The following is a 240947-nucleotide window of genomic DNA, read 5'->3' on the forward strand; positions in this document are numbered from 1 at the left end:
TACACTTTTTCATCTTTCAAAATATTACATCAAAAATTATTTTAATACCAAACTCAAATAAAAAATTTTCAAACTCGACCAAAACAACATACCCATGGATGATTGTGTTGACCTTTGTAATAAAGTGTAATAAAAAAACCCCTCTTCTGATCCCCTTTTGGAAGTGGAATACAAAGAGAATTATTTTATTATTATTATTATTATTATTATTATTATTATCCATTCCAACAATAAATTATTTCATTATTAACTAAATAAGAACGTGTGGCTGATGGATTTATGACGTCTGGACTGTGAGAAAAATGAGAGCAGTCTTTAATTTATTCGTTGTATATATTTTTTTGATAAAATACATCTATACTACTTTTCTTTTAATTTTATTCAATATCTTTGTTAATGATTAGTTCACAACACGTTCTATTACATACAAGCTGAAATATAGACCACATATGAATCTTGCATGTGGACAATGATGAATTATGAATAGGATGCAGTGGAACTCGAATACGAACGTCCCAGCTCTAATATTATATTAAATTATTATTTTATTTAAAAATTTAATCTTTTTGATCTTTTAGATCAGATGCATATCCCAAGCTTTTAGGTAAACTACGAAACCTTTGTAGATCATGTATTAAGTCATCCTTGGCTTGGAGGCTATAATCTGAGTTCGATCCCCAAAAAATGTATATGGGGTAAAAGAAAAACAAAACAACTTTTAGGTGTTAAAAATAACATCTAAAAGTTGATTCATAGTAAAAATATCAAATATAAAGTTTAATTTTTCTTTTCAATATTTTAAATTAAAATACTACCAAGTGTTAAGAGTTTTTATTATTATTTTTTTTCAACCAATTATTTATATATTATTTTATTTTCTAAAAATATCACATCTAAATTATTATTATTTAAAAAAAAAAACTCTGAAAGAACACAACAATCCGGACAATCCGGCTGCATCCTAAACAACGTCATCGAACATCATTGAACTTTGCAAAGAAATATAATATCAAAGCAGCTCAAGAAAGAATTTTAATTGTGTTGTGTTCTTTTTGTTAAATTAGATTAATATATATTTTAAAAAAAATTAATATATATTACACAATTATTATTTTTATATTTCTTATATAATTTTCATATCTCCCGTAAAAATATATATATATATCTTTCCAAACTATTTCAAAAAACCAACACATGATACACAAAAAAAAAATAAAAAAAAAAATAATAATATATTAAATAGGAGTATGATACTTGTTTTTTTCAAAGAATTATTGTTATGATCAATTGTATCAATTTTTCAAAAGTATGCATGAAAACAGAACATAAATAGGTGTATGATTTATTTAATTATACGTTGTTTTAATTTTCTCTCTCTCTCTCTCTCTCTCTCTCTCTCTATCTATATATATATATATATATATAGATAATTAATCAAAATCACATGACACTAATATATATATATAATTATGTTTTAAATACAGAGATGTTTCCAGCAGCATCAGAAGCAGTCAGTCACAATTTACTTAACTAATTTTAAAATGAAATATATTCATATATATATATATAATAAATAACTGACTGGTTGTGATGTTACCTATGGCCGCCGGCGCGCCGGCGATCAGAAGCCAGTGCCTAAAGCGGTGGGAGGCCAGTAGTCGGCGGCGCCGCCGTCAGTTGGCATATGCTGAGTGCAGGAAATGGGAACCAGGCAAAGCCCTCTACTTCTCAAATCTGCTGCTAAATAATCCTGCAATATTTTATTTATTTATTTATTTCATTCTTAGTATTATACTAAAATGTTTCACCTAAGAACATTAATTAATTAGTGTATGTGACAATTATATATTGAAAATTATTTAGGTAATTAATTTGGTATTTGCTATTTTAGTCCTTGTTACAATAAAGAGGTCGACTTGCTTACGAAATTATTGAAATATTAAATAAACAATACAAGTATAGAACATCCTAAAAAATTATTAATAAAAAAGATTTCCTTGTACTTCCTCTCTAAAACGAATTACTAAGATGAAATAAAATTGTAATAAGTCAGCCATTGAGTTAAATCAAATTTAAATTTTGCAATACCAATATTAATATCTTTTAGAGCATCCGCAATGGGGCGCATCTTCTCCGAGGAGATGCGCCACATCATCATTTAAAAATAAAAAATAAAAAAAAGAACCGTGCTTCCCAACATCTATGCAGAGATGTTGGGAAGATGTGATTCTAATGCCATGTGTCCCGATTTAATTGGGACATATGACACTTATGTATGTATATATATATGTATATATATAATATATATTATATATGTTTTGTTTTTGTAATTTCTATTGAACAAATCAATATTAGTAAATTTAATTTAATTTATTAAATAAAATATAATTATAAATTTTAAAGCAATTAAAACTAAATTTAATTAAATAAATAATTAATACTACAAATTAAAATTATAATTAAAAAATAATATATATATATATAATATAAAAATAAAAATTTATTAAAAAATTAGGATGAGTATCTTGGTTGTGAATATAAAATAAAAGAGAGTATCTCCGACCTGACAAAGAGAAAAAGTGATTTGGATAAGAAAAAGTAGTGGAGATAACCTTACCTGGTTATTATGAGCTGCTCTTTCCATGTCAACACTACCATTCAACACCTGCAAACAATATTATTATTATTATTATTATTATTATATAAAGTTGAATTATGATATAATAAAATTCCACGCACATTTTAATTAATTACCAAAAAGTTGAATTATGCAATAAAAATATATGCATTATATATATATGAATAATTAATTACAGAATGTTGGTGGTGTCCTGAGCTTGCTGTTGCATTGCGCATGTAAGGAGAGCTTAGTGCCTGCACCACCCAGACCATATTTAATAAATAAATAAATATATCGAATAAATTTGAAAAAAATAAAATAGGAATTATAAGTTTAAAATGTAATTAAATTAAATTAAATGTGAAAGTTACTTTTGTTTCGTAGTTTGAGTTTCTGACAATACATATTCCATAGCCATCCATTCATATAAATAATGTTAAATATTTACCTGAATTTGAGCCTGAAGGAATCTAATGTAACCAATGGCTTCTGACAAGACAGATGCTGTGTCAGTCTGACCAAAAAAACACACATAAATACTCTCACAGTCATTTTTCCATAAACTTATTTATTTTTTAATTTAATGGCAAATAATTAAATCACAACTTATAATCAGTTAAATCTTCATTTAAAATGTATTAAATATTTAATAGGAGTATGAAATTTTATGAAAAAATTAAAATAAATATATAATGTAACATTTTTTTTTTGAAAAAAAAAAAAACACTTCCAATGAATAATGTTTAAAACTCCCAAAACTATCTATACATTACTTAATTTTGTTTTTCTTCTTCAAAATTATCAAACCAATCATATATATATATATATATATATTTAAAATTAAAATTTTATTTTCTACTCAAAATATATTCATCATACATCTATGTATGCCATATATAAAATTTTACTTTACTTGAATTATTTTATTATTATTCTCAAATTTCTTTCCAACCCTTAGAACATATATTATTTCCGTTCCATCTTAGCAGTTTCATCAGTCTATTCAAAAGTATCAATTTTATATTATAGTAAAAACAATATATTCATTTGTACTTGCAAATACAAAAATATTAAAATCATCTTAAATACTTCAATTAACTAATAAAATAATACTCCATATGCTATTCAAATCTATGCTTGCTTTCTTTTTTTTTGGATTGTAAAAATATTCTCATTTTTTTTTAAGTAAAAAATCATTCTATTTTTGTATAATTTTTACTATAAAATAAAAAATTAATAATTATTATTCACTTTTATTAAAATCCGTGCCAAGTCAAATGAGCACACATTTGCATGACAGAGGGAATTGTATAATTTTTTTAATCCATTAAAGAAATATAAAAGGATACTTTTAAGTCCGGATGAAAATAGTACTCCCTCCGTCCCAAATAAGGTGCAATATTTACTTTTAGCACGAGTTTTTAGGTGGATAGTATTAAGTAAGATAATTTAGAAATTATCTTACTTAATTTTTTGCATGACAGAGGGAATGGTATAATTTTTTTAATCCATTAAAGAAATATAAAATGATACTTTTAAGTCCGGATGAAAATAGTACTCTCTCCGTCCCAAACAAGGTGCAATATTTACTTTTGGCACGAGTTTTTAGGTGGATAGTATTAAGTAAGATAATTTAGAAATTAGGTGATGTGATGGAGAGTGAAATATATATTTTATTTTTTTATTTGGATGATACGAGGATAAAGTGTGGGATAGAGATTAAATATAATTAATCATTTCTTATTTTAAAAATGTTGCAGGATGTTTGGGACGTACCAAAAAGGAAATAATGTTAAATAAATAATAATGATAATAATAATAATAATAATAATAATGGTAAGCAAATGTAGAGAGAGAGAGAGAGAGAGAGAGAGAGAGAAGTACCTTTCCAAAAGGAGAAACGAGTTGGTGAAGTGCTGTTATTCTATCCCCTAATTTCTCCTTCCTCACCTGCATGCGCGTGCATCATCATCATCATCATCATCATCTACTTTCATTTCATTTCATTTTGCACATATATATATATATAATTTTAACTACACTATACATTCTAAATATCTTCAAAGTTATGTATATTTATACAATATTATTACATCAAATCAAAATATAAGAACAAAAAAAAAAAAAAAAAAAAAAATTACACACAAAAAAATACAACTATCATTTTAAAATATTATTGTTTTTTGATGTCTTGACAAAAAATAAATGTATATATATTGCATGGAAAGAGGGAATAATATATATTAATAGTAACATTTTCAAAACAATTAGTAATTTGATCCTATAAATTATTGAAATTCACAATTTTAATTGCATATGCTCTAATGAATTTTTCGGGACATATTAATTATTAATATTAAGCCTCATGTGAATCTAAAAAACAAGGGTTTGTTTCTTTAACCTTAAACCACATATTTTTACTATTTGAACTCTATATTTCTTGAAAAATATATATATATTTTTTCGTAAAATATCTCATTATACATTATTTTAATACCAAATTTAAATAAAAAATTTCAAACTCCATCAAAAGAAACATACCTAAAATATATCTAAATTATAGATAATATATATATCAATGTAATTTACAGAGTATATATAAACATACATACATGGAAATTATTGAAGCATGGGGTGAATAAAATTAAAATAAATTAAAATAGAAATAAAAGTGAGAGAGATTCCTGACCTTCAAAGCTGGTTGGGCAGATGAGTGATGAACCCTAGCCTTCTTGCAGCTACTCCTGCTGTTCCCATTGCTATTTTCCTTCTTTTTTTTTTTTTTAAAAAAAATAATGAATAAAATAGAATAATCTATTTAAAACAAACAAACAATCAATAAATCAATAAGTATTGACAAAATGAATTGTGACACCATACCAACAAGTTCATGGTCTTCAAATTAGTAATCATGAGTATTCAGACATCAATTATCACCCAAAATTACTAAAAATTATTACTATCATTTATTTTTATGGAAAATGTCAACACAGCTGAAATTCATCATTCCTCAAATATCAAAACTAAAACTTCCATTTAATTCAATTCAATGAAATTAATTACCTCAGGTGAGTGTTCGTGGGCATGGCGGTGGTGCTGAGGTTTGGGCGATGGAGAGGAGAAATTAAGGATGCTGTTAGTGATGCAGGAGGTCGGAGAAGAGACAACGGCGGCGGCGGAGGTAGGCCAGCCGTTGGATGACGACGACGAAGATCTAACGGCCTGGAATTCATCATCGTCCCCATAGCTAGATTGAGGCGCTGCCAATGGCAATGATGACATCATCTCCTCCTTCACATTCAAATTTGCAACTTGATCCTCCCAATTCTCCAATTTCTTCTCTTGCCCCAACAAATTCGCCTCCACAAATCTCTCCTCCTGATCTCCTCCCCTGCAAATCAATACATACACACACAATATATATATATATAGAGAGAGAGAGATGTATATACATATATGTATGTATGTATGTATGTATGTAAGTAACGATACATACAGAAGCAACTGGCTCCAAGACCTAACTGGAAAATCCTGAAAATTAGGGTTTGAGGAGTTCGCCGGAAACTGCACCAACAACGGCGGCGGCGGCGGAGACAGCTGGTACTCGTGTGGATGCATGCCGACGCCATTAACATTATTGATTCCCCAGCAATTAGGGTTTCCAGCCATCATCGGATTACTAAACTAAACTAAACCACTGATCGATGAATTCAAATCAAAATCTCCACGAAATCAAACAGCAACAATCAAACTCGATTCAATTTTCCTCAGAACTCGTGAAATCAAACGATGATCTCTTCGACAATTCTCCCAAAAATTCCCAAAATCCACTTTCTGCGCGACCAAACGCGGCCTTGTGAGCGTTTGAGAAGAAAATTCCATGTCTTTTTCAGCGTAGAGTATTTTATACTTGTGTCCTTCAATTTGATCTCTTTTCATTGGACTCGGCACACCAGGTTGAATCCTCACCGTTGATCCTGTGGATCCTGCACCATCAACGGTGCAGATTTTATTGTGCGGTAAGAGAATTGATCATCCCTAATTTCACTTTAAAAAAAAAAGAATTGTGTTTATTGCATCAATTTATTTATTCTTTATATTCTCACTTTAGCTTTTTTGTAAAGTGGGGCAAAAAACAAAAAAAAAAAGAAGTGATGGTGAGTGTTTTTAGCCAAAAAAATAAGACACCTATGGAGCTTATGACACCTTTAAATTGGGTAATAGAAATAGTCTTAAATGAATTACATGTATTTAAGCTTATATGATTTATTTTATATTTTTTATATAGGATTAGTTTGTGTTATAGAATTTTGAAATGACGAGGAGAATGCATAGGTAATTATTAATAGATAAAAATTATATAGATTTTAGGAAAGTAAAAATAACAAAATTGTTTCTATAAATGCAAAAAAGATGATAGCTTTGTACAAAGAATTTATACTTTGGACGGAACGTCATTCTTTGATAATTACTTGAGGATTCCCCTAAAAGCAATATATTGATTTTATTTTTTTAAAAAAATTACTTTATTCAAAAGCAACAATATGGGTATAATTTAATTTATTTGATGGAAAAACATATATATCTGGGATGGATTCGCTATAAGATTTTTTTTTTTTTTAAATAAATATATATTCACTTAATTAAAAGTTATTTAAGAATAACTATACTTAACGTTGAAAATACACTTAGTTAATACAAATAGTTTCACCAATCCTCTTAATTTTAGTTTATTTTGGATATTTTAATAGTGCTTAGGGATATCTAAATTTTAACCCAATAAAATAAAATAAAATAAAACAGTATAACTTAGGGGATTAAGATTTAATACATGATAAAAATTGCAAAATTTTCTATATATGTGTGTGTGTATGTATATATGTAATTATAAATTAATTGAAGGTTGTTGTTTTGTAGTAAAAGTGGTTATACATGAAGTTAAAGAAATAAAAATCATAATTAGTTTGAAATTGAATGATGGGTAAAGATTAACTTTAGGGCAATTGAAGAAAAAGGTTGGTTTAGTTTATAGTTATTTTTTGTGATGGCAGTCATTTTCTTGTTGACCTTAATAACATTAAACAAATTAAAGAATAAAAAAGGTTGTTGGAAATCTACTCTATTCTTTTTATTTATTTATTTATTTATTTTGGAAATTTGTCATAGGTAGGGTTTTTTTGTGGTTTGTGTCTTTATTATTATTATTATTATTATTATTGTAAAAATACTTGAATTTAATTAGTTGCATATAAATTTTGATATTTTTGTCTTCTAACATAAGAAAAAAAAAAATGTTACATGTCAGCACAATGCTAACATCACACAATATATTATATCAATATATATATGAGGTATAAATCGATAGGATTAGGTAAATATATAAAATGACAATAGTTCACACAATTTATGCTACAATGGATCAATAGAAAATATATATCAACACAATTAACATATAAAATAACATAAACAAAATATGCCAACAATCTATCTATGTTTTATTTTCATGTGTTTTATGTTCTATTTTCATATTTTGATTAGCTCCAACAAGCACTTTAATTATTCTTCTAATTCTGATTTATTTTATGTTGTTAAAGAAAAAAAATGTGATTGGGGTCAAAGGGTTCTAAATTATTGAAATATGTTGAATTATACTATAAATTTATTGAACAACAAAAAATTACTAAATGTGACAAAAATTATGTTGGCCCTTGCAAAAAAATTAAAAAAAAATAAAAATAAAAATCATTTAATTACAATATAAATATATTGAATACTTATATATCCAATCACAGGGATATATAATTACCAGCGTCGTGCTTACATTATATGAATATAAACGACCAATATATAAAGTATGAATCAACAATATAAAATGTATATTAATATAATATACAAATGTAATATATAAATTGCAATAATACATACGGTAAATACTAATATTTGGTCTAACAATATATAATAATACAAAAGGTAAGTTGATACAATATTTGTGTAAAATATGAAGTAACAATACATAATAACAATTTATACAATATATGTTATACAAAATATGCTAGTGATATATAAACATTATTTTAAATGAGTAATGTTATTAAAATATTTAATCAATTAGTAATAATTAAGTGTAAGATGATATATCAATGTTACAATAATGGGAGATCCCATGTTATAATGATTGAATTATAGAAAAAGTAATTCTTTATGTAAATTTTGTCAAATATACTTACAACTTTCACACATTAATAATGGTTGAGCAACAATTATTGATGCACCAACTTTTGTTATTACCTAATTTTATATTTCGGATTACACACAAACTTTACTTCTTATTAAAAACTAATAAATCGAATAAGAGTGTGTGTTTTTGTGTTACTTTATGTATATATACTAATAAATTTATCATTGGATCCCATTCTTTTAGGCCATACAAATAAATTAAATAATAGTATTAGTGACATGATTACGAGGGATGATATATATATATATATAAAAGAACCGTAATATTTCTTCCGTTCCAACTTAAAATATTATTTTTATTTTTATTTTTATTTTTATTTTTTATATCCCACTTAAATATCCATCTTCTATTTTAAAAAAGTAATAATATACTAATACCAAAATACTTTTTAATTTCTACTTAAATTATAAATATATTATTACACATACGATTACTTTATACAAAAAATTAAAAGATAAAAATATCAAAATTTACTATATTTCTGGTAACCAATAAAATATTATTATCTTTTAGTATACAACAGAACTCAAGTAATATTACTGATAATTAATTAATATGGTTTAATATTCTTGAAAAGTTGTTCAATTGAATTTTTTTTTGGGTATTTAATATTCAAGTTTTTTTTAAAAAAATAAAAATAAATTACACTATGGTTTCTTATGTGGTTTAGTATGTTTAAATAATGCTTAAACGATTTTTTATTAAATAAGTTGACACCATGCAGATGTTGTTACATGTTTAAACATATATACTTTATAAACAATTTAATAAATGTTATATATAGTTAAACAATTCAATAAATATTATATTTGTGAGTATGCATCCGAATATGTGTGTTTAATTAATGAATTATTACTAATCAATCCCATACGTGAATTATGTTATTTTGCTTTGACAATTAAGGATAAAAAATTGTAATGTTTGTGTCGTCGTGTGTATGTTAAATTATTATTATTGTCATCGTAATTTACTTATGCTTGATTTCGATCTATTTGAATTCTAAATCATCACTATTCAATAAGATTCTAAATGACATTATATTATTACAAAATATTATATATTTAAACTAAAATTTAAATCAAAATTTCAATTCTAAACAAAACGAACCCCATTATTTTCCATAATCATGTGGCATTCAGGTCACGTGGCCAATTATTACCAAATTTTCAAATAATTAAGTGAAATATACATAATTGAATATAATTCATCATACAATAAATGTGATAATTGAACATAATAATAATAATAATAATAATAATAATAATAATAAATAGTTTTGTAACTTTCTAATGCCTCCAGGCCTGTCACATATCATTCGTCTAGTGTGACTTATCTTGTCGGACCTTAGTATTACGTTCCGGAGTTTACTCAATAGGCAGTTTCAATAGGGATGCGAATTTTCACATCATAAACAAATATAAATAATAATAAAATTACAATTTTGAATCACCTAGAGAAGAAACATATACTTTTGGTGACAAAGCTGAGCCAAATTTTCGAATCATGCCTATTTTTGCCCTATCTAATATCGAAAAATATCATATGATTAAACAGACATTTTCCATATAAATCAATGACACAATGTTGAACCAAATTCTAAATTCAGCTAATGCATTTGACAAATTGATCAAGAACAGCTTTCCAAGTAACCGTGACATGAAAGCATCACAAGCTTAGCTTAGTTATTGACAAAGTGAGTAAGACAAAACGATACCAAAAATCTAACAAGATCCAGCACGGATTCCTACCTTTATGTTTCAGGTTTAGAGACCTGAAGATAAACCATTTGTGTGTATCCATTAAATACAGAAGGGTCGAGTTCCGACAATCCGAGCCTCCTAAACAACCCGTACCTGCCGTCTTCCACGACGGGAGCTGGTGCGCGCGCCGGATCGTATCTTGTCTGGTGGGTCAGTGAGGGCCCCGCAACGGGAGGTAGCTCCCAGTAAACGTCGAGAATCGACTCCACGTACAAGCTGTTCCGGAAATGATCGGCGTACGAGATTGGCTTGTTGCTGTGGTTGAAATCGTCACGCATCTCACCTCTTACACCCCACCACGATTCTGCAGGTCCACACAGCTCGTCTATGTCGACTGCCTTGTCCCAGAATTTCCTCCTTCTGTGTCTTATTCTAGCTTCGTCGCTGTCTTTAAAGCAACTGTGCCCACCACCTGGGTCAGTGAAAGTCATTTTCAGACACAATAAAAAGGTAAGGATGTATATATGTATAATTAAAATTTTGCAAACGTCCATGGATGAAAAATGAAGCAAATTTCTGCTCATAGGAAGTTCTTAGGCAGAAAGAATAAGGTAGAGGCTATGTTTTAACTATAAAACAAAAAACAAGGATCAAGCATCACTATATACATCCAACTGAAAGTTACAAATTTTAGGTTCCAAAGATAAAATAAAGGAGATCGCCATAGAGAGAGAAAAGTGAAGGAATAAGGTTAGTGATATTAGCTTTGGACCAGTTATTTATTTGTTCGGGTTAATTTGATAAAAACAATAAGCATTTGCTTCTCCAGATTCACCACCAATTGTCATTCGATGATCATGCATGTATAGAAGTTCTCCAAATTCAAAAGTATATAAATCCATGTTGAACTTGACACCAAACTTAAGTTGCCTAGCAAAAGCCTTACGACTGGGCTATGTCTGTTTCAAATTTTACTACTCGACAAAAACCATACACTTGAACAGTTACCCTCAGCCATTGCATTTCATATAGTCAATCAGTCACCAAAAGAACATGGAAAACACAAACAACAAAAACCGGAAAAAGATATCAAAATAAAAAGTTCAAAGGAATAATAAAAGCATGCCTAAAACACATTAGAACTCCCAAAGCAGGCATCTCAAGGTGAACATTCATATTCAAGACTAGATGGCTGCAAAAGACAATGCCCAAACACAATATAATCTTACAAACCTGTTATGATCAACAAATAATGATCATTGATCGCTTCTATTGAACTATCAATGATTTTTTCTTTTTTCTTTTTTTAAAATAACGACTTATATAAGCTAAGATATTATTGTAACAGGCCATATTATGAAATGAAAATTTACTCATGAGGAACTCTTGTTATCTATACCAAGCAAAACAGCCCCATAAGAGAACGCGCAGAGCCTTTTGGAGTCCTAAGATAGAAAATAAGTACCACTGATATGCAAGTTACTACACGGTAGAAACAGAACCCATAAAATTTCGATATCCACACATACAGTTTAAGTTTTCCTTTTCAACCTTGGTATAACAGCTAGTTGACTACAAAAAATGTGATGCATATTAGCCAGTGACAAAACTTGGTGGAAACTAGAGCAGAACACATACCTCTTATATAAAACTGATCACAAATTTGCCTCAATGAATAATGATCCCCAGTTCCAGTATCATAGTTGTCCTCAAAAATTAGATGGCTGAAACCAGCTTTAAGCGCCTGCTTTAATCTATTCATTAATGGATCAAGTTACATCAGCAACATTTAATAATTTTGAATTAATAAAGAGGTTTATGTTATGCATTTGAGAAGAGCATTCATTACCTCTTTAGTTCATTTTGGTGATCATCAAAGAAAATAAGTACCCTACTTCGATCTTTAATTCCATGTTTTCTCATCACTCTTTCCCAATCCATGCTCCCAAAATCCACAAAATCCTTTCCAGCAATGTAGGTACAATTCTCATCAACATAAGCTGGCCCCTTCTTAAGGTACTTCTCAGGATGTCGAGGCGAAAGAGACACAATAGGCGTATCGGGCATCGCTTGCCTCAAAACCCACGTTGAATGCCCTTTAAAAGCACCACTCTCAATCATCAAATCCGGCCTCAACCATCTCGCCATAAACCATAGTCCAAAACTGTGGTCAAACCCCATCCCATACATGTTGTTCTTGATCGGTCGGGTTTCATAAATCGGCACAAACTCCTCAAGACCTTGAATCAAATCCTTGGATGTCCATTCCACAGTTTTTCCATGTTTCGATCTGCCTTTTGATAAGGATAAGCACTACATGAGTAGATAAATTGATGGAAGTTGACACACCAACAAAACCTCATGTAACAATATAAATGCATACTTAAAAAAACTTTTGCTAAACTTCTGTCCACTCTAAGAATTTAAACTCAGAGCATTATACTGCAAATTTTACACCCAAAAGAACACTGGCATTTCTAGCAAGCAAGGAATATTATAGTCTAATAGCAAGCGAATGCATAGATCCCATGCATCAACGAGTGAAATTTTCTTCAACAATCATCATTAAAAAACTATTCAAACCGGTGTCTAGTTAACTACAACATACATCAATTAGAAACACGGATCACAGCTTAAAATTTTGCAACAAGGACTCGTGTACGGATAAAATGCCAGCATTCGACTTCTAAATCCAAATTCCCTAAGCAACCTCAAAAAAAAAACAAAAAAGAACAAGACTTACACCAGGGAACGCCTAGGGCTCCGAAATCCGTCTCGAGTCCGTCAAATCCGAAAAACCTCATTCGCGAGATATGATCAGCGGAGGAGGCGGAGATGCAAACCAAATCTCGGGAGCGAACAATTACAGAAGAGATAATGACAAGAGCTAGGGCGATAGCAATAATTGGCCAGAAATAGCCGGATCTGATGAAGCAATTGGTGAGGCGAATAGCGAGGGAGATGTGCTTGCGAGTCTTGGAGTCGTCGCCGGTATGATCTCCGGCGTGATCTTCGGGAGCTCCGACGTCGTGCGGCGGGCGCCGCGTGGGGATTGCTCTTTCGAGCATTTTTGGTCGGTTCTGCACTCACTCACTCGCTCACTCTCCACCGCGATTTTCCGCTTTGGGGTTTTAAGAACAACCTTCGTTTCTGCGTTGCATTTAATCAAAATTCGTTATGTTTTTTAAACGGCTAATCGGAAATAAATCCTAAAAGAATAGGAGTATTTGATATTCAGACCCATAGATTATTAATAATGGACTTTCTATTTTCTGTTTTAATTTTTCCCTCCACGTCATCCATTATTTATCATTTTATTTTCTGAAAATATAATTATATATTTTAATTTTATTTTAAATTTTAAATTTAAAATTTTATAATTTTATAATTTTAATTAAATTATATTTATATTAATCTATAATTAAAATTATTATACAATAATTATTTTTACTACTATATTTACATGGAGGGAGCGAGTATAATTTAGTCTCTAACTTCTAACTTCTTATTTTTTTTTATATTTACACAATATTAGCAACTACTACAAGTTACACTATAGGGTGTGTTTGTTTGGGAGTTTGGATTTTAAGTTGGGATTTTAACAGTAAAAATTTTGAATTTGAATAGTTGTATAATGTGATATAAATAGGTGTTTGACGTAATGTTTTGAATGTAAAATTTATTTTTAGTATAATATAAAAAATAAGTCTTTAATTTGATATTTTTGGGGAAAAAAAAATGAGATGATTAGTGGATTGAAAATCCAATCCCCAAACAAACACACCCTACATAAACTACATGTAATAAACATAATTCAAATATTATGTATAATTTCAGGACCACAAGTTCGCTAATACCATTTAAAAAAACTGTTCCCTGCCGTCACAACTTTGTATTCTTTTGTGAATTTTTTATTTTAAAAAAAATATCATATCAAACAATTATTTTTTTAATATTATACTAAGAATTTATTTTACCTTCAAAACATCATATTTTATATTAAATCAAACAACTATTCAAATTCAATTTTTTATTATTCAAAAATTCAAACCTAAAAACTAAAACCCATTTGTCAAATTTTTGTATCGACAAACGCAAGAACTAAAGCGTTGTACGGACAAAACATCGTTGAAGAGATTGAAATAGTCACTTTTTGTTTTTTTAATCTCATCGCTCTTCTTCTTAAAAAATTGTTAGCCACACCTACGGCAGTTGTCATCCACCACCGCTGTGTAGGTCATTGTCCGCCTACATCTTCGTGGGCAGCAGTTCACGCTGTCGCCCTGTGCCGTCGTTGCCGGAGACTCCCGTGTTTGATCGATTTGAATTTAAAAATAAAAAAATAAAATAACCCACAACAAATACGGTCTGATACATGGCTTTGTCCATTCCCGCACATTATTCCATTTTAACAACACGGCCGTGTTTCGCATATGCGAACTGAGGTGTTGTAAGGTCGCATGTCTAGTTTCACACATCAGTGTTCAAAATATATCTAGGCAGCGATTTGTGAACCATATTGCGTTTTTTTATTCCCAAAAAATTTCTCCGAGCCATCGATCGTAGGGATTAATAAAGATATTTTTTGCATTTGGCCATTTTTTTTAGGTGTTTAAGTTAAATATATATGTATTAATAATATTTTTATAAAATTTATAGAGCCAGCCAATTACTTAAATTTTAAAATAAATCAAGTAGTACGTAATAAAAATACAAAACTCAAATAATTGGAGGGCGTACACCTTTGAGCCCACTAGCTCCGCCACTTAATGTAAATATATTTTTAATATTAAGTACAATGATGATAAAAAACAAATAATGTCCTTATTGGACGGAGGTAGCGAAACTACGAATACAATGATTTTTAACAATATATATATTTAAATTTGCTTGGTAATAAAATTTCAAGAATTTTCAATTTTCAATTAATGATGGCTATGAATGAATAAATAGATGCATTGGTTATTGATAAAATAATATACTCAGGGAGATATATATATATATTTTAATATTTTGCTAAAAACTATTACTATTAATAACAAATTTTTACATACAACATCATATTGAATAATTATTTTCCCTCCAATCTTTTTTTATCTTTTTTATCTTTTTTTTTTTTTTAAAAAAAAAAACTATAACGCCACACCCATAAATTACACATTTGAAAAACCTAACAAAGAAATACAATATTATTATTATTATTATTATTATTAGGCTGCGTGCTCAATTATTTGAGGAAGACCACTCTCTCTGAATTTTTTGGCGTCAAGACATTTATGAATGACACAATGCCGTTTTTCTTTGTAGATGCTCGAAGCCTCCAAGGGAAATATTTCTTAAGTTCGTATTTTAAATTATAGTATGAACTAATTAAATAAATTAGCCTTAAATTAATTAATAGCTAAATATTAATATAAATATTCTAAACGGTGGGACATAACAATATTTAATACATAATTAGAGATAACATAATTCTAATACTATATTAAAAAAGAATCGGACTTCTAACCTAAAACTAATTAGTAATAGATAGAGTGATCTTCACCCTTAAAATTTAGAAAACCCTACATCAATTTCAATATAAGACAATATTCAACGGTCTTAATTGGGATTTGAATAAAACACACATTTTGGTTTTTCATTTTATTAATTAAAAAAATAATAAAAATAAGAGGTGTTAAGCTTCTAAATAAGTAATAAGTAATTTTAGTTCCTAATTATATTATATGGGCGAAACAATTCAGCTTTTTTTTTTTTTTTTTTTTCCGCTTTTGATAAATTTCCAATCAAACCTAATAGTTTATAAATTAGATTCACCAAGGAAAGTCACACTAGACACTAGACATATGTGTCAGACAAAATTAAGAAGCGTCAACAATGAACTTATTTATTTTAGAGTTCTTGAAATTACTTATCATGCTTTAGGTTGGACTTGCAATTGTAATCGTTGAGATCTCCCGCAGATAAAATAAATAAATAAATTCCGAAATGGTAAAATAAATAAAAAAATTAAAAAAAAAAGGTACGTAAGCATATATAGAATAGATAGAGGTAGATACAAGGACGTACGTAAAGTGGCTGTAGCGATGCGTGCTGTTCATCAATGCCGCAATTAATGAATCAGCCCCAGTCTCCTCTGCACGCACCACTCTTATTCTTATTATTATTATTATTATTATTATTATTATTATTCACAACTGCAACTGTAAATGCATGCTCAAATTCATTCCTTCTTCAACTACCTTATTTATTATTATTATATATAATTTCTTCATTTCACAAACCCTAATTCCCTAATTCAATTCCATTCCCCCAAATCAATCTTCTTCTTCTTCTTCGATCGAGCTTCTGCCAATACAACAATGGCGTCATCCATGGAGGATGGCCGCCCCGAACCGAACCCCTCCTTCGCCATCAGGTTCCCTCGCAGCGTCTCCACCAAGGAGTCGCCGCTCACCGACGCCGTCGTCCTTCCGCCGCGCCTCAGCGTCACCGGCGCCCCCTCCTTCTCCCTCCAAAACGACTCCTCACACCCACCCACCCCCCGCCTCTGCTTCACCCCCGACACCTCCAAGCTCGACTCCTCCGCCTCCGCCTCCGCCGCCGCGTGCCGCTGCATCTCCTCCGTGCTGAAAAAGGACGGCCAGATCCTCTGCATCGCCGCCGCCAACGGCTTCGTCTACACCGGATCGCAGAGCAACACCGTGCGCGTCTGGAAGCTTCCGGAGTTCACAGAGTGCGGCCAGCTGAAGACAAAGGCCGCCATTGCCGTCGCCCTCCAGGTCTCCAACGACAGAGTTTACGCCGCCTACGCCGACTGTAAAATTAGGGTTTGGCGCCGCACGTGGGAAGGCGTCGTCAAGCACGTGCGCCTCGCCACCCTCCCCACCGCCGGAAGCTTCGTCCGAAGTTACATCCCCGGCAAGGATAAAACAGTAATTTCACATTATGTTACCGCGCCTTTAATTCATAGGTTCAAAACTTTAAGCACACAAATTGCATGTACTATATTCTTATAAAAAAAATTTATATATATAAATTAATTAGTACTATATTTCAATAAAATTTTATAAACATAATAATTAACCGTTACATCGATTATTTTTTATATACATAAATACTTAGGATGTGTTTGTTGTGTGGGTTTTAGTTTTTGGGTTTGAATTTTTAAATAGTAAAAAATTAAAATTAAATAGTTATTTGATGTAATATAAATAGAAACTGATTTGATATTTTGAATAGTAAAAATATGTCGTACAACTCACAAAAGAATACAATCTAAGGGTGTGTTTGTTTAGCGAATTTTTTTGAATTTCTACTGTTCACTAAATTTTTATCCTAAAAATATCAAATCAAAATACTTATTTTTTATTTTTTATATTATACTAAAAATTAATTTTATATTTAAAACATCGCATCATTAAGCATGTATATCACAATCATATCACTATTTCAATTAAAAAATTTTACTATTCAAATCTCAATTTAAAATCCAAAGTCCCAAATAAACACAACATTATTGATTAATACTATTTCAATAAAATTTTATAAGCGTGACAACTAACCGTTACATCGATTATTTTTAATATTACAGAAACACTTAGCTCCGATATCGTCGCTAGCCATCAACGTATCGGACAACATACTATACTCGTCATCCCTCGACAAGACCGTCAAGGTATGGCGAATTTCCGACTCTAAATGCATCGAGACAATCCAAGCCCACCCGGAGCCGATCAATTCAATCGCCGTCGGCGACGACGGGGTGCTCTACACAGCCTCCGACGACGCCACGGTCCGGGTGTGGCGGCGGACCTTCAGCGGCGGCGCGTGGCCGCACTCCCTAACCGTCACGCTGCCAACAAAACACTCCCCGGTCAAAACCCTATCTTTGACCCCTGACGGCGCCGTCCTATACGGCGGCTGCACCGACGGGTACGTTCACTACTGGCTCAAGGGGTGGTTCTCCGGCCAGCTGCAGTACGGCGGCGCGCTGGCGGGGCACACGCACGCGGTCATGTGCACGGCGAGCGTGTCGAGCTACTTGGTTAGCGGGTCGGCGGATTGCACGTGCCGGGTTTGGGTTAGGGAGGCGGGTGGGGCCCACACGTGCGTTGCGGTTCTTCAGGGGCACCGGGGCCCGGTGCGGTGCGTGGCGGCGTTTCGAGGCCGGGCGTCGTTGGAGGATAGTTCCGAGGACGGGTGCACAGTGTGCACAGGGGGCCTCGATGGGGTGATCAAGGTGTGGCGGGTGAGGAGCGGCGGCGCCGGAGATGTCTGCGAGCCAGTACAGAATGCTCGAGAATATTTCGAGCTAACGTGAACATGAATGTGGTGATGAATGAGTGTAGTCGATAGAGAGTATATGAATTATGTTTATAATAGTAGTATTTTTCGCGATTATATATTTATTTTTTATAATTTTTTTTTAATCAATCTAATAAATAATATTGTTGGAGTTGTGCCGAAATTTTTTTCATGGAAAAATGTTTAGAAGCTGTCGGTAGCCTTAGTTATGGGTATGACTAAGTGGATTTTCTTGATCCGAAACTAATCTTGTGGCATAATACTATATCTCTAACCTTTTATATAATGCAAATTGCGATCGATTTAATCAACTTTTTATTTTTTTTGTAAGAAGTTTTAATTCCTTTTTGGATAAAAATATTATAAAAGGATGTTTTGGAACTATTTATTCTTCTCTTGGTTCATAAATTTATATGCATTTCATTGTGCTATATTGATATCGTTTGAGTCCATGTTTTGGTTTTCTATTTGGTCCACATTTGGGTGAACAATTTTTCGGCATTTGTTCGGGGTTACAATTACTTAGTGAAGGGGTGAGAATTATGAATTATTCGATTGTAACTATTGCAATTATTTGATTTGGATTCTTCATCGTCCGTAATTTTTTTTATAATAAAACTATTTAAGATATTTGATATTCTTTTTATTTGTATAAAATTTATATAATTAAATGTATATTTATAATTAAATATCAATTTTGAATAAAAATACTATTTTATATTTTTATACATATTTTAATTTTTTTTAAAAAAAATAATAAATAAGAGATGTTTTATATATTATTACTAAAATGTAATGGATATTATGCAATTTACCTATAAATAAATACAAATGACTTACATATGCTCTCATTGCTTGAAGAAGACCTCTTTTCATCCGCTAGTTATCCTTTTTATTTTATTTTATTTTTTACTTTCAAAATCAGGTCATTGTATCTTTTACTGGACTATGATGAAAATGAAAAAAATATATATATAGAAATAAAAATTGAACTATGACAGAAGGTCGTATGTATGTTACCATTGTATATTCTTTTAAATAATTCAATTCAATTATAAATTTATATGTAATATGTTACCATTGTATATGTTTTTAGATAATTCAATTCAATTATAAATTTATATGTAATATTTGTCGGACAAGACTGAATTTTAAATAAAAATATATTAAATTTTGGAGGAAATTATCTTTAAAACAGGGACGGCTCGCTCATGGAGTAGGTTGAACAAGCCCTAATTAATAGAGGGTTATATTTTAAATATTATTATTATTATTATTATTAGTATTATTAAATTTTAAAATTAAACGTTAAGTTTTAATTTATATTTTTTTCTTCATAATTATTCTATTTAATTTTAAAATTAAATTTTAATTTATAATCATATATATTTTATATTTTTTTCTAATCGTCTACACTTCTTTACTTTACATCCTATCGTATTGTCCCAACAACTCGATCAAACCTGTCTTACATTTTCTCTTGTATCTTTTACCCTCGTTCAATCCTTTTTGCTTTTTGAACTTTCAGACTCTCTTTCATCTGTTTTTTTCTCAAATTGACATTGTCAAGCGGTTACGTTCAACCTCTTGTCCAATCAACGTCAATCAGTAATATTATTAAAAATACATTTTAATCATGTATTTGTAGGACCTATAATTTATTTTCGCTCACAGCCTAAAAAAAAATCCGAAACGGCCCTGATATATATATATATTAAATTCACACTACTCTATATGCAATTCGAGTTAGTTTTGTACAACATTACATTTTCTTACAAATTAAAGTTAAGTCATATACTTAAGTTAAAAATTAAATAGTATTGACCTAACTTAGAATAATAACTCTAGACATTAGGGATATAGTGAACACTATTATTATTTGGGCTTGGCCAATTGGCTTGGGCCTAGTGAAGACAAATTTTGGTCTGTTTGATTCAATTTGATGCATTTTTAGGTTGGGTTTCCATTTTGATTTTGAATTTAAGTTTTAAATAGTAATAAAAAAAATTAATTGAAATAATTATTTGATACGAAATTTTAAAAATTAAATTAAATTTTAATATAATATAATAAATAAATAATCAAGTATCTAATTTAATATTTTTGAAAAAAAAATAGAATAATAAAGTTCAATTCAAAACTCCATGAACAAACATATGTTATTGATTAGTATAATTGCGTGAGATGATTTGATATTTTTGCTCTTATAAAGTATAAATAAAGTAATAATATTTTTATAATTTGTGTAAAAGTAGAAATATTTTGATATTTGTATATAAAAAACTTTTATTATATTAAAAATATATATTTTTGAATGAGACAAATAAAAATAATAATTTGAGTTAAAAAATATCTTTAGGATAAAAAATAAATTAATGTAAATGATATAATAAAAAAAATAGAGTGTAGAAAAGACAATCAAATACTCAAACATAAAATAGTATTCCTTCCATCCTGTAAATTATATAGGTTTAAATTGGACATAAAAATTAAAAAATAATAATATTTTAATTTTAAAATTTATAGGTAAAAACTAAAGTGGAATGATTTTGAAGCTATTTGCTTAAGGTTTGATTTTGTATGTTAGCTTGAAGAATGATTTCGATTTTTTTTTTATTAAACATGTTTTTCTATTTTTTTCTATTGTATATAATGTTTTTATTTTATATTTATGTGAAAAAAAAAATGATAAATAATGCCACAATGTAATTTAAAATACACTTAAATAGTTCCCCCCCCCAAAAAATGAATTAATTATATAAAAACCAAATCAATATTTAGTACAATTTTAATTTTTAATTAATTAGATAATTTTTTATATTCTTATAATTAGACAAAAGAATACTAATATAACACCAAAGAATCTCATGTTAAACAACATATATATTTATTTAACATTTTTTTTTATGAATATTTTTTTTTCTTTTCTTTCCCTTCTTCTCAACAAGATATATATATGTTTTTTTTTTCTTTATACGGTAAAAAACTTAAAATAACAATAATAATAATAATAATAATAATAATAATAATAATACTCCATTTTTTTTTCTTTATACGGTAAAAAACTTAAAATAACAATAATAATAATACTCCCTCCCTCCACTCATAAAGTATACAATTACTTTTGGCACGATGTTTAAAAAATAATAATATTTTAATTATAGTGGATACTTAAAAGTAATATAATGACATTTTTGCCCTTGGTGTAAAAGTAATGATGTGATGTAAAGTAAAGGTATTTATGGAAAAAAGTAAGATATTTAATGAAATGTTTACTTTGTAATTGGATGTCCCAAAATAGAAATATGTATACTTTCTAACTGGACGGAGAGAGTATTAATATAATTCTTTTGCTATAAATATGCTTATTATTTATGAAAGAAAAAAAATAATTGAAAAATTATAATATAAAGAGCATTATTTTAGCATGATGATGAGGGTTTTTTTTTTATAAAAAATGATTTTATTTATTTATTGTTATTTTTTACTATTAAATCATCTCGATACTTTATATTTCCTTATTAGATGATCAATTTGGTTAGGAACATAGTATTTTAGGTAATATAAATTAATAAATTATTAATAATAAGTTATGATATTATTTTATTATTTTTATATAATTACTGTTGTTGATATTTTAAATATGTTTAACACTATATTTTAATAAAATATATGTAATATGCATATAATACAAATAAATAAAAAAATATTTATTCATTTATAATTAATTTATAACTAATTTTACAAAAAATGTAAATATAAATAAAAATATTTGTTTATTGAAGAAACATGAAAATAAATAGGTTTTGAGTGAGTTAAGATATGTTATAAATTTAATTAAATTGATTTATATGTATTGAATATGTTTAAAATGAATAAATTTACTAAAAATAAAAAAACATGTCATTTTTTGTGGGACAAAAAAAAAAAAAAGAAATCGACCAGACGGAGAGTACAATTTTATTTTATTTTTTATTTTATAAAAACATTATATCTAAATTATTATTAGTAAACTCAAAATAAAATCAAATTTAGAAGAACACATTCAACTGTCAAAAATGTTCCTCTCACAAACAAATGCCACCAAAAGCAAAAACCCTTATGTTTTTATTTAGAAATATTTTATAGTTTCAACCTTTTTCATAACCCAAAATAAATAAAATAAAGATTCCTTCAAATCATCAACCATTACAACCTTAATTTAAAAATTGCATAGAATGACCTATACCACTATGAAAATTAATATAATGGATAAGTCCACTCAAAGGCTATTCACAGACATATATATTACTATATTTTATATTTTATAGTTTTATATGTATATATATATATATATATATAAAAGTATGTCTTTTTATTCGGTTGATAGGTAAATACGCATTTTTATTTGTTCAAATATAATATATATATATATAAATAAATTCAGTAGATTTAATGATAATATATATTATAAATATTTATAAACTTATATTTATCAATATAATTATATCAAATTAAAATATAATAGCACAATATTTGTTACACATAAAAAAAAATATCACTAATTACTATTTAAATATTATTATTCTCATGTTTTGTGAAAAATTCTCATTCTTTTAAAAAATAATAATATATTAAATACACTTGTTATTTTTATATTAATAAATAAAAAAATTTTCAAATCAAAACAATAAAACAAATAAACCCCACATATATATATATAATACTTATGAACTAGATAGAAGTATTATCTTTTCATAAAATATTATATTTAAATTTTTTTAAAAAAAAATCACACCCGTAATTTTTATTTATTCAATATTTTTTTAACAAATATATATAAAAGATATTATCATTTTTAAACAAATTATTTTGAATTATGCTCCTTAATCCAAATTGATTGCTAGTTTTTTTTTTTTTTTTTCCAATGCAACTTCTTAAGTAGTTTGTTGATAATTTTATCATTAATTTTCATTTAGAATATCTTCATGCATTTGTTTGACCATTTAAATTTTAAATTTTAGTTTGAATAGTTATTTAATACGGTAAGAATAAAAATTGATATAATATTTTGAATATAAAATTATTTTAGTATAATATAGAAATAAAATTAATACACTACAAGAAAATATCAATTTTGTAACGATGTTTTTTCGTTCATAAATTCACTTTTTCCGTTACTAATGATATTAGAGACGAAATTAGAGATAAAATTACGTTAGCTACGTGAACTTTAGGAACGAAATTCCGTTACAAATATACTATTTTTTTTTTTGTAGTGATATTTAATATGATATTTTTAAAGTTTTTTTTATATAAATGATAAAAATAAAATAAAATTCACCAAAAGAACGAACCATTATGTTTTAAAAAATGTGTATAAAAATAAATAGACATTTATGTTAATTTCGAAATATTTTAATCTAAAATAAATTTTCAAAATAAAGAGAACAAAATAAATATGAAGATACATTAACAATGAAAAAAATTCCGACAAAGCCACCAAATCCAATGATTTGATTAAGGATGGTCGGCGCACTAGGCCGGTCCGCACAGGAGTCATATTCATGGCCCGGCCGGTCATCCAATCATCTTACTCTTTTGAAAATATTATATGATTATTTTAGTGGGACCTACAGCCGCACTAACCTGTACTCTAATCCAATTGGTCGGCTCATGTGGACCCGCTACAGCAAGTGCGAGACCTTCCAGACAGTTCCACCGAAGCAGTTTTTATCAATTGACAGCCTGGAATTTTAATTATTAACTATGCGTTTGCTTTTGTTTGTTTTTTGAATGTTTTAAATTTAACGCTTGAATAAAATTTAATTTTTATACTTTCTCCATTTCATATATATATATATATATATTTGCATTGAGTTTTAAAAATATTAATATTATATTATAATATAATAAAAATAAAATAAAAATAACTCAAATAACCTTATCAGTATTGTGTGAAATAAGTGTAATATATTATAAATTGTAACGATATTTTTAATGTTAGGTAGATAGTACAATTACTAAAAATAAAAATAAAAATAAATATTGGATAAAAATAAAAACATGAATAATTTATTGAAGAACGAATATTTTATAAGTAGAAAATATATACAATATGAACTATACTAAACTATATTTTTTATTTGGATTCAAAATCAAACTTGTATTATTTAAAAAGAATAAATAATATTTTTTTATATTTATTTTATATTTAATATTTGTTTTTCTTTTCATTCAAAATATATTAAATATTTACTTATTTATGTAATATTAAATAATTATTTCAATTTAAAATCTTATCATTTCAAAATGTACCCCCAACAAATTTAGATTGCTACTCTAAAGCACTATTAATTTAATTAATTAAAACATTAATCATTGTCAAAATTCTATAAAAGTATAACATAACCAATAATTATCATTATCTTGTTTACGTTTTTGGCAGTAATGAGGACGAAGACTTTCGAACTTTCCAGCTACTATAACCCTACAAGTTTTGAAGTTTTAAAAATATGAGAAAAAAAAAAACAGAAAAGTAAAATTAATATTTTATTTTATTTGTGTGAGAAAAAAAATATATTTGATATAAAATTTATAAAAATAAATAGTATCAAATAAGTGAATATTCATTGTGCAGACGAATACAAAACTCTTTTCTGAAAGTAGCTGTAGACCCACCAAACATTAAAAATATATCACTTTTATCTTTATTTACATCTACACTCTCAAAATAATTTTACAATATTTAAAAGTAAAATAATTTTTACATATAAAACTATAACAAATTATCATTAAAATATAGTAATATTTATTCAAATGCACAGTAGAAGTAAATATTTACTTAAGTGGACGCAATAAATATATTTTTATACTATAAATAATAAGTTATACTCCCTCCGTCCCATATAATATGGGCGTACTACCGTAGACACAGGAATAGGAATTTAGATAAAGTATAATTAGTAAGTAATTAAGAAGTGTATTAGTAAAAATAATTATAGATTAAGATTAAGATAAGTAATTAGTTTAATTAAAATTAAGAAAATTATAAAATTTAAAATGTGATTAAAATGCATAATTATATTTCCAAAAATAGAAATGACAAGTTACGTGGGACGGACGAAAATAAAAAATAAGAACAAATTATGTGGGACGGAGGGAGTAGCATTTGTTTGGAGATATTCTTATGGATTTTTTTATTATTTATCAAAAAATAATTCTGTAAAAGAATTAAATAAAACATACTTTTTCTATCTTAATTCAACCTATTTTTTATTATTTTTATTTAGTGAATTAAAAATAATATTCTATCCGTCCCACATTATATATCCGAGTTACGATAGGTACGAGAATTTAAGATGAGTATAATTAATATATAATTAAGAATGTATTAGTCAAAATAATTATACTATTGAGTAAGATTAAAGTAACTAATTACTTTAATTAAATTTAAAAATTTATAAATTAAAAATTTTAAAATGAGATTATCGGTGTGTAACTATTTTGCAAAAAACTAAAGTGACATGAGATATCGGACGAACAAAAATGACAATATGTACACGGTAGGTGAGACGAGGGAATAATATTTTATTAGTTAGTGAAAATATATAAATAATTTTTGATATTTTAGTTCTTAAAAATACAAAAGGTTAAATATATTTTAATATTTGGATATAATTACACTTATCATAGTTGATAGAAGAGTTTTAAAATAAGAGAGAAAATGGTAAAAATATTACTCCCTCCGTCCCATGTAATATGGGTGTATTACCGTAGACACGAGAATTTAGGTAAAGTATAATTAGTAAGTAATTAAGAAGTGTATTAGTAAAAATAATTATAGATTAAGATTAAAATAAGTAAATAGTTTAATTAAAATTAAGAAAATTATAAAATTTAAAATTTAAAATGCGATTAAAATGCATAATTATATTTTCAAAAATAAAAATGACAAGTTATGTGAGACGAATAGAAACAAATTATGTGGAACGGGAAAGTAGATGAATTGGGGAAATAGATTTTTTTTTTCTTATTTAAATTTATGTATTATACTAAATATATTTTATATTTAAAATATTACATTAATAGTTATTTTTACAAAAAAAAAAGTTAAACTAAAATTTCATTATTCAAAATTCAAATTCCAAAGCTTTTAAGTTTTGCTTATTATACATGGTTGACTTAGGATGAACTTGTCTTGTCAGCCTCCGTTACAGACTATTAGATTCGACTGAGTGTTTATCTGGAACGCACTCGTTAAGTAGCGACTGCGAATTTTTAAATTATAAAAAAATAAAAATAATAAAAAACAGATATTTACTACTACCGTATACAATTAAAACCATGACTCTATTCTTTGAATATTATTTTTGTATTATAATTTTTAAAAAATAATAATAAAGAACACAATACCTTTTATAAAAATCAAAGGAAAGAAATTCAAATTTTATTACAAAAATAAAAAAAAATAAAAAATAAAAACAAAAACTTTAAATATTTATTTATAAAAGTAAAAAAAATCAAATATTCAATTTAAAATAATATTTCAATAATTTCTAATACTAGGATAGAGGAACTGTGACAGTGATGATACCGTGACTTTATTGTTAGTATAGGTGAAAGAAGAAAAATAGTACTCCCTTCGTCCACGGATAAAATATATATTTATTTTTGGAGCAGAGTTTAAAAAATAATAGTAATTTAATTATAGTGGGCAGATAAAAGTAGTATAACGATATTTTTGTCCTTATTTTTTGGTATAAAAGTAATGATGTGATGTAAAATAAGAGTATTTGTGGAAAAAAATAGGGTTGAAATACTTATTTTGTAATTGTGGAAAAAAATAGGGTTGAAATACTTATTTTGTAATTGAACGTCTTAAAATAAAAATATGTATACTTAAAATAAAAATATGTATACTTTGTAGCTGAAGGATGGGAGTATTTCAATAATTATTCTTTACGGAGTTTTAATAAAAATTTTATGTTATTTATATGTGGTTGCATTTGGGTACGTGTTATTACAGTTGTTTAACATATCCGCTCCAATTGTATAATGCAATTAATTTTATTAATAAAAATAATCATAAAGTAATAAAAGTAAACCCTGCCATCCTGAAAAACTATTCAGCTTTGCGAGTATATATATATATATATATATATGTGTGATGGATAGGACATTTCTGTGTCTCCAAATCTGCTTTAATTAATAATATATTTTAATTAGAATTAATTAATTAATCAAGCAATTTTTGTGACCGTCGATCAAAATGCCCGGAATTGCTTTTGGACGGTTCGATGACTCCTTCAGCTTCTCCTCGGTGAAGGCCTACATCGCCGAGTTCATCTCCACTTTGCTCTTCGTCTTCGCCGGCGTCGGCTCCGCCATTGCTTACAGTAAGTAGCTCGCTACTAACTACTACTTCTATCGCTTTAATTGATTTATTAATTTCAGAGAAAATTGAGGACTATTTCTATTTTGATTTGATTAACCCTAGCTGATAATGAAATTAAAGCATTGCGAAGTAAATCAAATTAATCTGGATTTCTGACATGTAATTGATTTCCTCCGGCGATTACTGTTGAATTCCGGCAGACAAATTGACGTCGGACGCCGCGCTCGATCCGCCGGGGCTGGTGGCGATCGGAGTGTGCCACGCACTGGCGCTGTTCGTAGCCGTCGCCGTCGGTGCGAACATCTCCGGCGGACACGTGAACCCCGCCGTGACGTTCGGTCTCGCCGTCGGAGGCCAAATTACGATCCTCACCGGAATCTTCTACTGGATCGCTCAACTGCTCGGCTCCATCGTCGCCTCCTTCCTCCTCAAAGTCGTTACAGGCGGCCTGGTAAAACGAATTAAACAAACCTAATTATATACCCCTCCCCAACACGCTTTTCCAAAAATCGCATTTTCACAAACCACGACTATGCCTCAAATCGGTTTTTTTATCTTCTTCTTCCTCGCAGACAATCCCAACCCACGGCCTCGGCGCCGGCGTCGGCGCCGTCGAAGGCGTGGTGATGGAGATCATCATAACGTTCGCACTGGTTTACACGGTGTACGCAACCGCCGCCGATCCGAAGAAGGGTTCGTTGGGAGTGATAGCTCCGATCGCCATAGGGTTCATAGTTGGGGCCAACATTCTGGCGGCGGGGCCATTTTCCGGCGGGTCGATGAACCCGGCCCGGTCGACCGGACCGGCGGTGGCCAGCGGCGACTTTACGGATATATGGATATACTGGGTGGGCCCACTCGTGGGAGGGGGGCTGGCCGGGGTCGTCTACAGCAACGTGTACATGCAGCATGAGCATCAGCCATTGGCATCTGAATTTTAATTTCAGTTCAGTTCATTTCAGGATTTGATTTGATTGTATCCTTTGTTTCTTTCTTCCTTTCTTGATCTTGTTTTTCTGTAAGTTTAAATTTCTGGTTGTTTGAAATCCCTTTGGATCATCAGTGCTAAGGTAATTTCCTTGTTTGCATCTGTAATAATTTAAGGGGAAGAATTATTGTGCTTCTTTTGTCTGAAATTGCATGTGCTTTGAAGGGTCTGGTTTTATGCTTTTTTGAAATTTGGCAGAAACAGAATGGTCCCATTTGTTTGATATGATGAACGGTATTCCTCATTGGGATCTCCTTTTAATGTTAACTGTGAAGAGAAGGTAGAACAAACGAACCAAACATATAGGTGAAAAGAACAAGGAAAGAATTGCAAAAAATAAAATAGAGAATTCGCTAGAAGGAGGGCTTGAACCTCCGACCTTGTGGTTAACAGCCACACGCTCTAACCAACTGAGCTATTCCAGCTTCTTGTTATGTTAAAGATTTGTTTTTTATTTGTATATATAGTAATTGTTTGCTTAAATATATAAGCTAATTATTAAATTATACTTATTTTAAGTATATAATAAATATTTTCATCCGTTCGACTCTAAATGTTACATTTACTTTTTATATATTTATTAAATCAAGGGAAAAATACAAAAATACTTATATTATTATCTTGTAATACTAGCTATAATGACATTTATATAAAATATATATATATATAAATCAAGGTCACACTAATTGTTGGGGTGCCAACCCAAGTCCTATATTGGAAGTGATGAAAAAAATTACACACCTTATAAGTCCCGAGTAAACTCCACTAGTATGAGAGCTTTTGGAGAATATCCAAAAACAAATCCGTGCGGGCTTTAAAACAGACAATATTATACTAGTGTTGAGTTGAACCAGTCCCAACAATATATATATACTGTTTTGATCTGTTTATTATTGCATCAATTTGTGTCAACTCGTATACATAATCGAATTAAAATCTTTGCCCCAAACTAATTATTTCGTATTGAATTGTCTTATTATATCAATTTTTTGTTGAATTGTTGTTTCGTGTCAACTTTTACCAGCTTAATGAAAACCTCTAAAAAGGCAACAATAAATAAGCAAATGGATGTGTCACCCTCGACAAAAAAGAAAAAAAGAATTACAGAGCAGCAGCAGCATTCAAATTGGCATCCTCAGATTCATCGACAACCATGTCATCTCTAAACAGGACTTTAAGAAATGGCAACACTTTAGGGAGCAAATGCACATCTGCTATATTCACGCTCATCAAATCGAAAGCAATGCAAGTTTTATGCATATGTCCTTCATCAAATACCGGAATCTTCGGGTACCTCTGGCTGAAATGAGTTAAAATTATTCGATATGCCCCCGCAGAATCCCCGACTTCCACAGCCTCCTTCGTCGTGCTATGGTTCCGCGCAATCGCCTCCTCCACCATGCTATCTTCGAACGTCGCCTGCAAAATCATCATTAAACTACATTTCAATCAAGAAAAAAAAGATCTCCAGATTATCGCAAGATTTCCTCTAACTTGCCTCGTGGATAAGAATCGTCGCGCCTCGAGAAGCTCTGACGAGTTCTACACAAGGACGGGTGTCGCCCGAGTACACAATTTTCCACCCGGGAATAATTTTCCCCGCTCCATTTGTCCTATTCGCCGCTTGCAGCGCAATTCCGTACGCTTGCGGGCAATGCACGACCGGGAAACTTACAAGTGCGTCCAAACCGGCTTCGCCGAGAATTTTCTTCAAAGATTTTACGATAGGAAGGACGGCAGAAATCTGCGTAGGGCTGCCCGGGCGTTTCCAAAAGCTTTCCATGCGGCTTCCTCGGGAAAACAATGTTGCGTCGTCATTCTCACCTGCATTTCCATTTTCGTCACTTTCGTAAGATTCAAACGCCTCGAGCGAAGCTTCTGTGGTGTGGTAACAGTCAAGAAAGAGCATATCTAAATCCTCGAGCCTCTGGTAGGCGTTGAGAAACCTCTTGAGCTGCCGTGGGCCGACGACTACGATAGGTTCGTGCGGCGTTCCCTTCAATAAATCCTGTCTCAGAGTGAGTATTCTTCCCAAACCGGCGTGATGATCGGCGTGGATATGTGAAATCCATATACATCTTAATCCTTTTACAGCTTCGTCAGCGCCTTGGACGCCAAATCTGTAGTCGAAATGTTATTGTAAGAGTCGAACATTTAGAAGAAAGGAACAAGATTTAGATCGATTTTTTTTTACCTTCTTTTTAGCTGTCCTAAGGTTCCTTCGCCGCAGTCTAATAGTAAACCTCCTCTAGAGAATAAATTGATGAAAATCGAACTGACGTTTCGGTATTTCGAGGGCTGCGAAGAACCGGTGCCGAGAAGAACAATCTCCATGTCATCTCTAGTTATGTTTTCGAGACAGCTCGGAAGGGTTCTGTCATCCAACCACGGCTCTTCGGTTAGAATATCGTTAGCATCCGTATATATATTTTCTTCGTTATTCCCGCGGCTGTTCTGCCAGAATTGGTTGACAAGTTTAGAAGCATTTTCAACCTCTGGAATCTCGGAAAATAGCTCTTCAATGATTTCGGAAGTAGATGATGCTTTTGGTATACCCGATTTGTCGAATCCAAGATTTGCGTAGGGGCGAAGATGGAACTACTCGACAAAACAGAAGTGACAGATTGTGTAAATAGCCAAGATGTTTCTAAATTCCAGCATAAATGTTGCAATCTAAACAAACATTTCTTTATACCTTGAGAAGATTCTCTGCTGGAATCACTCGATCGGGCCTTGCCAAGAGATCCTAACAAGACAGTAGAAGCAAAAATAATCAGTACAAACTCAAAAACTAAACACAATATCGTAAAAAAATATTAAAACATACTTGGTTAGGATTTTTTGCAACTGACTGTAGAGACCAAAAGCCGGGGGATGGGAAAAATTGAGGGCACAGATAGTTGAGGCGCGCTGAGATTCTAGCACTCGATTTTAGAATCGGAATCTCAATATTTTTCCTGGAATGAAAAGATCCATCAGCTCGAAAGGAAAAAAAAACAAGATCGAAAAGGCAAAGAATGAGAAACCGACATTTCATGCCCTGCCATAATATGCTGAGCAGTTCCAAATTTCGACATCCACTTTTGGTAATCATCCGTTGTCGTGACAGTCGCTGGAGTTAGATGAATCACGCAATTAACAAGTTTGGAACCTTCTGGAACATCGGATTCCGAACCTATGTAGTAAGGTGAAAGGCATTGCAAAGACAATAACTCCTGCAAATGCAAAGTTGTCGGGCAATCGACTAGCAGTACAATAGGACCAGGAATGGAAGGGCCCAGTACGTCACTCGGGTGTACCTGAAAGGGGTCAGACACAAGATTTAAATACGAAAAAGCTTCTTAGCATCGACAATTTGATATCTCTTATAGAAATAAAAAAAAAGGGTTAATCACGAGCAATCTACCATGGTATCATCACGATCCGACTTAACAGAATTTCCCAATTGCAATTCACGATATTTTGGTCCCGGTCTCAATCCGAGTGCAGCAGCTTTTTGGGGGTCGAATTTCCCCTTAATCTCAGGCAATTCACAAACGTAAACAACCGAAAGATCGCCAGGCTTAGTAGCATTAACATCAGATTCGGGAGAATTTGATCCACGGCATTTTTCAGCTGCTACGTTAGAAGCTCCGCTGTAATTTGGTTTCAAGAGTACAGCTGATATTTTCACAACTTCATCATCAATAAGAACCAAATGATCGTCGAACTTCCCTGTACAGCTGATAGAAGATCCGTTGGAATTGGGCATTGGCCCAAAGCTACGGGCGTGAACCATTGCAGCATTAGGGATGAAATATTTCATGGCATCGACTAAATATTTTAAATCTGACGGACCCCATACATTGACCTTCAGAAAAAATAAAGAGTTAGGCTATTATTCGATAACATAATTGCTGAGTATACAAATTCAAGTCACACTTACAGACATTCCTTCGTCGCCCATACCAGCCAAAGTCAATAAAAGGCCTGAAGTAAAAAAACAAAAAGAAAAGCATCAAGATTCTAAGACTAGGAACAAAAACAAATATTGCAATCCCATGAATCGAAAAAAGATTGAATCTTAATTGCACACCTGGAAGTCCACCGGCAGTCTCAGAGCAGACACGCGAAAGAAATATGTGATCAATCTGGAAAGTTTCACACGGAAAATAAGGAATAAAAGAAATGAACGAACAAACAGAAACTAAATGTATCTTTATCCGTAAGATACCTTCGACAATTTGATTTTATGCTCACTGCAGAAGCGTTGAAGTCCCTAGAAATAAAATTCCGAATATAATTCAGCCCAAACAAGTTTAAAACCACTCAAATATCAGAAGTTCATGGCTTTATCGACATTATTCTTCCAAATTTTATAAGTAACAAATTTTGAAAACACAAATGTTTGTTAGAGCCAGAATGGATTAGATAACGAAAATCGAATCGAATCAGAGTGCACTCACCTCTCCAGCATTAAATATAAATCTCTGCTTGTCAAAAAATAGCAATACTGATGGGGATGTATCTTGTGTATCCATACCAGTTCCAAGAATCTGTGAAATCCAAAAAAATCCAATTCAAAAAAAATAAAAATGAATATCTAATGATAGCTAAGCATAAAAAATCAAAATCAGTGAAAAATTAAGCAAAAAGGAAGTGAAAATATAATGATTGCTAAGCATAAAACATCAAATTCAAAACTTCATTTCCATTCCAAATATAACTCCAACACTTATTCTACATCTAAACATCAAATTCAGAACTCATTTCACATTTAAATGTTTTTCAAAGTCGAAAACAGTATAACGAAGAAGCAAATGAAAAAGTTACCTGAACGTAGGAAATGGTATTAGCAGGATTGAGCTTCCGAACCTTGACCTGCAGATTCTTTTTGGGTCTATCACTCTCGTCTCTACCCTCAGCCCTCTTTCTGTTAAACCCTAAACCCTCCGGCGCAGCTTTCCGACTTCCCTCCGTTTCTTCCATCGCCAGGAGTCCACCTTTATCGCTATTACTACCTTTCTTATCCAAACTCTCCCTCAACGTACTACCTTTTCTATCGAACGTGCGCGAATTCCTCTTATCAGTGCGGTAGGGTTTTCTGGGTAATGAGGAGAAATTCGCTAAGAGGAGAGGCGATCTGTAACTTCTGCAATGGGGCTTATGCAGCAGCGGAAGAGAAGTGGACGAGGAACGGGCTTTAGGGAAGGATAGAGCGGCGGCAGAGTGGCGGTGGTGATGATTGGCGGAGGAGAGGAGAAGGCGGAGGCGGAAGGTTGCTAGTTGGGGCATTATTGCTATTTGAAGGGTTTAAGGGCTGAAATTTTGAACTGTCGGAAAAACACCTCTATCCATTTTGTTTTGGATTTCCGATTTTTTTTTTTTTTTTTTTTTTTTTTTTCCCTCTTTCTTATATTTGATGTTTTTTCACCATGTAATATGCGAGTGTAGAGATATATTTGCCCTTCAAAATTTAAGATTCAATCATTGAAATATTTCATTAAAAAACTTTCATGGAATATATGTTTATTTGTTATTGGACAAATTTATTCTTCTAATTGTTATGTTTTGAAAACATTGTAAAATAATAAACTATTGTAACATCAGCAGCAATATATTATAAATATTTATTTATGTATTTTTTTTATAATAATACAATTGTTCATTTGAAAAATAAATAATAATAAAATTTTTACACTTAAAATTTTTAAAAATCCTTTTTGCAACAGCACCTGTTGACCGCCATAAATAAAGCAAAAAAACACCCAAAGCATTACCACGTCATCAAAATAAAAATAAAAAATGAAAAAACACCCAAAGAACTTGTAATTCAAAAGACAATTAAACACATCCATTGTTGTTAATTAATTAAGGAGTGTAAAGAAAGTTTATAGATAATGAGGGATGCATCAAGTAGATTTCAAATGAAGGATGATGGTATATACATATTCTTTAAATGTGTTCTTATGTAAATTCTATTCCAATCTTTTTACCATTCAACATATTTCTCTTTTAAAAAATAATGTATTAAATCAAATATTTATTTTCTATATTAAACATATCCAATGTTTATTTATTAACTCAAAACCAACAAAACTAAAGACACAAAACACCAGTTCTTGTATAAAGGTGTAAGTTTCTAATAAAAATCCAATTCCAAAGGCGACCACAGAAACCATGATTTAAGAATGAGTTGTGCAAGCATTGCAGTCAAATCAAAACCATTCAAATGGGGAACTAAAATGAAAAGCCAAATCATTTATGCTATCAAACTAAATTTTTATAACCAGAAAGTCCAATTTATGTAGAGGTTCAAAAACAAAACCAAAAAAAGAAAAAAAAAAGAAAAAAAAAAAGAAAAAAGAAAGAAAACAAAGAGAGAGATTACAAGTATGTAAAGACTAGAGAACATACATAGCCAAATTAGAACACTCTAGAGTATCAACAATCAACACTGAATTCTCAGGGAAATAATAGACACATGTATGTTTCAACATATAAATAATAAACACATACCTCAGAGCTGAACTCTGCCAATACAAAAGTGGCCTGAGATAAAAGTTCGGATTTGTCAACAGGAACAAAACAGTTCCATCAGTGGATGTAACAACATTTTGGCAGGCACCAAATTCACCCCCAATACTTTCAAGAAATTTGACTATATATCATGGTTTGAATACCTTTAGTAGCACTGAAAGCTAAATGCTCATCTATGTGTACAACACCACGTTATTCCCCCTCTTCCAAACACTAAACTTCCATGAACAATAACTAAACTTGGAAACATGCATCAATTTGGGTTAGAGACTAACCAATCTAGAACATCTAATTAATTACCATAACCTACATGTACATCAAAAATAATTTCATTTGTCAGGGAAATAACATCTACAAGAATAATCATACATCAAGTAAATAATTTCTTCCGTTTATAGCCATCACAGGGATTTTAGAAGTATGAAACATATCAAGAGAGAGATCAGTTCTTGTCAGCATATAGAGACAGAAAAGTTGCATTCTCATATATTTTTTTCCTTAGTAAAGTTGTAATAGACACAATGCTACTTCCTAAGATGTTCATCAATTTTTGGAAAGGCATGCTTCAAAAACAAATAACTTAATGGATGGCTGGCATCAATGTACGAAAGACCCCTACACAACTAACAAATAGGTATCAGCGGATTGATACCACTGTGAGTGGGAACAGAAGTAGAAGGTCAGAGAGGATTTATGCAGCGACATAAAATTCTTTCAAGACCTAGCTTCAGCTTTAAAGTATGCCTTTGTTTTGGAATTCAGTAAATCACTAACTACTTTAACTTTGCACAAAGAAAAGGGTTTCTTTGAGCCCAAAAGCCATTTATCCAATAAACATGCCAAGATTGCCATCATCAAGTAAATGCAGACCACTGGCTAATTAGTGGAAAGTAGATTTATCATTTATTCCAATTTGTTCAGATCTAAAGAAGCAATTAACTGAACAAAAGAAATCCTATTTCAACAGAACACCCAAAATAGAACAATGTTATTTCAACGGAACACCAAAAATATAAGTCATTGCAAAAAAAAAAAAAACCATGAAAAACTATCTTCCAACCAGCAAGGATAAAGAAAGAAATCGTGCAATTAACATGCTTTAGCAACCGATGTAAAAAAAAAAATGCAAAACATAAATTATTGCAGAAAATATGATAAACTACCTTCAAAGTGCACTGAGAAGGAAATAACAACATTGCTAGAAATCGGCGATCTGGAAGCGACGACGCACTCCCAGCTGCACTCGTAGTCGAAGAACGAGTAGACAATAAGATGGATCAAGCTAGGGTTAGGAAGAAGAGAGAAGAGTAGAATAGTATTTTCAGGTAGCCATCCGTACTCTAACGTATTTATAAGTATTAGATATATATACTAAACATCAACAAAACTATCCTTCTACACTCTTCTATGTGCCCTTGAAACCAACTTTTTATTGAGAAAACAGGTCAAAATGTTTCTCGAACGGATCATACAACAAATGCCTAATTTCAAAAAGTCATAACCAAATCAATCCTCCACAATTATTAGAAGCTTATGATGTCTCTTCATTTCTAAACCCTAGTTCTGCCATGTCTTGTTTTGCCATCAAGTTCCTGCACAATGCAAATACAATGCTAGGTCATATTCAAGCCAATCAGTTTGAAGCTCTAAACTAAGCCTGATTTCCTTCAAAACCTTAATAATAAACCTCAATTACATTAATTATCAATAATTGGAAAACTTGGACCCACAGATTTCCGCCGATCAATCAAGAACAAGAAAACACATAAGATTCTAATTTCGAACATGAAAACAAAATGAGGAGCAAGACTAATGGACAGGTTGAGGCACTTACTTATCCATTCTACATTCCAGGTATTTCTTTGAGAACTGTCTGCACTTCTCGGATTTATGGCCTGTAGACTTTAGACAGTTAATGTAATCCTTCTTCTCCTGCAAATTGCGAAAACCAACAACACCAAATAGTTTAAGTTTCACTATGTTATCTAAGGCATGCTAAAAAAAAAAAAGGTGAAGATCTGATTAATGTAATTCCACCAGGTCACACTGATGCATATGGTCCAAAGGGAAAACTCCTTTTTCGGGTGGCACCGGTCTCGCCCCTCTGTTTCCCCCAAATGCTCCCCCTGTGCAAATTCAAAAGCAAGATAAAGCAACTGAGAATGCATTTGCTAGGGGTGTATATGTTTATGTTTTCGTGTTTTCGATCATGTTTTTGCACTAGACAATTTATAGTTTTTTTTTCCTTAATAAAACAACCCAAAACACAAATAATCACGCACTAGGCCACAAATTCTTCACAGAAATCTCTACAATTTTGGATGATATATCAAAAGACTATATCGATTATCCAAAGAGCGTCTCATCAATAATGATAGGAACCATAAGTATAAGCCAGCGATCAGCCAAGGATTGTTCTAATTTCAAATTTCTCACAAGAAGTCAGATTTATAAATCGCTACGATTAACTAACAATCGAAGCAATTACAACAGACAAAAACATTTATCCAACGTCTCGCTCGTCTACGAAAACCTTGGGCTTTTTGGCCTCGTAAATCAATCGGTTATGCCGAGAAATCATCCAAAATGAATCTATATTCACTAAATCCAAAACGAAACCCTCGAACAATAATGAAAACAATCGTCTTCCTCTAAAACTGTCAAAAACAAATCAATACTCACGAAAGGTACAATCTAAGTCCGATTATCAGAGGAACACATGCTTACCCGCACTCATCTGATTCAGCTGCTTCTCGTCAGTGGCTGCCTGGACTGGTGGAGCATCGTATTCACTGCCATCGTGTTGTTCGAGCGATAGACTTGCCCATTCGGTTCCAAACCGTCGGTTCGCGGGTTCCGAACGGCGGCTACGGTTCAAACCGAAACCGTGGTTTGGACGGTTCCATTTCGGTTTCAGCTTTTTCCAAACCGTGAGCCGCCAATTTACGGTTTCAACCGGCGGTTCGGCATTTTTTTTGTTTTTTCCTTTTTATTTTGGCCGTCACAAGACCAGGCTCAGACGGAGAAGAAAAAGGAAATAATTGAGAAAAAAAAAAAAAAAAAGAAGAAAGAGAAAAACGTGATCGGTTGGTCCCCTGTGCCCTGCGCCGGTTGTGGGGATTTAGGGGAAAAATATTTATAATAATAATAATATATTTATTATTTAAAATTAAATTCTTTAATATATTAGTATTAAATTTTATATAATTAAAATTAATAATTATTAATGATATTAAAAAATAATAATATTATACTACTAGTATTATTTTTTATTTAAGTCTGATTCTGTACTGCGTCATTTGTTCTTCAAATAACAAGGTAAGTTTGTTCCTGATTTTGGGGCTTTATGTGGTTTCTTGTAGCCTATATATATATATATATGTGGTTTGGAGAGTGAAGCGAGTGAGAGCCGAGAGAGACTGTCGCGATCCTTTGTGTTCTCCTTTGTATTCCTCTTTTACCTTTGTGTGAATCTCCTCCCTTCTTTAGGTTCTTTGGTGTCAAAACACTTACTGCTCCCCTTTTGTGGTGTTGCCTTATTGGAAGGCTTGGAGTTGGCGCAGCTGTAATATGAGTCTACCAAATTATTTCAGATATTTTATTGTAGCACTGTTTTTCTTAATTTATATTTATTGTTATTCTGATTATTGGTACTAACCTACAAATATTCTTAGTGATTATTATTTGGTGGCAGGAACAACTTACGTATCGATCTTAAGGAGAAACAAATTTTTAACAAAAAATAAATTTATATAAACCGGCAGTGCAAATCGAAACCGATGGTTTATAAACCGTAATCGATAGCGTTAAATTACAGCCGAAACTGTTATTCAAAAAATTCAATTTCGATTTAAAATTTTGACAAACCGTAATCGACAATTTGAACGGTTTGGACAAGTCTGTGATACTCAAATTGCAACCTAAGTTCTGATGGGCTGAACAAACCACTTCCTTATACTGGACCCATTATTCTAAGGTCCTAAATTATGGCTCAAAAATTATTGGATTCTGATTAAATTTTAAATAAAAAACATTAATACAATAAACTTAAAATGATCATTTCATATTGTAAACATTTTACTAAAGATTAAGCTTTGCTTTTATATATATATATATATATTTAAAACACATTGATCATATTTATAGTATATTTTTTAAAAAATAAAATAACTTAAAATACTTCTTATTATTTAAAATACGGATTAAATTATTTATTTTTAGTCCCTTTATTTATTATTTTAGTACTAGAAATACCTATAAAAAAAAATAATCTCCTTGATTATTGGAGTTGCATATGTGCAACTCTCATGGCTTATGTATAATTTCAAACACATTCAACACTATTAATCTGACATCATTTTTGAAGGAGATTTTGTGGAACTCTATTTTTCAACAATAATACATATACAATCAATCCAGTTGAATCTCTATGTTATATATAACCATAGTATAAATTTGTTAACACTACAAAATTCAAATAGAAAGACTACAAACATATGTATAACAGAGACAAGAATGTACAAATTCATTCAATTCAACATCCAGCCAACGCCAAATGGGATAATAAAGTTATGTATCATCATCATTTCATTAATTTCAGAGTGGAACAAAAAGCAGACTCATGAGTCTGAAAATTTTGTAGAATTTTAGGTGTTCGGAGAATGCTAAAAGGATCAACATATCTATCTATCCATCTAGGATGTTTATGATATGGATATGACCTCTGGTTCTGGTACCTTTTTCATGGAACCTTCTAGAGTCATCCGAGTCGATGGTTGGACAGCCCTGGCCCTTCCTACGCAGTTTGAGAATTGGCTAATGAGTCGCTGCTACATGTGTGCGGCTGCCGAATTACAACTAGAACAGCTTCATTTACGCTTCCATTACATGGCAAAGTCGGCTACAAGTAGTATTAAAGAACCATATGGAATGTGATTAGATCAGTTGCTTCAAGAAGTAAATGTGCTTGAGAAGAAGACCGGGGCAACTTACCACACCGATGTGCCATTCATGGCTTCCGAATTCCTTGAATGTCTCTGCATCCATTTCCTGCATTTTTATTCGCAAAAGAACAAACAAAGATCTTAGTCGACGCAGAGTTGTTGCAGCGTTCTGGCATATTTTAAACATTGTCTTAGCTCAAAGGTTGAAACTTTTGCAACCACTAATAGTAAAGTTTAAATATTGTTCACATTTCAATTTGTATTATATTAAACTTTCACCAAAGTGGAACAAGCTTGAAATGAATAATCTTTTTATGAATTGCTCAAGAAGATCTTGTAAATAGTTAGTCATGTTCATATTTTGTTAAATAAAGATCAAATCTGAGCTTTACTGAGATCATAATAGGAGGTGATCATTTAAATTGGGACAATAAACTACATGTCATTTCTGGCTAGATAATGCTGCATATTGTAAGAAGTGGAGGGTGATTGGAACTTACAATGTTGTAAATGGGAGGCACTACTGTAACCCCCTCGGACCTCAATGCAGGCATCACCGAGAAGCGAGGGGCTAATTCTTGAGATCTAAAAACCCATCTGTTATAGAACATGTAAGTCCACATCCCAGCATTGTACTTTAATTCAGAATAACAACGATAAAATAGATTGGTAGTTACCCAATGTATGTGAATATGATAAATTGTGCCCACTCTCGAACCAACATCTGGACCCAATAACTCTCCAAGGAGTTGTTCAGACTAATGAAAATCTGAAGAAAAAAAAATGAAAATGCTCAATTACTGAATAGGCAAAAGTGCAACTATAACAGCAATTTATCGTTTAAATGCGCTGGTTAAATTGTTCTTACTGCAACTTCCAACACAGCTACATAGTGCATTGCAACCTGAAATTTCCTGAATGACCACAACAATACAGAGATTAAAATCAGAGTGGTTTGCATCTATCTAATTGCAGCGCAAAACTGGATGGTAAAAAAATTTCATACTTAAACATGATGTATTCGGTGTAAACCGCATCATGCATCGCCCGAATATCCTCATCTTCTATAAAGCTCAATTGTTCCCGTAAAGCATCTAAGTTATGAGATATGTGGTTGAATATTACGTAGAACAAAACAAGATAGTTAAGCAACATGAGCACCTGTAGAGAATTGATAGTAATTCATATTGAGTTGAATCCTGGCGATGAACAAGAATGAGATCTAAGAACAACTGAAGAAGATGAAGCTCACGGAGAAATATGGTAGCGAGGCTCTAAAACCAACAAGGGTCAAGTAGAATATGCACCCCAGAGAAGCCATGGATCGGCGCTCAGACAAAGAAAGACGATGGCAGGTGATGCAGTAGCCGTGCGAAATGAGAAAAAATGATACAAAAGCACATATTTTAACTAGTAATCCCATTGTATAGATTCCGAAAGACATCCATAAAGAGCACACATCTGCATAAAGACATGAATACCTGAAAGCAGAAAAATCAAACAGTAATCCAAACTAGTTAAAGGAACTATTAACACCAGAATATTTCAAGAAAACAATAAATGACCTTAAATGAAAGTACTTGTGCTCAATATATATTTAATCATTAGAGATATAGACATACCAGAAGAGAAAAGATAATAAAAGTTGTAAAGCTTTAATCCATGGAACAGAGGCGATCATCCATTGCAACTTATTCAGCTGCTCTAGTGAATAGAAAGCACAAATTGTATAGAATTGAGATGTATTTCCTATTAGTTCAACCAAAAATAAATAAAATACTGCATAAACAATAGCAAAATAACATCCAATTTATTCCAATACAGATACTAAAAAAAAACTGGCATTTTTCAATTTGACGAGGCTCTATCCATGCATATCGAACTTTTACGTATTAACTTCGTAAATATCCTCTGTAAAACCGACTATATCACATAATCAGTAACCAATTAAAAAACGGTCATTTTCCAATTTGGCGAAGGTTACGCATGCAAATCGAACTGTTACATTGAACAAGAATGTTATTTCATCAACATCGTATATCCTCGGTAAAATTATCTCAAAATAAGTGAAATTGTAGCAGCTCAACTCGCACAAAGTTTACAAAAATGAAAATACGGACGCTAACGATACGACTGAAACTCAAAAGCAAATGAACACAAGCCACAAAACGGGAATCAATTGAAAATGAAAAAACGACCTGAAATTGGCGGTTCCTGTAAGTGTTGAAGGTCCACGAAACGGAGGACAAAATCCATACAACCATCAAAGTGAAGTATATCGGCGGCAGTGGCCTGTATGATTGATCCAAAACGTCACCTCCGGCGCCAGATATTTTCATTTTCATCCCCACCCTAAATCGACGCACGGTTTTGCAGGTTCAGCAAAATGGGCAAAATACCATTTCTGCCCCTCTCGGTCCCGTTGTGCGGGGAGGGGTAAAAATGTAAAATAGAAAATGAAATTTCAAAGTTGTACTATCATAATTATATTAAAATTGAGGAATAATATATTATTAGTGTTATTACAAATATATATATATATATTGATGAGAATAAAAAAAAATAAGAGAAGAAATGCAAAGCGAATGGGAAGGTTTTAGGGGGAAAATGCAGTAGTTGCAAGTGCATGATGTTGTCATCATCTTTTGTCCTTGTTTTTTCCATCCAATCCATCCAAAAATAATTTATTACATACCTATATTAGTCTTTGAAGGACAAGAATATATATATATATATACATACATACACGTGTGTTTCTGTGGGCTTAGGGAGGGAGGGGTTATGGTATTTGTCGGAATACTTGCCAACTTTTTTAAATTCCTATTTTCTTTTTATAGTGAAATATAATAATAATTTAGAAATTTATAATATATTTGTTGTTGAATTATGAAATCTTATAATAATTTTGATAACATGAAAATATGTCAAATTTGTTAACTTTATTCAAATCTAATATATAATAATATAAGCAAGATTCTATTTATTTTTTTTGGTTGAAAATATGTGTTTGTTTTGTAAGATAACTTACTTGTATATTTTTTTATATGTGAAACATAAAATATTATATAAAAAATATAAAAATAATAAATATATATAATATTTTAATATTTTTCGGAAAATATCGTGTTTTTTTTTTTGTTAAAATAATACCCCAAATTCAACAATTCTAATATATATACGATAATATATAATAAATACTACTTTCTTCGTTGTGGAGATTAAAAAAATAAATATTTTTATTGAAAAAAAAGTAGTTAGAGATATTATCTCCGTTCACTTTCAAGGTTTATATTTGTTTTTTTTAGCATTGATTATTCAATTATTAATTATTATATTAAAATATAGTATAAATAAATAAAAAATAAAAGACAAAAATATTTCTATTAGCATCTTATAATACAAATATATGATATTTATATAAAAAATTATACAAATAAAAAATATTTTAATATTAAATACTGAAAAATGTAAATATAAACTTATTCCGTATGGAGTGAATATTTTTTAAAATCTAGATAGTAATTAAAGAAAACATATAGATAATATAATAAAAATATTAATAATTTATTAAATAAGTATTGAATCAGAAATAATAGTTAAATATTGAACTTTACTTTACCAAAATTATTAATTGAGTAAAATTTAATGAACAGAAAAAAATAATAATAATAATAATAATAGAAAAAAAATTGATGGACGTTTGAGTATTATTTTGTTTCATAGAAGATAGTGATTAAGGTGCTGATTAGTTCTATATAACATATGTCGTAATTAATTTCGATACAAGATATATAACAAATGTTAATGTAGCATAAATGTATTATTGTGAACCCAAAATATATGATAACAGTACGAACAAAGGGTGTGTTTGTCTGTGGGTTTGGATGGTTTCGATTTTTTCAGAGTAAAATATTGAATTTGAATAGTTATTTGATGTGATATAAATAGATGATGAAGTAATATTTTGAATATAAAATAAATTTGTAGTATAGTATAAAAAAAGAGAAAGAAAAAAAAAAAGTAATTTTTCAAATAATATTTATCTTTTGTGTACTTAACATTAAAAATATTCTTATATTTGTATAATTTTTTGTACAAATTTCTTTCTATTAGTATTACAAGACACTAATAGAAATATTTTTTTTTAATTTTTTTCTAATTTGTACTATAGTTTGATACTCCCTCCGTCTCATTGGTTACCATTTTCCATTTTCGTCCATCCCAAAACAAGATTACAATTTCTTAATTTAATAATTGTACTACCTACTTAACATAATAAATATTCTTTCAACTTACAATATACTATATAAATGTCGTTACTTTTACATTACACCATACTAATAGAGATATTTTTGTCTTTTTACTGTAATCCAATATAATACTAATATTAAAAAATCTACGTACAAAAAGCAAATGCTACCCTTCCAACAGGACGGAAAGAATATAATAATTAATATTGAAATATCAAGATGCAAAAGTAAAACAACCCAACACACAAATACTCTTTTGTTTACCATTTTTATCACCATAAAACTACCTCTATTTTTTTTTATTACATAATTACCGCTATTTTTTACACTAATATATTCAACAAAATACATACTATAGTTTATCTATACTTGCTATAGTTCTGGAACAAAAAGATTATATTTTTTCCTTAATAAAAGGACCCAAAACACAAATAAACACGCACTAAGCCAATAATTCTTCACAGAAATCTCTACAACTTTGGATGATGTATCAAAAGACTATATCGATTATCCAAAGAGCATCTTATCAATAATGATAGGAACCATAAGCATAAGCCTGCGATCAGCCAAGGATTGTTCTAATTCCACATTTCTCACCAGAATTCAGATTCATAAATCGCCTATGATCAACTAAGAATCGAAGTAATTACAACAGACAAAAACATTTATCCAACGTCTCGCGAATCAATCAGTTATGCCGAGAAATTATCCAAAATGAATCTATATTCACTAAATCCAAAACGAAACCCTAGCTCGAACAATAGTGAAAACGATCGTCCTCCTCTAAAACTGTCAAAAACAAGATACTCACGAAAGGTACAATCTAAGTCCGATTATCAGAGAAACACATGATTACCCGCACTCATCTGCTTCAGCTGCTTCTCGTCAATGGCTGCCTGGACTGGTGAAGCATCGTATTCACTGCCATCGTGTTGTTCGAGCGATACTCAAATGCGGCAGAAGTTCTGATGGGGCTGAACAAAGCTCTTCGTTATATTGGGCCCATTATTCTAAGGGCCCAAATTATGGCTCAAAAAACCCAAAAATCAGGGTTCTGGATTTGATCAAATTTTTAATAAAAAAATTAGTACAATAAACTTAAAATTAGGTGTGGGAAAATATACGGAACTACCGAAACACCGCATGTATAGTACGAAAAATTATACTCTTTTTGTTTCAATACAATAATTTTGTTTATCATTTTTATCCGTTCCAAAATAATACTTTTATTTTTATAAATAACCATATCACCGTAAAACTACCCCTACTTTTTCATTTTTATTATACAATTGTCACTATTTTTTACACTAATACACTTGTAAGGGCAAAAAAATCTTTTATCCATACTTTTTACCAACTATCAATGTAATATCAATATTCCTTAAATCTCGTATCCAACCTAATTAAGACTATATTTATGGGACGGAGGGAGTATCAAAAATATCGAATTTTTGGTATACCGTAAATTTCCGTACGGTAACAGTATACATTTACGATTTTTTCAGTATTTATTTTTATATATACCGAAATATACAAAAAAAACCGATATACCGAATTATTATTTATATTTCGGTACCTTGGTATATTCGGTATTACTGAAGTTATGTATTTTTGTGTGTTATTTCTTTAATATATATTATTGTCTATTAATCATATTGGTTTTAAATTTGGTACGTAAGTATGTTATTATTTTGTATGATACAATATGAAATGATGTGTTATTGACTTGTTGTTTTAGGTTCGTCATTCTATATTTCGATATAATGTGGTATATACCGATATCATTTAAATTTCGATATATCGGTATAATACAGTATATGTCAATACCGTTTAAATTTCGGTATTTCGGTATAATACGATATATATTGATAGTGTTTAAATTTCGGTATTTCAGTATAAATTGGTATATAATGATAATGTACAGATAGTTCGGCATACAGAATAATCGGTACGGTACGGTATAATATATAAGTCATACTGAATTTTCGGTATGCCGGTTTATCGGTTCCGTAACGATAATTGTTATCATACCGAAGTACGGTATGCAGTATAAGACATAAGTCTCGTCAGCCCTACTTAAAATAAACATTTGAATAAATATTAGGTTTTTTGCACATATATATATATATAAATAAACCTATAAAAAAATAATTTCCTTCATTATCTAAGTTGCATATGTGCAACCTTTGTGGCTTGACGTCATCAGTAAAATGTATAATTGTTAAATCAACATTATTTTTAAATGAAAAATACCCTTTATTATCTATTCTGGTATATGGACAAAACTCACTTACCTATAGCAGTTGTGATCAGATTCCAATTACAACAATTGTCTAGTTGCAGACAAACATACATTAGATAGATCAAAACCATTTTGTCTCATCCGTTCAAATATGAAATAGAGACAAAAAAGTTGAATGAAGTAAATTAAAGTAATGTAGAATATATGAAAAAACATCACATTTCATATTAGCGCAAAAAGAAATTAATTAGTTCGATTTTTTTAGTCGGTTGTAGCCTCAGATAGCTTTGCCTTAGCTTGTGATCACATTTGAAATACAAAATTAAGAGAAAAATTATAATAATACACTCTAGCTCTCACCACTTCCCTCCTAATCCAACTAGAGGAGACGACCAGCTCCGAGCTGTCTTACTGTATGATTTTTTAAGTATTCTTCAATAATAAAAAAATATTATAGTTGAAATAATTTTTGAGGTATTCTTCAATAATAAAAAAATATTATAGTTGAACTATTCGTAAATTCAGCTCTTACTGTACAATTTTTTAAGTATTCTTCAATAATAAAGAAATATTATAGTTGAACTATTCGTAAATTGGTATTCACGGGTCAACAAACACTTGTCGATTTATTTTGTTGACAATGATTTATTATTCTTGTGAGTTAACCATGTTTCGAGAGTTGGTACTTTTCTTTTTTTGAAAGAGATTTGATCGAACCCTATTTTCCAACAATAGTACATATACAATAAAATCCAATTGAATCTCTATGTTAACACTATAAAATTCAAATAAAAAGACTATAAGCATATATATATATATACAACAGAGACAAGAATGTACAAATTCCTTCAATTCAACATCCAGCCAACGCCAAATGGGATAATAAAGTTATGTATCATCATCATTTGATTAACTTCAAAGTGGAACAAAAAGCAGACTCATGAATGGAAAATTTTGTAGAATTTTAGGTGCTGGAGAATGCTAAAAGGATCCATGCATCTATCTATCTATCTGGAACCTTCTAGAGTCATCTGAGTCGATGGCCGGACAGTTCTGGCCTTTCCTACGCGGCTTGAGAATTGGCTAATGAGCCGCTACTACATGCGTGCGGCTGCCGAATTACAACTAAAACAGCTTCATTTACGCTTCCATTGCATGGCAAAGTCGGCTACAAGTAGTATTAAAGAACCATATGGAATGTGATCAGACCAGTTGCTTCAAGAAGTAAAATGTGCTTGCGAAGAAGACAGGGGCAACTTACCACACCGATGTGCCATTCATGGCTTCCGAATTCCTTGAAAGTCTCTGCATCCATTTCCTGCATTTGTATTCGCAAAAGAACAAAAAAAGTCTTAGTCGAGGCAGAGTTGCTGCGGTGTTCTTGGCATACTTTCAGCATTGTCTTAGCTCAAAGTTTGAAACTTTTGGCAACCACTAATAGTAAAGTTTAAATATTGTTCACATTTCAATTTGTATTATCTTAAACTTTTACCGAAGTGGAACAAGCGTGAAATGAATAATCTTTTTATGAAGTCCTGTAATGATAGTATTGCTCAAGAAGATCTTGCAAATAGTTAGTCATGTTCATATTTTGTTAATCAAAAAACAAATATGAGCTTTACGGAGTTCATAATAGGAAGTGATCATTTAAATTGGGACAATAAACTACATGTCATTTCCTATTAGATAATGCTGCATATTGTAAGAAGTGAAGACTGGAACTTACAATGCTGTAAATGGGAGGCACTACTGTAACCCCCTCGGACCTCAATGCAGGCATCACCGAGAAGCGAGGGGCTAATTCTTGAGATCTAAAAACCCATCTGTTATAGGAACATGTAAGTCCACAATCCAGCATCGTACTTTGGTTCAGAATAACAATGATAGTTACCCAATGTATGTGAATATGATAAATTGTGCGCACTCTCGAACCAACATCCGGACCCAATAACTCTCCAAGGAGTTGTTCAGACTAATGAAAATCTAAAAAAAAAATAAAATATGAAAATGCTTGATTACTGAATAGGCAAAAGTGCAATTATGACTATAGCAATTTATCGATTAAATGCGTTGGTTAAATTGTTCTTACTGCAATTTCCAACACAGCTACATAGTGCATTGCAACCTGAAATTTCCTAAATGACCACAAAAATGCAGAGTTATTAAAATCAAAGTGGTTTGCATCTATGTGATTGCAGCTCAAAATTGCATAGTAAAAAAATTTCATACTTGAACATGATGTACTTGGTGTAAACCGCATCATGCATTGCCCGGATATCCTCATCTTCTATAAAGCTCAATTGTTCCCGTAAAGCATCTAAGTTATGAGATATGTGGTTGAATATTACGTAGAACAAAACAAGATAGTTAAGCAACAAGAGCACCTGTAGAGAATTGACAGTAATTCATATTCAGTTGAATCCTCACGACAAACAAGAATGAGATCTAAGAACAACTGAAGAAGATGAAGCTCACGGAGAAATATGGTAGCGAGGCTCTGAAACCAACAAGGGTCAAGTAGAATATGCACCCCAGAGAAGCCATGGATCGGCGCTCGGACAAAGAAAGACGATGGCAGGTGATGCAGTAGCCGTGCGAAATGAGAAAGAATGACACAAAAGCACATATTTTAACTAGTACTCCCATTGTATAGACTCCGAACGACATCCATAAAGAGCACACATCTGTATAAAGACATGAATACCTGAAAGCAGAAAAATCAAACAGTAATCCAAACTAGTTAAAGGAACTATTAGCAACAGAACATTTCAATAAAGCAATAAATGACCTTAAATGGAAGTACTTGTGCTCAAAATATATTTAATCATTAGAGATATAGACATACCAGAAGAGAAAAGATAATAAAAGTTGTAAAGCTTTAATCCATGGAACAGAAGCGAGCATCCATTGCAACTTATTCGGCTGCTCTAGGAAATAGAAAACACAAATTGTATAGAATTGAGATGTATTTCTTATTATTTCAACAAAAACTAAATAACATATTGCATAAACAATAGCAAAATAAAATCCAATTTATTCCAATACAGATACTAAAAAAAAATGCCATTTTTCAATTTGACAAGGCTCTATCCATGCATATCGAACTTTTACATCGGGGAATCAAATTCTATTTGTTCAACTTCGTAAATATCCTCTGTAAAACCGACTATATCACATAATCAGTAACCAATTAAAAACTATCATTTTCCTATTTGGCGAAGGTTACGCATGCAAATTAACACAAGCCACAGAACGGAAGCAATTGGAAATGAAAAAACGACCTGAAATTGGTTGTTCCTGTAAGTGTTGAAGGTCCACGAAACAGAGGACAAAATCCATACAACCATCAGAGTGAAGTATACTGGCGGCAGTGGCCTGTACGATAGATCCAAAGCGTCACCGCCGGCACCAGAGATTTCCATTTCCATCCCCACCCTATATCGACGCACGATTCTGCAGGTTCACCAAATTGCACTTAAAGTTGGATGATCAGAATCGTATATATTATATATTTTACCGACGAAAGTGTTTCGCCACTGCGATATTTTCTTTTATTTTGTAGTGAAGGTGGTCTCACGATTCCACCATTAAAATTAATAACACCCATCATGTCTACTAAATCTCCTAAAATGCTAAAGATGCAGATTGCTGCCGCCGAACATCCACAACTGCCGAGCCGCACATCCACACAACTGATCCGATTGCACAGGCGAAAACAAAACAATATGAAAAAACTTTCACACTTATTACAGAATCAACCAAATGACAAACATTGTGCCATTATAAATACGAATTATCTATTATACACATTATTACAGAATCAGCAAAATGACAAACGGATGTGAGGCCACTGCCGAAGGGAGAGACACCAACAAAAAGAAAAAAACAAAGAAAAGAGAATGATGCTTGCTCCGAAGAAGAAGAAGAAGAAAGAGAGGATAATTTGTACCTTACAATTGCAATCGGAAAAAAGGATAGCGTGGCTGGAAGAAAGAACTCAGCGGTGAAGAGGATGGCCGGAGAGACGGAGACGAAGCCGAATTCGAAACTGAAGAAGGGGAAAAGAAAGCCCGAGAAGACGATATGATATACACCCGCAAACAAAGACAAAAGAAAGAGGAATGTGGAGAAGAAGAGGAAGAGGAAGAAGAAGAAGAAAAGTAAGTGGGAGGGACGGCGGTTTGCGGTTGATTTAGGGGTTTTTTTTTTTTTTTTTTTTTTTTTTTTTTTGCATTAGGGTCGTGTGTTTTGTGATGGCTTATGTGCTTAAAATTAATATGTTTAATTATTGAATAATTTTATTGTTTAGATTATTCGTTTAATTTAATTTAATTTAAATATAATTATTGATTAATATTTATATAATTGTAGTAATATATTTTTATTAAAATTATTTATTGATAGTTTACTTTTTTTCATTATTGTATTGGTTGAAGTGGAGATTGATACTGAGAATCCCTCTTGTTGATGCGATATTGGTGTTAATTTATTTATTTAGCTTAGTTATTTTATTTTTTTTTAATTAATGTGAAAATTCTGTCAAATTTAATAGCATGTGAATTGCGGCAATTACTGTGCTGAATGTGAATAGCACAATAACACATTTTCTGTAAATTAGATTGATAAAACAAACCATACTAAGATAATTATATGTGGTAGATAAATATTGACGCATTCAAAATTTGAACTCATGATTTTAGTATTGATTCACTCAATGTTTTTAGATAAAATTATTTTTAGTGTATGGTACAAAATATTAAATCAAAAATATAAAATTTAAGAATCGCAATTGAAAAATAATACTAGAGAACAAATCTGAGATTTTAATGATTTTTTATTTATATGATTTTTGGTATAATATATTTTTATATTTGAAATATATTAGCTTATTCGAATTTTATTAAAACACAAACTAAACAATTTAAAAATTAATTTATATTGTATTATAAGGGAATATTCAAGTGCTTCAAATTTTATATACAACATTTTATGCCGATTTGAAATAACAAAGGTTTGATATTTCAATATTTTTTTCCAGACACATCTCAATATATATATATTAACATTTCACGAAAAATCAACATTTAACATAAAATATTATTTTTATATTATATACATAATTTTTTATATATACTACCAAAAAGTATTTAATTAGTTACAATATTTTTAACTCCGGAGTATTTTTGTAGTTAAAATGTGTTATTTAGCAACAAAAATTAATTAAATTGCTAAAATTAAATTATGTACTACAAACTTAATTTTGTTGATAAAGTATTTTTTTTTGCTAGAAATTCCATTTTTACAGCGAAGGGGTTTTAGCTACAATATTTTTAGCTAAAATCATTTGGCTAAAAAACTCATGTATATTTTGTTGATAAAACTCTTTTATTATTATAGAAAAATAGTTTTAGCTACGAAATTATATTTTTGTAGCTATATATAATTTTAAACTTTCATTGCAAAAAAATATATTTTTTGTTACAAAAATCATATTTATCGCAATAGATCTTTGCTAATGCTCATTTTGTAGCAAAAAAATTTTTACTATGAATTTATTACCTTCTACTACCGGTTTTTTGGTAGTTAAATTTCAACATTTTTGTTATGATAATTCACAGTAAAAAATATTTCAAACCAAAATACTAGCAAAACAAACCCAAAATCATTTTGAATAATATAATCGTATTTCTCCAAATAATTAACAAATAAATAACTTTAATAGGAATATATATATATATATATATATATACCCATTAGCATTAATATTTAATAATATACAGTACTTAATTTCAATTGACAAAGTCATAGTTTATATATTATTTCTTCCATCTTAATTATATCTCTCACTTTTTATTTTATTAAATTAAAAATAATAATATTTTATTGATAAATAAGTATATATAAAAAAATTGATATATTTAAAATAAAATAGAAAAAAAAAAAAAAAATACATATGATAAAAAAAAATTATTTCAATATATTTACCAGTTATTATTGAATATTTTATAATTTTTTAATAATATTCATATTTATTATTTTTCTAATACTAATAACTATTAAAAAAATTTATTTTTCAAAATATATATTAGCATATCTAATGTAAAATATCAACAAAAATAAATGTATAATCTATTTATTGTTTTTTAATAACAATAATAATATTTGATAATTGTATAAATATTTTAAAAATATATAGTTACTATATAAAAATAATAATAACATAAAAATTTAATTTATCATTTAAAAAAATAACATCAAATAATTAATTTCTCGTTTTAACCCTACTAGTTACTTTATAATTGAGGAATAATACATTATTAATTTTATTATCATGTCCATATTGCCGTTTCTGTCCGTCCCACATACCATGTCACTTTCCTTTTTTGGAAAATGATTACACACTTTAATCTCATTTTAAATTTTTACTTTTTTTTAAATTTAAATTAAACTAATTAGTTATCTTAATCTTAATTTATAATTATTTATATTATAGGATAATTATTTTCACTAATACATTCTTAATTATTATCTACTAATTATACCCCTCCTAAAATACTATGTTTACCGCGTAGCAAACACGGTATTTGGGACGGATGAAGTACTATTTAATAAGAAAAATATTTGATTGATGAGAATAAAAAATGAAAAGAAATGCAAAGCTAATGGCACAGGTTTTAGGGGGAAAATGAAGTAGTTGCAAGTGCATGATGTTGTCATCATCTTTTGCCCTTATTTTTTTCCCATCTAATCCATCCAAAACTAATTACATACCTATTAGTTTCTCCTAAAAATATTATTACTTTCTGAAATTTCAATATATTTGCCCAACTACTTAGCTAATTTATTGGAAGGACAAGAATATATATATATTTTCTATTTTATTACGTAGTGATATACACGGTTTAGATATTTGTAAATACGCAGGTATTTGATATCTTAACTGAATTGAATTTTTTTTTGAAATTGTGAACCGTATCCAATCGAATTTTCGGTTAATCAAAAATATTTACAAATAATTCGAACCGAACCGAAATTTTAAAACAATATAGTATTAAAAATAATTAAAATTTTAATTAAATAAAATATTTGCAAATATTTCAAATATTCGAACCAAAATTAAAAAATAATAAAATTCTAATTAAATAAAAATATTTGCAAATATTTCAAATATTCGAACCGAATATAATTATAATATAAATTTTAAAATATAATAATATAAATATATAAGCAAACTGAAAAAAATATAAAAAAACTAAAACTGAACCGAACTAACAAATATCAAATATGCAATATTTATATTCAAATCGAATTTGCTCGATGAACCAAAAGTCCGATTCGATTCAGTTCGATTTAGCGGTTAAATTTCAATTTTTTTGCGCACCCTAATTACTATAGTCTAATTTTTGACATAATTAAGGGCGTGTTTGGCAATTAGTTTATAACTGTTAGCTGATTCAATTAGCTGATAGTTGTTAGCTGATTCAATTAGTTGGTTTGACTAGCTGATTCAATTAGTTGTTTGTATAAAATGTTTGGTAAAACAACTGTTTGATATTAGCTGTTTATACGTAAAATGACAATTGAGGACATTTCTATTTTATTTTTGTTTATAATATATTCAATTATGTTATTTTGAGTTTATAATGTTTAAAATTTTTTTGTTATTAGTTATTGAAAATTGTAAAAGTGTTATAAAAGTATTTATTTTTAATATAGTTATATTTAAAAAATATATATATTTTTTTATTAAAATATATAAATAGTTTTTTCTATTAAAAATGATATAAAATATAAAATAATAAATTTTTTGTGTATATATTTATTATGTTAGTTATCGATTAGTTCATTATATTTATAACTTTCAATAAATTTAATTTGTTTTTACTATAAAATTTATATAATATAATTTTAATATAAAAATAAATTACTAATATTTATATTTTCTATTTTATGTTGATTTTAATAAATTAATATATTTTACAATTAAAATAATTTTTATATAAAAATTAATTATTTTAAATTTATAAAAATAAAACTATAATATAATAAAATATTTTAATATAATTAATAAATAATCAAAATATATTTATTTGTGTAAAATACATAATAAATTTTTAAGGGCATATAAGGAATAAAAAATTTTTACAGAAAAAGCTATTTCAAAACGCTGTTAAATTAACTTTTCAGAAATTAGCTTTTGGGTCCAAAAAGCTATTTCAAAAAATTAATTTACCAAACACTTAAATTAGCTTTTTGACTGATCAAACAGCTAAAAACTGTTCAATAAGCTAAAAGCTTTTCAAAAAGCTATTTGTCAAACACCCCCCAAGAGTCAGACTATCTTGATGCCAAAAGCAATGGAAAATTTTGTTTAGGTTAGGAGGGTGTTTGAGAAACAACATTTTGAAAAAGTTTTTTGAAAAAACTAATTTAGGTGTTTGGTAAATTAGCTTTTAACCAATCAAAAAGCTAATTTAGGTGTTTGGTAAATTAGTTTTTTGAAAAAGTTTTTTGGACAAAAAAAAACTAATTTCTGAAAAATTCATCTACCCAGCGTTTTGAAAGAGTTTTTTCATTTTAATTTTGATTATTTCTTATTTACCCTTAAAACTTAATTATTTATTTTATACATATAAATATATTTTTATAGAAGTATTTATTAATTATTTTTAATATATTTAATTTATTAAATTATATTTTTTATAAATTTAAAATAATAATTAATATTAATTATTACATATAAATTATTGTTTTTGTAAAATATATAAATTTTTAAAACTAAATCACACATAAACATAAAGGTTATTAATTTATTTATATATATTAAAACAATAATTAACATAATAAAAATATATACACGATTTATTATTTCATATTTTACATAATTTCAATAAAAAATTATTATTCTTTAGTAAAAATAATTTTTTCAAATCTAAATAATCAAAATAAAAATAAATATTTTATAATTTTTAATAATTAATAACAAAAATTCTCATAAATTTAAAAAAAAAATAACAAAATTAAATATTTTAAAAAAATAACATATGTCCTTAATAGTCATTTTATGTATAAACAGCTAATTTCAAACGGTTATTTTACCAAACACTTTAATACAAATCGCTAATTGAATCAGTTAGTCAAATCAGCTAATTGAATCAGCTAATAGCTAAAAACTATTGACAAAAATAAAAAATTAATATTTAATTTAATATTTTGTGAGAATTTAATGTAATAATTTTAAAAAATAAATAATGTGAAAGGAGTGTTGTTTACGTTTCATCCAATGAGGGATCAAATCGAAAGAGTTGCAATAAGTGAGGGAACAAACAAATTATAAATTATTTTTATAAAATATTATACAGTATTAAATATTACTGATATTTTTATTATTAATTTTCTTAATTTTAAAGATATTTATTTAAATAAAACTATTTTCAACCCAAACTTATACACTTGGGTGTGTTGCTTTTGTTTGATTTAAAAAAATTTTAGTTCGAATTTGATATTAAAATAATATTTAATAAAATATTTTATAAGAGAAAAAGATATATTTTTTTCGAAACAAGGGTTGAGACGGTAAAATTTGAAAAAATTTCACGAAATAGACATCCAAACTTTTGGGATAAGGGTATTGATGTGACAAGTCAACCGTCAACAAAGCGTGATAGTTTGGATTTTATAATTTTATAATAATAATAATAATATTGCTAATAATTTTAAAATAATATAATTAATATATATGATAAAAAATTTTAAATATTTATTTAAATATTTAAAAAATTATATCTGAATAAAATATATGTAAAATAATATTTTGCAGAAAATGAAATTGATATAATATAAATAAATAAAATAAAATATATTTATTTATAACTATATAAACTAATTTATAGAAAATATGAATTTTAAATATAAATAAAATATTTATTTATTAAAAAATAATAAAAAATAAATAATTTTGAATTGATCTTAACAATGTTAGATACAATAATGTTAATTAAATTGACTTATATTTATTAAATATTTTTGAATTAATAAAAATATATTAAATAAAATAGGACATACTATATTTTTATTAAAAAATAAAATAAAAATAATTAAGAGTATTTCTTGAAATTTAAATTGTAATTAAAGGAAACAAATAGAGAATGTATTAAAAGAAGTGACAATTATGATATATATATATTTGTTAAATGAAGAATAAAAATTAAATATTGAATTTTATTTTGTCAAAATTAATAATTGAATAAATTTTATGGACGGACAAAAAAATTAATAAAAATAATAAATTTAACGGATTGGAGCATTATTTTGTTTCATAGGAGATAGTGATTAAGATGCTAATTAGTTATATATACACGGTAGGGTTTGTTCAATTTATATTTTTGAATGGATGTATTTATACTGATATTATAAAAAATAATATTTTTAATATAAAAATATTAATTTTTTATTAATAAATAATATATATATTCTTCGTCCCGAAATTAAGTATTCATTTGCTTTTTGTATGTAGTTTTAAAAATATTAGTATTATATTGAGATATAGTAGGAATAAAGTATAAATGACTAAAATAACCTTATTAGTATGTGTGATATAAAGGTAATGACATTTGTGTAATATATTGTAAGTTGTAAGGGTATTTCTAATGTTAGGTAGATAGTGCAGTTACTAAAAAAGAAAATGTATATTTTGTTATGAGACGGACTAAAATGGAAAAATGGATACTTTGTTATGGAACGAAGAGAGTATATTATGTTAATATATATTATATTTTTTAAATAATATTTTATGAGAAATCGTTTTACTTAAAAAAAACAGTATGTTTTTTATTTATTTAAAAAAAATTATTGTATTAACAAACCTTAGTATAACAAAATATAGCAAGGACTCAACAAAATTTGGCTATTATATTATTTTTCATGCTGTACAATCAATAGTAAAATTTGTTCGAAATGATTAATTTATAAATTAAATTATTTTATTTAAAATATTGCATTGAATTTTTTAATTCTCATTTAAATAATTACATTTTTTAAATAAATCAAACCTTAAACATACACCAATGTCCTACCAGTATATTTCATTCTAAGGGATCAGATCAAATACTTGTTAGTTGAACCAATTCATAAACACAAACGAATATATCTAATTATATATATATATATATAATGTGTGTGTGACACCATTTATTTTGGATTTTCTAATAATAATTTGATAGAATATTTTGTATAAACTAAATATATTTTTATTTTAGAATTTGTGAACTAAATAAAAAAGATAAAAAAAACCACAAAAAGGACCACTAGGTTTGTTTTGTTTTGGTTTTGATTTTAGTTTTAGTTTTTTTTTTTTTATTTGAAATTTATTATAAATAGTAATATATAATATAATTTTTTTTTGAAAAAATATTATATATATTTTTTATTGAAACTGTGAGATAATAATGTTAATTTTGATTTGGGACTAAATTCAAATAAACAATTTTTTTAAAATTTTTTTTTTTCTTAACAGTCCATCTTTTGAATTTGGGGCCTTTTAAAGGCCAATAACTTTCGGGCAATAGTATCAGGGCCCAAAACTTGATAAACCAAATTTATTAAATTAATTTATTTATTAAAAACTATAGCATATACTTACCATTAAATAAAATATTGGTTGAATGTAATATTTTTAAAAATCAAAAAAATCTGATATTATATTTTTAAAAAATAAAAAGAACACAATTAAAGGAAAAAATAAAAATAGTGTGTATTAGTTGTATTTTCATCTAAGAATTACTCCTATTAATACTTCTTCCCTCTTATATTTTCTATTCATCTTTCATTTTTAGTCTTCTACATCTTATATCTTATTATTTTTTAAAAAATAATTATACATTTAATTATATTTTACATTTTGTAATCTATAATCTTATATTTTATAATATTTAAATTGTAATTATTAAAAAAAAATAACAGATAGAAGTATTCGTGTACAAACAAGTTATGAAACAGCAAACCCTAATTACCTAGGTAGGAGTCCAGAATATATTTCTGGGCCCATCGGGCCGAATCAAGAATTGTGATAAATTTATTAAGAAATAAAAATATAAAGGTTTTGATTTTTATTTTTTTTTTGGGAAAAAAATAATTTTAGTCCAATATAACCAAAATTTATCAATTTTGATCACAATATAAAAAACTCATCAATTTTAGCTTCAATACAAACACTCTCAATCAATTTTAGTCATATTATAAATAATTTCAATCAATTTTTGTCCTACCGTTAAAAAACTAACAAAAATTGTTGACGTGGACATAACAGAAGTCTGACCGGGAAACTACACGGCCATGTACAATTATATATGGTCATGTTGTTACATGGTCATATATATTTCAGTGTATAATTATATATGGTCATGTTGTTACACGGCCATATATAACTATACACGATCATGTTGTTACATGACCATGTATATTTAAGTGTATAATTATACATAAACATGTTGTTACACGCATGTATAATTTGACACGGCCGTGTACCTTTCTATTTCGGTATATGAAAATAATAATAATAATAATAATAATAATAATAATAATAATAATAATAATCATAATATAATTAAAATGTATCAATTTTAATTCAAGTATAAAAATTTATTGGATGTTTAATTATGTTATGATTACTATTAATTTTGTCTATTTTAACTATATCAACTATTTTAAATTCAAAATAATTTTTTAAAAAAATATATAACAGAAAAAATAAAATTTTAGACTAAAACAGAAATGTACACGGCCGTATAAAATTATAAATGGCCGTGTAACAACATGGTCATGTATAATTATATACTGAAATATACATGGTCGTGTATAATTGTAAATGGCCGTGTACTTTCCAGGTCAACTGCCATGTCACCTCCGTTATGTCAACGTCATCAATTTTCGTTAGTTTTTTAATGGTGAAACTAAAATTGATTGAAATTGTTTATAATGAAACCAAAACTGATTAAAATTGTTTATAATTGGACCAAAATTGATGAATTTTTTATTTTGGGACCAAAATTAATTTTTTTCCTTAAAAAAAAAAAAGTCTATTGAGTTGACAAGAAGAAAATATATCTTTATATATATATAAATCGTATTTATGAACAAAATTTGAAAAAAAAAAATCAAAATTAATGGAGCCTCATTTTTCTCTCTCTCTCTATATACTTTTAATCCAAAATTCAAAAGTAGCCGTTTTCACTCTTAGGATAACGTAATTGTTTGAAGGTTGAAATTTTCATCCAATATTATACAACTTATTTTTATTTATTTATTTATTTGTCCCTTTTTATGTCTGGTTTCTATATGTATTTTATTTTATTTTAAAAATAGAAAAGGAGCCATTATCTGTCATTTCACAAAGTGGGATGAATGAGTCGTGTTTGGACGCGTAAAAATTTTGGACATAAACAGTGCTCAATAACGGACAAATTTTAAATAAGGGAGGACACCTCAACGGACATATTACCCTACATATATTAATAAATGGTAATAAATTTTATTTATTTAATTTCATAATCTTTAGTCTAAATTAAAACAAAAACTTATAATCACAAGATAACACAGTTTGTTCTTTTTGTTTTGATCTAATTCTCAATAATATATATATTTTAATAAATATATAAAACACAATAAAACTATTTTACCAAAATATATCACATTCTTTCGTAATATATTTACATTTCTTAATAACTAATAATAATATTACAAAAAAAATAAATTAAATTAAAATCAACTTGTTTCTTTGGAATCTTTGTTTGTTTGATTGTAATTTTAAACTTAAATCAAAATATTACTTTAAAAATAATTTATATCAATATTTTATTTTATATTAATTTCAAAGTACAATAAATAACTTGATTTGGATTTATTTTTCAGGTTTTCACTTTTATACTCCCTCTGTCCACAAACTAATGTTCTACTTTTTTATTTGGGATGTCCAACAACTATTATCCTATTATTTTTTTTAAATACAAATTTTATATTTTTACCTTTAATTCATTTATTACTTTTAATCTCTACCATACACTTAAGGGCAAATTTGTCCATTCATAACAAAAAGACAATTACCTAAAAAACCGTGCAAATATACTTTATGACAATAGAAATTGGACGGATGAAGTACTTTTTATTTGATATTGTTAGGTTAAATATAAATTAAATATTATTTTGTATAATATTTTTGGGTAAAATATGAGAAATTGAGTGATTAAAAAAAAAAAACATACTTTTTGTATTTTTAATCCTTTTCGGTTATTTTAAATTTTAAATTAAAAATAACTATGGCATATAACATATTAAATTACAAATTAATTTTCAATGTAATACTTTTACTATAAAATTTATTATAAATTATATACTGCAAAAATAGGATAAAATATATGGTGTGTCTATAGTGATTTTTTTTTTTTTTTCAAATAGTAATTTAAATATAATATTTTATAAAACAAAAAGTTACATAGTAAACATTTATAAAAAAAAAATAAAAATAAAAACAAACCCTAGCTTGAGTTGATTCAATTTTAGGAAATTATTGTGTGAGTTATGTTTGGAATTCTTTTGTAAGAGTTATTCATTATATAGAATTGATTGAAAGTTTTTTCTTTTATCATTTTAAATTTAAATTATTACTATTTATTTCGTATTATTTTAATAAAAATATATATTTTTCATCATTTAATAAATTATTCATTTATTTTTTACATTATTATACTTAACATTAATAATATTGTTACATTCTTATAATATTTTATAAAAATATCATTGCAATGTATTTTTTCTCTTAATTTATAATATGTAATAATATAATATTAATATTAAAATTTCGACACAAAAAAAATAAATGCATACTTAATTATGGGACATAGATAGTATTATATTTTCTTATAAAATAGCATTATATTAAAAATAACATTTAAACATAAATTCAAATCAATATTAATTTTAAATTAATTTAAAATCCCAATTAAAATAAAATGTCTATTAAAATTTTTCAAAATTACAAAATTCAAAAGTCTCTATTTAAGGCTCGGTTTAGGAGAGTTTTGAAGTTTATAAAAAAATTAATATTTGGATATGATATTTTATAAAAAATATAATTGATATAATAATTTTTTTAAAAAAATAAATTATTATAAATAAACAGTATTCCCCCGTTATGCAAATGTGTGTTCATTTTACGGGTACGAGTTTTAATAAAAGTCAGTAATAATTATTAATTTTTTCTTTTATAGTAAAAAATAGTACAAAAGTAGAATGACTTTTTACTTAAAAAATAAATTAGAATATTTTTCGAAGACAATCCAAAAAAAAAGTGAATATAAATTTGAATGGCGGAGAGAGTGCTATAAATTTCAGACGAGACTATGTGAATATAAATTGGATCAACAAATTATATTATTTTTTATGACATCAAATGACTATATGAGTTTGATATTAGTATTTAGTTATAATAATTTTAAAATTTTTATCATATTACATTTTTAATAAACTTCATGTCAAATATTATTATTATTTTCGAAACTTCAAAACTTTTAAAATTTTTGGGTTTTTTTTTCTTTCTAATTTTATACTAAATTATTACTACTATTTATTTATGTAAAAAATTTAATAAAATATAGTACTATCTCTGTGTTCGAATGTTCCATTTACTTTTTGTGTATTGATCTTTAAATATTAATTATTATATGAAAATGTATTAAAAATTGAGAGAAATGACAAAAATACTTCTATAATGACATTTGTGCAAAAAAATATATATAAATATAATGATATTCTTAATGTTAAATACAATGACGCAAATAGTAAATAAGACTTTTCGGAGGAAGTATTTATTTTTTATATACAATATCATATTAAAGTGATATTTAAATAAATATTTGTCTAAAATCAATTTTAAACTATAACCAAACAATTAATTCAATTGCCAAAAGATGTTCTAATTTGTTGGTAACGGATGACTTGATGTGTAGAGATTGGATTTATGACCGTAAGATCATGGGTTTAAAACTCCGACCCTTGATCACCTGCCATACACGGATAACAAGTCAACATTAGAGTGAGTGTTGTGGTTAATATTGAAATTTATGACGTCACGATGATGCGGTAATTAATTGGAAAATTTCAAAGTTGTTTTTACTTTGTAAAATTTGGACCATCGCTGTCGCACTCCAACGTACACTTTTGATATTTTTGTGTCTTTAGTGTTATTTATTATTATTATTATTTATTATTATTATTATTATTTTATTTATTTCGAATTTGGTTTTAAAAGCAAAGAGACATATTGGCTTCTTTGATACTTCAACTCACTCTTTTTTCCTTCACTATATAAAGAAATTATTGAGAGCACATAATAATTATTGGCGTCTGAAATCCGACCGATGGCCGTGCCGCCGTGTTCCACCGCCGCCGCCGCCGCGAGCCTGTCGGAATCGAGCTCGTCGGAGGAGGCGAATAAGGAGAATAAATGTCTGAAGAAGAGAGAGGCGAATAAACACCCGATCTACCGAGGCGTACGGATGCGGAGTTGGGGAAAATGGGTGTCGGAAATCCGGCAGCCGCGGAAGAAGTCGCGCATTTGGCTGGGGACCTATTCCACGGCGGAGATGGCGGCGCGTGCTCACGACGTGGCGGCGCTTTGCATTAAGGGCGACTCGGCGATCCTCAATTTCCCTCGACTCACTGAGTTGCTGCCGCGCCCGGACTCGCTCTCGCCGAGAGACGTGCAGGCGGCGGCGGCGAAAGCCGCCGCCATGGAGGATCTCGGCTCTCTCGGCGGCGCCGCCGGAGATACCGGCGGCGCGTCGTCGTCGAGTTGTGAGTCGAACGGCGAGTCGGACGAGTTGGCTCAGATCATTGAGCTGCCGAGTTTGGAAGGGAGCTACGAGCCGACCGAGTCGGGGAAAGAATTGTCTGTGGTCGACTCCACAGAGGGGTGGCTGCACCCGCCGTCGTGGGCGTTGGATAAGGACTTCTGCGAGTGTTTTTTGGATCAGATGGCATCGGACGGTCACGATTTCATCACGTGCAGCTTTGAGACGGTGGGGTGGACTTCTTGAGGTGTGCCTTGCGCTTTTCTAGTTGTACTTTTCGTTTTCACGGACAATCACTGATGTATATATTACCTTGCTTTTTCTTTTTTGTTTTTTTTTTATCCCCTTCTGTCAGCACGAATGTAATATACAAACATATAAAAAATATATATACATATATATATATATATTGAGATTATTATATAAACAATTATTTATAAAAAAGCGTAGTTTTTGAACCTTACCCTTTTACCTTTTTTTTTTTTTTGTGGTATAGAAAGCGCCTAGAGAAATAAGCGCTTTTAACACAGTAGCGATTTTGACTAATATTCAGAGTTAAAGGATATTCCCAACTAACAACAGATCATTAAGTAGTCAGCATTATTTTATGTATAAATATTATTGTTATTATATCTTATTTTATTGATTCTACAATTTTATTTCATATATAATGAATTAATGATTATTTTCATTGGATTCCAAAAGCTTTAAATACACATTAGTAGACGTGGACGAAGATGAGCAACTCTCACGCTACATCTGTCACTTATCATAAAATGTCATTTTCCATTTCAATAATTTAGGGTATATTTAATATTGCATATGTATATGGTTTATAAATTGATTAAAGGCTCTAGTTAGATAAAAAGATTGTCATTTTGAAAATTTTCTTTTCTTAATAAATTAATATTAATATATTTTGTAAGCATATATATATATATATTTAATGTTATCTATTTAAGAAAATATCACTATAGATTAAAAGCATTACAATTTACTATTATTTTTGTTCATACACATTATTATAAGATATACTAATATATTTACATTTTACCACTAAAAAAAATTTAATAATTTAATATAAAATATATATATTTTTTAATCAGACATAATTATTCATATTTAATATAAAAATATATTTATTTGAAAATACAAAATAAACACACTTAATGTAAATATATGTTACATTTCATTTGTTTATATGATTTTTATTTTTTTATTTCTTATCTATTTGGCTCTTATTTTTTATACAAATTGTTTTTATAAATTATATTTATCAAAATTAATTCAATTCAAATCAGATCAAACACTCCTAAATTCAAAACTTTATTATTAACCATCAAAAGAGATACCACTCTGTTTGAAGTGGTATGATTTTATTATTTATTTGGCTATTATTTTTTTTATACAAATTGTTTTTTTTAAATATATTAAATACATTTATAATAAATTTGAGAGAGAGAGATCAAATTTGTTTTTATATACTTAATTTTAAAATTTTTTAGACTGAAATCAAATAAATATATATATTTTTAAAAAGAATATTTCCTCAATTATTCAATTTTATTTACATTTTTTGAACTATTACAAAACAAATATTATTTTTTAATAAAAATTTATACTTCTTTTGTTGCGAAATTAAATATTCTTTTGTTCTTTTACATAATTTTTTTAATATTAGTCTAATATTTGATGTAACTATAAATTAAGAGAAAAAAAAATTCTAATTAGTAACATAAAAAAATTTGAATATTATATTATAAATTATAAAAATATTTTTAATGTTAGGTACTTAATATAATTATTAAAGAAAAAACTATATTTTGAAATTGGAAAAATAAAAAATAAATTCCTTTTTAAAAAGTGAGAAACTATTACATTTGTCTTTTTACTATAAAACGAAAAATATATTACCAAAAAAATATACAATCACATTAAACACATGTCCTAAAAATATGAAATGACAACTAAATATGAGATTAAATACTTATTTCTTATTAAAAATATTATATAAAAAATTATTGAATTCAATGCTTATTTATATTAAATTGAATAACTATTGTTATAATTTACTATTTACAAAATTCTAAATTTTTTATTTAAACGTCACCTTATCTAAACTGAGGACAATAACTAAAATAATTCACAAAAAATTTAAAAAAATAAAAAATCATAACTTCCTTAATGAAATGTTTAATTGGGTGTCGGAATGTGCACGTATACACCTAACCCCAATTTAAATAATTTTATTATCTATTTTATTCATACGCTTTTATTTTATTTTATTTATTTATTTATTGCAGCCTAATGGGTGATCATTGCGGGCATTACCGTTGCCGTTCGTCGCCACGTGTCCTTCACCTTATCTTACCTCATTTGATGCTTCCCACTTTTATGTCTACCCACAACATTTAATAATAGTAAAAAAAAACAAAAATTCAAAGGAAAAAAAAATAAATTAAAAAACTTTGATATATTTTAAATTAGAAATATTAAAAACAATACAAATGAAAATAAAATTAAATAATGCAGTTAATTAAATTAATATACTGTTTAATAAAATTTTATACTGTATTACTTAATAGATTTATATTATACCTTCATTTGTTTATGAAATTTAATAGATTTGTTTTTATCATTTAAACCAAACAATTCTTGGTATTGGTATAAAAAATTATGCCAAAAATATAAAATATATTATTTTAAATTAAATATTTAATTAGCATTTGAAGGTGTTTTTTTTTTTTTTTTTTGTAACGAGTATTTGAATTTTTTTTTTAATTTTTTTTATAAAATATTATATATATTATTATTATTATTTTTGAAAAATAGCAATTCAAAAATTGCGCGGAAAAACAGAGGGAATATTTATGTAAATGGTAGCTAAATAAAATCGAATATTATGTGTAATAGTATATTTTAAATTTAAAAAAAAATAATTTTTATAAATATTTATTCTAAATAGTAAAAAACACAGCTAAACATACTTTAAATTATATATGTATATATATATATTTAACTATCATCACATGATTTGTTCCTTAACAAAATGTTTAACTAATTTATATATTTTATTTAGCATGAAATGAAGTCTCCAATTTCATTATTAAAAAATAAAAATAATTAGTGTGATGGAACATTCTATGATGACAAAATAATTATATATTGAATACAACGATAGCTATCATTTTCTTGTCCATATTGATTACAATAGATGAAAGTTCAATAAAATGGTATATCCAAACCCTTACTTGTCTCCTTAAATATGGAAATTATTTAAATAGTCACAACTTACTTGATTTAATAATATTCTGGGGGTTAAAATTTATATTTACAATCTTTTCTCTAATTGGATTAAATTGAAATTTCATGTATGCATTTATCTTTTTTGTGTTTTTTGCTACATACAACCTACAACATATTATTAAAAAATATTATACGAGGATTTTATATTTAAAATATTATATAAAATACAAAAAGAAATATGTTTACTTATATCTTCAAAATTGTTTTCACATTATTCATCCAACTTCTCTTTTTAAATTAAAAACAATAATACAAATTTAATCTCAATTAAAATATACAAAAAAAAATTGGCTTGTGTCTCACCTGCACCAAGCTCTGAAAACTAAACTATTGGATCATTATTTTGATTTAATATTTAAAATAAAATATTATTTTTATACTCCATCCGTCTCATAACTAGGTATTCGTTTGCTTTCCGTGGAGTCTTAGAAATATTAGTATTATATTGGGATTTAGTATGAATAAAGTAAAAATTACTAAAATAACCTTATTAGTATTGTGTGATATCAAATTAATGATATTTGTGTAATATATTGTAAGTTGTGAAGGTATTTGTAATGTTAGGTAGATAGTACCATTACTAAAAAAAAAAAAATGAATACTTTATTATGAGACAAACTAAAATGAAAAAATAGATAATTTATTATGGGATGGAGGAAGTATTATTGACATAATTCGTTATACTTTATATTAAAATATTTTAAATAAAAATACTAAACAAATATTTATAGTTATATTTGTTGTAAATTGAGTGGAGAATATATAGATAATAATTAAATAATTATATATATAATATTTATTTATTAGAAAAAGGACAAGAGTAAATGGTGTGGGCTTGTAAGAAATGGACATTTGAAAATTATGTGTGATGTAGACTATAGTGCTTTGTTTATTTGTAATTTTGTGTACACTTTTTATATAATATTATTTGTAATAAATATTAATTTTTAAATATTATTTTGAATAAGTTAAAATTCGCTACCTCTAATTTCCAATGATAACTAATATTTATAAGTAGGGTTGTCAATTCATGTGTTTGGGTCGTGTGTTCGTGTCGGGTTGAGCCATGAGGACAACAAAAAACCCGTCAATCAGAACCCAACCCGAACTCGAAATCTGACCTGAAATCCTAGACCCGAACACGACACGAATTCTCTCAGGTCGGGTTCAAGTTGACCTGAATTAGTTTCAGGTCACCCGAAATCCGAACAAACCCGATATAAACCCGACACGAAATAGACCCGAAAATTTAAAAAAAATTAAATTGACCTAAAAAATATCATTTTTATTTTAATTTTTATATTATTTTATATTTAAAATAATATAAATATTATAAATTAAAATAATAATAATAAAAATTTCAGGTCAACCCGAAACACGAAACCCAAAACCTAACATGATTTTGACATTTCAGGTTATCAGGTCAACCCGAAACACGACCCGAACACGACACGAATTTTTTTCGTTTCAGGTTCGGATCTACCTGATTTTTTTCAAACCCGAAATACCCAAACCCGAACCTGAAAAATTTCAGGTCGAACGGGTTCGATTTTTCGGGTCGGGTTTACTTTAGACACCCCTATTTATAAGTACGTTTATGTTCAAGAAAATACCCCACAATAAAACCAAATATAATCTCTATCATATGTACAATGCTTTTATCTCTTTATTTTACAAAATGAAAATTTATTATTATGCTTTTGGTTTTGTATTGTAATTTTAATTTTTGATGTGATATGTTACTAAAAATATTACTCAATTTGTCCCAATACAATAGTCTTGTTTACCATTTTTGTCTGTCCCAAAATAATAGTCTTATTTTCATAAATAATCATATCACCATAAAATTATCCATACTTTTTCATTATTATTACACAATTGTCATTACTTTTTACACTAATATACTTATAAGGGCAAAAAAGTCATTTACTTTTACTTTTTTAGCAACTACCAATATAATATCAATATTTCTTAAATTCTGTGCCCAATACAATAAGACTATACTTTTGAGACGGAAGGAGTATATATTTTTTATAATGAATTGTAAAAATTATTTAATAAATAAAGTTAAAAAAATCTATGAAAAAAACAAAGAACACATGGATTCCTTTTATTTGTTTTCTAAGTTTGGAGATTAATTTGAACTTTACTTTTAATTCATTATTTTAAGCAATAATTATATAAAATATTTGTTGGTATTTTAAAATTTAAATATAAAAACATATTACTATCTTCGTTTATTTTGTATGTGTCCAATTACACATTAGTATTTTTATTAATTTATGTATGTGTCCAATTGCACATTAGTATTTTTTATTTAATTAAAAATATTCATATATTTCAAAAATAATAAAATTATTTCATCCAATACAATTTTCAATTATTAATAATAAAAAATAGTGCACAATTTATGATTTGTTTACTTTGTATGTTTGAATGTATATATTTTTGGTCTTAGATACGAAGAATTATATCAGTCACATAAAAAATAATATTTTATATTGAATTATTAATTTTTTTAAATAAATAAAATATATATTATATATATATTGTGTAATGTGTATATATATTAAAGTTATATGCTTATGATTGTGGTTTGTAAATAATTTTTTTTTTTATCCATAATGTATAATGAAAAAATTAAATCAAAACGAAATAATTGGAGGTTAAATTTCTTAGATCAAAACGTGGCAAATAATTACTTTTGACTAATCATAACAAACTTTCATTTCACCTAAGTAATGTAACAAAATGACATCTTATTCTTGCCACCCAAAAATATTTGTGTGTAATAATGACACTTTAACCTTTCCATGTGTTGAACCAATTTTTTATTTTTTAAATCTTTCCAACATTAAAAAAATAAAAACTTTTCCAATATTTTTAGTACCCCCACAATTTACACGTCACCCACATATTTTGGAATTTTTTATATTATTATTTGGGATTAATTATTAATTGGTGAGTGGTAAGAAGTCTTTGACGTGAGGATGCTAAAACTTTGAAACTTATATACACTTGATTAAGAAATTAGCTAATTAATTAAATGATTACTGGTATAATATAATGTGTAATATAATTATGTATGTATGTAACAACTGTATATTATAGTCAACAAATTAAATTAAATTAAATTTTCATAGGTAGGTATTACATACAATGATGCAAAAATATTAGTGAAATAAAAGGACAGTTGAGATGTTAACATACCCTAAATTACTGAACGCATGCATGTGAATAAATTGAGACATACTTCAAGGAAAGAAAAAGACAAAAAGATATTTGTAAAATTTGAAGTAAAAGAATGGCTGTATAATATTTTTAATTAAAAATATTTAATATTTATATAATTTAAAATATTTTAGAAAAAAAAAAACAGAAAAAAAAGAGAGAGAATAGAGTCTAAATGCCATAAAAGACTTGTCCATTAAGGTGAGAATGAAATTCTAGTTTTTAAAATTTGCAAGAATAATAATAATAACAATAATAATATAATAATAATATTATTATTATTATTATTAATAAAAAGTAGGAAATAGTTATTGGTAGGATGTAATTATCAATATTGTCCAGAAGATGACAAATTTAAAACCAATCAATGGAACAATGATCTTCCACTAATCTTGTTTTAATTAATTTAGATGATCAATATATATCTTTCAATGGCCAAAAATTGAAAAAAAAAGTAGTGTGTGTCAATAATCAATGTCCCTCAAGAAAACACCACAATAGGATGTTTCTTGACAACCTTTTTGGTTAATTTTCTTATCAAGTATATTTTTGAAATAGTAATTTAATTTTATAATTTACGATAAAATAATACTACTATATATATATATATTTATAGGAAATAATGAAATAAGTATAATAATAATAATAATAATAATAAATAGAATAGTAAATTATATATTCTTATCGTTTCAGATCAATGTATTTTTTTGAACTTTTATAATAGATTATGAAATAATAATATTTTACTAGTCAATATAAGTGTCTAAGATGATTTTGATATTGTGATATTGTGTACTTTATGTATATATAATGATATAATTGTAATTAGCTAAAAATTAAAATTATTTTAGTATTAGTGTGAAGTTATAATAATATAAAATAACATATATTATATTATAATATAACAAACAATAATTGATTTTAACACACAATATATACTTTTATACAATATATTTATAATTATAAATAAATAACAATACTCTTATTATAAATAATATGTGTTGTGTGTACATATTTTAAATCAGTACCGTAACAATTCCCTATATATATATATATATTAAAAATAGTTGTTTGTGTACTTGTGTCGTGTCAATTTTGTATTCAATAAAGGTTAGGTTTTGAGTTTATTGTTAATTATGGAATCTTAGTAAAGTAGTGATTTTTTTAATTTTATTTGTTATGATTTTATCCTATTCTGTATCTTCACGTAGAATTGAAGTTATATGTATATATATGTTTTAAATTTGAAAATTAATAATTTTGTATATAATATTTTATATAAAAAAAATAGTATAAGTGTTGAATATAATTTGTAGAAGATATATAATAAATTAAATAATAAAAATATGAAAAAACATAAAATAATACGATCTATTACAGGGATTTGTTTCTACTTCAAGAATATATTCAAATTTATGCCATGAGTTTGTTCTTTTTTTTATTTTTATTTTAATTTTTTTTTACTATTCCACTTTCATAAAAATTCATTAGTTACTATCGTAAAATATTCAAATAACTATATATATCAAAATCAAAATTCAAAAAATCATCAACCAAACACGCCCCATCTTTAGTATTCCTTCTTCTGAGGGTTTGGAAGTGAAATAGTTATACGATGTGATATAAATAGACGTTGACGTGATATTTTGAATGTAAATTTAATTTTTAATAATATAGAAAAAAGTATATTAGATTTGATATTTTTGTTTTTGAAAAAAAGAATTGATCAATAATAAAATTCTGTTAAAAATTCTCTAATAAAATTTGAATAAATAGTTTTACTATTATAGTACTAATTAATTTTTTGTTTTTATAATAATGATTATATTGAAAAGGACTCTGAGGTGCATTTTAAATTGTTAATCATATTCTTCTAACTTGTAATGGTGTGTGTGACTCATCAATTCAAAGTGGAAACACAAATTATTTTGATTGATTTAAAATTATAAAAAGGTTTCTGTTGATGTAATTTTTCAACAAAAATAAAGTAAAATTCAAAGATATAGAAAATATCCTTAAACTTGATTAATTAGTGCCTGAGATTAGGAATCTCTAAACACTGTATGGTACAGAAAATAAACTGGAAAATAAAAGACTGAAATTTAAAGTGGTGATCCCCAAATCTGACTTTGCTTTGTTGAAGTTGATTGAAGATCCCTTGCCAAATGATGATCCAAATCCTTAAATATTCCCTGGGAAACCGTACTGAAAACCGTCACCCGAACGGTTACAACGTCTCCTTCTCAACCGTCTTCCAACCTTTCTTATGCTGACACGTGTCCCCAGCAGACCAAAAATTCCCTATATTTCACTCCTTGAGCCGACCACAGACCTTCCGCTCTTTTGGCCCGACTGCCAATCTACAATAGTATGGGTCCGACCGCCAATCCTCCCGACTTGCGAACCATCTGGCTTGAGGTCTTTCCGCCTTGAGGACTTCCCGACCTGAAAACCTTCCGACTTGAGGTCTTTCCGCCTTGAGGACTTCCCGACCTGAAAACCTTCCGACTTGAGGTCTTTCCGTCTTGAGGACCTCCCGACCTGAAAACCTTCCGACTTGAGGTCTTTCCGTCTTGAGGACTTCCCGACCTGAAAACCTTCCGACTTGAGGTCCTTCCGTCTTGAGGACCTACCGACCTGAGGTCCGTCCGTCCTAATGACTTTCCGTCTTGAAGACCTACCGACCTGAAGACCTTCCGACCTGAGGTCCTTCCGTCTTGAGGACCTACCGACCTGAGGTCCTTCCGTCCTAATGACTTTCCGTCTTAAGGACCTACTGACCTGAAGACCTTCCGACCTGAGGTCTTTCCGTCCTGAGGACCTACCGACCTGAAGTCCTTCCGTCCTGAGGACCTACCGACCTGAGAACCTTCCGTCCTGTATTTTCCTTAGAAATAAATAAATAAATTTATTTTCCTTGATTTCCTCACGGTGTCCTTCAGCCAGTTCAATCAACCCTATTGCCAGGCCCATTCTTCTTTTTTACCTTGGGCTTTTAACCTAATTCTAAATTTCGTACGTAACAACTTGCCCGCCGCCAAGGGACTTTCAAACGCCATTTAACAATCAATGTTTGGAAGTTCATAAATCACTACCCTCTTGAAAAACTCCCTTAGCAACTGCACCAGTTACTGAAACACGCCTGATAAACTTCCATCTTCGCAATACAAGCCTGTGTGAATCACAATCCCAAAACATTCTAACTATGGCGAATCAATACATGCCTGCCCTTCCTTTCGACGGAACCCTTCCAGAAGGTCCATTTTCAGCCTCGAAAGTACTAACTCCGACGATCCGTCCATATTGCACTACTCCTGAAGATTCATATCACGAAAGCTCTGGTTGATGATGCCATTCAGAAAAAGGAGGCAGAATTGCGGGAGCTGAGGAAAGAACAGTCTACCCTGGATAAGCAAATTACCAATGAACAGCATCTGCTTGAGAAGTATACCAAAAATGAGGCTGAATTGGATCAAGAGCTGAAAACCCAAGCCCGATCCCAATTCATCAGAAGATATCAGACGGCTGCCATTACCAGAAGGCTATCCAGGGATGAAAACAAATGGACACAAATAAAAACTGCCCTAGGGGCACTGTTGTAATATTTCCCCCTTTGTAACAACAACTGACTTAGTAATCCATTTTTTTCTTTCTTCTCTCAAAACAAGGATCACCTTTCAATTCCCAACTTTATAGGAAACGAACCAAACTCCTTCTTTAAAAGAACACTGTTTCTCACATTTTAAGAAACATATTCCCAAGCATATTTTAAAAATCAAAACACTGAAAGTGTGAACAAACATGGCGAATGACCGACCTCATGTTCCATCAAGCAACTGGGAGGGTGTTCTTCAACCCTTCTTTGTAGGTAATCACCCTATTGGAGGCCATGCAGAAGACTTGTTATATATACTCAAGCAACTAGACTTCAAATTCCGATTCTCCCAACGAGGTAGAAGAACTATTCATCGCGTCATCCTCCTGATGGAAAAAGTCATTGAGGGGTATGAACCTCTTCATGACATCCTCAGCCGCATCCCTGATCTCCATCATCACATGGAAATGATTGAAAATCATGCAGCAACCATACTTCCAGACCTTGGTTGGGATAACATATTTTCCAATCAACGAAAAGTCTTTTCAAGATTGCGTACCATTGTTGACCGTGAACATCAAGCCCTAACAGACATGCAAGCACGTACCCATCAAGATCTAGATGACATGCAAAGCCAATGGGAAAGGTACCGACCAGACTTGGAAGATCTTATTGAAGAAGAACCAGAGCTAATATCCACTCACTGGGATGAAAAGTCTGATTCAGAGACAGAAAATTTCTCACAACTACACGATGACTAACAGAAATGAACCTTCCAGTAGGTTCGAACCCCCATAAATGGGTTCTGAATAATATGTGGTTTCAGGCAGTTTTGTTATCTGAAAAGGCAGGATAATACCTCTTCAGATATTTAGCATTAATACAATCATGTACTCTTCTACCTTCATGATTTACAATAATGAACGCGCCATTTCCAATATCTTTTTGAACAATGTATGGTCCTTCCCAATTCGGTGACCACTTTCCCAATTGATCGGTTTTCTTATATGTAGGAAGAATGGTCTTCCAGACTAGGTCTCCTTTTTGGAATGTCCTGTGAAGAACTTTCTTTCCATAACTCCTTGCTCTGATTTCACTCTGTTTCACACTTCGATCTATTGCATGGAGACGGTTAACATCCAAATCTTCTAACTGCTGCAACATAATTTGTTGGTATTCCTTTGTAAGATCACTATCAGTAAATTCTGTTCGGCCAGATGACACTCGAATTTCGGCTGGTAAAACAGCATCTTGGCCAAACGTAAGTTGGTAAGGTGAGAACCCTGTGGCCGTATTTCTGGCATTTCTATGTGCCCATAAAGCCTGAGACAATAACAAATGCCACTTTCTTGGGTTCCCTTCAATCATCTTCTTTATAATCCCAATGATAATCTTATTTGCTGCTTCCGCCTGTCCATTGGCTTGGGGATAATATGGTGAAGAATGATGTAACCGAACACCGAATTCTGCCAAGAAATTAGAGAACTTTTCCCCTGTAAAGACCAAGCCTTGGTCGGTTGTTATAGACTGAGGAATACCATATCTGTAAATAATTTGGTTCAAAACGAAGTCTATCACTTCTTTCTGATCCACATTTTTCAAAGCAACTGCTTCCACCCATTTGGTAAAGTAATCAGTCGCGACCAAAATGAAACAGTGATGTTTCGATGAAGCAGGATGTATCTTACCAATAATATCCATAGCCCACGATTTAAAAGGCCATGGTTTTGCCAAGAATTGCAATTCGGTTACTGGCAAATGATTCAAGTTTCCATGTCTCTGACATTCCAGGCAGCCTTTTGCAAATTGTATGCAATCCTCAAAAATCTTAGGCCAGAAAAAACCCAAGCGATGAATGGCCCATCTCATATTGAGACCTGCCCGATGAGCTCCACATATCCCACCATGTACTTCTGTCATCACTTCTAGAGCTTCTTTAGATCCCAAGCATTTCAAAAGTAAACCTTCAAATGATCTCTTGTACAAAATTCCATTTATCAATTGAAAACGTAAAGCCTTCAATCGTGTCGCAATTGAAACACTCGCACCAGGATTCTGTAAATACAGGATAAGCTCTGTTCTCCAATCGGACACTGTTTCGCCATCGGACTTCTGTCCGATAAAAACTTCGTAATCGGGCTCCTGTCCATTATCCTCTTGCCCGACCGTAACCTCGCAGTCGGACTCCTGACCGATATCCTCTTGCCCGACCGCAACTTCGCAGTCGGGGTCCTGTCCGATATCCTCTTGCCCGACCGTAACTTCGCAGTCGGGGTCCTGTCCGATAGTCTCCTGCCCGACCGTAACTTCGCAGATCGGGTCTGTCTTTCCTTCTATGCCCGACTTGACCTCCGACCACATATCCTCCAGAATTCCTTTACATGCCCTTTGAGCCAATTCATCAGCACGTTGGTTTTCTTTCCTCGGAATGAACTCAATTATTACCTCTGAGATTCTTGTCAGTAGCCGACTCACAATGTCCCTATATCTGCGAAGATGAGGGAAATTGCACACATATTGATTGTTTACCTGGTTGACTACTAATTGAGAATCCCCCCTTATGATTACAGACTGGACCTTCCTGGCAATTAAAGCCTCCAAACCCAAAATTAAAGCTTCATATTCTGCCGAATTATGGGTCATGGATTCCAATCGTAGTTGTAAGTTGATCTTTTGACCATCAGGTCCTTGCAAAAAGACCCCTGCCCCCGATTTGTTTCCAAGGTAGAACCATCAAAGAACATCAACCATGTTCTGGTACTTATATAAGGCACACATCCGACCTGTAGATTATCCAGATATGATGCACAACTAAATGGTCGGGCACTATCACAAAGAGAATACCCGACTTGTGAGAATTCTGCCAAGAAGTCGGCTACTGCTTGTCCCTTAATTGCCCTCAGCGGGGAATGTTGAAGATCGAAAGGAGCCAATTTGATGGCCCATTTCATGAGTCTGCCCTTCATAGTAGGTCTCTGTAAAATCAATTTGATGAGATCCACCTTTGATATGACCTCAACTCTTCTGGGCAGCAAATAATGCTCGAGTTTAGTGCAAGCGAAGACCAATGAATAACACATTTTTTCTGGCATAGTGTAATTCAGTTCTGGTCCTGTAAGGGTTTTACTGAGATAGTAAATTGCCCTTTCCTTCCCGTCATCACCATCCTGCGCCAATAAACAACTAACCACTTTATATGTATTTGCCAAATAAAGTTTGAGTGGCCGACCTTGTTTGGGAGGCATCAAGACTGGAGGATGAACCAATGCCTGCTTGATAGCATCTAAAGCCGTTTGTTGGTCGGGACCCCATTCAAAGGCAATTTTTCCAGCTTTCAATAATTTAGTAATGGGTCTGACCTTGCCAGCAGCATTAGAAATGAAACGCCTCAAATAATTCACCTTACCCAACAGACTTTGGATTTCTGTAACCGTCTTGGGTGGCCGACTATCAAGAATGGCTTTAGCCTTATTGGCATCAATTTCAATTCCTCTCTCATGAACTAAGAATCCTAGAAAGCTCCCGGCTGATATTCCAAAAGCACATTTGGTCGGATTCATCTTCAACTTGTACTTCTTCATTCTTTCAAATGCCTCTTCAAGATCTCTCAAATGTTCGTCAAAACTGGCAGATTTAACTATAACATCATCAATATACACTTCCATAGATCTGCCAATTAAATCATGAAAGATTGAATTCATGGCTCTTTGGTAAGTTGCCCCTGCATTCTTTAACCCGAATGGCATGACTGTCCATTCATAAATACCCAAAGCCCCTGGGCATCTGAATGCTGTCTTAGGAATGTCTTCTTCTGCCAAGAATATTTGGTTATAACCTGCATAGCCATCCATCAGACTAAGGATTTTATGCCCTGCTGCTGCATCTATCAGCATGTCGGCCATAGGCATCACGTATTCGTCCTTAGGGGTAGCTAGATTCAAATCCCTGAAGTCGATGCATATCCTTATCTTACCATTTTTCTTGACCACTGGCACAATATTAGCCAGCCACTCCGCATAACGGCAAGGTTGAATGAAACCCACTTTGAGAAGTTTTTGGATTTCTTCCTTGATTTGAGGCATCAGATCTGGACTCATTCGCCTTGGAGGTTGTTTGTAAGGTTTACAACCTTCTTTGATGGGCAATCGATGCTCTATTAGACTTCTTGTCAAACCAGGCATCTCTGAATAATCCCACGCTAAACAATCAATGTTGTTTCTAATAACTTCAAGCATCATTGTTTGTTGCTCTTTAGACAAATAACCACTTAACCTGATCACTTTTGGAACCAATTCGGTTCCTAAATTAAACTCCAATAACGGGTCTTGTGATGAAGCTGTTGGTTCTGTTTTTTCTAATAAGTCGGGCCAACGAAATTGTTCATCTTCTTGGAGGTGAACATCCAGAATCTCTTTATTATTTTCTACTTTATGTAATAACTGCTTTAAATAGAACTTATTAATAAGAGAACTACATACTTCTAAAGTTGTATCTTCCATTACAAACAACTTATACAGAAATGGGTGTGGCTTTATCATGAGCCATACAATAAAGGTGTTCTTTTAATAGAACATCGAGTTCTGGCCAGTGACTTTATAACCCTTGTTTGGGTATTCCCTGGCCATATACAACTGAGACATCGGAGCCAAATGACTAGAATAAAACACTGACTCTTCCACTTGTTCTGTTACGTCGAATGGGTTGTCATTCGCTTCCATTTTAAAGACCTGATTTCCTTCCCAGAACATTAACTGTTGGTGCAAGGTTGATGGCACACATTGAGAGGCATGAATCCAATCTCGTCCCAGCAAAAGAGAGTATGTGGTATCTGCGTCCACAATAAAGAAAACAGTGGAAATTTTCTTTGGTCCGACCTCAATTGTGGCAACCATCATACCTTCAGGCTTGGTCGGCTGCCCTGTAAAACTTGTCATTTCGAATTCCACAGGGGACAGATCATGAATTCCTTTCCCTAGCTTCTTGAGAGTCTTCAATGGCATAACATTAAAGACTGCTCCATTATCCACGAAAACCTTTGTGATTGGTTTCCCACAAATGTGAGCATTAACATACAGGGGTTTCAAATGGGAGTTCGCACCCTCTGGAATAGGAGGAAACACAATTGAAGGTGCTTCCGACTGAGGCTCAGAATCTGTAATCTTTGCCCACTCTGTTTCCTCTAATTCGCCATCTGCCAAGAATGCCCATAAAGGTTCGTCCATAATATCATCTACCAGACTCGCCCACGTCGGTTCATCACTCATCTGGTTAACCTCTGTCATTCGACAAGGGATTCGTGGTCCCAGACGAGATTTAACAGATCTTGAATTTTCCTCTGTAGGCACCACTTCTTCCTTCGTCTCATTTCGAGATTGAACCGTCAAGGATTCAATACGAAATTCTTCCAGAGATGGATTGATGTTGATCCGTTCACAATGTTGGCATCTAAAACCTTTAATTATTTCATGTGCCATTCCCTTACCTTTCCCCTGTCCCGACGAACTTCTTTTGGTATAGTCGGAAGCTCCTAATCCGTCCTTCGGTTGCTTTCCTGACCAGACCCGACTGGACCGACTTATTGGAGACTGAATGGCCGCTCCCTGCTCATCGGTCGTTTGTTCTGTAAAGACTCTAATGGACTGATCTCCTGTCAAGTGGTCGGCCGCAGTTTGTTCGTCGGTTCTTTGTTGCACTGCAGGAACTCGTTTCCCATACTTTGCAGCATACCTGCGTTTGGCATTGCGAATCTGTGTACGATTCATACCTGGGAAACGAGGATCTATATCAACGGGTAAAGGCTTTTTATTTCGAGCCCACTCGTTCCCGACTGAACCCGTTTTTCTGGTCGGGTGGTCTTTCACTAAAACCTTTTCCTTCACTTCCACGTTAAAAGAACCGTCTGGACGGTCCCATTTTTCAGCGACTGGCCTTTCAACAACCTTGAGTCGTTCTTCCGGTCGGCTGCTGTTTGGCTGATTCCCTTTCTTTTTTCCGGGACTAGTTTGCTCCCCTGTTTGTCCACTATTGACCGAACTTTTCCTTGTTTCCGAACTTGGTTGGATGTCAACCATTGCAGTTGTTAGTTTCGGAAATGGTTGCTGGTCTACACCTAAAGTGATGTATTTGAGCCGACCTGTCTTGATGGCTTTTTGAATTTCCTTCCTAAAATGAGTACACTGACTTGTAGTGTGTGTGAAAGAATTATGCCACTTACAATATGGTCTCCCTTTGATTTCTTCTTTAGTGGCAAGTCTTTGGCCCTTTGGAATACGAATCTGCCCATCAGTCAGTAGGATATCAAAGATTTCATCAGCTTTCGAACTATCAAAGGTCGGTTGCTCCTTTCCTTCAGATCCTGGTACTGGCTTCAATTTAGGACATACATACGGTTTTCCAGAAAGGATTTCGGCTGCCATCTCTTCTGACTGATTAAAATCAAAGTCGCATGTTTCTGTTCCCATACTCGCCATATGTTGGCCTCTATTACGCCTGTTATGCTGCTCTTCCTCTCTGAACAAAGACTCTAGACGTCCTGCCTTGGATGCAAGATTTGCCAAATCCTCAACATCCAGGGCAGTGAGTGCCTTTCTTAAGCGATTATGCATATTCCGGACCACTAAATTGGTCATCTCTTTCTCACTGATTACCGTAGGACATCGTCCCTTCATCAATCGTACCCTTTCTATAAACTGTGAAGCAGTTTCTTCTGGATACTGTCTCAATTCAAGTAAATCAGTTAAAGAAACAACTGGTAAAGGATTAAAGAATCTAGCGTGAAATGCCATTTCCAATCCTTCCCATGTCTGAATTTGTCCAGGAGGTAGACTTACAAACCATGAAAACGCCGTTCTGGTAAGAGACAAACCAAACAGCTGTAACTTATAAAAAGGGTTATTGCCAACCTCTCCTAATTGTGCTGTGAACCGACCAACATGTTCTATGGTGGAAGATCCGTCCTCCCCTGAGAATGCATGAAAGTCGGGTGGTCGAAAATTCCTTGGGAGAGGGTGTTCATGAATGATCCTTTCTGGGAAAGGTCTTTGATATGCAGGGCGGTTAGCCATCTGAGGAGTTAATCCATACTGATCCCTTAATATATGTGCAATCTCATCAGGATCTACATGAAAGCGTTGATGATCAGGAACCTGGAACGGATCCTGCACAGGAATATGAATCGGATCATGTATATATCCTTCAGGCCTGTCCTCCCTTGTATTGTTCGGCTGCGAATTGGTAACCCTTGGTCCCAGTGGAACATTGTTGGGAAAAGTCAAAGGAGTTTTTCCCCGATCCATTCGGTTGGGATTTGTGGCACTTGGGAATGTACTATCCACGAATGATGGCCCTGCGAAATTTGCCTGTGGTCTGGACGGTGACACTCCTGGTGGCGTTTGAGTGGGTTGAAGACTAACCCTTGACAATGCTTGATCTATCATGTTCTGCAACTGACTCTGTTGCTCACGCAACATGTTCGTTTGTTGCTCACGCAACATATTCTGCATAACCAAGGTATGCTGGTTGTTCATTTGTTGAACATAAGACCACCAATCAGTTGGTGGTTGTGGGATGTCCCCGGCATTTGGCACAATGGGTGGTGGAACGGATTCTCCCACCGGTGTCGAAGATGCTTGCGGTTGTGACCCTGCCATATGGACCCTTCCGATGATTCGGCCGGATCTAAGACGTATGAAATTATCGCCGGAATTGGAATGAGCAATTTTGTCTTGCTCCCACTGTGGTCGCCAATTTGTTGATGTAATTTTTCAACAAAAATAAAGTAAAATTCAAAGATATAGAAAATATCCTTAAACTTGATTAATTAGTGCCTGAGATTAGGAATCTCTAAACACTGTATGGTACAGAAAATAAACTGGAAAATAAAAGACTGAAATTTAAAGTGGTGATCCCCAAATCTGACTTTGCTTTGTTGAAGTTGATTGAAGATCCCTTGCCAAATGATGATCCAAATCCTTAAATATTCCCTGGGAAACCGTACTGAAAACCGTCACCCGAACGGTTACAACGTCTCCTTCTCAACCGTCTTCCAACCTTTCTTATGCTGACACGTGTCCCCAGCAGACCAAAAATTCCCTATATTTCACTCCTTGAGCCGACCACAGACCTTCCGCTCTTTTGGCCCGACTGCCAATCTACAATAGTATGGGTCCGACCGCCAATCCTCCCGACTTGCGAACCATCTGGCTTGAGGTCTTTCCGCCTTGAGGACTTCCCGACCTGAAAACCTTCCGACTTGAGGTCTTTCCGCCTTGAGGACTTCCCGACCTGAAAACCTTCCGACTTGAGGTCTTTCCGTCTTGAGGACCTCCCGACCTGAAAACCTTCCGACTTGAGGTCTTTCCGTCTTGAGGACTTCCCGACCTGAAAACCTTCCGACTTGAGGTCCTTCCGTCTTGAGGACCTACCGACCTGAGGTCCGTCCGTCCTAATGACTTTCCGTCTTGAAGACCTACCGACCTGAAGACCTTCCGACCTGAGGTCCTTCCGTCTTGAGGACCTACCGACCTGAGGTCCTTCCGTCCTAATGACTTTCCGTCTTAAGGACCTACTGACCTGAAGACCTTCCGACCTGAGGTCTTTCCGTCCTGAGGACCTACCGACCTGAAGTCCTTCCGTCCTGAGGACCTACCGACCTGAGAACCTTCCGTCCTGTATTTTCCTTAGAAATAAATAAATAAATTTATTTTCCTTGATTTCCTCACGGTGTCCTTCAGCCAGTTCAATCAACCCTATTGCCAGGCCCATTCTTCTTTTTTACCTTGGGCTTTTAACCTAATTCTAAATTTCGTACGTAACAGTTTCACTTTAATTAATCTCTTATGTAATTATTAATATATGCCAAAAAATGTGTCCATGTCATGTAGTTATATATATATATATAATATCGTCCAAATGTTATAGTAAAAATAAATTGGATGTATTAATTTGAAGTTTGATTTTAGTTTTTAGTTTCAATAATAGTTTGAACGTGATTTTTTTTATTTTTTTTACGAAAAATAATGCTTATTCCATTTGTTTTTTATTGTTGACTTGGTTGCATAATCTATTTATAATAAAAAAATTGTTCTTTCGTAATTTTATTACTTTTATTTTAATACTAATAATATTGTGAAACTTCTTTTTAAACATGTATTACCACTTCCTTTTTACCAACTCGGTAATAAATACAATAAGACTTCTATTTTACTTTTTACTTAGTGTGGTTTTGTTCACACAATTTATATTTTTTTTTTATTGATATGATTTCCAATGTATATAATATATATTCTCTCACAAGATATTACTCTCTTCGTTCTACTTATTGTGTCAGAATTATGATAGATACAAGAATTTGTAATAAATATTATTAGTAAATAATTAAAAATGTATTAGTGAAAATAATTATTCTATTATATAAATAATTAGTAAATTTGAAACAAGCAAGTAAACATATTTATTTCTAAATAGTTTTGTGTATGTTTTCATTTTTACTTTTTTAAAGAAAATTTTTGAAAGGAACACTACAAGAAAAAATTATTTTTGTAACAAAACTTTTTTGTTTATAAATCTACTTTTTCCGTTACTAATGACATTAGAAACGGAATTAGGAATGAAATTACGTTAGCTACGTGAACATTAGGGACGAAATTTTGTTACAAATATATTATTTTTTTTGTAGTGGAAGACAATTGTTGTAATCACGCTAAACATCGAGAAGGATACTTAGCATCTAATAGGGCAATGTTGGATATAATGTGGCATACAATGAAAGTGACACACACATCCCAAAAAGAATAAAAATAAATAAATAAAAATAAAAATCTCAATAGTGGTCCCGGCTTTTTATCACGTAAGAATTCACCACAATTATTTTTCGATTATACTCTGAATAAATTTTTAATTGAGTTTTATAATTTGAAAACTATGTAGCAAGATAAGTTATATTAGACGAATTACGTTCGACAGACAATATCAAGTGATATCGAAATATTATAAACCTATGACTTCACGCAGCCAAGTGGTCCTTGTTCATTTACGGTATGTTTGTTTGTGAGATATTAATTAGATTTTGAGTTTTAAATGATAAATTTTAAATTAAAATATAATTTGACATAATATAAATGTCAATTTTGATGTAATATTTTAAATATAAAATTATTTTTTATTGTATATAAAAAAAATAATTTAATATTTTTGAAAAAGTAAAATTAATGAATAATAACATTTGAATTGGCAACCCAAAAAAAACATAGAGTTCAAAATTTAGCTCTTAAAATTACTCATTTGATCATAATTTCTATTTGTCATTATTATTACTACTATTAGTCCTATCTCAAATTTTACTTGGTAGTCTAATGGGCTTAAATTAATGTAGACAAAGAGTTTGGGCCTAATGGAAACGAAATGAGGATATAAATTTAATAGGAGGTTGTCCCACTCGCCTAACTTGTCTTGCCGAGTCTAATTTGCAGGATATTAAGTTCGGCCGCAGGTTTATCTAATATGCACTTTTAGATAAGACGGATTCCCATGTTATAAAATAATAATTATAAAAATTATATGGCATGAACTCATAATTTTAAAATATACATTGCTACCCTACCATCATCAAAGATAAAAATATAAGGACCCAAGATTAGACTAATACTTTGATTTTTCTTTGTCATCACATTAATGAGACTTTAAAAATACAATAATGGAAGAAAAAGAAATATAAAATATAACTATTTGAAAATGACTATGTACTACTAAAGATATTTTAAAATAAGTTCGTAAGGGATGATGTGATGGAGGAGTTGTGACTGAGTTCAAACTTCAAACGCCTAAAGACAATTAGAATGTTTTTATTACATTCTAAATGGGTTTATCATTACAAGGAAGACTAAAGTAGTATTTTTAGGGTATGTTTTTCCTAACGAGTTTGAGAAAATTTTAGTTTCAGTTTGACATTAAAATAATGTACGATGAGATATTTTATAAGATAAAAAAAATATTTTTTTGCAAAAATGCAGTGTACAAATAGTAAAACCCTGAGATTTGGAGATAAGAAAAACAAAATTTAGAATGATACACGAGACAGTATTTGTTTAAGCATTGAGGTGTATTTGATTTAAAATAAATCTAAAAAATTTGTTAAAGTATCTTAAAATTTATTCATTTTAATATCAATATTATTTTATAAGAAAATGAAATTTAATATTATAAAGATATATACAGATATATATATATATATAATTTGTAGAGAATTTCAAATATATTATAGACATGTTTAGTTTTGGCAAAAAAAAATAAAATATAAGCATCCTGTTTACGTGTGATGGAATTGACATCCAACATAGGCTTATATAATTGTGGTGTGTATGAAAGTAAATTAAATGAGCATCCCATCCATTGATGAGATCAATAATAATAACTAAGAAGAAATGAGGATATGATAGATAATAAATGTTTCTTTTAGACATCACATGAACTCTAACACTACACTACACTTAGAATTAATATTTAGAGAGCCAAACAACATCAAGAACCACAGATACAGCCAACAAGAAGCAGGTCAAGAACGCAAACGAGATCGACACCGCGACCCGGTCGCAGAACAGTTGCAGCGGCTTGCAGAAGTTGGGCAGCGCCGAGTGATGGATCCCCGTCCTGTTCAGGTTCGTCACACCCGATGCAGCCGATCCTGCGCTCATCATACTGTATGCAAATATCTGTGACAACAATGTCACATTATACTTTTCGCAATGAATGGATATACATTATAAAATGTTAATAACTATTTCACCTAAAAGTTTAAGTTAGTAAAGATAAGAGTGACAAAAATAAGTACGGCTTAAAAATTCAGTCTGAGCACACCACAAAAAAATCATGCTTTGACTTCCAAAAATAGGTCAAAATTTTTTCGGGCCATACCCGAGCTCATGCAAGTCGGGCGGGCCCATTCTTTAAATTATTATTTAAACTTTAATAAATTTATATATATATATATATTCATTTTTAAAATAAAGAATAAATACAGCCACCGATAAAAATAGTATATTTGTAACAGAATTCCGTCCTAAAGTTTACGTAGCTAACGTAATATCATCCCTAATTCCGTCTCTAATGTCATTACTAACGGAAAAAAGTGAATTTAAGGACGAAAAAACCTCATTACAAAAATAATATTCTCGTATGATATATATTTGATTGTGAGTTCAATTCAGTTAGGAATTGGGTCGGGCTGGGCCAAATAGCCATCCCTAAGTAGAGATATGCATTATTAATTACATATATTACGTAGTCTTTTGAACACATACCCTCATGTGCAAAGTAAATTTACGTTATATATGAATCTCGTTAACCACGTGTTATGTAGTCTTTCATGTAAAAAGTGTGTTAAGATTCAAATTATCCTAATGTGTTAGCTAACAAATGCACTACATGTTCTCCCAAGCACCTCTTTTCTTTACCTGATCTCCGCCGAATATCAGCCAGGCGTGGTTCCTGGACGGAATCACCGGATATCCCCGATGGATCCTCAGCAAATTGATTAGCAGTTGAAGCATGGAATGGACTGCAACTGCTGCAGAAACTCCTACAAGATACCTATTGTACACATTCATATAAAAAAATATGTATAACCTGAATTAGTCTCTAAGGATGTGGTGCTCCCTAACAAAGTGCCTGTGAATGTTCAATCAGTAACAACAATGGAAGTGAAAACGACAATGACATGAAAATGGAAATGCATATTGCGTGAAACCAATGCACCATAAGCATGTCAAAACAACAAAGGAAATTTGTTCACGGGTGCTTGTTTTATTCGCTCCTTCGTTTCCATTGAAAATCACACACACACACACGCACGTATGTGTGTGTGTTTCTGAAGGTAAATGAAGCTCTGAATAAACAAAAAAAGCAGTACCAACAGCAGCAAAATCAATTCATCATTGAAACCAAAACGAACAAGTCGAAACGAATCGAACGCGAATTAAAGATCAAATCGGCGCAGCGCTTTGGAATTTAAATCAATTACTTAAGAAAACGAATCGAAAACCGTCAATTCGAAATCAAAATCAAAATCCGTACTCACTCGAACGAATCCGAAAACGACCACTTGGAGTAGATAGGCATGCTGAATCCGTACAGAGAAATGGTGGAAGCTTGCTTCGCCGTGGTCATCACCGACAGCGCCGTGACGCTGGTTATAAAACAGAGAATCCGTACGACGGTGTTCGTGACGTCCGCCTTTCGCCGGTCACCGCTCCTCCGACTCGCCTCCGAAACCAGAGGACCACTCTCCGCCGCCGCCGTCTTCGCCTCCGGCAGCTGGATCGTCACCTCCGGCGCATTCGTCATTTTCAAAATTTCGTTTCGCACAATCGCTTCTAACTCTCTATACAACAGACTGAAGGAAGGAAGCAGGGGTTTATAAGCACGGAGGAGAGGGACACGTGGCGCAATCTGAGAGTGGTCAAAGGGCTGGCTGACTGCCACGGAAAGCTCTCGTGACTAATTGGACGGTGGAGATCTGATCGATGAAAATTGATGCAGTTGGCTTGTTATTTCAATGCAACTCAATTGGGCATTGCAAATTCCCTATATCGTAACGTCCAAAAAAAACATGAAATTTAATGCTCACTTCCAATCACTTCACCTCATTTTAAATTTGATAGAATTTCGACTTTTCTTAGGTTTTATATGTCTGGATTTTATATTTGAGTTGGAAAATCAAAAATAATTTTTACTCTGAATTTAAATTACAAAATGCCCCAACAAGAATTCATGACAAAGAAAATGAATTTAATTTTTTTTTTTTTTTTCTTGTCAGTTTCATCCTAAAAATTTAGTATGAATACAAACACGCTGATTATCCGAAGGGTTCTGTTTAAAATTAATAAAGAAAGATAAAACAATAGAGCTTGTTCGAAGTAATGAATGAATGAAGTATGATACAAGGGTGAATTTCAATCCCCTAAAAAAACCCTAGAACAAAATTTAGTCATATATTATAACTCATACAAATAAAAACTGAATCTACACCATTGATACATCATGAAACCAACACATGAATGAAATTTAAATATCAGTTTGGATGAGGATTGAAGTTTGAAAATAATAAATATTTAATTTGATAATTTTAAAGAAGACGAAGAAAGGAATTACGAATGAATAGTATAAAATGGTGCATGTTCAAACTAATATATAATATTCTCTCTCTAAACACAGCCTACCGTACCTTTAAAAAGATCTCGCCATTAAAACATGCTATATATGTTGTATATTAAATTTTTATTTTAACATTGCCTCTATATCCGAAGAGAAGAGAAGAGAAGCCGTCGAATATCAATCCAGTGTATATGCTCTTAAATGATGAACAGTTCTGTAGGGAAAATTATCAATTTGATTCATATCCTATGGGAGGGGATCCTCAGCATCATCTTCTCCATTCTCCACACTGGGGATCCTCAGTATCACTCCTCCATGTCCCACTCTTAGCATCATCACACAACCTGGGGATCCTCAGCATCACTCCTCCATGCCCCACCCTCAGCATCATCAAACAACCTGGGGATGCTAAGAGTGGAGCATGGAGGAGTGATGCTGAGGATCCCCACCCCCAATTCTATGCAACAATCATGCAATTCATTACATTACATTGGAGGTAATTAATTAATGGCACCCCCCAGATTAGTGTAAATAAATGAGTTGAAATAATAATAATAATAATAATAATAATAATAATAATAAAGAAAGGATGCTGCCAATTTCTAGGTACATAATTTCTTCATACAAAACATTCACACAGATTAGTGTAACAGTGATCTTCTTTAGTTGACTGTGAAACCTACGCCCTAATTAATAAATGTGATCTCATTTCACATAGGTTCTTATAAAAATTACTCTTAACATTACTTATCCGTGGTATTTTATATTATATATTTTATTTTTTGAAAAATCAGAATAAATATTTATTTTCTCATAAAATATTTAATCAAAGACTCTCAATCTTTTATTATATTTCAAAATTTTTTAAATTTCAGAACTTCCCAAAAATCATATTTAAATTGTTGTTTTGGAAGAACCACTGTTTTGGGTTTTGGAGCATTAACTTTTTATACTTGAGGTATGGTTTTAGGTTTGATTTGAATAATTGCTTGTAAGAACATATCATATATCATGTATATATATATAAAAGAGATCAAAATTGGACCTTTTAATTTTTATTCTTAGATTTAGAATTTATTGTTTTTTTTTAATTATCAAAATAAATGATAGAAGATGTAAATGACAATTTTGAAATAGTGAGACGGTTGTTTCAATGTTAGTGGAGAAAAACTATTTTTTTTTTCTATATATAGATATACAATTCGTTAAGCACCATTCATCTGTTGCTGCCAGAAGAAAGAAGAGAAAACATACGAGGGAAGGGTAACGCGGCTTTATTATCATTGATGTTGTTATTTTTTTGATAATTTTTTTTAGTGATAATATTGAGTTGTTTTGTTATTCTTCTAATTGATAATATTTTTTATATATATTTTATAACTTTTAGATATTTTTAGTTTTTTCTAAATTATTTATTTTGTTTTGTTTTTTCAGCTCAGCCATAAAGTTAGGATCCCAAAATGCTGTCTTTAACATATGTCTTCTAAATATTGGAAGTTGTTTGCTGGACAGTTCGGTTGCTCTTATTTCTATTGTTGACTTATTTATATTGTCTAATATTTTCTTTCAAAATGTATATTTATTGCAGTATGAGAAGATATCAGTCAATTTCAATTGAATACTTTTTAGATTTTTCTTTCTTATTTTCCAAATTGATTTTTTTCGTCATCGATGCACTTACACACTACATCTAATATTGTCTTCTCTGATTTATTTACAGGATCATCATGGTAAAAAAAAGAGAGCAGATAAAAAGGGATCGAAAAGACTGTCTAAATATCAAAACTGTTTGCCGAATGATTTGTTGCTACTTTTTTTTTTTTTTTTTGTGATAGATAGGCATTGTAGTCAATATTCTGTTTGGATGCTAAAAATTATTCGACAAGAATAATCCATTATCATCGTCGTCAAAATTGTCAAATTGAAAGCAAAAATACCGAGAAGAAGAAAAACACAAAAGTAGAAAGAAAAGAGAAAAGAAGAAAGAAAAGTTGTATTTTTATTTTTATTATTTTTTCTTTTTTTCTTTGTTAACGGTACTTAAATTTTTATATTATTGGAAGATCGACTTTACTATTAAATTGTAAACGAAAAAATTGTTATTATGTATATGAATAATTATATATATAAATTTTTTATATTACAATAGATTATCCAGTTTTTTTTACATATTATAAATTGATAGTTTAAATATTTCTTTCATTTTTATTATATTAAAATATAAAATTTTATTTTCTACCAAATTTAATTCATATTATATATTTTATTGGAAAAAACAGTAGTATTTAAACTATTTAAATACATATTTTATTTTTAAAATTATATAGCATATTAATTTTTATTTTAGAAACACTAATATCATCACAACAACAAAAAAAAAATACAGTTCTCACGTTATAATAAAAAAAATATATAATATTTTTTTAGTAATTACCAATGTTATAATATTCAATGATATATTTTATATTCATTTACAATCATGATATTATATATAATTATATTTAGTAAGTATAATTTTGTTTTTACACAACTTAATTTATATTATATATTTTATTCCAAATATATAAAGCAAATCATACTTTTTATTATTTGATATTAATTTGAATTTTTTAAATTTATTTTAAATAATATTATTTTTCTTTAAAAAACTATTTCATTGTTATTTATTTTATTATTACTATTTTATTATAAAATATTATGATTCTTAAATTTATTAAAGAATTTAAAAATAAATGATATGGAGTAATTTTTTTCATTAATGGTACCGTGCATAGCACGTATATATATATATATATTTACATAATACTAAAACTAAACTTAAAGTAAACATAACCTAAAGTTTGTATTGTAATTATTTTGATTTTAATTTTTAGGTAAAATAGTTGTGAAGTGTTAGGAGTTTCAACCTTATAATTTCAAAATTTTCACAAGCATAGATGCTTTAAGCAGAGCAATGATCTGCACTATGGATTCAACTGAATTCGATCACCAAATACTTAAGATTGATCAATAATCTCTCTGTTCTTTAGCTCTCTGTCTACTCTCTATACTCATGTTAAGGAGACGATGATGAATTCATCGAATCCTTAATTAGACTCATTTCATCTCAAAGAAATTCTTCTAAGACTCTGGTGTGCACGCAAGGATTCACACCTTTATACAAAACTTAATTAAATCGAACAAGCAGCAGCAATCAAACGTTAGCCTTAATTTCCATATACACAATTAAACACAAACATTAATTAGTTTAACTATCTGGACAAAGAAATTTATGTAATGCAAAAAAATTCCAATTCCAGACTCCACAAGCTATCATAGATCTCCAATCGAAAATCGCACATAATGCAAAACAAAATAATTAATACTTCGCCCAAACCATGTACCTGGTGGTGTAATCAGTAATTTCCATGGAAGAGCTAGCAGCTTCCTGCAATGGAGAGGATTTCAAGCCACCTGCGTGCGCCGGGAATCGGATCGGAGAAACAGAGACGAAGAATGCGTTGTATCGAGGGATAAACCCTAATTTGAGAATTTGAAATTCTCTGTAGTGACCGAAGTAACCTTCGCCAGAACTTACGGCAGTTTAATGCTAGTTATGGCGTGTGTGCATGTTTTTGTTTCTTTGAATTTTATCAAATTAATTAATTTGCTTAATACTATTCAATCTATCATATATATCTTTATTTGGGTTAAACATAAATTTTAATGAATATAATATTATTTTATATAAATGTCATATTTACCTTTTAAGTATTGATATTTAAATATTAATTATTATATCAATACATAATACAAATTAATGAAAAATACAAAAATACTTCACTGTACAAAATAAAAAATAAAAAAAATTAATGTTAAATACAATAATGCAAAATAAATGTAATCGGGGCGGACGGTAGAGTATTATACTTCCTCTCTCAATTTAGAAGGTTTGACATTTGAATATTTATTATTATATTAAAATTTAGTACAAATAAAAAAAAATTAAAAATACTTTTATTAATGTTTGATAACAAGGAAATAATGATATTTCTTTTAAAAATTATACAATTATAAGAATATTTTTAATTTTAAGTACAATAAAGCAAAAAAATAAATAAATATAAACTTATTAATTGGACGGAGAAAATATTACTTTATTATGTAGCGTGAAAATTTTGTTTTAATAAATTTAATGAGCAAGTAATTATGATATTTTTGTAAATAAGTATGATGGAGGGGATAAATTAAAAAGTATAAGTTATTTGTTAAAAATTGAAATTACATACTCCCTCGTCCCGTTGGAAGGTACAATTACTAAATTAGGAAATGGTAACCTTATTTTGGAACAGATGAAAATGAAAAATAGTAACTTTTCAATGGGACGGGGGGAGTATATTTTTTTAACAAACAAAAATGAAAATTATACATAGATTTGATTTAACAAGGGAAAAATTTATTTTATCTCATAAAATATTTTATCGAAATTTAAATATAAACCAAACAAACCCATTTTATTGAAAAGAAATAAAAAAATCTAAACAAATATTTTTGATTGACTAATGCCACCCATCAAATTTATGTCTAGTTGACTAGGTACATATTTTTAAAAAATAAGTAAAAATATAAATTTTCTTTTATAATAAAAGTATTTATGTCTAATTGAAATGTTACTATTTTATATTTTTATCCGTACAATGTTATCATTTCATAATTTAGTAATTGTATTATATACCTAACATAATAAAGACCCTTTTAACATTATATCATACTAATAGGGATATTTTTATCTTTTTTACTATAATTCAATATAATATTAATATTAAAAAATTTACGTGTAAAAAATAAATGTCAATCTTCCAATAAGACTGGAAAGAGTATAATAATTTAAAAATAAAATTATTTAACAAAATAATAAGTATATTTATATTTGGCAAAAACCAGCAAGTGCAATGATAGGGGGCATGGATGATTGTCAGCAAACCAGCTTGCATGCATGACTCCATCCACGTGCTTCTACCACACACACACACACACCCATGTTGGTGCGTGTTCTTGAACCACGATAAAGACACGCCAAAAGTAATAATGGAAGTTCGCATCGGGGAATTGTGAGTAATATTTTTGGTTATATTTATTTTCATAAATATTATTATTTCATTTTTCATAAAGTTTTATAAAATCTAGATAATTTATTTTTATAAAATATTATATTTAAATTACTATTAAAACAAATAAAATCATCAACCAAACACATTTGAAGCCATCTATCCCGCAGTTTCGGTTCCTCTTTTTATTATTATTATTATTATTATTATTATTATTATTATTATTATTATTATTTCACTATTAAATTTTCTTACTCTTTACTAAAAATAGATTTTTATTTTTTCTTAAAAATATCATACCAAAAATAAACATAGCATACAAACAACTCGAATCAAACACATCCAATGGTTGATGTGATTTTATTTTCTTTTTAAATGATCTTAAGAAAGAATAGTACTCCCTCGGACACACATATTTACATTGCCGTTTTTATTTGTTCCATATTTTATATTACTTTATTTTTAAAAAAAATTATTACACTTTAATCTCATTTAAAAATTTTTAGTTTAAATTTTTTAATTTTAATTATACTAATTAGACATATAACCTGGAACTGAATACATTTTTATGGATAATGAAAGAAAACAAAATAGTGAAAATAACATGAGAGTAAAAAAAAAACAAAAACAATATAATATACAAACATATATTTTTAAGTATATATCACTTAAAAATATATTAAAATTTTTGGATACAAATTTGAATGTAAGTATATATATATATATATTTTTGTTTTTTATAATAAAGAAAGTCCATAAGATAGTACTTCCTCTAATTAAGTGTCCGGTTACTTTAGACACAGAAATTTAGGTAAAATATAATTAATAATTAATTAAAAAGTGTATTAGTAAAATAATTATTATATTTTCTCCGTCTATTTTTAAGGATCTCATTTACCTTTTCCGTCATTGTAATTAATTAACTTTAAAAATATTTTTATATTTGTATAATTTTTTGTACAAATATCATTAGTATTATAAAACACTAATTGAAGTATTTTTATAATTTTTTTTTTAATTTGTACTTACGTTTTGATACAATAATTAATTTTCAAAGATTAATATAAAAAAAATAAATGAGACTTTTAGAACCGACGAAAGTAATATATAATAAAAATAATTATAAATTAAAATTAAAATAAATAAATAGTTTAATTAATATTAAAAAATTATAAATTATATAATATAGAATATGATTAAAGTATAAAATTATATTTTTTAAAAAATTTAAAAATTATATAAGACAAACAAAAATGAAGGTATGTGGCAGAGACACATTATAATTTTTACTATTCTTGATGTGATTTTAAGGGTAGAGATGGGGACAAGAATATAGGATATTATTTCAGAAGTGCGATAATGAGCAAATAACGTGGAAAGATCCCAACACATTTTTGGACATAAACACTCTGCAAACACTGTTGCTGCCTGCCAATCTCCCATATGCATTTATTTATTCCATTTTTAATATTTTTAATTTAAAATTTAATTATAGTTATATTTTTTTAGTTTACATATATATTTTTAAAAACATATTAATTTATAATACAAATTAAATTCTCCCTTTTTATTATCTAAATGTACGTCTATTTTTTTTTATTGTTATATAAAAAAAAATTTACCTATTTTTTTATTTATAAAAAAACCGTACCAAAATAAATCAAGTAAACTTTTGAGACAAAGGAATAACGTATATGAATAATTAGTAAGTTTATATTATTATTATTATTATTATTATTATTATTACATATTCTTTTAATTTTGAATTATAAATATATATATATATTATCCTAATTAAGTCATCCATGTCCATGTGCTGCTACTCCCCACTCCACATGCTCTTTCTCTCTCTTTACACTCACATTTATTTCTCTCTCTATATGTATATATTTATAAAGAGAGAGAGAGAGAGAGAGAATTAATATAGGTATAAAAACAAGAATGTATGTATACATGCATGTACGTATATATGTGAAAAATACATTGTACTTGCAAGTACGTTGTCCATCTCTTTGATGCATACAGACAAAATATATATGTATATTCTTTGTGTTAATATTAACTAATTAAATATCTTAATATTATAAGAAGTATTCATTTAAAAAATAATTATTATTATATTAAATACTTATTTTTCATACATATTAAACTTAACAATTACTTTTATTATTAAATACAAAAACAAAAGATATAAATTGTAGAATAACACACCTAAATTTAAATACGGCCTCCGTCCTATTGAAAGGTTGTCATTTTTCATTTTCGTCTATCCTAAAACAAGGTTATCATTTTCTAATTTAGTAATTGTACTACTTACTTAACATCATAAATACTCTTTCAACTTACAATATATTACACAAATGCCATTACTTTTATATTACACCATACTAATAGGGTTATTTTTGTCTTTTTTACTACAATTTAATATAATATTAATATTCAAAAATCTACGTGCAAAAAACAAACACTACCCTTCCAACGGGACAGAGGGAGTATATATGTATACACATTATAAAAGTAAATTAATTTAAGATCATTTTGAAATTTAATTAAACTATATACAAATAGAAACATTATTAGCATATTGGAGAAATATAAAATTATTTTACCATTTATTTCTTATTTTATTTAAAATAATTTTATAAATTATACTCCCTCCGTCCCAATACAATAGTCTTGTTTATCATTTTTGTTTAGTCTTATTTTCATAAAAAAATCATATCACCATAAAACTATACATACGTTTTCATTTTTATTATACAATTGTCACTACATTTTACACTAATACACTTAGAAGGACATAAAAGTCTTTTATCCATATTTTTTTACCAATTATCAATATAATATCAATATTTTTTAAATCCCTTATCCAACCAAAATAAGACATATTTATGGGACTGAGGAAATAGTATTTAAAATGAAAATAATAATTTATAAATGAGAAAAATTGTAAAAAAATTTTAAACATGCCAAAGTTTAAAATAATACTTCATCCGTGGTCTAAGTTTTAATTTACTTTACTTTCTGAATTGTTATAAAAAAAGATATTTTGTTTCATTTTTAAGTAGAAAGTTTACCTTATTTTTTTGGTATTTTTTTCCTATAAAAAGACAAGAAAAAACAACGGATGTGTTTATTTGTAAAAATTTTAGTTTTGATTAGTAAAATTTTAAATTAAAATAATTATTTGATGCGATATAAATATATATTGACTTGATATTTTAAATATAAAATAAATTTATAAAATATTAAAATAAAATAAAATAAAGATAATGGAAATGTTGACCGTTGACGAAGACATGGTGGGGCCCAAAATGTCAAGCGTTGGGCAGACAGTTTCATATCCCCAACTCTACTCCACACCTCAAACTTTGTTTATTTTGTTAATCCCATGTTATAATTAAATAATTAATTTTTATTTAATTACAAAATTAATAATAATAATAATAATAATAATAATAATAATAATAATATATTTATTTGTAAAGAAATTATTGCAAGCGCACTTCCATGTTACTACACTCCGTACATCACACGATGTTCTTTCTGCCATTACTATTATCACTTACTCCAATAATTTTATCAAATCATGTGATCCTGAAATTCATGTATTATTATCATTATTAATTTGTGTCTTTGTTAAGATGGGTTTTGAAAGTTTCAGAATTTGAATAAATTAAAAAAAAATTATATTTGATTTGATATTTTATATATATATATATATAATTTAATATGATATTTTAAAGAGAAATTGCATTTCCTTTATATATACAAATTTGAATTTTTTTACACTTTTGATCAATAATATATTTTTTGAAATATCATATAAGATATATAATTATTTTTTATAAAAAAATTATACTCCCTCCGTCCAATTTCTATCGTTCTAAAGTATATTTGCATGGTTTTTTAGGTGATTATTTTTTATTATGAATTGACAAATTTGCCATTAATTGTACGGTAAAGATTAAAAGTAATAAATGAAGAAATGGTAAAAATGTAAAATTTGTGTTTAAAAAAAAAAATAGGACAATAGTTGTTGGACGTCCCAAATAGAAAAATAGGACATTAGTTTGTGAACGGAGGGAGTATAGTATACTGAATATTTTTGTATTCTCAAAATTCTTCATTAACTCTTATAATCTAAATAAATTATTATGGATAATTAATTAATAGTATCAAAACTTCTAAAAATAATGTATAGGTGGAGTCTTTTTGAAAGAAATATAATTATTAAAAAATGTCAAAGTAACAATTAAGTGTGAATGAAGCAAAGAATTTGTTTAAAATTGTAATGGCCCATTGAATTATGCCATTGGGGGAAAAAGTTAAAATTTGGCCATATAGGTTGCACAATTTTTTGATTTATTTACATAGATTTTTGTAATTTTTATTTATTTTTTTTATAAATATAGCATTTATTATAAAAATGTATAATTATATATATATATATATAAGATACTCTAATTTTGCATACAAAATATTAATTCAACAAATACCAAAGAATCAAAACATAAAAATAAAAACAAGGTAAACAAACTCTTTATCATTTTATTTAAATTAAAAGTAACCTGATATTTTAATGAAATTTTGATTTTTTTTGTTTTTGTTTTTGGTACTATATAAAATAAATTTTAGGTATTTAATTTGAATGTTTTGAGTTATAATTTTCTATTAATTTTTGGGAAATAAAATTAATATTTAATTTATTTTTTTAAAAAAGATATTACTATTGATAAATAGTATTAATTTTTTTAAAAAAATATATATTCTTGTCGAAGATTGTGATACACATTATACATTACCAGAAAATTATTCTATAGTTGCTTTAAAAAAAATCACGGTTTTAATACAAATTGGTGACTTTTTACTAAAAAGTCACGGAAAAATATACGGAACCATTTCTATGGAATTTTGCTGGTGACTTTTTCTTAAGTGGTGACATTTTTGTGATAATAAGTTATAGAATAATACCATGACATTTCCGTGACTTTATATAGCAACAGAAGTTACAACAAAATTTCGTGAATATTTTATAATTGTAACATTTTTGTGACAATAAGTTACAAAATAATACCATTACACCTCCGTGACTTTATATTCACAAAAGTTGTAACAATTCTGTGACTTTATACATTGATAATGTAATAAAATTAAAAGTAAAGTTTTGATATGTATTATTAATATGTTTTGATCATAATAATTAAATATAAAATAAAAATATTCAATTAATTAATGTTCAGTGTAGATATGATAAAGTGCATGCAATGCAATGCAATATAATGGTTTCTTTTGGAGTTTTGAAGCTGCCCTTTATCGAAGTAAGTACTAAGTCAGAAACTCAAATGTATTTAATAAATAACAGCAACCTAAGGTCAAAAGTAAAAGCTTTAATTAATTAATGGGGTGAAAGAAAAATCTTCAATTCTCCTTTACCGCCACACAAAGCAATTATTTTTTATTCAATAATAATAATAATAATAATAATAATAATAATAATAATAATAATAATAATAATAATAATAATAATTCAATAATAGAATTATATACTATTAAGCTTTATGTTATATTGAATCACATATAAAATATTCAAAAGTATATATATATATATAATATACGGATTTCTTTGCTTGTGTTTTTTCCTATTTGTTTCTACTATTTATTTACAATATACTTTCAAAATATGTTCATTTTCATTGTATAAAATGAGTATTATTTTTATAACAGTAGTATTTCATAAAAAAATAGCTTTTTATTTTAATTATAATATCAAATATATTTATATCTTATCAAATAATTATTAAAATTAATTTATTTTTTTTACTATTTCAAAACACTAAAACATATATATATATATATATAGGATAAGGCAATCAACCGAGCTCTCAAAAATCTTTATTTTATACATACTGTAAAAATGTGAAACCATTCAAGAATTAATGATAGATGATAGAAATATAACAAACAATGAAAATAATGGTTATAAACTAATGACTTGTGTAAATAATTTGAGTTTGTAAGATAGTAATTTAATAGTATGACATTTTGTTTTTTTTTTTTAAAAAAAATATAATTTTATTAAAAAATGTGCATAGCTATAGTTATCTAAAAATGACGTAAAACAAACACAATCTAATAATCTACCTATAAAGTACATTGAAGTGCACAGTATTAAATATTCAACATAGTTAATTAATTTAAATATATATATATTGTTAATTAAAAATAAAAAATAAAAAATTGATGACTAGTGTGCAGGGCAGGGAGGACCATACGAAGGATGAGCCCCTCCATGTGCATGTGCATGTGCATATTCCCCAATTCTCAAGAAAAATACACTCTTCTCCCTATGCCCGGCCCGGCCCGATTACTTTAATTTGTACTCTACTGATATGAGGGAAATAACTTTAAATTGGAACTTAGAGAACGAAGAGAGTACAACTGAGCTGAGTTGTGACAATTAATTCTATATTTAACTTGGGAAAAATGACCATGAAAATAAAATAAAATAAAATTGAAATATATGTCTAAACGATTGGATTGGGAATTAGAAGAAAAATTGGGGGGTTATGAGAAATTAGAGGAGGCTAGTACAGATGCTAGATCATGTGCCTTAAATCTGGGCCGTTGATGTTACTTCGATGTTGATGATGATGATGATGATGGATGAGGAACTCATCGCAGCCGTTGAAAATTGGGGCCTGATTGATTAGGTGCTGGTGTCTGTGGAGCTCCTTCTGTCTCCGGAGCTCCAGGACTTTGCGGTGCGAATTGGAGTGCTTTGCGGAAATGAAAGTGGGGCTGGCCGCGGGTCGGTATTCGGGTACCAGTCGACCCGATTTGTAGCGGACCCCACATGCGTTGCACAGGGTTTTGGGGCCCATTGGGCCTGTTCTCCACTGCGGCGTCTTTTCCGACGCGCAGTGGAGGCATTTCCGCCCGGGAGTCTCCGCCGGCTCGCGCGGCTTCTTCTGCGCCGCCGCTTTGGCGGAGGCGGAGGGGGAGAGGTGGAGGAGGCGGGAGGACCAGTCGCAGGGAGCGGCGCGTGAGCGTTTGCTGCGAGCTTTGCCGGGGACGGAGACGTCGGAGGGGAAAACTGGAGGCGGTGAGGCGGTGGTGGTGGTAGTGGCGGAGGAAGAGGTGTCTACGGTGGCGATTTTCGCGGCGGCTGTGGTTGGGATGAAGTGGAGGTCGTCGGTTGAGAACGATTCCTCCACGAAATTCGAAAGCCACTCGAGCTCCGCCAAATCATCATACTGTAAAACACGAAACAAATTTCATCAATCTCAGCTGATTATGAAATTTGATGATTGCGTAAATTCCAAAATCCACCGTTAAAATTAGTATTCACATTTACAGAAAAAAATTCTTCTCCAACCTCAACTGTCGGTGAATTTTTTTTTTTTCCGAGAAAATGAAAATCACGCAAACAGAGACAGAAACGCACGATTCTCGAGGAATTCCAAGCACAAAATTACAGAAACAACAAAATCAAAATTTAAAAAAAAAACAACACAAAACAGAAACGAACAAAATTACCGGAACGCAGAGCTCATTGCCGGAGAACTGCGATTCGTTAAAGCTGCGTGAGCTAGCGTTTCCGTTGAACTGAGCGTCTCCGCCGCCTGAGACCGACGAATTGCAGCTATCAACCGCCGTGACAGTCGACGACTCAACGGAATTCCCCCCTAAGCTATCAAAAAAAGCGTCGGTCATTGTTTCATCCTCCTTGGAAAAATCCAGCAAATCGTCCACCGCAAAATGCACGCAGTTATTACTGCTCGAACTATTGAAAGCTCCATTGTCTCCCGCCGTTAATTCCGCGGCAAAATACTCCATTAACACCACAATTCAGCTCCGAAGAGAAATCCAAGCAACGGTAGAGCGCCCAAAAGAGGGGGACGAGTTCTGTTCTATTCTATTCTTCGCAGGGAGTGTCTGTGCACAAAGTGAAGTAAAGAAATGACCGTCTTTTATGAGCGCAAAAGCAAGGGCAATTTTGGAATTTCACTAATTACCGTGGAATTATTATTAAATTAGGTATCCGTCGCTGCACTCTATACTGGCTAAATAATACTACAATAATGTAAATTGCAATTGATCCGTTGAAAAGGTTAAATACGCTTTAAATTATTTTATTTATTTTCAAAAAAATACTAAAATATAAATAAATTACCACATTATTGAATTTTAATTAAAAATTTTTGTTTTCATAAAAATAAATATTTCTACTAAAACTAAAATTTCACTGATGTTGTAAGTATGATAGGAGTTTACAAGTTACATAACAAAAAAGAATATTAAAAGAAGAATACCTAATAAAAACAAGCAAGAATGCATAATATTTATTTTTTATTTTGTTTTTTGCTCAAAAAAAATTAAGCTTCACATGAAAAGCCACTGACTTTGCTCTGTGTCACAACAGTCCAATAATATTTTAAATTTTCTTTATTTAGAAATATTATTGAAAAAAGCCTCAGTATCGGGATTCTCATTTTCAGAATTTCATAATTAATTTTATTCTTTTTATATAAAATATACTTCATTCATCCCATATTGAGTGTCTTGATCACTGTAGACACAATAATTTAATATAAATATAATTATTAGATAATTAAAAATATATTAGTAAAAATAATTAATTTATAATATAACTCATTATATATTAAAATTAAGATAAATAATTAGTTTAATTAAAATTTAAAATAAAATTAAGATGGATAATATTTTCAGAAAAAGAAAGTGATATAAAATATGAGACGGACATAATCGACAATATGATAATGTTAAGTGAGATGGAGGAAGTAAATTTAATGTTGTACTGATAGGCCGAATTTATTACAAAAACTTATCATATGTTTGGATGTGTTTTTCAGTATATATGTTTGGTATTGTGAATAAAATGTCAATATTAATAATTAATATCAATCTTTTTTAATAATAGATATTTTATTATATTTAATATGTCCATATATAATATATATATATATATTTCATAATAGTATAAAACATTTTATTTTAAAAGTAGTAAAATACTAATTTTAATATATATTCTTTAGGTAACTTTTACATTATACACAATATGTGTATTAAATATAAAATATATATACCTACATTTTAATATATTTTAAGATAAAAAATAGAGTATTTTAATATGGATTATTCTAATGCAAAAATAAAACAAAAAACGCACTTCTTACATACAGTGACCACGTGATTGTAATTATTGTAACAAAGCATTCTGGAAAGGGTAGAGTAGTAAATTCATTTGTCATCAATTAGATAAGCAGAAATTAGCGCTGCGGATTAATAGATAATTAACAATAAATTAAATAATTAATAACTCTAACTGCCAGGTTTTGTCGACCATTACTGTCCAATTTTTACACACAATCTTTCTTTCTCTCTCTAATTATTTTTCTTGGAAATAGTGTTTTACATAATTAAAATAATAATTTATTTATTTTTTCGATTTTCCTTTTCTTTTTTTTTTTTTTTTTGCGTATTTGTTTATTGCATTATTAGTACTTTTCTTACGTAGTATAACACATGTTATTATATTCCTTAACCCACGTTTGAGCACGATGGTTACAGCTAGGACTCGTTCGTATCGACGGTCATGATTATTCCACGTGTCAGCTTGTCGCTGCATCCCTTTTTAATCTAAAATTAAAATTTTTATTTTACAAGTATGATAATTAGTATTTTATTTTTACTTTATTTGCAAAATGCTTTAGCACTCATAATTTTGACCCAAAATTAAATAAAGTGAAAAAGAGGTGAGCAATGTTATAGATCTTTTCCATTTAAACCTCTCAAATTCCAATTTAATAAAAAGTGAATATTGATAATTATTTATTAAAAGATCAAATTCATTTTTGGTTCTTCTATAGCTCTTGTTATTTTTATTATAATACAATTTTTTTATGGGTAAATTTTCGATTATTCTTGTTGATTTTGTCCACATATGCTTTTATTTAGAATATTTTAGAAAAATATTACTTAAATTATATATTCAAAATAATAAATAAAATCGTAAGTTAAAAACATTGTTGTAGTAGTTTCTAAAATATTAATATGTTTTTTTATTTTTTTTATTTTTTATGTTTGACTCTTCTTTTTGAGATATTTATTTATTATGCATTATTCACAATTTTTATAAATATAAGTTATTTTTACCTTACAAAAATATCTTATCAAACTATTATCTCAATATAAATGATTAATACTAACCAAACCCACATTTTGCTTCGTTAAAACTTTTCTTTTGTTCGATTGTTGTATTTTATAAAAAATATATGTTATTTCGATTCATAAATATTATACTTCCTCTGTCTCGGTCTAAATGGGCCTTTTGGAATTTTATAGAAAAGTAAGAAATAATAGTATTTTATAAGCTAGCGAAAGTGTACGAAGTTTTGATATTTTTACCCTTTAATTTGATGTAAAAAGTAATTATATTTGTAATGATATCTTTATATAAGTAAAAGTTAATAATAATTTGATATTTTTGTATGATTACCTTTATTGAAATAGAAAATAAATATTTTAAAGTAAGAGGACAATAATGCTAAACGGAGTATTTTGAGTTGGGACGGATAAAATATTAAAACACGTTCAACCACAAAACACAATACAAACACAAAACACATTAGTGGTTTGATATTTAATTTTTCCTAAATGGCATCACTATTGAATATTGTGTTTTACATAAAAATTAAAATTTTAATCAATATTGTTTTAGAAAATTAAAAATTATATTTAAAAAATCACATTTAATAATCATTTTATTTAAAAGAAAAAACAGAAAAGAGAGGAAACAGGGCACAAGTAAACACAGGCATGTACATATTTTAGTTCGTGGTGTCCGACTAAGCACGTGACAAAGAGGGAAGGTATTGTCAGCCATCATGTGACCAAAGCTGTAATAAATATCCAATTCTTCACAAGCAAGGAGTATGTATTATAAATAAATAAATAAATATCTGACTGTGCATTGCGGTCTAGTACCTGACGCTTGAATAGTTGTACGTGATTCTTGAATTGGGCTTGCTTCTAAAAGTCCAAACCTACCTGTAGTCAAATTTCAATAGCTGGATTTTGGAATCCAATTTATCAACTTTCTGCCCACTCCCCCTTTTTTATTTATTTATTTTATTTTAAATCATAAAATTATATATACAATATTTTTCATTTGATTAGGGGCTTCTTTGATGCTTCCCCACACGTGTGCGAGCATTGCATTTGCATGTTTCATTGCTAAATAGCAACGTGTTTGCACGTGCAAGGTGTCACGCGTTTGCCATGTGCCACTAATTGGGTTCCATGTATTTTCATGAAAAAAATATTTAATGGTTCAATAATATTCAATGTACTGGAAATGCTAACGAACATCATGTTATGTATAATTATTATTATTATTATTTTTCAAAATATTATATTAAATACTTATTTTTTATCAAAAAAATATCACGTCAATATTCAACTTTTGAATATTTGAAATAAAATACCCAATTTTCGCAAATTCAAAACAAACTCCATAATATATAAAGTGATGAATACTTATAGTTAATGAATATTTTAGTACTCACCCAAAATTTTCATCGTTGGCCCAATGGGCCCTAAATTAGATTTTGGGCCTTCAAATTGGCCCAAATGCGTTCTTCCATGAATTAGGATGATATATATAGATAGATACATATGCTTACTTGTGAGTTCTGGGTATGCTATTTTGGTTTTTTTTTTTTTTTTTTTTTTTTTTTTTATATAGGTTTTGATTTTTATTGTTTTTATTATTATTATTTTATGTGAAATGGTGATTGTGTATAATATTTTGCATGAAAATTGACTATATTTTTATTAGCAGTTAAAAGAAAAAAATTGAAAAATTCACAAATGTTGAATCACATTTCAGATATTGGATTAAATTCCAAACCAAAATTGAGATGATTATATAGGTTCATGTGGTGTATAATATGATATATATGTATGTGCAATACACTAAAATATTGCAGATATACAGAATTCTGAATCATTTTATATATAATACGTATACAAGTTTCACTATATTATTATTATGCTAATTATATATGCATAAATGTATTATTTTCGTGCTGTTAATTAATATATTACTATTTATAAATAAATTAATTTAATACAAATAATATATATTGGAAAACTAAATTTAAATGTAGAATATGATAAACATATAATCATGATGCTGAGACTCAACTTCTTTACAATACTAAGTGTGCAAATAAAAATGTATTATTAAACCTCTAATGCCACAAAACAAATTCTAAAAAAATACCTAAAATAAATTTTCTATTGCAAAAATATTTTTTTCTATTACATTTACCAAGCTTAATTTACCTACTTCAATACTACAAATTACAACTTCGTCTACGATATTTAATTATTTATTTTCTTGAATATAAAGAACATACATGTATATATCCTTCCACACATTGAAAAATGCATACACACACATAAATATACATCTCAAGAAATTAAATTGTTTCATTTCTGCTGCTTTAATTCCCTATAAAATTTCGATATAAACTTCTCCGCCGCCTCATCGACTCTGCCGGCGGCGCCGCCGCCGCCGTCTTCGTCCATAATAGGAAACGGCGAGTCCGTTATCCTCAACTGCCTCGCCATCGGCGTCCGTCCGAATCCGGGGAGCGCCGGGGAGGCCATCCGGCTGCTCACCATCTCGAGGGCCTCCATGAAAAGGTCGCCGTCGTCGTCGGGGGACGGCGGCACCGGAGTACGGACGGCGGCGCGTCTACGCTTGTTGAGGTGGAAGGGGAGGTGGAACTTGGGGGTATTGCTGCAGCTAAATTCGTACTCGTTTAACGGCATCGGGTAGGAGAGTTCCACCTCGTGGTGGTGGTGGCTGCCGCCGCCGCCGGAGGCGGCGCCGTCGTGGTGGATGAGGTGGTGCATGGCGGCTTTTCCGGCGATCTTGCCGCGCTTGAGCATGGTGTTGAGATTGGCTAATAATTTGGCCTTGGAGAAGCCTTTTCTTAGCATGAAGTAGACCACTTTGATCATCTTCCAAAATTTCTTGGCCACTTTAATGTTTTGATCCATTTTTGTTGTGGGTTTTGGAAGAAGGGTTGGTTTGTTTGATGAAATTTTGTGGGCAAATCAAGGGGTATTTATATATGTGCGTATATATGATTTACACCCCACCACCCCTAGAGGAGGACAATACATGCACAAAAGGGTTGTACTTTGTGGTTCACAAGAAGTACATCTTGTTGTTGGCTCAATAATTGATAATTGAATAATGACAACTCAATTTCATGATTTGACTAACCCTCTTCTTTTATTATTAAAAAAATAAATAAATTATTGGTCTCACTTTGAAGCAATGATTTTGATTTTACTTATTTACTATTCATTCAATTGATGTATTTTACCACTTAATATTTACACAAACACTAAGCACATTTTCTTATTTGATAAGTATGAATAGTACAATATTAATAAAATATCGCATCGTATAAAAGTATCAAACTCTGTTGGCATAATCAACTTTCACTCCTTTAACATTATTTATTTTTAAAAAAAATATCATATCAATATAATTTTTTATTTTTTTCAAACTTTCAAATATTCAAACTCTCCAAAATGGTATGTCCAAACGGGAGCCCAAAATTTTCATTTCACCATGCAAATAGCAAATATACTTATATTTCTTAGACATGATGAGTAGTATTTTTACTATGCATTACTTATATTTTACACGAGTAAATTTTATAGCGCGTGCAAAATTAATAACCGAGTAAGAAATCGACTACGCGGGCATTTGTGAAAATGCTTTTAAAAAGGCTAAATATATTAGCAAAGAAGGAAGCAAGCCGGCTTAGTCACTTTCCATAGCTTTTGCAACTTTATTTACTTTGAGAGTGCCTTGTTGCTTTACTTCATTTGTTTTCTAATTTCATTACAACTTTTGCTTTTGTGGTTTAGGTTTGATGATGACTCACATTCATACATATATATGTATATAAATATGTTCAAATTTTATGAGGGTTTTTTGTTTGATGTTTGTTTGAGGAATGAGTCAATTCTTGTTGGTTAATAATGCGTGTGTGCCTTTGCCCTTTTAAAATTGGACCCATAAAATATAAATAAGAATTGAATTTTCTTTTGAAAAACATATATAAAATTAAATAAATTTAAAAAACGACAAGTGTGGGTTTGTGAAATAATAATTTTGTTGGGAGTTTGTCCAATGGTGGCTTACTTAGCTAGAAAGGCTCTTGGGGAACACGTGTCCCTCATCCTATGGCCCATGCAATAATTTGATTTTCTTTCTTCTTTTTTTTTTTAAATAATAAAAGGCTGGACAGCTAGCCGTTGCAAAACCCGGCGCGGAAGGGAAACTGGAGTTTCTAGAAGAGTCGTGTTTTACTTCCGCTTGAGGAAACTAAAATCGTGTATATTTGTAATAGCGTTTTTAAGATATTTACGTAATATGTATAAGAAATTAGCGGGCAATGATAGCATTTTTTAAATGTGTTTATTGTTAATTTTGACTTAAAGGATATATTTTTAAGTGAAAAAAAAAATGATTTTTCATTTAGATTTTATATATTTACGAAAAAGAAGTTCGAAATACAAATGAATACATCATTAATTGTTGAATGATAATAATTCGTAAGTTTTCAATTTAGTTGTAGATAACATTGCATAAATGATACAATTTAAAATTAATCAATTTTCTCAATTATTAATATATTATATATATATATACATATATAATTATAACAAATCATAGTGTATAGAAAAGTACAAGTTTCGTACATCATGGTTCCACGGATGATTTAGACAAGTTTCCCTAAATACATTCTACTTTTCTATCTATTTATTCATCTATTTCTTAAATTTGGAATAATAAATTAAAGGTGAATGTACACTTTTCCATATTAAGATCAATAATAATAATAATTAAAAAAAAAAAAAAAAAGTTTGGCATTGTTGCTGATATTTCTATATATTGCCAATTATATATATATGTATGTGGTATCATTATTGCATGCCAATTATTACTAAATATAAATTAAGATTATTGCATAATGGTAATGAAGATATAAAATTAGTATTGTCTGAATATTGGATCCCATTAATTAAATTTTGTTAATAATTTGCAACAATAAAAAATAAATAAATTAAGGGTTTGTTCTCTTCGATTTGGTTTTTCTCTTTAATGTACAATTATCAAACATCCAACACTATTTAAACATAATTTAAAATAAAAATAAAAATCCAAGAACGCCCGATATATAAATCCCGTGGATGAATCGAAACAATGTGCTTAAAAATAATGGCATCGTTTGGACCATAGTAGAGCTTAATTTAGTAAAAAAGGTATTTAGTGGTTGTGAAAAGTGATGAGAAAGAAGAGAAAAGTGATTATTATTATTAGTAGTATTAATAAGTAGGGTTTATAATTTAATTAATTGGGATTAATGAAATGCATACTTAACTTTAACAGCCTTATTACATGCAATAATCATGTTGTTGTTAACAACAGCTGTATTGCATTTATTTGTAAAGAGATTTTTAGATCTTAATAATGCCATGTGTTATTTTTAATTAATTCAATATAATGGTCCATCCATAAGAAATGTATAAATTTGGGGTAGCCAGATATATATATGTTTCGAAAGTATTTTGTAAATTTTTATTGTTTTAGAAATAGTAACATATTTAGTAGAAATTAGGTGTTTGAAGTTATATAACTAGCTGTTAAATGTGATGTTTGAATATAAAAAAAATTTAAAAAAATAAAATAACAATTATATAGGAGAAAGTGTTTCATTGATTCATTCATATACCATTAATTAGTTTATGATACTTTTAGTGTTGGAAGGTAAGAGGAAGTTCCTCTAATTAAAGAAAAGTTTCTTTTGTTAAAAAAAATAATAATGTCAATATATAAGTAATTAATTAAATTAGTACTCCCTCCGTCCCATGTAATATGGGTGTATTATTGTAGACACGGGAATTTAGGTAAAGTATAATTAGTAAGTAATTAAGAAGTGTATTACTAAAAATAATTATAGATTAAGATTAAGATAAGTAAATAGTTTAATTAAAATTAAGAAAATTATGAAATTTAAAATTTAAAATGTGATTAAAGTGCATAATTATATTTCCAAAAATAGAAATGAAAAGTTATGTGGGACGGACGAAAATAAAAAATAGGGACAAATTATGTGGGACGGAGAGAGTAATAATTACATGAACAATAATTTGATACAATAATAATAATACTTAAGAAACCCGTTATTTTTTTCACTTTTTTTTTTTTATATAAACATTTATTATTAAATCAAACCATAGTTAAAGTTAATGTGATTGTGAGTCTAATAATTAATCAAACCATAATTATAATTTAAACATGTGTGTGTATAGACAGATATTTGGTAACAATAAATAAGTAAAAAAAAAAAATGAGTAAGAAACGAAACCTCCAATGCTAAGGAATGACTTTTGGACCAATTAACAACTACATGAAATTTTTTGCCCTCGGGATTCTTCATTCAAACATCTCCAAAATTCTTACTACTATTAAAATAATTTTAAATTTGATATATCTAACAAAAAAAAAAATAGATATTGGGTGTGATGTTTCAAATAAAATAAAATTTTATATTACTCTAGTTTCCCAAAAAAAAAAAAAAATACATATATCATAATTTAAAATGGAGGTAAAAAAGTTTTGAATGTCTTGATGTAATTATAAAATCCAAAATGACTTCAAAGTATAGAGAATAGATTTAGGGATTCCATGGGTAGGGATAACACCATTTTTTATAAAATATGAAAGAAAAGTATTGACAGAATAATTTGTATAAATAAAGAAAAAAATGAATTTTGTGTTTATAATAATAATAATTATTGGATGTCAACCCATCAAAATTTTGGAAAATTATCTAAGAAATGGCATATCAATTCATGCCTTGTAATTAACATATAAATTCATTACATATTAGCTATATTGCGTTGTGTGATGATACAACACTTTTAGCATGATACTAATAACAAATCAAATAATTACAAATAATATGTTAGATAATGTAATATGTTAGATAATGTGCACGACCGTCTTATCTTCAAATTTAAGATTTTAAATGAGACGATCAGTTATATCACCTAACATAATATCAGAACCAAATATCTCGAATTCAAATTCTATCGTCTCAACACTTTTAGCATGACTCTAATAACAAATCAAATTAGTGATTTGACAAAAAAAAAACTCTATACTCTCTCATTTCCGGCAAAGATGAGTCATTTTGCTAAGGACACGATGTTTTAGGTAAAGTAGATTATTAAGTTATTAATAATAAGTTATGATATTATTTTATTATTTTTTATATAAGTAGTGTTGTTGGTATTTTAAATATGTTTAGAATTATATCTCAATAAAATAGATGCAATGTAGATATCATTTTATATATAATACAAATAAATATATATATATATATACATTTATAATTAATTTAATACTAATTTTATAAAAAATGAAAAATTTTATATATAGATAAAAATAAAAGGTTTTGAATATGTAATAAATTAAAATTTTAATTTAATTTATTTATATTTGTTAAATATATTTAAATAAATAAATTTATTAAAAATAAAAATAAATTATTTTATATGGGCTGACAAAAAAAATAAAAATAAGTCTCTCTTGCGGCTGGACGGAGAGAATATTATTTTATGCAATAAAACATCAAATCAAAACATCATGCAAACATAAAAAAAAAAAAAACAAACTAAAATAGAAATACTACAATTTTTACAATTTTTATTTATTGCCAAATGTACAACGCAGCCCAATAAAGCCCATTTCTATGTTCTCCAAAAAAGTAATAATAATAATAATAACATAAAAAATAGCTGCAAGGGTGATCCACGCACCATCACCCGCGGGTGACATTAGCACTGCCGCAAAACCCGTCTTTAAATAAAGCTTCTCACCTTCCTCCATTTTACGTCTCATAAGTTATCAATCATCTTCTCCATCTACATCTTCTTCTTCATCCAATCTCTGCAACTAAATCAAAATCAAAATCAAATTTAAAAAATGGAGCAGAATATGCAAATCATAGCGAAGAAATTCTGGAACGTTGTGCGGGTGATGTATTTCATGCTCCGAAAAGGCATCTCCAAAGCCAAGCTCTTCTCCGACCTCAACATGATGATGAAGCGCGGCAAAATCGCCGGAAAATCCGCCATATACAACCTCATGTTCCACCACCACCACGCCGCCGCCGCCGCGCGCCGCTTCTCCGCGCCGGCCGACGGAGAATACGAATTCAGCTGCAGCAACAGCCCGGCCTTCCACTTCCCTACCTTCCACAAGCGCAAGCACCACTACCACTCCCCGCCGTCGCCGGCGCCGCTCGACCCCGAGCTCCTGGCGGCGGCGCTGGAGGTTTTCGCCAGCGCGGCGGCTTCGCCGGCTCTGCCAGGGTTTATCAAGCCGAGCCCAGCCGTGAGGCAGCTGAGGATAACCGACTCGCCGTTCCCGTTAGCCGATGCTGACGTGGACAGCCACGTGGACAAGGCAGCGGAGGAGTTTATAACGAAGTTTTACAGTGAGCTCAAGAGGCAAAATGCTGTGGCTTATTTGGGTTACCATAAATAAATTAATTAATTAATTAATGGATTTTAATTTCTCATTTTATATATATATATATATATAAATAATTTAGGGCATTAATAAAATTTGCCTTGTAATGATATTTTTAATGTTTTGCTGGCCTTTACTTGTCTTATTAATGTAAATTGGCTGGCTTCTTCATTTTGTGAAATTTCAACTTTTCTTTTTTTTTTTTTTTTTTTAGTGTATGTAGAAAAATACCACAGCAGAAGTGAATATAAAGTATGAATGATATGTATATACACATGTATAGAGGTTCTTGCTGTGTAATAATATTTAAATAATAATAATTTAAATACAATCCATAGTAATATTGGTATTTATCATTTATGTTATTTACATTTGAATTTTATTGAAAAATTTATCTCATTGTGAGTTTAACATTACTATTCTAACTCCATAACACTAAATATATATAATTTAGAACGTGTTAAAATTTAAAAAACAAAAATCTTAAACCTTTTTAAATACAATTATAAAATTATTCTTGTAGAAATTAGTAAAACCAAAATATTAAAAAAAATAAAATAGATAAATTTATAAGCTAATGAGTTATGTGACAAACATGCATGTTGTAGGACTTAAAGAACGACATCACACTAATTCGATCTATGAGTAATTTCCAATATTCAAATGAGAGACAAAATAGATTTTTATTTTTATTTTTTCTTTATATTTTGATACTAGAATTATAAATATCCTAGGGTGTATTATTTTGTGGTATTCATTTGAAATTTTTTAAAGTAAAATAGTGATTTTATGATATTTTGTATATCATATAAGAGTATTAAATGTGAAATTTTAATAAATTTTGGTGTTTTCAAGTGACACACTTCTCTAATGATATTACTTAAAAAAATATAATATGAATGTAAAAGGCGACGTAAATATATAAAATATTATTTTTATAGTATTTTTACCATTTTTTATGTTTCAGAATATCTAAAATTATAAACACTAAAATACAGGATAGTGAAAACAAAAATTAAAATCAAAATTATAAGTGCATCTCCAACCTGCTGGGTTGGCTTTTTTGGCGTGGGTTATTTTCAATCAACGCCAAATTCAATGCCAAAAATTGGCGTTGTTTTATTGTTTTTAATTTAAAAAATTATAAATTTAATTTTTATTTTTAAAATTTTTTATTTTATATTATAAAAATAAAAAGTTGTTTAAAATAATAGGAAAAATTGAATATTTAAAGAATAATAGTGAAAAATGAAGTTATAATTTAAATAAAATTACTATAGCAACTGCATATTTGAAGTTAAAATTGGATAAACAGAGTTGATGGATTGGAGATGGTCCAAGAGAACGTATTTTTATCAATAGAAAATTACAAACCATGGATGAATTTTGCTTGTTAAAAAATGCATGATGGTATTTATTATTATTATTATTATTTAATTAAAGTGATGTGGTGATTAATACTAATTTATTATTATGATGTGGCTATTATATGATTAATTTGAAAAATAAGATATAATAAGGGAATTATTAATTTATATATATATATATGTGGGATGGGAGAGAAGATCTGCTTTAACAAAGGTAAGGGCAGTGATTGATCTGTCAAGATACCACTTTATACTAAAGCATTGCACTATATAATATCAAATTATAATTATTTTTTTATTAAAGTGAAACTTATTTGGGTGTGCTTGCTTGTTTGTTTGTGTTTTTATTTCTCTTATAATAATAATAATAATAAAATTAGTTTTTTTTTTTTACTATGCAATTGACGATTTTCAATAGATAATATATTATTTTTTACAAAATATTATATTTAAATTATTATTCAAGAAAATATATAAATCAAATTTTTTTTTTTCACACAAAAAAAAATTATACTAAATATTCAATCTTTATTATTTTAAATTTTTTTTAAAAAAAAAAATTCAAAACTCTAGAGTCTGAATAAAAATTTGCATCTAATTTATCCTTAATATTTTAATCCTCCAACGACTATGAACACATGACCCACACACAGATAAATAAATATATATATATTTAAAAATAAAAAATCAGTCATGTCGACCAGCCACCTCATTTCCAAAATTCCACGAACAAACATCTGTCAATCAATTGCGATTTTCCATTGTCGGAGAGTTAGTTATAAAAAACTATTTTATGTTTATTTACATAGAATATTTTTTTTCATATAAAATACTACTCCCTCCGTTCCAGATACTATATCTAAGTTGTCATTTTTGTCCGTTAAATTAATTAGTTATCTTAATTTTAATTTATAATTATTTATATTATAGAATAATTATTTTCACTAATACATTCTTAATTATTTACTAATTACACCCCCTACCGTGTGTACATTGTAGCAGACACGGTATCTGGGACGGAGGGAGTATTTAAATAAAAATTCAAACTCAAATAAACCGTTTGTATTAGACACAAATATTCTTTAAGTAATAGTTTGACGACGGGATAATTTATGTCGAGGCTCCAAAGTAATCACAAAATGCTATGGACAATGAGGGGATTTCCGTCGATCAATTATTATTATGCCTTTATACATATAGTTCGATCGAGACAATTTGGTTGAGAGTATATGACAAACTTTTTGTAGAATTATACAAAACTAAGAAGTCGAAGAAAACTTTACACAAATATTTCAAGCACTATAAATAAATATACTACATTTATACATATTTCTCTCTTTTAAAACTTGACCTTTTTGAAAAATATTTTTCAACCATAAAATTCAACTGATTGTTTTCTTGATCCTAAAATCTTATAAAATCTTTCTTTTTAAATACTTCAAAGGAGTATGTGATTGGCTATCATCTCAATTCTGATACTATACTTAAAAAAAAATTTTCCCAAAAATTTCCTTAAAATGAAAGTTACTAAAAAAATTTCAATTTCAATCTGATATATATATATAAACAAATATTTCCTCCGTCCCTAACACTCTGCAACATTTCCTTTTTGGTATATCCCAAACACCATGCAACATTTGCAAAATAGAAAATAATTAATTATACATAATCTCAACCACACACTTTATCCCCTCACACCATCCAAATAAAATAATAAAATATATATTTCTCTCTCCATCACATCACATCACATCATTTTTAAATTATCCTACTTAATACTACCTACCTAAAAACCCGTGCCAAAAGCAAATGTTGCACCTTGTTTGGAATGGAGGGAGTATATTTTTATATATTTAAAATTATTGTTTTTTTATAAAATTATTTTTTTATATATCTATATTATATAAAATTTTATTATAATATTTTTTATATATTCTATTGTAAGTATTTTTATAACACTTAAATATATCTTTTAAATTTATTTTGATTATATATTATCATAAAAATATATCACTTAAATAAATTTTTTCAAATTCCAACCACAATTTCAATTAATAACCAAATAGATCTTAAGACTTTGTTTACTTAGTTACTACTTTTCAACTTTTTTATCATGTAAGCTTACAATTTCTTATATATATATATATATATATATATATATATATTTGTAGAGAACAATTATATAGATAAAAAGTAAAAGAATTTAATTGCTTTAATATATAGTACTAACTAAATATTTAATAAATCAAATCCTTAGAGATCAAGTGATGATAAGGTATTTCCCAAGCTGGTTATGACCCGACCCGGTTTGATTCTAGGAGATGAAATTAGATTTTTAGATAATGTTCTTTATGACTTTTGTTTTTTTATTATTTTTTTAGTATTAATTCTTACAGGTTGATATAAAAAAATAAAACACTTCCTAATTAATATTAATAAAAATATATATATATATAAAGATATGCACACAAAATATATACTTTCCGGTAATAAAAAACTATTAATTCAAAATAAAATACTATATTTTAAATTATGATCATATTCTTTCCTATGTATATCTAATATTAAAAATAAATAAATACATCTGTAAATAAAATACCTCTAAATTTATTTTTGACATATAGACAAATATGTTTTCTTAATGTTATAACAAGTTATTCTATTTCTAACATACAAAGGTTGCATAGAGTCAGTTACTGCAATCGTGCAGCAATCAGCTTTACGGGTTTGTCTTTATTCAATGTGTCCAATTCATTAAATGCTTATAAGAGACAGAGATGATATTTTGAGGCTGGTCAAAACGTGCGTATTCATTGAAGGATACCCCATGCCATTTATATTTAAGAGTGAAAGCACACACAATAATTTCACTCCTCTTTTCTTTATGTTTTGAATTGTTATTTAACACTAAAATCCTCGGAGAAGTCGACGGTAATCGGAGATAAACGAGTTCCAACTTGAGAGGATGATGAGTCTCTGAGCTATTATGTTATACGGTGGTTTTCAATACGAGTTTGTGGCAACGTGAATCTGAAGAGGTATTTTTCTAGGTTAATTTGTGATTATTTATGTTCTATAATCAGTATTGATTAGTGGATCTCTCCTGAATTGGTATCCTCGAATGTAGGTTAATTCATAATTAAACCGGGTCAATAAATACATTGTCTCATTTGTTGTTTTGAGTTCTACTTTGTTATTTGTTGTTAAGATGTTGTTTAAACTGTGAACCAATCACGTTTCAGGAGTTGGCCCTTATCGAAATGTTCAAAAGTGCTTTGTTCGATAAATTACTTCCCAACAACATCAACTTAAAATATTAAACAAACACACTCATTGTCCCTCGCAAAACATCAATATCTATTAAAATTAGAAATCAAAATAAAAAACACAAAAATAACAATCCTTATTCTTCAAAATAAAGAATTGAACCTCTTTGTTCAAATAAAATTAACTCTACTTTTTGTTAGGTTTAGACTTTAGATATCATCATATAATATTATTATATTAATCATCAATCATTTTTTGTTACCTTTGATCATTGATTAGATTTACTTCAAGCCATAAGAAAATTGCATGGCTTTGGGTAATATATTGTACATTGTAACTTATAAATTTTATAGAGAGAGAAGGGAGGGGGTGGTGAGTGGGTGGGTGGGTATATAAATTGGGGAATGGAAACCCAATAAAAAATAAAATAAAATAAATTGGGGTTTGATTAAGTTAAGAAAAGCAAATTTGGAGGGTTTGTTGTAAAATTTTAAATTAAAATAATCTTGATGGAATATAAATAGATAACGATGTGATATTTTAAATGTAAAATTAATTTTGATATAATATAAAAAATAAGTATTTAATTTGATATTTTAAAAAATTGATAGAATGATAAAATAAAATAAAATAAAAATAGTACTATTAAAAACCCCACATCCAAATTTGATTTTGGTTTGATTTTAAAATTTTTATTTAAAAAATACTTTTGGTAAGAAATAATATCATTTTTTTTCTATTAAAACTCATGCGAGCTAAATAATGATTTTAAAATAAAAAGAAAAATTGAAACAAAAAAACAAACTCCTTGGTAATTTTTTAAGCTTTGGTATTTGTTTTTTTTTTTCAAAAAAAAGTTTAAATAGTATGTTATATTGTTATTTGATGTTTTATGTAATAAAATAATATTTTTATAAAGAATTTTGAAAATTGTATAAAAAAAAATTGAAAAAAATAAATTATCAAACCAAATAAACAAAGGTAAATTTAAAGATCGAGTGTAGTTGTTGAATTATAATGACTTATTCAATAGTTATTTTCATCTAATTAAAAAAAAAAAAAAAAATTATATCATTCACCACACATTTATAAGGTGGCAAACAAAATTTTATATTATACTCCTATCATAATCACTATTAAAATAAAATTTTTAATTAATTAATTATTAAAATATGATTCAATGTAATAACAACAGCTATAATAACAACAACATTCTCATCGTAGTCACTATTAATTTGTGCAATCTTAGCCTTGATTAAAGGTACCATGGCTATTATTATTATTATTATTATTATTATTATTATTATTATTATACTTTAGCTAAAAGTACACTACTTATCATATACGTATAATCCAAGTGGTCATTTTTTATCCTATTTTATTCCATTTGTTTCATATAAAGAATTTCAATTTTTTTTTATTTAAGTCTATTCCACATAATTAATTTTTTTTTAAAAAAAATAATTTTACATTTTAACTAAAATTTAAATTTTATAATTTTTATATATATTTTTTAATTTTAAGTAAATCATTTAATTATTTTAATTATAATATATAATTATTTATATTATACATTTACTAATATACTTTTTAATGATTTATTAATTAATTTTTTCTTAAATTTCCCCCGTCTAGTGTTAATATAGGCAATTTTTATTGCAACAAATAGAGTAATAATTTTTGCTATAAATTGTGTTGTTGTTGTCGTCAGAATCTATAGACAGCATTCCTTGATCCAGTGTGTGTAGTCACCATCAGTCTGCAATCTTGAACTGTATTTATTTTTTCTCTTCTCAGTTGGTGAGCACACAAGACTTAATTTTAAATTTCATGTAGAAACACACAATTTAATTTCTGTATCAAGGAGAATTAATTGCATGGCTGCGTCTATCAAGTTTGTGGCTGTCTTACACAGTTCAAGATGTTGGAATGGTGGGGGAATGGTTTTGAGAGTTGTGTGTAACGAGAGAAAATGTGTTCAATCATCTCGGCCAAAACATTTTTCTTCTCTATGTTTTAAATGTGTGTTTGACACTTTAACCCGTTGGAGAGTTCGACAAAAGAAGGAAAAATCGGAGTTCCGATCAGATGTCCAGATTCTGAGAAGTCTGCTCTATGATAGTTGTCAATACGAGTTTGTGAAAACTTAAGTTTGTAAGGAGTTTTTCAAGGTAACTATTGTAGCGGTATAGGTTAAAAGAATTATGGGTTGTCTTTGTTCTTAATCAACACACGAAATAGTAGAACTACTCTTGATTGGTATTCGCAATGTAGGATTGTTTATATACAAATTATTGCTTTGTATTTCTGCATGCATTCGATTGACAGTAGAGTGTTATAACTGTAATATAGCTACGCTTCTAGAGTTTACCCTTATTTAGGAGTTCGAAGAATTTTTGGTATAATACTTACTCCCCAACATGTTATATATTCTATTTATTCATTCAATTTAATATAGAATATATTTTTTTTATACTAAAAAATACATATATTTAGGCAACACAAAGTGAAATCACTGCATTCATATTTGTACATCATATAATTTATTTGTCTATTATATTATTAAATATATTAAATAAAGAAATAGTTTTTATTAATTAATTGATTAATTAAAAACACATTCAAACTTATCATAAAAATATATTTTTCTTATTTTAAATGTAATATTATTACTTTTTATTTAATATCATATCAAAATACTATTTAAATTAAAAATTAAATAAAAAATTCAAATAAATATCAAACTAAAACCAAACAACTATATTATTCTTTTGATACACAGTTAACTTTGTATTTCAAAATTGAAATAGCTATTAAATATAATATATTTAAATATTTAATGTAACATGTAAATATAAAATAGATATTGAATATAATATATTAAATTAATATATATATATATGTAACATTTTCAATACAAAAATGTAAAGACAAGAAAAAAAAAAACACTTCCACATAATATTTTAAAATAATAAAAAATAATACTATAATATTTTACATATATAATTGTAAAATAAAAAATAATGATGCATAGTGTAGGAAAAACACATACAAATATTATTAGATAATAATAATAATAATAATAAAAAAAGCAGAAGCACCAAGTATAAAAAAAAAAAATTAAAAAAATGAAAGAAAACTATTTATAGGTGTCATTATTGAAGTCGTAAAAGATGTGTGCTTTAAACCCGTGGATGGAGTCCAATTAATATATTAATAAATAAATAAATATCTTAGAGAATCAAATTGCTGCAGCGAAAAAACAGTCGAAAGGGCTTTGCAAAGTGTATAATATTTATTTATTATTATTATTATTTATTTATATATTATATATTTGACATAGTGTCTATGATGCATTGACAAATTTTTGAAATTTTTTATTTATTTTGTTTTACAGCTTTTTTTATTTTTTATCTTTTAGTGAAAATTTTTTTATCTGTTAGTGGATATATACAGTTCTTTTATTTTTATTTTTATCATTTGTTTTGAAACTTATGTTGTTATTTCTTTTTACATGCACAAGTTTTGATAATTCTTATAGTTCATATTTTATTTTTTCTCTACTTATTAAATTTTATTTTTTTCTATTATTTTGATGTACATAATTTTTTGACGTATTATTTTTAATACTGAAGTAAGAAGTTTGAAGGTGAATGTGCTACTACTTGAAAATATTTCTCCCATCGTGATGTTGAAATATGTTAATCGAACAATCGATTGCTACTATAATTTTTTTTCATTCTATTTTTTATTTTTTATTTTCCTTTTTTGATTTATTCTATCTATTTATGTTATTTAATAATTTTATTATTTAAATTTTATAGCCAAATATCATATCACATATATATATAGGACATTAATTTGGAATTCACCATTCAAATTGCAAATTTTTCATAATTTATGAATTTTTAGAACTTTATTTACAGTCTTTTTTATACATATTTTTAAATATACTAAGTGAAAAAATTATACTAAAACTTATTTATTTATGAAATAATTTAGTACATATATATAATTATATTATAAAAATAAAAATATTATAAATTATTTTAATATTAAAATATATACATTAATATATCTTATATATATGAATCATTGTATATTATTTTGTTGATAAAATTATATATATCTGATAGTTTTATAGATATTTTATTAGTATTTTTTTGTATACATTTTTTATCATATCATAATTTTTAAATAATTTTGATTAATATTTAAATACTTCTTTTTAGAAATATATATATTTACTATTTTCGTCTAACAAAAAGAGTAATATTTGCTTTTTACATGTAGATTTTTGAATATTAGTATTATATTGGTTTATAGTGGAAAAAACAAAATTGCCCTAGATTGTGATATAAAAAAGTAATGGTATTTGTGTAATATATTGGAAGTTATAAGGGTATTAATTATGTTATGTATGTAGTACAATTACTAAATTAGATAATGGTACTTGTGTAATATATTGGAAGTTATAAGAATATTAATTATGTTAGGCAGATATTACAATTACTAAATTAGAAAATGATATCTTTTGGGACCGACAAAAATGAAAAATTGTATCTTCTTATGGAACAGATGAAGTATTACTTTTTACATGATAACTGAAGAATATATTATTTTCTAAAATCTAGATACTGAAAGTACTCCTGATTTAATATTTTAATTATTTACTAATATATATATTTTTAATATTTTACCGATATTTGTCAATTATTTTACATATTCTTTATTTTGTTGTACTTTTTGATTTTATAGTTTTGCTTTGTTATTTTAATTATCTACTCTTTTGATTTAATATTTTGATTATCTATTAATACATTTACAACTTTAAATATGTATATTTTATTATTTTTTATCCACATATGCATTTTTAAAATTTTTAATTTTACAATTTTTGATTTGTTATTTTAATTATCTACTAATAATTTCATAATTTTGATTTAGTGAGTTAATTATTTACTAATACTATCATAGTTTTAAATTATTATTTTTATTATTTACTAATCTACTATTTGAAATTGAAACAAATAATTATATATTTATAAATTTAGCAAATTGAAATTTCTATTTTATTTAAGTTAACTTAATATTTTTATTTTATTTTTTTTGTGTGCAATATATTTCACCATGTCATTTGTTTAGCAGGTAATTCTTTATTTTATTGTATTTTGCAATTTCACATTTTTGGTTTAGTATTTTGATTATTTAAAAAGAATTTTATAGTTTTGTATTTGAAGTTTTGATTACTTACTAATAGTTCTATAGTGTTAAATCGACATTTTTATTATTTACTAATTTGTTGTTTGAAATTAAAATAAATTATTTTTTATAATATTTTTATAATTTTAAATCGATAATTTTATTATTTACTTGCCTGTTATTTGAAATTAAATAATTTATTGTCTCCTTATATCATTTCAATAGTTTATATAAGTCATGCAATGCATGGGTATACCGCTAATTATTATTATATTGAATAATGCAGCAGCTGTTGAGTTTGAGTTCAGTTCAGTTCCATCTCCAATCTTATATGGAATTGGAGTATAAAGTTGCTTTTAATAAAGTTTTGAGTTTCTTCACTTAATTTTTTTTTTTTAGTGTTATATTTTTCATAAATATTATTTTTTAAAAATTCATACTTGACAAAAGAAATACATCCAAAAAAAATATATAATGTGAATAAATTGTTTCTTTCATACAAAAATAATTAACCTACTTACTAGTTTACTCCCTCCGTTCCGGATATTTTGTTCGCTTTACTGTAGACACGAGAATTTATGAGGGGTATAATTAGTAAATAATTAAAAATATATTAGTGAAAATAATTATCTTATAATAAAAATAATTATAGATTAAGATTAATATAACTTATTAATATAATTAAAATTAACAAAATTATAAATTAAATTTTTTAAAATAAGATTAAAGTGTATAATTCTTTTTAAAAAAATAAAGTGACAAAATAAGTGGGATAAACGGAAATATAAAGATGGACATGAGATGTGGAAGGGATAGAGTATTTCATTTTCTCCATACAAATATATATATATATTGACGTGAATTGATCTTTTGAATGGAAAAAAATATTTTACATAATATATTATATTAGAAATATGTATATAATATGTATTTTATTTCCAAGAGAAAAACTCAATGATATTCGATATTGTTTGGTTTTGGTTTTAAAATTTAGTTTGAGTTGGATTTTAAATTTAAATATTATTTTTATTTAATATTTTTTAAAATGTAATAATGTATTTTAATTTAAAATTGTATAAATTGAATAATTTTTATTTGATTGAAATTAAAACCGAACACACATTATTCATCAATATCATTGCATGAAAAAACTTAAAGAGTGTGCAATAAAATTAATCAAATCAAAATAAAATAAAATAAAAACCCCGAATTGAAGCAAAGTGCAGAATGACTCAAAAAAAAAAAAAAAAAAAAAAAAGTGAGGCTCAATTGTTGAAGTCTAGAATGTACAAATAAGTTTAAAAGATCTCTCTTTATTAATTGATTGCGAGTATTATATTTTATTTATATATACATTCACAAATATATGTGCATATAATAAATAAATTATTATGAATTATATAATATGAAAATATAATTAAAACTAATAATTAAAAAAAAAAAAAAAAAAAAGAAAAAGGTGTCAACATACATACACTGATACACACTGCGGTGACCATTCATCTTCTGCCACGTGGAAATGTGAATAGGTACTTATTATAATTTGGGGCCGTTTCAATTTCATGTAGCGTATATACTTTAATTATTATCCACTATTTAAATTACCTTTATTTATATAAATGCATTTAGATTTAATGTGTGTATTGGTTGGTTTATATATTTTTCATCAATATCATGGAATCATTTTTATTTTTATTATTATTATTATTATTATTATTTTGTTTTGTTAGCGTCCATCAACTATATATATTTTTTCAAATAATATTTATATATTGGATAGGAACGAATAATGTTAGATGATCGACATGACTGTCTCAAGTAAATTATATTTGGGATTTCACTTTTAAAATTAATTGGTGGCAAATGTGGTAGTTCTTCATCTCTTATAAGGTTGGAGATTCTAACATCAAATCCAATGTGAACTACTCAACACTCCTTCTCGAGATAATAATTTTAAAAATTAAATATGGACATCATAGTATTGATAACATGTTAGATGATCGGAATGATCGTTCCGATCATTTAAAATGGTATAAATTTTTAGGTGAGATGATTATTTCTATCATCTAACAATATTAGAGTTTTAAATCTCAAGTTCGAGTGAGACCGTCCTCATCCGATATATATCAATGTGTAAGTCTGGCGTACATTTCCTTACACACAAGGGGGGCGTGTTGGACATTTCCGTACATTAGAAAAATTCATTAATGATGTATATCCCTAATAATTTAAGCTTTTAGGTGAAACAATTATTCTGATTAATTAACAAAATGTCTAAAAAAGAGAGTCAAATATTGGTATGCTATTTTGAAGTTTGATTTTGCTTTTTCTTTTTTTTATTTTTTTATTATACAACTATCGCGTATATTTTTTTTTCTTACAAAATAAATCCAAACAATTATTTAGTTTTTCTTTTTAATGATCTTTATGGTCCATATTGTCTTAAGAAATTCTTCAATTGCTTATTTTATTTTATTTTAAAAAAAAAATCTTATGTGCGATTTGAAATATAAAAATAATTAGTTAAAAGTATTATTTTAGACAACAACCGGCATCTAAATTAAAGTGAACATGAAGGGTTAAAAGAAAATTTCACTATTGAAAAATACAAATTACAATAGTATTTAACTTAGATATTATTTTGTAGATAATAAAAATATACTACATATAATTAAATAAGTTATACATATATGTTTTTACATGATCATTAGTATAAATTGATTTTATTTAGAAGAGATAAAAGAAAATATATATATATATATATATATAAACAAAATATTTGAGATAAATATATTACATATAATTATGGTATTGAATTGTTAAACCATTGTATGAAACTATTGAAGAATAATATAAGTATGCTGAACGTTATAAATTGAACAAAGCCTAAAACATTTTAAAACCATATTGTAAATATATTGAACTTTGCAAAAGAAATAAAAATAAAAATATCAAATTTTAGTTTAAATATATTGAATAATTTATGCTCAATGACAAAATAAATCATATAATTTTTAATAGCATTGTACATTGCAATTAGAGCTGTTAACGATTTGAGCCGAGCCGAGCCAAATTTTAAGTGTTTGTTAATGTTCGCGAACAAGGCTTGTGTTCGTTCGTTAAGCTTTTGAGCTCGTTCGTAGTGTTTGAGCTTGACTCGTTAAGAATTTTTGTTATTTGAGCTCGTGTTCGTGTTCGGCTCGTTAAGCTCGATTAAGCTCGTTCGAGTTCATTCGAGGTCGTTTGTCTTATTTTTTTTAAATTTATATACAAATTATAAAGAAAATTTAAATTATTTTATTTCTATATTTTAAATTAATATTTTATTTATATATAAATTATAATTTTATATGTATATATAATATTTATAATAAATATATTATTTAAACGAACGTTCGCGAATAAAGTTTGAGCTCGTTTAGTTAATTAAACAAGCCTGTTTATGTTGTTCGGCTCGGTTCGTTAACGTTCGCGAACGAGCTTTAACCGAGCCGAATCGAGCCGAATTCACAAGCAGCTCGGTTCGTTTAACAGCTCTAATTGCAATTTTACACAAGCTCTAATGAAGATTAATAATATTTTTATACATGTATTTTCTCTGTTCACAATCAATATATCAATTTAATCATTTTAGTTTGTTTACCGTTAATATACCTATATTTTAATTTAGTAAAATATACTATCTATACTACAAGAAAATACTTATATATTTCACTTAAAATTACCAACATTAGCTTTTTAATTTTACAATTTCTTCACTCTATTTTCAAGAACATTTTAATCAATGAACTTTCATACACTACAAGAGTGTTTTTTTTTTTTTGGGTAATGAAATGAGTAATATTCTTTTATCAAATATAATTACTTATTTATTTAAGGTAAGCTAAATATTATATTAACTTATATTTAATTAAATAAAATAAACATAATATTAAAAAGTCATATTATTATATAACCTATTTAAAAAAAATACTTATAGATTATAGTGATTGCTATAAAATAAACACACTCTACCAATAATACATAAAATAATAATATTCCTTAATGTACATAATAATATAGATAAATACATATATTTAATTTCCCAATTCATACCCATTAAAAAAAAAAAAAACACTCAAACCTAATTATAATTCAAATTAAAGTGAGCAATTCATTTTTGCCATTATATATATATATATATATATATATATATTAGTGAAACACATTAGTACCTCAATTCTTGACACATAACCCCTCAAAATTGTAAATAAGTCAACTTTTTGCAAACAAATTTCTCTCTTTTGGTGTAACTCTAAGTGGATAATATTATTGCAATAATATTCTTTTTTTTTTTTTTTTTTTTTTATTTTTTATAATGTACGTAGTGATCAGAGAAAGCTTTTATATATATCCACATGAATTTGCATTATTGATTTGTGTTAGATCATATCATTACCCACACACACACACCACAAACTACATACATATAATTGTCTCAAAACAAATGTTATTTATTAATTAGTGTAAAAAAGTGTGTCCCCTTTAGGACAAATCATAGGAGCATTCATCCATTTTATTGGCTTCTAATATCTAATTAACTAAAAAACAAATTAATAATCCAATAATTTATATATATATATATATATATATATAATATGATCTTAATTCTTGTATATTCTCTGGGCCCTTTTATTGCTTTTCATTGTTGCTGCTTTTTGTTAAAGCTGATAAATGGGCTTTTGAAACTTAATCATATCCAACTAAGTCCCCCACCCCACCCCACCCCACTTTTTATTTTATTTTTGTAAAAATAAAATTAATAAAATTCTAAAGGTTCGATACTAATGCTCAAAGGTATAAATTGAGATTGTTAAATAATCTCAACTATGAGTTTAGTTGGTGATTTCTTTCGGATTTTTTTTTTTTTTATTTGTTTGAATAATGGTGATTTTAATGTAATTTTTTTGTAAAATATAGTTTTATTTATAGAAATGGTTGAACAGTAAAAAAAAAAAAAAAAGTTAGAATAATTGTCAAGTGAATAAAATCTTAGTAACAAAATTTTTTCATCTTAATTACTTTTCCAATTTTGTAGTTTTCTATTTCTATCACTCACTGAACAATATATGTGTTTTCAATATATTTCTTGAATTGCTCAATCACAGATTAAGCCTCAATAAGGCCCAATAGTCCATTTTATGTTCTAACTACAATGCAAATAACAACTTAAGCCAACCATAGCTTCTAGAAGAATATGGTTAGGTTGCTTATTAGTTCTAATCAATACATAAATCAAAGGCACACAACACATGATTAGAAATCAAATATAACTTGTCTTGTCGGACCTAGTTTCCATACTATTAAATTCCATCGAAAATTTACCCATATATTTTCACATTGCTGAAATAATTATTGTTATGTGTTAGTTTATTAGTATTATGTATCTGTTTATGCATTGCATTTGTATTATATGTACCCAAAAAGAGTCGAAAAAACACTATAACAAGAACCTTCTAGAAGGTTTCCACAACCCTTTCAAACACCAATACACTAAACTTCTCAAAATGATGTAAGGATTTCATTTTACAGAGCTTACAAAATACACTTTTTTCTCACCTTAACGGCTACTACACAACCTTATCAGTCGGAATCCTCCGATTCGGCTGGGCTCTCGTCCTCGGATTTTACAGCCGCCACCGTCGGCAATTCATCAGGATCCGATCCGAGTTCTTCACCATCCTCGATCTTGATGGGAAACGACTTTGACGGTCTGCAGCACACTTTTCCGATCGGAACCTTTTCCTGCAATGAAGACAACGAAAGAGATCGTAAAAAATGCGCAGATTTATTCGATATATTGGAAGAAAAGTTGAAAGACCTCGATATCGGTGAAGTCGTATCGAACGAGAAACATGCAGGCGCAGTTATTTCCGTTGTGTGGTTTTCGTTCGACATCCAAAACTCGGGCGTCGCAGTAGAGTGCATGATCCTCGTTTTCCTGGGAAGTTGTGTGCGTATTTTCGATGGAAATTAATGATGATGAGAAAGGAAAGTACTCGATGGAGAATCGAAACAGTACCTTGTAGCAAAGAATGAGATCTCCGACGTTAACTCTCTCGCATTCAGAATGTTCTAGAGGAATCGAGCGTTCCCGTACTGCATCCTTAAGGCTCACCCATTCATCTTCTTCTTTGCCGAAGCCAGCAAATCTCACCCGAACAAACTGTAATGCCATCATGTAAGAAAAACATCGACTTGATTATGAAATTTGGATGAATGCTAAATGAAATTGTTCGTATTTGATAAGGGAAATTTGAGATACATCGATGCAGATAACCGACATGTGATATCTTACCACTTCACCGGAACAGAGGACTTTGTAGTTCAGAAAAGCAGCAACATCGAACCTAAGAAACCAGAAGTAAGATGTGTGTAATGCTGTATAAAACGATAATTAATTGATACGGGAGTATTATGAAGTTACTATAAGAATTTTCAATATTTTTTATGGGTTCAGCATATTAACTCACTATCCGACAATAAATTTTACATATATCTGCAGAATAACTGAAACCACAATTCCATTTCGAGCAAGACAACTATGTTACAATAGATACACAACAGCAAAAACATAATATGCAGAATTGAAAATCGAAAGCTCACCAAGCGCAATCCTTTGCTGATCTAGCTTCAAAAATCAAGTTGGGTAGCAATTCAGCTGCTTCACTGGCGGAGATGGTTGCGGCTAGCAGGAATTCATACGATTTATTTCATAGTTTTTCAAGAGATTACTTCTACAATTATTTAATGATAACAAATACCATATATGCTATTGTTCTAGGAAAAGAAAGACTGACCTTTAGTTCTGGTTTTAATCATGGCCGTCTTAGAACAAGTAGCTCCACTGCCAGAAGAAGATGGAACGATTTTTTTAGCCACCGACATTGTTTGTTTATCTTTGAACCACCTCTCTACCTGCAAACAAAAGGAACATGGACGGAAATGTACAAAAATCAGAAGTCATAACAATCCTATAAGAAAACCATGGATTCAAACAAATTGATTACCTTTTCCCAAGTTATACGAGTCTTTCCCAAACGATGACTCGAAACACTGCATAATACACATTATAAACTTACAATTTAGACTTGTCCTTTAGCCGTCGTAACTCAATTGAATATCCCACCGTGCACATTTTGGACAGATGCACAATAATGAGATCAAAATACCACAAAAGAATCAAATCTACCTAAACTTGGCGGCGATCCCTTCGCAAAACACTTGTGTAATTGGTTTTCCTTTCATTTCCTTATACATGCTATCCATTTCCAGAATCTGGTTTAGTGTCCAACAACAGAAAATTCTTAAATTGACTTCAATAACATTTCACCCCCAACCCCAACCCCTACCCCTAAGCATAATAAATGAATGAACATATGCATCAAAGCGGCTGCATTTTGTCCTATCCAATCAATTTCATCTTCCCCAAGCAAAAACACTTCAATTTGAATAACCAAATAGCAGAGCTATTTCAACAGATTCCACACAAACATAGGTCTCAAATTACATACCACACAATAATGCGATCGCCATTTCAGTAATCGGAGAATCTAATTCCGGAGGTACTTCACAATTTTTCGAAAAAACATCACATCTTTAGGAGCAATAACACGAATCAACTTTGAACAGCGCAAATAGGAGGGAGAAAACCCCAAAAAAAATCAATCAAAGAAAAACTAAAATGAAAAATTCGGCATTCGGGTAGAAGGAAAGCAATAAGGATCACCTCAGCTAAAGTGAACTCAGGAGAATCGTCGTCTACGTCGATCGGAATATGCGTGCAATGAGAAGTTTCCATGGAAGAATCTGATTCATCGTCCATGTTGGTCCGTCCCTCGCCCCCACAGTCGCTGTAGTTTCTATTGCCCAATATTTCTACGACAAGGGTTTTAGGGTAAGACTCTGTTCTTTTATTTATAAATAAATAAATATACATATATAAATTGTATTTATATAGGGTAAGACTCTGTTCTTTTAGATTTGTTTATTTTGTAAAATTAATAATTTTTACTATTTTGCTAGATTGTTTTATAAAAATATTTTTTTTTATTAATTTAAATTCACATAAAAAATATTAAATTCAAATCGGTTTAAACTCAAATTACTCATTTTTCTTTTTTATTTACTTTTTTAAAAATGTTTTTATTTTCTTTTTGAAGTAAAACATTATACTATACAATCTTTTATATTTTTTATTATAAAAGGTAAAAGAATATCAAAAAGTTTCAATCAAAACCTCATCCGATAAAATTTGTGCCGATAAATTTTAAGCATATCTTGTGAGACGAGAGTATTATTTTATTACATAAATTATCGTATAAAAGTATTGTTTAAACTTTTTCTTAAAAAAAAAATTATACTCAAACCAACATAAATTAAAAGATTTTTTTTTTTTTTATTTCGGATAATTTTTTCCATTTATTTATAGATCGTATATAAGTATAATAAATAATCTTCATTCTTACATACTATTTCAAATTTATTTAAACATACTTTGCTTCAAATACATCACGGCAGTGTGGAAGATGGATCAGATATTTAAAATTGTTGAATAGGATTTTTTATTAAATAAATACATGGGCAATTTAGTAAATATTTTATTATCATTGAATTATTTAATAACTTTATAATTAATTGACAGATGTTTATAATCTATATACAATTATGAAATAAATACCGATCCAAATCCTAAATAAAGTTACTATAATCTATTGTATTATAGCATATAGTTCAATACATATAAATGCATATATACATTCGATTTGTGTATCATCAATTTCCAATATTGTCATTTCCCAAACACATGGGTTAGTTTCTTTGGATTTTTTATCTTTTTTTTTTTAATAATGTAAAAATAATAATACTACTAATAATAAGTGATCCCATACTAAAATAGAAGCTTGTTCAAGAAAACAGCAAAAAATGTAAAACTAAGAACAGGTTTCTATGATAGATTGCTAAAACCTAATCCAAAACTGGTTAATTATTATAACAGCTTCATCCCCATCACAAAATCTGAATCTTTTTCTATGTCCTTTTGGTTTATATTTACAGTTATGGCAATGAAAGCTTACTCTTACTCAAACTCCAACATCCCTTCATATGAAACCAAAAAGTTTAGTGTACACACCGGAGATGTCGTCGGAATAATGAACAAAACGCCGCAGGATTATTAACCGGAGTTGATGAAATTTTACCGTTGATGGCCGGGAAGTCCAAGAGAGAGCACAGGAAGCTCGATATGGACATCACTTGTGTCGCGTAGATTCAGATGGGACATTCCGGCCAGTTCATCCGGCCTGAGAATCCGTTGACAATGAGATGACGAACCGGGTTTAGAATTGTCGGAATTGAGAGCGCATGCATCTTGTGGTAGTAGCTGAAATGGCACCGGCGTGATAGCCGGTTGCAGAGAAAGATTCAATGAAGGTATAAATTTTTTGGTGTCGTAGGATTGTTGTGGGATTGGTGGTTTCGCATTTGCATCCTGGTAATCAAAGAAACAAGAAATTTGTTATCATTATGTTTGGTTTTTGATCGAAACAGGGGAAGAACAGAGAGAGCATTTGATTACCATGTTTGGCACCATGTCGAAGAGGCTGGAGCGTTTCTTCTTGCGATTCACGCTGTTTTGTCGGATGAAGTACTTTTGAGCATGGCTGGCTACCTGAGACGGAGTTCTTGAAGGTACGTATATGTTGGATATTCCTCGCCAGTCTCCTTTGCCTAGATTTTGTAGGCCTAATAAGAAGTTCCTGTGTTCTTCCTCTGTCCATGGAATTCCTGCAAATTCAAGGATGTATATATGATTCTGTTCCAAAATTGATAATTGATAACTGGAATTCTAGCTATAATTTCTATGGCAGTAGATATGAATTGTGATCCTAAATCCAAACTTAATACTGCAAAATCTAATAGCGTGGAACATTCAATTGGTAAAACTGACCTAGACCAGGTAAGTTCTAAATACGATTTCAAAAGTTCATACACGTTAAACCGAAGATACATCAATGAACAGCACAAATCATGAAATCAACATCATTCTAAAATATATTCACCTCAGTAAATCAATCAATTTCGATCTACAGTATTGATTAATTAAAAACCTAATTAAAGGTAAACGCCAGAACGAATACACCATTATAAATCTAACCTTTCTTTCTGGTAAATCCTCTGCAACGATGATTTGGATCATCAGAATGGTACTCCGCTGTGGAATCAGCAGTTGCCGGAAACTGAAATAAGTTCCCCATGCTCGCACTCTTCTTAATAAACGATCCGTCGATTAACCTAACCCCAAACACCCTAACGCCTCCACCGCCTCTGCCGCTGCGCGTCGAACAAGTGCGCGTGTTGTGGCCATTGTTATTGCAATGCGAGCAACGCCGAGTCATCGTCTCCTCAATCAATCAATGAATGCGTATCCGCATCACAATTCACAATAACAGCAGAAACACAAAACGAATCGAATTGCGATTAGACAACACAAAAGTCGATCGGAATCAATTGACGGATGAACAAACGTATAGATTTGTGCGTGCGCGACAGAGAGAGAGTTATGAGGAGAGCAACAATGGCCGGGCTGCATGTGATGTGAATCTAACGAAAAAGTGCATTTGGATTTGCATTTACATTTACATCTGCATTTATAGTATTCTCAGGTTTCCGTAGACACGGATATTTGATTCATGAGGATAGATAATCATTCAATTCATGAGGATAATTGCGATCTGTTTCCTTCCCATTTTATTTACTGTTTTTTTTTCTTTATTTATTAATTTTGATGCGATATTTTGTGAAACATAATAATTGTACGGAGGAATAAAATTTGTATAGTATAAAAAGAATGAAATTTTTTAAAAGAGTAATATTCTCCGTTCCGAATATCATGTCCACTCTATTGTGGATACGAGTACGTAGGAGAAATATAATAGCTAATGTATAATAAAAATAATTATAAATTTGTTATATATTAAAATATTTTAGGGTTTTTATTGGGCCTATAACTGAATTCTAATATTTGGGCCTACATATAAACTCAAAAAGAAAGTAGGTTTTCGGACGTCAATTGAAGAAACAGATCGGTTGATCAGTAGCTTGATTGGTCGGTCGATCAGTCGTTTGATTGGTCGGTCGATCAGTCGTTTGATTGGTCGGTTGGTCAGTAGCGTGGTTGGTCGATTGATCAGTCTCTTGATTGATTGGTCAGTTGGTCAGTCGCTTGATTGGTCGGTTGATCAGTCGCCTGGTCTGGTCGGCGGGTCGGTTGATAGCATGAAACATAACCGAAGACGGTTCTTCAGGCGGTTGCAACCACGAAGGGGTTTTCCGTCAGTTACAACCTACTGCGCACACGACATCCGGCAGAAGGCATCTTTAATGAGCATCAATTTCAATGAAATTCGTTTTGGAGAAATTCTTTTTGGAGATCATCTTTTATTTTCTTTTCAGTTTGCTTTTATTTTCTACGATATTTAGGAATCTTCGATTCCATATATTATTGCAGTCAAATTCGAATTTTACTTTTTATTATTGGTTGAAAACAACATCAAAAAAATTAAAATTAAAATAATGAATTAGTTTAATTAAAATTTAAAATAGGATTAAAATGTATAATTTATTTAAAAAAAAAAGAAAAAAAAAAGAGAGAAAATAATAATTGTAATAGACAAAAATAAAAAAAATTGACATAATAAGTGAGACGAAGGTTGTACTATTTTATATATATATATAGGGTGCGTTTATTTTAATGTATAGTAGTACTACATAATTTTTAGACTATTTTAATAAATTAAATAATCTACATCTTAATTAATATAGTGTTTACTTTACTATATTAAATATTGAATAAAACTATATTATGTTTACTTACTTGATTGTATGATATGATTATTATTTTTTTCACTAAATACCCTTTATAATCTATTTTATATATTTATATTGAACAATGATTTATTTATATATATTTTATTTTAATTAAAACAATAGTAGATTAAATTATACTTATTTGATATATAATACTTCCTCCGTCCCAGATATCATGTTCCGTTGCCGTTTCTGTCCGTCCCACGTATCATGTCACTTTCCTTTTTTGGAAAATGATTATACACTTTAATCTCATTTTAAATTTTTAATTTTTTTTAAATTTTAATTAAACTAATTAGTTATCTTAATATTAATTTATAATTATTTATATTATAGGATAATTATTTTAACTAATATATTCTTAATTATCTATTAATTACATCCTTTCTAAAATACCGTGTCTACAGTGTAGCAGACACGGTGTCTAAGACGGAGGGAGTAGTATATAATTTAAAATAGCTTTTTCTATTATTATTTTATATATAAATTAGTTTTTGAGAATATGTTAATACTCCCTCCGTCCTGTCAAATTTATTTTCACTTTTTTTTAGTTCGTCAACTAAATTTATTCAATTACTAATTTTGGTAAAGTCAACAAATCAATATTTAATTATTACATTTCATTCAACACTTATTTACAACAAATACCACTAATTTTTATAGCACTCTCTCTCTCTTCATTTATTTATTTTTTTAACTAAATTTTAAAAAATACCTTCAACGTTTTTTCAATAAAATATTCATTTTTCTTAATTTCCGTGCCGAGCCCAAATAGATTAATTTTAATTGACTGAGGGAGTATCATTCTTACATTTTTATATTTCATTTCTTAAAAATTTAAGATAAACTTCAAATAATGATTAAACAAAAAAAATTATTGATATTTATAATATTTTTTACTATAATATTTATTAAAATAAATTATTACAAAAGTATTTGAACAAATATTTTTTGAAGAAAGAAAGAAAATGAAGGGTAATTTGGATATGTTGTTAAATTGGATAAATTAGTATGAGTGTGTTAAACCGTATTATTAGTCTTATATATTACTACTATTATATCGGACTTATAGCTATACAGTAAACATTGGATTAGGACGGATAAAATAATATTATCATAGTAAACGTGCCCAATGTAAATATATAAATTCTTAAAATAATTATAAATCCTATAAAATAATTATGCATGTTCCATTGTGTATTATCAACGGAGGAAATAAATATTTTGTTTGTATATATTTTGAAATTATGATAAATAATAGTACTATGTATTAATGGTTTATTTGACAGTAATAAATGTAATAAATAGTTGAGTATAATGGATAAAACAGATACACAATTAAAATGTAATGTAAAAAATGATCGAAAGCTAGGTTTGGATTGGGTGCTGATTTCTGATTAGGTTAAAAAATAATAATGTTAATATATTTTATAAATGATATAATTAATATAATTATATATATAAATTCTATATTAATCAGTACCCAATTCAACCCCTCGAAAGATCTACTTATTTAACACCGTATCATACTAAAAATATAAGTTATTTACCTACTTTTTCGTATTAGAAATTTAATACATTGGTGTATATAAATTTTAGAGATTCGCTAGTGTGTTTGTTTTGTAAAAATAATTTGAAAAGAGATTTTTTTTATGTTAGATTATCTAATATAAAAATAATTAATTGGTATAATATATTAATTTTTTTAAATATATATATATATTGAAAAAACACATAATACACCCAACAATTTTTATTTTTATTTAATTTTCTTATGCATTGAATTTCTGGAGTTTCAAAAAAGGTAAAAATAGAAAATAAAAATCAGTATTTGTTTAGGGGTGTTGGAACATGGAAAAGATCTAAATTGCTCAATCCAAAATTAAGTTTACATATGCATATATATACACGAAGGACCTAACATAAATAATTAAATTTAGAATTATGTATATATATATATGGCAATATATATCAATAATGGGGTTGAATTTAAATTTTTTAAATTTTAAATTGATATAGTTGTTTGATATTCATTTTATCCCGATAATGTGTTAAGGTTAATGTATGTACTAGACTTCGAAAGATTATAATTAGTAACTAATTAATAAATGTATTAATGAATTAATTATGATATAATACAAATAATTCCAAATATATATTCCCTCCGTCCCATAACAAAGTATCCATTTTTCTATTTTAGTCCGTCCTATGACAAAGTATCCATTTCATTTTTTTAGTAACTGTACTATCTACTTAACATTACAAATACCCTTACAACTTACAATATATTACACAAATGTCATTACCTTTATATCACACATACTAACAAGGTTATTTTAGTCATTTCTACTTTATTCTTACTATATTCTAATATAATACTAATATTTCTAAAACTACGTACAAAAAACAAATTGATACTTCTTTTTGGGACGGAGGGAGTATTATGTTTCACAAAAATTAGTATTCAATACAAAAGATTATTTTGTATATTATGGCCACAATTTATTATACCTCACGTTAAAAAATTAAAATAAAAATACTAAACAAACAAACTCAGGTAACTTAGACAAATATTCAATTTACTTGTGGTAAAGCATAAAATATGACATGTATTCAAGGGGTGTGTTTGTTTGGGGGTTTGGATTTTGGATTGGGATTTGAATAGTAAAAATTTTGAATTTGAATAGTTGTATGATGTGATATAAATAGGGTTTGATGTGATGTTTTGAATGTAAAATTGATTTTTAGTATAATATAAAAAATGAAAAATAGGTGTTTGATGTGATGTTTTTGGGGGGAAAAAAATTGGATGAATAGTAGAAATCCTCCAAAATCCTTCAAACAAACACACCCCTGATGGATTGAAAGTTTAGTGTAGAATTTCATAAAACAAACAAATAAATCTCACTCTTTTTAGACAAATATGTAATTTTTACCTATCTTCCTATGTATACTGTACAATGTGTTATCTACTAAATTTAAAGCATTTGAAATTTTCTTTTGTAGAATTTGATAAAAACAAACAAATCTAAATATCATGTTATTATGATTATTTTATTTTAACTAAATGCGAAGATATTATATATATATATATATATACTTTATGGCGGAAAACTAGAGTGTTAAACTCAAAACACAAAAAGAAAAAGAAAAGATGAGAAAATGAAATACAAGTAAATTAAATGCGCAGTATAAAATACTTTCAATATCTATTGAATTAAGTAATCGAGCATTATCAAATTAAAAAAATTGAGTTAGTAAATAAATCAATCTTGTGCGTTTTGAAATAAATAGAATATAAACTTAATATATATATATATATATAGATCTCAAACTTTCAACAAATATAAATTTGGAGTAAAAAAAATTGTTCGGTAGCTCACAGATCTATTGTTTGCTTCAATCCACTCGGACAGTCAAAATGAATTCTACAAAATTTTAGTAAATATTTTGGTATTGATCCATACCATGATCTAATGGCCCTGAAAAATATTTTTTCAGCAACAGCTTCAACACATTCTTATTTGAATAGAGGTCTTTTTAGTGCTCAAAATTTGTCTAAATTTGTAATAATATCGATTATGTAACTATTTACAACTATCTAAATTTAGTGTGTCGTGAACACATTAACCACTATTTATAATTTTATTTTTTAATTTCTAGCAACATAAATTTATTATACATATTAATTGTTATATATTATATTTAGTTATAATAAGTTAAATTATAAGAGACAGCATTAAGTTATTTGTTTGTGTACATATTGATTATTGTAATATATTATATATTATTTAATTGTTAATTAATATTAAATGACAAATATATAAATCCAAACATAACCCACTGGCTAAAAATACAAATTACATCTATTATCATAATTATTATTATTAGGTACACTATTAAAATTACAACATTTTTTATTTGATAAATGAGCTGTTACACTAATTGAATGATTAAATATCAAAATTCAGGTCAAACTTATGAATAGTCTTATTTTTTAAAGAAAAAACATTGAGATATGCATTAATACTTTACTTTGGCTTTATTGTATATTTACATTTTTATTTTTTTAACAAAAAAAAATCATTCAAAGTTTGTCGCCTACAAAAAGTTACTTCCTCCGCTTCACATACTGTGTCTGCTGCAATATAGACACGGTATTTTATAAGGAGTGTAATTAGTAGATAATTAAAAATATATTAGTAAAAATAATTATTATATAATATAAATAATTATAAATTAAGATTAAGATAACTAATTAGTTTAATTAAAATTTTAAAAAAATAAATAAAAAAGTGTATAATCATTTTCCAAAAAATAAAAGTGACATGAAATATGGAACGGACAAAAACGGCAACATGGACATGACATGTGGAACGGAGGGAGTATTTCGTACTTATTTTTAATTTAAAATATTATATACTTTATTTGAAATATGATAGTCAAATTATTGATGTAGTTAGATAATTTTATTAATAGTAAAAAAATATTTATAACAATTGTTATGTGTTGCTATTTAAAGTATTCTTTAAAATAAAATGTAAAAAACTTAGGGTGGTTCGTTTTATAAAAAATAATAAATTACGCATATTTATTATTTTTATATTATTTATATATTATTTATAATTAATATAAAAAAATCTATAATTAATATAAAAAAAAATCAAATTATTTTACAAAATAAATATATTCACAGTGACTTAAATAATAATTCAATATATATATTTAAAAATATTTTTCTAAAATTTGTGTAAATTATATCATAAAAAAACTTAAAAAACAAAACAAAATTAAAATTAGCATTAAATAAATATTTTAAAAAATAGATAATCAAATAACATAAAATAGGCCTGAATGCATAAACAGAACACCAGAACACCTAATCATTTTAACCTTATTATATCATTTTCTTCGTAAATAATACTCCCTCAGTCCTAAGAGAAGTGTCTTATTGAGAGTTGATAGGGGAATTAAAGATTAATAGTATTTAACTGAAAGTGGATATAAAGTAGAATGTAAATGACTAAAATACCCTTGTTTTTTGAAGGATTTTAAAGAGTATGTTAGAGTAATAATTATGGGTAGTATGGAAAAGTAGGAATAATTTTGTTATAAAGTGGGAACCACGGTTACTAAATAAGAAAACAAGACAATTGTTTTGAGACGGACGAAAATGAAAAAACAAAAACAAATATTTTGGAACGAATGGAGTAGATATATTTAATATTATACATTGAATAAAAACTAACAAATATTTTACTATATTTTTTAAATTGTGTAAATGTATAAATATTAGCGTTGAATTTTAAAAAAGAAAAAGAAAAAAGAAATAGAAAGAGACATATTTAATAATAAATTTTATTAATTTTGAAGTTTCATATTTACTAAATAACAAAAATAAAAATTATTATATTATATTCATTTGTATTTTATTTTATTGGTATATATTGCATTATATACAATTAAATATTTAACAAATATTGTATTAAAAATATTCTTTTTAACTAAAAGTTTAAATTAAAAAAATATATAAGCTTAAATCACAATAGTACTTTCTTTTACGTTTCTAGTCCCGTAAATGAAGGTCTGGTGGTGTAAGGGTTGGATTTGTGATCGTGAGGTCATGGATTCAAACTTACGCCTCAGGTCACACGTCACATATGGTTCGACTAGTGTGACTTTTCCGTTGGGCTTGGTTTGCAGGGTATTAGGTTCGACCTGAGGTTTACCCAGTGTACTTTCGGGTAGCGACTACGGATTTCCACGTCATAAAAAAAAAAAAAAATCAAATTTCTGAAAAAATGAATTACTTCTATCACAAAAAATTAATTTAACTTATTACTTAAATTAGAACCAAAACAAAAACACGCATTCACAAAATAAATAAATAAAAGTAAAAATCCATAAATAAAACTCTTTAATCTATTAAAAAAATATTCGTTCTATTATTTTCTATCGTTTAAATATAGTATATTAATTTCAGTTATAATAAATATAGATATCATTATACAATAGAAATGTATCTTACATTTATTTATATTAATATTATTCTATTGACCATTTAGGTATCAAAAGTATTACTGTATGGCAGTTAGTGTTGATTAAGGTTAATAAATGCCGTGTTTAATAACTCAAAGCAACATAAATAATTATATTTTTATATAAAATATTCAATTTTTTTTTTATTTTATTTCGGTCTATCTCATATTTTCTTTAAGAAATATTATTACAATTTAAATTTTATTTAATCTGAACAATTTAATTATTTTAATTTTAATTTATAATTATTTTTTAAAATATAATTAATTTAACAATAATATAGATAATTTATTCGAAACAAAAAAATATATAATTAAAATTAAAAATATTATTTATTACCATGTATGTTATTACATTAACATGCAAAGTATGCTTGAAACTATTGCATTATATATTGTACTTTTTCTTAACAATTTGTCAATTTTGATATGTCCTATAATAAAGTATTTATTTTTTCAACTTACAATGTATTACATAAATATTATTACATTTATATCATACAATAAGGTTAGTTTAATTTTTTTACACATCTCAATATAATACTAATATTTCTAAAATTTTAATGTAAAAAACAAAAAAGATAAATAGATATGAGACAGAGAGTATTAACTATTACAATATTTATATTATATTAACATTTAATATAATCTAATAAATTATAATATGTATAGATGTATACTATTATCACATACCGATTAAAATTAATTAGCAACCTAATAACCGTTTTTAATTACTTGTAAAATACAATATTATAAAAATTGAAAAAATACTTTTTTTCCGAGTGAGAAGGTGATAGTAACGTGTATATTTATATATATATATAGTAAAATATATCCCCCCTTTTTTGGCAGGGCTTTATTGTAATTCCACACTTCTTCTTCTGTACCGTATTTCTTACATTTGAATACAGACTTTCACATTCATCATCATCACATACATACTCACATGTGATGTCTGTGTCCCAAATTTCAGACAAAACCCAGACCGACGGCGGAGATCAATGGACGCCAAGCCCAATTTACCCTCCGCCGCCGATGAAATTGAGATCAACCGCCAAGCTCCGACAAACTCCAAGGGCGGCCTCATTACAATGCCTTTCATCATAGGTACAATACATACAACATCTGTATATATCTATTTTGCATTTGCATTTGCATTTGGGGAATAAACTCAAATTTCAAATTGCTGTCCTAAATCTGGAGCTTCGATTGTGTGTTTGTTCGATCTCTGTTTGGCAGCAAATGAGGCGTTGGAGAAAGTGGCAACCTACGGCTCGCAGCTCAACATGGTACTCTACTTAACGAACGAATACAAAATGAACTATGTAAGAGCTTCGAATCTCATCCTTTTCTGGTCCGCCGCCACCAGTTTGTCTCCGCTCCTCGGCGCCTTCGTCGCCGATTCATACCTCGGCCGCTTCCTCACCATTGCCATTTCTTCCATCCTCAGTATTCTGGTACATTGCCGCCGTGCCCTAATTTTCTCAAATTAGAATTACTTGCCCTAATTGTCAATCTGTTGTAAGAAACTGATTTCGATTAACCTTAGCTCAATTTTGTCTGTCTTTCAATTGAACAAGATCAGATGCCCAAATTTGTTTACACTTGATTTCAGGCAAACAAAGTAGTTTCCTATAAGTTACTCCCATTATCATTTTAACTTTTTTTCCATAAATATAATAAATAAAAAAATAGGTGTTAAATGCGATATTTAGCTTATAGACATGGTACATTTTGAAATTTGAGTTCAACTAAGATACGGATTATTACAGGGGATAGTTCTGCTATGGCTAACGGCTATGATTCCGGGGGCGAGGCCTCCGCCGTGCGATCAATACAAGCAGCGTTGTGAAGGCGCTGGGTCGGGACAGTATACTCTATTGTTGTTAGCATTTTTTCTTACAGCGATAGGTGCCGGTGGGATAAGGGCGTGCTCGATGGCGTTCGGGGCAGACCAGATCCTTAAAAAGGACAGCCGCGACAACGCTCGATTGTTGGAGAGCTTCTTTAGCTGGTACTACGCATCGTACGCTGTATCGATTCTGGTGGCGTTTACGGGCATTGTGTATATTCAGTCGAACATCGGGTGGAAAGTGGGATTTGGCGTGCCGGCGATCTTGATGCTCTTCGCCGCCGTTTTGTTCGTCGTCACGTCGCCGTTGTATGTCAGACGGAACGCTAGCAAGAGCTTGTTCGTCGGGTTGGTTCAAGTGGCTGTGGTCGCGTACAAGAATCGAGAGCTCGAGTATCCTCGGGATGGAGATGCCGGGTATCGTTACTTGCCGGGATCGTCGAATGCGTCTCCGAGTAAAAAATTGAGGTGAGCGATTGAGTTATCGCGATCGTAGATCGTAGAAGCTTCGATCGATATTGAGAGTTTACGCTCGTGTTTCTTATAGGTTTTTAAACAAGGCGTGCATCGTGAAGAATCCTCGCGACGTAACCTCCGCGGGAGATTCGGCGAATAGTTGGAATCTTTGTTCGACGGATCAAGTCGAGAATCTAAAAGCCCTAATCACGGCGCTCCCGATATGGTCGACCGGGGTGATGGTCGCTATAAGCACGACGCAAAACGCGTTCCCCGTGCTCCAAGCGAATTCAATGGATCGACACCTTACGCGCGGCTTCCAAATCCCGGCAGCCTCGTTCGTGATGTTCGTGGTCCTCATGGTAACGCTGTGGGTCGTGTTGTACGACCGCGTAATCATCCCGTTAGCATCCAAAATCGCTGGCAAGAAAGTCCGGCTCGGAGTCAGACTAAGGATGGGCATCGGGATCTTCTTGTGCAGCCTGTCGATGGCGGTTTCGGGGCTAGTCGAGCACGTCCGGAGGAAGAAGGCGGTCGAGCAAGGATTGGCCAACAACCCCGTCGGGATCGTCAACATGTCAGCGATGTGGCTGATCCTGCAGTACTGTCTGACGGGTTTGGCGGAGGCATTTTTTGCGATCGGGCAGAACGAGTTTTTCTACACGGAGTTCCCGAAGAGCATGTCGAGCATCGCGTCGTGCTTGAACGGGGTGGGTATGGGGGTCGGGAACTTGGCGGCGAGCGTGGTGCTGAATACGGTGGATCGGGCGACGTCGTCGGGAGGGAAAGAGAGCTGGGTTTCGAATAACATCAATAAGGGGAGATTCGATTATTACTACTGGTTGATGGCGGCAATGGCGTTTGGGAATCTGTTTTATTACATCTTCTGCAGCTGGAGCTATGGCCGTTGTGCTGATGCTGATGCTGTGGAGGACACCAAAAGGACAACACACGTTAGGGAAGAAGAAGAAGAAGCATGAAAATCAGGTTCGTCTTCTCCATAACAATATTATTATTATTATTGAATTATAAAATGTATTATCTCACCAATACTCCATTGTTGACTAATACAAAATATAGCAATTCATTTCGGGGGAATTATTCCGATTGTGTTCATACTTTTATTTTTGTTCAACAATTTATCTTAAATATATCAGGGTGGTTATAGTGCTGTCACCACGTCAAGCAATGATATTACACAGTACATACTAATAAAATAGCAGTCTGCCCGGAAGAGATGTCTTGGTTGTACGGGAGCCATACGTGTAACTGTGAGATCATGAGTTCAAAGCTTCGACCTTGTTAAACTTTCTAATAAAATATTCATTTTTCTTAATCTGCCGGGCGAGCTAATTTTAATGGACAGTAGTTCGAAATCAGCTCAATTCGACTAAGTCGTTTAATCTTAACAAAACATAAAAATTCCGGCAGCCGCACTGTCTTTTGCGGAAACACACATACCGCATTCAGAAGTCATCCCCGGGCGCATCGGTCTTTCGCTTGGCCTGCAAAGCAAGGCGGGCATCTCTTTCACGCTCGAATTCCCGATAGTCAGCTCGCTGCAAGAACGACACTTTATCCAGATATTGATTTGAACTTTTCTTGTAGGCATCGAGTTCCTCTTCCATGCCTCTGTGTTCTTCCTTGAACTCGCCCCAATCTTTCTTGGTTTTATCAAGCACGCTGAGTTTCTGTTTCTTCTTTATCTGTTCGAGAACGGCATCCACTGCAGATGCTGTACCGCCTGCACCTTTTAAACCCTTCTCGACTGCCTCTTTTGAATCTGCATCGACGAATTTCTTTACTTCAATCTCCTTACCAGCAAAATCCCGAACTTCAGTGATCTGTCAAATACAAAAACTTATATGAATTTAACTAATGTTTTTCGTCTTTTTATTGCAAGAACAATGCATAAAAGACATAGCCAATCCCTAATGATATAAGCCAGACCGATATATAAAGCACAGTAGGTCGACTTCGATCGGGGATCCAAACAAATATCAGATTCTGCCAAAAGACCTCTACAGCCATACGTCTCACATCTTCATTTTGATCATAACTCCAACATTGTAAAAGAGTGACAACAATTTCAAATGATCTTAATAAAATTAGCAAACGTGTACATGAACAAATCCCCAATTCAATATATGTTGATAATCTATAATACTAAGAAATACCTAGACGAACAAACACACCTCGACTTTCCCCCTCCCGGTGGCAGCCATAGCAGCAGCATCCTTCACCGCTGATAAAGCAGCTGCAGCAAGTTTTTTTGCTTCCTCACTGGCCTCATTTTCACCAATGCTCGAGCGCTTTTCCAGCGCTCCTTGTACAGACAATGGCGCCGTCTTTGATCCCAAACCTAGATAAGACATCCAACCCTGAAATAAAAGGCTGAGGTCACCATAGTGTCGGATTTCAGTTTCAAATTTTACATTTAAAGGGAAGCAGATCCTCACCGTCGACGACTTCTTTACAGGAGTTTTTTTGGGAGACTTCTTTGCCATTGAACTCTGGTTTTGCAAAATGGAATTTAGAGTCTTTGCAGAAACTCCTTTATTCATTTGCTGCCATACTGCATCCACCCGAGCTTTTCTCTCTGTCATCAGAGACATATACATACACAAGTAATTATCAATCACCGACCACAACAACAACAACATCAATCTTTGAAGTCTGAAGCATATATTAAGATGGATTTAAAGAACCAGAAAAAGCTACCAATTTCTTCAGGCTGAACCTGTGAGGTTGGAGCATGAACATCATCCTGCAATGGCTCTGCAGCACACTCCTCCATCTTTTCTCGATTCCTGAGGATATAAATCATAGCTAAGAGACAATGGTAATAACTCTTCTTCAAGAATTAACTCCAACAATCAGCCAGAAACTCAGCGTACTCAATAATAGGTTTCCAAAATTAACATTCATCAAAGAGAAGGAAACAATCGCTCTAAATGCTCATAGCTTCACTTGGTTAGAGTTTTTAAAAATCATCGAACTTCAATTACAATACAAAATCGAAAAAACGAACGAATGCAAACGAAAATTTTAGTCAATACTAGTGCGAATGATATGTCAAAAATAAATTGAAATTACAACCGAGTTCAACATCGCAATGAAAAGCTACAAACCCGCAGCAATCCCAAATTAAAGATGGAACGCCTAGGTTTCAATCTCTCGCACTAACAGCGTCAAAAGAACGATCAATCGAAAACTAAAGCATGGTTCAATTAAACTAGCAATTGGTTACAATCAAAAGGGGGAATTTTTCAAAACTTACCGGCGCAGACGATCGAAAAAGAGCTCGAATCGTCGATGAATACAGAAGAACCCTGTTCAGCCGCAGCGTCGATTTCCGCGCTCGTCTTGTTTCGCACCACAGCACAACGCTTCTGTTCGTGGGTTGTTTTTCTACGATGGATCCGGAGACCCGAATCCACAACCCGACCTGCAACAGAAAGATCCGTAACGGAAATATAATTATAATAAACTTGATTTTCAATAATAAATTATAAAAAAAAACTTAAAAAATTATTTATTTTAATTTAAAATTATATTATAATTCAAATACTTTAAATAAGTGTGATAATTTATATAAATAAAATAAAATTTTACTGTAATATTTTAATTAAAAAATCAAATACGCAATATTTTTTTTTACAAAAATTACTATTAATAACAAAATTTTAAAATTTGTATATATAAATAGGCCTTTTTTAAAATTTAAAATCAATTTTAAAAAGATATCCAAAATATAAATAAAAGAAGTGAAAGAAAAATAAAATATATGAATATCAATTTACTTCATTGTAAATGTGTTTGTAATTTAGTTAAATTATAAAGACGGAGGGAGTATATTATAAAACATAAGAATTTTTTAAATATCTATAGTGATTATAACTTAAAAAATACAAATGAATGGATTGATTTTGAATTGAAGGGCAAAACAAATAGATTTAAAATAAGAAAATCATCTCATTAAAAAACTGAGTAAAAAAAAAAAAAATTCACGGAATTGATGAGCATTTGAACCGAGCTGTGTATGATTCTTTGTCTGGGATGCTTAAAATCTAATTTATAATAATAACATAGGTTAGTTTTAATTATTATAAATGTAATGTTATAAAAATCTGCACTTTGACTAAAACCATATTTAGCTCCAAAGATATCATACATAAAATTTAGTTTTAGTTTCTTATTTCTGCTAAGTTCAGCAATACAACACAACACATTCATGGAAGTTGCTCCCATTAGGTACCTCTACAAAATTCAACAACCCCCTCCCCACCCTTCCCTTCTTCTACAAGTACACAAAATTTATCGACGTACCCGAATCAGGCATCGGAAGCCTCTTCCAATTGCTCGAGAAAGCCTTTCCTTGTCGTAGCATGAAGGATCGAAGATTCAAAACGAACAATGGTGTTACTAGATGCAGCCTCAAACTTTGTCCACAGCTCCCTCTTCAAAGTGTTCTCTCCCGGATGTTTTCCCACTCGGAAGTTGCTCGCCACCTCCTTTATCATAGGCGTGCTTTCGACTAAATCAAATGCTGGAAAGAAATAAACAAGAATCTGGAGTTAGAGATCATGTTTTAATTGGTAGTGATCATCAAAACTTTTTAATGTGATGGAGATTGAAGTTACCAGGTTGATTCTTCGAGGATTTCTCGTCAGGAGGCTCCATTATGACACAGGTTTTTGGAGGAGAGACAATCCAGTTTGGCGAATTTTCTGCCACTTTTTTGCTTCCCATAGTGTTTGTGTTTATCCCGAACAGCTCGGGGTACTTTACTTTCAGATCATCCGAAGATTGATTGCCACCTGATGAGGATTCAGAGTCGAAGGAATCTGAGTTTCGGACAGCAGCAGGATAAGGTGTGGATTTGTGATCTTCTGAATGCTTCTTAGAGTACTTGGGTAGAGGATAAGGTGTGGATTTCTGATCTCCTGGATGCTTCTTAGAGAACATGGATGCCGGCTCGAGCAATATGCATGACTTTGGAGGCGACATTTTCAAGCATGGGGTCATGACGATCATAGAGCAATCCATTTTTGAAGAGGTCGGTGGAGAAGTGGAAATGTCTTCAAGAGTTTCAACAGCTTTATTGGCGGATGTCTTTGCCAATGCACTCTCGGGAAGATCAGTTCCCATGTTTCCCACTGAATCGAAAAGGGACACCGGATGGACGGCTTCTTCCATTCCAGGAATAGATGATGCCTGAAGTTTGGAGGAAAACTTCTTCGTCTTTGTCATTGTCTGAGGCAATGGTGTGAGTAGAAACAACTGCCGGCCGCCTTCGGTTTTCCATTCTGCGCGCCAGGAAACCAGCGGTGATGGAGAAATGAGTGACTCCCTCTGGCTCTCTTCAGGGCTTTCAATGATAGCCTCTGTGCTTTCTTTTGGTTTTCGAGTAGCAGTTTTGTCAGCTGACTGTTTGGACGTATTCTCATCAGAGCCGCTGGTAATGACATTTTGAAATTTGGGAATCCATGGCTGCAGAGTCACAGACATATGAGGCTCTTGAAATATAGGAAATAATTAGAAATCCAATACACAACTAAAATGAATGAAAAAAGGGATCAACCTTCAATGAAGTTCGCATATCAGACAACAAATCTGCAAACTTTTTTATTTCCTTCCTCCCCTTGTCACCTGTCAGCTGGAGTGCTTGCACGACTAGCTCATCAATCTGCCACAACCAATTAGCTGAAGGTGGTAAGTTCTCTTCATTATCTTCAATTAGTTAGCCATAAAGATTTCAAGTGGATGGATCATTTATATATTATACACGTTCTTCTCAATTTCCATATATAGTTCGTGTTTTCCAAAACATTCACGTCAGAAAATCCCTTTTTATCTACAGATTACCTACTCAACCATACATCTGAAACTAATTCTCATTTAGAAAATATTAATGTTTACTACTTGAAAGAGAAGTGCCACAGAAAACTGTTGTAATGCGATAACTCTAAGCCTTATAAACCTCATACAAATTATCGTTGTGTCAACATTAGATCTACACCTCTTATTGGGCATTTAGAACCATAAAAACCCAAAGTACTCCATAGTCAACATCCTTAGCCTAGTACAAGATCCAATCTCCTACAAGCATCAACATCTACATAGTTTACCTTTACACTACTTTAATGTAGGCCTGGTTGAAAATTGAAAGAACAACATCACTGTGAGCACGGACTGCAACAAATATGAGGTGTTGGAAATGAGTTTCCTACCAATGAAGATGGCATTGTGACAATGCTATCTCAAAGGGAATTGATGAGATCCACCTCATTATCCAATACTGTCTAAGTGGGATTCAAGTTCAATCGCTTAAAATTAGATTCAAACATCACTTTATGAAAGGGGAAGTCCCACGTTGGCAGACTGCAGAACCAATCTTAGCTATTTCCTGCTACTGTTTGCTTTGGAAAATGATTAATCTAAGCTACTTGTAAGTTCTTGACACTGTAATCCATATTCCTTCATAGAATTAATGTAACATATTCCACCCTTTCTGATTAAACATGGGATACCCCCCTTTGCATCCTTTCTAAATTCTAAATCCTCAATTTAATTCAGTTCTGACGCCATTACTCAGGGGAACCCTAATAATATGAAGCTAACTATTCTTTCCAGAACTTGAAGATTGCCTCAACAAATTCAAAACTCAAAATTCAACACCTAGGTCAATATCACCGCCCGATTCACAAAACCAAAAATTCCAAAGACCAAAGAAAACTGCCAAAACAATCGTAAACTCCAATAATAAAAAGTAATTTCCACTGTGAACATTTCATTACCTGCCTCAGAAGAGAAGATATGTCCGAGTGTACAAGGAGGAGGCAATCTAGCGAATTGCCGCCTGTTTTGCCCCCGTCTTCTTCCGGAATGTTTTTCTTGGAATTATTCGGAGGCTTGACGGAAACCTTAGCATTAGAAACATCTCGGAGCGGCTTCCTTGAAGATTTTGATCGCATTTTCGACTTCGTTGCGTCGATCTTCGTCGGCATCGGCTTCACCTCTCTGCGCAATTTCGTCTGTGAGGCGGTGGTTCTAACGGTAACTAAGCCTGCTATCTCTCCTCTCTCTATTTGAATTCCTCCAACGTGTCATCCCATTTTGATAATTTGTCATTAGGTCCTTCTAGTTTGGATAAATTTCATATTAGGCCTCAATTATAATGACACTGAAATGCTTCAGCAAAACGACAAACGCTTTTATCGTTTTGTCGCAATTCGCCAAGACCTTTCTTATTACTTCCATCGATCTTTGTACTAACCGTCAATGGCGATGGGCTGTTGAATCTGACCGCTTTCCCGTCCAAATTAGCAGAGAACCTCGCAGCATATACCAGAAGCAAATATGCAAGACAAGGTGTTAAACTCGCGGGATGAACACCTTCGCATGGTCGCATCTGTGGAATCGATCGCCGCCGCCATCACGCCGAATTCGCTGTGAAGTTATGGACAGAGAGAGTCCTTTTTCTTCGAGCACAGAGAAGAAGATGCCTTCGAATCTTAGCATATTCGCTGAATCGAAGATTCCGCAACAGAAAATCTGTGGGGGAGTTGTCTTCCCCTCCGTGCTATCTCCGGCATCGGTGCAGGACTACGAACCGTCGGTTTTACTGGCGGCCGTGAGAGATGGGAAGCCTCGGCTGGACACTCTGCTTCACACTCACGGCGCAATTCTGTTCCGTGGGTACAATTCGTCTCCCACTGCTTCGTACTTCAACGACGTCGTCGAAGCGTTTGGGTACGAGGAGCTTCCGTACGTCGGCGGCGCTGCTCCGAGGACCAACGTTGTCGGTCGTGTTTTTACTGCGAACGAATCGCCGCCGGATCAGAAAATACCTTTTCATCATGAAATGGCTCAGGTATCGTTCCTCTCTTTAGGGTTCTTATTGCTAGGGTTTTTTTTTTTTTTTCAATTAATTGTTATTTATCAAAATTGGCAATGGCAATGGCAATCCACCCTGAATTGCATGATCATAGAGGCTTTCCGTCCTAATTTGTTTTTGTGAAATGTTCAACCTATGATTTTGATGATTCTACTTGTTCCGGAGAGTACGCCAAATTGTGCACAATTGAGTTCAATATATTTGAGCTTGGTGATTCTACTTGTTCCTGATGATTGATCATGTTCTAAATTTGTCAAATATCTTGAAAACGATAAAAGAAATCTCTTGAACATAAGATTTCTAGATTGAAAGGTTGATGTTTTTTCCAGCTTGGTCATCTATCGCAACATAAATGGATTTGCATAACTTGTCATGCTTTATATAGTGATGCTTTGGTGGAAGCTGTGCTGTCTTTTTCGACTAATCTTTGTGGTTTTTTGAATTTGTTCTTCTTGTCCATTACACACGTGCGATACGGCTGACTGTGCTTCTGCCAGGTTCCCGAGTACCCTTTGAAGTTGTTCTTCTTTTGTGAAGTTGAACCCGTAGAAGGAGGAGAAACCCCTATTGTTCTCAGTCATGTTGTGTATGAGAGAATGAAAGTGAAACACCCCGAGTTTGTTGAAAAACTAGAGAAGCATGGAGTTATATATGTACGAGTCTTGGGAGAAGACGACGATCCCTCTTCCCCAATTGGTCGAGGCTGGAAATCAACATTCTTGACAAATGACAAGAGCGTGGCTGAAGAAAGGTTTGTACCCTGCAAATCTTCCCTTCTCTTTAAGGGTGTGTTTGTATTTGAATGCTTTCGGAATAATACAAATTTGAAATCCTTTGAACAAGAAATAAGCTTTATATGTGACATATAAATGGAACGTATATGTAATGTTATACTTATATCGCCGTTACTCATTCAAAATAGTTTTCAAGGTTAGAATAGAATCGTTTGTAGTGTAGAAAATGTTATGGTGCTGAATTTGAAAAATCAGTATTGTGTAAAATACAGAAACAACACATACATTTATTACATACAGTAAGTGTTGTTTGTTCATAATTCTAGAGATCCATCACTGTATGTGTTGTGTAAGATATCATGTACTATTTGAACAGAGCTGCTAAGCTAAACATGAAGCTGGAGTGGACGGAAGACGGCGTGAAGACGATTATGGGGCCGATCCCGGCCATAAAATACGACGAGACAAGGCAGCGCAAGATCTGGTTCAACAGCATGGTGGCTGCCTACACCGGGTGGGAAGACAAACGCAACGACCCCAAAAAGGCAGTCATGTTCGGGGACGGGACTCCATTGCCGGAGCAGCTCGTGCTAGATTGCCTGAAAATCCTGGAAGAGGAAAGTGTTGCCATCCCATGGGAGAAGGGCGATGTGATACTGATCGACAACTTAGCGGTTCTCCATGCCCGGAGACCATTCACCCCGCCACGCCGGATTTTAGCTTCACTCTGTAAGTAAAAGTCTTGCCTTTTCTACAGTTGTATTTGTATGTATGTACGATCCTTTGTTAGGAACACTTTTTGAAGGGGGCAAGGGCAAATCTTTTGTAGTATTTGATATTTGACATGCAATAAAACACGGGCTCGGGCTGGTGTGTTACTATTTTTTAATCTTAATTTATAATTATTTTTATTATATGAGAATTATTTTTATTAAATATTTTTTAATTATTTATTAGTTATATTTAACTAAATTTTTGTATTTAAGATAATATAGACAGTTTGTCCGGGATGGAAGAAGTAATGTTTTAAAATTATCTGACTAAATTTGGTTTAAAAGATACTCTCATTATTTCTCAATCTACTTAATAAGTTTACATTTATTTATGTTATTGTATTTAATATTAAAAATATGGGAAAAAATCAATTTTGGTCCAAATATAATCAAAATTAATCAATTTTGGTCACTATATAAAAAATTCATCAATTTTGGTCTCAATTTAACCAAAATTTATCAATTTTGGTCCCAATATAAAAAACTCATCAATTTTGGTCCTAATATAAATAATTTCAATCAATTTTGGTCCAATTATAAACAATTTTTATCAATTTTAGTCCCACCGTTAAAAAACTAACAGAAATTGCTGACGTGAAATTACGGAAGTGACGTGGCAGTTGACCTGAAAAGTACACGGTCATGTACAATTATATACGGCCATGTTGTTACATGGCTATGTATATTTCAGTGTATAATTATACATGGCCATGTTGTTACAGGGCCATGTATATTTCAGTGTATAATTATACATAGCCATGTTGCTACACGGCCATGTACAATTATACACGGCCATGTTGTTACATGACCATGTATATTTCAGTGTATAATTATACATGGTCATGTTGTTACACGACCATGTATAATTCTACGCGGCTGTGTATCTCTCTGTTTCGGTCTAAAATTTTAATTTTTTGTTATATTTTTAAATTTTTTTTTGAATTTAGAATAATTGATACAGTTAAAATGAAAAAACAAAAATAATAATCATAATATAATTAAAATATATCAATTTTAGTTCAAATAGTATAATTTCTCTTACAAACATCCAATTAATGTATTGAAATTTTTGCTAAATGGTATAATTTCTCTTACAAACATCCAATTAATGTATTGAAATTTTTGCTAAATAGTATAATTTTACACAAAATCTTCCAAAAGAATATACTCGATAAATACTTATATTTGAACTAAAATTGATATATTTTAATTATATTATTATTATTATTATTATTATTATTATTATTATTATTTTCCGTTTTAACTATATCAACTATTCTAAATTCAAAAAAAAAAATTAAAATATAACAAAATTAAAATTTTAGACCTAAACAGAAAGATACACGGCCGTGTAGAATTTTATAAATGACCGTGTAACAACATGGCTATGTGTAATTATACACTGAAATATACATGGTCATGTAATAACATGGCCGTGTATAATTGTACATGGCCGTGTAACAACATGGCCATGTATAATTATACACTGAAGTATATATGGCTCTGTAACAACATGACCGTGTATAATTGTACATGGCCGTGTACTTTCTAGGTCAACTGCAACGTCACTTCCGTCATGTCCACGTCGGCAATTTTCGTTATTTTTTTAATGGTGGGACCAAAATTGATAAAAATTGTTTATAATGGGACCAAAATTGATTGAAATTGTTTATATTGGAACCAAAATTGATGAGTTTTTCATATTGGGACCAAAATTGATGAATTTTTTTATATTTGACCAAAATTGATTTTTTTCCTAAAAATATTTTTATATTTATATAATTTTCTATCCATATTTATATAATTTTTTATCCAAATTTATTATATTTGTATTATACTAGTAGACATATTTTTACTGTTTTATCTTAATTTGTACTATATTTGTAAATTGACAGAGGAAGTAATAAAGTTTACTGGATATAGTTTGTTGGATTGTGATTTGAAATTAATTTGAAATATAGTATTTTTTTTAAATAATATTTTGATTGATATTTTGTAAAAATAAAAAATAGAATATTTTTATTGAAAACAGTGTGGATTAATAGTATTTATTTTAGTTTAAAAGCTCAAAAAAAACAACTCCGGATTTACTATGAATTTGTGTTTTGATTTAAATAATTTTTTACACAAAAGTACATTTTTTATTGCATGTGATAATGTTTATTTGTATTTGAAATACACAAAATAATAAAAATAAAATCGATCGATGCGATAAAATACCATTAATTACATTTCGAATAGAGAAATTGAAATTGAAATTAAAATTATTAATTATTAATTTAAAATTGAATTTGGTCAGAATTTTTTTTAAATTATATATATATAAGAAAAAAACTGAATTGAAATAGTAGAGTCCAAAAACATCAAGAATTGAAGAAATAAAATAAGCTTATAGAAGTGACAATTTTTTTATAAAATAAGCTTATAGAAGTGTCTGAACAGGCCAATCTATTAATTATAAATAATAATAATAATAATAATAATAATTGTGTTTTGGTTTGTATATTTGAATGAATGCGATTTTTTTATGTCAGTTAAAAAAAAATACGTCAGTAATTTCTTTTAAAAACTATCAAACTAAATAAATTTATTCACTCATGAAATATCACAATAAATGTTAATCTTTTAATTATTTTCATTTTTTTTTAACTTAAAAGATTTCTATATAGACGGGCCTTTATATTTGAAGATAGCGATAGCAATGTTATTTTATGAAAAAATAAATATTTAATATAATTTAAAAGAAAATAAAATAAAAGCCCAGTAAACAAATGGGCCTGCATTTAGTTGAGTCATGGGCTTGTAGTTGATGGGCAGCTGAAATTACTGTTTGGACCCTCACTGCAAACTCTATCTAAACTTTATACGTATAAATAAAAGCCCCATAATTTTATTTTTTCATTTTTAAAAAGAAAAAGATAAAACCTGCCATTTATCGAAAATAATGGAATACTTACACATGCAATAGAAATAAAAAAATAAAAATAAAAGGGGACAAGCAGTTATGTGACTGATTTGACAGTTTGGACATAAATTCAACATGGTATTTATTTATTTTATTTAAATTTTCAAAATTTAATCCACTCTGTCACGTCACTTGCATCCCACATTACTCTGTCCTACTAATTTGCTGTCACACGACATAACTATTCTTATAATTATAATTAATTAATAATTATTGTGTCTAATTTCTAATTAATTAACTCTTTCGTTTTTTTATTACACTTTAAAATTTGGGAAATCCGAAAACTACGCTTAACAACTCTCTCTGCCCTCCATAATTAACTCCAAAGTTTTCATGTGAGCCTTATCGATCGTGACCGTTCGTTGCACGGGCTCCACCAGATGAACGGTGTGGATTCGTCCGAGGAGCCCAGGTCCTAGGAGCGCGAAGAATTAGGCGTCTAACTCAGTTAACCAATGTGTCCAAACCTTTGAACATGTCCGCACAGAGGTTGTCTAAATGATTATTTCGATGTAGGGTGTGTTTGTTTTGATTATTATCAAAAACATAATTAGGGTATGTTTGTTTTGAAAAAAAAATTCATGTTTTTCAAAATAGTTAATATATCACACATATTCATTATTTTAATATTATTTATATAATTTTTTATACTTAACATAAAAATTATATTTTCAAAATATTTTACCGAATAAACACACTTGTAGTTTTATTTTATTACTAAGATAAAAGATACGGAAAAATATATTATTATTATTATTAGGTAATAATATACTCTCTTCATTCCAATACAATAGTCATGTTTACTATTTTTTTCCGCCCCGAGATAATAGTCTCATTTTCATAAATAATAATATCACAATAAAACTACTCTTACTTCTTCATTAATATTACACAATAAAAGTTTTTTATCTGTATTTTTTACCCACTGCTAATATAATATCAATATTCCTAAAATCTCGTTTCAAATACAATTCAGACTATAGTTCTAGGACGAGGGAGTATAATGTTTATGTTTTTTATTTTTTTACTCTCTCCGTCTCATAAGAAGGAACAAATTTTCATTTTTGTAGAGAATGTATTATTTCCTAATTTAATAATTGTATTACCTACTTAACATAATTAATACTGTTACAGCTTTCAATATATTATACAAAACATATTTTTGTCATTTTTACTATAAACCAATATAATACTAATATTAAAAAATATACGTATAAAAAACAAATATTATCTATTTTATGGTCGGAGACAATTTTTTTTTTTTATTAATTTTTATAATGACGTGAGACTCGAAACAAATGTTGTGTTATACGTACAATATGTCACTTCAATTTAATTTCCTTATATAGTTAGAATCAAATACAAATTGTCTTTATATATTATTTTCATTTATTCAATTCCTTAAATTATAATTATACTCACTTAGGAATGCATTTTAGTATTCATTAATATACTCATGTTTGAAATAAATACGATGTATGTGTTCGTTTTATATATATAATTTCCAATCAAATGTATCATTATATTTTTATAAAATAGTATCAAATTAAAATATTATTTGAAATAAAACTAAAATATGTACAAAAAAATCACATCCAATTTGATCGTGGTCAAATAAAATAAATTTAATTGCACTGTACAATATACAATGTAACAATACACAACTATTTTTCAAGTCTCTTTTTAAAATTACATAGAAATATGTTTTATATATGTATGGCCATTTATATTTTTATTTAATCACATGCATCAAATTTGAATAGAATTTAGATGGTAAAGAAGAAAGAAAAAAAAAAGGGGTTGATTACATTCTTAAAAGAGATTTTTTTAAAGGAAAAAAAAAAAAACCATTCTTACTTATTATGTGAAAAATGAGAAAATAAATAAATAAAAAATCCACCAAGTCAATTTATTCAAGAAGTATTCTTTCCAATATATTTAAATAAATAAATGTTTTAATATAAAGATTGTTGTTACTATTTAAAAACGAGAGGAATGTGCAAAGTCAGCTTTGGAATCAAGATCAACATTAAAAAAGAAACCCTTCAATTTTCTTTGAGATTTACTTTATTCACTTTTTATTAAAAAATATATATATATTAACTTTCGTTTTAATATTCTTTGTACTATACAATCTATTCTAAGATTATATATATATATTTTTTAAAAGTAATTTTTAGCGACCTAAATTCTATACAAAAAATAACAAATAATTATTTAATTTGAAATTTTTTTTAAAAAAAATAATTAAAATTTTATTAAATATCCACAAAAGAATAACCTATATATATTTTCAAAAAAAAGAGAAAAATTCAGATCGAAAACAATTTTAACGACAAGTAAAAAAAAAAAAAAAAAAAAAAACACACCATAAGCCAAATGCAGTTTAATTTGTGGTGAAATTAAGGCAAAAAAAACATCCTCAAATGATCAGTACAAGAATAATATTGCAATAATCTAAGAATAATCTTTTTATCTGTCAATCAAAACCCTAATAACCAGAACACCCTACCCATGCATACCTTTCTCCTCCACTCATTATTCGTCTTTAGACCCCAAAAAAATAAAATAAAATAAAGAATCTTGAAAAGAATCAAAGAAGGAAATAAATTATATGGATGGAAATGGCGTCATCACCTGCAGATAAATACCTAGTATACTATATTTCCATCCTCAGTACACGTTGCTCCAGAAAGTTGTCCAGACACTTTCTCCGAATTAGGGTTTTTTAATTTCTAGGGTTTTCTGATTGGCTCAACCTATATGGATATAATCTTGGGACCTTTTTTCGAATTTGAAAAAGGTGTGTTAGGGAAACTTTTGAAGGGGTTTTATTTTATTTTAATTTAATTTAATTTATTTAAGTTGTTGATGATTGTTTGACTAAGAAAAATGAATCATTATATTATTTGTTTCTTGAATAGTAGTAATGTATATAGGTCACTGTTTTGAATTCTTTTGATGATGATGTAAGACCCTTTTTCTAATTCAAACTTTTTTCCACTGATATTCTTGTCTGGGATTTCTTGTTTTGTTCTGGGATGATTAAAGTTTGGATTTTTATTTATATATGTGAGATGTATTTTTTGAATCCCTGTTTTTATTTTTTTTTTAAATTATTTTTTCCTTCTGTGATGCCTTTTTGTCTTGTAATACAGTTTCTCACGAGGATGTGTCAGATTGAGCAATGTTTTCAAAACTTAAAAGCAGGAAAGGAAATTTAATAATGGTTTGTATGAATCTGGACCGTCAGATGTGAGGTGTCAATTATCGACGGTGGATGCCGGTTCGGGAGTCGAGGTCCCGGGTGTGCTGGCGCGGGGAGATGAAGCGTTGAGTATTTTATATAGTTCAATGGCGTTTGTGAAATCGGTCTGTTTTTTTAGCCGTTTATCTTCTCTCTCGTTTTGTGTCATTCTCGCCGTAATCCGCCATTTTTTTGTGGTCGATTGTGCAATTGAAGAATCGAATCTGTGCTGTGTGAAGATTTAATTTAAAGAATGGGAAAAGCTACGCGGTGGTTGAGGGGAGTTTTAGGGTTGAAGAAGGAGAAGGAAAATGGGGAGAATGGGGAGAAGAGGGAGAAGAAAAAGTGGATTTTCGCCAAGTCGGGGAAGGGTTCCGGCGGTCTGGACCAAGCTCCGGCGAGCATCCCGGTGGACTCGGCGTGGCTGAGATCTTACATTGCCGATACCGAGAAGGAGCAGAATAAGCACGCGATTGCGGTGGCTGCAGCCACCGCCGCCGCCGCCGATGCCGCCATGGCCGCCGCCCAGGCGGCGGTGGCGGTTGTGAGGCTGACGAGTCAGGGGAAAGGCGGTTTGTTCGCCGGCGATAGGGAGAAATCGGCCGCCGCGAAAATTCAGACTGTGTTCAGAGGCTATTTGGTATACTCTTTGTTTCTTTTCTTTTCATTTCCATTTATTTTCAATAGGATTTCTGCGTTCTTCGTGAATTTGATTTAGATTTTTGTTTTATTTCCATTATTCTGAATTGAAAATTCTTGAATTGATGTTTTTTGATACCCCAGAAATCGAATCAATTGTTACCGTAGAAACTATACAAATACACATTAATCATTACACCACCAAGTGTTCGACGAAATGCCTCAACGAAATATATTCATACATATACCTCGTGATAGTTGTTTTTTACATACTGACATTCCTAATAATTACACTTACTATGTTCTGTTCTTGGTCATCATTATTGAAAGTTTGAAATTTGAAGTTGACGTAACAACTTGACAACCTAAAATTATTGTAATTACCATTCTAAAAACTAGCGGAAAGATTGCATATTTTTTATTTTAAAATCACAAATTACGAAAATATCGAAGATTAAATTTAAATTTTGGACAGGCCAGGAAAGCGCTAAGAGCTCTGAAAGGGCTGGTGAAGCTTCAAGCCCTTGTTCGAGGCTACCTTGTCCGAAAACGAGCAGCTGCAACTTTACACAGTATGCAGGCTTTGATTCACGCCCAGGCCGCGGTTCGATCGCATAGGGCGCGACGATCGATCAACAGCGAGTACAGATACCAGCCGGAAATGCGAGCTAGGAAGTCGACTGTAAGAACGAGTTCCGGGCTGTTATTTAATTCCGTCGCTAATGTTCGTTCCGAATTTGATTGGTAATTTTTGAATTTTGTCTCGCAGGAGAAGTTCGACGAATTTCACAGCAAGAGGCTATCGGCATCATACGATCCGTCGCTCAACGTCTTCGACGACAGCCCCAAAATTGTCGAGATCGACACGTGCCGTCCGCGATCGAGGTCACGGAGAATCAGCACTTGCCTGTCGGAATATGGGACCGACGATCAGTACTACCACATGTCGTCGTCGTCGCCGCTTCCGTACCCAGTCCCGTCTCGTCTTTCGATCCCCGATTCCCGTAACCTCCAGGACTTCGACTGGGGGTTTGTCGCCGAAGATTACAAGTTTGCCACCGCACAAAACACGCCCCGGTTCGGGACCTCGGGTCGCGGGACCCACGCTCCTGGCACGCCGGCGAAGAGCGTCTGCGGCGATAGCTTCTACCGGCCGTACTCGAATTTCCCGAGCTATATGGCGAATACACAATCCTCTCGGGCTAAGCTCCGATCCCGCAGCGCCCCGAAGCAGAGGCCCGTTATTGAATCAGGCGCGAACACGAAGAAACGGTTGTCGTTGAACGAAATAATGGCGTCCCGGAGTAGCTTCAGCGGTGTGAGGATGGAGAGGCCGACGTTGTGCCCTCGACAAGTCGAGGAAAGCTTCGAGGAAGGTTTTGAGTTTTAGGGCGCGGCGATCGCATTAGATTCTACGGGTTTATCGATAGGGTTGGTTCTGGGTTGGTTCTGGGTTTTGTTCATAGAGAAGATATTTAAGGTTTGAGTTATGTCGATTTCGTCGTCTTGACAGCTGAGAATGAGAATAGAACAGGTTGAGTTGATGATCTTGTGTAAATTTCTTTCACAAATTTATGTCTGATGAATCATATGATATGAAATGAGATGAAATCTCTTTTTCTTTATTTTCTTTGTAAGATTTTACCTATATTTTATTATTTTTATTTTATTTTATTTTAATTTTTTCAAAAATATCAAATCAAATAATTAATTTTTATTTATTTTATCACATTAAAATTTAATTTTATATTTAAAATATCACGTCAATACATCTTTATATCACATAAAATCGTCACATTGTTTTTTAAGATTTTGATTTGAATCTTTGAAATTGAAATAATTATGTATTTATATATAATTGGAAAGGAAAAGAAACCAAAAGACCATTTGCAATTTTTTCAATGATTTCAAAAATTTCTATATATATATATGAATATGAAATGATTTTGAGTTTATAAATTATTGCTAGCCGTATTAGTTATACACACTATTTATTTATTCTACAACTTTTTGAAATGGCCCATAACGTTTTTTCCCGCTCTCAATAATTTATTATTTTATTCTGTTATTTAAATACCTCTTATATATATATATATATATGATGTATTTATTTTATTGAAATAGCAGTATGAATGATGAAACTACCATGTGGCTTCCTCACACTATAATTATTTTATTTTATTTCTTTGAGAGAAGATGCACAGTCAGTGAGTGGGGCACAATTTTCAAATCATGGTTTTTTTTTTTAAAATAAAAAATATTATTAATTTTCTTTTATTATTATTATTATTATTATTATTATGTTAAAAAAAAAGAGCACCCAATTTTAATTAATGAATTAATTGATCGCATCCATGGATCCACAAATGCACAGAATATTCTTCTGATTTTGGTACAGCTGCAGCAGTGTTTATTTCGTAAATCTATTTCCAACTGTTGTATTAAAAATGTAACCTAATTTGTTGACAATACCATAAATTCAAATTTCAATATATATATATATATATATTAGGGGTTGATATTTGAATCTAGTTTAAAATTCATCTGATTGAAAATTATTTGAAGGTTGTATTAAAATAATATTAATATATATTCCCTCCGTTCCAAAAGAATTGTGTTATTTTTCTATTTTTGTTCGTTCCAAAACAATTATTCTGTTTGTTTCTTTATTTAGTAATCGTGGTCCCCACTTTATAACAAAATTATTCATATTTTTTCAAACTACCCCTAATTATTACTCTAACCTACTTTTTAAAATCCTTCCAAAAATAAGGATATTTTAGTCTTTTACTTTCTATTTATACCCACTTTCAATTAAATACTATTATTTCTTGATTTCTGTTCCAACTCTCAATCAGACACTTCTTCAATGGAGTATTATTTAAAAGGTTTTTCATTACTGTTGGAGAAAAATATTATTTCCCTTGTCAATAATGTTACAAACAGGATACATTCAAATATAAAAATAAAAATAAATCCAAACAGTAGTTTAATGGAATAAACTGTACACTTTTAATTGTTACTTAATTTTTTTTTTACCAAAAAAGGATCCAAACAACAATGCATGGAAAAAAGTTTTGAATATTCTCTTCACTTTTTATTAGCTATGGTAATTTTTTTTTTTATTTTGGTAGAACTAAGTATATGTCTATAATGCCTATCTTTCTCAAAACAATTATTTCCCCCTTTTTGATGTTTAACTTTTTATGTAAAAATATCTTCTTAAAAAGTTCAATGTTACTGTTTTTTCTCCCTTTGAGAATATAAAGTAAGATGATTTCCAAGAAGATTTTGTTCACTTTTTCAAAAGATTAAATCAAATACTCCCTCCGTCTCATAACTAAGTATCAATTTATTTTTTACACGGAGTTTTAGAAATATTAGTATTATATTGAAATGTAGTAGGAATAAAATAGAAATGACTAAAATAACTTTACTAATATTACGTGATATAAAAGGTAATGGATATTTGTGTAATATATTGTAAGTTGTAAGAGTATTTGTAATGTTAGGAAGATAGTACAATTAAAAAAAAAAAGAAATGGATACTTACAAATAAGATGAACTAAAATAAAAAAAAAATGGATACTTTGTCATGGAACGGAGTATTTTAATTATTTTTACAAAATATTATTGGTATTTAATCAAACATTAAAATCAATTACCGGAATTTCGAATATGTTCTTTTTGTGAAAAAAAAAATATATATATTTCTCCAAAACCAATACATCTATTTTATGATTTTAGATTATCTACAATTAATATATTCATTCACTAATTGAACACTGTTCAATTCATCTAAAATTGCTAATATAGGAAGTAATATCAATTTTATAATTATATTGATTGTATTATAAAGATATTTTAGTTAATACATTTCTTATATTCTTTTACAATTTGCTAGCCATCAAGGTTTACTATAAAAATACACATACATTGAATTTGTGTATATTAAATAATTATAGAGATTGGGAGCCTAATTATGTTGAGGTGTGTTCTTTTAACTTGATTCAATATTTTTTAATATATATATACATAGATTAATATATCATACATACTTATTATTTTTATATTATTTACACAATTCTTTATATTTCATATATAAAATATATTTCAAATAAATTCACTAAACAAACAAACCCTCGAGATCCCGGCCGGCTCTTAGCAGGAGCAGAATGAGCGACTGTTCAGGACTGCTCATTAATAGAGGGCCTAACTTTTAAAATATTACCGATTATTATTGTTATTAAATTTTAATTGGTAGTTTATATTTTTTTTCTTTATAATTATTCAAACAAATTTTAAAATTCTAATTTTATATATATATATATTTTTTCTCTTCTTTCTAACCGGTCTCATCTCATCTTTTCAAATTTAATAGTTGTTTACAATTATCTACATCACACCCTGTCGCACTGCGTCCAACCATTCAAACAAAACTCACTCACCTTCTCTCTTCTATCTCTTTCGCCCTCACTCGGTCCTTCTCGTTTTTCGAACAGTTATTTTTCATCTTTTTTTTTTCTCAAAATCTACCACGTACATACTATCACATTAAACTTTCTTGTCCAATCGATATCAATCAGTAATATTATTTTAAAAATATATTTTAATTATATGTTTAGAGCTTATAATTTATTTTTAGTCATGCCAAAAAAAAAATCTTTGCACTATAAAAAAAAATAGATCAAATTCTTAACACAATAATATACTGATGGGTAGTACCAGTACGTCATTTTCTAAAATAAATTAATGAAAAAATAAAAATAAAAATGGGATAGAATTAATAAAGGAGATTTGAATTGTTTTATGAGTAATGATTAGGGTTTGATTTGCTTGCATCATCTCACGTCATTTCTTGAATAGACTTTCGACATTATTTTTTATTTTTGAGGTTGTAATTTTGAGAATTGTGCAGCACCTTTGACTGCCATTATTTAATTAATTATTAATATGTCCCAATTAATTAATTTTGATAAAAAATATTTTACCAAAATAAAACATATAATAAACGTTATGCGAATCAGAACTTATGATTAATTGCATATTAATTCTACTTGTATTTCCAAATTGCAACTCACATTTATTTTATTGCATTTATAAAAGTTGTTATTTAAGCCCATTGTTTTGTTTCTGAAATATTTTTCAACTTTTGTTAAGTAGATCTTGAATTTATTTTATATGTTGAGTCCGAAATTTCATCTTTAATATAATAAAATAAATATTTATTATTCTACTGCTCTCTATGGAATTTTGTCAAAGTCGAATGTGCTTATGATCAATTGATTTAAATTTTTATTTAAATATGATTTTGAAATGATATTTTGTTAATAAAATACTCGATTCGTCTGTCTCTAAGGGTCACGTTTACCTTTTGCGCTATTGTATTTAACATTAAAAATATCTTTATATTTGTATAAATTTTTATTCTTAATTTGTACTACATTTTGATATTATATTTAATATTCAAATATAAACACGCAGAAAATAAATTGAACTCTTAGAGCCGACCAAATAGTATTATATTTTTATGGAAATTCGTACGATGTGAATAGTATTAAATTAGATTCAAAATAGTAATAATAAAAATAATTAATTAATTAATATTATTATTGATAATTTTAATCCTAATTGAAATGTGATTCACAATAGACGATAAACTATGCAAACGATAAATACGACTTGATATATATAGCAAAACTATATAAAATTCATATAAAGTTTCATAAAATTAGGCCAAATTTTCATATTTTCAATACTCCGTCCCACTCTTCAAGATTTCCTAAACACTGCACCTAAATCTTTGACCATCCTTATTTAAAAATGTTTGGTCCGCCGAACACTCAAATTATTAATAAATTTCAGAATTTTAATTTCTAAATTTTTTAAAAAAATTATAAATATAATGATTATTTTTTTATATTTAGTTTTAATCAACAATTAAAATATACTCAATATATGATTTTGTGGTGTATAAAACTTGGGCACACAAATATCAATTTGTTGGTATTCTCAGTTAGTCTTTTAAAATTAATTTTGTCATTGTAATTTTGATTATGCAATTAACTTTAAAATTATATCAATTATATAATTGCAACCATAATCGTAACATATTGTTTAAGACTCTAAATCACGTGACTTCTAACAACATTTGAATTTGAAAAGCTATCACTAAAGTAAATAATTAAAACCAAACATAAACCCTAATTAAGTGGCATGTCTCTCCCAATTCAAACATTGATCCCCAATTATAATTTCACACACACAGCTTATATATATATATATATTTATATATGTCTCTTCCTCCAAGAATAACATGCATAGGATACATATATATATATATTGTGTGATAGAAAACATATACTCCCTCCGTCCTAAAACTATAGTCTGAGTTACGTTTGACACGTGATTTAAAGAATATTGATATTATATTGGTAGTACGTAAAAAAATACGAGTAAAAGACTTTTTTGCCTTTGTGAGTATATTAATGTAAAAAGTAGTGACAATTGTATAATGAGACTATTGTTTTAATACGGACAAAAATGGTAAATCGGACTATTAACTATTGTACTGGGACAGAGGGAGTGTATATATATATATATTTGTTTTAATATAGTGGATGCCCTAATGCAATCGTCATCTTATCCCTAATTCAATGCAGAACCTAATTAAAGTATAATATCCAACAGAAAACCCTAATTTCGAGGATATCAGAAGATTAATTAAGTAGTATTGTTGTATTAAAAAAAGCACTGCCCAAAGATCTAATTAGGGGATTTGGTCAGTATGTGACAAATGGATTGAAATTAATATTAAGTAATTAGGGTTTTAGTTAGTGCAAATCGAGGAGATTAATGTAAGATTGTTTATAGTCAGTCTCCCCCCCATTGATTTTTGAATTTTGAAAATTAAGGGGACTTAATTAGTTGATCATATCGATGGATTGATATATATATATATATGTCCTGAATTCCGCTCTGCGGAATATGTTCGTTGGAGCTTAAATGAGATGCTGAATTATTTTATAAAAGATTTTATTGAGAGAACAGCATATAAAATTTGTAGATATAATGAATCATATAATATTGTAAATAGATTATATATATATATATGTGTGTGTGTGTGTGTTGACCTTTATAAAAAGTGTGCCAGGAACCTATGAATTATGCTAAACCCCAATATTCAATAGTGCTAATTAAATACTTTGGTTCAACACAATGAATTATTGTGGGATAAATTTGACAAAATTTAATTTCATAGGTGAATTTTCGATCATTGGAAAAATGTCATTTCTATGGATGTTTTTTTATAAAAAAAATAAATAAAAGTTTTATTTGAATATATACGTGTATATATTTTGTAAATAAAACCAATTAGCAATTGAAATTCTAGATGCTAATTAGCAAAAAATTCCATACATAAAATGCTTGCTTATTTTGTTTGTAATAAAATTTAATATTAATGTTATAAGGCCTTCAAAATTAAAGGAGACTTTACATATGCTTAAGTCAAGATGTGGACTTATTTATGATCAATTTGTAATTAAATAATTTCGTTATTTTACTAGATTAAATATATATTGAAATAGTGTACAATGAATATTTTGTATTGTTATATGTATATGACAAGATGATAATTAAAGCTCATAAACAAAGTCAATAAGATATAAATACTGTTGGAAATATGCGTATTATATTGGTTAAATAAATTTATTATGAACGATAATAAAATGAATTTCCCAAAACGAATTTGCATTTAAATTTTTAGGGAAAATAATTTCATAAGTACATTTTTAAAGAGCCCAGAAGTTGGGCTCAACACTAAAGCCCACTATGATTCCTTCAAAAGGCCTAACTTTAGTGTGAATTAATTAATCTATATCTATATATAATATACTATTTGATTTAAATTTGTATTATTCTCATCATAATTTTTTTTTCAATTAAAATATATTATTTCATATATATTATCAATCCTTTTTTTTAGAAATGTTTTGTTAAATATTGGCGAGGTTTGAGAATAATTAAAATTTGAATAAAAATTAATTTTGGTATTATATGGATATAAGTGTTGGATACATTTTTATTTTTATTTTTTTTTCTTTTTAAATGACAATAGATTTGAATCAACTCAAGAATCAACCTGGACCTGGACAGGACATGTTTAATTGAGACTGGATTCAATTATTTGGATATTGAATTAAATATTATATATCCTACTTGGAGCCCAATTCATATCCAATGATTGACTCGACCCGAATCCAAATTCATCTGTTGGGCCTATGAATCGACCCATTGTTATTTTTAATTGTTTTGTATATAAAATAAATTTAAATATAATATTTTAAATAAAAAATAAGTATTTAATATCATTCTTCAACTAATAATAGGTTTAAAAATTAAAATGTTACCGCATAATAAGGGCACATTTGCAATTTGTGTATTAACATGATAACATAAAATTAAAATTTACTATTTTGATGTGAAATGATAAAATATTTTACTTCTTTCGTCCCATTTTGTTTCTCCACTATTTTTATGTTGGTCCCATCTTATTTACCTTTTCCTTTTTAGGAAAAAAACTAAGGATAATATTAATCGATCCTTATAATTAACAAACAAACACTATCGAATGTTCAAAAACAAAATCCAATCCCAAAACTCTAATTAAGGCCTCAACATAAATACCATTAATATATATGTACATCACAAAATTTTCTATATTTCTAACAAGATGTATATATATATATATATACACATAGAATACATGTCCGATCGATCAATACGATGTTCGAATTAGTTGTTGTCGTTGAGAGGGCTCAATGGAGGTTTGGTGGCCATGAAAAAGGTCCCTCTTTTGGCACTGTGAAATGGTGATGCTGCAAAACAAGAACTTGGCTTTACATGAGTTTTCTTGGATATGGTGGGCTTTGGGATCAGTTTATTATTATTATTATTATTATTGTAGCTTCTTAGGACATTTCCACAGCTCTTGGAAGCTTTGAGATGATTGCAATGATGGGTTCTGTAAGAAATGGAGGTTGTCTTCTTTGCAAGATCTTCGAGGGTTTTCACTTTTGCTAGTGCTGTGAAGGATTCGGATTTGCCTGTGTAGAATTTTGAGAGCCCTCTCCTGGAATGACCATCATTTTAATTAGTAATTAGTTATCATAGGATAAACAATATACGATCAAAATATAAACTTCATACCACATTCATTCACAACACACTATCATATACAAATACCGCACAATATAAAGACAAAGACAGATAATACATGAATTATATTAATACTGTAGCTACGTTCACCTCCACATTTTTACAAAGAATTATGTCAAAAATATAAATATATTATTTTAAATTAACTATTTTCACTTTTTGTAACGAGTATTTGAAATTTTTTTATTTTTACTTTTATAAAATCTGCAATTAAAAAATTAGTGTTTGGTGAACAAAGCCTATACATCTATGGGCTTTTTTTGTTTTTTGTTTTTTTTTTCTTGTTCTTGTTTTTTTTAAAGATTCAAATCCTAATACAAATCAACAAATTCATAATTAAAGATGTTATGATATTACAAATTATATGATATGAAAATATATTTAAATTTTATAAATTGTATAATACTCTTATTCCCTGTCAGCTCTAAAGGCATGCCACTAAATATTTTTAAACGTATACTTATTGAAGTCAATATTATGATTGATTCATAAATTAAAATAAAATGTTTTTACTATAAAAATATATATCACTAACTACCCCTAAAATACAATATTCACCAAATTCTAAGTTAATGAATATCGACCAGATTTAGATAAACATATTAATTCTATCGAAACATACAAATTAAGGGTTTGTAGGTAGAACTGAGATGGAATCTGCTGCTAATTATAATTAGGTTAAATTACATACTTGATGGGGAGTTGGGACATGATCTCCGATAGATCGTACGGATTCGGATTGTACGATGATGCATCATCTGCTGTAGCACTGCTGTCTGAAGAAGACATGGATGATGATTCTTCTGTAGATTCATCTCCAATGGAAGAAGAGGAAGAAGAACAAGAACTAAAGCTCGAACTAGTTTTTTTTGCTGCTGCTGATTTCATCGTACGATGATGACGACGACGACGACGAAGACGATGATGACGAAGATCGTCTGGTAGAAAAATCGAATCTTGAACCTGCTGGAGATGATGAATATGAGCCTGAGTAATGATCCCTTCTGTCATCTTTCTTACAAGAATACCGATCAAGAATCAATCAAGAACCCCCCATATATATGAATCTGTGTATATATATATATAGAGAGAGAGATAGAGAGAGAGAGAGAGAGAGAGAGAGGATGAATATAATGTGGATATGAATGGAAGAAGAAGAAGAGGAAGATAGAGAAATGAGTGGAGAAAAAGTGGTGACACGTGGGCAAAAAAGGGTAAGGAGGAATTGAAGATTGATTGGATAAACATAGAAATGGGAAGAACAACTTTTTGGGGATAAAGAAACTAAATTAAATTGAATTGAATTTGGAAGCTAAAGGACACACATTGATTGATTTTTGGCAATTCTTTTTTTAAATAATAAATAAATTAAATGTATTCATGCCTTATCATCATATATATATATATATATATATATCTTTAAGATTCGGCATTATCTTCTTTGTCCTAGCTCATTCATTCACATTTAGCTTGCTCTTTATTATTTATTTATTTTATGTGGTTTTAAATTGAAGTGATCTTACTCACTGAGTCAGCGACTTCACTCATCACCTATCCTTGTCTTCCAACAAGATAAGTTTTACTTTTACAAATATATATATATATATATGCAATAAAATAATAATATTAATAATAATAATAATAATAATATATAATGCAAGTCCACTTCCAACTCATGATCCAAAACCCCACCAATTATATATGTATTATATATATATATGTGTGTGTGTGTTTGTGTGTCCATAACAGAAACTTTTATTGTCTGAAAATTGGCATGCAACACTTGGATTAGGGTTGGGTAACAATATGGGATTATACACATATATATATATATATATCCAGCCTTATCACAACCTTAGTTTTATTCACCTAATATTATTTTTAATTGAAACATTTAATAAAAATAATACAAAATATATTTTATAAAAGTTAAAAAAAATTCAAATATTCATTACAAAAATTATTGTACCGCACATTAAAAAATAAAAAATAAAAATAAAAATCAATTTATGTAACTCCATCAACTGAGAACTGGATCGGAATATAATACACTTATCTCATTATTTACTTTATTAGAAGTATGTTTCCAATTTTGAGTTTTTTTCTTTTTTTTCTTTTTAATAATAAAATAAATATATATTTTCTCCTATACCTCTTTTTATGCAAATTTTTACTACCATCAAAGTAATAACAAAATACCTTCATCATTAACCCTTATCAATATCATAATTTTAAAATACATTGAATAATTAGTTATATATAAGAATTATATTCAATGACACATAAAAATGTATTGAACGATACTATACACCCATGTGTTCAACTATATATAAAAAATAAATGTACGGCATACAAAAATCAAAGTTTTTTTTTTTTTTTTAAATAATAGTTCAGAAATAATAATATTTTTTATATGAATAAATGATAATTGCATAATAATAATAATAATAATCAAATGAAATCCCACACATACATACCACATTCATTAAAGTTTTGATAATTGAGGAGAAGAAATCATTATGGGACATTTAAAATAAAATAAAATAAAAATCATTTGAGAGACATTAGAAATAAAATTCAAATGGGCACATGACACATCAAAATTTCAGACTTATCACGAAGGAGAACGTCACCGTCCATGTTCCTGTCTACTTTTTGCCCTTTAACAATTATTATTCAAAATAAATAAATAATCAAAATTTAAATAGTTAGGTTTGGGCTTGTAAGATGTTTCTAAGCCCACATAATTAACTACTTACAATCTAAATATATAATTTTTATCTTTCGATTTTTTATTTTTATGTGAAAATACATTATTCTTTATTACAAAACATTGCATATATTGGGTTTGGCCCAAAACAAAAGAAAAAAGAGTGTAATATAATTGAATTTTGAAAATCAAAAGACCCAAATAAAGGGAGCTCAAATATATGAAAACATCATTTCATAATTTCAACATTTTACACAATCAAATAAAGTTCCGCTCTAAAGGTCTCATTTATTATTTGTATGTTGATCTTTGAATATTAATTATTATATGAAAATATAGTATAAATTAAAGTAAAATGACAAAAATACTTATATTAGTGCCTTATAATACTATTATAATGATATTTGTGCAAAAAATTATACAAATATAAAAATATTTTAATGTTAAGTATAATGATGCAAAAAGTAAATGAGACCCTTGGAGTCGGACGAAGAAAATAAAATTTTATTTTTTATTTAATAATTATAACTTCAAACCACTCTTCTAATTCGAAATTAACAAATGCATAACACACTTACATTCTTAATATTTAAATGCTGAAAGTTTGATCAAGTTAACATACTAACTATATACAAATATATGTTGTTTGAATTATATATATATATATATTGTGACATGATCTGCTATTTGGCAAACAAGAATCAAATCATTGAATTATATATTTATTTTTAACAATAAATTCATTTGTTAATATATTTATTAAATTTTTTTAAAATTATATTTAATGTAGGGATAGGATCGAGTCAGATGTGGCCCAAATTTGATAGGCTCAAACACAGCCCAATTCATACTTATACTGGGCCACTCGAATTCTTTAGAGCCTGTTTTTCTATGACCAAACAAAAAATTTTATATTGGACTCGGATCGAATTTTTGGCCGTAACTATTTTTGTCGGCTCTAAGCTACACACCAATCTAATTTATTATCTTCAATTTAAATAAAAACACACCTAAATAAATTATAGTCATAAATCGCATGCGTTAAATATTTATATTATTTGCGATATTTTGTTGATTTTGATTAGATTCTATCTAATTTTTGTATTTTTTATTTATTTATAATTTGCAGGAGAAAAATAATAAAATTGATATAATTAGTGGGAAAAGATAACAAAAAGTCCAAAGGCCAATTGCGGGCAAGAAGGAGAAAAATTCTTCCAAGAAGATTTCGAATTCTACCCCTACCATTTTTCTTTATAATTAGATTTGTTTTGATTTATGAAATTTATTTAGTTAGCTAAGTATTTCTGTGATTTCTGATTTATTTGATTTATAATCTTTTATTTGGTTGGGTATTGTGGCTAGACATTTCAATTGGATTAATGATTAATTACTAAACTAAATTAAACGTCCATAATTGCGTTTTAATTTGGTTCAAGTAGCAACTAGTGACAGACACCATTAGGAAATCACAGAATCAAATTTAAACAATTTCGCATATTTAAGGTATTGACAGTCATTTGCAAATATGGCAGAACAGAATGGGATACGATGAGATAGTCCTGGTAATCTGTCACCACTTTTGTCCTAAGCGACAAGTAGCGAAAGCACTCTGCTGGGCCGACACTGACATCCTTCTACCATCCGATCCATCTCTTAGAATACTTCGTCACGTCGAGGTACTGCAGAAGAAAAAACAGCAAAATCCGATCCAATTTATCGTAATCGATTAGTTAACATGTTGGTTAACCGTATTCTGAAACATTTTTGGTGTAGAAAGTCTCAAATTCCGAATCTTGACTGAGCTTTCAAAGCTTTCAAAGAATAGGCTCCTTGAGCCATTCGCTCCTCTAGCTTTTGTCTTTCAGTGTCAGTGTCGGCCCAGCAGAGTGCTTTCGCCGTTGGAAGGTTGTTGGTTCGGGGGTAGAGTACAGTACTAAAGGTCCTCGGAATCCCATGTAATTCAGTCTTATGTTCTTCATTATCTGCATATGGGCTTTTTTTCTTGGGTGCTCATTTTGTACGGGCTTTTAGTTTAATGTTTATATTCAATGGACGTGGTTATTGGCAAGAACTTATTGAATCCATCGTTTGGGCTCATAATAAATTAAAAGTTGTTCCTGCTACTCAGGGGATCTAATGATTCTCCAAATCTGGCTACATGTTTGCAGTAAATATTGATTGGATACCGGAGCACTCAGAGGGCGTGGAAGGTTTTGATCCTTTTGTTCCCGGAGGAATAACTTCTCTGTTAAATTGAATTAAGCTCTTCTAGTTCGCAAGGTGGTTAGACTAGTAAATTCTTTATGACGTCACTAGGGTTCTAGTCTAACTAGGGAAGCAGTTGACGGACGTACCTAGATTGTCAAAAAATTAAGAAAGGGTTGGTTATTAGGCGCGTGTCGGTAAATATAACTAATTTATTTAAAAACCAATATAATTAAATATTTATCGATGATCAAATTCACTGCCGAAGTAGTCAATTTCATTCCTAGACTGAAAACTTATTTTTATTGAATTTATCTTTTAGTGGTAGAGTTTTTAGTTTGTTATTTTATTTTTATTTTCTACTTTTAAAATCCTCATTTATTATATTTATAAATCAAATAATTAAAAATAAATTTTTTTTAATTTTCTTAAAAGAAGACCATATTTCATCTATACTAATTATTTTTATAGCAAAAATAAATTTATTTTATTTAAATTTTGCAGACAAATGCCTGTCAAAACACGCTGCAAAATTTTGCAGCCGCATATTAACTCACAAGATTAATGCAAAGCCAAAGCTTGAATTAACAGCCAACAAAAAGCAACTAAATACTTATTTTAAAAAACAATAAAAATATTATATATTATATTAACATATGTTATCAAATATTTGTCATATCTTTTTATTATTGTTATTTTTTTTATATATATAAATATGTTCTTACGGTTGATATTATATTAATTTGATCAAATTAGCAACATACAAAGACAAAGACAGCCATTTAATCCCAGACAGCCATTTCTTTGAATAAAAATTTCCAGTGGGGAATCCATCCCACGTTAATCCCGCCTGTTCCTTCCCGAATAAATTAATTAAAGCTAGCTGCTAAATAATTCACAGCCAAAGGAGTCGTCAATCTTCGCGAAACAGCTTCGCAGATTCACAGGAACTTCAACTCAATCCCACGAATTCGATAATCCTCTACGCAAGTTTCTTGTCCTAATTTTCATCTGGGCTTTCTTAGATCACTGTAAAAAAAATCCCTTTATCGTCTTCTCAAACAGGTCTCTTCCGATTTCAGATGGTGGGCAACGATGCATTTATTTTTGTGGATTTTAAGATTGGTGTCTGAGGTTCTGTTGTTCGAAAATGAAGGAAAAGGAGAAAAGGGGGGATCCTGTGGTTTTCAAAATTGGGGCTGCTTTGGTGTTTTCCATTAGTGGGATTGTTTACACTTTTTTCAGAAACAAACAGGGGATTAAGAGGCCCCCCAAACCCACCCCCCACGACCACCAGTCTTGTCCAGGTCCGAATTATGAATGTCTTGTTTGGGTTTAATTTTGCAAGATTTTGAGGATGTCGGATTGATTTTGATCTTTGTTGTTTCATTGACAGAAAATTCCAGCCATGGAGATGATGATCGCGATCATGGCTTTGAGGTATTAATTTCTGACTAAAACCCTTTTCAATTCTGCTATGTTTGCATCATATCTGTAATCTGTGAATCATCAATTTAGATTCTTTAGTTTAAAAGACTAATGGATTTTAGTAATATTAGTTAGAATAAATATAGGGTGTCATTAATCGTGTGAATTAAGTGAAATTTTTTCCGTAAGAATATAAAAATAATAAATATATATATAAAATATTAATATTTTTTTTAAAATATTTCTTTTATTGAAAGAACGCACCAATAGACTCCAAAAAAGAGTGAGGAAATCACTTTTAAGTTAACCTCATAGTAAATATACTATGGAATGCTTATGAACAAAGCCTAAGTAGCTAGTTAGTTAAAAACATAGTAACTAAATCTCTGTTTACATTGATACTTTTAAATTTTTATTATTATTTTTTTTTTTACAAAATATTATACCTTATTTTTTTTGATATATTTGACTACAATTTAGGCAATAAGACGTTCCAATTGGGTCGACTACAGAGACAGTTCCTTCTTGCAAGAACCTAACCACATCGACCTCGACCTGAATGAATGCAATGCATCGGATCTTTCTAAAGACGGGCAATCCAACGGATGCGATGAAAATGCCGAATTCGAGAGAGAGATCAGGACACTACGTAGCAAGGTGAAGTTTCTAGAAGAACGCGAGAGGGTGCTCGAGACTCAGCTGCTCGAATACTACTACAATCTCAAAGAACAGGAAACCATCCTATCAGAACTGCAGAAGCGTCTGAGATTAAAAAACATGGAGACAAAGCTTTATCGGGTCAAGATCGAATCGTTGCAATCGGACAAGAGACGGTTAGAATTGCAAGTTTCGGATTATGCTGACGTGGCGACTGAACTGGAAGCTGCTAAGGCAAAGATCGATCTTTTAAGGATGAACGAAGCTAAGGAGAATCGCGAGCAGATTATGAAGCTTCAAATGGTGCATAATACATCTACGAATAAATACGTATACAACATTGGAACAAGGCCACATGCAAATTAGTACTACGTAGTTAACAGGACCGGCCCTGGGCCGAGTAGTAGGAGGACCGCCCAAGGCTCATGGTAAATAGGAATTCATTATATATTTATATTATATATGTATAATTTATATATATACAATTTATTTGATATATATGAATAGAAAAAGCTGCAATTAAGTAGTATAGAGATTAATTTTTAATATTAAAATTTAAGTTCAAATGTCATATGTCTCGAACATTTGTAAGTATTATTTTTCATCAAAATTTTTTTTTTTTTTTTTTTTTTTTCTTCGCCCCGTCTTCGAAAGTCAGGACGGCCCTCGTAGTTAAGTGCTAAAAATGCAGATCATCCTCTCCGGTATTGTTCCGTCCGGTGAATGCAATTACACCTGATTTGATTAATTAAGACAGCTCTGATCAGTAATGATATACATCGGATCCGGGACCTTGAAGTTTCTTTCTTCACCAGCTCTGTCCTCTTCTCCGATTTGTGTGTCATCCATCGCCGGAATTCCGCTCCCGGACTCCTTCATGCATGTACTGCCGCCGTTGATTGATTGAAATTCCCAAACCCTAATTTTACGAATTGGGGATTTTTCTAACCCTAATTGTTCGAATTGGGAAATCCGAAGATTCCGGCGTTGTTCGGATCTGAACTTCTCCGGCGTCCCTGGGATGGTCATGACTTTGTAAGCCTTTTCGATGACGTCGTTGTACAGATTCACCACGGCCGCGAATCTGACAGCTGGAAACTGTCGAATCAAAATAAAACCACATGGGCCACACAACCTGTCTGTGTCTATGGTTGTTGATCAGTCAATTTGAAATTTTTTTATTTTGTTTTTACTTAATTAATTTAATTGTAATTTTAATTTTAATTTTACTTCTTTTTTTATATGTATAAATACTATTATATGAAATAAATTATTGTCTAAATATTAATCCACTGGACAAATTTTTATTTTTGGTAAAATTTATTAAATTGATAGATATATAACAAATATAACCACATAGAGTATAGACTATTCAAAATCTTTTTATTTAAAATTTTACATAATTTATATTAAATATAAATAAATAAAATTATTTTTTATTTACTTGTATTATAAAAAAATTTATTCTCTTTAAAATAATTTTTATATTACATATATTTTTTTATTGCGATATAATATACTGTTTATAATATTTAAATATATATATTAATTTTTTAATTATATATATTAAATTTATTTTAATTTATCAATATTATTGATTACATAAAAATAATAAAATAATACTATGGTAATTCACTATTACCAATCCTAATGAAAAACGTTAACTATATTGAAACAAAGAGAAAATTTTAAATATTTAATTTTTACTATTTATTTATTTAATATTAATAACTAATTTGTAGCAAGATAAATAAAAATATTTTTATTAATATTGTGTAATATAAAAGTAATAATATTTATCTAATATATTATATATTGTAATATATTTATTATACTCCCTCCGTTCCAAAAGTGTCTTATTGAAAGTTGACAAGAGAATTAAAGAATAATAGTATTTAATTGAAAGCTGGTATAAAGTAGAATGTAATGACTAAAATGCCCTGACATTTTTAAGAATTTTAAAGAGTATGTTAGAGTAATAATTATGGGTAGTATGGAAAAGTAGAAATAATTTTGTTATAAAGTGGGAACTACGGCTACTAAATAAGGAAACAAGACAATTGTTTTGAAACGGACGAAAATTAAAAAACAAGACAAATATTTTGAGACGGAAGGAGTATTAAAAATATAAGTATGATTATTAAATTAGAAAATAGATAAGACTGGCAAAATTAGAAAAAAATAAGGTTAAGTTCGATTTATATTTCTTTCTTACCATAAATTAATTCAAAATATTATTTGAACTTTACTTATTAAAGTATTTATTTGTAATTGTTTGGCTTAGCTAGGTAAGTGACATAATTAGAACTGAAATTCAAAATTAATTCCATTTGTTAATTACTTTTTTTTTTCTTTTTTTTCTTTTTAAATTAAGGTGTATTAAATTAGAGTTTTTTTTTTCTTTTTTTTGCTTCAAAAAAATTGTGAATTTATGTAGATTTAAAAAATTTATAGAATGTATACATAATTTGATTGATTTTTTTTTTATTTATTTATTTATTAATTTGCATCATTTGTTATAAATTTAATTGAATTATTTATTAATTTATGTTTATTTGGTGACGTTTATCCCCTTGTCCGTGAGGGGACGTGTTGGTTGAATGTAAATCAGATTATTGGATAGTATACAATATTTATTGAAAAAATCGGTTTGATGTTTGAAAGTGGAGTCAAAATTCACCATATTCAATATGCAGAGATGACGACTTAGAGAAATACTAAGACAGAGTTTACAATGCTGTGCATGAATTTACTTATGTATTTATTGCAAAGTTAGTCATTGTAAAAATTTGATTTGAGATATATTTTGGTGCAATTATTGACTAAATTATAGTAATCAAACTTGGATTGCAAGCCAAACGAAGATCAAGTTAAAGATCGAATTGGATTAACAATTTTTGCATATTTTGTTTATTGGTTACTATTGTGCATGTGGTGTTATTAGGAGTGACAAAAATAAGTACGGTTCAAAGTTCGGTCCACACATAAAAATCATCATATTTGGGCAAAAAAAATAAGTTTGAAAATTTTTGGACCGTGCTTAGCCCGACACGCTAATGAATCGGGCCGTATCCGGGTTCATAAAATGTTGGACTATGCTTGGCCCAACATGGTTTTTAAAATTAAATAAATTTATATATAAATATTAATTTTTGAAATAAGAAAACTAAAAAAATAAACAAAATAATTAAAAAAAAAAAAAAAAAAAAAAAAGAAAAACGGCCGAACGGCACAACCTAATTTCAAACCGGATCATAGACGGGCTGGCTTTTCCTGGCCCGATCGCAAACCAGGCCGTATTGGCCCAACACAATTTAAAATCGGATCATTCCGACACGGCACGAAAAGAGGCCAATCCATATTGCACCCCTAGTTGTTATGTACATACTCAATGTTAGATACTTCATCTGTAGTTGGTAAAATGTATGGATAATTTTTTTTTTTTACTTTATAAATATATTAGTGTAAAAAATAGTGGCAGTTGTGTAATAAAAAAAAATAAAAATAGTTTTACGGTGAAAAATAATAGTAAACGACAGATGAATTATATAAATTTATCTTGGTGAAAATCTGATTTTACTGATTTTGTGTCCAATGGATCAAAGAATTTGAAATCAACGATTATAAAATATTTTTTTTTTTATTAATTATTATAATTTTCATATATTCTTGTTCTGCAAATATATAAAAAAATGTTTATACCAAAAATAAGCATACAATTAAAAAAATCCAAAATCAAAATTTACAATTAAAAAAAAAATTAAAATGTTTATAAAAAATATGGCATTAAATATTATTTCTATCATAAAAATCATATATATAATAATCAAACTTTTTACTATTTTTAAAATATTATAAAACCTCAAAATATAAATACCTTTGGAGCCTAAAATTTAAAATAACAATAGGTTGGAAATGGTTATGGCAACCCAATTTAAATTAACCTTATGGATCAAACAGACGGATTATAAACTTATATGCTACTTCTACATATTCTTCTAGACTCAAACATAAAATATGTTTGTTTTGTAAGATAATTTAAATGAATATTTTGTGACGTAATATATGATAAATTATCTAAAAAATATGAAAATAATGAATGTGTATGATATATTAATATTTTTAGGAAAAAGAAGTGTGTATTTTTTATTTTTTGTTAAAAGAACACATCCAAAATTTGACATAATATTTAAATATATAGAATATATTGAAATGTATATTTCTGTGTTTAATTTGATTATTTCTTTTTCAATTTATTATTACATAAATTCTACATTTTTTTTTAAAATAATAATTATATATATCTTTTATAAAATATTATATTAAATATTATTTTTTTTAAAAAAAATTAAACTTCCCAATCCAATAAAAAGCATACTAGTACGAAAATATATAAATTTGAGATTCATATGGCTTGCGTTGTTTGTTTGTGTTGTGTTTTTGTTAAAAAAGAAATGTTGAAGTGAAATATAAAAATTTTTGTGGATAATATAAAAATAAAAATATATATTATGTTATTTTTTTTAATAAAAAAAATGTTGGAAATTTTTTTAAACAGAAACAAATTAATTGTGAAAATATTTAATTACAACTTGAAATAACTTTCCTAATTCGAAATTGACTGCCTTTAATATTCTTCCACTCTCAAGCCTTCCCTCCAATCAAAATTCAACCCCAAAAAATTATTACAGTCAAAAGCACAAAACACACACATTATTAATATTAAACTATTTTCGATTGCCCCAAAACCCTCCAATCTCAGACAAGACAAGCGTTGGATTGTCTTCACCAACCAAACCCAGCCATTTCATTCAAATATTTTCCAAGGGGGAATCCGTTCCACGTTAATCCCACCTGTGCCCGAATATATTAATTAAGGTTGCTGCGACGCAACTGTCTCCTACTTTCTCAGGCCTAAAATAATTTCAGGCAAAGGAGTCGTAAATCTTCACGAAACAGCTTCTCAGATTCGCAGGAACTTCAAGTCAATCCCACGAGTTCGATAATCCTCTACGCAAGTTTCTTGTCTTAATTTTCATCTGGGATTTCCTTAGATCACTGTACAAATCTATTCTTTTTCTTCTCAAACGGGTCTCTTCTAATTTCAGATGGAGGGCCACGATGATCGAGACGATGCCTTTATTTTTGGGGATTTTAAGGTTGGTGTCTGAGGTTCTGTTGTTCGAAAATGGGGGGAAAGGAGAAAAGGGGGGATCCCATAAGCCCTGTGATTTTCAAAATTGGGGTTGCTTTGGTGTTTTCCATTAGCGGGTTTGTTTACACTTTTTTCCGATACAAACAGGGGATTAAGAGGCCCTCCAAACCCACCCCCCACCAATCTTGTCCAGGTTTGAATTTTGAATGTCTTGTTTAGGTTTAATTTTGCAAGATTTTGAGGATGTCCGATTGATTTTGATCTTAATTGTTTCATTGACAGAAAATTGCAGGCATGGGGATGATGATCGTGATCATGGCTTTGAGGTATTAATTTCTGATTAAACCCTTTTGAATTCTGCTTTGTTTGGATCATATCTGTGAATCATCAATTTATATGACTACTGGATTTTATATGATCATGGCTTATAATTCTTTAGTTTAAAAGACTAATGGATTTTAGTAATATTAGTTAGAATTAATATAAACTCCCAAGAAAGTAAAGGAAATCACTTCTTACTCTCTTAGAAAAAATACTATGGAATGCTTATGAACAAAGCTTGAGCTAGTTCGTCGAAAACATAACGAGTTAAAATTTGTGTTTCGTGTAGTTCTCAAATTAGCTTTTTTTTTTTTCGAGTTCAAATGAATGAGCCAAGTGGGATCATACATAGACACATTTAAAACTTTTGACTCTATTTATCAACAGTAATTTTTTTTAAAAAAACATCACATTAAATATTACGATGTAGGCAATGACACCGGCCAGTTGCGACGAGGACAGAGACGGTTCCATCTTACAAGAATTTAATGACTTCCTGAATGAATGCAATGCATCGGATCTTTCTCCGAGTAAGAACAGGCAATCCAACGGATACGACGAGGATGCTGAATTCGAGAAAGAGATCAGGACCCTACGTAGCAAAGTGAAGTTTCTAGAAGAACGCGAGAGGGTGCTCGAGACTCAGCTGCTCGAATATTACGGTCTCAAGGAGCAGGAAACCGCCGTAGCAGAGCTGCAGAACCGTCTGAGAATACAAAACATGGAGACGAAGCTTTATAGGGTCAAGATCGAGTCGTTGCAGTCGGACAAGAGACGGCTAGAATCCCAAGCTGCGGATTATGCAAAAGTGGTGGCTGAGCTGGAAGCTGCGAAGAAGAAGATCAATCTTTTGAGGACGAAGCTGACTTCCGAAGCCAAGGAGAATCGCGAGCAGATTTTAAAGCTTCAAGAACGAGTGATGAAGCTGCAGAGCGACGAGAAGAATGATCCTAAGACCGATCAAGATGCCCGAATGGAGCTGGAGAGAAGGAAGGAGCTCGAAGAGGAGTTGGAAGAGTTGAAGAAACAGAACCACAGTCTCAAGCTTGAGAATATCGAATTGGCCGAGAAATTGGATTCGTTACAAATTGTTACGATGTCGTCCGGTTTAGACGACAGCGAGGTACGTAATTCTTCGCTCATGATTTCACAATCATCGGAATGCATGAGATCGTTTTATATCTTACGAGACCCATCTTAATCAGGTAGAAGCAATGAAAGAGGAAAGGCAGAGGTTAGGACAAGAGAACGATGATTTAAGGAAGGAAATCGAGCAGCTGCGAGAAGATCGTTACGCGGACCTTGAGGAGCTCGTGTACCTCCGGTGGATAAACGCTTGTTTGCGATACGAGCTCCGGAATTATCAGCCGCGCCAGGGCGAGACTGTGGCTAGGGATCTTAGCAGAACGTTGAGTCCCAAATCGGAGGAGAAAGCCAAACAACTCATACTCGAGTACGCCAACAGAGAGGGCTTTGGCGACAATAAGTTTATGAATTTGATCCATTTCGACTGCGATCAGTGGTCCACTTCTCAGTTCACGGACTCCGACGACCTCCCCTCGGCTGACCGGACGAACAATTCGGGAAAAAGGCGAGTCTTTGCCAAGCTGATGAAGCTGCTTCAAGGAAAGGACAACGATGTTCGGACGCCGGCATCGCCGTTGGATGTTGGCAGCAATACTGTAAGCAGGAGCAATTCTTATACGGGATCTGACAGTTTGGTGAAGACAACGAGAACTCCTTCGGAGGCTTCTAGAAGATCCTTTGATTTCCAGAGATCTCACTCACAAGGATGTAAAGGTGCTGTTGGAGAAAGTAGTAGCTTCTCGAGAAGAATCAGCTACGATGATTCGATAAGGATTTTCCGGAGAATTGATTATGATGATAGTTCTGAAAATGCTGCGAAAACGGAGCTGGTGAAGTATGCTGAGGCGCTGCAGAATTCGCGCGGGAAGGTGAAGTCATCTGTGCATCGAAGATCGGCTTCTTTGAGCTGCATTTGATGTATTCTTTTTTTATCGTTTTTACAGGCTTTGATACCTAATTAGTACATTAGTGTTGGCTATAGGTAGATACTGTAGAAAAACAAACACAGATGTAAAAAAGTTATGCAGATTTTGTAATCGAAAGGGAAGGAGATTTACCGGAATTGGTGTTTCAGAATTTCTGTAATCTTCTGATAATGATTCATCCACCGCGATGAAGAAGAAATTAATGAGGTATGAGGAGAGTGGTTGTCATGGTGTAGCGTAAATTGGCGGTTATAACTGACTCGGAGATAGTTATATATATATATATATATATATAGATACAACATATATGTCTCTGATAATTTGAACTTTCTTTTGAGAAACATTTCAATTTGAATTTCTAAAAAATGGCGGTAGAAGATCCTAACCTAATGGCCTCGCTCTACGTCGGCGATCTGCGGGCAGACGTGACGGAGAATGATCTGGTCGAGGCATTCGAACGCGTCGGTCCGTTGCTGTCCGTTCGCATTTGCCGCGACAAGATCAGCCGGAAGTCCCTCTGCTATGGCTACGTCAACTTCTGGCTTCCCTGCTACGGTACATTTCTGCTCATTAGTTTTGTTTCGCTCTGTAGAAGTAGGCTTCCTGAACTGTGATTTCTGGACTTTGGTCGCCTCTGTGATGATTATTTTTCGGATTATCTCAGCTTCTGCTGCTCTACAACGTCTGAACCACACCCGATTGAAGGGAAAACCGATGAGGATTATGTGGTGCGAGAGGAATCCAATGGCCAGGAAGAACAACAACGCAAATCTCTTCGTGAAAAATCTCGACCTGTCGATTACCGGTGCTCGATTGCAGGAGATATTCTCAAAATACGGAACCATACTTTCTTGCAAAGTAGCTGAAGAACGGGGAATCAGCAAAGGCTTTGGGTTCGTTCAATTTGATTCTGAAGATTCAGCCATTGCAGCTCTCCATGCCCTTCACGATTCGGTGCTCGAAGGCAAGAAATTGTAAGTCAGCTGCTCTTGTCCAAATTTTCTTGTTCGTCGGTTCTGGCTAGTCGCTACTGTATCGTGTTCCTCTTATAAAAACCTACTGTTTCTGCATATCAGATACGTATCCAAGTTTCTCACAAGAACTGAGAGGAAGAAGGATTTGGAACACATTTTCAAAAACCTGTATGTGAAAAATCTAGACGAGGATATAGCAGAGGAAAACCTCAAAGAAAAATTTTCGGAACATGGGAAGATACTTAGCGCTGTCATAATAAAGGATGAGAATGGGAAATCGAGAGGGTACGGGTTTGTTAACTTCGAATCACATGAAGGGGCTAAGAAGGCAATGGAGGTTCTGAATGGAGGATTGCTTGGTCAATATTCTGTTTCCTCAGCTTATTTTGATTACAAATATGGATTCTTGTTCAAGATTGATTTCTTAATGCATGATTTTGTGTCGATATAGGATCGAAAACTCTATCAGTGGCATGGGCTCATAAAAGAGGTGAAAGGATGCAAAATCTCAGGCAACTACATGGATACAAGTGTGATGATCAGAGCAAGCAGCTAAAGGCTTCAAATCTGCATGTAAAGAATCTTAGTCCATATGTTGATGAGAGAAAACTGGAAGAACACTTTAGCTGTTTTGGTAAAATTGTTTCTGCTAAAGTAATTCGGAATGTAGATGGAGTAAGCAAAAATTTTGGTTTTGTACGATTTTCATGCCCTGAAGAGGCAAAACAAGCTTTGACTTCATTAACTGGTATGACATTCTCCTCTCTAATGTTCTTCTCTGTTTATGAAACCGGTTGAGTTTTGTTTTCTCTCTTTTCTTTGAAATAGGAACTGATTTTGAGGGAAGGACTATTCATTTGACGTTTGCTCATCGCCAGGAGCGACAAACTGGCGAAATGCTGAAATTATGCTCAAAGCTCCCAGTGCAGCCGCATTGTATCTCTACTTGCCAGCCACTGGATTGTTGTCAGTTGCCTTTTTGTAGTCCTCTAACGCCATTTATACAACTCAATCAAATGAATCCGATGTTCTATCAGAATTTCGCTGGACATCTCAGTTCATGTAATTCGTTTCAAGGTCAAGACTTCCCAAGAATCTTCAACACATTTGTAAGAAAACTATACTGTCATAAGTTTACTTCTGATAATGCAGCTATATTCATTTCCTTGCATGTTTGAGATCTGACTAGTTCTTTATGAAATATTGTATAGAAAGAATTAAGAATTGTTTGAAGCAGGAGTTAATACTGGTTTGGTGAGAATGGCCACTTTTTCATTGATAACCTCTTATATTGTGTAGCCTTTCTGCAATGCTGCTTTGGATCAGTGCAGACAATATCATATAAAGCCCTCCAGCGACCGATCACTAAACAAGTATACAGGTGATGTGAAGGAATACTGTAAAGGGTATGGCGCTATGAGAGCTTCTCTCACGATCCCATCTCCTAAGGTTTGCAAAACAGGGCAGTCCAGTAATAAGTGGCACCCACTTGTTCAGAATCTTCAGGTCTGTGATTCCTAAGTTTGAAGGGAATATTCCTTGCTCACATTTCCACTGCTTTCATCAATCAGCAAACTGCCTTCTGTTGCTTCTATATGTAGCCGGGACTTGCAGCGAGTGGGCATGAATTGCAGTTGGAAATGGAGAAGGCAAAGTGTGAAGCCTGGAGGATAATGAATCCATCAAGGTCCTCGGTGAATGCAAACTGAAAGCAGAGGGGAAAAATAGGATATGTTCCTGCTATCTTCACTTCTTATCTCTTAAAACACATTTTTGTGCTCTCTATAACTCATAATAACTCGTCATTGTGAATGACCTGCAGCAAATTCTTACAAGTGCTCTGTACCTGTTGTGCTTTTGATGTATAGTTCATACTAGAATCACAACGAATGAAAAAGGCACAATGATTGTGCCATTTTTCTTGTCTTTGTGAACCAAAAATAATTGATAAATGGTAAAAGAAATGGGGGATTTGATGCCAATATGTTTGCTTCTTGCGCTGTCTAGCTCTTGCCATTCTCTACATTAGGTTGTTTGATTCAGATATATACTGTGGAGTATGTTTCTAAACTATGCTTCTCTAGTCACTGAATTCTTAAAGATGACTTGAATTACAGATCTGCAGCTGCTTTCTGTAATTCTTTTTTTTTTTTTTTTTGATCGAACTTTCTGTAAGTTTTTTAAATATTTCAGACCGTAGTTTCTTTTATTTAGCAAATCTATATTGTGATCATGAAATAAGGGAAATCCCTTGGATGATTATGCTGTCTGCAAGTATCTGGTTAGCAGCTTGGGATGGATGCACACTGTCCCAAAAGACATACTCTGATGCATTTTTGCAGGTGCCTATTGACTTGGGATTGCACAGGATTGATGTCGTCTCCACTGTTCCTGTGCCACAGCAACCTGTAGATGCTTCTGTAAAACCTACATATATAAAAAAAAGGGTAAATAATAATTGTTGGTAAATGTTTTTTATTAGGCTCAGACCTTGGTTTTGAATGTTACCGTTTTTCTTAGGATCTGCAATGATGTCGTAGAGAGGTTTGAAGACATCAAAGACAACAATCTTGAGGCCTGGAAGCTGCTTCTGCAGCTTTGCAGCAGCTGAGTTGATCTTCTTGTTGAACTGTTGAGCATCTGCATTGATCCTGGAAACACAGCCACTTTCATGGAAGCTGAATATTGTTCTGGCTGCAGGAAGGCATCCCAATGGTGGAAGTGACGTCACCCCAATTCGCCGTGCACCCATGCTGTGTAAGTTCTGTCCAAAATCATCATTATTAGGAAAACTTTTTCCTGCCCTTATTAATCTTGATATGCAGAATTGTGCATATAGTTAGTATGCAAAAACTCCGAATATTATTGTGAAAGACGCACATGTACCTTGACAAAACTAGTAAAAATGCCAACAAGGTAGGATGAATACTGGTTGGGGCTGTAGGCTTTGTTGAGCAAAGGATTGACATAGTAATTTTGGATGAAGTCACTGCTGCCTGCAGAAACTAGGTACAGCGCATCCTTTATAATTGTTGCTGCCCCCACACTTCCAGCAGCTTTTGCTAGCTTCCCTTGATACTCCTTGTAATGCACTAACTGCTGTGACATAGAAATTACATGCTGCAAAAATTTTAAAAGATTTAGAAACTACTTTCTAATATTACATAAGGACTATTTTGTGTTTTGGATGTTGGATCTTACAGTTAGAAGGGACGTGTGGTCATCATATCCGGCCCCGGCAGAGGCAAAATTAGCCCCTTGAAGAAGGTTCTTCCTGGATGCTTGTGGGCTTAAATAGGCTGGTGCGTAAGTCTTGAATCCTAATGTCTCGGCTGGAGAATTCATGAGAAGCCTTTAGGTAATGTAAATGCATTAGATATATAAACAAAGCTGGTATGCCTTTAGCATAAGTACCCGTAATGTCAGTTGCTAGTTTTCCATTGCAGAACCTCCCGGTGGCTTCATGGTTCTTGAAGTCCCTCCCATAAGGTGGGTAGTTTGCCTTGAACACAGTGTGTACGTAGTCATTGTTGCCTACGTCCACGACTGAATCCCCGAATGTCATGATGGCCGGGACTAGTGTAATCCCCTGAGAATTAACACTCCAGCACAAAATGGCCATTGCCAATGTGTATATTAGAACTTCTCCCATTGTTTTCTCCTTTTACCCCTAGTGTGACCCCTCAGCACAATATTTGGTTATATATATGTGTGTGCGCGCGCGCGTGTGTTTTTAAGTTCAACCCTATGATGAATTAGGGCAGCTGAGCGTTGGGATTGCCATTAATGGGTTGATTTGGGGACATCATCATTTATGATAACACCAGAAATAGAGGAGCAACGGCCATAGGTAGTTGGGGGGAAACTGCACATCACAGAACAGGACTATTGGTAGCATGTGATGTGAGTTAATTGCAAAGCTAACTGGTGTCTGCACATCTTTATGAATTCATGATAGCAAATGATAACTGCAAGAAAGTGAATGTAGTTATTTTTTTGTGTTGCAAGAAGTTGACTTTTGGGTGTACAGATGCCAGTTCATTATTCAGGATAACGTTTAGTGTTCAACTTGATTGGGGATATAACTTAACCATTCAGGGAATTTGGTATTGGACATTCTCAAAACGGGTGCTATTGGGTCGGATCAATCAAATAATGAAAGACAAGTTAGCATTTCCATCCTTAATCTAGTACCTTTTGGCCTTTCTTTTTGTACATATTTTTGTGTTTTGCAGTAATATATAGTCCTGTGAATATGGCTATATATGTAGGTCTTTTCTTCATACTGATATGATATTCATCATTAGTATTTTCATTGGTGTTGGATATGTTATATATATATATATATGCAACTATATTCCAAGCATTTGATGGCATTGAAAACCAACTTTGATTAGCTACAGCATCAGAGACAGGTTTATGCTGTAGCTCATGATATATGCATTGATTGATACGTATCCATTCTATGATATAATTATTCCTGGAAGTAGAGTTGAGCTTATATCTACTACTGTATGGCAGGACAATTAAGGCGAGACAGATGCCGGTTAGTCTTGAGCTTTACCAGGAGGTGGGAAGTGTAGGCGCTGTGGAGGTGCAGGGCATACCCACCCCCTAGGCAAGTATCTCTGGCTCTCTGCACATTTACATTCATACACACACCCTAATCAACATACAGTCATACAGATAAACAGGGAGAGCATAAATGAAACATTTTTGGAGATATATAGATAGTTATGACATTGTTAGCACCACATAAACAAAAATTCTCCTAGAGTAGCTATCAATAAGAAATTCCTCTGTCAAAAGGAATATATAGAGTTAAACATGATAAAATAAGAAATTGTTCATTTAGAATTTCTTCTTTGGAACAATATGAGTTGTTATCCTCCTAGAATATATATTTGTATATGTAAAGGAACTTTATTATAAGTTATAACCATTGAGTAAAATATTGAGTTGGTAGATATTAGAGTAAGAAACTGAAAGATTTTGTTGAAATTGTAGGTACATCTCTTCATTGGAACAATATGAGTGATAAGTTCAGTGATTTCTAAACTTGTGGAAGAGATAAATAACCAATTTATATCTTCTTTTTTTAATAAAAATCTGAACCAATCATCTAAGAGGAATTATGCCAAAAATTAGAATAAATGCCTTGAAGATCAAACTTACATGGTCCCCAAAAGGGAATTAGATAGTTTATCTTGAACATCAGTAGTTGTTGTGGCAGCTTCACCATATGGCATAAGAACTTATCACAGTAGCTTTTCCTGCTAGATTTGATGACTAACGTAAATTGTGGTCGGATTTTATTCCTATTTTATATATACACACAGGGAATAAGTATGAGTGTCTAACTGAATGTGAACATAAAGATATATTGTGCTTAGTTTACTTTTTATTGGAGAGTGAAATTAAGATGAATAATGGGTATTCTTCCGTAGACTCTAAAACGTGTATAGATCTAATAATTAAATAATAATAATTATAGTAACAAAACCCTAACCCTATGATTAAATAGTAATTTTATAGTAACATTCTTATATCTATCCCACATCGCAAAGATTTAAGGAGGAGGAAATATAGATAAAGAAAAACTCAGCAACAGAGGGCACGACCTTACTTGAACAGGATCTGTTCTATAGGCTCGTACCTCTGCATCCTTGAGTTCTAAGGAGGCAAGAAACCTAGTCTGGTGGATGAGCCATGGCTGCTCGACCAGAGCGTGATTAGCAGGTCCCTTGGCTCGACTTGGCTGTGTCACTGGACCCGCGGAGGATCGTTCTTGGCCTGGCTCCGGTCAGACCCGGATGGTCCAGCAGCTGTCTGACAGACTAACACCCTTTTTGGTTTTAGCTTGTTCCCTTCTTTTCATCTTATTTTGGATGTTGGATTTTACAGTTAGAAGGGATCTGTGGTCGTCGCAGAACAAAATGGCCATTGCCAATGCGTATATTAGAATTTCTCCCACTCATTTTCTTCCTATACCCCCAGTTTGATGCAAGAAGTCGTGTATGTATGTGGTTTACATATGATATGTGTGTGTTTAAGTCCAACCCTCTGATGAATTAGGGCATCTGAGCGTTGGGATTGCCATTAATGGGTTGATTTGGGTTCATATCCATTTTAAGATAACACCAGAAATAGAGGAGCAGGAGCGACGGCCATAGGTAGTTGGGGAAACTGCAGATCACAAGGCAGGACTATTGGTAGCATATGATGTGAGCTACCTGGTGTCTGCACATCTTTATGAATTCATGACAGCAAAAGATATCTACAAGAAAATAAATGTAATTAGTTTTTTGTGTTGCAAGAAGTTGACATTCGGGTGTACAAATGCCGGTTCCTTATTCAAGATACCATTCAGTTTTCAACTAGTTTCAGGACCCATTCGGGCACTTTGGTACTGGACATTCTCAAGACAGTTGCTATTGGATCGAATCAATTACATAATGTGACAGGTTAGCATTTCCGCGCTTAATGTAGTACCTCTTGGACACAAATATCCCAATTTTAGCTGTCCAAGATCCTTTGTTTTGTATATATTCTTGTGTTTTGCAGTAAACATAGTTCTATGGAGATAAAGATCCAGAGTATGGCTATATATGTAAGCTTCTTCTTCATACTGATTTGATATTCATCATTAGTGGTTTTATTGGTGTTGGATATAAGCAATTATATTCCGAGCATTTGATGGCATTGAAAACCAACTTAGATTAGCTACATCATCAGAGACAGGTTGATGCTGTAGTTCATGATATATGCATTGATTGATACATATCCATAATGTGATATTTATTCCTGGAAGTAGTGACGAGCTTATATCTACTACTGTATGGCAGGACAATTAAGGCGACACAGATGCCGGTTAGTCTTGAGCTTTACCAGGAGCTGGGCAGCATAGGCCCTGTGGAGGCTTACAGCACAAACAAGCAAGGGCATACACCCCCCCTAGGCAAGTATCTCTGGCTCTCTGCACATTTACATTCATACACACACTAATCAACATATAGATAAACAGGTAGGAGCATAAATTAAACATTTTGGATATATATAGATAGGTATGACATAGTGAGCACCGCATACATAGAGAACTCTGTTGTCAAAGGAATACATAGAGTTAAACATAGTAAACTAATAAATTGTTTATTTAGAAATTTCATCTTTGGAACAATATGAGTCGCTATCCTCCTGGATTATTTGTTTATGTGCATAAAAAGAATTTTATTATATTGAGTTGGACATATTAGAATAACAAATTGAATGATTTTGTTGGAATTGTAGATTCCATCTTTTTATTGGGACAATAGGAATGTTAAGCTTCATACTTTTAAAACTTGTGGAAGCCCTGAAATATAACTAATCTATCTTCTTTTTTTAATCAAAGTTTGAACCAATTATCAGAAAAAGAATTAGTTAAAAATTAGAATACATGCCATGAAAATTAAACTTCTATGGAATGAAACTAGATAGTTTACCTTGAACATTAGTAGTTGTTCTGGCAGCTTCACCATATGGCATAAGAACTTATCACAGTAGCTTTGCCTGCCATTTTTGCTGCTAGATTTGATGCCTAATGTAATTGTTGGATTTTATTGCTATTTTATATGGACATATAGGGAATAAGTAGGAGGAGAAAGTCCTTGCATTCACATTCTGTCTACTTTGATTTTCTATACTTTCATTTATTGCTTTTTTTTCGTTTTGAAAGTTATAGATCTAAATTATCTAATATTTAAATAATAATAGTAACAAAACCCTAACCTATAATTAAATAGTAATTTAATAATAACATTCTTATATCTATCCCACATCGCAAAGATTTAAGAAGAAGGAAATATAGATAAAGAAAAACTCAGCACTAGAGGCCACGACCTTACTTGAACAGGATCTGTTCTATAGGCTCGTACCTCTGCATCCTTGAGTTCTAAGGAGGCAAGAAACCCGGTCTGGTGGATGAACCATGGCTGCTCGACCAGAGCGTGATTAGCAGGTCCCCCGGCTCGGCTCGGCTGTGCCATCGGGACCCGCAGAGGATCGTTCTTGGCCTGGCTTCGGTTCGGCCGGATGGTCCTGCAGCTGTCTGACAGACTAACCCTTTTCTTCCTTTTTAGGCTTGTTCCTTCTTTTCATCTTTATCTAATTCAAGACTGTTTCGTATTTTGGACGTTGGATCTTACGGTTAGAAGGGATGTGTGGCCATTGCCAATGCGTATGTATTTTAGAATCTCCCATGTTATTTTTTTCGTTTGCCCCTAGTGTGGTGCAAGAAGTCGTGTATATGGTTACATATGTGTATTTAAGTCAACCCTTTGATGAATTAGGGCAGCTGAGCGTTGGGATTGCCATTGATGGGTTGATTTGGGTACATATCCATTTAAGATGACACCAGAAAAAATAGAGCAAGAGCAACAAACATAGGAAGTTGGGAAACTGCACATCACAAGACAGGACTAATGGTAGAATGTGAGCTAACTGGTGTCTGCACATCTTTGTGAATTCATGACAGGCAAAAGATATCTACAAGAAAGTAGTGTAGTTAGTTTTTGTGTTGCAAGAAGTTGACTTTCGGGTGTGCGAATGCCAGTTCATTATTCAGGTTAACTTTTAGTGTTCAACTTGATCTGGGATATAACATAACCATTCAGGGACTTTGGTATTGGACATTCTCAAGACGGGTACTATTGGGTTGGATCAATTAAATAATGAACGACAAGTTAGCATTTTCAGCCTTATTCTATCACCTCTTGGCCACAAATATCAGAGTTTTAGCTGTTCAAGATCCTTTGTTTTGTACATATTTTTTGAGTCTTGCCAGTGAGTATTGAGCTGTAACTGTAGCCGGGCAGCGTAGGAGCTGTGGAGGCTTACAGAACAAACAAGCAGGGCATACAACCCTCTTGGCATGTATATCTGCACATTTAAATTCACACACACACTCATCATATACAGATAAAACAGGTAGGAGCATAAATGAAACTTTTTGGAGTTATGACATTGTTAGCACCACATAAAAAATTTTCTCCTAGAGTAGCTATCAATATGAATCAGAGACACTTTGTTGTCAAATGGATACATAGAGTTAAACATAGTAAAATAATAAATTGTTCATTTAGAACTTTCTTCTTTGGAACAGTATGGATTGTTATCCTCTCGAATATTTGTTTATATGTATAAAAGGAACTTTATTTTAACCATTGAGGAATATTTGAGTTGAACATATTAGAATAAGAAATTGAAAGATTTTGTTGGCATTCTAGGTTCATTTCTTTATTGGAACAATAAGCATGTTAAGCTCATTACTTTTCGAAACTTGTGGAAGCCATGAAAACATAACCAACGTATATTTTCGTTTTTTAATCAAAGATTGGACCGGCCATCAGAAGAGGAATTAGGTTAAAAATTAGAATACATGCCATGAAAATTGAATCTCCATGGATCCCCAAACTGGAACTAGATAGTTTACCTTTAACATCAGTAGTTGTTCTGGAAGCTTCATCATATGGAAAGATAGGAGAGAGAACAGAGGCAACAAGCCATTTTTGCTGCTAATGCAAGTTGTTGTTGGATCTTATTCCTATTATACATTCACATTTTGTCTACTTTGAATTTATATGCTCTCATTTATTGCTTTTTTCATCTTTGAAGTTATGTGCTTTGCATTTATTCATATTTTACATATTTTCTAGCATGATTTGCGTTCTTGTTATAAGAATGATATAGTTTAGATAACTTCTAAGTTTAGTGTTATGGCAAAAAAAGAAAAAGCGTATATTGTGTGTAAGTTAATATATTAAAGAGTGAGGTTCAAATCAAATGAATAATGTTTTGTATAGGGGCGCACTCTAAAACGTGTTATAGATCCAGCAACAATAAATAACAATTATAAGAATTAAATAATAGTAGCAAACCCTAAATCTATAATTAAATAATAACAGTAATAATAATCTTTATTCTTCTTATGTCTAACCCACATCGGGAACATATAACAAGAAGGCAATAAATATAAAGAAGAACTCAGCAATAGAGGCCACGACCTTACTTGAACAGGATCTGTTCTATAGGCTCGTACCTCTGCATCCTTGAGTTCTAAGGAGGCAAGAAACCTAGTCTGGTGGATGAGCCATGGCTGCTCGACCAGAGCGTGAGTAGCAGGTCCCTTGGCTCGGCTTGGCTGTGTCACTGGTACCCGCATAGGATCGTTCTTGGCCTGGCTCCGGTCAGACCCGGATGGTCCAGCAGCTGTCTGACAGACTAATAACCAATCTTTTTTTTCTTTACTTCTGAATGATGTCATAGAGAGGTTTGAAGGCATAAATACAACAATCTTGAGACCTGGAAGCTGTTGATCTTCTTGTTGAATTGAAGCCTAATATTTGTTCTTGCTGCAGGAAGGCATGCCAATGGTGAAGTGAAGTCACCCCAATTCTTCCTGCACCCATGCTGTGTAAAGTTCTGCTACAAAATCACCATTATTTGAAAAACTTCTACCTGCCCTTATGACTCCTGATGTGCAAATATTGTTTCTAACTAGTCTGCAAAAACTCTGAATAGCAATTGAACAGATGCAAATACACCTTGATAATGGACTTTGGCACTGGGTCAGATCAATTCAGTAATGGACGACCAGTTAGTATTTCAAACCTTAATCCAGTACCTCTTGGCGACAAATATCCTAATTTTCGCTGCTCAAGATTCTTGTTTCCTACATATTTTTGTGTTTTAGCAGCAGTAATATATAGTTCTGTGGAGATAAAGATCCAGAATATGGCTATATGTATATATAAATGTTTTCTGCTTAAAGATTATTGATATTTTATCATTAATGATGTTGGATATATATACAATATATGCCCAACTATATTGCAAACATGTGATGTCGTGGCTTTGAAAATCAAGTTAGATTAAAGACTCATCACCAGAGACAGGATGATATATGCATTGATTGATACTTATCCATCTTAAGATTTAATTATTCCTCAAAGTAGTGATGAGCTTATTTCTACTAATATACGGCAGGACAATTAAGGTGAGATAGATGCCGGCGAGTCTTGAGTTTCAATGGGAGCCGCGCAGCAAGGGCAGCACAGGCGCTGTGGAGGCTTACAGCATACACAATCAGGGCATACTCCCCCCTTGGCAAGTATCTTTGCACATGTACATTCATACATACACAAACTCATCAATATACACAATGTTACATCGTTAGCAGCGTATAAAAGTATTTCATGTAGAGTAGCTATTAATACGAATAAGAAAAACTCCATTTGTCGTAGGATTACATAGAGTTGAGCACATAGTAAGATAGGGGTTGTTATCCTTCTAGAAGATTTGTTTATATGAATATAGAGGAACTTCACTATAACCATAGAGCAAAATATATAATTGAACTTATTGAAGTAAGACATTGAAAGACGTTGAAATTGTAGGTTCTTCTCTATTTGAACAAAAAGAATGTTGAGCTTAGCACTTTCTAAACTTGTGGAAAAGATGAACTATAAGTACATAACCAGAGTCCATCCTTTTTTTTTTTAATAGATCAGAAACTTTTATGGATTCCAAACATGTTTCTAGAGAGTTTACCTTGAACATCAGTGGTTGTTCTGGTAGCTTCACCATATGGGAAAGTAGGAGAGACAACAAAGGCAACAAGCATAAGTGCTACCAATAGAACTAATCACACCAGCTTTGGCTGCCATTTTTGCTGCTAGATTGGATGAGTAAATGAATTGCTTTTGGATATTATCACTTTTAATACACATAGGGAAAGAAGTGGAAAGAAGGAAGTCTTGGCATTCACATTCTGTATATTGAGATATTATCAATTTCATATTATGTAAATATATTTTTAATTGTTAATATAATATCACATAATAATATTGATTTATTATTAGAGTTACTTAATAATATGATATAATAATCATAATTATCTCAATATTGGGTACATAGAATTTCTATATTACATTTATTGCCTTTTTTTAAATTTTTAAAGCTATGTGCTTTGCATTATATGTATTTACAATCATAGTTTGATTTTACATACAGGGGTAAAAACTACTAGGATCTTTAATTTTTTTGTTAGTTTTATTTTTTGTGCAATTTGTTTTAGATAATATAATTTAAGTAATTTTTTTTAAGTATATAGATTACAGTATTATGTAGAAAAAAAAATGTTATTGATTTTTAGATAATTTTTAAGATGAATAATGTATATATTCCAGATAGACTCTAAAGCGTGCTACAGATTAAGTAATAATAGTCATTAATCTATTGTAATTATAATAATAGTCCCACATCGGGAACATATAGGAAGAAGGCAATAGAAATAAAGAAGAACCCAGCAATGGAGGGCACGACCTTACTTGAACAGGATCTGTTCTATAGGCTTGTACATGGATGAACCATGGCTGCTCGACCGGAGCGTCCGCTGACACATTGGCCACCAATATCCAAATTTTTGCTGTTCAAGATTCATTTTTTGTACATATTTTTGTGTTTTTAGCAGTAATACTGATATTCATCATTGATGTTTTGATTTGTGATTTTATCCAAGCATTTGATGGGAATGAAAACCAACAAATTAGATTAAAAACTCATCATCAGAGACAGGATGATGCAGTAGTTCATGATATATGCATTGATTGATATGTATCCATCTTATTACATAATTATTCCTGCAAGTAGTGACAACCTTATTTCAACTAACATATGGCAGGACAATTAAGGCGATGTAGATTCCGGGAAGTCTTGAGTTTCAATGGGAGCTGGGCAGCACAAACAAGCAAGACATATCCTCGAGGCAATGGCAAGTATGTCTGCACATTTACATTCACACACACTCATATGGCTGTTCAAGATTCTTGTTTGTTTTCTACATATTTCTGTATTGTAGTAGTATATAGTTCTGTTGAGATAAATATTCAGAATATGGCTGTATATATAGGCTTTCTATGCATAGTGATTATTGATATTCTTCATTAATGGTTGATTGGTGTTGGATAATATATATATATATATATATATGTATATGTGCAACTATATTCCAAACATTTGATGGCATTGGAACTATAGAGTTGTTGAATATATTAAAATAAGAAATTGTAGGTTACTCTCTATATTGAAACCATAAGAGTTAAAATACTTCGTCGAAATTGTAGTTTTTAACTCTGTTGGAACCATAAGAGTGTTATGCTCAGCACTTACAAAACTTGTAGGAGAGAAACATAGAACTAATCACACTAGCTTTGGCTGGTATTTTTGCTGCTAGATTTGATGACTAATGCAAATTGTTGTTCCATCTTAATTATTCCTATGTTATATACACATTGGGAATAAGTAGTAGAAGGAGACAGTCTTTGCATTGAGTTTCTATGCTTTCATTTATTTATTTATCTTCATTTTTTAAGTTGTGTTTTGAATATATTTCCATTTTATGTATTTACAAGCATACTTTGTCTTGCCTCTTATTGCCATATTGGCTGTAGATGTTATGGCTATTGTCTATGATTGAATCATACTATTGAAAAAGATACAATACATATGCATATGCATATTTTAAAAAGTAGAATATGAACTTCAAAACATTCATCTTTTAAAATGCTATAATTTAGAAAAAAAATTTAGGCTCCTCTGATGTGAATGATAAATAGTTTCAAAACTTTACAAAATATATTATGATATAGAAAGAGAGCCTTTGTATTTTGAGAAGACTGGGCTACATGATAGTATATTTATGATCCACTAGTTTAAAAAATTTGCACTATCTTTTTCTTTTGATTTAAAAATTGCATAAAATTCTCTTACATAATATTAACCTTGTGCAATTTTTAGATAATGGGTAGTATGATGCTAACTTTTAAAATCACATGTGAATTATAAGCACTTTTGCCTTAAGTCTTCACTAAATGTACCTATGCATCCTTGAGTTCAAAGACCATCCACATTGTGGGGTTCTTGGCTATGCCACATTACAAAATAACATTAAAATAACAAAAGATTAAGGAACATTTTAGTTTTTCAGTAAAAATGTTATAAATGAGTGTATCCTATCTATATCTAGTTTTTCAAGCTAAACAACGTTTCTGATTGATCGATCACTTGGGTCAGAAGTTAGCAGTTAGTTTGATCATCTGAGGAATCAATAGTTTGTTCATGTCGGTATCAAGTCTTCATTCTCTTTGATGGGCCTTGGTCGATGATGGGATCTACAGCTGCTGCAGGCTCTGTTTGCTGGGTTTCGGAGGTCTTCTCACCTTCTGCAGTGGGAGGGGAATAGCCTTCCGGAAAAGGCGGTGGTGGTGGAGCTGGTGGAAGCTGCGCAATAAAATATCCAAACATCAGTTACCGACCAAACTTCCATCGTGTAAGAATTGAAAGAGATGACAATTCCATGTGATAATTTTGGGATAATGCTCTACTTTCTCCATGCCACGAAAAGTATTTGATTAATAGAGGTAATAAACTTCAAGAACGAGTGGCTGATTTATATCAATTTACACCATTTTAAGAATGTGTGATCCTGGGTATGATTAAAACAGTATGTCCTTTTCAATGAACCGATCATATATCTACCTTGCGCTGCAGCGAAGCAAGAATATGATCCACGCGCTTAAGTTCCTTGAAATCAATAGCTTCTTTAGCAGTCTTTGTTTCTGATGGTGAATCCTCACTTTCAGCCTCAACTGTTGTCAAAAGAAGCACAACTAAATCAAGATACTTGGTAAGACAAATCCACTGTAAATATAAAAAAAGACCACAAAAAGGAGAAAACATTCATTCAGGATAACGAAAAACTAGAATCGTGCCACCATCATTCAGAATAACAAGAAGAAGAAGATTTAACATAACTCAGAGCAGTAAAAGTTCACTCATTTGATAGTTAGTTCTTGCAAATTGGTTTTTTCCACACATGGGACGATACACATTAGAGAGTCCCTCACAATAACAGAAAGGATTAGAGCTCAGAAGATACCATATCCAACTTTCTCCAACTTTGATGATGCAGTGTTAAACGCCTTCGATATATGGTACAGCGCACGCCCCTGCCCAACAAGGATAAAATTTTAGTCTAATCAAGCAAGCCCAGAAATTCCAACAATCAACAAGACATTATACACACCAATGCCTATACAATTTCGTTCTATACAGTTCTCGTCAAAACGATGGATGAATAAAGGCTAACAAATACTAACAACTCGGGATGCGAAAACGTTGCAAAGCTGAGGTGCTTGGTATATTGATCCATCCAAAACGTAGTATGTCAGCATAGGTGTAACCTTCTCAGGGCCATCCCTCTTTTGCTTTCTAAAGACAAACAAATGAGGCTCCAACACCTCACTCAACATGTATTCTGTTCCTGTCATCTTCCTTCAAAAACAAAAACACTCTTAAACACTACAAACTTCAATTTAACATATGCAAACTATGATAATTTCAAACTAGTAGAATTGCATTGTTAAGCTACAATTCAAACAAGGCAAACGCCATGTGCTAGTAATCTCAAATTCCAAATATTCATTTTCACAACAAAGCAAAAAATTTTGTATTGCCACAGAACAGTAGTCCAATTTCAACAAATCGAATTTCATAAATTCACAGACGAACATTTCCCTGAATTCTAAAATCTGAGGCTGAAAGTAGCAAGTCAAAAACACTCACGAGAGTTGAGAGATGTCAAGGGGGTGAATAGCACGAGCTCGAAGCTGCTCATTGTTGCATGAGTAGTCGTAGAACGGAGAAAGTGCGAAGTAATCAAAAACTAGGTTTCGATCGAGCGGATACGTGTTGAGCCATAGCTGATCCCGAAAACATATCCCCGTCATGTCCGTACCCGGCGGCGGCGGAGGCGCGAGGCCATCTACTCCACCGCTCCCCGCCGCGGCCGCGGCCGCCCCCGCCCCGGGTGGAATCGCCGGTGTCGATGCCATTTGTCTTCCAAATGAAGGGGTTAAAAAAAGGCCACTTTTTATAATTTATAGATCTTAGGCCAAAATATATAATATATTCTCATTTGACCCCAGCAGTTTTACAAATCTCATATTTCCTCTTTTAATTTTTAAATAACCACATTTTTAACTGCATGTTTTATAGAGAGTATCATACAGAGTTTTTTTTGGTGTGTTTTTTGAAGAACTGTCTTCAATTTCATTTGTTCATTTAATTTTTTTTCTACAAATATCAAATTAATTATTTATTTATTATATATTAAAATTAAATTTTACATTCAAAATATCAAGTCAACACATATTTATATCACATCGTACAATTATTTAATTTAAATTTTTTATTATTTAAATTTGATTCAAAATTTAAACTCCCGAACATTTAAAAGAAAGTAGGTAATGGAATATATACACTATACAAGCATTGTATTGATTAAATTATAATTGTTTGATCATATTGTAGCAAATCAAATTAATTAAATTTTACAACATTAATTTAGTAAATTCACATACACTACAAATATGCTATTTATATTTTAATATAATACAAATTAAATATTAACAATGTACTGTCTATACATATATTGATGTCAAAATATTAGAAGTTACTTTTAGCAATATATTTTACAATTTATTGTTTATATTTATATATATATCTATATATTATCGTATAAGTACTATTCTGTTATAAAAATAATAATAATAATAAATAATTTTATTTTTAAGTATAAGTTATTTTAAATATTGAGTTGAAAAATAATTTTTCTCTCATAACTAATGGTAATAAGAGTAGTTGCTTTTAACCTTTATAAATGAGGAAAATTTTATACAAATAAATTATAATTAAGTTTATTCTTTAATAATAAAAAGATTATAAATTTTTTTTTTTTTTTATATTGGGTTCAAAGACAATTTTTCATTTCAAAATCAGTTGGTAATAAAAAATTTGTCTTTAAGTTATACTCCATATTCTTTTCATTTACTTTGTTATTTAATTTAATATAAGTTTTTGGAAAAAAAAAAAAACTAAAAAAATCATAAAAACAACAACAAAACATTAATAATTTTGTTTTTACTAATATAATAAAAATCGATAATTTATTTTTTTTTTTCATCGATAGAAAAAAATTAAAATAAAATAAAATAAAATAAGGACAAGTCAAATTTCTTATCAAACTTGTATACTATTTTTTTTAAATCGGATTCAATACAAAATTATTCAAAGTAAATATTTTTTGTTTCGAAAAAAAAAATTAGACAAATAAATCTCTCATACTTATATATATATATATTATTTCATAATATTTAATTTAAAATTTAATATTCAAAATGTAAACACAAACTCTATAAACAGACATATTATTTGATTATTTTTTATTATTGAAATATTTCCAATGTATGATTTATTAATACCGCGAACCGAACTTATTGTAATTTTTGTAAATTAAAAAATAATAAAAATATTTTGGAAATAAGTTATAAATGATTAGAAATACACCAAATATACTGACATACATCTTCTATTTATGCACATTCACATTTATAATCAATGGTGACGATCTATTTGATCTAATTACCTACAATTAAGTAACAATAATATTCTAAATATTTATATTTTCTATTCAAATGTAAAAAAATTCTCATTATTATATATATTATTTAAAATATTTTAAAATTTTACAAGGAAGGAATTCCATTTGTATGTTTTTTTTTTTTTTTTTTTTTCATCTAATATCCAACTGCAACACTAAAAACAACAGAAAATCATTGAAAATATTTTCAATCAACAATACTTGATATTTAATAATAATATTTGGACGTATCAACTTCAATTTTCGATGAGCATATGTTTATGCAATGAATTAATTTTTTTATATATCTTTAATTATAACACACTAAAGTACAAACTAGACTACAAACTATAAGATAATTTAATTTAAAAATTTAGAAAAAAAAATTAATGAAAAAAATGCATTACTATTTCTCCCCTAAAAGTGAAAAGAACTTCTTATTAATTCATTTACGTGTGATTTCCTACTTATCATCAATAAAATTACGTATTATGAAAATTTTAATATAACCCTAATTTAGGGTTTGTTTTTTGTGATCTCAAACTGAAATCAACACTTTTTATTTTGTATATTTTTCAATAAAAATACATTATTTTTTTTCATAAAATATCATGTTAAAATACTATTTAAATAAAAATTAAAAACAACATCCATTTCAAATTGATTTTAAACCACAACCAAACGAACTCTTAATAGTTCAACAAAAAAAAAAATTGAAAAATATTTCAAACCAAATTAGAGGAAAGATCGATCCATAAGAAAGACCGATGTTTTACAACAATACATATCAAGAACCAATGAACTTATAAGCTTCAAGAATTAGTAATTAATCACGGCGAGCTTTGAGTTTCGATGGGAGTTGAGCAGCATCGGCAACATCCACTGCCGCCCGGTAGAGGCCGAGGCTGAGGAACACAGCAAACGCACGCCGGACATATAGGCCTCTTTCCAAGCGACTCTACAAAAATATATAAATAAATTATTTTCATAAAATATTGTATTCACGTAATTATTCAAATCAAAATTCGAAACTAAAATATAAAATCAAAACGTAAGTAAACAACCCCATCTCCGTAAATATACATTTACTTTTCTATACGAGATTAAATAAATAATAGTATCTTATTATTAGATAACAGTGTATAAAAAGTTTTGACAACATTTTCATTTACTATAATTTATCTAAATTATATATGTGTAGTTTATGCAGAAATTAACGATATTTCGATATTAATATGATTACTCCTTTTCATATAATAAAATATATATATATATATGCATGTATGTATACCTTGATAAACAGCAGTTGGTCTGACAGCTTGGGTAGGAATTGATACAACAAACATGATAAAGATTAATGTAGCAATCATCATCACACTGCCTTTGCCTTTGGATGTCATCTTAATTTTATTGCATCTAAAATTTATGACTATTAAGGTTATATACATATATATATATATATAGAGAGAGAGAGAGAGAGAGAGATTGAAATGTTTGAATGCATGTGGTAAGAAGGTCTTTGCATTCACATTAGTATTCTTTTATTTGCTTTGAATTTTTCTATGCTTCACCTACTTTTATATTATAATAAAATAAATAAATGTTATATTGAAAATATTATATATTTATTTATACTATATTAAATAATTATTCAAATTTTAATATTTTATTGTTCAAATTTTAAAATAAAAATACAAACTTTTATATAAACACTTTTTTAATTTTAAAATAGAAAATTAACTATTTTAATATAATATTTTATGTAAAAAATAATTTTTTTTAAAAAAATTATATTATTGAATCAATGGTTTTGAAAATTGTGCTCAAAATATTTTCTAACTTGTATAGCTTTTTATACGATACTATAATTTAATAATTTTTTATATAATTTTGTCCTTAGTTTTTAATAAAATAATTAATAGATTATATTAAAATAATAATAAAAAACTGTATGTTCATAGAAACTAGAAATGGTTTGTAAACGTTGGATGTGTTTGTTTTTTATTTCAATTTTTTTTTTAAAAAAAAAAAACAAATCATAATATTTAATATGTACGGTTGTCAATAAAAGTACAATATTTTTTTATAAAATATTATTTAAATAAAAAATTAAATTAATATTTTTTTCAAAATAATTTTGAATTACAATCTAACAAATCATTCGACTTTATTGGTTATATGAAATTATGGTTAAAATATTTTATATAATAATAATTAAAGTATTTTTATTATAAATAAGAAAGTATAATAGTACAATAAATAAACTCGAATAACTTGCATTCCTTTCTCTCTTTATTGATTTGTTTAGATTTGATTTCAAATCAAATTTACATAATTCTTGTTAGAAATATATTATTTTCACTGTTATATCAAAATATTTATTAAAAAAAATTAAATTATATTTGTATATAATTGAACAATTTTCAAGGCCACTTAAATTTGACTTTTTTAAGGTCTTCTATCAAAGTAATAAATGATAGGCTTGAATATATATATATATATATATTATAATACTTCATCAGTTTTATGTAAAGTGTAATTTTTATACAAAAATTTAAATGGGTAAAATAAAATAAAAATTAAATGATACAGTAGAAAATATTATTTTTTTTATTTGAATTGTGTCATAAGGCAATGTTTAGCTAATTATTTTTTATTTTAAAAATATTAAAATATCAGACACACCAAAATAAAAAAATATTATCGAGTATTTAAGATGGAAGAAGTAATTTTAATACTGTGATGTTTTGTGCATATTACACTTCGACCCGACCCGACCTATCGAAACTCGGATCCCGTGCCCGCGGTTCGACCCGATTGAGTGATGAATTGGAGGATGGGTTCGGTTGGCCTGAACCGCCCTGGACCGCCCTCAAACCGGTCCAAGGGGTCTGATATATATATACACTGCTTCCCGGTTCACTGAAGAGACGAATACTCACTCCTTCACATCGCGATATTCACTCTCTGGAGCCCTAGCTTTCCCGAAGAACACGATCGATCTGTCTGGTGCATTCCGGCGAGTTTGGCCATCGTAACTTGAAGTTCATCTACCGTGGTTGTATTACAGCTTGTTCTAGAGCTGTTCTTCGGTTTGATTTCTCGATTCTATGTTTATGGGCTGTTCGTGGTGTAATTGGTTGTCCGCGATGATTTAGGCTTAGAATCTTGAGATTTCTTTCGATTAGGTTGTTAATCGCGCTGATTGTGCATTTCTGTGGATGTCGGTAGTGTTTGGGTCGAGGTTGTGTGTAAGTGTTGCTAGTCGGTTGAAATATTGGGTAAACTGAGTCCGAACTCCTTCGATTAAGAAAGTATATAAAAGATTCGATGTTTCTTGTTTCATATGTGTTCGATTAGTTGTAAACTAGAAGTATTAGGTCCTAAATTTCGATTACAAGTGGTATCAGAGCTGGTTAGGGCTTGCTAGTTTACTGGAATCGTGATTTTTCGAGTTCCTGGAGTGAACACCTAGTTCTCTCTGTAAAATCCGAAGGTTTTGTGTAAATAATTTCAAGGTTTTCGAAGTCTTGGTTGTTTACTGTTCTGTCGAAGTGAAAACTGAATTTTTATGGTGTTTTCACTTCTGTAAAGTTTAGATCTCCTTGATTAAGGACTAAGATAGGCCTGTAGGAGATTAGGACTTGAAATCATCCTTGTTTGGTTGATTTGGGTAGTTCCTTGTTGATTGATTCATCCAAACTTTACTAATTTGTGTATTAAGTGCGCAGTTGGAAGGATTTTACAGATTGGAGGCTTTGAATTACGAAAAGAAAGTCAAAGAATAGTTGCGGAGCTTGGAGTGGGTAACATTCCTAACCCTGTTACATATTTTTGTGAGATTTCAGTTTTGGGGTGACTAAGTGTGGCGATTTGAGTTTGTTAAGTGGCTGTTTTTGTGCTAAGTGGCTGTTTCTGTGATAAATGTGGCTGTTTGAGGTTATTGTGACAGTTAAAGTGTTGGTTAGAGCAGTTTGTGCAAAGCTGGTTGTGTGTTATGAAATATTAACTGCTCCTAAGTTAGTTTTCTCAAGAAACTAACCCTTGGATTAGTTACTATTCAGTTTTCTCTGTTCTGGAGCATTCTTATCTGGTGGATATTTTTTGTTGAGATTTTATAAACAATAAATTTGTTTTTAAAGCGATCCAGTGAATCTGTTCTTAGGACCAGTAGTTTTTCTTGTGAAATTTGGCCTGTTCTTGTGTCATTTTCTTAAAACAGATTGGTTTTCTCTTCATTTTAAAATTCATGGCTAGTCAAGCATTTTTTAATATACAACCTTTTGATGGAAAATCTGATTTTGCAATTTGGAAACAAAAGATGAGAAGTGTTCTTGTAACTCAAAGATTGATAAAAGCAGTTGAACCTGATCAAGCAACAGACCTTTCTCTTGAAGAAAGGTTTGAACTTGATGAACTTGCATCTTCGTGCATTATTTTAAACTTAGCTGACCATGTAATTAGAAAGATAGGTACTTATGGTTCAGCTGAGGATTTGTGGGACAAATTAAATAACATGTATACTGAAACTTCACTTCCAAATAGGATACATTTGTTAGAACAGTTCTTTAGTTTCAAATTAGATCTTTCAAAGACAATAGATGAAAATTTAGATGTTTTTTCAAAGTTAATTCAAGATATAAAACTTACAGGGGATAAAAACATAGATGATTACAGCTCTATTGTTATGTTAAATGCAATCCCTAGTACATATTCAGATGTAAAATCAGCTATAAAATATGGTAGGGATGTAATTACTCTAGATGTTGTGGTAAATGGTCTAAAAAGTAAAGAAGTGGATTTGAAACTAAGTAAAGCTAATAAACAGTCACATGGTGAGGTGATGCATGTTAGGGGTAGATCTCCCTTTAGACCGAATAAAAATGGCTCTTTTTCAAATAACAATAAGCAATGGAATAACTCCTACAATAGTCAATATAAGAAGAAGTCTAGGAGTAAGTCTAGGAATAGATCTCAAACCCCTTCAAAGTATGTTAAACGGTGTTTTAATTGTGGTGACACTTCACATTTCATTAGGAATTGTCCTAAGAAGAATAGAAACTTGAATAACAACAACAATAACTTTAGAAATGGAACACCCACTATTAATACCTCTTCAAATGAACAAGTAAATTTGATTTCTCATGATGATAGCTTAGGTGAAGTGTTTGCTGTTACTGCTGAATGTTCCAATGTGACTGCTTTTAATAAGAATGAATGGTTATTAGATTCAGCTTGCACCTATCACATGACTCCTTTTAAGGAATTTTTCAGTGATTATAAAACCCTTTTAAACTGTAATGTGACTATGGCTGATAATAGGGTTTGCAGTGTTAAAGGAATAGGGACTGTTGTGCTGAAATTTAAATCTGGAAATGTTTTAAAGCTGTGCAATGTGAGACATGTCCCTAATCTGTCAAATAACTTGCTTTCTTGTGCTGGTTTGTCTTCTTTAGGACTAGAAGGAAAATGGGGAATGGATTTTATGAAAATAACTAAGGGTTCTTTAGTAGTTTTCAAGGCTGATTTGAGAAATAATCTCTATATTGTGTCTGCTGTGCCTATTTGTGAATCTGATGCTTGTGTGAATGTTGTCCATGACAGCACTGAGTTGTGGCATAGGAGATTAGGTCATTTAAGTAATAGAGGATTGGAGATTTTGCATAAAACTGGTTGTTTAGGTGCTGGAAATTTCTCAAATGTGCCATTTTGTGACAATTGCATATATGGAAAGCATCATAGAGTTACTTTTCCTCAAAAACCTACTGAAAGTAGGATTTTTTCAAAAGATATCCTTGAATATCTTCACTCAGATGTGTGGGGACCGGCTAGTGAACCCACACATGGTGGTAGAAGATATTTTTTGACTATAATTGATGATTTTTCAAGGAAAGTTTGGGTATTTTTAATGAAACAAAAGTCTGATGTGTTTGAAATTTTTAAAAATTGGAAAATTTCTATTGAAAATCAAACGGGTAAAAAGATTAAATGTTTGAGAACTGACAATGGCTTAGAATATTGCAATACTTGGTTTGATAGCTTTTGCATTGAAAATGGAATAAAGCGACATAAAACAGCCCCTTATACACCTCAACAAAATGGGGTGGCTGAGAGGATGAACCGAACTCTATTAGAAAGAGTTCGAAGCTTGCTTGCTTCCTCGGGTTTATCCAAGAGCTTTTGGGGTGAGGCTGTTCTTACAGCAGCCTATTTAATTAACAGATCACCTTCAGTGCCTTTGAAAGGTGAATGTCCTGAATTTAGGTGGAGTGGAAAGAGAATTGATTTTTCAAACCTGAAAGTATTTGGTTGTTCTGCTTTTATACGTGTTTTCAATGATAAACTTGAACCTAGGGCTGAGAAGTGTGTGTTCCTAGGGTATCCCGAGGGTGTTAAGGGATATAGGCTATGGTTAAACACTAAACCAGGTTTCAAAACTTTTGTTAGTCGAGATGTAGCATTTAATGAGAATGAAATGCCCTGTTTGAAGCAAAATCAGACCTTAAATGATGAAAATACTGCTGTAAATGGTCCTAATGATACTCAGAATGAGGTGGAGCAAAATCATTATAATTTAACCAATTTAGAGGCTGAATTACTTGATCACAGTGCCTCAAATAGAACTGATACCAGAACAACCAGTTCTGATCCAGATTTTAATTCTGGAAATTCAGAGACTGGTCTGGAGATCAGTTCTGATGATGTTGATGAGAGAATGGAATCTGGAATTGCTGAAAATATTGATCAAAATCTGGAAAATTATCAACTTGCTAGGGATAGAGTTAGGCGAAATGTAAGACAGCCCCCTAGGTTAGATGATTTTGATGTTGATGTTATCTCCTTAGCTTATAATGTGTTTGAATCATTAGATGGTAATGAACCAAGGTCATATAGTGATGCTATGAAATCAAAACAAAGAAATGAGTGGGTTAATGCAATGAATGAAGAAATGAAGTCATTAAAGGAGAATAAAACCTGGATTTTGGTGCCAAAGTTAGCTAACAGTTCTGTTGTTGATTGTAAATGGCTGTACAAAGTAAAACAAGATGAAAATGGAGTTAGATTTAAAGCAAGATTAGTTGCTAAGGGGTTTACACAAAAGGAGGGAATAGATTACAATGAAATTTTTGCTCCTGTTGTTAAATATTCTACTATTAGACTCATGCTTACTTTGGTTGCCTATTTTAATTGGGAATTGAAACAATTAGATGTAAAAACTGCATTTTTACATGGTGATTTGTATGAAAGGATTTACATGAAACAGCCGGAAGGCTTCTTTGATAAAACTAATCCTAATCATGTGTGTCTTTTAAAGAAATCCCTTTATGGACTGAAACAGTCCCCTAGGCAATGGAACATAAAATTTGATGAATGCATGAAATCTTTGAAATTTAATAGAAGCAATTTTGATCATTGTTTGTATTTTAAAATAGCATGTGAGCATCCCATATTCTTGCTATTATATGTTGATGATATGTTGATTATGTGTCCTAGTTTGGAAACAATTAATCATGTAAAAGATTGTTTAAGCAAGAAGTTTGATATGAAATACCTAGGAGATGCAAAAGTAATTCTTGGTATGAATATACTTAGGAAAAGAAAAGATAACATGCTGTTTTTAAATCAGTCTTCATACATTAAGAAAATTTTGAATAAATTCTGTATGGCTGATGCTAAACCTTCTGCTGTCCCCCTCACTTCTAATTTCATTTTATCTAAAGAGCAATGCCCAAAATCTGAAACTGATGTGAAATACATGCTGAATGTGCCTTATACTAGTGCTGTAGGTTCTATTATGTACCTGATGGTGTGCACTAGGCCTGATTTAGCATATTCTATTAGTTGTTTGAGTAGATACATGGCTAACCCGGGTGTTGAACACTGGAGTGCATTAAAGTGTGTGTTTAAATACTTAGTTGATACTATTGAAGTTGGTCTAGTATTTGGTAAACACACTAATGAGTTAAAACTGAATGGCTATGTGGATTCTAATTATGCGAATGATAGGGACTCTAGGAAGTCTACTACGTCGTATATCTTTACTTTGTGTGATTCTTGTGTTAGTTGGAAATCCCAACTACAACATATTGTTGCCCTCTCTACGACAGAATCGGAATATGTGGCCATAACTGAAGCATTGAAGGAAGGTATGTGGTTAAAAGGTTTATTAAATGAAATAGGCTACTTGAAAAATGAAGTAACAGTTTTTTCAGATAGTCAATCCGGAATTCAGCTTTGTAAAAACCCAGTCTTTCATGATCGAACGAAACATATAGATGTTAGGTTTCATTTCATTCGTGATATAGTGTCTAAGGGTTTTTTAAAACTATAAAAAATACCTTCTGAGTATAATCCTGCGGACATGGGAACAAAAGTTTTATCAATAACAAAATTCAATTTGTGTAAGAAAACAGTTTATATAGATACTTTTGATTAGGAGAATCTTTAAAACTTGAAGGTTTGTATCTTTTGTTGTTTAAAATTCTGTTTTCAGCATGACATATTTAATCATGTAGCTGTTTTTGTTAGTTGTGAAACTGAGTTGTTTTTATAGTTGTTTTAAAAACTTGAGAACATTAACCGTGTTAATAAGTCCGCAGGTTAAAAGACTAAATCGTTGGAGCTCGGACAGGGATGACACCCTTGAAGCACTTTCTCCAATGCCCAAAAAGGTGGAGATTTGTGATGTTTTGTGCATATTACACTTCGACCCGACCCGACCTATCGAAACCCGGATCCCGTGCCCGCGGTTCGACCCGATTGAGTGATGAATTGGAGGATGGGTTCGGTTGGCCTGAACCGCCCTGGACCGCCCTCAAACCTGTCCAAGGGGTCTGATATATATATACACTGCTTCCCGGTTCACTGAAGAGACGAATACTCACTCCTTCACATCGCGATATTCACTCTCTGGAGCCCTAGCTTTCCCGACGAACGCGATCGATCTGTCTGGTGCATTCCGGCGAGTTTGGCCATCGTAACTTGAAGTTCATCCACCGTGGTTGTATTACAGCTTGTTCTAGAGCTGTTCTTCGGTTTGATTTCTCGATTCTATGTTTATGGGCTGTTCGTGGTGTAATTGGTTGTCCGCGATGATTTAGGCTTAGAATCTTGAGATTTCTTTCGATTAGGTTGTTAATCGCGCTGATTGTGCATTTCTGTGGATGTCGGTAGTGTTTGGGTCGAGGTTGTGTGTAAGTGTTGCTAGTCGGTTGAAATATTGGGTAAACTGAATCCGAACTCCTTCGATTAAGAAAGTATATAAAAGATTCGATGTTTCTTGTTTCATATGTGTTCGATTAGTTGTAAACTAGAAGTATTAGGTCCTAAATTTCGATTACAAATACTATGCTCTATTATATGTTTATAGAATCATATATGGATTTAATAAATTTTCACAATTCAAATATCAATTTTATTATTTTTATTTATCCCAGAATGAATTTTTTTTCTATTTTTAATAAAAAAAATATTAAAATATTATTAATTTTTATCTAAATTACAAATAATAAATCATCTTGTATATATTCAGTAACTTATATTAATCATTCTGTCCCATAAAAAGAGTTCGTCCATAGAAAGAGTAATATATATTTTTTGCATGTAATTTATAAAAATAATAAATAATAAAAATATTTATTATATTAAATAAATAATAAATTATTAAATTAAAAAACAACCTTGTTTTAAAAATGATAAAAAAAAATAAATAAAATAAAACTATTTCTTATAATAAAGAGGGATTATTACTTTTAAATTTATTACAAAATTTCAAATGACTTTTTTACAGTGATTCGGATGTATTAACGTTATTAATAGAGGAGCCTCTTGAGAAATGTGTTTTGAATATCAGGCGGCAAAGACCAAATTGTAAGGGCAGCAGCCGATAATGACCAAAATCAACATTGTCAAAGTAAAAAAATTGTAAATTGTATAACACATCCTTGTGTTTTACTAATAAAAAAGGATAAATTATAAAAAAAAGGATAAATTATGAAAAAAAGGTAAATCAGCATGAAACTCATTTGTATTAATGAAAAATTTGCATTAAACAATCTCATTGTTAAAAAATTAATGTTTGATTCAAAATAAAGACCTAAATTACATAAATTTTATATTAAAAAATATATATATATAAAATATTTTAAATAATTTTTTTAATAAAATAAATAAATAAATAATTGATCAATCATTAATTTTTATAATTTTTATAAAAATCATGTCTCCAAAAACTATGAAATAAAAGATTAATAAATTGTTTATTTATTTATTTAATGCAAAAAAATTATTTAAAATATTTTGCACTTTTTATTTGTATAAAATTTGCGTAATTTAGATATTTATTTAAAACTAAATATCAATTTTGGATAAGAATGGTGTTTTGTGCATTTTTACCCAAATAAAAAATAAATAAATAAATAAAATAATAATAATAAAAAAAAAGTCAAAACCAGACAAACCTAAAGTAAGAACCAGCATGTCAACAAAACCAGTATGCAGTGCATTCGAAGTAACCAAGTCAGTTAGTCACTCACCACTGTTCTTCATCATGCTCTCCATAGTATTGATCTTCATCCTCGTCTTCGTCTTCATACAGCACATCACTGAGCTCTGAATCTTCATACAGCACAGCACTTTCGCTTCCAGACTCCGACTCTTCAGATGAAGTTCTACTCTCGTCATCCTCCGAGTCCAACGCAGACGATGACTTGCTTGTGCTCTCATCCTCATCCTCAGAATCCTCTTCGTCGGGGTAATCATTCAGTGGATTGTTTTCCGCTGTCATTCATCAGTACAGTATTACGGGACAGTATATATCGGTTCAGAGATTGCAGTTAGAGTAGAAGAAAGGTTAAAAAAAAAAAATGACTGTACTTTACCATTAGAATCGTCAGATTCGTATTCAGAATCAACATCTGGGCCGTCATAGTAATCTTCGTCTTCATCAACTTGAACCCTGATCAAGCACGTTGTTTTTTTATGTCAGTCGACATGAAACTCATATTAGCAACAACACATACAAGTCGGCAAAGGAAAAACGTACAGAGGAAATGGGAAATTAAAATCGAGCTCCATTGGGCTGGCATCCTCGTTGACAGCATAGACGTCGTATACATAACCTGCATTGTGAACTGCAAATTCTCAGCATAACTGAAATCGTGAAGTTGTGTAATGTAAGTAGATGAAATTGTAAGCGAAATTTAGCATATTTTCGACATAGGAGTTAAACAATATTTATAAAGATAGAGGACACCAAAAGTGCTCAGAATCTGATCTTAGCTTAGTTGACTCACAGCTTGTAACAAATTTAGATCTTTACCAATTAAAAGATATGACCATTTTTGCAATGAAATACACCTCAACAACGGGTATGAGAATGATTGATGAGCAAACATCTGTATTAAAAGACAAATGCTACGACACTAAGATCCGGACCTTGTTTGGAAACATCATTCTCAATCTCCTCGGCAGCAGTGGGTAAAACCTCTTTAAGAAGAGGTAAATACTGAGCCATCATCCTGCAATCTTCCAAGTCGGTATCCCTAAAAGGAAGAGAGTACTAAAAAATGAATGCATTTTAGAAAATGAATAACGCAGAATCGAGGAGCTAAAGAGTGTCAGAACAGTACCGTTTTTGTACTTTAACCTCGTGTTCCTCCGCATCAACTCGAACAACATCATAGAGTCGGCACATGTCATGTAAAGCTTCATCTGCAGTAGTTTCTTTTATCCCCTTTCTGCTTCTCCATACTTGTTCGAAACGAGCATTCCTTGATAAAACCTTGAGTAGCAAAAATGGGAAGAAAAAAAAACTAAGTGCAATTGTATTATCTAAAAATAATTAAATCACAAATAACTAATCAACAGCATACCAAACTAATTGCAGGTGATGGCCAGTTTAACATAAAATTTGTTTAATTAACAAAAAATTTTAAAAAAAAAATAAAAAATACTAATGTGAACAATGCAGTTACCTCGTGACTCTCTTTCACTTTAGTAAGTAACTGGTCACGTCTCTGCAAAAGTTACAGTCAATCACTTAGTAAATTCTTAATAATATTCATTAATACAAAGAAGTGCATAATTACAGGCCATTGTATACAAGCAGTACTATAGCTAACAGTGGAGTGGATGGCTATTACGAAACAACAAAAACCTTAAATTTACTTCATAATTTCACTCAAAAAGAAATGGTGAGTCTATATGCCTGAAAAATTTCATGTTCCCTTCCCCCATAATCTTCTTAGTAAATACTAGGAGGATAATATACATACTTACTCCTTTATGTTCACGAGGAAACTAGCATTAACTTAGTTACCTTTCCCTCCCTCTAACCCCACCTCACACCTTCTGAAAGTTTTTCTTAATGAAACTGTAAATATATATATATATATATATACACATTACACGACTTCCTACTTTTGAAAAGAACACATATAAACACTAAATCCATCTTTTTTTACACACATAGTTATATGAAGGACGCCATACGTGGAAGGTCAAAAGTATTCATTGGACACCACAGAATCAAAACTATAAATTAAGCAAGGGCAGGCAGGCACAAATCTTGTAAGATACTAATCGACACGAGTTCAGACAGGCGAACAAAGAGAAGGTAGAAAAGCTAATGGGAACACTCACATTCACAGTCTTAATATTGCTTCTTGCTTCTTTGTTCTTCTCTTCAGATCTTAATGCATTAGAGGAATTGGGCTGTCCATCAAAAAATAATTAGACATCATAGTAACTTTAAATCAATGATGATAGTTCAAAGATCTGCCTTCCTACTTAAACAAAGCACAAGATGCTCCAAATGGAAACAATCAAGTGGGAGAAAAGAAAAATAAAGAGAACTCATAGCAATCAAAATGAAAAACTGACCACAAAAGATTGCACTACATCAAATGTATCCTCAGAGCTAATAACTGTATCCACACGCTGAACAAGGACCTTCTTGATTTTCAATTCCTCATCTGTTAAATAAGTCAAACAGAGACACTGTTACAACACAAAGGATGGATTGTGTCTATATATATATATATATATATATTTGCGCGTGTAGTTATAAAGGAATATATTAATACTTTACAATATGAAAAAGTTTTCATCTTTGAAACTATGAAATGGATACTATTTTTAAGACATTTGGTGCAAATAAAAAAGCAAGTGATATTTCAGAACAAAGTTACAAGTGGCTCATGAGGTAATTCCAAAATATTGAATTACCATTTCATCTTCGAAAGCCCTAATTACTCTGGGAACAGAAGGGAGGCTGGAGCCTTATGGATTAGTTAAGTGATGTATTTAGTTCATCATCAACGAACTTTAATATTTAAAGCAATAAGATTAAATTTCAAATATAAATCAAGAATGATATTATACATCTTTATGTATTATGCTTACTAGGGTAGAGCTTGACCGAATGAGATCAGAAAGAATGGATCATTCTGGGAATTTTGTAATTGCAAGCCAACCAGTATAAATAGTAAGGCAAGGAATTTCTTGCAATTTTTTTCAACCCACTTATAATGTTGACAAATTTTATGTATTATTGTAACCCAAATTAAGCCTGGCACCTAAAGGCTTGAAAATCTAACAAATCTTTGGACATATACAAGGTTTAGTTCTATTCTTTTTTATTTATTTTTCTTGTCAACACAATCCAAAGCACTAAAATTATAGATCATATCAAAAGTAAGGATAGGTGAAGTCAAGAAAATATAAAGCGAATAACAATGTTCAAATCAACACTACATTGAGAACCCATAGAGAGATCAAGACTTCATTTCTTTGAACTACGGTTTCTTGCATTTATTGAATATGTCCTCTGTATTTACATTTTCTACTCCGGTAAAGAAACAAAAACATTAAGCTAATCAATAAGCACAAAGGCAGAGGTTCAATCACACAAATTTGATGATACAGCAAATCTGCTCACCAATCAATAGGTAGCATTCATAGCTATTACTATTACAGAACTAAACCAGGAAATAGAGAAAGAAATAATCAAAGCAGGAAAATCATTAAAAAGGCTTATAAATTCAGCAGGTAACATACTTTTACTAGAAGAAGCATCAGATATTGACAGATTTCCAAAATCAAGCAACGGCTTCTTCAATGGCCTCTCGTGAATCTCCAGCCCTAACACGTATCGTTCCAAGTAAAAAATCTTAGGTTCAAAAACAGTTGAGAGAAATTGAGACTATGGTGAAACAAAATTCAGTACTTACAAAACGCATCAAGGGCAGACTGGAAAGCCTTCCGTTTAACCCTGACAATAACGGGCTTGTTGGGGCAAGACGAAGTGGAAGAACCCTCCTCCATCAGAAGTAGACTTATTCAATTTCGGAACAGGGTAAGAATTTCCCAAGTGTTAACGTGCCCTGCTTCGCAATGCGTCGCCAAGAACTCAAGGTTGTGTTTCTTTGGAGTATGTAAAACCTGACCGCCGGTTCACTTCCACCTGATCCAAACCCGCCTTCTTCGATTCCTCTGGGCGGCAGCAGCAACAGGGCTAAACAACGAAAAGGAAAAAGGAAAACCCCAACATAGAAGAAGGAAAAGAATGGCGGAAGAAGAAAGAGGGAGGTGCAGGATTCTGGTTTTGGATTTCTGAAATAATTAATATATTTATATTACTAATGTGATTTTATATTAAGTTAAATTAAATAATTAATTTATTAAAAGATTTAAGATAAATTGTTTCTATCTTTTGTGATTCTGTTGCAGTTTTTATTATTTTAAAATTTTTCTGTTTGTTTTTATCTTTCATTTTTTAAAATTTTTTTCTTTTAAAATTTATTGAAATATCTATAAACTAGTACATATTTATTGTTTAAATATTTTTTATTAACAATTTTTTTAATAAATTAATGACTAACTATATTTAAAATTTTAAATTAGTTTATTTTATATATTTGTTTTAAAATATTTATTATTTAAGCTATAAGATATAACTTTTTTTATATTAAATATAAAAAAATAATTATTCTATAATTTTTTAAAAGCATATGGGTTAGTCCGTCGGACTTTTCATCTGGCTTTGGGTTGGATTGGACTGGACTGCCTAAATTTACACTGATCCGCCGCGGGTTGGCCCAAAAGTAACCCGCTTATTTGCTGGTTATGGTGAATTGTGGATTAATCCACCAGTGAATCTTCACCGATGATATACAAAATTTGACATTATGTTGGCCAATTTTTTTATTATTATTACAAAATTTGCGGATTACGGTGAATTGTGAATTCATCCATTGTTGTGTTCTTAGATTTTTAGTATAGATTTTTTTTTTTCAAAAATATCACATCAAGTTGTATCGAAAGTGGTAACATTTTGAACTAAAAATAAATATTATTAGATGTAGATTTACATTCAAAATATCGTATCAACGTTTATTTATATCACATCAAATAATATTCAAATTCAATTTTTTACTATTAAAAATTCAAACCGAAAAACTAAAATCAACGAACAAACACACCCTAAATATTGAAAAAAAGAGGAAATATTCAAATTAGAAAATTATTATTATTGAAAAGAAGAAGAAAATAAAATAAACAATGATAAATATAATTAATTAAATCTTTTATTTTTAATATATTTTTCCAATAATTATGATAAATTACTTATTCACATATTTTTATTATTGATCAATTTTAAATAATAGAAAAATAAATACTTATTACAATATGTAATTGTTGCTTTTGTAATTTATTATTTTGTAATGTTTTTAAAAAGATGATAACTTGAAGAATAAAATTACTTTGGCATTAAATAGATTGTATTATTTTTTCAAAAAAAATTAAATAATAATCCCTTCTAACTCAAATTCTGACATAATTGTAGACCGTGTTTGTTGAGGAATTTTGTTAAATTTTTACAATTTATTAAAAAAAAACTTAAAAATATGAAATCAAATATTAATTTTTTATATTATACTAAAAATTAATTTTACAATCAAAATATTATATCAATACTAACATTCATATTGAATATTATTTTAAAAAAATATATAAATATTATATATTGTTAATTATATTAGAAATATTGTAGTTTGGTGAACAAAGTCTTAATTAATAATCTTTTATTTAAGTTAATTTCATCTTTAAGTAACGAAATGTACTGATGATGCATCATGTGCTCAAACTAAGAATGTTTCTCAAACGACATATATTGTTAAAAATTATAACTACAAGTTGAAATATATTTAACATTTTGACAATTGGATTATTAGATAATTAAGTTATTTTTCCTCTTATGATGTAGTTATTTTATAGAAAAATATTTGGACATATTAACATTGTAATTTATAAATTATAAGTCTCTGTTTACTTAAAATATTTATATAATTTTTAGTTGTCATTCAATCTTTTTTTAATAAAAATTACAATGATCAAATATAAATTGATTTTATCACTATTCACTATTTAAAAATATATATATATATCATATTTGTTTTTATTTTTTATTTTTTACAAAGTATCACCATCAATTATTAATTTTATTATTATTTCTAAATTTTCAAAACTTCAACAAAAGAAATAGGGTAATCAAAAGAAATGATGAATATTTTGTTGCTCCAAATCTAACGTGTAATTAGTACTCCATTATTGTTAATTTGATAGATAGCCATTTATTTTTTTACACAAAATTAATGAGTATTATACTTCAATAATAAATTGCAAAAACCTTTTATAGGATAAAATTTATTTTATCATTATATCTTAATTTAATATTGTTTCATCCCAAAACAATCTACCAGTATTTACTTAGTGGAATTTTGATTTTAATTTTTAATAGTAAAATTTTGAATTGAAATAGTTGTTTGATTTATTATAAACATGCATTGATGTTTTGAATGTAAAATTAAATTTTAATGTAATAAATTAAATAAATTTTGGATATTTAATTTTATATTTTTGAAGAGAATTAAATTAAAATAGTAAAATCATTAGTAAAGAACTAACATATGTTTTGTATTAGTCTATCTCATCTTTATTAAAAAGTAGATAATTTGGTTTTTAACCACTAAAAATGATGCTATCATTTTAACCAAAGGAAGAAGTATGTGGTTAAACTTAGAGCTATTAAATGAGTCGAGCTCGCTCGACTCGAACTTGTTAACGGTACAAGTTCGACTTGACTCCTTAATAATTCAAACCAAAATAGTAGCTCGAGCTCGATTTGGCTTGAATTTTTATACATATTCTATATATTTTTTATATATAAATTAAATATATTTAATTTTATTCATATCTTTTTATAATAAAATATTTAAATTTTAATGATAAATATAACTTTTCATACAATTTTTTTTATACATTATATTAATTTATAAATAATATAAATATAATATTACTAACAAACTCAATCAGCTATGGAGCTACTTGGGAGTCAGCTCGAACTCGGCTAGTTTATAACAAAAATATTTTTAAACTCGAGCTCCCCTGTTTATCTCTAAACAAGCCGAGTCGAGCTTGATTCGCGAGCTACATATTTAACAGGCTCTAGTGAAACTAGACATGTATAGGGCTATTAAACAATCATTCACGAATTTACTTAACTTAGTTCGGCTCAATTTGACTCGATTTATACTCGATCACGAACATAAACGAACCGAACCAAACATAAATAGACTCGTCTTGTCAACAAACAAATCCAAAAGTTGGTTAAAATATAAATAAATAAAATATCATATCGAAGTCAAATGCTTCACGAACGAACACAAATCTTGTTCGCAAACATTAACGAACAAACATAAAAATTTGGTTCGATTCGTTAACTGCTAGACATGCATGCTTTCCGGGCGCATCTGATAGATATTAAACGATGATAATAACACTATCAAAGTAAAGACACATGATTTTGAAAATATCTAACCCACACATAAAACAAGCACGAAGTAAAAACATATACATATATATATATATATACAAGCTTTATGGGACGTCTATAGTGTATCCCAACAAGTAATAAGCACACAATCAAAACCAGAATACAAGCTTTCGGACATGCATACCATCAATTAAAATATATATATATATATATAGATACACAGGTTTTATGAACACATTCTGCTGTTAACAAATTTTAAGCACACACACAATTAAAATAGATACATAAGCTTCCAAACACATAAAATAAACACAGATCAAAACAAATATAGAACTCAACAACTTAAGCTCGCAATGCAGCAACGTAAACACAGTCGCAAGCATTTAGAAAATAAACATACAATCAAAATGGATATTCGGGCTTCTAGACGTCAACTCTCCAGATAAAAATTAACACAATCCAACAAAAAGGAAAAATACAAGCAAGCAAATTTTCAGATATGTATACATCCAATAAAAACAAGCACACAATTAAAATAGAAGCAATTGGACATGCTTCCCCACAGCAAATTAATACTAGTACATAGTTAAAGATAATAAACGAGCTTTTAAACACAAATAAGGTCAATAAATAATTACCACACAGTGAAAGAATTGTCCCCTATAGAAAGAAAATAAGCATGGTAAAAGAAAAGATATATAGGATACTCGGCAGCTCCAACAAAAAGAAAACACATTCCAAATAGATATGCTTACTTTAGCCTTTAGGGCATGTCTAAATAAAAAGATAATATTAACACTTAGTAAAAAGAAAAATACAAATTTGGATCATGTTTGCCTCCAACAATTAATAAGCACACAGTATATATCATTTGCATGGTTTTGGGCAACACATTCCAAATAGATATGCTTACTTTAGCCTTTAGGGCATGTCTAAATAAAAAGATAATATTAACACTTAGTAAAAAGAAAAATACAAATTTGGATCATGTTTGCCTCCAACAATTAATAAGCACACAGTATATATCATTTGCATGGTTTTGGGCATGCCTACTCTGCTTTCGAGTACTATTATCACATCAGAGATATTAAACACAATCAATAAAAATATACAAGCTTTTATCGATTTCCATCCCTAATATAAAATAAGCATACATCATAAGAAAATATGAAAGCTTTTGCCTCCAACATAAAAGAAGCACACAACCCAAACAAGCATGCAAGTTTCCAAACAAGACTACCCCCAACAAAGAAAGAATAAGTGCACAGCTACAGTCCAACCAGCTATGCAGGCATTTAGGGATGTTTCCCCATAACAATTCAAAACAAATATACAGGCTCTCAGCCTTGCTAGACAATTCAAGCATATATAAAAACTTTTGGGAATTCTGACTCCCAATAGATAAGAAGATGCTTATCAGCAAACCACAAACAACTATATAGAGTTTTAGACACACTTATCTCTAACAGAAAATAAGCACATAACTGAAATCAGAATGCAAACTTCTGAACACATCTTACCCAATCATATAAGCATGAAGTCAAAATAGAAATACAGGCTTTCAAATGCGTTAGTCCTCAATAAACAATAGCACACAATCCCAACAAATATGTAAGCTTTTGAGCAAGTTTGTTCCTAAATGAAAATAAATACACTATCAAAACATATGTTCAGGCTTCCAAATGCCTCCCACCTAACCCCAATTGATAATAAGCACATAAACAAACAATAAACTTGCAAGCACACCAACCACAACAACAGGTTTCAAGACATAGGCAGCGACAAAAACTAGCATAGCAAGCAGACAGACAGAAACAAATTTAGGACAACATAATAATAGGCCTTCAAATATGGCAAAGGCAGCAACAAAAGACTAAAAGCACACCAAAAAAAATATTTGAAAAGAATTGAATGTTGCAAAGCATAAATAGGGTGCAACAGACAGTCTTATTCCACATACCTGACCCCTCACATTTGAATAATGAACTCTAGTCCAATATATGTAGCTAACAACAATATTGTTTTCCACACAAGATTACGCACTGACAACGTCTGAAAAAACGAATTCAAGTCTCTCACCAACCAACTGAGAGTGCATATAATATTGATTGCAAAGATACACAGATCCTTGTTCTATGTGAATGTACATAAATACATGTATCATTATGTATGTTTAACGCCTCACTAAAGAGGTTTATGGTCAAATCCCACTTCACTTTATATCCACAAACATAATAACAAAAAACAGAACCAAAGCAGCAACATAAAAAATATATACAAAAAATAAATAGCTAGAAATAAACAACAATAGGGTAAAGAGGGTTATGTATGTTCCACCCTCACTAAAAAGGTTTATGGTCAAATCCCACTTCACTTTATATCCACAAACAAAATAACAAAAAACAGAAACAGAGCAGCAACATAAAAAATATATACAAAAAATAAATAGCTAGTAACAAATAATAGGGTCTCAACCCACAAATGTTTGCAAAACCTTAGACAATCAACCAACACATCCTGGAAAATGAACCCGCAAGAGGTCCTCTACACCAAGTGCTTAGTGACCAAAGCTATTTATTTTATTGCCATAGCTTTTGGACACAATTTCCCCATAACAATGAACAAGAAATTAGTCAAAAGTCAAAACAAAGATATATAGGTTTTTAAACACATTTGCCACAAATACAATATGCAAACAGTCCAAAAAACTAGCACACAAGCCAGAAATACCCACAGTCAAAACATAGTATAATACAAGCTTTTTGAACACACTTGCTAACAACAAATAATAAGAGCACATAATTAATACAACTATGCAAAGTTTCAAGCACACATTCCATTGATAGATATTAACCACATTGAAAAAAATCTACCTCCAATGAATATAAGCGCACACTCAAAATAGATATATAGTGGGCACGGGCATGGGCACGACCGAACCCAACACAAACAAATATACAAGCTTTGAGGATACATTTCCCCAATAAAAGGTAAGCACAATCCAAATAGGCATGTATGTTTTCACCATGCCAGGCCTCAAACAATAACAAATACATAGTTATAACAAGCACACAAGCTTCTGGGCACCTGCCTTTAATAATTATTAAGAACACAATAAATAATAAAAACACACAAGCTTCAGAGAAAGGTATGCAAACTTTCAGACATGCATAGACACAACAAAACTTTGTATAATACAAAGCTTCTTGAACACACTTACTAACAACGAATAATGAGCACATAATTAATGCAACTATGCACATTTCCAAGCATACAATCCATTGATAGATATTAAACACATTGAAAAAACTCTACCTCCAAAGAAAATTAGCACACACTGAAAATAGATATATAGTGGCCATGACCAAACCCAACACAAAGAACAAACATTTCAAACAAATATACAAGTTTTGAGGCATACATGGCCCCAACAAAAAGTAAGCACAATCCAAATTGATATGTAGGTTTACACCATTCCAACCCTCAAACAATAATAAGCACATTGTTATAACAATGATACAAGCTTTTGGCACAACTACCCCTAATAATTAATAAGCGAACAATAAATAATAAAAAAACAATGCAACCTTCGGGCACCTATTCCCGGTAGATAATAAAAGCACAATCATAACAAATATGCAAGCAATTGGAAAAGCCAATATAAGACAAACACATAGTAAGAACAAATATTAAGACAACACAAAATTAGCTCATAGTCAAAACATATATGCAACCCCCCCAAGAACAACTACCTTCAAAAATAATATGTACACAGTAAAAAAAAAGGGGTTATACAGGCATTCAGGCACCCTAAGATAAGCAAGTATATATCAATACAAAATATACAAGCTTTCAAGCATGCTTGCTCAAAGTAAATAATAAGTACACAACTCAAAACTCAAAACAAATATGTGAGACTTTGGGTAGCTACCTCTAAAAAAAAACAAATATACCAAAAAAAAAGAAAAAGAAATGCAAGCTTCTGGATACATTAGTGTCCCAACAAGTGAACAAATATTCATGCTTTCAAATGCCTAACCTCAAACAATACTAAACACATAAAACAAGCAATAGGATTTCAAGCACATGTGCCCCAAATAAATAATTACCACACAGTCATAACACATATGCAAATATTTAGGGCATTCATTCCCATAAAAAAAGGCACACCAGATATTCAAGCTTCAAGGCTCTGAAAAGAAAATAAGCATAGAATCAAAGGTATTCAGCCTTTCAAGCATGTTTGCCCCCAAAATCTTATAAGAAAATGGTCCAAGTAGATATGTAAGCTTTACTGGGCAAGCCTACATCAATAGATAATAAGCACATAGGCCATACAACTACACATGCATCAGGTGTGTTTACCTCAATAGATAAAAAGCACATTTGTCCATACAAATATGTAGTCTCTCAGGCCCACCTGCACCAAACAACAATTAGCATACAATTCAAAAAAATATGCAAAATCTTCAAGTACAATTTCACTTAACAGAAAAGAGAAAGCATAAAGTTTTTAAACAAAATCTGAATATAAAGAGAGGAGAAATGATTTCCAAATATATTTTAAATTTAAGTGTTAGTACATTAAAAGTGTATAGATATAGGATTTTGATGAGTGAAACATTATTCACTATAATATATTATTTACAAGTATAACACGAGAGATAATTGTACCTTTTGTTGCTGTTTCAAAATCTTGGGACTTTCCATTGTAAGAAATTTCATATCTGGCCTTCCAGGAAATAAAACAAAAAAAACTTAGCAACATAGATAATAAGTATTATAAGATCAATTCAAACTAACATCCATAATATGTTCAATATAAGGACAAAAATGAGAATACAAATTCACAGGAAGAACCGCCATCACAAAATTTATTGCATCAAAACCAAGCCATGAAACGTAAAAGGTAAATTTAAAATGAGCACACCTTACACTCCTTCATATCAAAGATTTCTCAAGTATTCCAATCCTTGCATTCCTGCACTTTGTATGCTGAAATGATAGGTACACATAAGAAATGGATCATTTTCACTTGTAAAGCAGTTATAATCCCAATCACATAAACTGTTCAGTTTGAAGCGAAAGGATTCAAGAAATTGTGAGTTCAAGCAGCAATGTTTAAAAAACATCAATGTAGAAGTACAAGAGAAATAGAAAAACCTGTCTTTACTGCAGCGAGTGCAACGTCTAAGTTCAGTAGTTCACAAAGAATAGAATTTCCATAATGTAACCACGATGTCTGTATTATCAAAAGCAAAAAATGAGAAGTGGAAGTTTGATCATTTTCCAAAAAAATAGTAGCAGGAAAACATAGTCAAGAATACAATCCAACATAGGTTGAATACCACATTTATGAGTTTTAGATAGACCCAACTAGCGAATAACAAATTCAAAACAAGAGCTTCTTTGGAAAACCATATGTGTGTAAACAAAAACACAATACACAATTAAACATTTAGACATCAAAATTTAAACAAGTTAGAACATAAGCTAGATAACATAAACTTAACAAGCATAAAGAAATACTCTAATACTATTAACATAACAAAATTCAAACTTAAATAGAATGCCATAACATTAACATACATAATCAACTTCCACTAAATTCAAAAAAAATGTTATGTAATTACAAATGAAAAACAAATTAAAACATTCTTTTCTGAAAATTTGATTGTTGTCATTTATTATGAATCCTTAAAATCAATGATGAAAATGAAGTTTGTTAGAATTACTCAATCATATACCATAAAAACTAAGAATATTAAGAATACGTTTGATACAAGTTAAAAGATATAGAGCCTAAAAATAAGATGGAATTATGTTATAAGAACGAGTTTAGAACCACACAAACCCAGCATAAACCAGATCAAGACCAAGTTCGGAGCAAGACCCAAACCCAGACCAACTTAGACCCGGACCAAACCCAAACCCAAATCCAGACCAGACCTCGAATCAGACCAGAACCAGACCCAAACCCAGCCCCGCCCCAGATCCAGACCCAGACAAGACCCAGGCCTGGGCCAAACCTAGAACCAAACCCTGACCCAGCCCAAGTCCACGCCTACTCAGACCAGACCAAGACCCAGCCCCAGACTGAACCCAGACTCAGACCCACCCCAGACCCAAATCCAGAACCTGACCAAGTCCAGACCCAACGCCAGCCCACCCCAGACCCACTCCAGACCTAGACCTAGGCCCAGCCCAAACCCAGACCAACTTAGACCCGGACCAAACCCAAACCCAAATCCAGACCAGACCTCGAATCAGACCAGAACCAGACCCAAACCCAGCCCCGCCCCAGATCCAGACCCAGACAAGACCCAGGCCTGGGCCAAACCTAGAACCAAACCCTGACCCAGCCCAAGTCCACGCCTACTCAGACCAGACCAAGACCCAGCCCCAGACTGAACCCAGACTCAGACCCACCCCAGACCCAAATCCAGAACCTGACCAAGTCCAGACCCAACGCCAGCCCACCCCAGACCCACTCCAGACCTAGACCTAGGCCCAGCCCAAACCCAGACCAACTTAGACCCGGACCAAACCCAAACCCAAATCCAGACCAGACCTCGAATCAGACCAGAACCAGACCCAAACCCAGCCCCGCCCCAGATCCAGACCCAGACAAGACCCAGGCCTGGGCCAAACCTAGAACCAAACCCTGACCCAGCCCAAGTCCACGCCTACTCAGACCAGACCAAGACCCAGCCCCAGACTGAACCCAGACTCAGACCCACCCCAGACCCAAATCCAGAACCTGACCAAGTCCAGACCCAACGCCAGCCCACCCCAGACCCACTCCAGACCTAGACCTAGGCCCAGCCCAAACCCAGACCAACTTAGACCCGGACCAAACCCAAACCCAAATCCAGACCAGACCTCGAATCAGACCAGAACCAGACCCAAACCCAGCCCCGCCCCAGATCCAGACCCAGACAAGACCCAGGCCTGGGCCAAACCTAGAACCAAACCCTGACCCAGCCCAAGTCCACGCCTACTCAGACCAGACCAAGACCCAGCCCCAGACTGAACCCAGACTCAGACCCACCCCAGACCCAAATCCAGAACCTGACCAAGTCCAGACCCAACGCCAGCCCACCCCAGACCCACTCCAGACCTAGACCTAGGCCCAGCCCAAACCCAGACCAACTTAGACCCGGACCAAACCCAAACCCAAATCCAGACCAGACCTCGAATCAGACCAGAACCAGACCCAAACCCAGCCCCGCCCCAGATCCAGACCCAGACAAGACCCAGGCCTGGGCCAAACCTAGAACCAAACCCTGACCCAGCCCAAGTCCACGCCTACTCAGACCAGACCAAGACCCAGCCCCAGACTGAACCCAGACTCAGACCCACCCCAGACCCAAATCCAGAACCTGACCAAGTCCAGACCCAACGCCAGCCCACCCCAGACCCACTCCAGACCTAGACCTAGGCCCAGCCCAAACCCAGACCAACTTAGACCCGGACCAAACCCAAACCCAAATCCAGACCAGACCTCGAATCAGACCAGAACCAGACCCAAACCCAGCCCCGCCCCAGATCCAGACCCAGACAAGACCCAGGCCTGGGCCAAACCTAGAACCAAACCCTGACCCAGCCAAGTCCACGCCTACTCAGACCAGACCAAGACCCAGCCCCAGACTGAACACAGACTCAGACCCACCCCAGACCCAAATCCAGAACCTGACCAAGTCCAGACCCAACGCCAGCCCACCCCAGACCCACTCCAGACCTAGACCTAGGCCCAGCGCAAACCCAACTTAGATCCAGCTCCAGACCTAGACCTAGACCCAAACCCGACCTGACCCAGACCAGCCATGTGCAGGCATAACCCAAACCCAAACCAGCCACAAACTAAAACCCAAGGCAGGTATAGAATCATCCCAAGAATTAGACATGGAGTAATAAGATTAATCATAATATTAACCAAAACCAGAACTTGACACATCCCCAAAGATTAAAAACAACTCACATACTTTCAGTGCAATAAATCTATAGTATGAATAAACATGTAAATCAACAGCACCAATAGCTGCATAGGAATCAATTGCAGGAGACAAAAAACAGGTTAACAGAAAACAATGAAAAGGAGTTTTCCTTTGATGCGAAAAGACCATGGAAATTGCAGCGGAGAATTAATTAAAAACATTTACAGTGTAGGGGTCTCACCAAAAATACGACAGAACCATAAAAATGAATGTAGAGAATTTTACATACCAAAGAGGCGCTTCTTGAGAGGCCAAGATAGTAGATGCAGATGTTTGTCTTACCGTACTATTTTCCCCAACAAAATTCATAAATCCAAACCATCTTCATCTAGATTTTGCAATTAACCGGCACAAAACTTCAATAACGAAAATAATATGTCAAAACCCTAATTATGAATTCCAGAAAATAATAAAACCTTCCTTCCAGGCAATGAAATTAAAGAGAGACTCGAGAGAGATCTAGCCCACCAACACGGATTGAGTTGATAATCGAATCTGATTTCTGAAGAGCCACCATTCCGAACAGAAAGAGAGGGATTTGTGTGCAAAACGAAAGAAATAATAACGAACGACTATAAACTTACCGACATTATTTTGCTTTGGAAAATCAAAAACCATCGGTCAGATTGACTCAACTCCATCGGAACAGAGGAGGAAGCAACGCGGAGGAGGAGGCTTCTCTCCCGATTCTCAAATCTGAAACGTCGATCGACTTCTGCCTGGTGTCAAGTGTAAAAGGGCTAATACATACCCGCTGCGCGTTGGCTATTTATATATAGCCTTAATCCTACCGTTAGGAATTATAACCAAGTTTAGTGCGTTGTTACCATATATACAATGCCAACTATAATAAAATGATATCTTAATTACTACTTACCATATAAAACATAACTACTTACCATATAAAATACACTTTGTACGGAAGAGCCCAAACCTTAATTTTTGGTTAATTAGTGGGCACGTAACACTAATAATAATAATAATAATAATAATAATAATAATAATAATAAGGCGTACGGAATAACATAGTTGTAATTAACTACAACTTGAAGAGGAATTTTGGCCTCATATTGCCATACGTAAGTACCCCTTTATTTATTTAAATGTAATTGGATTTTAAAATTTTACAAAAATAGTGTGAAAAATGACTCTGCTTAAAATTATATTATTATTATTATTATTATTATTATTATTATTATATTATGGGTTAAATTTATACTTATTTTATTTAAAATACATAATTTTATCTTTTATAATATTTATAATTTTAGTATCTCTATTTTAGCAAATAATAATTACTCTCTCCTTCCTAAATAAGATTAGCGCATTACGGTAGATACGAGAATTTAGGTAAAGTATAATTAATAAATAATTAGGAAGTTAGTAAAAATAATTATAGATTAAGATTAAAATAACTAAATAGTCTAAGATTAAAAAATTAAATTTTAAAATATAATTAAAGTGTACAATCAATTTTCCAAAAAAAAATGACAAATTATGTGGACGGACGGAAATAAAAAATAGGGACAAATTACGTGGGATTGAGGGAGTATTTTATTATTAAGTGTTTTACATATTCATTATTTTCTTAAATACTTAAATTCTTATAATATTTTATTTCATTTATTTATCTATTTTAGTTTAATATTAAATTTTTTATTATATTTTGATTTTTCTATTCAATTAAAATTACATAACATTTTAAGACGAAAAAAATTTATTATTTTACATAAATATAAAATATATTTCATTCGTCCCTTAAACTGTTTGGTTCAAGAACTTTTCTAATGGGATTGAAATTTTGCAGTAGGATTTATATGTGATAAGATTTAATTGTATTTAGATTTGAAATCCTATCTTGGTTTTGGTTGGGGGTGTTTGGTTTAAGGATTTTGATTTTTGATATTTTAAATGACGTAATTATCCTTCCACGAATTTTATTTATTGTGATAAATTAAATTTTACATCTTTTTTCCATAAACTTTATTTTTTTTACTAAATTTAGTGTATTCTAATAAAAAATTTCTAATACGATTAATAATAAAATATATAATATATATTCATACAAAATATATACTGTAATATATAATCTATATACTAAAAAATACGACAATTTAATTATTTTTTTATACTATCGACATTCTTTCTCATATTTAATATATATAAAAAAAACAATTTAAACTAAAAATACAAAATTAATACACCATTAAAATCTATTTAAATTATTAATTGATATTTTAAATTATTAATTTATTTAAATTAGCATTAGTACAAGAATTAAATATATAGAACATTTTTATAAATAAATATATGATTTGTAGTAGTATGCTTAAATATAATATTATATTTTATAAAACCAATAAAATATAATTTAAATGTAAATATATATTTATGTACATTTAATATTAAAAAAGAAAAAGAAATATGATTTTTTTTACGGGAGGGTATAATAGTAAAATGAAAAAATACAATGACATGCGATTTTAAAGTAACAGGGGTACACTGTTACTGAAAAATCCTGCATTTCCAGAATTTTAAAATCTCATGTACTTAAAATTCCATTATCAATTTTATAACCAAACATGGATTCATTAGGATTTTAAAATCCAAATCCCATAGAATCCCACCAAATCCACGAACCAATCAGCTCCTAAGTAGGTATTTTTTTCACGAAGTTTAAGATATATTAGTATTATACTGATATTTAGTATGAATAAAATAAAGATAACTAAAATAATATTGTGTGATATAAAGGTAATGATTTGCGTAATATACTCCGATATTTATAATGTTAGATAGATAATACATGAAAAAGAAATACTAAAATTGCATTTCGTTTTCTACCCAGACAGTTATTCATATAGCTTTAGATATATTTTTGTTCCTCTTTTTGGCCCATTTGTACGACGATCTTTCGAATATGATAACAAACTTATCAAACAAACGAGATTGAACACTGTCTTGCCACATGATCATTTGGTTTTTGGAACTTTGAATTTGAATACCAGAGATAATAACATGAACCTATATATTTATAATTTGATTTGTGCATATATACATACTATTTTGTTCTTTTTTTAAAAAAAATAAAAATAAAATTATAGATTATATTCTCAAATAAATTAAATAGAAAACTGTTTGAAAGTTTCAAGATGTCTCTTCTAATTCAGTTAATAACAAGAATTTAATCTAATTTGGATTTCAATTCAATAAAATTATATATTATGGTTCATTCGGGCACGACTAGCAATGGTTTCGCAGCACAGCTAATTCATCTACGAAGATAATTAGATTGGCAAATTAATTACTCAAATTGCTCTTCTGTCTAAAAAATAAACCATATTTCTCTATTCCATACAAATAATGTGTATACATATACCAGTGTGCATGTATATACATTATGTGCGTAAGGATAGGGATTGTTAATGGGACAGAAGATCCGATCGGCTTAAATTGTTAATCTAAAGACAATATATGATATAAGAACATTAATTGCAAAGACAATTAAACTACTACGATAATGCATGTAGTAACATTTAACATTTCTGGATCTGTCTGTCTGTCTATCAATTCTAAAATAAGAGAAAACTCACTCATGAACTGAAATCATCTTCATCCTCGAAGCTCAAGTTCAATGTCTGCAACTTGAATCCTGATCCTTGCATAATCTCTACCAGATTGGAGGCCACCCCTGTTGCTTGAACTGTTGTTTGCTTCGTTAACTGCCACAAATTAGAGAATCATAATAATACCAAATCAAAACAACCTTCACGATGTGCTGTGCTGTGGTGTTCAGTTTAATTTGAATTATCAATACCTAGCTCAAACATATCTGATTTGAATTATATATGATGTATTTATGAAATAGGATCGATCATCCAAGATGGAAAAAAAATAGTAAGTGATGATGAGTAATAACCTCTACGCTCGCGATTCCTTCCTGAACTTGCACTTTCAGATCTGTTATGCCTTCTACTGCCTGCAAATTAGCATACAAATCAAATCAACACAACATGCCTAACAATTCGTGGATCGGAGCATTCTTTAAGTTTTTATCAACAATTGACCAGAATCTGTAAACTAGTTGCGAGCATTGCCAGTAATCAAGGACAATTACATATATACATATATCTGTACGTGTATATATATATAGGGAGAAGGAGAAGGAGACGGAGACCTCCAAAGCCGTGGAAACAGCAGGAATAGCAGAGTCAGGCATAGTTCCTTCAGCCTGCGTGATTTCATGGCAGAAACTCATTCAGGCAATTCATCGAACACTTACACGACAAAAACAATGAAAGAGCAAAAAAATCTCAACCGCGCACCTGGAAAACCATCGTGAGGATGTCAGAAGGAGACACTGAGACGGAGACGGTCTGCTCCGCTTCCGCCTCCGCCTCAGTCGGCGGCGACGGTGAAGATTCTTCTTCTTCAGAGACAAGGTCTACTTCGCCCTCAGAAACCGCCCTCAATTGGGACAAAAAACATCGGCCATCAAATCTCACCTTAGATTCGGAGTGCGAAATTGGCGAAAACCTAATGCTGGTGGTAAACTCAGCACGACGGAATCGAAGTGGAATAGATGAAGAATGAGAAGAGGGAAGAAGAACAAAAGGAGAATGAGGTCTAGAAATTAACAGTCCAGTCGACAAAGCCATTGTTGTTCCAGCTCAATTGAACTCGTCGCTCTATTTGAAGCTAATGTTTGTTATCCTCAGCCAGCAACATTCAAATGAACTCCCGGAGTCCGACTCCAGGTACAAATATCATCTGCGGACTCGGAGTCCCGGGATCTGCCAATAATTGGTTCCGCGATCATATCGAAAACCCCTTTTTAATTTCTAAATAGAAAACACGCTTTCTATGTCGCGTTTCAACAAACACGCTTTCTTCGTCAATAAACTCGGGTGTGTTTGTTTGGGGGGTTTTGGATTTTGAGTTTAGATTTAAATAATAAAAATTTTGAATTAGAATAATTCTACGAGGGATATAAATAGATGTTGATTTGATATTTTAAATGTAAAATTAATTTTTAGTATAATATAAAAAATAAAAAATAAATATTTAATCTAATATTTTTTTTAAAAACAATGAAATGAATAGTATATTTAAAATTCAATACCCGTACAAACCACGTACAATAAAAAGAAACATCATTTAAGGCCTAAGCACGAACTCTTTTCTAATTAAAGTAAATGTGAACCCTGCCTTTCAGGCCAAGCACAAAACTCCAACAGAACACCCTTTTCATCCAATCCTTCAGATCAAATGTTCAAATCTCAGATTTCCAATTTCTCAATCAACAAATTTCATAACACCTTTCTTAAACTAAATCCAACAGATGAAAAAAAAAATCCTAGAAAACGAATCCCTCCAATGAAAGCAACCGCAACACGGCCGTGTTCCTCCACAATGTTGATGCAATTGTGTTCCAACAAATTTCCAACTCCAACTTTTCATCCATCAAGATTGCATCTTTACATAGTTCTAGTCATCAATTAAAACAACAATTCTGTTCTATCCAATACCCATATATGGGAATGGCTTGTTGTGTTTCCCCGGGGAGTCTATCATCAACGCAGCCATCCGATCACCTCCGCAACGACGACACGTTAACGCAGAGCTCGGTGATGAGCACGTATCGAATACATATCGCCGGTCATTGGCACAATGTGACTGTATTGTGGAGCAAGAACATCATGGCATACTCTCTAAGCATGTACATAGAAAGCATGAAGAACAATTGGGTGTACACGTGCAAAATCGCGCTTCGATCGTGGAACTTTTGGGGCAAGAAAGGATACAAGAGGTTCGAGGTAGACGAGAATCCATTAGATGTGTATTGGGATTTCAGATCAGCCAAATTAACGACTAGTCCGGAGCCCACCTCAGATTTCTACGTCGCATTAGTATCTAAAGAAGAAATCGTGCTTTATTTAGGCGACGACAATAAAAAGGCGTACAAGAGGTCGAAAGCGCGCCCTTCGCTTCTAGAAGCCGTGATGGTTTGTAAGAAAGAGCATGTTTATGGTAAGAAATCGTTCTCCACGAGGGCGAAGCTGGACCAGAGGAGGGAGTGCGATATTTTCGTGGAGTGCTCAACGACAGGGCCGGGAGATCCCGAGATGTGGATAAGGGTAGACGGGGTTGTTTTAATACACATTGTTAATCTGCAATGGAAGTTCAGAGGCAATCAGACAGTGGTAGTCGACAAGCAGCCGGTCCAGGTGTTTTGGGACGTGCATGCGTGGCTGTTCTGCAGCCCCGGCTCGGACCACGGGTTGTTCATCTTTAAGACCGGCGTGCAAGAACCGGACAGGGATGAGGCAGAGGATGAGACGCGGAGCGACGACGGCGAAAGCAAGTACTACTCTGTACAGAGCTCTTCAATGGCCTCACAGTTCTGTCTTTTTCTATATGCATGGAAGACTGAGGGATGATAGATACACAGTATGGATGGATTTTCATTACATTATCGAATTTGGACAGAAGTGATCCTTACAAGATTGAGCACATCCTTGTCTTCTTGAGGGCTTGTTTTGTTTTAGAAATGTTGGATTAATGAGGTTTTTGGATTAAGAATCTTGACAGGGAATGATATGCACGTGCAACTGCAAAAAAATGGGGTCTCAAAAATGCCAAAAAAGAAGAATAAAGCATGTGGTTAGCATTAGGAAGATGGAGTGAGTTTCAAGGGCCACGCCTTGGATTGAATCAAGGGGACAGTCACTGATAATATGCACCACTATTAAGAGAATGTTTTCTTCTTACATACATTATTATATACATATTATTGTTACATCTCCCAAGAAAATGACTTTTAGCCTTAACCACAAAAATGGCTTCTTCATTTTGAAGGTCATGATTATACTCATGATTAAAAGTAGTAATGATGGTTTCATAATTATGTGAAAAACTTTTGGTAAAAATGCCATCTTGAACTGATCTAATGATGATGAGTATGATTGCAAAGAAAAAAGTTTTGGTAACAAACCCTAAAAAGTTAAATGAAAACACTAATGGGAAATTAAATCTGAAAATTAATAATATTTCACACCTCCTCAGGTGAGGGATTTGGTGACAGGATTCTGAGTCTGGATTGAGAACTGATGAGGCATTGCAGCAGCGGCAGCAAATGCATAGTTCAGAAATGGTGAAGAGAATCCAAGATTTGGATTTCCATGTAAAGAAGATGAAGATGAAGACAGTCCTGCTGCTGCTGCTGCTGCTGTAGTGTGATCAATTTTATGTCCTAAAGCTTCGAGTGCATTCACTTGTGACCTGAGGAACTTCAGGTAGTTCGCGGCCTCGTCGAGCATCGACGCCGTGTCCATTTTCGTGCCGCCGGGGACGAGCTTCTGGAGGACCCGGATCCGCTCGCTGATCCTCTCGCGCCGCTGCCGCGCTGCCACCGTCTGAGGGTCGTTCGAGATCCGAACATTTTTCCGTTTCGGTTTCTCGACGGTCTCGGCGCCGAAATTGATTGGCCGGAAGGCGGCGGCGCGGTAGATCATCTCTTTCATTTGTGCTATTGCCTCCGCATTCGGCTCGTCGTTTCCGCCGCTGCCGCCCGACGAGGCGGAGGAACTTCCGGCGCCAGCGACGCCCTGCTGGAAACTGATGTTGGATGAGGATGGTGTAATGAATTGCTGCTTGTCCTGTTTTGGCCTCTTGAAGTTGAAGCTCCCTGGAAGAGTTTCTGATCTTTTTCTTTTCGGGGGATTCGGGTTTTGATCGGCGGTTTTGACGGTGGCCGGCGGCCTGGATTGAGGATTCAGGCCTGGATTGGCCCCGCCGGCGGCGGGGAAGGCATTTTCCGGCGGGGGTGGATCTGGTTTGACGGGGGTGAAGTTCCAGAGGCCATTGCAGTCGGAGAAGATCATGGAAATGCCGTCGTCATCGTCAAGAGACGTCGACAGGGTGTCATCGGCGGGGCTGTCGGATCCCGACAAGAGACAATCGAGGGAGCCTGTTTGCAGGAGGCCCCCGGAGATTCCGTGATCAAGAATCAGGGCATTCCCTGGATTGTAAGAAATGGCTTCTTCTTCTTCTCCCCCCCACGTTGTAAGAGCTTCTGATCTTGGAAATGTCATTTCTGCCCTGGTAAGAACATTCAGGCAGTCTTCGAATCCTTCCTGATGCAGATTGATCCAATCCAGACCGTCCATTTTTCGCCCTGGAATCATACACAATCAATCAATCAATAAGATCGAACAACAGATTCGGTGCAGTACCTGGAAATTTAAGAAGAAGAAGGAACTGCAGGGAACCGCACCGTGGAGGAACCGGAGAGAGGGGTTTTGTTTCTAAATCCTTAGTTACTTGCAGCAGCAGAAAACCTTCTTTAATGGCGAAACCGATAACCCTAAGAAGAAAAAAAACAGGGGATAGCAAACGTCAGAATTTTTGGCTGCCGAAATTTTGTCCGAATCTCGAAAATCGAGATACAGAAAGCAGAAATTCATGTAACTGCCTTCATTACCTTGCAAGAAAAAGGGCCAAAAATAAAACCAAAAGTCAGTGAAATACACAAAGGCAAGAAGAGATGATGACGATGATGACGAACAATACAGTCTTGTTCTTCTTCTTCTTCTTGAAATGGAATTGATTCTATCACCTTATGACATATACATACATATATATATATATATTCAAGAAATAATAACAGATGTGCAATATTGGGTGCAAGGCATGCTTATATAGAATGAAACTAAAAGAGGGTTCCTATTTTAATACTAGTACTATATTCTACACACACAGAGATGGGTATAGATACAGATGTGTGTATGTATATGCGGAGAAAAGATTTTGACAGCTGACAGAAGATGCAAATTGGGTTGAAAAGATAAGGGATTGTGGTCAGTTTGGTGGGGCTGTAAGTAACAAACAAGTGAAGTGAATATTAAAATTGAAATTAATAAATTTTTAATTTGATGGAGATTAATTAATTTTTATTTTATGAATAATTAATGGGAGTGGGGAAAGGTCAGAGCTTTGGGACAGTTTTTGGTATCGCCATTGCCATGCGCCTCTGTAAAGTTTCTGAGAAGTTTTGGACATAAATAAAAAATAAAATAATAATAAAAGAGTAGTAATTCAGAGGTGTTTTGAGAGTGGGGATTTGTTTCCACTAATCATAGTTTAATCATAGCCTCTCTTTGTCTCTCTCTACTTTTCTCTCTCTCTCTCTCAGACTTTGGTTTTGTAATTTGTTCCTACTTTACTTTTTGACCTTTTCACTGTTGGTTTTGACTGTAAATTTTATTTGTCTCTGTTAGAGTTGGATTAGTTTTTTGTTTTAATTTTTTAATACTCCCTCCCTCCGTCCCACAACAAAGTATTCATTTTTTTATTTTAGTTCATCCCATAATAAAATATCTATTTCTTATATATATATATAGTAATTGTACTATTTACCTAACATTACAAATACCCTTACAACTTACAATATATTACACAAATGTCATTACATTTATATCACACTGTACTGGTAAGGTTATTTTAGTCATTTTTACTTTATTCATACTATATGTCAATATAATACTAATATTTCTAAATTACTTAGAAAAAGCAAATGAATATTTACTTATGAATGAAAAGAGTATAATATTTTATAAAGAATAATATATTCATTTTAACCAATATAGTATTCTTTTGTTTTATAATAATAAAATAAAAAATAATAATTAATTTATGTAAGACAATTTTGATATTTTTATAAAAATATTAAAGTATTTTAGTATTTATATAAAAGTTATTTTATTATAATTAAAATAAATATTATGAATGAATGAGACAGATGAAAATAGTAAAAAAATAAATTGTGGGAAACAAATGAATATAATTTTATGAAGATTAAATCACAATGTTGCATAATAATGTTTTTTTATAAAAAAAACTAATAATATATTTCTATCAAGTTGTATAGTAAATAATTAAAACTAAATTTCTAAAGAATAGACGATAAATCTTTGATAGTGAGATGATGGAATAAATTATGGTTTGTCTACTATTGCTTATTATTCCTATATTTTATCATTTAGTATATAAATTTTAAAATACTACCTCCGTCCCATGTCTGTTACACCGTATTTTAGAAGAGGCGTAATTAGTAGATAATTAATAATATATTAGTGAAAATAATTATTCTATAATATAAATAATTATAAATTAAGATTAAGATAACTAATTAGTTTAATTAAAATTTTAAAAAAAAATTAAAAAGTTTTAAATGAAATTAAAGTTAATCATTTTCCAAAAAAAAAAGAAAGTGACATGATATGTGAAACGAACAGAAATGACAACGTGGACATGGTATGTGGGACGAATGGAGTATCAGACATACTTTTTGTTTAGAAACATTTGATATGTCTCTTTTCTTTCTTTCTTTCTTTTTTTTTTTTTTTCTGTAAAAAAATCAACCCAAAATTTATTCTTTTGTAAAAAAAAAAAAAAAAAAAAATCTCAACCCAAAATTTATTATTCTGTAAAAAAATCAACTGTTACAATTAAAAACTTAAAACTCACAAACAAAAACACACCCTTGGATTTATGGTTCATCTATATTATCAATTTACTTATTATTCATGTATAAAAAAAAAAAAAATTAATTTGGTTCATATATAGTCGAAATATGTTGAACAGTTATAGAATAATTATTCAATCATGATAAAAATTTACTTATATATTCATATTATAACTCAACATCGGATATAAATAAATGAAATTCAAGTGTAGAATTAATAAAATTACTCTTTGGTCTCTTCAATTGACTTATTCTGCAAATTTTACTTCATTTGTCTATAGTAAAATTTTGATTGATTTAATTTTTAAACTATTATGTTCGATCCAACACATCCAAATAAAATAAATTTTATTGTACTATAATATACTAATAGACATAAATATATAATGTAATAATATTTCAAAAGAATTTGTAACATTGTATTGTGAAAACACAACTAAATTAAAGAACCCTAGCATATATATAGCATATTTTTGTAAGGATATTAATTTCTTATATAGTTTGAAATACTTTTGACATCATAATCCCACAATTTAGTAATTAAAACAGTGTTTTACATAGTCAATCAATTTTATATGATTTGATTGATTTTTTAAATAATATTTATATTATTATTTTAAATTAAAAATATGTATATTTGGGGTCATAATCATAATGAGCATAAGTGTGCACTGAAAACTAGTTGTGTAATCTAGAAATAAGACATAATGGGCCTTCACCATTCATAGCTGTCTGTCTTCTTGACTTTGCAATTTGTAATTTCTGCGTCATTATCATGCAATTTTTAAAATAAAATAAAATAAAATACTTCATTCGTCTCAAATACGATTCAATATTTGCTGTTGGCACGGGTTTTTAGGTGGGTAGTATTAAATAATGATAATTTAGAAATTAAATGATGTGATTGAGAGAAATATATATTCTTATTTTTTTTATTTGGATGATGTGAGTGGATAAAGTGTAGGGTAGAGATTAAATATAATTAATTATTTTCTATTTTAAAAATATTGAAGGATGTTTGGGATATACCAAAAAAGAAATATTGTAGGGTATTTGGGACGGAGAAAAGTAGTATTCTTCAGAGATCTCAACTTATATACATATTATAATTTTGCTATGATTTGCATATTTTGGAAAATAATATATATAATTATTGTGTGATCAGGCTCTCCTAGGACTTTGTCTCTTCACAATCACAATCTCCATTTCATTATTGTTTCCCTATTTTTAATTCAAATTATTCTTATATTTCTGCACTCCGGCCGAAGATGGAGCTTTTTTGTTAAAGACACAGTATTTTATGTAGTATATGTTATTAAGTTATTAATAATAAGTTAAAATAATATTTTATTATTTTTTATATGTGTAGTGTTGTTGGTATTTTAAATATTTTGACAATTATATCTCAATAAAATATATGCAATATAGATATCATTTTGTAGACAATAAAATATTATATAATACAAATGAATAAAAAAATATATATTTATTTATTTATCATTATCATAAATTAGTTTTATAAAAAATGAGGAATTTTAAAGGTAGATAAAAATATTTATTAATTGATAAGATATATAGAAATAAAGGAGTTTTGAGTGAACACTATGTTAGAAATTTAATTAAATTGATTTATATTTGTTAAGTATGTTTAAAATTGATAAACTTGCCAAAAATAGAAATGGATCATTTTTGTGAAACATACCGAAAAGGAAATGGAGTGATCTCTGGCGGAACGGATAAAGTATTATATATATATATATATTAATTAGATGTGTGTGTTATTAAATAAAATGAATTTATTCTTTGTACACTACACACGCACGCACACAAAGGGAGACCTCTCTATCTGTCTACTCTGTATCAGGGGGGGGGAGGGTGGGGTGGGGTGGGGGGGATAGGGTGGGGTGGGTTAGCCACATGCATCCCATTAATACAGCTCATTGAATGGGTTCCCAACTCCATGGCATTTTTATTTAGCAACGTTTAATTACCCTATAGTATGTTTGAACTATTTGATCTTCATCTAGCCATAAATTGTACGTAATTAATATATTTCTAATTTAATAATACAATTTCAATGTAACAATAAAATTTTTTTACATTTCACCAAAAGTTATTATTATACAACTATCTTATTTTACATTATATTAATTGTACGTTCAACAACGTTTTTGTGTCAATATATATTATATTACACATAAAATATTAATACTTTTTAATATATATATATATAACAAAATAAATGGATACATACAGAATGAATGAGGTGAATAAGTTTAACAGATTTATTTTTTAAAAAAAACATATACAATTTAGTAAAACAAATTAAAATGACATAACAAACATGGTTTTGATTTAAATTTTACATTTCTTATTTAATTTCTTACTTAAATAATATTTTAATTTAATATTTTTTGAAATAAAAATAATATATATTTAAAACTATACGGAAGTAAATAATATCGATCTTAATTTGAAATTCAAATCAAATGCATTCTATGAATTTTGTTCTTTTAACATTTCAAATCAAAATCAGAAATATTGGCTTATATAGTTGAGTTAGATAAATTATTCAGATATTTGATTGGATTAAAAAAAAAGATAAAAAAATATATTTCCTCTGTCCATTGAAAAGTTACCATTTTCTATTTTCCTCCATCCCAAAACAAGATTAATATTTTCTAATTTAGTAATTGTACTACCTACATAACATAATAAATACTATTTCAACTTACATTATATTACACAAATGTCGTTACTTTTATATTATACCATACTAATAGGAGTATTTTTATCTCTTTTACTACAATCCAATATAATACTAATATTTAAAAATCCATGTGAAAAAACAAATGTCACCCTTCCAATTAGACGAAGGGAGTATTCTAAATTTAATGTTAAACTCGATTTGGATCTAAATTAATAAATTATATATTTATATATATGCATGCTATACGAGATATATTTTAAAAAAAAAAAAACTATGAGACTAATAATTTGAAATCTAATTTATCTATTCAATATTATTTCTAAAATTTATGGAAATATTTATGTTTTAGGGGTGTGTTTGAAATGTTTTTAAAACACAAATCAACAATATTCAGTCTACATGTTCCTAGTAAAAATTAATATACTATTTTATCTGATAAAATATAATTTCTTTTTAAAAAAAAAAAAAAACTCAAAAAAAACATGGATTTCAAATTAAAACCAAATAAACCCAACTAAGTCATAATCAATTTTTTTGATCCGATATAGTATTTACTTAATTAGACGTATTGTTATCCCGATTTCATATTAATATACAAAAATGCATATACTTATATAAAAATGCATTTATATAAATTTCAACTGTCGAGATTTTATTTTTCTTTAAACAAAAAAAAAAAAAAAAAAAGTAGAGTAAGAAAATTGTTGCAGATTTGTCTATGGTTCTATGCTGACTTACGACCAATTGGGCACTTAAAAATAAACCCACTTGTAAGAATTTTGAAAAATAATTTCATCGGATAAGATATATATATATATATATATTATACATATGTATATATAGACTATATAGTAATAATTGTAATAATAATTTTAGTTGTGGAAATAACAGAAGACTTCCATGTTGATGGATTTGGGTGATTTTATATTTTTATTTTCAGGAATAATGTCTTAAAAGTTTTATTATAAACGATACTCCCTCCGTCACGCAAATTTGTGCTCATTTGACGGGACACGGAAATTAATAAAAGTGAGTAATAATTGTTAGTTTTTTCTTTTTATAGTAAAAAAAATACAAAAATTAATAATTTTTTTACTTAAAAGGGAAACGAGAATAGTTTTCGATGACAACCTAATAGGGAAAGTGAGTATAGATTTGAACGACGGAGAGAGTATATTTTTTTGAGAATTTTTATTTTTATTTATATAAATCCACTTTACTAAACTAAATAATCATCTCACGGTTACGCCTCTATAAATAGACATTTTGCAACATCATCTT

The 240947-nt window shown here is 30.3% G+C and overlaps 30 protein-coding genes, 2 long non-coding RNA genes and 4 other non-coding genes across 61 annotated transcripts; 14 read left to right on the plus strand and 22 right to left on the minus strand.

Annotated features, from left to right (window-relative positions):
• Positions 1–1383: 1383 nt before the first annotated feature.
• Positions 1384–6507, minus strand: LOC127254792 (transcription factor bHLH68-like). Of its 2 annotated transcripts, none has more exons than XM_051280071.1 (8): positions 6117–6507; positions 5684–6011; positions 5310–5387; positions 4505–4570; positions 3069–3134; positions 2815–2874; positions 2618–2665; positions 1384–1750 (listed from the first exon to the last, which is right to left on the minus strand). In XM_051280071.1, the coding sequence occupies exons 1-8, from the start codon at positions 6290–6292 to the stop codon at positions 1622–1624; spliced, it is 951 nt and encodes a 316-aa protein (XP_051136028.1). In that variant the 5' UTR covers positions 6293–6507; the 3' UTR covers positions 1384–1621. The 2 variants fall into 2 exon arrangements, with proteins under 2 accessions (XP_051136028.1, XP_051136027.1); XM_051280070.1 differs by having other exon boundaries at positions 5310–5390.
• A 3933-nt stretch (positions 6508–10440) lies between these two features.
• LOC127255032 (uncharacterized) lies at positions 10441–13726 on the minus strand. Its single transcript, XM_051280454.1, has 4 exons — positions 13302–13726; positions 12408–12852; positions 12197–12312; positions 10441–11030 (listed from the first exon to the last, which is right to left on the minus strand). Exons 1-4 carry the CDS (start codon positions 13624–13626, stop codon positions 10609–10611), a joined length of 1308 nt encoding a protein of 435 aa, XP_051136411.1. The 5' UTR covers positions 13627–13726; the 3' UTR covers positions 10441–10608.
• Positions 13727–16828: 3102 nt separating this feature from the next.
• LOC127254038 (protein JINGUBANG-like) lies at positions 16829–19135 on the plus strand. The gene is made up of 2 exons (XM_051278894.1): positions 16829–17493; positions 18153–19135. Exons 1-2 carry the CDS (start codon positions 16921–16923, stop codon positions 18879–18881), a joined length of 1302 nt encoding a protein of 433 aa, XP_051134851.1. The 5' UTR covers positions 16829–16920; the 3' UTR covers positions 18882–19135.
• Positions 19136–28003: 8868 nt separating this feature from the next.
• LOC127254045 (aquaporin TIP2-1-like) lies at positions 28004–29377 on the plus strand. The gene is made up of 3 exons (XM_051278910.1): positions 28004–28242; positions 28442–28692; positions 28814–29377. Exons 1-3 carry the CDS (start codon positions 28116–28118, stop codon positions 29180–29182), a joined length of 747 nt encoding a protein of 248 aa, XP_051134867.1. The 5' UTR covers positions 28004–28115; the 3' UTR covers positions 29183–29377.
• Positions 29378–29580: 203 nt separating this feature from the next.
• TRNAN-GUU (transfer RNA asparagine (anticodon GUU)) lies at positions 29581–29654 on the minus strand. Its single transcript has one exon. It is a non-coding gene; the product is annotated as a tRNA-Asn (tRNA).
• A 628-nt stretch (positions 29655–30282) lies between these two features.
• On the minus strand, positions 30283–34538 carry LOC127254043 (tRNase Z TRZ3, mitochondrial-like). Its single transcript, XM_051278903.1, has 12 exons — positions 34042–34538; positions 33675–33764; positions 33443–33487; positions 33305–33359; positions 33155–33198; positions 32636–33079; positions 32260–32528; positions 32057–32186; positions 31925–31975; positions 31424–31827; positions 30728–31349; positions 30283–30648 (listed from the first exon to the last, which is right to left on the minus strand). The coding sequence occupies exons 1-12, from the start codon at positions 34501–34503 to the stop codon at positions 30331–30333; spliced, it is 2934 nt and encodes a 977-aa protein (XP_051134860.1). The 5' UTR covers positions 34504–34538; the 3' UTR covers positions 30283–30330.
• Positions 34539–37158: 2620 nt separating this feature from the next.
• On the minus strand, positions 37159–45822 carry LOC127254046 (uncharacterized). 3 transcript variants are annotated; one of them, XM_051278913.1, is made up of 4 exons: positions 45798–45822; positions 37786–37874; positions 37583–37680; positions 37159–37340 (listed from the first exon to the last, which is right to left on the minus strand). In XM_051278913.1, exons 1-4 carry the CDS (start codon positions 45805–45807, stop codon positions 37280–37282), a joined length of 258 nt encoding a protein of 85 aa, XP_051134870.1. In that variant the 5' UTR covers positions 45808–45822; the 3' UTR covers positions 37159–37279. The 3 variants fall into 3 exon arrangements, with proteins under 3 accessions (XP_051134870.1, XP_051134868.1, XP_051134869.1); XM_051278911.1 differs by lacking the exon at positions 45798–45822 and adding an exon at positions 38476–38755 and having other exon boundaries at positions 37583–37678; positions 37781–37874; XM_051278912.1 differs by lacking the exon at positions 45798–45822 and adding an exon at positions 38476–38745.
• LOC127254044 (uncharacterized) lies at positions 40312–51339 on the minus strand. 6 transcript variants are annotated; one of them, XM_051278906.1, is made up of 10 exons: positions 45798–45893; positions 42890–43043; positions 42314–42390; positions 41944–42172; positions 41698–41852; positions 41560–41605; positions 41369–41460; positions 41192–41288; positions 40741–40797; positions 40312–40648 (listed from the first exon to the last, which is right to left on the minus strand). In XM_051278906.1, exons 2-10 carry the CDS (start codon positions 43034–43036, stop codon positions 40544–40546), a joined length of 1005 nt encoding a protein of 334 aa, XP_051134863.1. In that variant the 5' UTR covers positions 43037–43043; positions 45798–45893; the 3' UTR covers positions 40312–40543. The 6 variants fall into 6 exon arrangements, with proteins under 6 accessions (XP_051134863.1, XP_051134866.1, XP_051134864.1 ...); XM_051278905.1 differs by lacking the exons at positions 40741–40797; positions 41192–41288; positions 41369–41460; ... (4 more) ...; positions 42890–43043; positions 45798–45893 and adding exons at positions 48445–48501; positions 48910–49006; positions 49075–49166; ... (4 more) ...; positions 50465–50636; positions 51133–51339 and having other exon boundaries at positions 40317–40648; XM_051278908.1 differs by lacking the exons at positions 40312–40648; positions 40741–40797; positions 41192–41288; ... (5 more) ...; positions 42890–43043; positions 45798–45893 and adding exons at positions 48003–48351; positions 48445–48501; positions 48910–49006; ... (5 more) ...; positions 50465–50636; positions 51133–51338.
• Positions 51340–63498: 12159 nt separating this feature from the next.
• LOC127254612 (ethylene-responsive transcription factor TINY-like) lies at positions 63499–64488 on the plus strand. Its single transcript, XM_051279820.1, has one exon. The coding sequence runs from the start codon at positions 63596–63598 to the stop codon at positions 64271–64273; it is 678 nt and encodes a 225-aa protein (XP_051135777.1). The 5' UTR covers positions 63499–63595; the 3' UTR covers positions 64274–64488.
• Positions 64489–85557: 21069 nt separating this feature from the next.
• LOC127254681 (CASP-like protein 3A1) lies at positions 85558–91876 on the minus strand. Of its 4 annotated transcripts, none has more exons than XM_051279912.1 (4): positions 91691–91876; positions 87232–87546; positions 86609–86744; positions 85558–85867 (listed from the first exon to the last, which is right to left on the minus strand). In XM_051279912.1, the coding sequence occupies exons 1-4, from the start codon at positions 91714–91716 to the stop codon at positions 85652–85654; spliced, it is 693 nt and encodes a 230-aa protein (XP_051135869.1). In that variant the 5' UTR covers positions 91717–91876; the 3' UTR covers positions 85558–85651. The 4 variants fall into 4 exon arrangements, with proteins under 4 accessions (XP_051135869.1, XP_051135872.1, XP_051135871.1 ...); XM_051279915.1 differs by having other exon boundaries at positions 85559–85867; positions 87232–87628; XM_051279914.1 differs by having other exon boundaries at positions 85559–85867; positions 87232–87669.
• A 7911-nt stretch (positions 91877–99787) lies between these two features.
• Positions 99788–101334, minus strand: LOC127254002 (GATA transcription factor 12-like). Its single transcript, XM_051278842.1, has 2 exons — positions 100934–101334; positions 99788–100650 (listed from the first exon to the last, which is right to left on the minus strand). Exons 1-2 carry the CDS (start codon positions 101231–101233, stop codon positions 99994–99996), a joined length of 957 nt encoding a protein of 318 aa, XP_051134799.1. The 5' UTR covers positions 101234–101334; the 3' UTR covers positions 99788–99993.
• Positions 101335–105913: 4579 nt separating this feature from the next.
• Positions 105914–106489, minus strand: LOC127254411 (uncharacterized). Its single transcript, XM_051279502.1, has one exon. It carries the CDS (start codon positions 106487–106489, stop codon positions 105914–105916), a length of 576 nt encoding a protein of 191 aa, XP_051135459.1.
• A 4927-nt stretch (positions 106490–111416) lies between these two features.
• Positions 111417–112253, plus strand: LOC127254682 (uncharacterized). Its single transcript, XM_051279917.1, has one exon. It carries the CDS (start codon positions 111504–111506, stop codon positions 112065–112067), a length of 564 nt encoding a protein of 187 aa, XP_051135874.1. The 5' UTR covers positions 111417–111503; the 3' UTR covers positions 112068–112253.
• A 15063-nt stretch (positions 112254–127316) lies between these two features.
• Positions 127317–129817, minus strand: LOC127254649 (protein SAWADEE HOMEODOMAIN HOMOLOG 1-like). Its single transcript, XM_051279868.1, has 9 exons — positions 129657–129817; positions 129120–129205; positions 128938–128983; positions 128728–128845; positions 128534–128615; positions 128226–128277; positions 127950–128093; positions 127749–127868; positions 127317–127672 (listed from the first exon to the last, which is right to left on the minus strand). Exons 1-9 carry the CDS (start codon positions 129750–129752, stop codon positions 127511–127513), a joined length of 906 nt encoding a protein of 301 aa, XP_051135825.1. The 5' UTR covers positions 129753–129817; the 3' UTR covers positions 127317–127510.
• Positions 129818–131123: 1306 nt separating this feature from the next.
• Positions 131124–132464, minus strand: LOC127254412 (transcription factor MYBS3-like). The gene is made up of 3 exons (XM_051279503.1): positions 132084–132464; positions 131505–131713; positions 131124–131417 (listed from the first exon to the last, which is right to left on the minus strand). Exons 1-3 carry the CDS (start codon positions 132322–132324, stop codon positions 131124–131126), a joined length of 744 nt encoding a protein of 247 aa, XP_051135460.1. The 5' UTR covers positions 132325–132464.
• Positions 132465–140772: 8308 nt separating this feature from the next.
• LOC127254765 (protein NRT1/ PTR FAMILY 1.2) lies at positions 140773–143421 on the plus strand. Its single transcript, XM_051280037.1, has 4 exons — positions 140773–140940; positions 141073–141290; positions 141606–142153; positions 142233–143421. Exons 1-4 carry the CDS (start codon positions 140835–140837, stop codon positions 143119–143121), a joined length of 1761 nt encoding a protein of 586 aa, XP_051135994.1. The 5' UTR covers positions 140773–140834; the 3' UTR covers positions 143122–143421.
• LOC127254768 (uncharacterized) lies at positions 142940–145563 on the minus strand. Of its 2 annotated transcripts, XM_051280041.1 has the most exons (6): positions 145422–145563; positions 144863–144951; positions 144601–144740; positions 144337–144522; positions 143603–143985; positions 142940–143065 (listed from the first exon to the last, which is right to left on the minus strand). In XM_051280041.1, exons 2-5 carry the CDS (start codon positions 144936–144938, stop codon positions 143608–143610), a joined length of 780 nt encoding a protein of 259 aa, XP_051135998.1. In that variant the 5' UTR covers positions 144939–144951; positions 145422–145563; the 3' UTR covers positions 142940–143065; positions 143603–143607. The 2 variants fall into 2 exon arrangements, with proteins under 2 accessions (XP_051135998.1, XP_051135997.1); XM_051280040.1 differs by lacking the exon at positions 142940–143065 and having other exon boundaries at positions 143422–143985; positions 145422–145562.
• On the minus strand, positions 145489–149186 carry LOC127254766 (uncharacterized). 2 transcript variants are annotated; one of them, XM_051280039.1, is made up of 5 exons: positions 148942–149186; positions 147726–147830; positions 146785–147634; positions 146471–146690; positions 145489–145589 (listed from the first exon to the last, which is right to left on the minus strand). In XM_051280039.1, the coding sequence occupies exons 1-4, from the start codon at positions 149149–149151 to the stop codon at positions 146476–146478; spliced, it is 1380 nt and encodes a 459-aa protein (XP_051135996.1). In that variant the 5' UTR covers positions 149152–149186; the 3' UTR covers positions 145489–145589; positions 146471–146475. The 2 variants fall into 2 exon arrangements, with proteins under 2 accessions (XP_051135996.1, XP_051135995.1); XM_051280038.1 differs by lacking the exon at positions 145489–145589 and having other exon boundaries at positions 146304–146690.
• Positions 149187–149387: 201 nt separating this feature from the next.
• Positions 149388–151691, plus strand: LOC127254944 (clavaminate synthase-like protein At3g21360). Its single transcript, XM_051280307.1, has 3 exons — positions 149388–150017; positions 150539–150792; positions 151152–151691. The coding sequence occupies exons 1-3, from the start codon at positions 149532–149534 to the stop codon at positions 151510–151512; spliced, it is 1101 nt and encodes a 366-aa protein (XP_051136264.1). The 5' UTR covers positions 149388–149531; the 3' UTR covers positions 151513–151691.
• A 6213-nt stretch (positions 151692–157904) lies between these two features.
• LOC127254627 (protein IQ-domain 26-like) lies at positions 157905–160002 on the plus strand. Its single transcript, XM_051279841.1, has 3 exons — positions 157905–158400; positions 158875–159081; positions 159169–160002. Exons 1-3 carry the CDS (start codon positions 158014–158016, stop codon positions 159787–159789), a joined length of 1215 nt encoding a protein of 404 aa, XP_051135798.1. The 5' UTR covers positions 157905–158013; the 3' UTR covers positions 159790–160002.
• Positions 160003–167034: 7032 nt separating this feature from the next.
• On the minus strand, positions 167035–168869 carry LOC127254951 (protein OXIDATIVE STRESS 3-like). Its single transcript, XM_051280318.1, has 2 exons — positions 168310–168869; positions 167035–167532 (listed from the first exon to the last, which is right to left on the minus strand). Exons 1-2 carry the CDS (start codon positions 168627–168629, stop codon positions 167196–167198), a joined length of 657 nt encoding a protein of 218 aa, XP_051136275.1. The 5' UTR covers positions 168630–168869; the 3' UTR covers positions 167035–167195.
• Positions 168870–173506: 4637 nt separating this feature from the next.
• Positions 173507–182347, plus strand: LOC127254584 (protein CHUP1, chloroplastic-like). Of its 2 annotated transcripts, none has more exons than XM_051279767.1 (5): positions 173507–173522; positions 179730–179969; positions 180059–180102; positions 180528–181220; positions 181303–182347. In XM_051279767.1, the coding sequence occupies exons 2-5, from the start codon at positions 179810–179812 to the stop codon at positions 182098–182100; spliced, it is 1695 nt and encodes a 564-aa protein (XP_051135724.1). In that variant the 5' UTR covers positions 173507–173522; positions 179730–179809; the 3' UTR covers positions 182101–182347. The 2 variants fall into 2 exon arrangements, with proteins under 2 accessions (XP_051135724.1, XP_051135723.1); XM_051279766.1 differs by lacking the exon at positions 173507–173522 and adding an exon at positions 179386–179635.
• LOC127254587 (protein CHUP1, chloroplastic-like) lies at positions 173530–175192 on the plus strand. Its single transcript, XM_051279772.1, has 3 exons — positions 173530–173843; positions 173933–173976; positions 174445–175192. Exons 1-3 carry the CDS (start codon positions 173687–173689, stop codon positions 174985–174987), a joined length of 744 nt encoding a protein of 247 aa, XP_051135729.1. The 5' UTR covers positions 173530–173686; the 3' UTR covers positions 174988–175192.
• A 29-nt stretch (positions 182348–182376) lies between the features above and the next one.
• On the plus strand, positions 182377–185164 carry LOC127254585 (uncharacterized). The gene is made up of 7 exons (XM_051279768.1): positions 182377–182664; positions 182774–183083; positions 183186–183442; positions 183535–183831; positions 183912–184192; positions 184383–184589; positions 184685–185164. The coding sequence occupies exons 1-7, from the start codon at positions 182475–182477 to the stop codon at positions 184790–184792; spliced, it is 1650 nt and encodes a 549-aa protein (XP_051135725.1). The 5' UTR covers positions 182377–182474; the 3' UTR covers positions 184793–185164.
• Positions 185165–185221: 57 nt separating this feature from the next.
• LOC127254586 (GDSL esterase/lipase APG-like) lies at positions 185222–186793 on the minus strand. 2 transcript variants are annotated; one of them, XM_051279770.1, is made up of 5 exons: positions 186498–186793; positions 186285–186415; positions 185970–186203; positions 185574–185847; positions 185222–185510 (listed from the first exon to the last, which is right to left on the minus strand). In XM_051279770.1, exons 1-5 carry the CDS (start codon positions 186733–186735, stop codon positions 185314–185316), a joined length of 1074 nt encoding a protein of 357 aa, XP_051135727.1. In that variant the 5' UTR covers positions 186736–186793; the 3' UTR covers positions 185222–185313. The 2 variants fall into 2 exon arrangements, with proteins under 2 accessions (XP_051135727.1, XP_051135728.1); XM_051279771.1 differs by having other exon boundaries at positions 185592–185847; positions 186498–186791.
• A 668-nt stretch (positions 186794–187461) lies between these two features.
• Positions 187462–191279, minus strand: LOC127254752 (uncharacterized). 5 transcript variants are annotated; one of them, XR_007839493.1, is made up of 3 exons: positions 190997–191131; positions 190565–190643; positions 189915–190059 (listed from the first exon to the last, which is right to left on the minus strand). XR_007839493.1 is itself a non-coding variant. In XM_051280019.1 (3 exons), exons 1-3 carry the CDS (start codon positions 191049–191051, stop codon positions 189955–189957), a joined length of 255 nt encoding a protein of 84 aa, XP_051135976.1. In that variant the 5' UTR covers positions 191052–191279; the 3' UTR covers positions 189915–189954. The 5 variants fall into 5 exon arrangements, 4 of the variants coding, with proteins under 4 accessions (XP_051135974.1, XP_051135976.1, XP_051135973.1 ...); XM_051280019.1 differs by having other exon boundaries at positions 190565–190659; positions 190997–191279; XM_051280016.1 differs by having other exon boundaries at positions 190565–190631; positions 190962–191278.
• Positions 188700–188922, plus strand: LOC127255065 (small nucleolar RNA U3). The gene has a single exon (XR_007839566.1). It is a non-coding gene; the product is annotated as a small nucleolar RNA U3 (small nucleolar RNA).
• On the plus strand, positions 190957–191179 carry LOC127255066 (small nucleolar RNA U3). The gene has a single exon (XR_007839567.1). It is a non-coding gene; the product is annotated as a small nucleolar RNA U3 (small nucleolar RNA).
• Positions 191280–193118: 1839 nt separating the features above from the next.
• On the plus strand, positions 193119–193342 carry LOC127255069 (small nucleolar RNA U3). The gene has a single exon (XR_007839569.1). It is a non-coding gene; the product is annotated as a small nucleolar RNA U3 (small nucleolar RNA).
• Positions 193343–197082: 3740 nt separating this feature from the next.
• LOC127253970 (mediator of RNA polymerase II transcription subunit 6) lies at positions 197083–199036 on the minus strand. The gene is made up of 5 exons (XM_051278793.1): positions 198744–199036; positions 198278–198452; positions 198058–198127; positions 197658–197767; positions 197083–197399 (listed from the first exon to the last, which is right to left on the minus strand). The coding sequence occupies exons 1-5, from the start codon at positions 199010–199012 to the stop codon at positions 197247–197249; spliced, it is 777 nt and encodes a 258-aa protein (XP_051134750.1). The 5' UTR covers positions 199013–199036; the 3' UTR covers positions 197083–197246.
• Positions 199037–201309: 2273 nt separating this feature from the next.
• Positions 201310–202043, minus strand: LOC127254823 (uncharacterized). The gene is made up of 2 exons (XR_007839502.1): positions 201890–202043; positions 201310–201556 (listed from the first exon to the last, which is right to left on the minus strand). It is a non-coding gene; the product is annotated as an uncharacterized LOC127254823 (long non-coding RNA).
• Positions 202044–210963: 8920 nt separating this feature from the next.
• On the minus strand, positions 210964–215219 carry LOC127253967 (RNA-directed DNA methylation 4). The gene is made up of 10 exons (XM_051278789.1): positions 214830–215219; positions 214657–214740; positions 213481–213572; positions 213241–213312; positions 212574–212615; positions 212229–212380; positions 212035–212141; positions 211643–211718; positions 211479–211555; positions 210964–211377 (listed from the first exon to the last, which is right to left on the minus strand). Exons 1-10 carry the CDS (start codon positions 214921–214923, stop codon positions 211130–211132), a joined length of 1044 nt encoding a protein of 347 aa, XP_051134746.1. The 5' UTR covers positions 214924–215219; the 3' UTR covers positions 210964–211129.
• A 7391-nt stretch (positions 215220–222610) lies between these two features.
• Positions 222611–227206, minus strand: LOC127254172 (uncharacterized). Of its 7 annotated transcripts, XR_007839428.1 has the most exons (7): positions 227016–227206; positions 226848–226933; positions 226132–226759; positions 223598–225316; positions 223365–223429; positions 223109–223166; positions 222611–222854 (listed from the first exon to the last, which is right to left on the minus strand). It is a non-coding gene; the product is annotated as an uncharacterized LOC127254172 (long non-coding RNA). The 7 variants fall into 7 exon arrangements; XR_007839424.1 differs by lacking the exon at positions 226848–226933 and having other exon boundaries at positions 226132–226787; positions 227016–227205; XR_007839426.1 differs by having other exon boundaries at positions 226132–226787; positions 226900–227205.
• A 2700-nt stretch (positions 227207–229906) lies between these two features.
• Positions 229907–231115, minus strand: LOC127254173 (uncharacterized). The gene is made up of 4 exons (XM_051279120.1): positions 230757–231115; positions 230609–230662; positions 230351–230410; positions 229907–230153 (listed from the first exon to the last, which is right to left on the minus strand). The coding sequence occupies exons 1-4, from the start codon at positions 231087–231089 to the stop codon at positions 230025–230027; spliced, it is 576 nt and encodes a 191-aa protein (XP_051135077.1). The 5' UTR covers positions 231090–231115; the 3' UTR covers positions 229907–230024.
• A 524-nt stretch (positions 231116–231639) lies between these two features.
• Positions 231640–233075, plus strand: LOC127254989 (uncharacterized). The gene has a single exon (XM_051280389.1). The coding sequence runs from the start codon at positions 231966–231968 to the stop codon at positions 232869–232871; it is 906 nt and encodes a 301-aa protein (XP_051136346.1). The 5' UTR covers positions 231640–231965; the 3' UTR covers positions 232872–233075.
• Positions 233076–233373: 298 nt separating this feature from the next.
• On the minus strand, positions 233374–235100 carry LOC127254988 (transcription factor bHLH87). The gene is made up of 3 exons (XM_051280388.1): positions 234914–235100; positions 234707–234796; positions 233374–234607 (listed from the first exon to the last, which is right to left on the minus strand). The coding sequence occupies exon 3, from the start codon at positions 234597–234599 to the stop codon at positions 233493–233495; it is 1107 nt and encodes a 368-aa protein (XP_051136345.1). The 5' UTR covers positions 234600–234607; positions 234707–234796; positions 234914–235100; the 3' UTR covers positions 233374–233492.
• Positions 235101–240947: the final 5847 nt, after the last annotated feature.

This window comes from Andrographis paniculata, unplaced genomic scaffold (genome assembly GCF_009805555.1).
Source record: "Andrographis paniculata isolate CXL003 unplaced genomic scaffold, ASM980555v1 Contig52END, whole genome shotgun sequence".
Lineage (NCBI taxonomy): Eukaryota > Viridiplantae > Streptophyta > Magnoliopsida > Lamiales > Acanthaceae > Andrographis > Andrographis paniculata.

What these genes read in the sequence shown, in the direction of transcription:
- LOC127254792 (XM_051280070.1), bottom strand. Translation starts at nt 6,292, where the DNA reads ATGATGGCTGGAAACCCTAATTGCTGGGGAATCAATAATGTTAATGGC. An exon ending in CCCACGAACACTCACCTGAG is followed by an intron (nt 5,391 to 5,683) that starts GTAATTAATTTC and finishes AAAAAAAAAAAG; the next exon opens with AAGGAAAATAGCAATGGGAA. An exon ending in TCCTTCAGGCTCAAATTCAG is followed by an intron (nt 2,875 to 3,068) that starts GTAAATATTTAA and finishes TGGGTGGTGCAG; the next exon opens with GCACTAAGCTCTCCTTACAT.
- LOC127255032 (XM_051280454.1), bottom strand. Translation starts at nt 13,626, where the DNA reads ATGCTCGAAAGAGCAATCCCCACGCGGCGCCCGCCGCACGACGTCGGA. An exon ending in AGCCCTAGGCGTTCCCTGGT is followed by an intron (nt 12,853 to 13,301) that starts GTAAGTCTTGTT and finishes CCTTATCAAAAG; the next exon opens with GCAGATCGAAACATGGAAAA. An exon ending in TGATCAGTTTTATATAAGAG is followed by an intron (nt 11,031 to 12,196) that starts GTATGTGTTCTG and finishes TCACTGACCCAG; the next exon opens with GTGGTGGGCACAGTTGCTTT.
- LOC127254038 (XM_051278894.1), top strand. Translation starts at nt 16,921, where the DNA reads ATGGCGTCATCCATGGAGGATGGCCGCCCCGAACCGAACCCCTCCTTC. An exon ending in TCCCCGGCAAGGATAAAACA is followed by an intron (nt 17,494 to 18,152) that starts GTAATTTCACAT and finishes TTAATATTACAG; the next exon opens with AAACACTTAGCTCCGATATC.
- LOC127254045 (XM_051278910.1), top strand. Translation starts at nt 28,116, where the DNA reads ATGCCCGGAATTGCTTTTGGACGGTTCGATGACTCCTTCAGCTTCTCC. An exon ending in CGGCTCCGCCATTGCTTACA is followed by an intron (nt 28,243 to 28,441) that starts GTAAGTAGCTCG and finishes GAATTCCGGCAG; the next exon opens with ACAAATTGACGTCGGACGCC. An exon ending in AAGTCGTTACAGGCGGCCTG is followed by an intron (nt 28,693 to 28,813) that starts GTAAAACGAATT and finishes TCTTCCTCGCAG; the next exon opens with ACAATCCCAACCCACGGCCT.
- LOC127254043 (XM_051278903.1), bottom strand. Translation starts at nt 34,503, where the DNA reads ATGCCCCAACTAGCAACCTTCCGCCTCCGCCTTCTCCTCTCCTCCGCC. An exon ending in TTATATTTAATGCTGGAGAG is followed by an intron (nt 33,488 to 33,674) that starts GTGAGTGCACTC and finishes TTTTATTTCTAG; the next exon opens with GGACTTCAACGCTTCTGCAG. An exon ending in CGGATCGTGATGATACCATG is followed by an intron (nt 32,529 to 32,635) that starts GTAGATTGCTCG and finishes GACCCCTTTCAG; the next exon opens with GTACACCCGAGTGACGTACT.
- LOC127254046 (XM_051278911.1), bottom strand. An exon ending in CATCAGTGTGACCTGGTGGA is followed by an intron (nt 37,679 to 37,780) that starts ATTACATTAATC and finishes CAATTTGCAGGA; the next exon opens with GAAGAAGGATTACATTAACT. An exon ending in CTGGAATGTAGAATGGATAA is followed by an intron (nt 37,341 to 37,582) that starts GTAAGTGCCTCA and finishes TGCATTGTGCAG; the next exon opens with GAACTTGATGGCAAAACAAG.
- LOC127254044 (XM_051278906.1), bottom strand. Translation starts at nt 43,036, where the DNA reads ATGAAAATGAAAATATCTGGCGCCGGAGGTGACGTTTTGGATCAATCA. An exon ending in ACCGAATACATCATGTTTAA is followed by an intron (nt 41,606 to 41,697) that starts GTATGAAATTTT and finishes GTGGTCATTCAG; the next exon opens with GAAATTTCAGGTTGCAATGC. An exon ending in TGCCTCCCATTTACAACATT is followed by an intron (nt 40,798 to 41,191) that starts GTAAGTTCCAAT and finishes ATAAAAATGCAG; the next exon opens with GAAATGGATGCAGAGACATT.
- LOC127254612 (XM_051279820.1), top strand. Translation starts at nt 63,596, where the DNA reads ATGGCCGTGCCGCCGTGTTCCACCGCCGCCGCCGCCGCGAGCCTGTCG.
- LOC127254681 (XM_051279912.1), bottom strand. Translation starts at nt 91,716, where the DNA reads ATGGAAATTACTGATTACACCACCAG. An exon ending in ATTACTGATTACACCACCAG is followed by an intron (nt 87,547 to 91,690) that starts GTACATGGTTTG and finishes TCCTTCCTTCAG; the next exon opens with TCTGTTGTATAGAGAGTTAG. An exon ending in TCGTTTTCGGATTCGTTCGA is followed by an intron (nt 86,745 to 87,231) that starts GTGAGTACGGAT and finishes TGTGTACAATAG; the next exon opens with GTATCTTGTAGGAGTTTCTG.
- LOC127254002 (XM_051278842.1), bottom strand. Translation starts at nt 101,233, where the DNA reads ATGGAGTATTTTGCCGCGGAATTAACGGCGGGAGACAATGGAGCTTTC. An exon ending in GCAATGAGCTCTGCGTTCCG is followed by an intron (nt 100,651 to 100,933) that starts GTAATTTTGTTC and finishes CGTGTTTTACAG; the next exon opens with TATGATGATTTGGCGGAGCT.
- LOC127254411 (XM_051279502.1), bottom strand. Translation starts at nt 106,489, where the DNA reads ATGGATCAAAACATTAAAGTGGCCAAGAAATTTTGGAAGATGATCAAA.
- LOC127254682 (XM_051279917.1), top strand. Translation starts at nt 111,504, where the DNA reads ATGGAGCAGAATATGCAAATCATAGCGAAGAAATTCTGGAACGTTGTG.
- LOC127254649 (XM_051279868.1), bottom strand. Translation starts at nt 129,752, where the DNA reads ATGGACGATGAATCAGATTCTTCCATGGAAACTTCTCATTGCACGCAT. An exon ending in CTGAGTTCACTTTAGCTGAG is followed by an intron (nt 129,206 to 129,656) that starts GTGATCCTTATT and finishes ACACTAAACCAG; the next exon opens with ATTCTGGAAATGGATAGCAT. An exon ending in TCAGCAAAGGATTGCGCTTG is followed by an intron (nt 128,278 to 128,533) that starts GTGAGCTTTCGA and finishes CTGGTTTCTTAG; the next exon opens with GTTCGATGTTGCTGCTTTTC.
- LOC127254412 (XM_051279503.1), bottom strand. Translation starts at nt 132,324, where the DNA reads ATGACTCGGCGTTGCTCGCATTGCAATAACAATGGCCACAACACGCGC. An exon ending in AGGATTTACCAGAAAGAAAG is followed by an intron (nt 131,714 to 132,083) that starts GTTAGATTTATA and finishes TTGAATTTGCAG; the next exon opens with GAATTCCATGGACAGAGGAA. An exon ending in TCGACATGGTGCCAAACATG is followed by an intron (nt 131,418 to 131,504) that starts GTAATCAAATGC and finishes TTTGATTACCAG; the next exon opens with GATGCAAATGCGAAACCACC.
- LOC127254765 (XM_051280037.1), top strand. Translation starts at nt 140,835, where the DNA reads ATGGACGCCAAGCCCAATTTACCCTCCGCCGCCGATGAAATTGAGATC. An exon ending in CTTCCATCCTCAGTATTCTG is followed by an intron (nt 141,291 to 141,605) that starts GTACATTGCCGC and finishes GGATTATTACAG; the next exon opens with GGGATAGTTCTGCTATGGCT. An exon ending in TCTCCGAGTAAAAAATTGAG is followed by an intron (nt 142,154 to 142,232) that starts GTGAGCGATTGA and finishes TGTTTCTTATAG; the next exon opens with GTTTTTAAACAAGGCGTGCA.
- LOC127254768 (XM_051280041.1), bottom strand. Translation starts at nt 144,938, where the DNA reads ATGGAGGAGTGTGCTGCAGAGCCATTGCAGGATGATGTTCATGCTCCA. An exon ending in GGTTCAGCCTGAAGAAATTG is followed by an intron (nt 144,741 to 144,862) that starts GTAGCTTTTTCT and finishes CTCTGATGACAG; the next exon opens with AGAGAAAAGCTCGGGTGGAT. An exon ending in CTGTAAAGAAGTCGTCGACG is followed by an intron (nt 144,523 to 144,600) that starts GTGAGGATCTGC and finishes CTTTTATTTCAG; the next exon opens with GGTTGGATGTCTTATCTAGG.
- LOC127254766 (XM_051280039.1), bottom strand. Translation starts at nt 149,151, where the DNA reads ATGCCGACGAAGATCGACGCAACGAAGTCGAAAATGCGATCAAAATCT. An exon ending in TATCTTCTCTTCTGAGGCAG is followed by an intron (nt 147,831 to 148,941) that starts GTAATGAAATGT and finishes TGGTTGTGGCAG; the next exon opens with ATTGATGAGCTAGTCGTGCA. An exon ending in ATCCTCGAAGAATCAACCTG is followed by an intron (nt 146,691 to 146,784) that starts GTAACTTCAATC and finishes ATTTCTTTCCAG; the next exon opens with CATTTGATTTAGTCGAAAGC.
- LOC127254944 (XM_051280307.1), top strand. Translation starts at nt 149,532, where the DNA reads ATGAACACCTTCGCATGGTCGCATCTGTGGAATCGATCGCCGCCGCCA. An exon ending in TTCATCATGAAATGGCTCAG is followed by an intron (nt 150,018 to 150,538) that starts GTATCGTTCCTC and finishes TGCTTCTGCCAG; the next exon opens with GTTCCCGAGTACCCTTTGAA. An exon ending in AAGAGCGTGGCTGAAGAAAG is followed by an intron (nt 150,793 to 151,151) that starts GTTTGTACCCTG and finishes CTATTTGAACAG; the next exon opens with AGCTGCTAAGCTAAACATGA.
- LOC127254627 (XM_051279841.1), top strand. Translation starts at nt 158,014, where the DNA reads ATGGGAAAAGCTACGCGGTGGTTGAGGGGAGTTTTAGGGTTGAAGAAG. An exon ending in CTGTGTTCAGAGGCTATTTG is followed by an intron (nt 158,401 to 158,874) that starts GTATACTCTTTG and finishes AATTTTGGACAG; the next exon opens with GCCAGGAAAGCGCTAAGAGC. An exon ending in TGCGAGCTAGGAAGTCGACT is followed by an intron (nt 159,082 to 159,168) that starts GTAAGAACGAGT and finishes TTTGTCTCGCAG; the next exon opens with GAGAAGTTCGACGAATTTCA.
- LOC127254951 (XM_051280318.1), bottom strand. Translation starts at nt 168,629, where the DNA reads ATGACAGAAGGGATCATTACTCAGGCTCATATTCATCATCTCCAGCAG. An exon ending in ATGTCCCAACTCCCCATCAA is followed by an intron (nt 167,533 to 168,309) that starts GTATGTAATTTA and finishes TGGTCATTCCAG; the next exon opens with GAGAGGGCTCTCAAAATTCT.
- LOC127254587 (XM_051279772.1), top strand. Translation starts at nt 173,687, where the DNA reads ATGAAGGAAAAGGAGAAAAGGGGGGATCCTGTGGTTTTCAAAATTGGG. An exon ending in CGACCACCAGTCTTGTCCAG is followed by an intron (nt 173,844 to 173,932) that starts GTCCGAATTATG and finishes TTTCATTGACAG; the next exon opens with AAAATTCCAGCCATGGAGAT. An exon ending in ATCGCGATCATGGCTTTGAG is followed by an intron (nt 173,977 to 174,444) that starts GTATTAATTTCT and finishes ACTACAATTTAG; the next exon opens with GCAATAAGACGTTCCAATTG.
- LOC127254584 (XM_051279767.1), top strand. Translation starts at nt 179,810, where the DNA reads ATGGGGGGAAAGGAGAAAAGGGGGGATCCCATAAGCCCTGTGATTTTC. An exon ending in CCCCCACCAATCTTGTCCAG is followed by an intron (nt 179,970 to 180,058) that starts GTTTGAATTTTG and finishes TTTCATTGACAG; the next exon opens with AAAATTGCAGGCATGGGGAT. An exon ending in CCGGTTTAGACGACAGCGAG is followed by an intron (nt 181,221 to 181,302) that starts GTACGTAATTCT and finishes CATCTTAATCAG; the next exon opens with GTAGAAGCAATGAAAGAGGA.
- LOC127254585 (XM_051279768.1), top strand. Translation starts at nt 182,475, where the DNA reads ATGGCGGTAGAAGATCCTAACCTAATGGCCTCGCTCTACGTCGGCGAT. An exon ending in TCTGAATGGAGGATTGCTTG is followed by an intron (nt 183,443 to 183,534) that starts GTCAATATTCTG and finishes GTGTCGATATAG; the next exon opens with GATCGAAAACTCTATCAGTG. An exon ending in AGCTTTGACTTCATTAACTG is followed by an intron (nt 183,832 to 183,911) that starts GTATGACATTCT and finishes TCTTTGAAATAG; the next exon opens with GAACTGATTTTGAGGGAAGG.
- LOC127254586 (XM_051279770.1), bottom strand. Translation starts at nt 186,735, where the DNA reads ATGGGAGAAGTTCTAATATACACATTGGCAATGGCCATTTTGTGCTGG. An exon ending in TTTTTACTAGTTTTGTCAAG is followed by an intron (nt 185,848 to 185,969) that starts GTACATGTGCGT and finishes GATTTTGGACAG; the next exon opens with AACTTACACAGCATGGGTGC. An exon ending in CGGTAACATTCAAAACCAAG is followed by an intron (nt 185,511 to 185,573) that starts GTCTGAGCCTAA and finishes TTATATATGTAG; the next exon opens with GTTTTACAGAAGCATCTACA.
- LOC127254752 (XM_051280015.1), bottom strand. Translation starts at nt 191,107, where the DNA reads ATGGCACAGCCGAGCCGAGCCGGGGGACCTGCTAATCACGCTCTGGTC. An exon ending in ACAGATCCTGTTCAAGTAAG is followed by an intron (nt 190,644 to 190,961) that starts GTCGTGGCCTCT and finishes CAAATCTAGCAG; the next exon opens with CAAAAATGGCAGGCAAAGCT. An exon ending in AACAACTACTAATGTTCAAG is followed by an intron (nt 190,060 to 190,564) that starts GTAAACTATCTA and finishes GTAAATGTGCAG; the next exon opens with AGAGCCAGAGATACTTGCCT.
- LOC127253970 (XM_051278793.1), bottom strand. Translation starts at nt 199,012, where the DNA reads ATGGCATCGACACCGGCGATTCCACCCGGGGCGGGGGCGGCCGCGGCC. An exon ending in CTTGACATCTCTCAACTCTC is followed by an intron (nt 198,453 to 198,743) that starts GTGAGTGTTTTT and finishes TTGTTTTTGAAG; the next exon opens with GAAGATGACAGGAACAGAAT. An exon ending in TTGCTTCGCTGCAGCGCAAG is followed by an intron (nt 197,400 to 197,657) that starts GTAGATATATGA and finishes TTTATTGCGCAG; the next exon opens with CTTCCACCAGCTCCACCACC.
- LOC127253967 (XM_051278789.1), bottom strand. Translation starts at nt 214,923, where the DNA reads ATGGAGGAGGGTTCTTCCACTTCGTCTTGCCCCAACAAGCCCGTTATT. An exon ending in ATGTAGTGCAATCTTTTGTG is followed by an intron (nt 213,313 to 213,480) that starts GTCAGTTTTTCA and finishes TTTGATGGACAG; the next exon opens with CCCAATTCCTCTAATGCATT. An exon ending in TTTAATTTCCCATTTCCTCT is followed by an intron (nt 211,556 to 211,642) that starts GTACGTTTTTCC and finishes GTGCTTGATCAG; the next exon opens with GGTTCAAGTTGATGAAGACG.
- LOC127254173 (XM_051279120.1), bottom strand. Translation starts at nt 231,089, where the DNA reads ATGGCTTTGTCGACTGGACTGTTAATTTCTAGACCTCATTCTCCTTTT. An exon ending in CTGTTTCCACGGCTTTGGAG is followed by an intron (nt 230,411 to 230,608) that starts GTCTCCGTCTCC and finishes GCTAATTTGCAG; the next exon opens with GCAGTAGAAGGCATAACAGA. An exon ending in AAGGAATCGCGAGCGTAGAG is followed by an intron (nt 230,154 to 230,350) that starts GTTATTACTCAT and finishes AATTTGTGGCAG; the next exon opens with TTAACGAAGCAAACAACAGT.
- LOC127254989 (XM_051280389.1), top strand. Translation starts at nt 231,966, where the DNA reads ATGGGAATGGCTTGTTGTGTTTCCCCGGGGAGTCTATCATCAACGCAG.
- LOC127254988 (XM_051280388.1), bottom strand. Translation starts at nt 234,599, where the DNA reads ATGGACGGTCTGGATTGGATCAATCTGCATCAGGAAGGATTCGAAGAC.